Below are 247112 nucleotides of genomic sequence, written 5' to 3'. Positions count from 1 at the left end.
TCCAAATAAAAAGAAAAACCTAATCTAAAGAGAAATACCTAGAAGGTTATAGGTGTGTACTCACGTGATCCACTACTTAATCTCTCTTTTTTAAATGCAAATTAACTTTAGGTTAAACCCTTTTAGATAAAAACAAACATAAAATAAGAGTTTATCTATAACATTGCAAATTAAAATGAATATAAATTTATATTTTCTTTTATCTTTGTGTTTTTTGTTGTCCTCTTTGCTATTCTACCAACATGTGTATAACATTGTTATGATTGCTTTGCCCTAAAAAACAAGGAATAATGTGTGCTTTACATTATTACACATTGTTTCTACTACCTTGTGTATGGGGTTGGTAGGGCAAGCTGGTATGTAGCAAGCAAAGCCATGGATCTTGAAACCAAGGGTCAAGATTTTGAGATATGGAAGATGAATTGATTAATGTGTAATCATTGTTGCACAGTCCACAATTTCATAGGAGAAGAATTAATTGATTAACATGTAATCATTGTCATCATCACAATCTCAAAATTTTCAAATCTACCAAAATACTACCAAAGGTTAAACTTTACATGGTTAGTTAGCTGATTGGCATCAAAAACACAATCAAGAAGGCAAAGGAGGGAATATCAACTGTTTCTCAAATCACCTCCAAAAAATATTCCTTCTCATATTAGGGTTTTTACACTTTTTCTGTGAGAACAACAGTGTATTTGGAAATCAGAATATTAAATCACCTAATCCAAGATAGTAAAAGTTAAACCTTTAGCTATTTCAATCTTTGATGTGATGAGATGAGGATGAATCTTTTCTTGTTAAAATTTTACATCATCTTTATTATATGGCAAATTTTACATGTACTTTTGATTCATTTATATATGTTCAGACATCGGATAAAATCAGTGTTAATCCGTATATTTTAAAAATACATAAGAAAAACAAGTTGAGAATTCAAATTCATAGCAGATTCATAGCAGAAAAAGAATGTTGTTTTGTTACTCTCAAGACAAGGAGATGCATGGGAAGAACTAGAACTCTTTCTTAATTCCTGTGTTAATGAATGAATGAGCCAAGAAAAGATTGATGAATGAAAATGCAAGTCCATAACATAAATTATCAGGTAAAAAGAATGTATCTTTAGGTTTTGTTTAGTGGGATGTAAAAGGAGAGACATTAAAAAGAAAGATTAATCATGGGGGAACATTGAAAGTGTCAAGATTCTTGTAAAAAGATGGCTTTGTCCTATGCCAATCATAACATCCTCCTCTCCTATACAAGAACAACCAGACTGGAATGAAAAATGAAATTATACCATACATCAAGCAAAAGGGAAAAAAATGTATAAATTAAAAAGAAAAAGAAAGAAAAAAAAAGGGTCTTTTTCTTTTAGTTGGTCAGCAGTCAGAATTGCTTGCCATTGCCGACATGATCCACTGTCACTACACCAAATTGAGTAGAAAGATAAATCAGTTCTGAAGAAATCAGCAACACAGCACCCTGCACTACTAATGAGTTCAGCCAGCCACATAACTTTTTCATTTACAACCATGTTTGACTTTTAGCCAGCCATTAAGAAGCTACAGAAACTTTCATTATTTCTTCCCTTGAGGTGGGTGAAGATACTTAAATTAAGCATATACATATCAGTGAAAATTACCAGTATGCTACAATGCAAAAACAGTGAACTCAGTGTATAATTGAGTGCAGTTAAATAAATATACAGTCTAAAATGAGTTAAATGGTTGAGGCTTTTTGAGAGTACTACTTCATAACATGTAAGAGAATAGGTTCATGATGGAAAAGGATGGAGAAAAGTTAGTAGATAAAAGGGGTGGCTATATTGATGCTAGTTTCAAGCTGCTGTACGTGCAGTAAAAGGACATATTGTGGCATGATTTATTATGGAATATAGTACTAGAGTCGTCGTTCATGTAGCAGCAGTATCTATGAACATAACCAATCACAAGTTTAAAATAACTTCAGTACAAATTCTGCTGTCTTTGGTTATTATCGTTTTAATGATTCTTCAGCTTTTACTTCAGTATGCATATAAATTCTGTACTGATACAATAATTTCTCTTCAAATTATTTTTACTATTATTATTACACAGTACAGCCATATACAGATATAAATTGATAGTAAATGACAACTTACAAAACACGTACACTTTTCAAAGTTTTGATTTTCTTTTAAATAAGATTTAGTGATTTATTTATTTCTTGTATGGATTTGAGCATCTTTGATTTACACCAAGAACCAATTCCTCTCACTGTACAACCGTTCTGATATAAAATCTACAGTGAAGATTAATGTGATTATACATTTTAGTGGTTAAAAATCAATTGTATAAAAATAAATTGTGTTAAAACACATTTTACCCAACTTAGATGTCAGAGTTGCATGATCTGCAGAAGTTCTATTTGCACGGAATAGAGAGGCAGAAGTTGTATTAATTATTGACTAGGAAACTGTTGTGCTTGCATCAGGTTGATAGTATCTCAGATTTCAGTTGCATAATTTTATGAAATTTATAGTATGGTGACAACAACAACAAAAAGGGTGTCATGTGCATGTGACTGACAAGAAGGGTGAAAAATGATATGCAATTTCATCACCACCAGAACCCTTGAATCACCAACCTTCTTCTGTTCATGGCTCCAATAATCTGCATATTGCAACCATATCATGTACCTTCTCATACCGACAGGTCTCTTCCTTTTCCATTTTTTAGGCCACACTCCTTCTTTCAACTTTTTTTTTTTCAAGCCTTTTCAGCAATCATGGCAACCTAAACGGTTAATTCTGCAAAATTCCAATTTTCAACATTGAGATAAACATGGAAAACAAGGCCCCATTAACAAATAAATTATCACAAAAAAAAGGTTTCAAAGGAAAGTTACCGAAGCTTGTGGGACATTTGCTAAACAAAAACAATAACAATATTCACACACATAATATATATAGGGAGAGAAACAGTGTGTGGATTGATGTGAAGAAAGGCCACTCATACCTCACTCTCCTTTGACCATGACACCCTTTGACATGGATATCCACTCTCCATTGTGGGCCTAATCATTTTGTAGTAAACAAACACACCAGGAGATATGCCAGATTATCTATGAGAAATGCTTCTACGGACACAAAGATTCTTATCTTCTTCCGAGGTTGACACACGTTAAAACCATGTTGGCTTTGCCACCCTACTACTGCTTCAAGCCATTCCAACTCTGCACAAAAAGTAACATTCAAATTCTGGGAGCCTCCTATTTAAGTGTAACATTTCTAGTAACTTATCTCCCTATTCATGAGAGCATCTAGTGGCAGGAAGACACTCCATATCATTTGAGATTGCCTCCATCATGAAGAAACATCATAAATTTCATCAGAAACTTTTGTTATTAATTTGGTATGGTGTTCAGGTATAGTGCTCCCATTTTTGTGATGACTAACCATGCGGATGCTGTCTCTAGTTGTGGTGAAACATGACTAGGAACAGATGTAGAGATAGCCTCAGCTGTGTTCTCTCTTTCCACTCATGAAAATAATATAAATTAGATGAAGGGGCCTGACTTGTGTGACAATTTTGTGCAGTAATGAGAACAGAAGACGCCAAAACTTGAATCAGTTTTCAAAGGTGAGGCCAAATAACGGCCAAATATATGTTTCCACTTTCCTCTAAAGGCTCTCACATGCATCAATAGCCAGCCCTATGAAAGAGAGAGACCAAGGAACAACACATACCGTTAGAATAGAAATGCTGTCCTTAGAGCTTGGAAGTTGAAATTTACTTGAAAGTGAACTAGTCATGCTCAGTTACTGGCTCACTGGTTTGTAACAGCATCACGAACCTTGATGGTTGATACCAACTGATAAGATGTAATTGAGAATTATGTTGTTTCTTTGTTACTAAGAACACAAAATGAGAGTAGTTGGGATAAGTCCAACAACAACATGGTCCACGCCCAAGTGGTTTTAAAAATCAGGAAACATGAAGGGAAACTCTTTATCTTGCTAGACCCTACGAGAAACTGAAACTTCTACATCAGGCAGTTTGCAGAAAGCAGTGAGACACCTTTTGTTCTTTGGTCAACTCAGTTTAGAACTAAACTGGAGCATTAAAGTCTTTGGATGTGATGGAAATCAGGTGGTCAAACAGTATGATAATTCATCCTATTCTATTCAATCACGCAAATTGGTGTGGCAAGCAGAATCTATGGACTATGTATTGTGTTATGGCATATCAAGACATGAACTATCAATTGAGATATATAATCAAAATTCCATGGACTATTTGTAGTGTCTTTTTCCCCCCTTCAGGTGAAGAAAACACGTTAATGACACCCCATGATGTCAGATAAACGTTGTTTTCGTTGAGAAAACAAAAACTTTGCTCTAGATATAGGCTTTAATCTTGTTTTTTAATAATTTTTCATACAGACCATAAAATTCAGTTTGCTTTTGAATTTTTAAATATTTTGCATGAGTGCTTTATATCATATCAATGTCAATAGTTAAGAAAGCGAACAACGGACGCTTAATAAAGAAATTAATCAAATCCTGAAAGCTAGTTCCATGAGAATAAAAAATGCTTCTACTCCAGTACTTGACCAGCAGAAAATGAAGCGGAAGAACAAGTGGAAGAGGAATTAGGAATTGAGTTTTTCACATGAGAGGAAGTTTGTAAACAAGGTGTTTCTCATTAAGGAAAACTTTACACATTCATTAATGAAGCGCATCTCTTTAGGCTGTAGATTGATATTAGAATTAGGATTCAATAATCATTCTCATTACAAAATAACTAGCAAAATTTTTGTGACATGACATTGGTCTTGCTCCTTTCCTGGATTGTTGTTATGCTGATAAAAGAGCAAGACTTCCTCCTTTACAAACCCTAAAAGTACAAAATAATTACTGGAAAAAAGATTGATGATTCATTAGAATCAAAGCTGATCATAACACAGTCACTAACAACATGCTTTTTTTGGTCCCTTCTAATATTCCTTCTGTTTCAACCCCAAAGTCATGAAAAATTTTCAACTAGATGTAAGGGAATAATAGAAGAGTTGTGGAAAGAATCTGATAAATCCTAAAATTACACAATTCTATAAGAGTTGAAAAAAAGCACATTACACTAAGGGAGCATCAGCATAAACCTCAGCCAGCATGCCATCCTCACTACCAGACATGGCAAACAGCTCTGCATCCTTCTCTTCCTCACTGGAAAAGTCTCTCCTTTCAAGCTTGGCATGAGCTGCAATGTATATCATTTTCTGAGCCCTCTCCAAGGCAACTCTTGACTGTTTATTAGCTGAAAATTTCCTCATAAAAGACCAATTACTCTTAAACCCACATGAAGTTGCGTGCAGAAAAATAAGCCTCACTGCAATCTTCCCCAAGGATTTAAACTCACTCAAACATGTTTCCCACACAAGCCTACTACTCAGTGGATTTGCAACTTTCATCTTCCCTGTTACAGGATCTCTCTGCTTCATCTGAACAGCCTGTGCATAAAGCGGATCAAGACCATCTGACCTCCATTTCATTAGCTCCATCAACACAACATGAGCCTCTTCTCTCGAAGCCAGCCTCGTCAGTAACTTGTCCACATCCTTTTCCTGTTCTCGCGTCAAACACTTATAAGGAGGAAGATACTTTCCACTTGCATCCTTAATCAAGTAAAGTGGATCAAGTATAAACGCTGCTGCCCAAGCAGGGTGATAATTCTTCCTAAACCTCTTCTCAACTATCTTCTCCACAGCTCCTTCCACAATGTTGAACTTCCCACACCACTCTTTCACCTTGCTCCTCACCTCCTCCCAAAGAGGCAAGCACCTACCCATCAATGGCCTCTCAGCCTCAACATCATGCACCATCCCTCTAACAAGCTTCACAAGTGAATAAACCGCCTCCAACTCGTTCCAAAACCCCTCATTCTGCACCATCCCTGCAACCTCCCTCGCCAAAGTATCTTCCATACACATCACCTTAAACCCATCCTCCATCACAACCATCTGCATCACTCTGGCACAGCTCAAAATGTCCTCCAACATAGGAAACACCAGTTGAAAATTCTTCAACGGATCACATTTGGGTGAAGGCACGCGAATTAGGCCGCCACAATCCATCTCCTGCACCCTGCACTTCAGGAAAAGACTCCTCACCTGCGACTCACTGTTCATGAAATTCGCAACCTTCAAGCAATTCTCGATCACAGACCTGAAAAGCGGCAACTCGCGGTTAAAATCCTTGATCAAGCTAACCAAGCCCTGAAGCTGGCAGGAAGTGTTCACCATCCAATGGTGCTGTGCCTCCAAGTTCCTCAACGCCTTAGCCTTGAACTTATCTGCGACTATCCCCACACACCTATGGACAACACTCCCAGTAACCGCAGTAACCGTCTCCCACAAAACCTCCTCGGCATACTTAGAATTCTCCACTCCACCAGTGAACACAGCCTTCTGAAACACACTACTCCCATTGGGGAGATTCACCACAAACTTCACCAAACTCTCCCCCCCACCACAACACGAGTTAAAGTTAAACAAACCCCCACTCTTCCACCCATCACTCGCCAACTGAAAAAACATGGCGTCCCTAATCCTAGCCTCGGACTCAGCCTTGGCCTCCCCGAACCTAGCATCAAGCCTCCCCCCAGAAACCTCCCTCCTCAAATTGGCGGGCAACCCAACCTGGCTCAAAAAAGCCTGAAACTTTCTATGTTCCAGACTCAACAAGGACACAGAACCGCAGGTCTCATAGAACCAATCGAAGAGCAAGTCCAAAGCAGAATTCACCTGGTCCTTGCTCAGAGCAGGACCAGGAGACGTCTTGGGACTCTTCAACTTCTTCACACTGTCCTCAAACATGGCCAAAGCACACAAATCATCCTTCCCACCCGACAACATTAAATGCTGTTGGCTCTGCCCGTGATGCTGCAAGTGCATAATGTTGTTGTTATTATTATTATTACTATTGCTGTTGTTGTTGTTACTGTTCTGCATCTGGGTGTACCCCATGTCGAAGCGGGAAGACTCGACCAAGGCCAAGGAGTGATTTTGATAAGAAGAGGGTGACGTGGCACCCATTTGAGGCGAACCCCTTTTGCGGTTCGAACCGGGAGTGATGGAGGAAATGGGGAGGGGAGAAGGGACCGAACCCGGTCTCAAACCGGAGCTGAAGTTGGAGCAAGTTCCACGCTTTAAGTGTTCGGAAGCCGTTCTTGAAGGGTTTGAAGCGGAGAAGAGAGAGTCGCAGAGGGAGCATTTGAGTTTCACTGATTTGGGTAGGCCTGTGTCCGGGTGCGGGACGAGTATGGGCTCGAGGTGTGCCCAGTACCAGGCTCCCTTGCCTTTGATGGCCTTGGTCCGCACAGTGAGGAGCCCTTCGAACCGTTTGTTGACTGCCCTCACGGCGGCGCCGTCGTCTGATGGGAGTGGGTCGGTGGAGGTTGAGGTGGTTGAGGTCATGGCTTGGAGGTGGAGCGTCAAAAGTGGAGGGTGTAGTGGGGTGGTGACGGTGGTTTCACCGTTTTGGTGGGAGTGGGTGTCGTTTTGGGGCATTTAGCCATATAGGGTTGCAGAGTGAAGAGAAGGTGTAGAAAGTGATGTGAATGAAGAGAGTAACTGAGCGAAAAAGGAGTGGAAGGTGCATATAGAGTGGAGCTACTCAACAGGAACCAGAGAATGGAGGAACAGAGAGAGAGAGAGAGAGAAAGAGAGAGAAGGGTGAGTCAACCAAATTTGTATTTCTCAACCAAAAGCAGAGTATAGTTTTTCTGAAAAAACAAAACCTCAACTTGTTCTTTGTTTATGGATTTCTTCTTTTTCTTAATACTATGTCTTAATACTATGTCTCATATGATAGTAGACATACTATAATGTCATCACAAGTAGTTAATACCTTCCATTCTAACGTTTTAATTATATAATTATATTTTTGTAATTTTAAGATACACATTATAATTTTCTTTTATTTTAAATTCTATGTTTTACCATTTTTCTTTTCAGAGGAGTTTTATCATTTACATGAATAAAGTTGTCTAAAAAAAATAAATATGTTACATTTTTATTTAATTTTGAAATATACAGCATTGTTGTTAGAAAGATGAACAGCAGTTTGTATTTGTTTAATGTTACCGACAATTAACATAAACATCCTATTATTAGTTGTAGTATTTTAGTAGGTAGAGTGACGTTTTATTATATTTATTATCATATACTTTCAAATGCTACCTAAAATCTTTACTTTAGTTTCCAAGGTCACCAAATTGATCATAGATGTTAAAATTACCTATCAATGCACAAGGAAACAAATTATAAAAACTTAATTGCGTTAAAATATGCTTAATTTAATCTATACTTGTTCTTTTGTGATAAGAAAATGCAAGTTAAGCATTTGTCATAGGAGAAAAATATAGTTGACTGTAATTACAAATAATTTACAGTTAAAATTATATGGACTTTTCAAAATAATATTCGATAAAGATATGTGTCTATTTTTTTTTTCTATATAAAACTATGTTTTAACTAAATTGAAATAATTTTATTTTTCTGCCCCTCAGATTTTGAAAGAGTGATTTTGAAATGTATATATAAATGAAATCGTTAAAAAAGAGGAGACAGAAATAATTGTACCCATAAAGCCTAATTCCATTCATAAAAGTTGATTTGTTTATTTTTTTTTTGTTTTTTTTTAATAAAATAATTGAGTTTCTAAAAAGTGCTACAAAGGATTTAATTTACTCTTTGACTATATATATCTATGACGAATTTTTTTTTAAGTTACTTATTTTTATTTAAGTGAAGGTTTAAAAGAAATGTATGAATGAACTAGCACTCATCAACTCATAATTATAACTCTATCCATTGCATCCATTTAAAACATTAATCAACATGAAAATGATATCATTAGTATTATCATCAATAATAATAAATACATTTAAATTGATTGTCTTAGCTTTTGAAAAAATATTAAGACAAATTAGAAATTATGTTCAATAGTAAAATATTTTAGAGTGGGTAGTTTTAAATGAAAAAAATGCAGTTTTAATTTAAGAAAAAAGGAAGTAACAATTGAATGATTTTGATGATAAATGAAGAATTAACTAAAATCCAATAAAGAAGAAGAGGTTGATGGCATTGATTTGGTGATTTTGATTGGTTTTATTAATGGAGAAGACATTAGTTTCCATTTCAACAGGATCTTGGAGTAACATCAGAACATTTTTTTTTATGGTTCATAGCTTTTCTCAAATCACTTTCACCCTAACAAAAAGAAAAGCACTTAAAATTTTAGGGTTAACTTCAATTATTAAGCTACTTGTTTTACTTTTGTCGTCTTCTTATTTCATTTGTTCCTCCATTGTCTCTCTAATTACACTCCACTATCACTCACTAAATTTTACTTTTGACAAAAGGATAACAATGCTTTCATAAAAATAAAAAAAATCACTTTTGTTCTAAAAACTCATGTTCTAACCTATTTTAGTTTAGGGTAAAATTTAATACTAATGTTTCATAATAATAATAATAATAATAATAATAATAATAATATGAATAATGTTTTATTGTTTTTTAAATATTATTAGAGATTCATTTATTAATGATGAGATTGAAATAGGTACAAATTTTATATTATAAACTCATTTAAAATATCAAAGTTAATTTTAAAATTTACTTGTTAAAATAGTATTAGATATTAGTTTAACTTATTATATTATTTGTTATTGAATTATTATCGAATCGTTTATTTAGTTATATACTTAAAAATACATTTATTTTAACATGAACGAATATGTTAAAAATATCGTGTCAACTACAAATAATATAAATTTATAATTTATATTTATAAAAATATATTTTACTTTACAAACTAATTTGATAAAATTTAAATAAACTTAAAATTTTACTTTTCATAAATAATTAGTTTTATAAAATTAGTTACTTAATGGAATTACATTCTCATACTTTATTTATTTCTCAAACAAATAGCAAATATAATTAAATTATAATATGAACATGTTAGACTAAACATAATATGAATTAGGAGTAACTAAAATCCATATAGATATAAATTAATAAATCAACGAAAAATTATCTGTTCAAATCGAATCATGAAATATACAATTCATATAATATTTGAACTACACTAAATCAGGTTAATACATTTTCATAACAAGATTTGAATAAAAAATTATACAATTCATATAAAATCTGAATCAGACCAATTAATTTCAAAACTTTGATAATAAACACTTGCATTTGTTTCTTTTTATAAGTTATATATATATATATATATATATATATATATATATATATATATATATATATAAAGAAAATGATTATCCGACATTAGGAAAGAGAAATGAAGTCAGCTTTACAACTATTATAAGTAAATTATTATTAAAATAATGTAACTGGTGATTACAAAAATGCATCTAAAATGTAGGACACTAGCTATACTGTAACCCGTGAAACACACACAATTAAAATAACTGTTTATTTAGTCAGATAAATAACTCAAAATTATTGTTATCTGTGTACAAGATTAATATACGATAAGTTTGTATTCAATGAGAAAATGTGAGATTTTATAAATATTAACTTTGTATGATTAATAAAAGGTAATACTTCCTTTTAACTATAAGATGTTAAAGAAAATAAACAATTATATAAATAATTAATTTATAAAGAAATCTTTTTTTTTTCATAAATAATCTCTTAGACAAATTCTTTTTATACAGAGTCGTTTACACAAATGATAATTAAAATATATATATATATATATATATATATATATATATATATATATATAGACGACTGTATTTGAGTAAACTTATTTTCAGGCCAACTCACAATGTTATATTTCTCCTTGGCAAACACATATATGTTTAATATAATATAAATATGTTATAGATTTAAAATTTAAGAAAATAAGTGATATTTTAAGGAAAGTTTGAATATTTTATTATCAACATATGGAAGTTTAAATAAAAAATTATTATTTAAGTTTTAATTTTATAACATCATTGTCTACTCATCTTTTAAATATCAAAGACCATCATATAGATTTTGACACAAAATATAGAATGATTCTAGTTTACTGTAATGTTTTCTTTTTAATAAGTTTATCTTCGTATTTTTTTTTGAGATAGTTTTTAAAAGAGTAAAAAATTGTTGTATGTGGCTTAAAAGAATTCCAGATAAATATTTGTTTATCTGAGAGATTATTAGTATGTTTTGATATTGTTTATATGGGTTTTTTTATATACAAATATAGTAGTCAAAGCTCTTGGAGTGAAAGCTTTTAAAGTTTTGTTAGGGTCGATCAACTTAGTATAAGTAATGGAAGTTATTCTAGGAATTTGATGTGAACATGATGTGGTAAATATATTTGACAATTTTATGAGTATTATTTTAGTAGTTGATATCGATGATTATTGAATGAAATCTATCTAGAATGAATTGATGTTTGAATTTAGATATTTGTATACATACGAATAGTATATGTTATGATAATTTTGTTGCGAATGGACAGGATAAATATTTCGAATATTGATTGAAAAGGGATCAATAAAATGATTTTGTGTTGAGTGAGTTGTTTAGAATGATTTTGAGATATTCCGATTGTTCAATTAATGAATGTTATTTTAGAACTAAAATTACCATATATATATATATATATATATATATATATATATATATATATATATATATATATATATATATATATATATATATATACTAAAGAAGTAATAATAGTCCGAACAAAATTGATAAATTATTTTTGAATTTTGATTTAGACAAACCATCAAATCTTCTAAAAAAATTATAAATTTTAAAATTCAAAGTGCTCAAAATTTCTCTCCCATTAAGTATTTGAAAATGATTGTTAGAGTTTTTGGCCATTGAACTATTTGTTTAACACATTTTAATATATTTGAGAAAATTGATACCATATGAAGTACAATTAGTATGAAAATTACTTGAAGTTGAAAATTTGAATATGTAACTTTTAAAAAAAATTCATGATATAGCAAAAAAGATTTGGAACATGTGTAACATATGGTGGAAGTAAGAAAAGTTCATTTTCAACAATTCGATTTATTGACCCTTAACAGTAAAAGAAATAATTTATAGAATCGTGTATAAATTTCAATTATAAGGAATATATGGAATTATATAGAAACAAAATTGTGTTTTGAGAAAGAAAAAATAAATGTAGAAGAAATATTTACTTTAACACAATTAAATATTTGGGCTTGAGTGAAATACAAAATTAGTAAAGCTAATTTTTCTTATTAAGACTGAAATCTTTGTTCAATTCAGTGCATTCATTTTATTACTTAGAAAATATAACCAAAATCACAAATAAGAGACTATGTAAGGACCATAAATACCTATCAGAAAACATGAAAAGTGAATCTAGTGTGTTTTCTCTTTTTGAGACAAACAACCTATCCATGTCAAGCTTTTAATCTAATGCTTGTTATGTCTGTTCAGGGAACCATGAAAGAATTTTGTTACATGCAACTTTTAACATATTTAAAGACAACCTAAATACAACAATAAGATCATATTCATAGCAAAAGTGCAACAACAATGGATATGGAGGACTAATGTTAAAATATTATGCTTGATAACAATTTCAAACTTTAGATTTGTTGTAGCTTTAGCCACTTTATATTAAAGTATAATTATTAATTATTAAACTTATATTAAAGTATAATTATTAATTATTAAATTGAGAGTTAGGTACAATTTTGTGTATGATGTCTACAAAAAAAAAAAAATATATATATATATATATATATATATATATATATATATATAATATTTTTATATACTTGAGTTTGTTATATTTTTGTAACATAGATAACACACTCAAAAAACTTATTGTAATTATATATATATATATATATATATATATATATATATATATATATATAATTTTTTTATGATAGAACAAAATATGATTTATATTTATGTTTTTAATTATTATTAAGTTATAGATGAGAACGTTCCAAATTATACATTTTCAATTATTTTATTTTTTTATATTTATTATGAAACACATCTTTAGCTACTTGTTTACATAATGACGTTTCATTTTTTTTTTTTTCAGATGATATATAATTCGTCTTCACAAAAGATATATTTACTATAATAAGTCTTCAAAGAAAAAGCAAATATATCTCATGTACTCATGAACATGTTAACTTAACTTATAATATTTCAGATGCCATAATAAGTCTTCAAATTGCTTACTTAGTCTAAGAGTTCAACAAATAGCAGTAATTTTACTGATGCACTGATATTTGTGTAATAAACTAGTCATAATTATAATACACTATTAATTAAAAGTTAAAGTTATAACTTTGATGAAGACCATTAAGTAAAAGCATAGACTAAACATCTAAGCTAATTGAACTCATTTTAAAAAATAAATAAATTCATTTACTTTTTTTTTTTCTTCTAAATCTGTTGAGCCAATTTTTCATATTGAAAGTTGACATCTGTCAAATAGATTATGCAAAAAGAAAAAAGATTTACAAAGTTCAAAAATGTTCAAAAACTACCTTTAACAATATAATAATTTACAAAACATGTACACCTAATTGAACTATTAAATATAGCAGAATAATCTATATATTAAATATCACATACAAACAACATAAAAAGAATTAGGAGTTTAAAAACAATTTACTCTAAACAAAATTCTTATATTCTCTACTAATTTTACTAAGTTAAAATATTAAAAAAGCATAGCAATTAATTATCAAATTTAGAAATAAGATTAAAAAAAAGTAAGTCCTAAAAAGATAATAACTTTTATAAAATAAAATAAAATAATTCAACCATTTTATTTATATATATTTTTTAACTTAACTAATAAAATAAATTAAAATAATTAAATTATTTTATTTATAATTATTTTTACTTAACTATAAAATATGTGCCACTGAGTTAAATTTTGTGCAATTAGTTTCTACAAGGTATCACTATATATAATTTTATTGGTAGATCTAGATCAAAATAAAATAATCTTTCTTTATGGGTCAGCTTTATAAAAAAAAAATCTCCTTTTACAAATGCTTAAGCAGAATAATATTATTCTCTGTCGCATTTTTTTTATTCTTTTTAATTTTATTTAATTAATTATTAGTTTTAAATTTAAATACAACAATAAATATTAATTTTTGTATATTTTTTAATATATATATATATTGTGATGTATTAAATAACAAAATAACTATAAATATTTTATTAAAGTCAAGAGATATATGTGAATTATTATTTTTAAATTATTAAGTGGGATTTCCGTATTTCAATATAGAATAGTCAAATCTTTTGAAAATGTTCCTCTCTTCGTATCATTCTTAAACAATATTAATGAGGCAATTTCACTTCTCACAACATTTTCTCTATTTTATAATTTTGACTTCCCCTCTCTCAACTTCTAATAATTTCATCCATAATCTCACTTTCACCTTCAAAATTCTCAACGGAAGATGCCAAAAATATATTAATGAGAAGCACCACAACGATCCTTTATTCATGTCATATAATATATTTCAGTTTTATATTTCAAAATAAAAAATTATATTTAATTAACCTATGCTATGAATACAAATATTATATATATATATATATATATATATATATATATATTATGATTATTAAATAATAAATAAATAAAATAAAAAGTTTATAAATAATTTATTAAAATCTTACATATTTTGTTTTAAATCAGCAATAAAAAACAACAAATAGGATATTTAAGAATAGGTGTTACATCCATCCACACACATGTTAACTAGCAACTAATACTGCAACTAGTAACATGGAATTTTGTTATCATACATAGTATGGGTATTTTATAATAAGTAAAATATAAAAATAAATTGGTTAAAATGTACATGAGAATACTTATAATAAAATACCTTCTATCTATAAGTTATTAAAAGACTTAAAAGACATAGGTATGTGACAACTTTCAATAATCACTCACATATAATATATAATGTAGAATTAATTAATTAAAATCTTTTATGATATATAATATATAGTATATAATTAATTAGATTTAAATCTTTTATATATTTAAATGTTTTAAAATAAATTTTATTGTTTTCTTTACTTACTTAATATTTAAAATTTGTATATTTTACAATTGAATTTTTAATGTTAATTTTTTTCTTCTTATCTGGATGATGTGTAATTTTTATATTGTCTCAATATCTTATTTATTTGTCTCAGCATAATAAGATATGAGTGTGAGATTTTCTTATTAATATAAAATGATATTGCAATTATAATTTAAAAAGGTATATAAATAATTTTATTACTTTTATTAAAAACAAGATGTACAACAAGGAATCATCATCATCACCTACGTTAATGCGATTTATTGATCCATAATAATAGAATAAATAAGTTATGAAAGGATGTATGAATTTCAATTATAAGGAACATATGAGATCATTCATAAGAACAAAATTGTGTTTTAGGCAAAGAAAAGTTGATGTAACAAAAATATTTATTTTTGCACAATCAAATGTTTGGACTTGGATGAAGTATAAAATTAATAATGCTAATTTTTCTTAATCATACTGGATTCTTTGTCCAATTTAGTGCATCTATTTTGTTACTTTGAAAATATAACTAAAATCACATATAAGGGACTATGTAGGGATCAAAAATACCTATCAAGAAACACAAAGGTGAGTTTGGTGTTTTGTCTCTTTTTAAGACAACCTAACAATGTCATACTTTTAGTTTGATGCTTGTTTTGTTTGTGCATTATTTTGTTATTTTGAAAATATAACCAGAATCACAAATAAAGAACTGTGTAAGGACCATGAATACCTACCTGGAAACACAAAAGGTGAGTTTGGTGTTTTGTCTCTTTTCAAGACAACTTAATAATGTTAGACTTTTAGTCTGATGCTTGTTTTGTCTGTGCAAGGATCATGGAAGAATTTTGTCACATGCAACTCTTAACATATTTAGAAGCAACCCAGATGCACCACTAAGATTAGATTCATAGCAAAGGTGTAGCAGTAAGTGAATGTGGGAAACTGAACAATATTTTAGATATGTTAGAGTAGGAGACTTAATAACAATCCAAAACTTTGGATCTATTATAGCTTCACAGTCACTACATATAAAAGTAAAATTATTGATTATTAAATGAAGAGTTAAGTGCATTTTTTGTTATGTTTGGTTGTATGATATCTACAATATACTACAATATATAATAGATAATAGAAAAAAACTCTTTATAATTATATATATATATATCATATATATATATATATATATATATATATATATATATATATATATATTATTTTTTGGTGATAGAAAAAGACATAGTTTATATTTATGTTTTTAATTATTATTAAGTTATAGGATGAGAACGTTCCAATTTATACATTTTCAATTATTTTATTTTTTATATTTATTATGAAACACTTTTTTAGCTACTTGTTTATATAATCACATTTCCATTTTTATTTTACAGATGACATATAATATGTCTTCACAAAAGATATATTTAAAAGACTATAATAAGTCTTCAAAGAAAAAGGAAATATATATCGTGTACTCATGAACATTTTAACTTATAATATTTCAGATGCCATACTAAGTCTTCAAATTGTTTACTTAGTTTAAGAGTTAAAAAAAATAGCAATCTTAACTAAGTAAAATATAAAAATAAATTGGTTAAAATACATCAGAATACTTCTAATAAAATAACTTCTATATATAAGTTACACATGATATGTGACAACTTTCAATAATAACGTGACATATAATATATAATATAGAATTAATTAAATTTTAAATGTTTTATATATTTAAATGTTTTGAATTGAATTTTATTGTTTTTTTACTTAATATATAAAATTGTTTTATTTTACGATTGAGTTTTTATTGTTTAATTTTTTTCTTTATCTAGATGATGTGTAATTTTTATATTGTATTGGTTCCTTTGTCTTACTTGTCTATGTATATTAAAAAAATGTGAGGTTTTATTGTTAATATGAAATTATAATAGAATTAATTTAAAAAGATATATAAATAATTTTTATTACTTTTATGAAAAACGAGTCGTGGGCACAACAAACTGTACGACAAATTCTTTATCAACACATCTTCAATTAAAACAATAAAATTATTTGTCATTTTACAGTAACCAAAATAAAATTTTATATTAATTAGAAAACCTCACATTTTTTAGCCACAAAGAAATTCTTAATTAAGATATAAATTACTTAACGGAGATTTTTACTATTAATAATGAAAAAAATAAACTTCTACTAAAACTATTTTTTCTTGTAATGACATGTGAAAACATGTAAGTAAGATAACAAAACAAGATAATGATCATATAACCTAATTAACAGAAAATTAAATGATAAAAAGTTCAATTAAAAATTAAAATATTTAAATATTTAATAAATAAAAAAACTAATAAAAACTCAGTTAAAACTACTTCAACTTATTAAAAAAAAACTTAAAAATTTAATTAAACCTACATTATAATATAATATAGTATAATGTATACAACATTGAAGACTTTATTTAACTAGAATGAAAACATTGAGGTGTGTGTGACAACCACCAACAGTTTCTAATTAGTATATTTAGAATTGTAAATTAGCATAAACATGAAAGAATTGAATTGAGAGAGAAAAGGGAAATGAAAAATGGAAGAAAGAAGAAAGAAGAGTGTATGATTGAGATGAAAAGTCAAAGGTGTTATGTAGACATATACTTGGTTTTGGTGAGGAAATGATGAAATGATTTAACCTAAAGCATGTGGTTGTTAAGCATAGACTTTACATGTATTATCAGGTGTTATGTCTCATTCACCTTTTAAAAGACCTCAAAATAAAGCCATAACAACACATTCTAATTCATTCTTTTATCGAAACCTTTTTTTTTTTTAAAAAAAAAACATCCACAGTATTTTATGTCATATAATGCCTCAACTTTTGCAAATCATGCACACACATGTGTACTCACTCAAGCAACCAAGATAATTGGATGCATTTTCATTTTTTTTTAAATTAGTTGAGTACAATTCAAGACTCCTGCTGTAAAATAAAATATATAATTCCCAGTTTGGGAAAATATTAGTAAAATTGGGGATTTTGTTTGGTACAGTTAATGGGGAAGAAGAACATGATTATAGTGTTCCAAAAGAAAAACATAATTGGTATTCTCGCCTTTGTACCAGAAAATTAAAAAAAAAAAAAAGTATTCATTCCACATTGTACTGAAGAACTAGAAATGTGTTTGGTACCATGGAAAAATGTGACGTCAATAACGTGAAATTTGATTATTTTGTCTTATAAAGAGGTAATGATTTTATTTTAATTTCGAATTTAGTGGTTTTATTGTTAACTGTGATTTTGTAAATGTCATTGTTTAATAGATAATATAAAATAATAGTTATTATTTGACACGTACTTTGTAAAATATACATTTAAATATTTATGTAATGTTTTTTATATAATAAGCAGTTTAAATGATAAAGAATATAATGAATATATAAGAAGTTGAAAGAGATTAGATAAGGTCAGTAAAAGAGTAAATGACTTCTAATATATATTAATATATATTAGAACCAAGTTAGAGTTTATTCTAACTAGTTTTTTTGGACATTTTGTTTCATCTGATATCGAGCCGTTAACGAATCACTTACTAATTTCTAATTCTACGTACGAGATGATATACCTTGGCATGGTAGGTGTATTAGAAGTTTTACATCGACGAGAGATAAGGCCAATTCACAATATATAGATAAGATGCAAATCTCACTTTACTTACAAGTCAATTTTGTGAAATCGAGTTAAGTTTAAAATCTATTTCTAACGTACTAAGATGGAATTTTGAATTGTTAATTAGCTATTTTTCATATATATTGACTCGCGACTTTTTATGCATATTTTGATAAAATTGATCAACCCTTCTTGAAAATGTATGGTATTGTCAAATATTATAAAAGGATTTTTCAAAGAAAAGGTGTTCTATATATAGTAGGTTTAGTGTTACAAGATATCAAACAAAAGATAATCATAATTTGATTAAGCTGGCCACAAGAATATGGGTTTTGTATGCGAGCTCCAACTATTGTTTACAATATGTATATAAATAGAAATCCTCTCATGCAAAAATGACCATTAAATTTAAGCTATTTTATATGAATTTATTATTCTATGCACAAAATTGATTGTAAAACTTCTTAGTGAAAGATTAACATTATTTGTAAATGGAAACCGAAAATAACTCGGCTTGGAATGAACCAAAAGTTTACCATAAATTTAGCAAATTAATCTTTGATAGAAATTTCTTTTAATACACATTTTTTTCTCTCATTTTATAATTATTTGGGTTGTTTTATATCCACAAAATTCACTCACATCGGTAATATATTTTTTCTCTTGTTAGAACATTGATTACACATTATTTTCTTTATAGACTTATGTTTAGAGGGTGTATTATCAATTTTTGTGAATCAAAATTTTTTTAGGTTTTATATTTGATTATTTATTGTTTATTTTTTCATATGAAAATGTTTGACTCTAAATTTTAAGAGTGAAATGCATAAACTCTTCATTTACTAAGTAGTATAAAAAAGTTTATCTTGTTTATTCTTTTTTGTCCTTAATTTTTGTTTCATTTGAATAACTATTTCATTAAAAAAAAATAGTATCTCTCAACATTTTAACTAATTTGATGTCTAAAGATTTTTATCATATCTTCGGGGTCCGTTCTATTTTTTTTTAATAGTGTATCAAATAGTTTATAAGATACATTTAATCATTTTTACTTCTTTTTAATATTTTTATTTGTTGCTTCATGTAGAATAATGTTTTGATGATTTTTTATATTTTTATTAATTTTTTGTTAACTCATTCTCATAACTGTAATTTTATTACTGTAATGGTATAAGGACATTTCATTTACTATAATATAATAATTTAATATTATTATCAAAAATCTTATTTACACCATTCTACCTAGATTGAAATTCGATACATGAAAAATATATGTCTAAATTTAAATTATTATTAGTTTAATATTTTGCTATTTGTGATTTTATTTTGAGTGGTATATTATAATATTATTGTGTATTTTGTTGATACTCACGTTTGATATTTGTGATTTCCTTCATGTGATACACACACCTAACATCAGTGGATTGTGTATTTTGTTGATACTCACATTTGCTTTCTTGTTAGACAAAAATCATCATTTTTACTATCTTTTAACCTAATATTGGATTGCAAAAGCTCAAATAGATCCATTAAATTCAATTAAATTATTTGATTTAATTATACTTTTAGTGATTTAACTTTAATATATATATATATATATATATATATATATATATATATATATATATTATTCTTTATATATTAGATTTGTAAGACTGCAAATACATTTTTAATCCATTAATGGTAATTTGAGGATTAAAATCGTATTCTTTTAGAGTTAAATAATTAAATTGTTTTCAAATTTAGTATATCAATATTGAACTCTTCTTAAATTTTAAACACTAAAACTTAATTAAATCTGTAAGCTCTGAAATCAGATTATATCTCATCTTAAACTAATTAAGTTTAAGTAAAATCTTCAAGGATATAAGTTCCACTCTAAGACTTGAGGCATCCAATGTAAAATTTCCCAACAATGTATTATTTCTTAAAACCATTAAAAATCATAAAATCTCACTATTCATTTAATAAACTTCTTTGATGATTTTTCAGATGAAAAGAAAAATCTCAAATAAAATATGTTAAAACCCTAATTCTAGCACACTCTAAGGCACCTTATTAGAAATTCAAACATTTGTATTTTCATGATTACATGATGGGTAAATTTAGCTTGTGTGAGCCATTTTAGGACATATATAGCTAAAGTTCTAGCAATTACAAAAAATTTTGAAATTTAAATTTGAACTTTAGGGTTTGTAATTGAACAACAACATTGATTCATCCATGTGTGAAGAAAAAGGTAAAACCTCAATGTGTGTTTCTATGGAGTATTATTATATGGTGGTGTCACTAATTATGATTATGGTTAATCATTACATAATACATATTACCACATGTGTCTTTTGAATATTGGCCTTATATTTGTTATCAACAAAGTAGGGTACACAAAAAGTTCAAACACATAATCAATAATCTTTCTTTTCTTTCTTATCAGTATATTCGCCTTTGCAATGTAATTATCACTGTCTTTCATTCTACGATACCCCTTACCAATAATCACACTTTATATTTCTAATATTTATTCATATCTTTCTGTTTATCAATAAATATTATAATTAAAAACTTATTATCACCAAAAATGTTAATTTCATTGTGATTCGAATGCTTGTTAATTGAGATTTAAAATTGCAACTTGTTGGAAGTCCACATCGATTAGAGATAAGGTCAATTTCCAATATATAAGTTGGTGCAATCCTCATTTTACAAGCTGATTTTCTGGGATTGAACTAGACTTAAAATTCACTTCAAACACGGTTATTACTCTCGTAATGTCCTTTATCATCTTTTTTAGATGAATTAGGAGAGATAATGGGAAAATCTTTTTGATGAAAATGACACAACAACTCGTGTAAGAAATTAGACGCCACATGATATAAAACTATAGTTTTGTAATTATGAAATTAAAAATTATTTTAATTCATAATTTAGTGGTTGAGTTCATGATGCAAAGAATATTATTGTTGGTGGTATAAAATTATTTATTGTATATAGTGATTGAAAATTATTCTTACACAATTATTTTTAAAGAGAATATAGAAAAAGTATATATAATAATTGGTCCATAGGGTACCAAACAAAAGGGTGATACGGTAGGGTATGTATATCTTCAAAAAGAAAAAGAGAGGCCAAAAGATAAATGCTTTGTTTTCTCACGCGCTTCAATTACTATTTTAACTAACCATCGTTAATTTTAGTCCGTTCATGAAATTAACAAAATAATCTTCATTAATTTAGTGTTTAAAATTATTGTGATCTCGAAAATTTAAGATAATTAGTCTATTCATTTTCTTTTAGTGTAATTCAATTAAAATTACTAAAACAAATGTTAAATGCTTGAGCAGAGGACAATTAGATGCACATATAACTATTACATATTGAAGGTAAAATAACAAGAACATTAGTGAAATAATAATTGTTTTTTTAGTGTCTTTATTATCGTTTTGTTCATTAGTTTTGTATTTATTAATCTTCTGATGGATTAATAATTGAAAAGTCGTGTTAAATGTATTAGCATTCTCTTAATTAAACATGTTTTCCAAGATTTCCAAAATATTAAAAAGAAAAAACTTACAAAATAAAAACTTGATGGTTCTTCCTAAAAGATTTAGAAAAACAAAAAAAAAAACTCAAAACATTATATAGAAAGAGGTTATAAAACTCTTTTACTAACAAAAACTAACGACTAATATTATCTAATAAGAAAATTTAAGGGTTAAATATGTTTTTGGTCCCTCAAATTTCAGCAAAATTTGGAATTAATCTATCTTCAAAACTTTTGACCAATTTAGTCATTCATCTTTCAAAATAAGTGCATTTAGTTCTTTTAATCAAATTTTGTTAAGTTTATCTGACGTTTCAAGCACATTTCATTATAATATTTGGATTGTTTACACCGTTTAACACATTTTCGCTTCAACGTTAACTCAAATATTATCATAAAATGCGTTTAAAATGTCAAATAAACTTAACAAAATTTGGTAAGAATGACTAAATTCACACATTTCTAAGGATGAAGGACTAAATTGGTATAAAGTTTCGAAAAATGACTGATTCCAAAATTCATTGAAATTTGAGGGAGTAAAACATATTTAACTAAAAAAATTTAATGTGTGAAATCATAGTAGAATATGTTAAGGTTTCATGATTAAACTTTATAGATGAAGAAAATAATAATAGACCTATTAAAAGTGATGAAGTAGATGTTTTTTAGATAAATTAAATATGAAAAAAAATGACGCATATATTTTGCAGCAATAATATAATAGTATAATTATAGTGTAGATTCCTTTTATTAGTTGTGACAGGTTATAGTTGGTGAATTAAAGAATTGTATTATCCCATGATGGCAACAATATGGCTAAGACTAAAGACCTACTTTCATTATACAACACTTTACAAAAAAACAATGCCAACTTAAAGATTCAATGGATCTTCCTTTAATTATAGTAATTATATATGTGTACGAAATCCACTCCTTCTCGAATACTTCTTCTAATGCTTATTCAATAATAAAAAAAAAAATAAGCCTTTGCATCACATGTTCATAATAATGGTTATTTGTGCCACTTCAAAACAAGTATGATAGCAAATAAGTGTTACTGTTTTTGGTTTACGCAGATTTTACATGAGATCTACACTAACCAACGCACAAAAATTCAGCAATAGTGGCCAAGTTTTTTGTTTCTGGAAAAGTCCTACAATGGTGAAAGTATGTTTGTAAGAAGTTAAACATTAAAATATCATTAGTAAGGTATGAACATGATTTGTGTAAAAGGGAAATGTTGGATATCTAACCATGTATTTAATGAACACATACATAAGAGTCAAGATTCAATTCAAACCATGTCTTAATTGTTTAGTACTTGAAATCATGTAGATTAAAAATTTAATCTTTTTAAAAATGAGAATATTATTTAATAATGTTTAACTACTTTAAGAAGTTTAATTTATTTATTTGTTAAATTATATAATTTAATACCTTAATTTTTAATTACTACCTTTATAACAGTGTTTTATAAAATAAATGGACATTATGATTGTAGTGACTCAAACAACTTAACTCATAAACTTGTGATAAATTAAATTAAATTACAAAATTTTTAACTTACTAAAAAAATAAGATGAATTAAACCGACTCATTTTTAACTTGATATGTGCAAACAGGATTGACATGCGCTTTAAAGTTGAAGGTCTCAAAATTACGAAAAATGAAGTTTTCCTTACAAAGAAAAGATACAGTTCTGGTGTTAGTTAAAATTCAGGAGCTTCATTACAAGAAACAAGTCTCACTTTGTTACTTAAATATGAATTTGAACTGATAAGAAATAAAAATGTATGAAATAGTATGTGGTTAACATTTTTCTAACTGCATGTTGTTACCTTTCTGTCAGCATGAGAACAAAACGTGTATGTAGAATCGCTTTTTATTACAAGTAAAATGGTTCAGTCATATCACCTTTTATAACACTAAAATGACATTCTAAAAAGTACCAAACTAAAGGATTAACGGTAGAAAATATGAAGGTTGTGCAGCATTAGTAGAGAAAAGAATAAGGCTTGTTAAGATGAAACTTCATTGTATTTGAATACGCAGTCATATAAACGTCCACCAAGAAATTGTGCAACCTCAGGATGTTTGACCTAAGAAAAGGATTCCAATAAAGAAATAAGGAATCATTAGAAGCTCAAATTTTCATTGTTGAAGAAGGTAAAATAATGGTAAGATGCATTACCATTCCAATCTTCAGGGAATCACATTTAAACTGAGCATAGAGATTTGTTTCTATTCCACGGCCCTGACAAAAGAATTAGATTAGTATTTGTTTAACATTTGAATTTGATAAACCAGTATTTGGGTTATGGGGTTATGATATAATATAATGCAATGGAAGAATTTAATATGAATGTTAAGAAGTGAACTTTAAATCTAATTCAATCCCGTAAAACCGTAAAACCGACCTGTAAGGTGAGGTTTGAACCCGTTTATATATTGTGAATTGTTCTTATCTCTAGTCGATATAGAACTTCTAGCCCACCCCCCTCACGCCGAGTCATATACATCTCATGCATGAGACTAGACATTAATGGATGGTCCGTTACAGACTGATAGTGAGTGGAACAATCAATCCAACAAACAATAAATTTCGCTAGGATATATTCTAACTCATGGCTGTGATACCATGTTAAGAAGTGAATTTTAATCCTAACTCAACACTACAAAACCGGTTTGTAAGGTAAGGTTTACATCTACTTATATATTGTGAATTGATCTTATCACTATACGAAATGGGACTTCCAACAATGAAGAAACTACAATATTTCTATTGCTACTAAAACCATTTCCTTTGTTACCCTATTCCACTCCACGTAGAAGTTTCAAACAATATTCTAGAAGAACTTACCATCCCTTCTAAGACGACAAGATCTGCATCACTGGCAAGGTATGCAAGCTCCTGTGACACTCTTGTAAGATCAATAACCTGTAATCCGTTTCAACAAGTTCAAGAAAGATTTGATCATCGTGTCAGATAAATGATCCAATATCATAAGCTAAAATACATAATTTTGCTAAATAGCAAATATCATTGCTCATTTTACTTACAGGTAAATCATTGCCAGAGTTAGCAATTAAAAGATTTGAAGTACTGACACCCACAAGCTGTTCTTGTTCATCCTTCAACTGGTTAAGTGGAAACCAAATTGAAAGGAGTTAGTGAGGAATATGGCCATTTGAAAAACTTAAACATATTTGTTTTCATTACCTTTGATATAATTTCAACTAGCTCAGCACAAGTCACATCATTGATAGATGGCAAGTCATTAGCAGCCAATACAACCTGCATCCATAGATAATCACGTAAAATGTTAGGCCAGCTGCAAGAACAGAATATCAAAAGCAGCTTCAATTTCAAAAGATAACTAAAATGGAATAAAACCAGTAAACATCTGTGGCCATGTGATAACAAATGATCTGGTAAAAATTCATTTGGTTGGATAATAATAACTCATATTTTTAAAGAAATTTCACATGCATTTGGGTTTTATGTGGTGCAAATGGCCATGTAAATCAGGTAAGCTTGTCAGTGATTGGACATTCTTGCTCCATTGATTTTCTCATTTTTCAGTTTTTTTTTTTCATCTTTCGTTCTTATCTTAAGAAGGGTTCCTTATCCTATATCTCTACACAATATTTCCATAGTGAATTTTTCTTCTGCAAATGAATGAGTCAACAAACCTGACTCCCACGCCGAAGTAGCTCTCTTGCAAATGGCATGATACCCAAAATGATATCTGCACCAGAGTTATCAACAAATATGATGACCTGCCATGATAAAGGGCAAAGATTAGAACATTAGCAACGGCAGTCAGGAGACAAAAATACTCACTCAATAATTAATGATAAAATTGTGTCTCTTGAATTTATACACATGACACTTGCCTTCTTCCATGACTTCCTGCTCCATTTCATTTTGAAAGTGTCAAGATGATCAATAACCCATGGTCGAGGAACCAGATTTTGGCAACTAGCCAAAAAGGACATTCCATCCTTAGAGAAAACCTCTGCAAGCTTCAAGAAATTGTAAAAAGAATTAGTTAATATATAAAGTACAAATAGCAGTAATTCAACACGTGTGATAGGAAAATAAGATCAGACATGAGTAAAGCTTTAATTATATCCAGTTACCAATGACAAATTTCAGCAACCTAGGAAGACGGAAAGGAACATTGTATTTTCACTAAGGATAATTAACCAAACCATGTGCCCTTATGCTTCACATGGCATTGAGGAACTAAATCAAATAATATCAAAAAAATGAATAAGCATATACATTAGTAATGCCAACAATCCAACCAAATTATGAAATATTGTATTTTGATGATATCAATCACACCATGTCTCTTTATAGAATAACTGAACTAAACTAAACCAAAACAAATAATAGGGAAATGGAAGGAATAATGAGTAAAGAGGTTGGTATTGTAACATGGACATAAAAGAACATTCATAGAGACGGCAGCTTAACGGGTAAAAAATTAGTATTTGAAGTCTGGTTTGAGAAGAGTCAAAATTTAGCTATGCAAAGTTATCAAAGAAAGCATAGTAAATCATCCTACCTGTGCAGAACCAAGATCAAATATGTTTCCAGCAAAAATTCCCCTGACTAGATTCTCAAGTCGCTTGCCTTCATCTTCAATGGCATCATTAAGTTGAACAACATTCTCAAAAAGTGAGATGGCTTTGGCATTTTCTTCATCCTATTGAAGTCAATCAGAGAAGAGTAACATACCTTAAGTGACATAAAACTACATTGTGCATAAATAATGTCATAATAACACCCTAGCTCTTCTTTATTGAAATTGATAATAAATGGTAAAATCTTCTCCACTTCTACTAATAACTAAAGAGCTTTTCAACAAACTATAACAAAAAACAAATCCATTCAATTTTCCTCCACAGGGCAAGCAAGATGTTAAATTTCTTCAACTACAATCAAACAGGAAGACATTTTTATTCAACCTTTTATCATCCATAGCTCCATAAAATAAGGAAATGGCATCCCCAATAGCAGTTTACCTTGACTTTTTTGAATATATCTCTGAATCCTAATTCTCGGAGCACTTGCTCACGAAGTCGGCAAAGAAGCTGAAAAATCAGCAACACAAAGAAAAACAATGAAGGAAATTAGAAACATCACCAGCTGTTTGCTTTTATCTTCTAATTCCTCTTATGGGGGAGGGAGGCTTGGGGCATAATTTTAGCTATAGTGTAGAACATACAATGCAATCAGGAGGCCCACCATGACTTTCAGGATCTTTCTTCAAGTCTTCAAGTATGTCAGCATATCTTTTCCAGGGAAAGCATAAACAAAATACAAAATTAGTAAATTCAATACCACAAGCTATTATCTAGAGTAGATAAAAAGATCACCTTTGAGCAAATTTTTCAGCTTTAGCGGCCGCGTCACGAACAGTAGAATCACTCTCTGCACGCTTCCTGCCAAACCAAAGCTAAATGATGATGTTAACAAGAAACACATAAACAATGAAATCCATGCAATTATATAAAATCACATATTTTATTGATTAGGAAAAAACAAGTTTGTAAATTGAACAAAGATGGGCGTCTAAAATCTTGACTGAGAGTCAAATTGATTGGTCATATGATGTGCTTGGGTTGATTAAAAAAAAAAGGTATATCAACAAATTCACTAATCATTATTAAAACAACTTAAACATCCATTGTTATTACTTATTAGAGACTTTACTATGATCTTGACATTTTGGTCTCTCATTAAAGACGCTTACATAAAATATTTACCAAACACTCAACTACCTATAAAGAAGCTTCATTATTACTTACCTAGAGACAACTCTTAAATCATCTTCTAGATGTAAGTTTTGGACTTTTGGTTGCAACCTCTAAAGTCCCTAAAGAAACCAAAACAAACAAACTAACCCCAAACCAGTACCAAGGAAATGTGAAGAAAGTTAAAAAAAATGTCATGAGAAGTATCAAGCATAATCAGGACCATTGACCTCCAATTGTACCAACTACTTTGGCAGTTCAAACTGCTATTTTGCTGAACGATAAGCAACAAACAAATGGTAATGGTGACACCACCTGAATATCTGGTTCATCTCTCACCAGCATACATACCAACCACCATTAGAAACAAACACATATAATGGTTAAAAAAAAGAAATCAAATCCAACTACAAGAACAATGGTCGACACACTTTAGAAAGCAGAAGAAAACGAATCAAATAAGTTAGCATACAAACACAAGAGGTAACTATGACAGCAGTATAAACAATCCTGATTACCGTTAAAATCGCACAATCAAACATCATAGGAAAAGCAAAAAATATAAAAACGACCAATTTTTGCTATCGATTTGTACGACAGAAAAAAAGTAATTTTTAACAGACACAAGCCATCATCGGGCAGAACGAGCAAAAGGGTATGCTGAGAACGATGAAAAACGGCGAATCGGGTTCGAAAAAAAAAACTTTTTTAGTGAAAATATGAAGAGAGAAGAGGAGAACGGACTTGAAAGAGGGGATGGAGTTGAGGAAGAGATCAATCCAAGAGATTTCGGTGGGAGTGGGCTTGCGGGGGTTATCAGAGGGGAATCTGTAGGGAATGGTGCATGCTCTGTAGTGGGAATTGATTGGTGTCAGCAACAATGGGAATTCCACAAGCTCTGATGCGCTTTCCATTTTCCACAGCAAGAACGAATCAATGTGATTGCAAAATGAATAAATAACGATAAGATCCAATCCAAGTTGCGTTGTGAGTTCAATTCGCCAAGAGGAATTGCAGTGAGAGAGACACAGAGAGAGATGAGAGAGAAAGCGTGACGGAGTGGCGCTTCTCTCCTCACTTTCACTTCCCACACGAGTCGAAACTCTCAGCTTCTTTTGCCTTTCTGGTAAAAAAAAAAAATAATAACAAATTATTTTTCTTCACTAAATAATACCTCTTAATAAGTAAACAATAATCAGTTTTAATTTTTCATGGGTTTATTTTAGCTTTCTAAAATAATTAAAAGCTACAAAAATCTTTAAATCTAATTATAATATTATATATCAATCTCAAACTGCTGATATTTGAAATTTTGTCATCTCTTGCCTCAAACTGAGAAGCTTTGGTTGGCCACACATGTCATGAAGACGACTCATGAGGTGACTTACTAAATTGGGAGCAGCCACCTAAGTTATAAGTTTATTTGTTATACTTTCTTTTGCATAATATATATATATATATATATATATATATATATATATATATATATGTGTGTGTGTGTGTGTGTGTGTGTGTGTGTGAGAGAGAGTGAGTGAGAGAGAAAGCACACCACCTAATATACATGAGAGAACACACTACATAATTAATCAAATTTGTTACATCTAAGAAAAAAAAAAAGTCGTAAAAAAAGAAGAAAATTAAGCCATCTTCAAGATTTATAAAAGATTCTTAATTAGCCTTTAATTAGCCTTTAGATGACATGTGTCCTAATTCAAAAGTTAATATGAGAAATTTTCAACTTGAATGTAATAAGGGTCAAAAGGTTTGGTATAAAGGTTTGTCAACTAAGAAGAAAGAATGGGAAGAAATTTTAGGAGAAAAAGACCATCCTTTTCTCTAACAATGTGACAATCTAATTAGATATACATTGTTCACTTATGAAAGACAAAATTTATAACAGTATGCAATGTAGATAAATAAGATTGGTTTTACGGGTTTAGAATAAAAAATGGTAGGAGAAATTATAAGTTCAACTCTCTCCAATAATAAAAAAACCAACAACTAATATTTTTTGATAAAAAAAAAAAAAACATTGCTCCCTAATGGAAGACGAATGAATGTAATATTGAGTCTTGTGTTTGTTAGATACATAAAGTGTCAAATGGGACATCAATAAGCTATATCATCATAGAAAGGTTCCCCTATAGTAAATGAAACTTTCTTGGCATTGTTAGCAAGAGTAGATGTTAGTCTGCATTCTAAAAGTCTCGTTCCAACTAACAATTCTAATGCATATTTCTTTAGAAGGGGTTATCTTTTTTATTTAACAGTTTGTCCATCATGAAAACGGTTTAATCGAAGGTAAGGCCAAGTGACTGGAAGAACATTGCACATTGTGTGATGTTTGATGTGACCCTAAAAATTTGAAGGACTGAGTGCCTCTAATGTCTTGTCGTACTCATAATTGTATGAGGTCTACAAGGTGAACAATCTTTAGTCAATAGAATAATGCAAGCAAGAGAAATCAGCAAAATGAATTTGTAACTTTAGAAAAAAATATTGACTTTGTGAGTTGGGTACATGGCTTCAATGCTAAACTCATCTATTATCAGTGGACTACTCGAGTGGCTCCTACAATGAGAGCATGTTGCCTCTTGTCCGTCGATGGAATAATTGGAATCAAACATTTAGGATCTCTTCTTTAAACATTTAATAGTCGACTTAACTTTAGTACCATATAAGAAAATAGCAAAACAAAATATAACAAATATAACAAAAAGAACAAAAGGTAATGTAAGAAAAAAAAAAGTTATGTGAAAACTTTTGGTATGTTTCTCACTCTATTAGAGTAAAATAATGAACCCCTAATATACATAAGAGAAGACGCACCACACAACTAATCAAATTTGTTACATCCTAACCAATAAAAAAATAACAAAAGAAAAAGATTTAGACAATCTTTAAAATTATAGAAGATTCATTCTCAACAGATACATCCTTTTCTTTTAATATTTCGTTTAAATTTTAACAGACTCAAAATTTAACATTAATAAATTAATTGTCGAATTGAGTTTCTAACTATTTTCATTCGTGTTTCTTAATATGCCTACGAGTGAATTTTCCCGTATCAAATATTGAAATATTTAATATAACACTTGAGTTAATTTTATCAACTCTAAATTGACTATAGAAAAAAAAGTAATTCTTCTTTTAAATTTAATGAGATATTTATCAAAAACATCCATCATATGGCAACTATATTTTTTGGTTTACGTGATGCCATGTTATACTGTTGTTTGCAACTAATAGCAACTTTTTATTTGCGAACATGAGCAAAATAACACATTAGAAAAGTTCAACTCATTGATGTTTAGTTTGCTTACTTCAAATATTTTTTAATTATGTTTTGTTTCACCGTATAGAGAGATCAATCCAAACACTTATTCCTAAGTCATATATTTATTCTAAAAGAAATACCAACGCCAACAAAAGAAAGAAGTATTTTTGAAAGAAAAAAAAAAGTTTATTATACATGTAAATGCAATTTTTCATTCATAACTGGTTTTTTTTTTTTTATTGTTGTTAACTAAATATTTTCATCTATCATAGGTTAGTATAACGATTATAGGAATCGAAATTACGTTTTCATTGATATAAAAAAATGAAAAATATTATTCATTTGACTTAAAAATATAGAAATTATAGGTCTGCTATCCAAATCAAAGTACACAGTTTAAATCAAACCTATTTTATTTTGCATATATTTAAGTATCACATTCCTCAAATATATAAACTAGAACACAAATAGTGTTGCCAAAATGGCCGGTTCCAAATATTGCTTAAGGTGTCAAAATTTAAAGATGCTAATTCTAATTGATGAGATGGTAAAGCTGAACGACACGATCGAGATGAGAGTGATTTGAGGATTGGGGGAGTTTGCTAGAAAATGGAATGTAGAAACTATAAAATTCATTCAATATTTGTAGTAATAGTTCATAATTGGCTATAAGAAGCCAAGCCAAGCCAAGCCAGGGCAGGCCAAAAGAGACATACTGCTATACTATTTTGTCGCCAAAAAAAACCCACTCTCAGACAAGTTTAAATTTTGAAAAAAAACAAAAATACATGTGAAGCCCCATGCAGTGGATAGAATCTTATTTAAATGCTGCTGGTGTGCATATGCTAAATAATCAGTAGGGTTCCACCGGGGCTCTGAATTTGGAACCAGCATAAACAGCACCTGAACCGAGCTCCTCCTCAATCCTCAGAAGCTGCAAAACACACCAAAGAAAGCTAAATCAAACACTTCAACTTAATATAACAGGTAAGCTCTCTACATCCATTTTATATTACCTTCTTTTTTTAGTGTGAAATAATGTCACTTAAGATATTTCTGAAAGTTCCGTTTCAATACAAGATTCGTATAAGTGACATGATAAGTTCACAAAAAGTAAAATAAGACCCTATTGTAACTGTTGTATTCTTGTATTGGAGATGGCGTAAGGTATTGTAATCACTATATATTCAGGCCGTGGAACAAAAAAGACTTTAATAAGGTTTGTAATTTTTACCTGATTGTACTTGGCAAGCCTTTCAGATCGGCAGGGAGCTCCGGTCTTGATCTGGCCCTGTTTGATATTGACGTAGCATGATTAAATTATATCAGCGTGTATGCTAAATGTTCATATTTTAAAATTCAGACACAATTTGTCCGCAAAGGTTCACTACTAAAACAATGAAGAACCTTAACAAACGATTTTAAAAAAACTTCTGAGTACTTACTGTTGCTAACCCAACTGCGAGGTCTGCGATGAAGGTGTCCTCAGTTTCACCACTGCAGCATACAAAATGAAACACATTAGTTTGCACTTAGAAAGAGTAATACAATGTAAGAAAAAAAAACAGAACAAATGCATACAAGGGGGAAAATGAACATTCATTACCTTCGGTGGCTAGTCATGACACCCCAGCCAGCTTTCTTAGACATTCTCACAGCTTCAATACTTTCGGTTACACTACCAATTTGATTCACCTAAAATTGGAAGTATAAAAATGAAAATTTCTTCTTAAAGTGGATAAACAAATTTTCAGATTAAAAAGATATTTAAATAACACGGTAGTCTAAAATTCGATCCTATAGCATATGAAAAAAGATTTTACCTTCAAAAGAAGGGCGTTGCAAGCCTTCTCCTTAATTGCTTTCTCCACGCGCTACATTGTTAATAACAAAGACAATAATGTCAAAATGATACGTGCTTGCAGTACATAGATCACAAATTTGGAGTTAATAACGCATACCTTGGGGTTGGTCACGAGGAGATCATCACCAACAATCTGCACTTGCTGACCAATTTCACCTGTTAATTTTGTATAGGTCTCCCAGTCATCCTGATCAAATGGATCCTCAATAGACACAATTGGATAATCTGTCACAAATGATTTGTACACATTCTTTAAGCTGTCTCCTGAGATTTTCTGCGATCCATCATTATTCTGCAACAAGGTAGTAGAACGTTATCTAGCTAAAGCGTTTGACAACCTCCTCCTTAATGGCGGAAAAATGAAAATTTAAGAAAAACTGGGAAAAGGTTCGTAAGATATCAACCTCTTCCTTGAAGTTCAAGTCATATGTTTTGTCCTTGCTATTGAAAAATTCTGAAGCAGCAACATCCATACCAATTACAACCTGTGAGGATAGAAATTAGTAAGCCATATGTTAAGGTGCTAAATTAGATTCAGTAGACAGAGATTCAACCTTTCCAGTGTAACCAGCTTGGGAAATGGCAGTCTTCAGAAGCTCAAGCCCTTCTTTGTTTTCCTAAAAAAATAAACAAACGTGATTTGGTGAGATAAAATTGTATTGAACTAGATGATAAGAATAACTGACGTCATGTAACAGAAAAAATCATGTAACAAAAAATTATAGTTGTTCACACATCTTAGGAATGTTACATTGCAAGATATTGGTATATACGAAAACATAAATCAAGCAGCTAAATGCAAGCAAGAAAATAATATAGTACTTTTAAATAATTACAAGATCAATAAAACTAAAACTAGCCGGTTAAAACCTGGATGTTAGGAGCAAAGCCACCTTCATCACCCACGTTAGTAGCATCCTGTCCGTACTTCTTTTTAATCACAGCCTGTAAGATAAACACGTCAACATCTTAATTCATGACCATGAATGTTAATTCTTTCATCCATTTTGTGTTTCTGTTTTTCCTTTTGTGAAAAAAAAAAAAAAAAAGTTAGGAAGAAAGGACTGTAACCTTTAGGTGATGATATACTTCTACGCCCATTTTCATTGCTTCTTTGAACGAAGATGCCCCGACTGGGAGAATCATAAATTCCTATAAAAGAGGACACAAGGTACGTATTTCAATCAGAAATTGTCCCTGTTCAACTATTGCATTAAATAGACATTACCTGCATAGCTAGTTTATTTCCTGCATGTGAACCTCCATTGATAACATTGAATGAAGGAACTGGCAACACCAAAGTCTTGTTTCCAGCCAGATTAGCAATGTGCTGAAAATTAAAACAATAAAAAAACACATATAATAAGATCACAAGATTCACATATAAGAGTTATTATTACCGAAAAACCTCACATACCTTGTACAGAGGAATTTTATTCACTTCAGCACCAGCCTTACAGACAGCAAGTGACACTGCCAGAATAGCATTGGCACCCAGCTGAAAATGTCAACATATCGCAAAACTAATTAGCATAAAATGAACGCCCAATACAGCTATATAAGATGCAGTCACCGAACTCAATAATTCAAACGAAATCATGTAGCGATACCTTCTGCTTGCACCACCCCCACTCGTTAACAGTTCCATCAAGCTGCTGTACCATGTAATTGTCAAGTTCAGTCTGCTTGGTTGGGTCCTGTAAAGACAAAAAACAAATAACAAATTAAATCAAATTTCCACCATTAATATGTTCCTAACAATATTCCACAAGTCCAATTTTAAGCTGCATAATACCTTCCCAACCAGAGCAGGTGCTATAATTGTGTTCACATTCTCCACAGCCTACGCCAAGGCAAATATGAGGTATTATTATCAGATACAACACATCATAAACGACAAAAAAAAGTAAATGCAAAAAGTTATTGACTATCATTTTTGCATTCTTTTCGTCAAACGACCTTGTAAATACATAAAAATGAAACAACAGAATATCAAACGTCAAGCACCTTGTTAACACCTTTACCGAGGTAGTCCGAGCCTCCATCCCTCAATTCCAGAGCCTCATAAACACCTTCACAGAAAGCAAAACGAGTAAGGCACACCACTTTCAGAACTACCAACCCATGCCGCAACCATATGAAACGAACCGTGAAACAGATAAACATGAACATAACATGCAAAACCTTCGCATTCGACTTCTAGAAAATCAACTACCACACTACAGACCCAACAATCCCTGGTCGGTACGATAATGACGCTTCAAACAGAACGAGACAAGCAATATCTCACAAGAACAGCGAACATACAAACACATTTCCTTCTATTGAACAAACACCGATCATTTACCTGTTGAAGCACCGCTAGGCACGGCGGCTCTGGCGAAGGTTCCATCGCTGAGTGTAACGTCAACCTGATAACAACAAACGGCATTCAGAATCCACAACAGCTTCGCATAAACCAGTCTCGTAACAAAAATAGAAACAAATCATCTAGTAACACCAAAACAGAATGTGGATCATATTCCCGCACATTTTCTCAACGTCCAAACAGTAACAAACCGCTTTCATAATGTAGAAATAAAAGCTTCGCTTAAACCATTCCGTAAAAATACAGGATGCAAGTGATGTAACGAATCAACGTTCTCTATGTAAAACCGAAAATGGAACGTAAATTAATTTTCTCTCCTTTCCCGCACATTTTCTCAGTTTCCAACAGAAAACGACAAAAGCGAATGGCGAAAGAGAGTCAACGGAGAGAAACTCACTTCGACGGTGGGATTTCCACGGCTGTCAAAGATCTGGCGAGCCTTAACGACCTTGATTGTTGCCATTGCAGTGTTACTCTTTCACAGTTTAGAATTTTCCGAGCGTCGCTGTGATTTTCAGAGAAAGTGAGGAAGCAGTGTGAATAATGTACGAGAGCGATTGGTTCATTTATAAAGGGGGCTGGTACGTGGCGACGGTGGAGAGACGTTGAACATAGACCGTTGATCGTGAGAAATAGAAGAGTGACGTGTACGGCTGAGATGGTTTATGTGGGGCATCACGAGACTCTTGCTTCGATGCGAGTGGGTCCCTAAAGCACGCAGAGAGGAATATGCTGAATGCTTCAGCTCCCTTTCTAGGTGCCGAGGTTCTCGAAAACGTTGAATCAATGAAAAGCAAAACTACCTTTGAAAATTTTTAACATTACTTTTCAGTAATATTTTAACATGGTTCAGAAAATAATATTAAAATTTAATGTAAGAACTTATTTTAGTAATGAGAAGAGAACTCTTTTATTATTAGTTTCTTTTAAAAATAAAGCCTGTTAAAATAGCAATTACTTTTTCTAGCATATATTATTAATTGTATTTAATTGTTACAGGTGCTTTTTTGTATGAATATAGGTTTGTGTTTATGGTTTTCTTACATGGCCTAGGTGGTTGATTTGTGATATTCAAGGTCGTAACGTAGCCAACAGTTTCGCATTCTAGTTTCTAAAACTAGAGGCAGTGTTTGATAGTTTTTTCTCTAAGAGAGTTCATGGTTAGAAATAATTAACTGTGGTGAACTAATTAGGCACTAGTTACAACAATAATAATGATTACCACTAGTGAAATAAAAAACATTATTAACCAAAGTTTTTTGCTTTTATGCAGCCCTTATGTAACAATGCGAAATTGAACCCACACGTAAAAAAGGTAAGATAATGTTTGGTCTAACTGAATAGAGAAATGTTAGGGAAATTGCATACATTCTAACACATTCTTTTAGAATAAGCTATAAAGGTATATTCAAAATTTTCTTGAATTACTATTTTAATGTCAATTCTCACCAATTTGAAGGCTTGGGTTTGTAATGGGCCAAGAATAATGGTAGTTATCCATTTCTTTTTACACCCACGTTGCTTTCATCTACATTTATGGGGGTGCTTAAAGGATCAAACTACCCCTTACTGCAGCCACCACTTACCATAGCCCTCCATAGCTGATCCATTATTGTTGCTGTTACCATTCATGAATGTTATTTATGGGCTTAAAAAAAAAGTACTTCAAATTGTATACGTTGGAAATCGTAAAACGATTAAGATAAAGTATTTACTATTGAATTCAGAGCTAACATTGTAAGGTAACAAGGATTTTAACGTAAAGAGAGTAAATGCTGTGTATATCTTGACAGACGTAAAACTTGTTATTCAACGTAAAAGCAGATAGCGTTTTTATACAGAGAGAGTAACTGTTATAACAGAAATAACAGAAACTGAACAAACTGAATATAGTTTTGGTTTTACACCTTACAACATTCCCCCTTAAACCAAACTAGATACATCTACAACACCAATACTCTCTCTTAGAAACTTGAACCTTGCATGCTTCAAAGCTTTAGTCAGAATGTCCGCAAACTGCACTTCTGATTTACAATGTTCCACTACCAGTTTTTCATTTGAAACTTGCTCTCTGATAAAGTGAAACCTTGTTTCGATGTGTTTGCTCCTTCCGTGGGAGGTGGGGTGTTTTGCCAGGTTTATGGCTGATTGATTGTCAACCAATAACTTCAGTTTGCACCTCTGATTTATTCCTCGTTCTTTCAACAGAGAACACAGCCAGATTGCTTGGCAAGCAGCTTCAGATGCTGCTATGTATTCAACTTCACATGATGAGAGTGTCACTACTGGTTCCTTGGTAGAACTCTACGAGATAGGGGTCTTTCCCAAGAAAAACACGTATCCAGTAGTGCTTCTCCGGTCAGTTCTGTCACCACACCAGTCTGCATCTGGATATCCTACTAGCTCTTCATTTCCTCTGGACAGAAGCACCCCAAACTGCTCAGTCCCGTGCAAATACCTCATGATGCGTTTCACGGCCAACAAGTGTGATATTTTGGGGTCTTGCATGTACCTACTGACAACCCCAACGCTGAAACTCAAATCTGGGCGAGTGTTACACAGATACCTCAGGCTTCCTACAATGCTTCTATATACTGCAGGATTTACCCCCTCTTCATCAGGGTTGTGTTCTAGCTTCATACCAGTTTCAGCAGGTGTGATGGCTGAATTGCTTTGCTCCATACTGAATTTCTTCAGCAAATCACGAGCGTACTTTGTTTGGTGCATGATTACCCCAGATTTTGTTTGTGTGAACTCAATGCCGAGAAAGTAACTCAGCTTTCCGAGATCATTCATCTCAAATTCCTTCATCAGCTCTGCTTTGCATGATTCGATGCACTCCTCACTGCTGCTGGTAATTAAGAGATCATCCACATACAAGCAGATGACGATTCTGCTGCCATTTGTATTCTTCACATACACTCCATGTTCTGATATGCACTTCATGAATCCAATTCCATCAAAGAATTTGTCAATCCGTTTGTTCCAAGCTCTTGGAGCTTGTTTTAACCCGTATAAAGCCTTATTAAGCTTATATACTTTGTGCTTATCAGTCTCCTGCACAAAGCCAATGGGCTGCTGCACATATACTTCTTCCTCTAAGGGACCATTCAGGAATGCAGATTTTACATCTAGTTGGTGCAGACTCCAATTCTCGTTAGTTGCCAAAGCCACTACTAATCTGACCGTTTCAATTCTCGCTACTGGTGCATAAACCTCTCCATAGTCTATACCAGCCTTTTGCAAGAAATCTTTTGCCACAAGCCTGGCCTTGTGCCTCACAATTTCACCACTAGCATTCACCTTGACTTTGTAAATCCATTTGAGAGCAATGGGCCTTTTGTTCAGAGGCAACTCTACCAACTCCCAGGTGTTGTTTCTTTTAATGGAGTCAATCTCCTCCTCCATTGCACGCCACTAGTGACCATCCCGTGCTGCCTCCTCAAACGTGATTGCTTCTGATTCAGCAATTAGTGCAGAATGCACTAAACTCCCGTCAGAGGTCACAACAGTATCGTGGGTGATATCATAGTCTTGAAGATATGATGGTGGTTGTGATCTTCGTCCTGATTTCCTCACGACTAAATCAGTGATGTTTTTATCTGCAGTTTCTTCTTCATCTAAAATGATTTTTGGAGCGTTGGTGTCTTCCGTGCTTGCCACTGTCCAGTCCCAGCTAGATGACTCATCCACATACACATCTCTGCTAGTGGACACGTGCTTTGAATTGGGGTCATATAATTTGTAGCCACCTGTCTCATGGTAGCCGATCAGCACTTGGGGTGTGCTTCTGTCATCCAGCTTTCTTCTTAAAGCATCAGGGACGTGTTTGTAGCAGAGAGACCCGAATATCTTGAGGTGTGAGATGTCAGGTTTGACACCTGTCCAGGCTTCCTCAGGTGTCATCAACTCCAGTCTTCTTGTTGGTGAACGATTCAGCACATATGTTGTTGTACTTGCTGCTTCCCCCCACAGGAACCTTGGGATATTCTTGGTTTTCAGCATACACCTAACCATGTTAAGCAAGGTCCTGTTTCTTCTTTCTGCAGCTCCATTATGTTAAGGAGTGTATGGAGGAGTGAACTCATGGACAATCCCTTCCTTCTCACAGAATTCCCTGAACTCTGTTGCTGTGTATTCCCCTCCTCCATCAGACCGTAGAACCTTGATGCTACTCCCACTCTGTCGTTCCACCATATTTTTGAATCTTTTAAACACTGACAACACTTCACTCTTTCTTTTGATTAGATAGATCCACATTTTTCGAGTAAGATCATCTATGAACGTGAGGATATACCTGTTCCCACTAGGCGTTTCTTCTTGCATAGGACCACAGACATCTGAGTAAACAACTCCTAGTTTCTCAGTGGCTTTCGTAGGGACGAATTCTTTGAACTTTGGCCTAGTCTGTTTGCACTGTATGCATTCTCTACACACCTCTTCTGGAATCTTGATCGGTGGAAGCCCATTGACCATTTCTTTCGCACTTAGAGTTGATAGGTGTTGGAAATTCAGATGCCCAAACCTGTTGTGCCATATCCACTCATCCTTGTTCACTGCTGTAGCTAGACATTGGTGTTTTCGCGTATTCATTGCAATACGAAAGGTTCTGTTCTCCGAGAGATCTGCATGCACAACTAGTCTCTTCGATTGGTCGTAAACATTTAGACCATTCTCCTTCATTTCCATCAAGAAACCTTTCTGCAACAATTGTCCAAGACTGAGGAGGTTTGTCTTTAAACCTGGTACATACAGAACACCATCAATCACTACTTCTCTGCCTTCTGAATCTTGTAGTACCACTCGACCAATGCCTTCTGAATTTAGGCTGCTATCATCCGCAAACCTAATCTTCCCCTGCGAAGAATCATCAAGTTTGATAAACCAATCACGTCTACCAGGAAGCTATTTCCTCTGAATCTGCGCTACTGGTTTTGGCCATAAGCAACACCACATCAGAATCAGAAGAGGCTGCGTCTTGGGCCAAGTTAGCTTGATTCTTTGGTCTATTCTTGGCACCTTCACCATACCAACATTCACGAGCAAAATGCCCAAGCTTCTGGCAGTTATAACACTTCAATTTTTTTTTCCACTCCTTATCATCCTTTCCTTGTCTTTTCTGATCTTTTCCATTCTTGGATTCATCTTCAGATTTATCTTCTTGTTTCTTGCGGTGCTTTCCTTCTTTCTTGAAGCTTTTTGCCTTTGTCTTGTAAGTTGTTCTGACCTGTAACGCCTGTTCTTGGCAGTGTTTACGATCATCCATCCTAAACTCGTGTGCTTCCAGAGAGTGTTGGAGTTCCTCTATCTCCAGTGTCGCAAGATTCTTTGTTTCTTCTATAGTTATCACTAAATTGTCAAATTTAGGAGGAAATGACCTTAATACCTTGTGTATTACGTGTTGTTCTGACACTTTATCGCCACAGCATTTCATCGCATTCACCAGTTCTTGAATTTTGTTCAAGTATTGAGCTACTGTCTCGCTGTCCTCCATCATCAGAAATTCAAACTTCCTTTTTAACGCTTGCAGCTTCACTGTCTTGTGCTTATCATCACCATATGTCTTGATCAATATTTCCCAAGCCTCTTTTGTTGTCTCAGCTTGCGAAATCTTGTTAAAGATTTGTGAATCTACACATTGGTACAACAAGAACCTTACTTTGCCGTCCAACTTCTGCTGCAGCCTATAATTCTTCTTGTCTTCGTCTGTAGCTTTGCTGCTAAGTTCTCCAAGACCCGTTTCAATTATTTCTGCCACATCTTGGAACTGAAACACAGCCTTCATCTTTATCTTCCAAACATCTTACCATCAAAGATTGGTAAGCCTCCTTGTATGATGCTTCCACTTCCGGCCATCTTGATTCTGAAAACTCCTCAGACTTTTGCACACTTCGTGACACCTTTCACTTTTGAAGATTGTGCTACGTTCCTGGCTGTGCACCACTTCTCTACGATGCTCTTCTTTATACAGACGAACAACTACACAGGCGAACCTATGCTCTTGATACCATATTGAATTCAGAGCTAGCAACGTAAAGTAACAAGGATTTTAACGTAAAGAGAGTAAACACTGTGTATATCTTGAAAGACGTAAAACTTGTTATTCAACGTAAAAGCAAATAGCGTTTTTATACAGAGAGAGTAACTGTTATAACAGAAATAACAGAAACTGAACAAACTGAATATAGTTTTGGTTTTACACCTTACAACATTTACAATATATAAATATACACAAATCGATTTTGTGTATTTGAATTATGTTTATAATTCACTCTTAACTTATATCAATGAAATGGGTTAGAGTGCATATGTTGGAAAGCCAATTTACAATACATAATAACGGTGTTATGTATTTTGATAAACTTAAAGTTAATTTTTTATCCATATAAACTAAAAGTTGTATTTTACTTTTGAATTGTGTGGTGTAAAAGTCATTTTTTATTTTTAGATTATACAATCCAAAAGTTATTTATTTTCATAAAAACTTTAAGATTGTATGATCTTATATAAGCTTTTGGATTACATAATTTACAAATTTAAAAAATAATTGTGCGATCTACAAACTTTTTTTTTTTCATGCAAAGATTGATTTCCATCAAACCTGAAAATGATTTTTGAAGTCAAAAAAAAAAAAAAATTGAACTACACATTCTAAAATTTATTTTTAAGATCAAAGTAGGGATTTTTGTATTTATAGGGCGTAAAAGAAAAATATGGGGTGCCTAGATAGCTTTATATTCTAGGTCAATTCAGTTTTTCTTTTTCGCGTTTAAATTGGTTTCTATTTTGTTAAATATGTTCAAATATTTTGAAAATGCTAAAATATTTACGTATACTATAAGAAAACTCAGATAATAAAAAATTTTAGTGACTAAATATTGTAATTACTATAGTGATCATTTTAGATATCAATTTACAAAATAAAAAATTATTTATTACTTAAATAATCAATATTATGAAAAAAATAATAATTGGTCGTTAGATTGATCACTAATTAATTAAAAACTAATTTAAAAACTATTTTTTTAGCCAAAACCTTGTCAATTAATGTTTAGTGACCAAATTATAAACTAATATATTTGATAGTCAAAACCTTAGTATCAAAATTTTAGAGACCAGTTATAATTTTTTTATTCATAATAGTGATTATTTTGGTAACCAATAATTCTTTATTTTGTAAATTACTATCTAAATTGTTCACCATAATAATTAACAATTTTCGGTCATTAAAATTAATTGTTAATGAGTAGGGATGGCAACAGGGCATAGCGGGGACGGGTTTCGCTATCCCATACCCATCCCCGCATAAAAAAATCATCCTCATCCCCATACCCAAACCCAACAGGTATCAAACTTTTGTCTCATCCCCATTCCCACCGGGTAACGGGTATAATCTCGTACTCATACCCGTACCCGTGTTCTAACTACTTCAATATTAATTTTTATAAAAGAAAATAAATTACGGTAAAAAAAAACATAATATTATCAAATATTCAATATTAAGAAGATGATTGTTTCTTCCATATCAAATACTTTGAAATAAATTATAATTGTTTACATTTTATATTAGAATACCAAATAAAATTTCATGAGAACCAAAACATTTATTAAATTTGTAAACTACAACATTGATGAACTTAGTTGATAAAAATAAAAAATATTTCAAAAATATATAAAAGGAAAACAAATATTCAAATTAAAATATATTTTAAATGTTTGTTTACTTCAATTTTTTAAATTCTAATGAATCTCTTTTTTATACACTAATAAAAGTTATAATACATCACTCGATCAAAATGACACAAAGAACAAATAATAAACATAATAATAAATTTTTGACATAGATTTTGTATCTTTTGAACTTCAATATATATTGGATAGTGACAAAAAAATATTCATAGCAATTACATTAAATTTTTATATTGTAGTAAATAAAAGTTATTTATACAATTAAAGTGGAAAAATTTACAGTATGATTAATAATGAGTTATAAAATAACAAATAATTAGATAGAATATATCGCAATATTATTCTACATGATGAAAATAAACAATAAATAAAAATATTAAAAAACTAACAAATGTGTGTTTTAGAAATAATTTGAGATACTATTGAAAGAATTCGCACAAAGGAAATCAAATGTATAATTAAGGTATGATAAGATGAAAAATACCTTAGAGAACTAATTATTAAATTATGTTTGAAGTGGTTAAAATTAAATAGAAATATCATTAAATTACAAATAAACTAGTAATTAAATTGGTCACTAAATCAAGTACCGATTCGATCATTGAATCGGTCACTAATTTAGTCATTGATTCAAACAATAAATCAACTACTACCACCAATAACGAAAAATAGTGAATGATATGGGTTACTGACTAAATCAATCACCATTTCATGTTTTTCATGTAGTGAATTATCATATACTATTCCTAAATATATATATATATATATATATATATATATATATATATATATATATATATAATTTTAACCACTTCAAACATAATTTAAAGTGAAAAAATTATAGTATGATTAATAATGAGTTATAAAATAAAAGATAATTAGATAGAATATATCGAAATATTATTTTACATGATGAAAATAAAAACAATAAATAAAAATATTCAAAAACTAACAAATGTGTGTTTTAGAAATAATTTGAGAGACTATCGAAAAAAATCACACAAAGAAAATCATCAAATGTATAATTAAGGTATCATAAGACGAAAAATATCTTAGAGAACTAAGAAAATTTTTCAAATATCAATATATATACTCAATGGTTGAAAAATAACGAAAATTATTTTAATGGAACAAAAGAGTTCTTTAAATTAAACAAAAATTAATAATAATAATAATAATAAGTAAAGATTTTTTTTATATTACCTTAAATTGAGAGTATAAACATTCTCATGTGAAAGGAAAATTTATAATAAATAAAAATATTAAAAAATAATAGAAATATTCAAATGTGAGGCATAAATTTTTTTTAATTAACATACATCATTTTAGCATAATTACATAAAGGTTATGATAAGATAAAAAATATATTGGAGATGAGAATGAGTTTGATGACAAACCAAATAATTAAAAGAAAAAAAATAGAAAAAAAATAATATATATATATATATATAGGGGTTACTTGATTAATTGTGAATATTTTAATAATTTAAACGAGAATGGAGATATGGCGGGGACGGGTATTATGGCGGGTATATGTACATCCTCATACCCATCCCCATACCCAACTGAAAAAGTCGGGGATTCCCCATACCCATACCCATACCCAGTCAATGTGGGTTCGGACAATACCCACGGGGATGGGTTTATTTACCATCTCGATTAATGAAATATTTTCTTGTAATGATAAATGTATACAAATATATAAAATATATTAAAATTTAAGAAAAAAATATTTTATTTATATATTAACTTTTTTATATATAAAAATTTTTGGGGATCATGACCCTCTTATGTAGGTTCGTCATTGGGTGAAAATTCAAGAAATAAAAAGTGAGGGTGATGTAATGGATGGTGAGATTAACAAATTTAACTAAATTAAAAAATTATTTAAACAAAATACAAACAAACATAATTAAAATAATTCACATAATATGAAAAGATCGGTCATTACACTTTTTCGTCATCAATTTAAATGGCGTTAATAATAAAGCTAAAATTCAACATAACTTAACAAAACAAGATCAAATTCATCATGAAAAAAAAAACAGATTAAACAAATTGAAAAAAAATGGGGACCAAAATACTATTTAAATTAAAAAAAAATTGTTAAATCAATTTTTATATTGAAACTATAAACACATTTATAATTAGTGTTACATTATGAACCAAGTCTTATTTGCAATACATGATCAACATTCCTTTCCTTGACTCAATACAAACATAATCAATGATTACTTTATTCTTTTAACATGTTTTCTTATATGGTATTAATCTTAGTAATAAATTCTTCAATTGTTATCATAGTTGAATGATTTAGAATTAGAGTATATAACTATAAGTCTATATATAAAACTCAATTGTTATGATTAAAATTATATTAGATTCATAACATCTAACACGGAGTAGGACACAAGATTACTCAATTTCCATTAACAATGTTTCTTAACTACGTAGAGTTTAACAACGTAGATGTTTTTCTATGGAACAAACCATCGAAATGCACGAATAATTGTTGGGTGACTAAAATTCATGTAAATAATTATAAGTCAACAACAAAATATTTTAATGAAACCATTGAATTCATAAAAGCCATTATTTTATGTGTCAGAAACAATAAACAAAGATCCAATAAGCAGTAATGAGAAAGCAATAAAAGGAAATTGACTCTTAATCTAATTATTCACTTGAAAGTCAACCAAGGTAGATAAATAATAATTGTTGATGGTTAAGAGCATCAATCATCAACATTATTAATAATTACTTGAATAAAGTTTAATTTTTTATTTGAACAATGTTCAATGTATTTATATATTGTTAACTGAATTTCTTAGTTGTTTTTGTCGAATTATGTATTATATATATATATATATATATATATATATATATATATATATATATATATATATATATATATATATATAGCATGGTATACGAAAAATTAATTTATTTGAAGAGAGGAAATAATAACAAAATAAGAAGTGAGAATAATAATTTTGGTACGTGCATGCAAAGGGTAATGAATAAATATAATTATTTAATCTACCACTGTATTCTGTCTAGAATTTTAAATTAAATATCATTACATCTTTTTTAAATATTTATCGATGGCTTAGTTGGACCAAACCTATTTGTTTAAATTTGAGCTTCAAAATAAAAGAGAAAAAAGGTCTCTTTACTCTTTAAATTGAAAAGTATTTTTTTACAGAAATGCAATTACGTGTTGAAGAAAGAACTTCAAGAATTTAGATCAATCTGAGAAGAAAATAGAAAAGAATAACTAAGAAGGTAAAATAAATTAAACTTTTAACCACGTACATTTTAATTTAAAAAAAACATTATAAAACTTCTCAAAAGTTATGATGCATGGAGAGAATATTTATTGATATTTCCATTTCTTAATTTTTCATTTTATTGATTTCTTCTCTTATAAAGGTATAATAACAAATTTATCCAAATTTGTCTTAGGCATAGGAGCATGCAAATGCTTAAAAAAAGTATTTTTTTTATTATTATTTATTATTAATTTGAATTGGCACGTGTTGAAATTTATTAAGACAGATGATACATGTTACTACTTTAGTTTACATAACTTCATATTTACTTTTAATATATATGCATAATTAATCTTGCTAATTTAGTTTTTAAAAACAAGAATAATCTTACATCTACCTAAATATTCTTGTCATATTATTGCATGTATATTAAAAAAATATTTGTTTTAAACGATTTTCAGAATATAAAATTATGTTTTATTTTTTATTTGAATCCAAATATTGAAAACTATTACCGAGATAAATTGAAGAAAATAAAATGTGGTATAAGCTTAAAAAAATAGTAATTTATAATGAGTATTATAACATTGTAATGAAAATAAGGAAGGCATTATATTTACAAACAAACAAAAAATCCTATTTCCCCGAAATTTTAAGTTTTAACAAAATATTAAACATTGTAAAATGTATTGGTTGTAAAATATTATTGTCAATAATTGTGATTATTAAAGTGATTTTTTTTCTCAAAACAAACCTATTTAAAAAAAGTATTCAAATAAATTAATCTATTTTAATTCTCAAACTATATTCATTTAAAATGAGATTTTGGAAATGAATTGGTTTCCCTTATATTTTTTTTTTCAATTTTAAAGAAAAAAAAAGCAAATTAAAATTTGACTTTCTAAACCGACTTTTAGACATAAAAGTAGATATATTAATAATTTAATTTTCAAACAGTCGAATTCTCAATATATCGATCTCATGTTAGAAAACCGATCAAAATTTACATATTTTTTAAATTTAGAAAAAAAAAGGAAAAAAAGGGTTAGTTTAAAAATTAAAATGGTATATTGTCAGAAAAAAAAAATTACCATGGTTGCTGAAAATATACAACAAGATGAAAATGTTAAAACCATTTAATTATAAAACTTTGAATGATAACGTTGTGATGAATTAAAATAAGGGAATGAAGCAGATATATTAAATTAAACTTTGAACATAAATTTCGCTCTCAGAAATTTTAGGTGACGTTCTTTCGGTCACAGGCACAGAAATATCCGATGAGGGACAAAGCTATGAACATCATAGGTGACATTTTCAAGGCTAATAAAACAACTCATTTTTCTAACATTCAACAGTGTTTTGCTCAGAGTTAGGTCCCTGGTCATTTTCACCAAGTCACAGTAAAAAATCCCAAGATCTTCAAAACAGCACAACAAAATCTTAACCCATTTCTTTAGTTTTCTTAATTGCCATGGTTACAAAATCAACAAACCTAGAAACAAGAAAGGGTAGAAACATGACAGAGAGACCAAAAACGTAAGAGTTTTTGGTTGGTGATGTCGATTTATGACATAGGGCTGTGCCTATGTCTGGCTGAGAAAGCTCCATGTGATGCTCTTTGCATAGTACAAAAGACTTTTGATTAATCAATGAAATAAAAAACGCCCCACACACAGTTGGAAGAACCTTTCACACACACATTATTAATACACGAATCAATCAATTATTATACAAACTGTGTATTATATTGCCATATTCTATATTCTATAGCTTTCACATATATACATACACAAATGTGTGTATACTATATTGTATTGTTTCATTCTGATGATAGCTTTCACACCAAACTCCTTAAAATTTGCTACAAAAAAAAGGGTTCTTTCCACGTTTGCATCTATCCCAATAGGGCTTTAAATAGACCCTTAAAGTCTTCATTCAAAACATTGCATGTAGAGTTAGCTGTTGCTGATAATCTTGTTTTTTTTGTTCACCCTCTCTCACTCACTCTGTGGTGCCCTTTTCTGTGTTTGTGTCCTAATTGTTGTTCCAAGCCATGATGTTTGGTTCTGTGTTGGAGTTCATCACTCAAGCTGCTTCCAGCTCAGCATTCATCTTCTGCTTCTGCAATTTGATCATAGTCATAATTCTGGTGGACTTGAAGCCTAGCCTCAGCATTCATCAACAAAGTGAAATTCATCTTTTGAAGGGTGCAAATGATCAGAAAAAAGGAGCTAATAATAACTCTAAGCCAGTGGTGGAGAAAGATACAACACCAATGCCACAAGCAGTGGAAGTGGAAGAAGTGTCACATGATCATGAAGCAGGAACAGTTGAGAACATTGAAATTGAAGGCAATGATGATTGCAGCAATGAAGATGAAGAAAAAGTGGAACAGGAAAAGGATGATGACAGAATAAGTGAAAAAGATGACAGCAATGATGAACTGAGGAAAAGAGTGGAAGAATTCATTCAGAAAGTTAACAAAGGGTGGAAGGAAGAGTTGTTGAGCACATAACTTCTGAGTTAAGCCTTAACATTGGGTTATTGCTAGAAACTTTTGAGTCTTGTGGTGAATTTTGTTGTGTTGTATGTATCATTCAAGAAAATAACATAGAAATAGTTGTTTATATGTGCATACACAAACAAATCCCTCTTGCTTTTGTGCTTTGGAGGCACTTGTTCCAACATGAAAACCATGGTATGTTAAACCAGAAAATGAATGAAAGTTAAAGATAAGAAATTCCAATGCAGAACTTTATTCTAATTGCTCTGGATAAGGGGAAAAAGTGATGTGCACAAAGATCATGCTTGGAAGCAGCATATGTAGGGAATCCTTCTTTTTTTTCTTTTCTTTTCTTGTAAAGAAACATTTTCTGGGAATTTCTTTATTGCTATATATTCCTTTTCTTTTTACTATGCACTAGCCACTAGCCAACAAGTTACTTCTATTTTTCTTTATGGTAATTGGGATGAAGCATTGCAGAAAGGTTCATCCTAAAGCTCAAGAAATGGAGCCAAATTCTTGGTATGTAAAAATCATGGCTTCTGAGAAATTCATGATATATTGTTCTTGTTAAAATAGGCTACAAAAAAGTTGATATTTTTAGTTTTTTTTTTTTTGCACTTTATGCCAGTTTAATTGAAATGATTCTTGCACTTTATTTTCTCACTGCATGTAGTCACAGCACTTCATGCAGGAATCGGTTAGTGCTGTGTAAGATCCACACATGGAAGAGTTTCTGATATAGTAATTGAATCAGTCCTTTGATAAAAATGAAGAAGTTAAAGTATATTTATTTCTGAAAAGTTATATGCAAATATATTTTTCTTAAATTCACAGAACAAAAATTCTTGAACTTTATTTGTTGCTTGTTAATTATGTCTTTTATTGATAAAGTTAAGGCTTAAAACAAAAGACCATTTAAGTCTAAAAGGTAACTTATTTAATAAACGTAAATAATATAATATAATAGGATATAGTTGTTGGGCTAATTTGTTTTTATAGTATTGGAATTATTTTTGTTTTATTTAAGTATTTAGATATGTTAGTTTATGTAAAAACTTCAGTCTGTTAACCTATATTAAAAATAGGTTTATTACACTATTTTTTAACACAATAACGTTTTGAATAAGCTCTAAAGCCACTCAACAATTCTAGAAGTTTAGATCTAAAAAATATATTTATGTTTGATTTTGGTCTTATGTTTGACAATAGGTCAATCCTATTTAATTTTTAATACTTCTACATCTTTTTTCTCTAATTTGCTCGTTTAGTACAAAATGATTAATAAATGTACATTTTTTTCATGGTAATAATGGTTTACATGGCCATTGGGTGAAGGAAAACAATGAAGACACATCTTCAGCATTGTAATATTTTAATTTGGTTGACACCTTTCTCACTAATTTTTTTCATTTATCAATTTTAAAAGATATCATATAAATTAAAAAAACCATTATTTTAAAGCATTGCAAGGAAGCTAATTTTTTAATATGCATTTCATGATTATTTATTATACGAGAATAAAACACTTAAACTAAATAAACAACTAAAGTACATAGATTCTAGAAATAGTCGTTCCTTTTCTTGTCTTTAACACTAGAAACTAGTGATACCAATTACATAAAATTGCTCAACCACCACACAATTCTAGCATAACTAACTCTGCTTTTGTAGAATTGAACTAATCTTAAAATTCACTTCTTAATACTCTTATGCAATTACCATGCATTCACCTCTCCCCAACCTCTTCCACTCTCTCTGCTTTCCCTTTCTTCAGAAAAATTGGTGGTAGTTTGTGTTGGAATTATGGTTGTGGTTGCACATAAAGCACTAGTTATGTGGTTGTTGGTAACTAAATTAGAAAGAAACAAAGGCTAAGGCCAAAGGGACCAAACTAAAATTCAACCACTCCTCAAACAACATTGTTTTTGTCTCTCCTTTTGTTGTATACACATGTCACTTAAAAACCACATTTTGTCCATTAAAGGGGACCCTTTCACCAGAAGTAATGTAGAAGAGCTGAAGGAGAAGACAAGAAAAGGTAAAACAAAGAGAAAACATTGAAGTAAATGCTAAAATGTAATTTCCTCCTTCACAACAAATAATATCGTTAGATTACAGTTTAGAAAGCACCCACATGCACTCATTTCAAACAATGTAATGAAATCTAATAAGAACGTGGCACAAAATATATCCTACATCTATCTGCTAAAACTATGAGTAAAACAATATTAGTTATGCGTCATGAGAACAGAACCATGAAAGCCTAACAAACAGATTTTCTAACACTAAAGTGAAGAATTTCACAAGTCAAAACCAACCTTGATTCCTCATCCCACACTAAGACTTTTGTGGAGTTAAATTGTCAGCACGAGTCAAGCACGAGTAAGTCTATATGGGATTTGATTTGACTGTTGAGAACACCAAATACTTGGAAAGGAACATGTTCAGCTAGCAACTTCAGCATCTGCATAGCTTGTGTTAGGCTCTTCTTCTTCTTCATCTTCTTCTTCTTCAGGGAAAGGAGCCTCATCATCAGAAGGTTGTCCATTGCCAAAGATGCTGTCCATTTGAAAAGCTGCTGGTGTCAAGATTGGCTTTACTCCACCAAGACCAATTCTTATATCTTCTGCAGAAGTAGTGCTCACATGAATAGGGCTGGCATGTATAGGTGCAGCAGTCATTGGAACATGCTCCACCCTCGGCTTCTTCGGTTTCTGCTCTAGCTGGTGACCAGGAACAAAACTAGCCACAACAACCTGATGCAGAAGATGGCATAAGAACTTCTGAGGAAACTGTATCTCATACATGTAGTTTAGTTCTTTCATTGCATCATTTTTCTTTCAAGATAGCATAAAGAAAGTCCATCATAACTCTTTGTTGGGTCTAGCCTACAATGTTTATGATGAGAGTGATTTGGACTGATATAGTCCATTTTTTAAGTTTCATTTCTATATACTTTGAACAAATAAAAAGTCACTGCTGTGTTTAAGGTCATAAAAATCAACAAATTTATCATATTTGACAATCTGTGATTAGATAAGATTAGATGACAATGTAAAAACTTCTTATTGTGTCATGCATAGTCTTATTTCATAAAGGTTATTATTGTCATGCATAGTCTTATCTATCTTCTGTTTACTCTTATTTCATATTTAATAAAGGTTAAGAAAACCTTAGTAAGCAAATTTATAAGGTTATTTCTTCATCTTTTTTAAACTCTCAAATATCATCTTCAGCAGAAATTACCTGCACAGGACCGGCAGCTACCAGCAAACCGGCGAGTCCACCCCCCATTACTCGACCGTCTGGACCGGCCAATGAGATGCTCATTCCACCAGATCTGCTCTTTGTAAACCCATTCTCAGTTGGCATATATGAACCAGTCAAGGAAAGAATTTCAAAGCGCCCCTAGAAGCACCAAATATGTTCCAGCAAATTATTAAGTATTTCTCCAGTACTTAACCAAGTACAACATAAAGAAAGAAACAGTAGAAACACATTTTTTGACATTCTCTTTCAAACAATGTGACCTGGATTAAAGCTCATGCTAGACTCCACTTGGGTACACAATCATTAGTGGAATCAATTTGGGATTTTTAGTCGGTGTAAAAGAGTGTTAATAGCATTTCTCAATAGATAATAGTGTATCAAAGACAAGTTAAGCTGAATTACAACAAGAAAATGAACACTTGATAGCCAGATCAAATTTCAGATTCCATAAATGAAATGAGTTTTATCTGTGAAAAAAAAAGTCTGTTTCGACAAGCGTCTTCACAAGTACTTCTAAGAGAGAAAATAAAAAGAAAAAATGAAATGAGTTTTCTATAAGCTAAAATTAGTTAATGCACAAATTAAAAAATAAAAATGTATAGATATTATATGAAAGAACTTTCAGTTTGCATAAATTATTTTATGCATAAACTTTGTTTTCTCTCTCATCTCTTTTATTGCTTTGCTCGTAACAATTTTAACTTGTGGAGAAGCTAATTTCATTTTTTTTCCCTCATGTTTCTCCCTTAGAAATGCTTGTGAAAAAGTTTGTCCCAATAGGTCCAAAATAATTATTCTTCCAACGAAATTTTGCATGCAGGAAGACGTGAATTGTCATAAAGAACAGAACAAGTTATAAGACAAATTTATATTATGTCAAAACAAGGGCAATCATGGAAAGTGTGTAAAACTAAGCAGCATTGACTTGTAGAGTTCAAATGCGAAAGATGCTGTATACTATTAAAGAAGAACAATGGGGTGATTTTTATTGTCAGTATTCAACCAAAAATTACAAATATAAGAAACAAAACAAGCATGCTTAGATCTAGAATTTGTGGATAAGAAGCAACATTTTACCAATTCTTCTACGTGTCTGAATCAAAGGCTTAATGCATAATAATCAACTAAAGTATCATCTATTAACTGACAACATATTAGAGAACTAACAACATTTGCTGATACAAATATTGCAAGAAACCAAATCATACAGAGCCAAATATTAGGATGGATTCTTAGTCAATTGCCAAAATCAAATTTAACAAAACTTCAAAATAATGATCCTCCTATGCCATTATTATCAACAGTTAGAATTTGATGCATGATGCATTTAAACTGACATTGGATATTTCAACTTAAAACTCTTTAGACATGTGGTAGCGTATGACTCAAGAATATTAGAGTATTATATATTAGGCAACCAACCTAATGTTACATATACAATAGCTGATAGAGAAAGTTAGCACTGAACTAACCTCATATGTTAAAGTACCACCAGAAGAAGTTGGTTGGCGTAGTGTAACATTTGAAATTGTGCCGTTTGCAGACAGAATGCAAATCGCTTGACATCCTTGTTGAGAGAAGGACATAATCTTCATAGTAACATCCTGAAACAGGGCACAGGAACTCACAAATACATTCACAAAAAACGCTTACTTTCTTCTATTCTCCTCCTCCAAACTAATTTTCTAACAAACGGATTTCAAAAAGGCTGATTTCATATTTTCTTCAGCTTTTCTAAGAACCACTAATTCTTAGGTTAGTACCCATGGTAGCATAGTAATCACAACCTTCAGTTGGTAAAGCAAGCATTAACTTGAATCCTTGTTAACATATTGTTCATACCCAGCTCAACTCTAGTTACACCATCTTGGAACACTCAACCCTTGTTTCAAATAAGTTTCTACAACCAAAATTTTAAGTAACCAAGCAGTAACATGGTTAATTATTATTTATTGTTTCACATAATATTAATAGGATATCCTACCCATACACGCATAATCAAACAAATATCTTTATGTATTTAGTTATATACACTGATATCATTTTATTAAAGCATTGAAGAGAGTGAAACTGCACCAAATGAAGAAAGTAAAATATTACATGGTAAAAGGAAATAAGAATTTTAAGTGGTAAGAGGTGCTACAACATTTACAAGAAAATTATGGAATTTCAACAAACAGACAAATATAATATGATTATTTTCAAAAGAATAGCTTTAGAGGAAATGAACTGATTACCTCGCCAGCATTTACTACAAGGATGTGAGGTGTGAAATTGGCACCAACTGAGTATGCAATTTGATCACCTATAAAATAAATATGTAGGAAGATTAATTGGTAGACAAAAGAGAATGTATAGTTCAATGTGGAAGCTACTGTTCACACAAAAAATCCACTTTGATTTCATTATGTAAAAGCAAACAATAGAATAAAAAAGGGTCAGAGATAGTTCATTAGATCCACTTTCAATCTGACATATATGTCCAGGGAAATAAGCTCTATTGACCAATAGATAGTTTTCAAAGGAATACAACAATGAAAGAGGTTTTAACATTATAAGTTGCATTCCTCTGAATAATACCCTAAATTGCATGTGTTTGTGACATGATCAATTATAAAGTAGAAAAAGTCTAAAAATTCATGCAATTTAAAAACTAATTGACATTTCATAGCACCACTTTGTTTTTATGGACAATGTGCTACTTACAATATATGTATATATCTATCAATATTACAAATGTCCAAGAACACATTTGATCTAGCTTTTGAGAAGCCAAAGAACATAGCTTACCAAACATTGTCTAACCAAATCCAATTCTCTTGTGACATGTTCCTCAAAATGGCAGATATCAGAATCCACCCCTAATTTAATCATGTCTTTCAAGCCGCACCTTGCTTTTTACCACATCATTTCAAACAAACATAAATCATGGATCAATTAAGCCCTCTCGGGTACTTGCTTAAGAATGAGAAAGAGGAAACGTCCAGTCGAAATATGGCTTTCAAATTAAGTTCCGAATTAGTGGATGCTGCCAAAGGTAGTGGCGATGCCATACGCAAAAAGGAAGAGACTCATAGAATGGCAGAGGCAAATAGAGCTTTTGCACATTTTCGTTAAGGATAAAAAAAAAAAGGGTCAAAAGAAAATTCCATTTTGGACGCCCTCAAGATATGTTTTCAGATACTGCTATACAATTACAGCGATCCTGCCGTCACCACAGAATGAAAGGGGCGATCTCATAGTTCTTGGTCTGTGTCCAATAAAATGGACGAATTATAAATCTCCAAAATTATAGATAGAAATATCAAGAGGTTCCAAAAGCTAAAAATTAACATGATATGCAATATCATCATAATAAAATCACATTATTCACAACTAGATTGATAAAAGTTTCTTTTGCCAAAAATATTTAATAATTACTAGTGTTGTTTACAAAATTTCACACTTGGTTCAGTTGATCCTGTATATAATCAAGATTAACTGTCCTCAATTCTTGATTACTTTTTGTTTATCAGATAACTGAATGTTTCCCATCATGCCCATTATAAGCTGGAGATCATAATCATAAGAATTACCGGAACCTAATTTCATGAGCATAACCACCATTTATATACTTTTTCGCTAAAATTGTCAAAAAAAAATTATCTATTTCATTTTACACACCATATTCTAAACCTCATCTATACCATGACATGGTAGAGGTAAAACAGTAGGCAGAGTATCAAATACATTGTTCGCCTGATTCAAACATATCATTACACTAGATTTATCAGCGTTTTCCATTAATCATTAACCAAATGCACAATGTAGTGAAACAGCTATGCTATGCTTCATCCATTCCAAAACTTCCTCCAGAACATTAAGAGGCCCAGAGCTAAATCTATAAAAATGTTCTGAACCTGGAATATCTTCAGATATAAATGTTAATGTAGCATATGCATGGACTGCATGATTTGTGGAACCGTATCCTATAAAATTGAGACTTACTATATTTGAATTATAACCATCAATTTATCCAGCCACTAACAACATGTTGATTGGAATAATTAATCTTAAAATGTGCTACAAAATTTTCCAGCCTACTGTCCTATATCCACTGCCATTTTTTCAAAGATGCAACTTCAAGAATCATCTATCATATTATTAAACTTTAGGTTCCTATTTTGCAACATGTCATGGTCCAAAGTCCAAATCGATAGTATATAGGCTATAGACCATTGCAAGCCTTGTCAAATCAGCTAAGTAAAGAAAAAAGAAGGATCATATGCTGCCTTTGCTGAAAACTGACTTCACTTCACTTTGACCACAAAATATCCCCTCCCACCACCACACATCTTCATTTCCAGATCTAAAGGGAATCTAATACAAGGGTCCACTTGTACCACCATATACAAAATCCACTTCAAAGACATTAATAAAATTCATGAAACAAAAACAAACATTGAAAACCAAACTTAAATCAACTACAAGTCAAAAATATAAATCCATTTTACATAGTAAATAACAACCCTGCTAAATATGAAAGGGGAAAATAAGAATATACTGCTAATGCAACAGTAAAACATAAAAACAAAGCAGTAACTATTATAAGATTAAACTCTAAAAATGTAAGAATCAATGAGCAATCTTTTTTACCTTGTCCTGCACCTTGACCTTCAACTTCATAAAACTTAAAAGACTTTTTGATTGATTCAACTGGCTTTCCTCTGCCCCTTTTCCAGGCTGAGAAGTCTCCGGTCAATGGAATCGACGATGATATCGGCATCGGCGACAGCGCCACATTGCCGTCCGGTCCATATTTCCTAGGCCGGCCCCTCTTCTTCTTCCCCTCTGTACTACCGGAAGTAATCACCGGAGAACTCACCGGTGCCGGCGAATCCCCCGTGGGCCCAGAAAACTGCACGGAGCCTAGTGCCACGTGGAAGCTCTGGGGGGGCTCGACAACCTTAACAGCCTGCCCAGAACTAAAAATCTCTTTTTCCTCCATTTTTTTTTCGAATCAAAGAAAAACAAAGACACCCCAAAACCTTAAAACACGCTTAAACCCTTCCCATTGAAGATTCAAGGAATTACCAATTCAAAAAAAAAAAGGAAAAATGATTTTTTTCAACTCGAAGAAGACAAATGTACTTGAATGCAGAACTAACGTACCCAAAAACAGTACACTGACGTTTGAGCACAGAAAAAGTTGCAACCGCTCATAAAAACTTCAAAAATAGAAACTTTTGTCTGAAATGACGAAACCCAGAAGCATAATTTTGAACGGTTGGGGTTGAACTCCGAGAAAGACGCGATACTGTGGCTCAAATCTCCACCATTGCAGAGAGCGGTAAAAGCTTCAAAAAATTGCAAATTTTTTGAAAAATAAATTCTACAATTACAGAGAAAATAACAATTGGGGTTCACAAATTCGCCGGAGTGATGTCTGAAATTAGGGTTTTGCAGGAAAAGGAGGAGTAAATAAATAAAGTTGAAAATGGGAAAATATAATAAAATGTAAAATGATAAAGTAATAAAGTAATTAAATAACACGGAATTTAATTAATAATTAATATTTTAATTGCAAAATTCAAAGTATGAATTTTGGTTAAGAAATTGGTTCACGTCCGTCTTGGAAATTTAATAAAGGTGATTTAATAAATGACTGTGAATACAGATACTTATCAATTTGAATGCATAAAAAAATAGTTGATGTTTATGGAAAAAAAAAACTTTTAATAAAAAATTGCAAATTATTTATTTACTGCTTTTTTAAAACAAAAGAAAAAAAAAATATTAGAAGCTGTAAAGCAAAGGCTGGATGGAGCCATTCCATTGCTCCAACTACTGACAAGTTCTTTGTCTTTTAAGTTAAAATAAAGTTGACCAAGACACATAAACAGATGTTTTTTCAAGCCAATAGAAAAATGAATTGAAATACTCCATTTGTTTGGTGAATCTACTCTAAGATGCCACTGGAACGCATACACTGCTCTTCTCCCTTTTCTTGCATTATTCTTTTACCTTCTGTTCTCTCTTTCTTCTCTTTCACAGCTTGAGTTGACTAAAAGGGCCATTTCTTAAAACCTTTTCTTCTTAGAGAAGAAAAAGGACACAAATTTAAACAAAAAAACACTTGTAGACAGAAGAGGCTACCAAATACTAATACTATGGTCCTGCATCTACAATTCTGATATAAATATAGGGTATCCATAAACAGATATTATATCTAGGCCTGGATACTGTGCTATTTTCTGTGTAGCAGCAACTTCCCAAACATAGAAGATCTATTTAATGAACATTAAGGAAAGGGAACCAGTCCTAATAGGGTAATGTTTCACAACTAAATTGTGTTTTAAAAAGTAAACTACTTTACTTATTGGTATTAATTATTTTTGGTTTTGTGCTAGGTGTTGACTCCACACGATAAGCTGTAGACAGTTGTCAGCACTCGAAGTCACATAGCATATATAGAATTTTCTCTTATGCTAATTAAAAAAGTTGACTTTCTCAGGTTTCGTGATTAAGGTGAATGAGATCTCCCACACGTATCTCAGATTTTGTAGTTACTCTTCATTTAACTTTTTGTTCTTTATTTAAAGTGGGTGTCATCAAATCAGCAAGAAGAGTACATCTGGGAACAAAAGGGCAGGTTTTAGTTGAGATGAAACAGTAATCTGTAAAAGAAACATCAGATTAGATTGCAAGATTTATCATTAATATGTACTTTCCACACCACAGTCCAAGCCCCCTTCTGAGATTATGTACATAATCGGGAAGCCAATTACATTTGACTTGTGATTATCATTTACAGGTAACTACAATAACTGTGTAATATGTAATCTGGAAAACCAAACAAACCAGTTATGCTAACACAAACCGAGCCTTCTTTCCTCAAAGGAGTATTCGGTCTCTTCTCCATAAGGAACTGAGGCAGGGGTTGGAGTCATGGACGTATTCATAGGAGTTCTATTTTCTTCATCCACCACTATGGTTGTCTTTGATGTAGTAGTGATGGATGGAAAATTGCTAACTACTAATGTTTTCTGCAACTTCTTGTTCTGTATATCGTCTACAGCATTTGCATCTTTAGCTAATGATACCATTAAAGAGATGGGGGAAAAAGGTTGGCGGGTAGAAGGAGATTCCATTATACGAACACTCTCAGCACCAGTAGAGAATTTTTTCATAGGAACACCAGCAGTATCAAGTCCTTTTCTAGCTATAACATAAGAACAACAAAATGAGTGGTGAGTTCTAAATGCATGAATGTGACAGAAAATCGTTAAGTATATACGTGTGCTTTTTCTGCAGATTATATGAAACACAAACAGCAAAGGAATGCTCGATATACCAGCAAGAAATTATGGGAAAATCAACCAGCTGAGATGTGGCTTTGGCCTCCACCTTCAACGACAAACGAATAAAAAATTTCCAAACCATTCCTTGGTGCCACATACAGCCTTTACCAAAAAGCCATCATCATCAAGAGTACTTCGGAGAATCCGATGGAGAATCTTCTTCTAAAATCCAAAGAAAACATAAACAGGTATCCGACAAACTATAGTTGCAGTTCAGATGGCAAGTTGGCATGTAAACTAAATTGATGCCGACTTTCATTTTGAGAAGAAAATTAAAAGAATGAAAAAATGCTACGTTAACATGCCACATACAGCCTTCAACGTCAAACGAATAAAAAATTTCTAAACCATTCCTTGGTGCCACATACAGCCTTTACCAAAAAACCATCATCATCAAGAGTATTTCGGAGAATCCTATGGAGAATCTTTTCTTCTCTCCAAATAAAACATAAACAGGTATCCGACAAACTATTGTTGCAGTTTAGATGGCAAGTTGGCATGTTAACTAAATTGATGCCGACTTTCATTTTGAGATGAAAATTAAAAGAATGAAAAAATGCTACGTTAATTGTTAATGGAATCTGAGTAATAAAACTTCCTACTCCCATAATGAAAATGGGTAAAAAAGATGTAGCAGACAGAAAATTTGGCTCAGTCAATGTTTATATTGTGCTTAGCAAGATCTGAATCTGTATACCACATTCCAAACCACCTTACTAAGTGAAGCAAATTCTTAAAAGAATTTTCCATTGGTTCATGTTCTTTCTTTCAACCAAACAGTGAGAAATCTGCAAGATGCATGAAACACGGGAAGGGGGAGCATAAGAGAAGTTAACTACCTGATGATAAACATGAAACATCATCATCCAGATTATTTAGTCGATCATTTTGGTGGGCTTTTTCTGTCCTCTTTGTGAAGGATAACTGTGACTGATAAGGTTTCGAATCAGATTTTGGTGTCTGGCATCCAAGGGAGATTCTTCTACATGCTGCGCTTCCACTCCTTGGTGTCTTTTTTGCATTCTGGGTCTTTGAAGGGCTTACCTTTGTCCCGTAGAGTACTTCCTTTTCCGCTGTGATTTGTCCCTGAAGTTTCTTCAGTTCCTGAAACAGATACATAAGAAAAAAATTAGTTTGACACACTTTTACACTCATTTGATAAATGTATTCCCACTCTCCCATTAATAAAAAACAGTGTCAAATGAGTGTAGATTGCGAAGAAAAAAAGACAAACCATAAAATGTTGCTTGGATTTTAAAACAGCAAAAATCAGGGTGTTTTTTATAACTACAGAACTTATATTAGAGAATCTTTAAATGCAACAAGTGGTCCATATACCCTCTGCCTACGACGTTCTTGCTCCTTCTCTTGCCGTGATAGCGAGTCGTTCTCAAGCATAGAGAGCAGACAGGTCTAGAAAATCACGTACAACAAAAATTAGTTTGAAAGACTTGCTGAACAACAAGACACGAAGATGACCTCTTTCCCGATGATTTCTTAGGTGAGGGTACTTACACCATCATATGTGAACTCAATGCCTCTGTCCTTTTCCCATGCTATAGTTTTTGATGTTAAAGCCTCTGCCATTGCTGTATGCAAACAAAAGAAAATGAAAAAGACATTATGCTTTAATAAACAAACATCAAGGCATGGAAAAGTAAAGCTGTGTTTCTATTCAGTATCCTTAAGATGGTCAAAAGTCCAATAACAAAGCAACATGGCTGACAAAGAAACAATTAAGATCTAACACCTGGAAGTTTGCTGACCAAGGCACGGGCTCTCTCCGCTCGCTTGAGAGTAAGATGAGAACCTTTCCCAGCATTGTATCGATTTTCATCCTGGAAGAAACAGAATGGCAGTAAAATTAACAAATTGAGAAGTGTGATAGACATGGGAAGGGGAATCCATTTACACCATTTAGGAGACCTTTATTTGTGCTTTTTATAAAAAAGGGTGTTTAAGAATGCATAAAAAATCTATTTTTAGCGATCTTATAAGAAGTATAAGCTACTCTTTTATTTGATTACAATTATAAAAAATTCTTTTATTTGAAAGGTAGTTATTATCATAGCTTTTTTCACAAGCTACTAAAAAAAATAATCAGAAATCTTTCTCTTTTTTTCGAAAACCTTACACCTAAACTTTTCAAAAAAGGGTGATTTTTATAAAAAAAAATATATTTTTCATGGAAAAACAAATATGAAAAACTTTCTTTTTATGAACATCGAACTATTATCCATCCAACAGTCGAAATTACCATTCAATGTTAGTACCAACCTGCTATAACAGAGATGGTAAAGAATAAAAAACTAACCATGTTGTACTCCTCGAGCCAAGATTCTTCTTCACATGCTGCTAACCATTTCTCAACTCTTTCAAGTATTTCTTTTCTGACAAAAGCTTCCTCTTTTGCAGAGGCAATCTGAAGTTCAAGTTGTTCGAGCAAACAAGCTGGGTCTACCGCTCCTGATAAAGAAAGGAAGATGCAGACTTTTTAGTTTGCCTAGGAAACAATGGCGCTCATTCACAGGTTTCTCGTACGGAACTTACCAGACTCTATCGCTTCAACAGCGTGTTCCACTGCACTATCAATATTTGGAATCAAATGAGTCTTTTGACATATCTCCTCTAGCTCTGCTCTTTTCCTCAAAACAAGCTCTTTCATTTTGCTTGATTTTAACTCTTCCAACCTGGATACTTCTGCCTCGACCTGCATGAAAATGTTACTTCTACAGGAAATCTGAACCGCACGGATCAAGAAAACCAGTACTTATTTCCCCAGTAACTATAACTCACATAATTGATGAAGTTCTCAGACAAGCTGTTTGGTTCAGTTACTTCATCTTCTGAAGCAGCTATATTACAAGTAACATTCTGAAACATCTGTTGCTCTTCAACAGGCGTATCCATCAAATTCCAGAGCTCCAACATTGTTGAAGCTATATCTTGAAGCTGCCAGACAATAATCAAGTTAACTATCAACCAGAGAAAATAACATCAAATTATAAACACAAAGTAATGTTTCATATCAAAATTATATTCACAAACTGCCAGTTTTTACCCTTTGCATTCTCTGTAGTTTAACTTTTCGCAGTTCTTGTATGGCAATAGCCAATTGATTTATGGTTTCACTGTTGACAGTCCTAGGACCTTCTGAAATTCCTAAGCTAGGATGGACTCCACTGACTGTCTGCTTGAAGTCCAAACCAAGCACTGAACAGAGAGAATTCAATGTATACATTTGGGCTTGAACCTTTTTGAGGCGTTCACTCTGCATGAAAAGTAACAAAGAACAATATGTGACTGTTTAAATTGCACTAGCTTTACACACACACACACAAATACAACTCCGAGAGAGATAGAAGAGGAACTATAAGTATATTATTGACCTTCTCCTTCTGAAGTGCAAGGAGCTCTCTGTGCAATTCTTCAAGCTTTCTCAATGACAAATCAGTTTCATCTACAACAGCTGTAATATATTCTCCTGTACTATAAATCTCATTTGAGATACTTTGAATCTGTTCTTGAACTTCTATAAATTGATTTCTACGCTCAAACTTCCTTTTTCGCATTTCCTCCAGCTCTGGGTGAACTCTTGCCAGCTCTTCCTTCAAGCTTCCAGCGTTTTTGTCAAACTAGAAAAATATGAAAGACAAGAACGAACCAATCCTCTTCTTAGTAGATCAACTGGATAACAAAATAACCTTAATTGTTAAGGTCATTACAGTAACATCCAAGAAAACTATACAAAAGCAATTTGTCGTAAGTGATCCATGTCAGGTATATTGACAAGTGTCGTAGGCTACTAAGGATCCAAAAAAAAAAAACTCTTCCTGCATTACCTGGACTTGGAACTGAGAAAACTACAAGGTACGCTAATTTTAACGAGAATACATAGGGCCCTCTCAACTCAACAGCTACCCTTGGCACACATATACTCATTGAGAACAGTTTAGACATAAATCTGTACCAAAGCTTTTATTGTTAACCATTAAACTTCACTAATACATCTTATGCAATCACTTTCAACATACAGTGCCATTTGCCTTAAGTTCTTGTATCCACTTTATTTGGTTTTCTTTCTGTAATGGGCAAATCACACTACATAATTACGAGAATAGGCAAGTTTTTTAAAAAATTACGATTTCTCAAGAAGAAATCGTGTGACCCCTATGCGTTTTTTGGTCAGGAAGCGTGGGGATCCTACGTTTTTAGAAGAAAACGTCCTAAGGGTGTACGTTTTCATGGGTTTTTATTTTTTTTTATTTTTTCTCTGCACATCCCCCTTTATCTATTTTAGTTCTGGATCTTCATATTCCTTTGTTATTAATGCTATGTGAACCTGCTTTTAAGTCCTTATATATTGAAACACACCACAATTTGTTCTTTTACCAAATTTTCTATGCATACACCGCTCACTTCACATCTCAAATCTCTTACAACCCATTTCCATATCAACATTAACATAATGAATTCATGGAATTATGGAGAATCTTCTTCGTCTAATCCAATCGAAGTCGAACATGTTATCCCAGACATCGTGTTTCAATATATAAGCACTTAAAAGCAGGTTCACATAACATTAATAACAAAGGAACACGAAGATTCGGAACCAAAATAGATGGAGGGGGTGCACAAAGAAAAAATTAAAAAGAAACAAAAACCCATGAAAACGTACACCCCTAGGACGTTTTCTTCTAAAAACGTAGGGCCCCCACACATTTGTGCCCCCCTTGACGTTTTCTAATAGAAAACGTGCCCCCTTGACATTTTCTTTTTACGATTTCTGACTTCGACCAAAAACACACAAGAGTCAAACGATTTCTTCATGAGAAAACATCCACCCCAGTATGTTTTGCCTAAAATCGTAATTTTCAAAAAACTTGCCTATTCTCGTAATTATGCAGTGTGATTTGTCTTATACCAAAAAAACCACTTTATTTAACCAATACACATACAAGCCCTAAAATAAAATAAAAAAATTAGTGATTCATAAAACCCCCAACCTGCCTAAAATGCACTGGTCGCTCTCCCATTGCTGAGCAGATACATGCAAGCTCTGCCTCGGAATCAGCAATCTCCTGCCTTAGTTGAGCTCTAGACCGATTTGCTTTATCTACCTTTCTTCTATATACTTCTACACACTCTTCTTCAAGCTCATACAACATTCTATCTTTTTCGGTGTCAGACTCCCCGACTTCATTCCAAATTATCTATTGTGAAAAATTAGCCAAGACAAACAAGTAAGAGTTCTTCAGTTTTGCACACATTATTTTATTTATTTGGCCAATGGGGCAGAGGGAGCATTAAAGATAAGTTGCCGCAAAATTTAATGTATACCTGAAGTTCGTCAAGAAGAGATTCACATGTTGTATTGGATTGTAAAAGACCCTTTTGAGCTTTAGCCATTTTTATCACTTGTATCTACCGAAAACCAGAACAAAAAAAACTGTAAAAATACATTGTTCCCCAAAAGGCGAAAAGAACATATACTTGAAAAACAATCATTCCAAATTAATGTGTTATAAAAGTAGAAATTAAGAATACTTGCACAAATCCATGGTCACTCTTTTCAAAACAAGTCACGATCTAAGAAGGTTCCAGTGTCAATAAGGATTTGTCACTTTAAATGACAGCATGCTCATATTGTGGTACGATTCTCACTTGAAAAAAAAATACACTATTGCTACAAGAAACATTAAAGATTTTAGTTTATGTCAAAAAAACCGATAGCCAATGAATAAAGGTTAGCCATTGGGGGCCCATCTGGTCAAGGCTCTATATGTTAAATCAGTAAAACAATGGCACAAATGTACAAGTTTCAAAATATCAAATTTCCATACTTAGGTCATATACTGTTCTATTCACTGAACAATTATCGCTCTTAAACATAAAACCCACACCATCATCTTAGAATTAGACCTCCATGGCTTGGAATAAACCATAATAATAGATACACTGAGAATGCCACATTACTGCCACTGAACAATTATCGCTCTAAACATAAAACCCACACCATCATCTTAAAATTAGGTCTCCATGGCTTGGAATAAACCAGAATAATAGATACACTGAGAATGCCACATTACTGCCGGTGCATCCGAATATGTTCTCTCTGAATAATTAATTACTGACGGCATGGTTCCATTCCATCATTTTACCATGTAACTCAAGTGTTGGGCCTCTAATATGTAAGATCATTTTAATAAATCCAACATCCCCATGAAGATAATCAAACACAACACAATTGATTGAACCCGAAAGATTCGATCAAGAAACTGAGCATGAAATATTTCAAAGCAGACACGTAGCTTTCTTGGGAAAATATTGTAACCAAATGCATTGTCCAGAAAAGAAGGCCATAGAACTAATACCCGAAACAGATTAAAAAGGAAAGCGATGTCGTTTCAATGACCTAGGATGTAAAGGACATAGAACAGAACGACAACGTACGATACTAAATTTAGGTTGATGGGTTTTTTTTTTTTTTCTTGATTGGTGAAACCCAGATTAGAAACTTGATCGATACACTTTCCTCACGAACAGAATATGATTTTGAGGTATCCCAGAAAAGCGAAAAGGATCTTAAATTTCACCTGTGATTGAAAGGGATTGGTGAATTGCCTTTGGTCTAGAAACCCCCCTGGCAAGAAAGGGGGATTGGTTTTCCCGATAAAATGAAAAAAAGGGTTTCCCAGGAAAATGCAGCTTTTGTGAATTTTTGAATTGGGGGTGAGAAATTAAAAAAATAGGAAGAACAGAGAGCGAAGAGAGAGAATGTAGCCGTTTGAGGAAGGCGAACCGTTAAAGAGCGGTTACAGTGGATTTTTGATTTCGTTTTAATTATTATTGTTTTCTACTCAGATTTTTTTTTTTTTTTTTATGATTGAACCATTTGTTGGGTTCTTGAACTATTTTTTTCATCTACTTAAATGTTTTATTTATTTTTCATTTTAACAAAAACTAAAAATTAATTGAGTTATAGTAGAGGGTTTGATTAATGAGAATCTAAGTTTGTGTTTGTTTTTAGGATTGGATTTTAGATAATAGATTAAAGTAGATTCGAAAAAAAAAAAAAGATGGAAATTAAGTTGTTTAAATTGAAAAGAAAAATTATGAAATTCGAATGAAAAATGAAGATAAAAATTTATAAAAATTAGTGAATTATGTAATGAATATAATAAATTAAAAATAATAATTTTATTGATAAAATATTATTTTGTTATTAAATATAAAAATAATTTAACATAAATCTATAACTATATATAAAGGGGATTCCCTCTTTTGTGTCCACATTTCATAATTCCAACTTTACCCTTTATAATTTAATTATTTATTAAATTTTTAAAAATTAACGGTTACTTTTACAAGTTTTTATAAAATTATTTACTTATCTCCTTTTTCTTTTTTTCTCTTACTATTCATCAACAGTTATTTTTCTCTTATTTTCTCCGTACATTTTATTTTATTTTTTATAAATATACTTTTATTTTGTTATTTTGTTTATTAAATTAATAACATTACAATATCATCAATTATTAATATAATTCAAAAAATGCGTACACACAGGCGCTATCATAGCGCCTGTGTTTACACTAGTTATAAATAATGTAAATTATATTTGTCAGTTTAATTTGGAAATATTGATAGAAGAAAAACATTTGTTATAAGTATTTCGGGAAAACCTTACTTGTTTAAGACTTGAAATTAGTAATCATTTAAAAAACACGTTATTTTATAACCGACTTCTATAATTAACTTCCTAAATTCCTCATGACAGTTAAATTTTAACGTAGACATATATAAATCAATATTGATAAAATTATATTAAATTAAAATATGGTTTTTAAAAATTGAGATGAAATCATTTTTCAGGATTATTTAAATAAAATTAAGTAATAATTTTACATTATAAAATTATGTTAAATTGAAATGTAATTGTTGAGAATTAATATAAAATTTAATGGAATTAGTTTTGTTGTAAATTTTTATATATTGATGAAAATAATTTAAATGAAATTGTTTATATTGAAATTTGATAACAATTTTTTATGGACATGTTTTAAGTTTCTATAAATTTTAGAATTTTTAATTGAGTTTATGATAAATTTGTGTGGTCTCTTAAGTAATTTAATTTTTTAATTGAATTGTCATTGTTAATTTATTTATGATAATAGGATGATGTTGTTATTAATTGATTAAGTCACCATGTTAAGTTGTTACCACATATCATATTTTTATAAATTTATAATTTTATATTTTTTAATTTTTTAATTTATATTTTCTAATTTTAATATTTTAATTTAAAATTGTATAATTATAAAATTATGATTTTGTGAAATATAAAATTATAATATATTTTCAAATTTTATTAATAAAAGTGTGATTTTTTTGTTGTATTTTAGTTAAAAACGGATGTCACTTTAAGTTAGAAAATTTAATTGTTAAATTTTTTGAACTACGTTTCTGTTTATAATAATCATGATACAGATGGAATAACATCTTTTATCTTGTAGATCTATTAATATAAAACAAAATATAAAGTCTTTTAATTTTTTTAATATATAATTGTTTTATATAATATTTTATAATTTATCGATATTTGTTCTAATTATCTATTATTATTAATCAGATTCAAAATGATTTTAAAAGTCTTATATTATCGTAACTCACTTTTGAGCTACATTTTGGTTACATGTAGTTACTCTTTTGAGCTACATTTTGGTTATAAAGTTGTAAGTTGTTAACCAATTGATTTTTTGTTTTCCAAAATTTTTAAAAAATTGTTTCAGTTAGTTTTGTTTTTTAAATTATAAATGGCGATATATGTTAATTTGTGATTTTTTGTTAATGTTTTCTAATTTTTAGAAAGAAGATTGTTTTTTTTAATTACCTTTTTTAGAATAATTTGTTTTACATGTGTGATATTGTGTCTATTTTTTCTTATTTCAATTTAATTTTGTATATGTTTTTTTATTTAATTTAGTTTTTTTTTTAAATAATAATATTATTTGTCTTAAATTTGAGATCAAATTTATTATTTATATAAATTTTATATTGATAATTCTTTTTTAAAAATGATTTTTCAATATATTACAATAATGTATATAATTAATATATGTTTTGTTAATCGTGATTTTTTAATAAATTTGAATCTAAAAAATATGTTATACACAATTTATACTTAATTGTTTTTCATCTTATAAAAAAATATTGATTAACAAAACATGGATTAATAATATAAAATAATTTAATATGTTAAAGTCCATGTTCTATTAAAAATTATTAGTATAACATTTATATTGATAATAAATTTAGTCTTAATTTTGATAAGGATAATATATTTTCAATAAAACAATAATTAAATGGAATAAAAGAGACATATATAAAAATTAAATTGAAATAAAAAATAGTTACACTTGAGATATTATCCTGCCATGTGGACAACAAAAAATTTTGAAAAAGATAAAAAAATCACACCAAACAGTTATAATTTCTTTTTTAATTTAATTGAGATGTTTTTTCAAAAGTTAACGGATATTAATTTATAACTTTCCCAACTAAGGATAAAGGAGTAATTAAATTTCACTTCAAATGCACAAAGTGAACTCTCTGACAGGTTATTCTATATATTGGTGAGGCAAAAAAGACATAAAAGGTATAAAATATATCCAAAATTTGTTTTATAGCCAAAGAGAAAACAATCAGGAGTTTTCTAATTAATGAATCATGAATAAACAATATTAAAAAATAACCTCAATTTTAGGTTAAGAAGTTAAATATGTTTTTATTGCCTAAATTTGAATTTTATTTGAAAATAGTTTTTTATCTAATATTTTAATACATTTTTGTCTTTGAACTTAAAAACTTAATATAATATATTTTTTACGTGTCAAACTACGTTATAGACTATATCTGATATTTGAATTAGGATATGTCAAACGATGTAAACAACTCAAACGCTAGCCCGAAACATATTTTACACATCAAAAACATTTATCACAATTAGGTTACAAGTATTATATCCATTCATTTTTCAAATTTAAAAACCAAATTGTATCAAAGTTGAAAACATAAACAAATTTCAATCTCACGTTAAAGTCTCAAGAATAAAAATATATTTAACCTAAACTAAAATTAAATTATGAAAAAAAATTGTGAGATTTTCATAATTATATGTTAATTAATTTCTTATTTTCATGTAATACTATACTTCAACTTACATTTACACTCTAACAAACTTTTTTAGTGTATGTTGCTTTTTTATTAATATATTCTATTTGAGCATAAAGATTCTCTTAATTTTGCTAGTATCAACTTTTGTAACAATACTATTTATTTTAGCAATTTGAGGAAAATATAATAATTAAGAGACATTTGTCGATTGATTTGTGAACTAAATATTAGTATACATCCATATTGTAGGCTCATTTACTTGTGATACATAGAGTTAGTTTTGTGTGTACTTTATAACACATCCACTGGAACACTTTATAGACAATCAATAATACACAATCCCATTTTTTCATGTATTTCTTTGTTTTCAACATGGTATTCGAGTCTGGTTTCGATCCAAGGACTTGTGAGTTATGTTATAATAAATTTTCTTCGTGAAAAGTCTATGATGGGTTATGTTTTAGGTGTTAAGACAAAACCGGTTAACACTAAAGTTGATAATTATACTACTTCTCCATAAATGAAACGAGTTAAATCAATAATACTAATAATAGACAAAATAATTTGAAATTCTTTTAATGCAAATATGTTTATTTGAGTTATTGTCACACTCAAATTCTAATAACAATTTCACATTTAATATCCATTTTTTTTCATAATTGTATACTTAAAGACAAAATTTCTCACGCGATTTTGAATTTGTGAATATTTAAAATATTTTGTAAGTAAATTAAATTCAAAGAAAACTTAGGATAACATTATCTTTCCAAAGTTTGTATCTCGTCTTCCTATATTGTCTTAAGTTCATGACAAATACAAAAGAGTTATACACTAAGATCAGTTATAAAATCATAAAAAACTAACTACCTTCTAAACATGAACGAATCTTATTTTAGATAAACAAAGTAATAGGATATTACAATCTATTTGTCTACTTACAAGGGCAATTATGTCATCATAAGTCTGATAAAATTTTAATGTCGTTCTTTATTTCTTTAATTATCTCGTTCCTTCGATCACAAATGTTGGTGGACGCCTACCTCCGAAATAATTTTTTTTTTTATAGGATGGTGATGAATTTTTATCTTAAAAATAAATATGACATGATCTCATTCCATCCCACCTTGACCATCCTTAGTCTCATCTTCTCTTATTATAATAATTCGTTTTACATAATTTAATATGATACATTAATTATCTTAATTATTTATATCCAAGGGTGTAGTTTAGTTGTTCAAATGTCATTGAACAATTAACTTAGCTATTTTTTTTTTTTTGTAGTTTTGGTTGTAAGATGAACTATGTATCTCAACAATCCCATGATCAATTGTTCTTTTAAAAGTTAAACCTACCACTTTAATTTTAATAGGTTAAAACATACATTTAATTATTATTTTCATTTGATTTTGTCAATTCAATCATTTTTTTTTCAATAATGTCCCAATTTTGGTTAATTTTGTTCATGTCATTTTTTCTAATAAAGCTTAAATAATTATTGACAAGTGAAAAGTGTATGTCTCATGTCAATTCATTTTTTTAATTAAAAAATGTCTACATATCAATTCATTTTTTAAATTAGAAAATGTTCATATGTCAAGCCAACATCGTGCCATGTGGTAGTAGTAATGCCACATGTCAGGATTAATGACACATGTCAGTACCACATGTTAGGTGTCGCATGTAAATGTCTTATATTTATTTTTTTTGTTCAATTCAATCACAATTTTTTCCCTTTTCAAATTGAGACAAAATTTAATTTGTATATAAATGTTCTATTGATTTTTACGTTTGACTATTTAATTGATTTTGACTTTAAAATAACATAAAATATTAAGTAGTTTATATGATTTTTAACCTCTTAAAATTTGAAATCAATGGTGTTAGTCCCCACATTTAAAATTTTCATTTTAAGTTTAACCTTAAATTGTGAATATTTTAATAAAAAATATATAACATTTATATAAAAATTAAATTTGGTCTCAATTTAGAAAAAAATAAAATTGCTCATTTTTTAAGAAAATTTAGATTGAATTGAAAAAAAAAATTATGAATACATGGAACCAAATTTAATATAAGACAGTGACACTAACACATGACATTCACACTAACAAATGTCACTGACCATGACACGTGGAACAACTAGTATCACGCGACACGATACTGACTTGACATGTAAACATATTTTTTAAATTAGAAAAACCAAAAACTAATATATATCATACAAAATTCATTGTCGTTTATTATTGAAATCACGTTTGTAAAAATGACTATGTTGAGTAAAATCGACACAAATTGAGACCTTATTAGAAGAAAAATTAAGATTGAATTGAAAAAACCAAACAATTTTTTTTATTATTTAAACCATTTCACTACTATATGTTAAATTCATAATTTACTACAAAGTCAAAATATATAATTTATAAGAAGGCACTATTTTTTTGTACTAAATAATCTAATCGTCAAAACATGTGGTTTAATAATAATGCAACCCATCCCATGTTTTATCACATGATTATTGATCAATTCCACCAAAATATTGCTATTTTGTTTATTTTGGCTTGGTCACAGAAAACATATAATTATTCTTGAATCAACCATACCATAAGACTTTTGTATATATAACATATATGTTCGAGGTTGCATGTTGATATAAATGTGTTCATTGAATGTGATTTGTGTATTTATGGTACTTTAATCTCATTTTGATATTGATTAAAAGAAACTACGATAAATAATGTGATCAAATGTGAATTTAAATTGCTCCATTGTCATTTTGTACTTTCAAGCATATATTGGATTGATTAAATTCATGGAAATGGTAAGTAAGATTATTTTCTGAAAAATAAGAAACAATAATAAAGAATGTAAAATGTGTATTTTAGGTGCTCTAAAAATGTCATTATGAAACATACATTTACGAATATCATATTCTACAACATAATTATTAGAGAGACATCTTAATTCTTCATACATATGATAGCAAACTTGATTATTTATGTGAGCATTCCACCAACTAAAATACTTAATATTATCATTTAAATATCCAATAATTTTTAAAAGAACATATATTCGCCATTAAAATTAACTTTAATAAACACAATTTAGAAAACAATAACATACACTAATAAATTTCTTATTTTTTATAGTTACACCTTACAAAAAGAAGAAAATTTAATTAGTCGAATGATATTTACTCTTGTTTCAATATGTCATATTGATATTCAATTGGAACTCAATTGACATCTTTTAAAAATAGATATTAACATGACACGTATTATAAAAATAGAAGAATGGATAACATATGATTAATTAAACACAAATTATCTATGAAACTTAAAATTGTTAAGGTTTTTCGTCCCCCATTTAAGAATTTAAGAATCATAAACTTAGGATATTGTTTTTCAAAATAGCATAAGCAAACACGATAACCCTTTCTCTCCCAATAATTTTCACCGAAGTGAACAAAGAAAAAACCTCTCTTCTTTACCCACTCTTCCCAAAACCTCACTCTCTCTTTCCAATGGCTTCCATCCCCACACTTTCTCCATCCTTACCCAAACTCTTCCCTCACTCCACACCTCATTCCAACTCCAACCACTGCACTCTTCCTCCAACCTCTCTCTTCGGCACCAGGATCACCCTCCAACGCGCCACCTCATCATCATGTTCCCTCCCCAATACCAATTGCCGTGCCACGTCAGCAACGGTGTCGTTTAGCCTCCCCTCCCCGTAAGTTTCTCTCTCTGCCAACGCCCCTGAAACCTTCCCACGCTGATGGGTCTCTCGAATTTCCTTCTGGGTCGTCTCGCACTGCTGAAAGTTTCCACCTTTTTTTTTGTTTGCAGGAAACCCCTTTCTGACGCGCCAGAGAAAACCCCAAAGTGAGTTTGTTGTTGTTGTTGTTGTTGCTGCTGCTGCTGCTGCTTTTGTTGGCGTTTACCAGTGTGGTAATTGGTTGTGTGTGTTTATGTGTGTTGAGGGTTGTGTTTGGTTCAGGTGGTCGGCGAGGGCTATAAAATCGTATGCAATGGCAGAATTGGAGGCGAGGAAGATCAAGTTTCCCAACACGGGAACCGAGGCTATTCTGATGGGGATTTTGGTTGAAGGTTTGTTGCAATTGGTGTTTTTCAATTTCAGTTATAGCCATGAAAACTAGTGCTTCTATCTTTGAATGCATTTTGTTTAGATAAATTTTGGCTCCTACAGCTGCAATTTTGGACCCCATAAACGTTTAATTGCACGTTTAGTTCACTGCTAATAAGTTGTCATATGTGTGTTAGCAATGTTATATCTTTAATGATAAGATTTGTTATCACACAAAAACAGAATAAACTCTCGCATATGTTATCACTGGAAACACTTCAGCATTTTCTTTTAGCAATGAGATGATATATTAATGTTAGACCAAAATTGTTGAATTTTTCGGAGTACCAAATGTGCTCTTAGTTTTTTGTTAGGACCAAGATTGCACATAGAAGAAACTACGGAGATAAACAAGCGGATTTAAGCCTAAATCTTTTCACACTTACATAGGTGACAAAAAATAAGATGGTAAAATGAAAATTAAGTTGTTTTTGTAAAGCTGTATTCAACTTTACAAGAGAGGTTAAGTGATTTTTTTTTATAAATGTTTAGTGCATAAGTTGATTTAACTTACAAGAGAATTTATTTTACTTCTTAATTTCTTTTTCTCTTTAGTGCTTATGAAGAAAGTTAAGCATTGTGTTGCATGGGTATCAGTAAAGATGCAAATTATCTTTTTTGAATAGTCATTGGGGGTTAGAATTTATTTTTCTGTTTTATCCTTCCAAATGAGTTATGGGTTCAACAATAATATATCTCTAGACATACTCAAGTTTTCATTGAAGATAATCATTTACTTGTGGCTTCTCCCTCTATGTTTCATATTCATGGTTGTCTGTCATTATAACTTCAGATGCTGTGAAACCTAAACCAAATTTGCCTTTCAAAGTTTGGCACTAGAATCTACTTCGTTTCTTGTAGTTGAAATAAGTTTGGCACTAGATCCTGCCATTTGAATTCCTAAAGGTATTTTGCCTTCTTGAGCACTTAATCAATTTAAATGTTGCTCTGGCTTTGTGCCTTTTGTATACCCTTATGATGCACGGATACAATACAAATATCCAATACATGTCGTATGACTATTCGTCTAATCTTAAAGAAGATAGGATACAATATGTTAGCATGTGTTCAAAGTATATATTTATGAAAATATACAATTCACAAAATCATTATTATATATAAACCAAATGTATATACAAATAGTGAGAGTGAGATTTGCTTCTACCAACATTGCATGTTTTTTAATAAAGTGGTAATTAAATATCAAATCCTGAATATGATTTCATGGAATAAATCACATAAGTTATATATTTTATGTATGTGTAACTCGAGAATTCATAACAAGGGATTATTAGCTGTACCAATAAGCAAAAGTTCTAACTTCTAAGTACTCTTTATATGTATATTAAGCACTCTTTTATTCTTAATTGCTGACACTTTACAGATACCTTAAACCTTGGCACCGATGCATTGGCCTGATGAATGTATTGGTCCATCATAATCATTTTTGTTTTTTCTTTCAGGAACAAGTAGAGCTGCTAAATTCTTAAGAGCTAATGGAATTACACTTTTCAAAGTACGTGAAGAAACTTTAAATCTACTTGGCAAATCTGACTTGTATTATTTCAGCCCTGAACATCCTCCTCTGACTGAACCAGCCCAGTTAGCCCTTGAATGGGCTATTCAGGAGAAACTGAAATCAGGTAAGCATGGTTTTTACAAATGATCATAAGCTAGATTCATTGTTCCATTTGGGATTTTCGTTTTTCAAACATTTCCATTTGTTAGTTACTTATTGCATGTAATGAATCCATTGGTGCATTTGCGTTGCCAAGTAGAATGAAGCTGTGCCTCTTTTGATATAGAAAGATGCTGAAATATGAAAATTAATTTTAAATGAATTTGCAAACTGTTTAGGGACTAAAAACATGATTAACCTTAATGGTTGTATAACTTTGTGCCTCATCCTTGTCCAGTTTTGCTTGCCTAATGTATCTACAATATGACCTTGTGATGTTGCATTTCTACAGTGTTGATCTTGCTCTCTTATGATCTCACTCAATTTCTTGTGTATTTACTGAAATTATGTTATAAAATGTAGGTGAAGGAGGAGAAATAAACGTGACACATATGCTTCTAGGAATTTGGTCACAAAAAGAATCAGCAGGTCAAATAATTTTGGCTTCTCTGGGTTTCGATGATGAAAAAGCCAAAGAACTTTCCAAAACAGTAAGTCTCCTTTTTTTTGCTTTGGCTGGCTAACACCTTAATGTGTTAATGTACAAATACGGTTTCTGTGTTTGCAGATTGATGGAGATGTTGATTTGAGTTTCAAAAGGCAAACATAAAAAATTTCTTGTTCTAATGGTTGTTTCCAAACACTGTGTTGTACTCCATTTTGGAGATGATGCATTTCTTATTCTTTTTTAATTCATACAAGTTTTGTTGAGGTCAATTTTTAAGCAGTGTGTGATGGTGGAAAGGCAATCACACACTGTATCATCTCTGCCTCGTAACTTTTCACCCTTTTTGACTTCACATTGTATCTCTGTACAATTTTCCTAACAGCGTTCGTTATGAAATTAAACTTGTAATGAACCCTCGAAGTATCTTATATAATCTGTGAAAAAAATCATTGATTTGTTTCATGCTTAGCCAACAAGAAAGTAATCAGATGAGGTTCAATGATCCTCATCGATATGACAGAGAAATGATAGAAAGCATAAATCACCCATACTTTGGATGTAAAATTTTCTATGTAGATGCACATAAAAATTGTTGTTGTTGGTTAATCAATGTTGCTTAACTAAATCTACCATAGGAGCAAGTGAAGTGATATTGCAATATAAACGTAGTTGTTTAAGGAAAACAAATATTTTGAACAAGTGATAATGCTTCAAGTATTAATCTATGATCGAGTATGAAATTTATGAAATAAAGTTAAATGTTTGTTATAACAACTTTGATTTTTTAGAATATTTAAATATGTGGTATTATATGGTTTACAAAAGTTAGGATAAATAATTTATAAATTATGGATGATATAAGATTCATTTGAAATTTGAGAAATCGAACAAGTAAACATGTCCCCTTTTTTGTAAAGAGAATTTAATTTTTAAATTAAGTCGAGATATTATTTGGTTCTCTTTAATTCTCAATTTGTGAAATTTTGATTTCTGGTTGAGCACATTACAAGCTTTTATTTTGTTAAACATGTCATTGCGCATGGTAATACTGTTATCATTTAACGGTTCAGATGATATCAGATGTAAGCAAATCAATCATATAAATGCGTACATATCAAATTTAAAACTAATATATACACTAATGTCTATGTCTAAATATAAAGAATTATTCATATAAATACACATATCAAATTTAAATCTAATATACATGTTAATATCTATATATAAGGAATTGTTATGAATTTAAATTTTAAATTGAGTAAAACTGAAGAAGTCATTTTAGTGATTTTCTCTCAAAAAATTCAATAATAATTTTCAGTCCTCACATATATATTCTAAATTTATCATTTAAATGAAAACTTTTCAAATTGAAATAATTTTTTCATCAATTTTACTGTTTTATTATATTTAATTTGTTTGTTTATATTTAATGATTTTTTCTTCAATTACTGTTTTTCTAGATTTAATTATTTTTAATCATAAAATTACTTATAAAATAAATAAAAATTATTAATAGAATTATATAAATTATTGATATTAAATTTTGTAATCATAATAATTTTATAATCATAATAATTTTGTTATTTTTTATTATCATAACCTCATTTTCATATGCATAATATAATAAATATTATTATCACTATTTATAAAAATAATTATGTTTTTTACTTACATTTCATAATTTATAATAATATATAAAAATATTTTTTTTACATTTTATAATTCTAATTTTATATTTTATAATATAATTATTTGTTAAATTTTTAAAAAATTAACTTGTTACTTTCATTCTTATAAAAATATTTATCTTTATCAAAAATTATTATTATTTTTTTCATTCATTTTATTTTATTTTTAATAAATATAAATTTATTTTATGTATAAACTTGAAAAGCATGTGTAATAATTATACAATGTCACTAATTTTCTTTTCTTGTTAAATTCTTCAAAACTATTTTCCAGCCAAACTCAAATTCTTTTTCCCTCGCCGCGGAGAGTGAACTACACAGACAGATATCAGAGCGAGGGGACACAGAAACACCAGTCCCGCCGAACCTAAACCCTAATCGAGGGTTTAAGCTCCAACATAACCCAATCCTTTTTCTCTTTAACAGTTTCTGTTCCGGATTTCAATCTCGCGCGTCTACTTCAACCATGAGTTTCGCGGCGTACAAGATGATGCAGTGGTCCACTGGAATCGAGAATTGCGCCGCCGGCTTCCTCACGCACTCACGAGCCGACTCCGTTCCGCTACAGACCGACGACCTAGACACCGAGTGGCCCTCCCGCCCCAGCCGCGTCGGCCCCCTCCCCAACCTCGTCGTCACCGCCGCCAACGTCCTCGAGGTCTACGCCGTACGCATCCAAGAGGACCAGCCGAACAAGGCCGCCGACCCTCGTCGCGGCACTCTCCTCGATGGAATCGAGGGAGCCTCCCTTGAGCTCGTGTGCCACTACAGGTTTCGCCTCTTTCCGCTTATCTGTTCTGGAGTTTGAATTGTGCTTAGATTAGTTCATTTTTGAGAAATTATAATTGGCGATTATTTCCTCGAGACCATACATTTTTAAGCTGTGTAGGGTAGTGGTGTGAATTTGCAGCGGCGACCAACCAACGAGGTTGCATTCCCGTCGAGAGAGGTGCTCACTTAAGTGTTTGTTCACTTGTTCTGGAGTCTGCATTCTGATTATATTAGTTTATTTAAAGAAATAGTAAAAATAGCGATTACTCAGAAATGATCTGGACTAGGCATTTGAGCTGTGGTAGTTGTATGGACTTGCTGGAATTTAGAATGTTTAGTGCCAATAGTGGCTGGGTTGATTATAGGGTAAGGGGTTCATTTCTATAATGTGTCGAACAACTGACAAGGGTTCCGATTGCAATTGAGAGAGCTGCGCACATTTAGTGTTTTGTTCACTTGTTCTGGAGTCTGAATTGTGATTGGATTAGCTTATTTTAAAGAAATAGAAAATAGCGATTAGTTTCTTGGAAATGATCTGAACTAGACATTTGGACCATGATTGTTGCGTGATTTGCTAGAATTTCATGGGAGGGGTTAGTTCTCCTGACAACGTGGCAAACGAAGGTTTGATTTTCCATCGAGAGAGGTTTGTCACATAGAGTTTCTGACTGTACTCAAATATGGTTGTGTACATATATGAGAAATTAGAAAGAAAACTGTGGTCCATAAGATAGTTTTTGTTTTGTAGCTATTTTTTAGTTCTTGTTTGCAATTGATGGTACATTGTGGATTGAGTAGTGGTGATTTAGTATGTGATAATTTTATGTGATTGGTTAATGTTGCAGTGATGTAGATTTGGTTTGCAGCTTTGTTATTTTGCTGAATTTACTGTTGCAGTTAAGGGGAGAGGCTGTGAGGATTTAGTGGAATTCAGGGGTTGGGTCTTGTGGTAGCTATGACGTGGCAGATCGAAGTTTGAATTGCTCATGTTCACATTTAAAGTTCAACCCTGCTGCAAACAAGATTGTATGCAAAGCAGTACACCCACAATGTTATCGATATCAGAAAATATTGGGAACACCTAAAAGTCCTCTACAAAAATATATCAGGAGCCATAATAGATTACAGTAGAAGCATCACAGACAAAAGGAAAATACAGTATATGCATACAAATATGTTTGGGAACTCATCTTGATTAGAGATAAGACTAAATTGTAGTATATAAGTAGGTGTAAACCTCTCTTCACTAAGTCGCTTTTTTGTGAGATTGAATTACTCTTAAAGTCTACTTTCTTAAGATGGTATTAGAGCTATTCAAAGCCTATCCTATTCAAGTTTGTTGGGACTCATGTCACCTGCTATCGGGTTTTTCTCAGTTCCATGCTTGAGATGTCCAATTCTTGGTAAGAAGGGAGTGTGTTGGAGATGCCACATTGACTAGGAATAAGATCACACTATAATGTATAAGTGAGTGCAAAGCTCATTTACCATATTGGTTTTATAAGATTGAGTTAAACTTAAAGTTCATATTCTATGAATCTTATAAACAATTTATAGGGTTTGGGTTGGGTATAAGAATCCAAAACATTGATGAAAAACAAAATTAGGGTTTCTTTTGCCTTGGGTCTCGGTTGGGCTGACTCAAAGGTTTTTTTTTTCCTTATGATAGAGGTGTGGAGGTGTAGCTTGATTTCTGCAATGATAATTCTGCAATGCTCAAAGCAGCTGGTGTGCTGCTACAGAAAACCCGATTTGCCAACACTTTGTTATGATGGCAGGCAAAGAATCCACTGCTTACCACCATGGCCATTAATTGATAACACTGAGTATTCCTGTGATTAAATAAAAGGGTAGTGAACAAAAGAGCTTATATTTTTTCTGTTTTTTAAGTTCTCATAGCAATTGATAGGTATGTTGTGGATTGAGTAGTGGCAATAAAGTTGTGATAATTGTAAGTTTTTGGTTAATGGTGCTGGGATTTAGACTGGGATAATGTTCAGATTTGTCAGTTTGCTGAATTTTCTGATGGAGTTGAGTGTGGAGCATCTTATGCCGCAATATAAAAATCTAACCGGGGTGCTGATGCTGGAACATAAATGTGAAATTTGTAAATATTTATGTTTTCTTAAATATTGATTTGTAATTGATATGTACGTTAGTGGTCATCAAGTGGGTTTCCTTGATGGTACCGGATATTGAGTAGATTGCTTGCTCTTGCTCCTTTTAGCCATTGTTTTTACTGACAGACTCAAGTTTTACGTGAATTTAAAATGTGATGTTTGGAAAATTTATTTTATTTTATTTTCATTAAGTGTTGTATGGATTGGGTTAAGGGAATTTAGTTAGTGATAATCACATGGATTTCCTTGGTGATAATGGAAATGTTGGACATGACCGATCATTTGCTTCTTTAATCTATTGGATTTAGTGATTGATTTGGGCATCTTACCTGACACATGCTATTATACACATGATCCAGGTTGCATGGTAATATTGAAACCATGGCTGTGTTGAGCATTGGAGGTGGTGATGCTTCTAGGAAGAGAGACTCTATCATCTTAACTTTTGCAGATGCAAAGATTTCTGTTCTCGAGTATGATGATTCTATTCATGGACTTCGAACTAGGTGAGTGCATAGTTTAAACTAGCTTATCAACGACATATCTTTTTGTTTTGTTAAATTATGTTATTAATAATGTCATATTTGGCTCCATAATTCTGAGGACTAAAAGTGAAAAGAATCATTAGTGGAAGGAAAAAATTAGCCTTCAAATTTGTTAGGAGTTCCATTGAGAATAGATTTATCCAACTCTTTGTTATACTCTTACTATACACATTTTGTGCTACTTGTTTGATATTAAAATGGTTAGCTACTTAGTTGAATTGCGGGGTATCGTATTCTATTTGGAGTGTTATGAGTAGGTGTATGGACATTCTAGTTCAACATTTAGGTTGGAAGACTAGGTTGAATCCTCTCATCAAGATGCTTTCTGTATTAAACAGTTGTCATCAAAACCTCTCCATGTGGCCTGCTTATGGAAATGATTGGTATTGTGGTGAAAACTTTAACTATGTTCAGTCTAGGTTGGGGTGTTTTTGTTATGTTTGTTTTACTTCAAGGTGTAAAGAGAGAAATGTTTTTATTTTGACGATATTTGACTGCCGTGATATAAGTCTACCATTGTCTTTTCGAGGGATTGAATATGGTACAGGGCTTGGATAAAGCAAGTTGTTGCCATTTCTTTTTGTTTTGTTGTTTACGGACAGGGTGTTGAATATAACATAAAACAGTTAGTTCATTGACTTGTAGCATGCCAGTACTCATTTGAGAATCAGAATCCAAGTCATTTTACATCAAACTCATATCGCCTTGTGTAAAGGATTTAGTTTATGTCTTGTCTTTAACTCTTGTTTCTACTTCCTAGTTCTTTACATTGTTTTGAGGGTCCAGAGTGGCTTCATCTGAAAAGAGGAAGAGAACAATTTGCAAGGGGACCGGTGGTAAAGGTTGATCCTCAAGGCAGGTGTGGTGGAGCACTTATATATGATTTGCAAATGATAATACTAAAGGCCACTCAGGTTTTTCTCTTTCCCTTGTGAATTTAAACACTTTATTACATACTATTCCTTTTTTACCTGTTTATTAAAAAGAATCATTGTTCACTAGAAATAGAAGGGATAGCCTAAAATTCCCGGTCTCTTTTCATGTTATTAAAGGGAACTTGCTTGAAATATCCATTATCTTTTCTTGCATGTGCACTAGAAAGTAGGATTTGGGTTCAAGTTTTAGGGTGTTTAGTCATGCTGTTGCAGGTTTTGTTTTAAATTCCTCATATTTTCTCCAAACAGGGATAAACCTGTTTTGGTAAACCTGTTTTGAAAGTCCAAGGTTTCATCCAAGGCAACATCTTTAATTTGAATTGCAATTACATAAAAGGATCGATTCTAATGATTTGTTGTGGATTTGCAAACCATGCAAAGGCTACCCTTCATTGTGTTTTGTGCCTTGATTTGTTTTACATCAATGGGCTCTTAGGATTTGGTGGTATCACATATTCAATTTGCTGGATTCTGTCCTGTTATTATAACTAAATTTCAATTGTTTTCTTAATTCTCTTTCGATTCTTAGGTTGTTTAAAATCATTTCAAGGCTACAAATCAACCTTTAAGGGTTAACAATCTTTATCTGTTTTCGTCTATTTGGTGGGATTTCAATTACCTAAGCTGCAGTTGACCTATCCAGGAGTTCCTATGGGTGGTAATCTCTTGGTCCACACCTTTAGTAACTCTTAGAAAGTGAACTTTAAATTTAATTCAATCTCATAAAACTGACATATAAGATGAAGTTTGCACCCATTTTTATACATTAATTTGGCCATATCTTTTAATCAATGCAAGTTTTTCAACACACTCTCATACTGAGGACTGAATATCTTGAGTATGGAACTAAATATTTGTGGGTGGTCAGAAGCAGGTGACACAATGACTTAACAAATCTGGCTAAAATAAACTTTAAAACTATCCTGGAAAGTATATTTTAAGCCTAATTCTACCTCGCAAAACCAGTTAATAAGATTAGGTTTATACTCATTTATATACTATAATTTAGTCATATTTCTAGTTGATGTGGGATCTCCAACAAGAACATGTCATTTGAATGATGATCTAGTGGTTAGACCGTGTTAGTAGTTTTTATTGGATTAGGAATTAAGACAGCTAGGTACCATTGCAATGTTATACAAGTAGTGATCTGGTGCTTTTAATTAAAGAGAATGCCTTAATTTTTAGGATAGTGTTACATTAAGCCAGTGATTGTATTGTACGTGCATATTAATGCAGAAGAAGAATGGGATCCAATCTAGGGATTACCAGGTTACCTGATCTTTTGTTTAATAATTTTCAATCAAGTAACTGTGACGCAAACAACCTGTTGTAACCCAGCGTTGCATTCTGTAATCCACAAAACATTTAAAATCAACGTTGATTCATTTTGTTAGTTAATTTATCTTGAAAAAAATTCTTTATCTATTATATTTTTTATTGTTTTTAATCATTTTATTCTTGTATTGTTTTTTTTCAGGCTGGTTCTGGTTTAGTTGGGGACGACGATGCCTTGGGATTTTCAGGAGCAGTTGCTGCTCGAATCGAGTCATCTTATATGATAAACCTGCGTGACTTGGATATGAGGCATGTAAAAGATTTTACGTTTGTCCATGGTGCGTGAAGAGAATATTAATATTTATCATCTTGTCTCGATTATGTATTTATAAATTATAAAATAAAACTTCTAGCTCTTTGATGGAATCTATATTTAGTTTTGATAAAAAATGGATCAGTGTTGCTAATCGTAACATCAATATTATAAGTTTCTTTAAATGCATGGTATATTTCCTTTCTGATTTTGTCGTGTGGTGGAGGGAAGAAGAAAATTGGGTTTAATCCAAAGGGTGCAAAATTAAAGAAGAATGAAACCATCCTCGTTAAAGATATCTCCCTATATCAGCAGCAATAAGTATGTATGAATCACTAGAAGGGACATGAATCACATTAAATCCACAAGAAAGTTACTGGCTCCAGTTGATGAACCATTCTGCAAATTTATTTCCCTCACAGTGAAATAGAACTCGTAACTTTAATATAGCCATAATAAATGTTAGAAGAAAAAAGGATTGTCTTTGTAAGTGAACCCTGCCTTAGTGAAACATACAAAGAAATTATTCCTGTAAGTTTGAAATAACAAGGCCTGCTTATGCACAGTAACAAGGCCTACTTATGAACCCTGCCTCAGCCAAACAAGGCATAATGGATTTGCACATTAATTCTTTAGTTATAAACTAATAACCATTTTATTTTCTATATGCATGTATTTAATTCATTCATACACCGATGGAAGAGACAGACTTACTTTGTTATTATAATACATGGTTCAAATGTATAAATAAACATTTTTTGGCGTTTGTGCACAATAAATATTGACTATTGGTTTGATTAAAATGACATGTTTCTTAAATTTATTTTCTGTTTGCTTATTTGGTAGCCCTCTTTTATAATTTGAATAATTAGTTGTGTTGTTTCTGGATCAAAAACTGAATTAACTAATTTAAAATAATTTACAATAATCATTTAAAAATAAAAATACAATGGATTTTGGTTCTGGTGCTTTATTGTATTACTTGTGTATCTATTTTCTTTGCATGAAAAGATAGTAATATGCATAAGTTTGTGTTAATTTTTACTTAACAAGTATTGATTTAATGTGTCATACAGGCTACATTGAACCTGTAATGGTTATTTTACATGAACGTGAACTCACTTGGGCTGGGCGTGTCTCATGGAAGCATCATACTTGCATGATATCAGCACTTAGTATCAGTACAACCTTAAAGCAGCATCCACTTATTTGGTCAGCTGTTGTAAGTTCAACGTAGATGCCTAGATGGCACTTCAATGTGATTTTAAAAACTGACAATAGCAGAAATAAAAGATTTTTACCCTCCGAAGTTCAATATCTTAGATAAGCAGGAGTATTTAAGATATGACTTGTTTACTGACCTCGTTATTGGTGTTTGCTATGTATTTCTTTTTTATTTAGAATGCTCTTTTCATTATATAAATTTTGGTTTTGTTTGTACTTAACTTGCAGCCAAACAAAATTAGTGTAACTAATGGTGTCTGTTATATTGTTTAAACAATTTTAGTTTTGTTGTTGCTTAACATGTAGGCTAACAAAAGTGAATGTGAGTAATGGTGTCTATTATATTGACATTTTTTTTAACAATTTACCATCTCTTCCAATGTGAGATCTCTTTCGTAAATGATTAATCAATGTGCCCATGTACTCCTTATGGTTTGAGTAATATTTCCTCATGGAAATCATATGTATTTTAAAGTCCAGCATCTTTTGACTTCTGCTGATTTTCGCTCCTCTTTTTTACACACTAAACTGTTTTTGTAAATTTTTCTGTTGTATTAATTTTGACAGAATCTCCCCCATGATGCATACAAACTTCTTGCTGTGCCCTCACCAATAGGTGGTGTTCTTGTAATAGGTGCTAACACTGTTCATTATCACAGTCAGGTAAACGAGTTGCATAGGCATATTTAATTGTAGTTTTGCGGGTGTTTGTATTTTTGCATTTTATTGTTTTTGGTTTGCACTATACAGGGAATAATCTAATTATATAGGTTGTTTTTGCAGTCTGCTTCTTGTTCATTGGCCTTGAACAGCTATGCTGTTTCACCTGACAATAGGTGGTGATTCTTTCTCTGTCATATACTCTTCATTTAAAAGGAAACAACATTCTTAGCGTTAGTTTTTACAATTATTTGACATTACCCTCATTTTTCATACTGTCATTTGACATCCTCGTATGCACATTGACTAATTTCCTCGACTTGTATTTGGATGTTAGCTTTTATAACCCCAATTCCCTTCTGTATTTCCAGTCAAGAGATGCCGAGATCAAGTTTTAACGTGGAGCTTGATTCTGCCAATGCAACTTGGTTGTTGAGCGATGTGGCCTTGCTGTCTACAAAAACTGGCGAACTGCTATTGCTTACACTTGTTTATGATGGAAGGTATGCTAATTTTTCATTTTATCTCCCTCATTCACATTCTTTATGTTGTGAGTCTTATGTTCATTTTAGCTGATTAGGACCTAGATGTGTAGATTGATAGTACTCTCCAACTGACTTATAACAGGAATGTATCATTTTTCTTGCATAAAAGAATCTTACGAGTCTTTCATAGTTCTGTAGTCTATTCCTCTACTTGCATATGTCACATTCTTTATGTTGTGGGTCATATGTTCATTTTAAGCTGATTAGGAGGTAGATGTGTAGATTGAAAGTACACTCTAACCGACTTACACAGTGTTTGCTTCCGCTTCATTACTGTTGAAGTGGATGGATATGCAAGTGTCCTGCATGTTTGGTTTAGTTGATTTGAGAGGATTTGTGGGAGAGGCGGGATGGGTAGGGATTCAAATCCTTTCATAGCTGAAGAGATCCATTATGATTTAGTGTATGCACAACATTTTTTTCTTTTATTGGCAAATGTTAGTTGTTAGTATTATGTTAATGGAGGAGTTGAACCCACAACCTCTTCCACTCTCTCTTCTAACTTTACTGCCAAGCCAACTTTATAACTCCTAAGTGTTAGTGGGGGGAGTTGAACCAACAATCTCTTCCACCTTCCTTCCAACTTTTGCCACTATGCCAACCTTATATATAACATTACTAAATTGGCCATGCTTTTGTTTTAAATCACGCCTAATGACCCTTGCATGATGCTGTTAAGGTTGCGCTATTGTGAGAGGTGAGAATATGTTGTGCAACCATTAGAATCGATTACATAAACGTGGGAATCGATTATACAGCAGGGAACCAATTTTATGGAGTTTAGAATCGATTCTTTGGCCTTAGAACCAATTATGTTTATTGCGAAACCGATTCAATGCATTATTTTGTCATGTGGAGGGTGGTGTGGGCGCTGGTGTGATGGCTGGTGGTGGCTGTTGTGGTGGTGGTGGTTGTAGTGCTCGTGGGTAGTGCTGTTGACGTTGAACAGTTGTGTGATGGTTCTGTTGGAGCTTGTGTGGTGGTTGGTTGTGTGGGGATGGTGCTTCCTTGCTTGCCCAGGAGGTGCCCTATTTCCTATGTTGTGATGGTTGGTGGGCTGAGCAGCAGCTCCTGTGAAAGAAGAAGCTGCTATAATAATAAAAGAATAATAATAATATTAGATTTTATTTTAAATTAATTTTAACTAATTAGATTTTATTTTATATTAATTTTAATTGCAAGGACAATGGTGTAATATTACATTTTAATCTATTAAAACATTTTTTTTTATCTATCACATCTATCAAATCATTCACAAACTTTCCCTTCAAATCTCTTCACTTTGACCTCTCTATTCCTTAAAACAAACAACACCATAATCCCTTCTCTATCCCCTCAAATTCATCCATTCACTTTACCTCAAATTCATCCATTCACTCAAACACAACTTTGCATAAAAGAGAATCTTACCATTCTTTTAGTGTTTTTGTGGTCTATCCTTTTTTTTTTCATGCTATCGTCTCATGCTTCTTTTTTGAAAGTGGAAGGTGTTTCTGTACCCAAAAGATTTTATTTATTTTTTTATCAAAGAAAGAAAAAATAAGTTTTTAAATTCGTGATCTATAGTAGATTGGTAGATGGAAATCATTTTGAAGAGTTATAGACTAGACAGCGTGATTGAAGATAAAAAAGGAGTTGATGCATTATCCCCTCTTCCATCTGTTGTTGCATTTTCATGCGCCCTAGGCATTACTAAACACAATTATCGTATAATCTCCTCTGTACATAAATCAACAATTATTGTTTTTCATTCAGGGTTGTACAGAGACTTGATCTTTCCAAGTCAAAAGCTTCAGTTCTGTCATCTGTAAGTTTGAAAATTCTACACCTGTTGTGTTAATGTTGTTATAGATTCAAATCTAACATTTTCAGATTAATTTTCTCATTGACCAGCTTTTCTAATATTTGCATTATTATATAAGGGTATTACGACCATTGGGAATTGTCTGTTTTTTCTCGCCAGTCGGTTAGGGGATAGTATGTTGGTGCAATTTTCTTGTGGATCTGGTGGTTCAATGTTGTCATCCAATTTAAAAGAAGAGGTAATGGAGGAGGTTTGTGTTTTGGTTCTATGAATATTTCTAGCAAGCCTGCTGTCATCTTTTTTCATTACTTCTGCGTTCTCTATCACTAAGGTAATTTATAACATATTCCCTTTCAACTTTGTAGGTTGGTGATATTGAAGTGGATGCTCCATCAAAGAGATTGCGGAGGTCACCTTCTGATACTTTGCAAGACATGGTTAGTGGTGAAGAGCTCTCCTTGTATGGGTCTGCTCCAAATAGAACAGAATCAGCTCAGGTAGTGTGTCGATATGGATAGAGGAAAAGTCTCATGAGATTTAGTGGGCATCTTAACGTCTTTTAGTTGTTTATAGATGCATTCGTTGTTGTCTTTTCTGTGGTATTTTCTGAATTTCTTTTGCATATTAAATTTGCTGAACTACTTAAATAATTATATTTTTGCTGCAGAAGTCCTTCTCGTTTGCTGTGAGGGATTCATTGATTAATGTTGGTCCTTTGAAAGATTTCTCATATGGTTTAAGAATAAACGCTGATGCAAATGCTACAGGGATAGCCAAACAGAGTAACTATGAATTGGTTAGTAAATTTTGTGTTACTCGTTTTAATCCAGGCTCTATTACTTTTTACTTAGACAGGGAAACAGGTCGGGGAGTGAAAGAAGTTTTTGTAGCACCTTCCTGTATAATAGTAGTATTCCATAGAGTTTGTTTACATTATGCTTGTCTTAGTTTAATTCCTCTCAATGATTTTTAACTTACATATATTGAGCCACTATGCAGGTGTGCTGTTCTGGTCATGGAAAGAATGGTTCTTTGTGTGTTCTGCGGCAATCGATTCGTCCAGAAGTGATTACTGAGGTTTGTCCATGGTTTTCGTTGTTGGGACATGTTTTAATATATGAAATATGTTTATGATATAATTTTTAAGTTTTTCTTTATGTCAATGAACAAAACTTCTGAAACTTTAATTTTTTTATACTTTATCATTATAATTACAGAATAAGTCCATTATTATCAGATACATCAAACATTTAATATACTAATGCTACTTCCACCCATCTAGTTGTTTGTTTAACAATTTGTTGAATGCTCTAAAAAGAATCTAATAAATTATGAATCAATTTCTGATTGACAAGCTTGCAAATGGTATTCAACATTCATACGTTTTTTTTTGTGTGTAATGCATACTTTCAGGTTGAACTTCCTGGTTGCAAAGGAATTTGGACTGTGTATCATAAGAGCACACGCTCTCATAATACCGATTCTTCTAAGCTGGCTGATGATGATGATGAGTATCATGCCTATCTTATTATTAGTTTGGAGGCTCGTACAATGGTAAATACAGTATTTAGTTTTAGAAGAATAAGCTATGGCTAAAGTCTAATACGTTTTGATTTTAATGTTTACTTGTCGATTGACTTTGTAGTCAAATCATTTGGGAGTGCGGAATTTAAGTATTACATCAGTGCCTAATCAAAATGGTAGGTAGGTTAAATCAAGCTCCGAATATGGATATATAATTGGGAATCACATGACATTAGTAATGGTTCCTATAATACAACATTTCAGAGATAGTTCTATACGAGTATGTGTATATACGTGATGTCAAGTATTTTATAAACTTGTATTATAACTTATTTCTATACTTCCTTTGATTTTTTTCTTTTTTTTTATATTTTTATTGTTAATTTTCTTAATTGGAAATTGAAGACTGGTGCTCATGAGCTGACTTATTGGTCTCTACTATGCAAGCAATGTGGGCATCTAATTACAGTGTCTATAATCATCGCTGAGTTTTATCCACTCAACCTTCATGTCTTTGTCATGTCTACTTTTGTCTCTGTTGGCCGAGTGGCAAATCAGCTTTCTTCATCCTTTGCATTTTGGGAAGCAGGGCAGATTAAGGGTGTGTTCTTTTGAGGGGATGGATATGGGGGAGAGTGTGAAGATAGATTTGTATAGATTTTGGTGGATGAATTTTTGTATTTTTTTGAGTGGATTTAGAGAGTAAAGTGAGTGGATTTGGAGATTAGTTTTATGGGAGTTAGTGAGAGATTTGATTGATGTGATAGATAAAATTAATTGTAAAAATAGATAGAATTAAAAAATTACCAAAATACCCTTGATGAAAAAAGAGAATGATTTTGTAATTTGATGTTATAAAAATAATTATAATTAATTAATACAAATTAAAAAAATTTTAAAATTGTATAAAATTTTAAAATAAAAAAAATTAAATTTTTATGAATGTAAAAAAATTTATCCAATTAAATTAAAAAAAAATTATACAAAGTTATATAAAAAAAGTTAAAAAAAAGTAAAAAAAAAGTTAAAAAAAAACACACACGACACCGGTGTCAGTCCCTTTATAACCGAGGCACTGGTTACGTAACCGGTGCCATCACTCACACACACTTACAACATCGGTTAGCTAACCGGTGCATATCACCACCCCACCACGCGCTGCAACAACAACCACCGCCAACCACTGCCACCCTTCATCCTCTTCCTCGACCACCACACCAAACCACCTCATCTTCTTCCCCCTCCATGGACTCAACAATCACACACACCATAACTCACCTCTCAAAAACCATATCTCACCTCTGAAAACACCACTGTGCCAGACCACCATTCAGAATGACACTAGTGCTTCCATTTTAAACTCATCTTCCAAAATTAAACAATATACGACAGAATCTGGCAGGAAATATTGGTCAGGAATCTCGGTAGAGAGGAAGGAATCTGGCAGAGAGGAAGGAATCTGGCAGCAGATGCAGGTGCTTTACATGGAATAAATAGAAAGGGTATTTTCGTCATCTGATAACCATTCCACACTATCTTCGCAGTTTTGAGGGGATGGATTAATCCATCCATCCCCCAAATACGCACTTGTATATCCCGTCAAATCATCGAAAGTGAACGAGGTAGATGACCAAAATCTGCGCTCTCAAATCTGATTCAACAGTGCAATTCCTTCATACGAACACTGCGTAAGGGTCAACTATTTAACTCTTGAAAATTTGGGTTTCTTTAGTGAACTAAGTTTTGCAAGATTGGGAACCAGAAGTCCACTTGTTTGTAGAAAGTTTAGTTTGCTGGCAATGGAGAGGCATTTAATTGGACTGCCAATGAAATTCGGGTTTTGACATTTATATAGTAAATAAGGGAAAACTCAATCACAGGCATGACCAAATACCTAATTTATGGATAATAAAAGAAAATTAAGTAAAACAATCCTTTGTTTGATTCCAGGGGATGTCAAGCTTCAACATCATTTTTAACTTAAAAAGTTGGCTAGACTGAGGCTTTATTCTTTCTTCAAAGCTCATCCGCCCCCTGATGTGTTATCCGTTATTACAAAATTAAATCATAATAGTTTGTCATGGTTTACATAACGAAGTTACTTGTGTTTTCTTGGCCAATTTTTAACAGGTACTAGAAACAGCCGATCTTCTGAGTGAGGTTACTGAAAGTGTGGACTATTATGTTCAAGGAAAAACACTTGCTGCGGGAAATTTATTTGGAAGGTGGGTCTTTATTGGCTGGTTATTGATGTTTCTGTAAGAATAAAATTAGAAGATGGGTTATAATTTTACTTTGTTAGTAGATTTTTACCATTTGACTGGGATTATTGATTTCATATTGCATGGAGCCATGAACTGTTATCACTTGCTGGTGAAATGGAAAGTGTGTTCTATGTACCTTTATTTCCCTTTTAATTTTCATCTAGTCCAATGTCTGTCACAATTTTCCATAATTATAGAAATACAACTAATGCTGTCCCAGTTTTTATTCATAGGCGTCGAGTTATCCAAGTGTATGAACGTGGTGCTCGAATTCTAGATGGTTCTTTTATGACCCAAGATGTAACCTTTGGAGCTTCAAATTCAGAATCTGGTTCTGCTTCTGAGAGTGCTGTAGCACTTTCTGTTTCTATAGCTGATCCATTTGTCTTACTCAGAATGAGTGATGGAAGTGTTCGTCTTCTGATTGGAGGTAAACTTTTGGTTAGTTATTTTCCTTCTAACAAATTATATAAATTTCCACTTTCATAGCTCTCATAAGCTTTGTCCTCTTTGTCTATTATATGCTTGCGTTACTTGTGCTGCTTGTTACTTGTGCTGCTTGTTTTCACTATTTTGGAACCTACAAACATGGATTGAGTTACATGGTGCAGGCATCTAAAATGCTATTTAGCTTTGTTTTCCCCTCTTTTTGTGATGCCTTTTTGTCCTTGTCATTTCAATTTACAGATCCTATTACCTGCACAATTTCTGTCACTTCACCAGCTTCATTCGAGAGCACCAAGGGATCAGTTTCTTCATGCACACTGTACCATGATAAAGGACCTGAGCCTTGGCTGAGGAAGACTAGTACTGATGCGTGGCTTTCAACTGGTGTTGGTGAGGCTATTGATGGTACTGATGGTGCTGCTCAGGACCATGGGGATATTTATTGTGTAGTTTGTTTTGATAATGGCAACCTTGAAATATTTGATGTGCCCAATTTCAATTGTGTCTTTTCTGTGGAAAATTTCATGTCTGGAAAGAGCCATCTTGTTGATGCTCTGATGAAAGAAGTACTAAAAGATTCTAAAATGGGGGATAGAGATGGAGTGGTCAGCCAAGGGAGGAAGGAAAATGTACCAGATATGAAGGTTGAAGAGTTGGCTATACAGAGATGGTCTGGGCAACATAGCCGTCCATTTCTTTTTGGGATTTTGAGTGATGGAACTATTCTTTGTTACCATGCTTATCTTTATGAAAGTCCAGATGGTACTTCTAAAGTTGAGGATTCAGCATCAGCGGGAGGATCCGTTGGCCTTGGCACTACCAATGTTTCCAGGCTTAGAAATTTGAGATTTGTTCGTGTGCCCTTGGATGCATATGCTAGGGAGGAGACATCTAATGGATCACCTCGTCAACAAATTACTATTTTTAAGAATATTGGTAATTATCAAGGATTCTTCCTGTCTGGGTCAAGACCAGCTTGGGTCATGGTGTTGAGGGAACGACTTCGTGTTCATCCACAGGTCTGAACAAATCCATCATTATCTAATTATATCCATTTAGTGTTTGTGGTATAATTTCTTTCTAGATTTGTTGGGGATACCTATAACTTTTTACATGGCTCTTCTTTGTAATGAGTATGTTCAATGAAGTTGGACAAGGCTGTGACAATAAATTAGCTGCTCTTAATTTAATAGGCTTTTTAGTAGGCTCCACTACCGATTGCATTTACCAACTGATTGGTCTGCATATTATGTTTGAACCCTCATGGGTTGGCTGTACATTGGATGACTGCATTTTTTTTGCTTGATTTGACTACCTAAATGTAAATTATAATTCTTTTTGATAATACTTTTTTATACAGAAGAAATTTGAAAAATTATCTTACTGTTGTCTTCTATGCAGCTATGTGATGGGTCTATTGTTGCTTTTACTGTACTTCACAACGTGAACTGCAATCATGGACTTATATATGTTACATCACAGGTAAAGGATGATACTTTGCTTTTATGGATAAATTATCACAAACTAGATATATACTTGTGGCTAACGTTTTTTTTATCTACTCTATAGGGTGTTTTGAAGATATGCCAGCTGCCTTCTGGTTCAAACTATGACAGCTACTGGCCTGTACAAAAAGTTAGCTTTCTACAGCTCAAAATATAAATTCTAGATTTTCTACCTGATTTGGTTGGATCTTTTCTAATTTGTGATATCATTCTTAGATTCCACTAAAAGCCACTCCACACCAAGTAACATATTTTGCTGAGAAGAATTTATATCCACTTATTGTCTCGTTTCCTGTAAGTACATCTATCTTTTTTAATTTGCTTGAAATGCTCAAGAACATAGTTTTTAGGCTTACAAGGTCATATAATTCTTACTATTTTAATAACAATTTCAAGCATTTTTTGTGGTTGGAGTCTTAGACTTGAGTATTCGTCAAAATTTGGATCAGCTTATTTTCAAACTTTTATTTCTTGCAGCTTATGAAAAATCTTGACACAATGTAATTATTTTTCTAATAAGCTTAAACAAGATGTCAAATATTTTTCATAATCTAAGTACTTGTAGTCACTTACACGCAGTACATCAAGCTGTTTTATACTTTTAAGCTAAGAATTAGATTGCATAGACTAATCCTGCTTATGAAGTTTCTTCTTCCATTAGCTTGTGTTCTGATTAGTAATTATATTCTATCTTATCCGTGTATTTCTTATTATCCAATAAAAAATATATGTAGGTTTTTCTTACGACGTAATATCCAGTCGCTAATTTGTCAATTTTAAGTAATTTAGCTTATTTGTGCATTCAATATTTGGAACTAAAAATTGATGGTTTTTATATTTTTTTTGGCCTAGTGCTAAGCATTTTTTTCCTACTCCATTAATTGAATTGTTCTGTTGTTTATTATTGTAATAATTAGAAGCAGCAATTTTATTGATTGCGTTTTAGTTTTTAGTCACAGATTTTTTATTCAGAAAGTGATGCTACATTTTAATCATTCTCATCAGGTTCTTAAACCACTAAATCAAGTTATTTCTTTGGTTGACCAAGATGTCAACCATCAGAGTGAGGGTCAGAATATGAATTCTGATGAGCAAAACCGCTTTTATCCTATTGATGAATTTGAGGTTCGAATTATGGAACCAGAAAAGTCTGGTGGCCCTTGGCAAACAAAAGCAACAATACCTATGCAAAGTTCTGAAAATGCCCTCACTGTGAGGATGGTTACCCTGCTGGTAATGTTTTTTTCTTCACTTTTGAAAATGAGATGCTGATAGCGGCTGATCCTTATAAATTTCTCTGAAATCTATCTTTGTTGTAGAATACAACCTCAAAAGAAAATGAAACACTTTTAGCCATTGGGACTGCTTATGTGCAAGGAGAGGATGTTGCTGCAAGAGGACGCATCCTCCTGTTTTCTTTGGGGAAAAATACTGATAATCCACAATCTCTGGTATCCACAAGCCCTTCACTCTAAATTTGGGTGATGCCTTTATTTGGACACTGTCATGGATATTCATCTTCTTTACAGGTTTCAGAGGTGTATTCTAAGGAATTAAAAGGTGCTATATCTGCCTTGGCCTCACTTCAGGGCCATCTATTAATAGCGTCTGGTCCAAAAATTATTCTGCACAAGTGGAATGGCACTGAGTTGAATGGTATTGCATTTTTTGATGCACCACCATTACATGTTGTGAGCTTAAATATTGTGAGTGATTGTTCCTTAAATCTTTTACTATGATGAATAAATGTCCATTAGAAAACATATTTAGTTTGGTTACGCAGTTGTGTCTTTAATGTTCTGAAGTTTCTGTTATTGAATTAAAATTTGTTGGTTGGGTCAAATTAGTAGTGTTTTCTATGTTGTTTTCAAGAGCAATAATATTTCATTGTGATGCTTGATATGATAGAGTTTTGAAATGTGACAGAGGAACAAATAACATGAGAAATACAGATGAGTGTATGCTATCGAGCTTTTTATTTTCCCATGTCTTGATTAGTGGTTGTCGTCATTTTGGTAGGTAAAGAACTTCATCCTTATTGGCGACATCCATAAAAGCATATACTTTCTCAGTTGGAAAGAGCAGGGTGCTCAATTGAGTTTATTAGCCAAGGATTTTGCTTCTCTCGATTGTTTTGCGACAGAATTTTTGATTGATGGAAGTACTCTTAGTCTCATGGTTTCAGATGATAAAAAAAATATCCAGGTTTGTCTTACGATTGAATAGTAATTTACTTTTTTCATTTTTTGTGATGTGCATTTACACTTTTGAAAGTTTTCTAGTGCAAATAAAAGGAAGTTCTTCTAATTAAAATTTTTTTCTCGAACATAATATGAAGAATAATAACATGCATATTGGTTTTTTTGACTTGTGTCTAGGAATTCTTTTAGTCTTTATGGACCCTTAGCAGTTTAATTTCCATAGGAAGGTTCGTCTTGACTAAAGACTTAGCTCTCTTTGTAATTAGGGTTTTGCCCCTGTTTAGTCTCTAGTCAAGATGCTTCCAAAGCAGAGACAGAAAATTGTTTATCAGAGAGAAAATTTTACAGTCTTTAGTGGAGATGCACCATCCAATGGACCATAGTAAAATGAACAGTCCCGAATACTAACAGGCATCAAACCTACTATTCCCCAAATTGCAAGATGAATCTTTAATATGAATTTTCTATCTATGATAAACAATTTTGCCTGTTAAAATACAAACTTGTTAAATCTACAATGACCATATACTGTTTTGCGAGGGTCCAACCTCAACAGTGATATGGTTTGACTGTATTTGATCTTAGAAACAACTAGAATCGAATTAGAGTACCCTATAGGCTGTCGCTAGCAATGTTCCGTCAAGGTAGTTTTGTTTCCTGATTCACCATTTAGAAGAATTCACTAAGGGTAGCTTAACCTGAAAATTTTCCTTCCCCTCAGTTCTTTCCTTATTTATATCTTTGTGTTTAGTTTTGTTTTATTATCTTGTCCTTCCCTTGACATAAGTCCTTTGAAATGTATGATGCACAGATTTTTTACTATGCGCCAAAGATGTCCGAGAGTTGGAAAGGACAGAAGCTTCTTTCAAGAGCTGAATTTCATGTTGGTGCTCATGTGACTAAATTCTTAAGATTGCAAATGCTATCCACTTCAGATAGAGCTGGTTCAGCTCCAGGCTCAGATAAAACCAATCGTTTTGCGTTATTATTTGGGACCCTGGATGGCAGTATTGGCTGCATTGCCCCGCTTGATGAAATCACATTTCGTAGACTGCAGTCTTTGCAGAGAAAGCTTGTTGATGCTGTAGCCCATGTTGCTGGCCTGAACCCCAGAGCTTTCAGACAATTTCAGTCAAATGGAAAGGCTCATAAGCCTGGCCCTGACAGTATAGTTGACTGCGAGCTGCTATGCCAGTAAGTTCATTCTTCAGCCAGTATTACTGTACGGGGGGTTGAAAAATGGATATTAAACTGAGTCTGCGTAAGAATTAAATATAAAGGCTGTTGGTTATTCTATAAATGTTGAAGAATTGTGATTTGCATCCACCAATTAATGGCCCTATAAAATGCATAAATCTTGAGTGTTTCCAAAATGAAATGGAATAAATAGGGGGATAATAAACCAAAGTAACAGTGCAAGACAATCTAGGTAAATTTGTTCACTTGCTTAGTCTTTCTATGGGCTATTAAGGTGAAAAGCTATACCTTATACTTACAGACGTTACCTGTTTCAGATGTTTACATTTGTCTCTTCATATTTCATTATATGCTGCTTCTGTGTTACAGTTATGAAATGCTTCCATTGGAGGAACAGCTTGAAATTGCTCATCAGGTTGGGACAACTCGATCACAAATTCTCTCAAATCTAAGTGATCTGTCTCTTGGAACAAGCTTCTTGTAAGCTCGGTCATCTTTTGTAGATCAAGGGACAGTGCTGCCATATTTTCCCATGCTGTTAGCATCTGTTTATTTTGATTCGATCAGGCCTTGTTATCGAGAAATGCTTTACTATGTCGAAGGCTCGGGTAAGTCATTAGATCATGTAGCCTAATTCTCTTACTGCCGTTGGAAACAATGAAAGCAGACAGTATTAGGATAGTGATATCCATAATTGATTCCAATGGATGTTTTATATTCTGTATTCTGTACATCAAAGGTCAATTTGCCATGTGCCTCATGCATGTCCTTTAATTATAGTTATGTAGACCTTGTAGTAGTAGGAGAGTCTGTTTTATTTCCTAACGGACGAGGTCGATGTAAAATGGATTTTGTTCTCCTAAAGAAACAAGTAGGAAACATAACCCCACTATAGAGGCATATATTGTTCTGTATGTCAGCATTCAGAGTTCTCTGTAATATGTAATTATTGGTATTATTATTTTTCACTCCATAATATGACGTATTAGTTGCAATTGATATTTTAATCTGTCATGGCTGTTAAGAGATATGGAGTTGGTTTAGTGTAGAAGTTGAAGGAGAGAAAGATTAGTCGTGAGTTTGAATTCTTATGTTAACAATAACTAACATATTAATTACTAACATAATAATAACTAGCATTTGTAGATAAGACAAGTTGTCATGTGCATCTGTTGTGGATCAGTCATGATACATGGGTGTATCCACTGATATTTTAAAAATAGTTCTCTGTTTTGAAAATGAGAATTAGACTATCATCATAATTAACAATATTGGGAACATTAAGAATGATAATAAATTGACCAAATTATACTTCTATGCTTGGTTGTAAATTGTCTTTGCAACCATAATTTAAGGGTGCAATCTCGGACATTACAATCGTGATTGTAATTACATTTGTCTGCAAATTTACCTATTGCATCAAAATCCCCCTTATAACAGTAATTTAAATCTTGCTTCCTTGAAGTATAAAATGGAATCTAAATGTACTACCCTATCTGCCAATATCTTATCTAAGGTTAAGATTAATCCTTGGAACAAAAGCCAGTGGCTGCTGAAAAGTTAGCATTCATTTCATGCTCCTCACCTGACCGGAAAAAGCAAAAAAAGAATGATTGGATGCCACCAATTATGTCCACTACTAGGAAGACGAATGCTGAATCTCTTTGGGGCCTCAATTACAAATCACCGAATGATGTGTTTCGGCAAGATTCAATGATTCCATTAGCGAACTTTTATGACCGGATACTATACCTCACAATGTATAACCTCTTATAATCACTTAATAAGCTGTTTTCATCTCTTTTGCATTACATCAGTCGTTTTCTTACACACTTTTCAACATTTTCCCTTATCTATAGTAACCATGGACATTGAAATAACACCATTTCAAGTTAGAAGTTTGCAGTTATTGATGGTTCTCCGGAAAGTTTTCCTTTTGTTACTGACTCTAAGGTTTACTGTTTATACACTTTTATCAATTTATCCTTTTTGTGTTATTTTTTTTATCTGATGTCTTTGTTTTTGTTATTATATCATGTCTTCTAAAACTCAAGCTTAATAGCTACTACCATTGTTACCCCTATTCTCTACTCCCATCTATGATACCTCAAAATTCAAGTTACCATTTTCGTCATTTCAATTTGGTATACATGGTACAGCTCAGCGAATCAATTACCTATGTTTTGCTTCTTTAGCTAGCTATAAAAATCTGCTACTTACCAAAATGAGTTAAAAGATAACTGATACCTATGATCTGGTTCTATTGATCCAATTATGACTGCACGTGTAACACAACACATAAATGCGAACCACGTAAACCTGCTTTACAAATGCTCTGTTTAGATGCGTTGAAGCCGTTAACCTAATTAAAGTTGAAAGTGAAAGTGGGAAGGAGTTAACTCCACATGTCTAGTATTAATCAAATCAGCATGGTGATGAAGTTCAACTCAAGTTGACAACTCTTCCCATTTGTTGGTAAATTCTTTGTCGGTATTATCCATTTGTCGATCAACTTTTCTTTAGTATTGCTGCTATTTTCATACACCATTCCTTCAACACGCAAGTGATAGTGAGTTAGGCAGCTTCGGATTGCAATTGCGTAAATCCCATGACAAATTCCTACTCATTCTACACATTCACATCACACGTGATCTTTTCAGATTCTACTCCTTTTTTCTCCACTTAATTATTCAATACTTACACTAACTTATAAAATGATGTTTTGGTATAAATAATGATGTAAGTTTATGCTGAATACAACAATATTTACAAATTTTGTATCGACTAAAAATAAGACAAATTTATAATATACAAGTAGTGTAAATTCACCTTACAAAACGGTTTGATAGAGTTAAATTAGATTTAAAATACTTAATATGATATTAGAGTTATCTGATACCTATCCTAACCAGATTTGTTCTTTGTTGGATATATCGTGTCATTATTATTGGATCGTTACTGAATCACTCATTAATATCTAATTTTATGTTTGAGATATATATGCCCTTAGCGTGAAGGAGTTATATTTAAAGTTACACATCAACTAAAAATAAGACAATTTATAATACATAACTGAATCTGACTTTACAAACAAATTTTATAGAATTGAGTTAAATTTCAAGTTTACAACAATAATATACATTTCTTTTGTGATGAATATATTATTTTATAATGTACTATAGCTTAACAGACGATATCTATATTAGCATTAGTGAGGATTAATATAAGAAATTGACTAATTTTAACATAAGGAGAAACCTAACAATTAGTGAGGATTAATATTAGTGGTGAATTCACAACTATTATTTTTATCATTCTTTAACATAAATTGGTGAATGAAGTAACTTTAAATCAAATGTGTTGGAGAGTATACGTTTGGTGAAACTAGTTTAAGACATTTAGTGTAATATTATTGGTGTGATATGTGAATGTGATTAAGGTTTGATGGTTGTGGTTAACTAGTCTATCACTTCCTCTAAGGACGTGAAGAAGATGGATTCTAAGAGCAAGACGGTTTGTCCTAATGTGTGTGGACTGTTGTGGGAAACGTGCTGGAAAAGAAAAATAAAATTCTCAAGTCTTAACTCATGGACGTAACCATTTTAATTTGATGAAGAGAAAAGGAAAAAAAAGAAAAGAAAAAGCACAATTAGGTTACTTTACAGGCAACAATCATTTTCATAATGGTGACCGAAAATGGAACGATTAATATTAATATCGGGTAATTCTCTTTAGAATTTAAATATAATTTTGAATTTTATATAAAATAAAAAAAAAAGTTAACAATATGAACAAAGGTAGACTTATAAATTTATCTTTAAAATCTTAAATTAAATGATGCCATGATGTTTTATAAAAATTATCTCATGATTTCATGGTACTGAGTCTCTCTCGTATATCTCTTCGAAAAGTTCATTTAGTTATTGGTTTAATAAAAAATAAATAAATAAATAAATATATATATATATATATATATATATATATATATTGAATAATGTATATAAAAATAAACCAACTCTCTAAAAATATATACTTTCACAAATTTTTTATCTCTTTCTTTTATATATATATATATATATATATATATATATATATATATATATATATATATATATATATATATATATCCTTTTTTGCACCTCTTATTACCTGGCTAGACAAAGCTTTTTCATCTTTCTATCAAAACACATGTAGGTTCGGCAAAAGCATACAAAATCTAACCAATTTTAGCTAAAACTAAAAGGCTAAAAGAAATCATATAGATTATAGAATTAAAAAAAAAAAATCGAGACATTGATAGGATTATTAGATTCTTTTGTGATTGAAACTTTTAAAATGTAATGAAATGAAGAGAATTTTAGTCAACATATTTCTTCATACCCTTATTTTTTTTTTAACCTATGTTTTCTATAATTAATTTAAATGGATTAAAAATCACTTATATTAGTGCATAATGTTTTTTATTTAACGAGGTTTTCTTCTAATTTTATGCTTTTTTTTATTAAACTAATGAACATTATCTTTGTTCTCCTTTCCTATATATATATATATATATATATATATATATATATATATATATATATATATATATATATCAATATCAATTATCTTATGCAAAGTATTCAAGTTCATGTTTATGTTTTATCCTCTTCGTTTCTTAATTCATTTTCTCATTTGATTATTTCAGCATCATATCATTATCATCGTTGATATCTTGAAATTGGGAGCACTTATTGTCATACTCATCCTCTTCCACATAACAAATTCATGTTGACTTTTCAAGAAGATAACTCAATTTTATTACTTCAAATGTTTGGTAGATGTCTTAAAACATGGCATTTAATTAGATTTTATTTCTGTAATTAATGTTGAAAGAGATTAGTGCGCGTTATTAAGCAGCTATGTTGAGTGTAAAAGTACCAATCAAATTCTCCTTCTCAAAAGAATTTAATAGCTTTAACTACCCCCATAATAATTATTAACATTTCTTCGTAGTAACCCCACTTTCAAGATTTGACACCACAATGATGAGAATGTCTGAAGGGTTATTTTAATTGAATGATTTTTTTTTTCTTCTTCTAAATTTATGTTCTAAAAGCTTTATTTAGTTATTTTCTTAGATTATGGTTCTATGTCAACCTTTGGGTACCAACTATTTCAATGGATATACTATTTTTTTTTTAACTACGAATTCAATCACACATACACATCTTCTCAAAACCACGTCTTGATAAAAGATAGATGATTAAAAATAATTCAAGTACAAAGAATAAGTTGAAACAACAAAGTTAATATTATATAAATTCAATATCTAATTAATTTAGTTTAAAAGTAACTAGTGTAAACACAACGGTATCACACCTGTCTGTACGCATTTTTTACATATACATGATATTAAGTTAATATATAAAATAAAATTATATTTATTAAAAATAAAATGAAATATATTAAAAAAGATGAGAGAGTAACTGTTAATAAATAGAGAATAAGAGAAGAAGCTGACAATTTTATAAAAAACTTATAAAAATAACGATCAATTTTTAAAAATTTAAAAAATAATTAGAGTAAAATTAAAATTTAAAAATGTGGACAAAAAGAAATAATATTCTTTATATATTGTTATAAATATCAATTCTTATATTGATTAGACTTATTATATTTATATAATTTTTTCCTAATCATTTTTCTTAAAATAAATAAACCCAGCACAAATAAACTTACAATATTTCGTGAAAAATATTTTCTTATCGAATATTTATGGCTGTCACTTAAAGCCAATTACCTTTGTATTACCATCACATAGTATCGATTGTCGTTATCCAAACCTATATATAACAACAAAGGACATCACAACCCTAATTAAACCCTAATTAGCAATTGAATTTTTAACATATCTTGAAAGGAGTTAATATTGTCCCGCGTGTGTAGGGTTCACGCACGTGGGACTGATTGCATAATTTGGTCTACCACGTATATCCAATGATGATGACACACGTGCGAAATGCAGTTCCTGAGTGGGGACAAAGAGAAACAAAATGGAAATGAAGAATGGGATAAGAAAGAATCAATGAATCATGCATCTCATTCCCCATGTTTATAATTCATTTTCTTCATCAACTTTTTTTTTTCCTTATATTCATTTTCATCCTAATTTGTGGACCATTTTCTCAAAAAGAATGTCTACCCAAAGTGGAACATAACTCCTTCAATTCTGATCAAATGTGAGACCCTAATTCATAATAGGTTTCTCAAATGTCCATGCCATGCATTTATATACATATTTCGATGAGTTGAGATAATATTATTAGCATCGTATTTCAAATATTGTAGTTTTGTCCATAAAAAAATATATTAAAAAATTAAATAATGAATGCATATTTAAATTGTTTTTAACTTTTACTCTTTAAGTGATATAAAATTATGCATTAAATATATTTTTATCCCTTAATTTTCAGTAAAAATTAAAATCAGTCTCTCTTTAAAATTTTGGTCTAATTTAGTCTTTCAACTTTAAAAATGTATGAATTTAATCTTTTAAACCAAATTTTGAAGTTTTTTATACGTTTTAAATATGTTTCACGATAATATTTAAGTTGTTTACACCCTTTTGACATATTTTTCGCTTTAATGTTAGCTAAGAGACTATCATAAAACACATTTGAAACATTAAATAAATTTAACAAAATTTGTTTAAAAAATTAAATCCATATAGTTTTAAAATTGAAGGACTAGTTAAAGTTTTGAGGATGAACTAATTCTAATTTTCACTTCAAGTTGAAAAAAAACATATTTAACCCTAAAATTATTGAATATACTATGAAGAATTATTTTCACAATATATATATATATATATATATATATATATATATATATATATATATATATATATATATATATTGTCGACATACCATAATGTTTTGGTCTTTTTTAACCTAAAATTGCGAAAGCATGTTAATGTTTGATAGTGGGATATGAAGAAGGCACACTTAGGTCACAATCACATACATATATATGAAGAGAGAAAGAGAGGGCAAAATGAGTGTTTGGTTTGACATGAAAAGAGAACCTTTCATTTCTTCAAACACCTTTGAAATGCTTTTATCATAAAAATGGGTCCATTCTAAAGTCATTGCGGCCACTGGATTCCAATTTCACTTCTCTTCAATCCTAGCTTTCGATTTTCATTTTGACTCACAAATCAAACTTTTAACTATATATCATCATGCTTTCTTTTATTTATCTATTTACTTTTTTTATATTTCATATTTTATATTTTCACAAATCCGAATAAACCCATTTTTGTGATATTCTTTTAGTATATAACCAAGGACCACTGCCTAATTTGTTCAACACATGTTTCAAAATATGTAGCTCAGAATTTAATAGCTTCTGAATATATTTATACAAAACTAAGAAGTCAATCCAACTAAATATTTAAAAAAAAAAAACCTTTAATATTATATATTGTAGATCAATATTTCATTGTAATATAATATTAATATTTCGATACGATACAGAATGTCACATGTTGAAATCATTGTTTATAAATATTCTTTTCTCTAAGTTATCATTTCATTTAGAAAAATTACCCATCATTAAAACATATAATACTTCATATATAATAATATTAACTATGATAATAAACTTGGGATTGAAACATTTATATTAGAAAAATTAAATAACTACACATCTAACTTAACTTCGATTTAGAATCTTGCTACATATATCAAAGTATCTTTTCATACAAAATCACCAAATATTAAATTAATTAACCCTATCTCGGAATAATAATAATAATAATAATATAATAATAATAGATTAAATACGTAGCAAGAATCACATGCACATATATAATGTGCTCACACATAATTAGGACTAGAAAATCAATTTACATAGGTCAACTTGAAGATATGAATTGAAAATAGGGTAAGAAATGTATATTAGTAGCACTGGGGATTGAACAATTATTGAAGAACATGCTGAAAAGTAGTTGATTAGTAAATTAATATTGTACAGTTAATTCCCAACTAACTCGATAATGATAATAATGGTTAATTAATTAATAAACCAAATTTGTTGTGTAGCATGAAGAGACACTAATGAATGAAAATTCATTGAGCCGAAAGTGTGGTTGAAATGCTTAAAACCTTTCTGCTAACAATTTTGTATGAATAATATTATTAATTTCCAAACACTGCTGTCACCATCTCACTCACATCATCTTAATTCTGCTGTTTTTTACTTGTGCACAAATACACTGTGATGAACATGCTATCTTCTTAATTAGGGCTAATAAAGTGTTTTTTATTTTTCTTCTTCTTCTGGAATGTGAGCACTTCACATTTCTTAAGTAACAAGATATGAATTTCTTTTGGATAAATAGTATTGCTTCGATTTCAAGTTCGTCGATTGTTATTATGGTCAATTATTGTGTATACTAGGTACTATCTGTTTCCAAGTATGAAATTCTATCACAATTTCAGTTGACACTAATATTTTGATCTCAAGTTCGTTGATTGTCGTTATTTTGTCTATTTTGGGACTCGGAGCTCTGTCACCATGTTATCCATAAAAAACATCTTGGAGATTGAAAAGAGAAAAGGATATTTAAACTATTTTTAGTCTCGACTTCTAAACGATATAAAACTGTAGAGCGTACCGAAACATGTATTATCAAACATATAAGTCAATATTATTATTATCAAACCATTTGATTGCATTTTCAAATACTTTTTCTTTTAACAATCTTAGTTTTTCAAGATCAAATACAAACAACACTACAAGAAATACCTTATTAACAACCAATTTTAGTGGTCAAAAGTTGTTACTCACTACAATAACCAATTTAAATACCAATTTAAAAAATAAAAAATTATTGATTACTAAAATACTCATTATTATAAATAAAAAATTATAATTGATTTCTAAAATTTAGTTACCAAAATTTTAGCTACTAAAGGAAATTTGTTACTAAACATTAGCTACCAAAGAATGGCTACCAAATGAATTGGTTTCTAAATTAGTCTCTGATTATTAGTGATCAATTTAGCGACCAATTATAATTTTTACTCATAATAGAGATTATTTTTTTAGTAGCCAATAATTTTTATTTTATAAATTGATATTTAAATTGATCATTATATTGACTAACAATTTTAAACGACTAAAAATGGTTGTTAATAAGATATTTTATTATAGTGTAAGATTTCTCCTACTTGTATATTAAATGAATTGTTTCTTTGGTGAGATTTTCAACACTTATTGAGATTTTCTTTTAATATAATAGTTGTAATAAACCAAGAGAAATAATAAATGAGAAAAAATAAAATAAAACAACTCTTCCATTAATTAACTCACTTCATATAACAATACTAAAAGTTACTTTCTCTATAAATTCCATCTCAAAAGCTTTGCATGACATAAATGTTAGAGACTTAATGAGGCTATTTAATAAGGTTGTTTTACCTAAAATGTACAAAAAGTCACTTTGGTGTCTCATCATTAATTTCCTATTTAAGTAATTAATTTGTGGTGTTCGTATATGCATGGTTCTTATAGCCCCACGGGTGCATTAATATTTTTTTAAAATATTCAGTATTTTATTTTATCGTCAATAGAATAATACGATGTCAATTTTCTCCTTCTATTTTTGACTCATGTTTAACTTGTTTTTCTTTTTTCTTTTTTAATTTTTTAAAATTATTGATTAACTTGTCTTTTTTTCTTTCATTTTTTTGATAAACTCGTTCTAACATGTTAAAAAAAATAAAAGGAAAAAATCGTATTGACCAATGACTTAAAAATAATAAAACAAAAATAAAAGTCACAGTATCTTGTTAATGACAAATAAAAAATACTTGTACGCATTGTATTGTGTGATTGTGAATTTGAAGCGGCAGAACAGAAATGGTTATCTTTGGCATTAAAAATGGTGGTTTGTGTGAGCGTTACGTGCATGGTTGATTCATTGCAAAATCTAAAAGCAAAAGATGTATAGTGTTATTCACTTATTATACACAGAAACCTCCAATATAGATAGATAAGGTGGTTTCATTTCAACATCAAAATCAAAATATCATCACCATAATATTTCTCTATACTATATCACACACACACGTTTATACAATTTAGTCTTTAAACTTTAAAAATGAATAAATATAATTATTTTAACCTAATTGTATTAAACTTTTTTAACGTGTTAAATTGCGTCTTATAGGTTAATGTTTGAGTTGTTATACCGTTTGACTTATTTCAACTCAATGTTAGTCTAAAATATTGTTTAACATGAAAAAAAAAGTCACATCACTAGGTTGAAAGGACGGTATCTATCCATTTTGAAAGTTTGTAACCAAAAAATGATACATGAATTGTTATGTATGTTTATGGATATTTCAAGATATTTCATTTGAAATATGTTATATCAATATGAATTGAATTGAGTCTAATTTACATAAAAAAATTAACACCATTTCAATTTAAAACTTATAATAGATATATGAGTCTTGTTTTTTATACAATGTTTAATTTTCAGATATCTGATGAGATTTAGATTCAAAACTTAAACTTTTAACTATCATTCACAAAATTACAAAAATTACATATACAAAAACACAAATTATATTGTATATTAGGTCAAACATTTGGTAACAGAAACCAAAATCATTTTTTTCTTTTTGACTATTGTTGTATTTGACCAAACATGATTGGTAAATAGTGTTCTACTCTAACAAATAATCAAGCAACACACAATGATTTGTCTTGTGATTTCATGAGAATTCAAACATAATTTGTAGTACTATACACATCCACACTATGGCATATAAATTGACTTAAGAAAAAAAAAATCTTAGTAATTAACAAGACCTAGCATATATAAATGCATCCACTCATATATGTTTTTAGGAAAAGGAAAAAAAGAAATTATCTAGGTGACCGTGTTATGTTTCATACGTAATTTGTAATATTTGAAATTTAATTAAATTAATAACATTTTGTACTATAATTTTAGTGTTACTATATTTTAGGTTCGATCAGGAAATGTATCCAATGAAAAACATAATAATTGTTCAAGACCAAGAAAAATTGAAAACTATTTTTCCACTTTATATTTTATGTAAATTTATGATTAACTACAGCATTATTATGGTTTAATTTAATCCTTCGTTATTTATCAATGTTCATTTCAAATATAAGTATAAAATCTGAAAATGCTTGTTTTTATTTCTTTATATTTTTAATATGTATTATTGGTTTAAATATTTTTCTATTAAAACGAGATATATTTATTAAACATAAGAAAAAACATAAATAATGTTTCAAAAGAACATACAAAGAACATGATTTAAAACCTCAAACAAATCACTAAAAAATATTACTTTTTAGCTTTATGAGAGTTTAAAATAGGTAAGTCTTAGAATTCTAAACATTGGATAATTTTATATGGTTTTACACCGTCCATAAGTTTACACGAGTTTTTAAAATTGCATAGAAGTTACCACAATTTTGTAAACTGCAAGTTTTCCACTTTCTATAAATTAGTTAAAACTGTCTTATAAAATTAACTTATAATAGAGGTGAAATAATGGATATAACATTCAATAATAGTTACTAGTCTTTAACATAAATCTTAAATCTCATAAAATCTCAAGGTAATTTTTAAATTTAAACTCTACAAAATTAATTTTAATATAAGATTTATATATCATAAATTTATCTTATTTATTGATATAACATCTTAAAAAAATGTTAAGAAAGTAAAAAAATTAAAAATACAGTAAAATACTTTTTTTTGTCGGTGTAGACTTTATTAAAGATCTTAAGTCATTTAATCTCGGATTAAATATTTTTTTGTCTCTTAACTTCTAGTAAATTTTGGAATCAGTCCATTTCAAAATTTTGGATCAGTTTAGTTCTTCATCTCTGGAAATACGTAAATTTAGTCCTTTTCATCAAATTTTGTTAAGTTTATTTGACATTTCAAGCGTATTTTAAATAAACCTAACAAAATTTGATTAAAATGACTAATGTAAAATAATGTAAAATGAGTGAAGAGTGTGAACTCTGATTCTCTTCGTGAGAAAATCGTGGCTTACACTTTTTGCGGGGATTGTCTGATATGGTCTGCTTCTTCTTACTGTGCCATTAATTTTATATCATTTTATTGCATCTTTTATGTCATTCCTTGATACATTTCATCAACATGTACTTCGGTACTTCATTTTTCTTACAAGCAAAAGAATCTAATCTTCTTAGATTTTCAAAAATAAGTGCTGGTTCATTGCACACACACACAAAAGACAAATTAAACTTCATCTTCTTTGTCTTTTCAAACACTCATCTTGCATTTGTTTCTGCTGCATTGAATACTGATTCACTGAGTTACCAAGGTGGCATGGTGATCATAAAACTATATATTTTGGATCACATTCTTCACATCACATGTCTTGTGTTTCCAGCTTGCAGTCAAATGCATCATCAGAATGCCAAAGATTCATTTGGAGGCTTCTTTTTCCAAAATTTTCTTCAACAAACATATATATTTATCTGGGATTTTGCAAACTTAGTTTTCTTGTTCTTTCATTGCATATCCCTCTGCTTCAGGCCATGCTTGCTTAGGAAAATGAACAATGAAATACACAATATTATAAATGAATTTTAAGTCTAACTCAACTCCATAAAATTGACTTAAAAAGTAGGATTTACACCTCATTTTATATACTATGAAATAATTTTATTTCTAGTTGATGTAAAATTTCCAACATAGAAAAATAAACTCATATGCATATTATATATCATGTGTCTGAAATGAAATTAAACGTGTGAAGCCAGAAGTCTCACATTAAGTGGAGATAAACGAGATGAATAATGTTTAAAATTCAAATATGAAGTCAGAAGTCTCACAAATAAAGATAAATGAGATGAATAATATATAAAGAAAAAAATTTACAAATTTTAAGATTTGAGATTGAATGCGGTGTAAAACTCTTATGTATGAAGTGACTAATAGCTCATTGAATGAAAATCTCAAAGTTAGATAATGATTTTTTTTTTCTGTAAATGTAAAGCTAAGAGTTACACATTAAGTGAAGATTGACTGAAGATGAGTCATTAGTCTTACTTGGTTAGATTTTTACACAAAATCAGTAGTAAAGTTTGATTTTTTTTTCTATAAGCTTTTCTGTGATTGTTTTTAAGCTAACCTTGCACGAAGAACTTTCCTTTAATACAAGTTTTAATGCACCAAAATGAGAAAATAGTTGTGCAATGCTATCTTAATAATGTTGAGGTTGTTTTATTTTTACCATATATATTCTTTGTCCCATGTGCAGAAGGGTGAGTGAATGGATAAAATAATAACTAGCATACCAGGCTGTCTTTCTTGAACCAGAAGAGAAAATTTATTATTCACCATATGTAAAAACAAAAAAGATGAAGATAATAAGATAATGCATGATCATGCTTTCTCTCTATAGGCATCAATATCAATGAAAAATGGGCTCATAATGTCTCTTCATTTTCCAACATCTCAGCTTGGAAACCCTTCACTGCCCTTCCATTGGTTGGCTAAAGACAAGGCATAGGTCAAAAACTAACTCTTGCAGATAATTTATTCTGATAACAAGTGAACATACCCTCTTCTCATCAGCTCTCATTGGAGCACACTTTTTGGTACTTCAAAAATTCTTTTAATATATTTTAAAATATCAAAATTAGTGTTCATCGGTGTACAGCAGAAAAACAACACAAAAAAAGCAGAGAAACAACACAAAAAAATCTATCTGGTAATGCAAATCCCTTTGAATGTGCCTTCACTCCGATGTACATTCACTGTTACAGTTTCATCACCAAGATCTGCATATTATATTAAAAAATAGACTATAGATAGAAAAACGTTGGGAGCATTTGATGAGTTTCGAAATATTTGTATCAACCTGGCCAACCCACTAGCCATGTGATGTGAATGAGTGAGGTAGTGGAGGAGTTTTCTTTATATTTCCACCACCAAATATCTGCACTATATGTGTATGCTATTCTGAATGTATCATTCTTTTAGGCCTACGCCACTATCTATGTGTTTTTATTGCTTCCTCACCCTCATTAACTATTCCAAGTCAAACTTCATCAATTATGCACACTAAGCATTGCTTTCTGACAGTTGACATTACTTGTTTGCCATATAATAATTTCATCTACACAAACACTGTTTCAAACGCAAAACATTCTAACATAAAACTTTTTCTGGATGTCATACTTTGTACGCCAAAACAAGGAATAGTGAAGTTGTAGTGGAATTTAAAGTGCATATGTAATTATTTTCCATCATGGTTTCATAATATTCAGAATATTGAATTCACTGTAATATAGGATGAACTTAGAGAGTACTTGAGTGTATTTTAAGATACAAAATATCAGTCAACTGAATTAATGAAAGATGTTTGGACCAAGCAAGACTGAAATTATTTAGTCACATAGTTGAGAGCATTCTTCTGCTAATCATCACTGATGTGTGTGGTGTTAGCATATTACTGAACTGTCAAGTTTTCTTTTACTGTGCATGTGAGATGAGAGAAGAAAGTGTTAATTAAGAGGCACTTAATTAATCATAGGAACGATACAAACAAGTGAATATGAACAGAAAATATAAAATTCCAAAAAAGAAAGAGCCAATAATTACATGGCCCTCTCTCTCCTGATAAATTATAGCAGCATCTAAGAAAAAGCGTTTCTGTGCATCCAAACACAACAGAAAAGGTCTCTTTTACCAACTAAGAAATCAATAATACACCAGCCAGAAGCCTTTTCCAAACACAAAAAAGCTAAATAAATATTCAAACCAAAGTGCATAAACCCCCATTCCCCACACCTTAAACACCTTCACAAAGCAAACAGCTGCATCATGAGTGAAGCTTCTACGCGCTTTTTTTAGCGACTGAAAATCCTAACAAGAATTGACAATAAACCAACCCTCTGACGCCACAATCTACCACACTCAGCCACTACAAACTGCATGTGGGTCTACACTTTAAATACTTTAACCACACTTAACTCTCACCCCTCTCTTTCTAATTACGTCTTCACCTCACACATTCTCACACATTCTAACATCGCAATCTCCTTCATCCTTATTTCTCTCTGTAGAAAAACAACACCACACCACCAATCTATCAAATATTTCTCTCTTTCTCTTTCGTGCATATTCACAAACACATGGCGCTCACCACCTAGTTCAACCTCAAACCCACCCAAACCCACGTACTCACCGAGAAAAAGCCACGACCCATTTCACCAAACTCAATCTCCTCCAACCCCGTCAAACCAAAATCTGAACTTTCCATGGCCCTCGAAACCTGGCTCATCAAGGTCAAAACGGCGCTGTCGCACAGCCTCACGAAGAAACCGTCGTTTTCCTCGTCGAAGCCAAAGCACGTCGCCGTTTTGTCCTTCGAGATCGCGAACGTGATGTCGAAGCTCCTCCACCTCTGGCAGTCCCTCTCCGACGCCAACGTCGTTCGCCTCCGAAACGACGCCGTCGCGCTCGAAGGCGTGCGCAAGCTTATCTCAAACAACGAGTCTTTTCTTCTGAGCCTCGCCGTGGCCGAGTTCGCCGACTCGCTCAGACTCGTCGCCAACTCGGTCTCCCGACTCAGCAACTACTGTCACGACCCTTCTCTCCGATCCTTCCACCGAATCTTCACCGAGTTCGCCAACTCGGGCCTCGACCCGCGCGCGTGGACCCTCACCACTCCCAAAGACATCGAAGCCAAACACAGAAAACTGCAACATTACGTGACTCTCACGGCAACACTCCACAAAGAAATCGACGCTCTCACGCTCCTCGAAAGCGCGTTTAGAAAAGCGCTTCTCAGCGCTGACAACGCCGCCACCGAACACTCCTCTCACAAAAAACTAAGCGATCTTCAGCAGAAGATTTTCTGGCAGAAGCAAGAGGTGAAGAACTTGAAGGAACGTTCGTTATGGAACAAAAACTTCGACGGGGTTGTTTTGTTGTTAGCAAGGTTCGTTTTCACCGTGTTAGCGCGGATTAAAGTTGTCTTCGGAATCGGCCATAGTAGTAGCGTTCCCTTTTTGTCACGTAGTTTGTCTTCCGTTTATCCCTCCGATCACCAAAACCCTATTTCTTCCTCATGCTCCTTTGTATCTGGGCCGTTGAAAAGCTCAAAACTTGACGACGAAAATGAAAATTTGGGAAATGGGTTTTTCGAGTCTAATTGCAAGGTGTTGAAGTTGAAGGGTGATGGTGAGAGTGATACTTTGGGTGCTTCAGCTTTGGCCTTGCACTATGCAAACTTGGTGATGGTGTTGGAGAAGATGATAAAGTCACCCCAGTTGGTTGGGGTGGATGCTAGAGATGATTTGTATGGGATGTTACCAAGTAGCATAAGGTCATCTTTGAGGGCAAGATTGAGAAGGGTGGGGTTTTCTGCATGTGATGATCACGTGCTCGCCGGAGAATGGAGGGATGCATTGGGGAGGATTCTGGGGTGGCTGGCACCATTGGCACATAACATGATAAAGTGGCACAGTGAAAGAAGCTATGAGCAACAGAACTTGGTTCCAAAAACCAATGTGTTGTTGTTGCAGACTTTGTTCTTTGCAAACAAAGAGAAGACAGAAGCTGCCATCACTGAACTGCTTGTGGGGTTGAACTATGTTTGGAGGTTTGAGAGGGAAATGACAGCTAAGGCATTGTTTGAATGTACCAAATTTAATAATGGCTTCTTAAGCTTGCACAAGCCAAGCTAAGGAGACAAATCAGTTTCTTCTTTCTTCTTTTCTTTTCTTTTCTTTTCTTTCACTCTTTTACTCTTTTACTCTTCCTTTTCATGATCAAGGTTTTAAAAGATTTCTCACAGCATCAAAAGATCATGATGAAACTGTAATTTAAAACCTTGATCATGAACTTTCTCATGAGGGTTCTAATTTTGCCTCTATGAATGGTTGATTTTAGGTAGTTAATTGTGGTAAGTTCAGATCCTTGAGGTTTGGTAATTTGTTTCTAACCCGGGTCTGTATATGTATATAAATGATTTATTAATTTTGAGTGAAATCTCCCAGAAATATGCAAGGCCTTTCATGATTCATATATATATATATATATATATATATACTGTCCATAATCATGTGGAAATATTCCTGTGTATTGTTTTTCTGTCATAATTAATTTTATCATCAACTGCTACTTAGTGGGGTTTAATCAGATTTATTAATGTTGAATTTTGTGGCTGTACCATAGCAACACACTCAGCTCTATGGGGTTCATGTGATGAGTGATAAACAATCTATTTCATTGAACATTAATCAGATTACACTTGAACACTGCACTTTCTTTCTGCATCATGGAAATCAGGAAATCAGGAAGGGGTTTTTTCATACTAGTTATTTCATATTGTGTTATAAATTAATTTTAACTTTGTAAGTAAGTATATTCAATATATTAAATCTTAAATAATTTGAAGCATAGAATTATAATTTAAAGTTTTCACTTCTCTCTTTAAAGTTATATAAGTATAGATTCTTTATAAAGGGGACATTATCTTCTACCTTTAAAATTCTCCACCAGAAAACAAATCAAAATGTTTAATAATTTAATTATTGAAATTTAGTGTGCATAGAGTCATGTAATTAATGATAATCTATTAAGATTAGCCTATAGGTAATTCACTTGTTTAATTTAAAAAAATATGTTGAATAGTTTTACAAGACCAACTAGTTGGGAATGATTAATCTATGTACAACATTTAATATAATTATTATAAAAGTGACAATTTTATGACCTTAAAATTTATAATTGGATGACAATGCAAAAATATAATTCCAATATTAGTCGATTTTATTTAAAAGTTTTGCTTATTTAAAAGGTATGTATTGTTAATCACTATACTTGGTAAGACATTAATCTATTGCAAATATTAATTTCAAAATCACCTAATTTCGGATTTAACCCATTTTTTATATAAATGTTAAATTTAGTAATCTAAATATTAAAGTATTCTCATTTGGTATGGTCTTATGCACAATTCAAAAGCTTCTTCTTTTTTCTTCACTTTTTCAAATTTGAGATCCAAGGACATTGATAATTGAACTTGAAGTTAATTGCCAAAACTTGCAAGAGTCAAATTTTTTTTTCTTTTACAAGAAAGACTCAAATTAGTTAAATTGTTAAATCTAAAATTTGATATATATTACTTTCAAATGTTCTTCTCTTGAGTAATATATAAGGTAGGTTGGAGAAAACTAAACCCAATCTTTTTATTTTGATTGGCAGACCCAAATCTTTTTGTATTTATGATACTGCCTCGTTTTTTCAAACTCTCACTTTTTTGTAATTTTAAAATTAACTAGCAATAATACAAAACATATGTAACTTTCAAATAAATTTAATAATAAGATTGAGTCTAGTTTTCCCATACCTACTTATAACACTCTAGAAGTGGACATTCAGATATCTTATGGGAAATTATGAATATCAGAACATAAATTTATAGGCTAGAATAGAAAGAACTTAAATTTTGCTAAGAACCAAATCAAAGCACTCCATCACTCATAGCAAATTTAGAATATCACAATCAAGCATAAAATTATAGTGTTAATACCTCAAGTAGTATATAAGATAATATTTTTATAATGAATCATTTTGAAATATCATCTACTTTAAAATTTAGAATTTTATAATGGCTTTATTTCATTTAATTATACAAAAACATCTAAAGAGAAGAAAAAAAAAATCCTTTTTTTTTGCCCTCAACTTGTTGGTAACCATTGTTATTTTTTTAGTTTCCTTTGCTGACTTTTCTTCATCTTTTTCTTCCTTTTGTGGTCCAATTAGTTCAAGTTTCCAATAAATGTTAACCCCTTTTCAATATTTATAACTCTTAGACCCTACAAAACATCATTAACCAAACAACTATTTGTATTTGTTTATTGTGAAACTTACCAAGGAAGAGCAAAAAAGATTGAACCCTATCTCTTCTATATCATCATTTCAACTAAATCATGCTCTTTCTCTTTTGAGTAGTTAATCAAAATAAAGAAAGGCACATGACACTATTCAAAGTTTCAATTTTTTTTGGAAGGGCAATTAGGTTTTCTTGAGATCTATGTGAAGAGGTTCTCAAGAAATTTGACCATTGTTGCCTCATATGGTAGTGACAAGTTGATTCAAGTGGGCCAAAACATTATTGGGGCAAATTGTACAATCCAATTTGGAAGGCCCTTTTCATCTCGATTCAATCAACCCTCTACTTGACTATGTTTAACCTAAAAATTCATGTCAACTCACATTTATCAAAAATTAACATTAAATTTTTAATTTCATTAGAATTTAATTAAGCAGTGAGCATTCGTTGTTTGTAGCAGAACCATAGAAGTGACAACCACTGGCACAAAGTGTGGGAAACATGTTTTTTTTTAACAACGAACATGTTTTACTTGGTTTGCATAAGGGTTAATAATATCTTGATATTGTTTTGCATTTATTTGAGGAAAAATAAACAAGATGACAGATCAGATGCACAAATATTTATAACCAGAATAAAGTATGACTTTCTTTAGAAAAAAATGTGTTACAAAAGATAAAAATTATAAAAGATAGGGAAAGAAATTAATACGCAATTAGTATAAAATCTATGTATTAGATAAAACGTGTAATATTAATTTGTTCTGCATTATTATCTTAGTATAGTATTCATTATACTATAAGAGAGACTCTATGTTTAACGTGTTAGATGAATAGAACGGGGTTATGTTATGTTTGTGAATAATGGCTGATATATTTGTTGGTAATTAATCAATAGCTAATGTTTAACAAAAAAAAAAAATAACATTAAGTTAATTTATTCAATTAAGATCTTGATTGCATAATTTTAAATAAATTGTAAAATAGTAACTATCTCAAATAACGGTGTCACCTGATAACAAATATAATTTAAAAAATGGCCACAAATATTTATTGAAAGAAAAAGTTAAAAATCCTTGAAAACAAATATTCTAACTTTCTCACTATTATTAATTAAATATTGATTACATAAATTATTGAGAATGTTTAAATCTTATCAAAGAAAACATCAATAAAACTAATAAAACCGATATAGTTTTTTTTTTTAATCTAGTGATAAACTTTGATTTATGAGGTCAAGGTCGAAATAAACATGAAAAACTTTTGGACAGACATCAATGTAGTAAATAAAATTTATGGGCTTTTCTTCGTGCACCCCCGCCATCTGTTCGCACACTTTCCGGTTCAAACTTTTTAAAATAAACTTTTTAGAATAAATTTTTGAGAACGTTATAAATTTAGAAAAAAAGCTTTCCAAAACAAACTGTTTTTCCTCAACACGTGCTCTCTCTTGTTCTTCTGTCCAGAGTTCCCCATAACTTTTTCTATTACTATGGAGGTGAAGTTAGTAATGATGGGGTGCTGGAAACAAAAGCCACTTTTGGGTCTATTCCTTACAAAATGGATAACAGTTAGATTGATAGCTTGCTTCCCCAAACAAGGCCCACTAGAAAAATTACTATGATCATATGTTTTAATGATTATATTTAAGCATGCCTATGAGATGTCCCATGCAACGTTGGGAACATTTTTGTTATAATAACAGTCAAGTGTCTAACTTACGTTGTTCAATCATTGTAATATGGTCACTTTGTTTAAAAACTAAACCTGTCAAACAACACCCTTAAATATTCTGCCTTTTTTCCTGCCATACGAAACAACTGACTAACATAGGCAAATAGTCCAGCAGAGAGATTTTGACACTCTTTCCCATAATGCATCTCTCTGTTGTATCCACTGTGTACTAGCTTACCTGCATAGTTAAAATGAGAAAACAGGACCCCAAAGGATAATTTCCCATCTCTTTCTAGTTTAAGCAAAAGTTTCATTCTTGTAGGACCACCCCAAAATCCAAAGTTATACTCCTTTCTAACATCTCTTGATAGGAAAGTTGAGATTTACATTCATTTGAACATCCATAAATTTCTGAAAATTTATATCAAAACTGAATTCCCTTTCAAAGGTACACTGCCACATGGATATGCCATCCATTGTACAAAAGTACATTTAAAACTAATTTTTACACTTTCTTCCTCCAAGAAATGCGCACAAAATCATGAGAAAAATACCTCTTGAAGATTGTATGCACCTTAAAAACCAGTGGCATAATGAAGGACTACTCAATAATTAGTTCTTTCCAAGACTGAAACTGCCCTGGGTATGTTTATTAAAAGAAAGCCTAAAGAGTAGTTTCCCAGGCCAAAACCAATCTTACACTAAACCAAACTCTAGTTGCAAACTTTGATGTTACTCTGTTGAGACTTGGCGTTATAAGCTGAAGTTGATAACTAGAGATGTATATTCCTTTCCAAAAATTTTAAACTGCAACATCAGCACTAACCGTAAACGTCAATGAAAATAATGAAACTTCAACTAGAAGAATTACAACTTTCAACAACTCTCCTAATTCGTTCAATAACCAGAGGGGCCTCCTCTAATGTTATGGTAGTAAAACAAATTCGAAACCATCCTGGTTCTATGCAATGGCAGGCTGATCCAGGAGTTATATTGATCTTAGCAATACTTAAAAACTTCTCCCACAACTCAATTTCCCCTTTTTCACTATATGGTCGGATCAATCCACTCATATCAGCCCAACAGAACATACCAGCACTGCTCTTGGCACACTTTATTCCTAGTTTACTTAAACAATCCACAAATACAGCATGCAGTTGTCGTATTCTTGTTCGGTTGATTTCTAAATAGTCCCGAATAAATCTTTTATCTGAAAGCATTGAAGTAACTAACCTCTGGGTCGGAGCAGATATAGTGGAAAATCTGGTCAACTTCTTGGCAGCAGCCAAAACACTTTCGTTGAATGAACATATAACCCCAACTCTAAATCCGGCAAGAGAGAGGTCTTTTGACAGGCCATATACTATGTGAAACCGACTCTTGTCTATATCTGAATCAAGAAGAACTTCAGCTAGACTCACGAACTTCTCACGTCCGTACGTGGAGCCTGCAAATACTTCATCAACAATGATATGAATGTTTTTGTCTTCAGCAAAGTCCAGAAGACTGTATAGCATGTCTTGTGTCAAAATATTGCCAACGGGATTTGAAGGGTTGGAAATTAGAATTCCACGAATTTTGACTCCTCGTTTTCTTGCTTGACTAAATGCTTGATCAAGAGCAGTGATATTTAGATTGAAATTGTCAGTACTGCGACAATGAACAGGTATTAGGTCTACCCCTGGACGCCATCTTACATCCCTGTCAAATCTGCACAGTTCTATTTAAATTTAGCACGATATATTAGTAAGAGCAGTTCAATTCAAGAAAGTGTCAGAAATTACCCTGGATAATATGGTGTAGGGACAAGGAATGCATTCCCGTGGTCTGCCAAACAGAAGGACAATATCTCAATTGCAGGAGTTGCTCCAGCTGTTAGAACCATATTATATGGGTCAAATTTTACTGATTCCCCCATCACCTGATGCATAAAATCTGACAGGGCCTGAAAAATCAAAGCAAAACAAAAGTTTAGTGGATAATCAGAAGAACAGCATGCCCTTCAACGAACCAAATTTGAACATAACAAAGATTATAAGGGAACAGTATCAGTTTATAGACAAGTCCATATCAAATATTGACAAATAACCAACAAAGGACAACATCTTAAGTTTAACCTTTAAAACAACAGATAACTCTAATTAAGACCAAAATACTTGTTTATACAGAACTATAGTAAAGGTAACTAGTTTCAAAAGCATACAATAACGTATCTTAAAAGGAGAATTTTGAAATGTAATGATTCACGTAGAACATTTATCTTATGTATTGTGCGCAATTTGAGTGTTTAGTAACTGCTGGACAGCCATAAGATCTGCTCTACTGCAGTTAGAGGCGTGTACTTATTAAATAGGATGTATGACACATTTTTTATTCATCTTAAATAACTAAAGTTTGTCTGAAGAAGGAGACTCGTTGTTAGATTTTACACCTGTGTTAGTGTTCTGAATTTGTACTACACATTTTGGAACAATTACAGAATTCTACCACCAAAGGGTGTGTTTGGATTGCCATTTGAGGTGCTTCAAGCAGACAATCACACTTTCCCATTAGGTAAAAGTGGGGTTAACACTGGTCTGCCATATTTTAAACGTCCTTTCACGTTGATGGTAACTTTTTCCCAAACATGCACTGAATCTTCCGGTTTGTGTGTTCAAACTTGAGTTTAACGGATTCTAAAAGCACAAGTCCTGCATTTTAAATTATTGAGTAGCAAGAGAAGCTATAACTAATAATACTTAAATCAAAACCTATCAGCTTACAAGCTTGTAACTTAGCTAGCATCAGCTTCAAGCCAGGGCTGTAATGATAATGTTTTTCATTAGAACATTTCCAATCCTCCGTTATGTTAGAAATGCTTTATGATCATTTGCATTCCTTCGCCTAACAAATTAAACTTTTGAAATGATTGGTCATGACAAAACCAATATAAACAAGTGGTCTGGTCTAGGGTTGGATCATTACTGCTCCCGTACTTCTTAAATAAATATTCAAATCGAAATCAAGCATAAATAGGCCCGCATCATTCACTTTCCATGGTAAAAAGCTCTTGGGCAAGGGAGTGTGTTAGAAATGCTATAAAACCCGCCAATATATCAGTACAGTGTCTAACAGTTTTAACTTTTTGAATATTGAGTTCACATGACACTATGCCACCTGTCTTGCTCTCCTACATTCCTACCTTACTGTTAAAATAACAACAAAATGTGAAAACACCAACTTGAACCTTGAAAGGTTTAGGATAAGTCACATTAGTCTTCTACTGCCAATTTACTCCCTAAGTGAAACAAAATTGATAGTCATTTTCACTTTCATCAAGGACACGATAAATTTTCATCTTTTAGACTTTCCAAATCTTCCTACCCCACACGCAAGTCACAACAAATACCAACAAAACTATTAATAACCAACCCCCAAAACCTTAAACGACAACACAGAATGATAATGTACACATGCAACTTCCCCTTGAAAGAAGTGAATTCAAACACTCTACTCCATTCCCCCACTGGCGAGAAATCATTGCATGCTCCAGGACTACCATGTGTCGATGGTCCCAGTCAATCACCACTCGACACATAACCAAGTTTTTCAATTTATAAAAAACAGCTAATAAAATCTGTAACATGTCACATGGAGATTAGCCGGGCCATGGTGATCCGAACCAACGCACAAAAACTAAACAAACAAAAAAAAAAACGGCACTAGTAGCATTACCACTGACACTACGAAGAACAAAAGCTCTTACCATTTTCAATTCCATCACCCCATCAAACGTCTGATACGGCGCAATCCCATTGATACCCAAATCAACACCGCCACCCATCGTGCCCTCCAAGTTCCGCGCCACCCATTCCCCTATCAAATCGAAGCACAGCTACACCCACCTCAACAATTAACAGCAACCACATTAGCAACACACACTATACACAATCAGTTAAAATTAATCAATAACAAGAGTGTAACAACCGTAATGTTTTTCAAATATCAATCAACAAGAGTGTATGAACAGTGCGGTAATGTGTGAGTAACTAACCGTGTTATCCGACAATCCCAACTGAATAATCCCATTGGGATTGTGAAGGACGTGGTAGGGATCTCGCGAAACCCTCTCCAAGCCGACGTAGTAGAGGGAGTGGTCGGGGCGGGAAATCTGCGTGGCGAGCTTGGAGAGGCGGACCCGGGAAATGGAGCCACGTGTGGACAAATTGGAGCGGGAGGAGGTGCGGGGGAGGGTGGGCTCGGAGGAGGGGGAGGGAGGGGAGGAGTTGGAACGGCGTCGTTTGAGGTAGAGCTGGAGGAAGTAGAAGAGGGCGCAGGGGACGAGGGTTCCGAGGAGGAGGCCACCGCGGCCCTGGACGACGCCCTGGAGAGGGACGATGAGTTTCATGCCGGTGGTGGAGAATGAAGGGTTGTGGGCCTGGTGGGGCTGGTGGTTGGGCTTGGTGGGCTTTCGGGCGTGGGTCATTGACCCGGAGAGGGAGTGAGGGAGTGAGGGTGGAGTGTTGAGAGGGGTTTGGTTTGTGTGGTGTGAGGAGAAAGAAAAAGAAAGAACGAAGAGGGAAGAAGCAGAAGGAACAACCAACCACTGTCTCTCTGATTCTCTTCTTTCTTTTGTTTCCTTCTTGCTTTCCCATTTTACCCTTCCGATCCTATTCCTGTTCCTCCTAGTTCTAAACGACACCAGTTCACGATTTTGTTTTATTTTCTGTTTTTTTTTATTATTATTATTATTTTAAGGAGGAGGAAACGAGGATTCACCCCTCAACGGACTACAATCGCCTCTTCATCTTCTTCGGATTTTGTTGTTTTCTTCTGTCATGCTACGTAACTACATATTATATATATTTGTTATTTAAATTAAATAAAAATATTAAAAAGTATACAGTAGATTGGGGGTCTTTTTTAAATGAATAATTATTATCTTTTAGTTAAAGAGTCTTCATATTTATATCAATTATTTAAAATAAAAATAAGTTTTTTTATTGAAAAATTTAATTTAGTATAAACTTGTAATCTAGAAAAGTTTGACCGAATTGGTCCACAGCCTAAAAAACTCGACAACATTAATTTAATTAGATTGATAAATTAAATAGTCAAACATAAATTTTAAAATATTAAATTTTGATTAGACTATACTGTACTTGGATCTGAATCATGCTCATCCTAAAATATAGTGTTTAAACGATCATTTTTAGAAAAAAGAAAAAAATTAGTATTTTGAGTCAATCGAGATATGCGTTGAAGCACCTCGTAAGCTAACTAATTTACCCTAACAATCGCGAAATTATTGAGTACTTCAAAACAATAAAGGATTTTCTGGTGTTTGGAGAATAACTTTTGGATGGTAATTGCTTTTATAAAAAAAAAAGAAGCTAATGTATATTATTTCAATAGAAAAATTAAAAGAATTGAAATTTTACAAATTTATGATATTGATTTTTATTTAAAAATATAAGATTTTAAATTTCTTTACAAAATATGAATTTTGATTTTTTTTTTCTTTTTCTCTTCTTTTAATATTTTTTTAGTTCGATCTTTATTGAAATATCATATCCTCTACTGGTATCACTATGAATCTCTTTCAAGGTAAAAATCCATGATTATTAGTTTTTATTATAATCAAAAAGGGTGTTTTTTTCCATCTAAAGTAATATTATTATCTCTATGCTGACATTAGTTAATTTTTTTATTAATATTAAGAATATCTGTTTACTAATGTTGAATATGATATTTTCTTTTCTTCTAATATTAATTAATATTATTTTTTATCTTTTTATTAACGTCAACTAAAATATAGATTAGAATTATTTAATAAATTTGTAGTAGCATTACCACTGACACTATGAGAATAAATTATATTTTCAGGAATAATTTCATTTCTTAGTTGTTCCTATTATTCCTAGTCTATAAATAGCAAAATTGGATTTTTCCAATGTACAACAGAATTTTTCAATCGGCTCTTGCTCTATAACCGCTCTAACCACCATTTTTTATATTAAACACTTGTCCTCAAAATTATAAATTGTATTAAAATTAAATATAAAAAACATTAAATAAAAATAAAGTATTATATATATATATATATATATATATATATATAATACTTTTATCAATATACGATACAAAATATTGATATCCGCCTAATATTAAATATCCCACATTAATCACCTAAATAATAATTAAATAATTATATTATTTGATTAACATAAGTAATGATAAGTTTATGTGTTAATAAATAATTTAAAGTTTTAAGTATTGATACATGTTATTTTAAATATAAATAAATTGTATCATTGAAAAATATTCAGTTTATTATTTTTTTTACTAAATGGGTTCAATTAAATTTGAAAATTATGCTGATTCTTTTAAAAAAACTATTTAGAAGATCAAGTCGTCATATCATATAATAATTTCAACATAATTCATTTTTTAGTGAAGTTATCGCCCTCTATAACAAAAGTGTAATTTATTTTTGAATTGATGTCGTCAGTCTCTTTTAACGACTTCTAACTTTAATTAAAAATGAACTATGCTAAACTTGTTACGAGATGACGATTTCAATTAAAAACAATTACATCGAAGTTATCATAAGGAATAACGATTTCAATTTCATTCCTATAATGAATTTCATTCCTATGATGATTTCAGTCAAAAATCAATTATATTGAAGTTGTCATAGAGAACGATCACTTTAGTTCAAAATAAAAATGTCATAAAAGATAACATAAAAATTTACAATAAAGTTGTGTTATGTAAAAACGACTTGGCATTGCAATTTTATTTATTTTTTAAGTGAAGCCAGGTACATAATTTTTAAATTTAATTAACTTCATTTAGTAAAAAAAGTTTCTGACTCAACATAAACGAAAGAAAAGGGCAGACATATATAAAAATAATGTTACTCAACAACAAAATAAAATAAAAGATGACAAACACATCTGTACATTGATGAAAAGTCAAGAGCAGTACCAAATAATTACCTCAAAAAGTAAATACAAGAGGTTAGAGAGCTTGATGGGTCACGTTGACCGTGCAATACAGATAACACCGTTTGGCCCAATATGAATTTCGAGTTTCAAAAGCTTTTTCTCATTATTTGCAAAATTGTCTTTAATCAAATGTATTTTTCATAACTTCTTTTCTCATGTTCTATAGACACAACACGATGAATGGAATAAAAACATTCATAAAACTTTCATTTTTTTTTTTTTTATGAAATAGATTGTTATGAATATTTTTTATAATGATTTTTAATTGAACAAACACCTATGGAGTCATAATGTAAAACATGTTTTTATTTATTTTTTATTGAAAATGCAACTGTCTGACTTAATAAGGTGAAATTTTTAATTTTTAGAAGTTAATATGTGAAAAATTAACTCGTAATGAAATATTTAAGTGAAAATGAAAGGATATGATTGTACTTGTCATGTTCAAAGACAGGATGACATTTTTTAACTTTTATCAAGATTTACATTGCATCAACAGTAGTACAAATATAAATCATAATTATAACTACTAAACTCAAATAAGATGACAAAGGAAATTGAATATATTTTAAAATAACTAGAATCACGTACCTTAATTTGTTTCGAAACGAAGAAAACAAAAACAAGTATGCAAAATCAACACTCCAATATGACATTTAGATCCTCTAGAATGATGTATAAGTACAGAAGAGAAGACTACAAGAAAAAATACTATATATATTGCAATATAACAGTAGGCACCAGTGGTCTAGTGGTAGAATAGTACCCTGCCACGGTACAGACCCGGGTTCGATTCCCGGCTGGTGCAAATATCTCTTTTTTACTTTTGCAAAGACGTGCAAATATCTCTTTTTTACTTTTGCAAAGACGTGTTGGAGTGCTTGTTTTTGACCTGGTTCAGTTATGATTTTTTTTCCTAAGTTTTTATGACTTTTGCTAAGTAATGTTAGGGTGCTTGTTTTTGAGCATGGAAATTTATGTAAATAAAAATTGGAAGGCTACTACTTAGTAAGAATTGTTAGTTGTTGACTCAAAAAATGGTTGAAATCAATGAAGGATGAAAATGCATACTTGTACAAACAAATTTAGGTGCTCATACATAAGTTTACAACTTATACTCTTTCTAGTGTAAATTAATAAAATAAGTTAATAATGTAGTAATTTCAATTTCAATTGCAGTCTCCAAGAACATCTTCAATAAAGAAGCCTTAATAAAAGGATTAAACAAACAAAAGTGACATTAGGTAACTTTGAATTCAATTCCTCCACAAAAGTATGTAAACAAACAAAAGTGACAACCAATACCAAAATTTGCCCTTAAGTGATGAGAAAAACAACCAATACCCACGGCTTCTGTGGTGTGTCTGAATCGTTATGCAAGGGAGCACCTTGATCTTCACGAAGGGATTTACGGAGTCATTGCTGCATCTAAAGTGAAAATTACTGCCAAGTCTTATGGTGATCAAGTATCACAAAAAGCTAGTAATCTTCAATCTCTGCCAAGCTCAACATGAAGGAATGCACGACCTTTTACAATCATGTCTACACAACTGGACCTCAACCTCAACCTATTGGTGCAGTGAATATTTTTCTCTTTTTCTCTCCAATTATTCAACAGGAGTGAATTATAGTTACCAATTATTCTGGGATTTCCCCTTCCTCCAATTCATTTGGCAAGGGGAATAATTCACTAGCACCAATTATATCTATTTTATTTTCTGTTTTCTTGGCAAAATCACTATCAAAATCAAAAAGATCCCCAGGACTTGTTTGATCCAAAATGTCATGATAGAAATCCATCAAATCTTGATCGAAGTCAAAATCTATATCTTCTTCAGGTAGCTTTAGATTCTTGGTTTCTGACAAAGAATGTGAAAGATCACCTCCGGTGTCTCCTTCAAACAGAGACTTGTTGGAGGAATCATCTGGTGCTATCTCAGAACTCGTATGTTGGTTCACCAATTCATGTGATAAACTTGATTCCACTTGCTTCATTATATCAAAAACCTGAGGATCTACAGAGCTGTTGTCATCTTCTATCACCTCCTCCCTAAATGATAACCCTTGGGGGATTTGATTTTCTTCACTATCTTTCTGTGGTGATTTATGCTTTCTTGTATTCACATCCGTAATAACTTCAAAATTGATTCTGTGAGACGGCAAGAAAACAAAAACAACAGGAAACTCCAAAATGACTATATCTGCTAGTTGCTTTCTGATTGGCATTTTAATATCTATCTCTTTGAAAAGTGATTTGGGACCCTGTATTTGCATGAACCAGATAGAACTAATGAGTAAGAATAAAAGCATGTCTTAATGTGTTCGGTCAATGTGATCCTACAAGTCTGCAAGTTCAGTACGATACTGAAATTCAACAGTAGAAATTGGCAAAGAAAACCCACCTTTGGGTATTTACGAATGAAAAGCTTCAGAGAATCCAGCTGGACTTCACAAAATGGCCGTAGCTGATTATTCCATGGACCAGGTTTAAGGTGCTTCTCTAGAATGGAGTAAAAGCTTGAATTTTCATCAACTCTAGACAAAATGAGCACAACATCCTTTCAATATTCTATGGACTCCAAGCATGCACTAGGAAGGTAAGGTACAGTAATTTGTATTCTAAATCAAAGGCACCATCAATGTTACTCACCCATGGTCATGTAAAACAATATCTGTTGACTGAAAACGCCATTCAATTGTCCAAGATATAAACTTCTTCCTGAAAGCATTGTATGAAACAAAAGTTACCACCTTCACAATCCAAAATTGAAACATTCCTACAAGCTAGACCTCCCTCTGAGATTGTGTTAGAATATAAATCACACAACTTGATAAGAAAACCTAATAATCAGACTACCACACACACATCCACTAGGTATACTACAGATCATATCCACTATACACCAAAAGATAAAAAACTAAACAAGGAAACAATAATGAAACTGAAGCTAGTTATCATAAAACGATGAAAAATACCTATGATCATATCTAGACTGGTTTTTCTGTCTTTTCGACATTCCAGGAGGTAGAAACATCAGTTTGGTTTTCCTGCTCCCAGCAGCATTCTTTAGGCTTTTAAGTGGATGAGGTAACCTGAAATATGAATATGAATGAATGCCTAATTTAGATCTCATTCTCTGAGCAGATTCAGCCACCCTCTTCACCTCCTCCAGCAAACTATAATCTAAAGTAAACAAACAAATTAGCCATACGGATTTTAACAGAATCCACCAACAAACATCGCAGGTGTACCCATTAATGAAAAATCCTATCAGACACAACAAGTAATATAAAAAAAAAAATGCACAGAAAAATGCCGAAAAATACACCAAGAATAACAACTGTAAATTTCATGAATAATTGAAAAGGGGGTCTCATCCTCTCTACGAGTAAAATAATACAAAGCCATAATTTTTGTCAAATATAATTAAAGAGTACTTCAACTCATTTTCTATCCAGCAAGAAAATTGCTTTCTCACTCAAACTAACATGACATGACAAAAGGTCGCTTTGGTTAATCGAAGAACATTAAGGAATAAAACAATGTTATTGTGCTTATGCAATCAAGTAGGAAAAAAAAAGTTATCAGCATTTAAGACCGAGTACGAGGATTAAGAAACAAAGTACCTGATAGAAGGATGTTATCGTCGAACTTCGAAAGAGGAACAAACAGAGTCTGGTTCTTCTTCCCGCTGCACCCAGTTCGCTCTTTGTGAGATTTCACGCAAGGAAGACTGCAAGTGTGTAAGGAGCAACCGGGGCACGTGTATTTCCATGGGTTCGATTTGCACTCTTCACACACTGTTGGTCCTTTCGTGAGTTTTCGAATTGCGGCTTGTTCTTCTTCGGTTTGTGGCAAAGAAGAGGACATGTTTGTGATTCCACTGATAGCGTTGCTTCAAAATCTCGTCACGGTGAGTGCACTTCGGCGCGGCTAGGGCATACGATGGAAAGAAACACAGGATTGTTCTGTAACAAGGAGGAAGAAGAAACTGAAGAACTATTAAATAGTAATGGTTTTTAAATATTTTATAATTTTTAAAATGTTAAATATCTTTTCTTCTTTAATAACTAATAAAAAAACCTTCATGTCTATATATCTTTTAGAAAATAAATAAAAGAATAATAATGGTTAAATAATAAAGAGACTATGTAGAAAACAATGTCAATGATTTAGATAGTGATTTTTTTTAAGTTCATAAGAACATGTTTTGCAACCATTTTACGTGTGGCTATTTAACAAATATTATATGTAATCATTATCAATTACTTTAATAATTTAATTGATTTTTTAATAAAGATTAAATATATTTTTGTTTTTCAATTTTTAATGAAAATTAAAATTAGTTTCTTTTAGAAATTTTAAATCAATTTAGTCCACCAACGATATAAATGGATGAATTTAGTACTTTTAACCAAATATTTATAAATTTATTTGACATTTTAAATATATTTCTTTATAATATTTCAGTTTGTTTAAACCGTTTAACATATATGTTCGTTTTAATATTTTTGAGAAACTCGTTTAAAATGTTGAATAACCTTAAAAAGAATTTACGATATTTCTAAAAATGAAAAATTAAATTAATTTAAAGTTTTTAAAATAGAATAATTCCATTTTTTAATAAAAGTTGAAAGACAAAAAATATTTAACTCTTTTAATAATTATTATTAAGAAGGATATCAAAACCAATTTCATCTAAACACATATTTTATACATATGTGTGTCCAAATCCGGATGGAGGTTAGGGAACGGGTTAAAATCAAAATATTATTTTTGAAATTTTTTTAAAAATTTGGGGGTGGTGAATAGAGATATTAATCCTCTTATTTTTCTCTCGGCCCAAAACCATATACTGGACTGGGTGGGTTCAAATCCAAGCAACAGGTTCAATTTATTCTAACATTGCATTTGAGGTGTACTGAAATCCAAATAAGGCTGTTGCTTTCTTCACTCTCGTAATTACTAATAGAAGCCTCATAATAATAGGAAAAGATACCATCATCCTTAATTATTCCATTGCTGATGCAGTTGCAAAGGAAAAAGAGACAAAATGTTGCAGAGAGAGAAAAGGAGAGAAAATGTAAAAAAAACATTTAAATATTTTTTATTCAAACGTGTCAAATATTATAAATAATTTAAATATTATTATAAAATAATTTAAAATATCAAATAAATTTAATAAAATTTAAATTTAAAAATCTCTAAAATTTGAAAAATTAAATTAAGTCAAAATTTCGATCAACTGGTATTCCATTTTGAAAATGGCGGGGGATTTTATATTTGTACTTTTCTGTGTTCCAGTAGGATTCATTTTTACATAAGTATTCTTACGAGTGAATTAGAATTAACTTTTGTAGTCACTAACTTCTGAAATCTACGATTAAAACTTTTCTTTCCGAAACAAATCAGAAGTGTTGCATATTCTCAATTGGAAAATTCACCAAAATGTTTCAAACCCAACTTATATATGTTTTATATATGTTGTATGTTGAATTTTGCTTTAGCATTTAGCCATGATTGAACTAAAATTGTTTGGTCCAAAAATGAGTTAGGTCCAATAGGTGGCTCACTGAAACTAATTTCTTTCTTAATATATTAGAATTATTAAAATTAATATAAGTTAAAATTCTCTTTTAGTTCACTATTCTTTATAACAGATTTAATTAAATCCTTGGTTTTTATTTGGTTCAATTTAATTCTATAATTTTATAGAATGATCTAATTAGGTCAATTTTTTTAGAATGGTATTAGATTTTCATTAAAATTAATATATCAATTATTTCACTTAAAAAGTCTAAATTGAACCAAATCAGATGGTATGAAAAGTAGAGGATCAAATTAAGATTTTAACCATTAATATATTATTAACTGTTTATCAATAGCTCAATAAATTTAGACAATCATAATAAAACACTTACTAAAATTTAAGATCATTTACTTACTATATCGAAAACAATCTCAAAACAATACAGTGAGTTCAAAATATCTATTAAGTTTTTCCTTTTTTTTTTATCTGCTGAATAGTATAAGTACATTGATGTTAGTATTTTAACATCAAAATCAATGTACATAATATATTTGAAAGGCACATAGAAATTTAGTAAAAAATCCAAATTTCAAAATAAATACATTCATGTGATTATAAACAAGTTACAAAAATAATTTAGTCAAACACCTAAAACAATCTTTATAGCTGAATTTTTAGATGGATTCGTCAGTTCAAGAACTGTGTTTATAGAACTCCACAATGAATTGTTCTTCATCATGAACTCTTAAAAGTCTTGAATGAGAAAGTGAGGAGAGAAGAGAAAAAAAAAAAAAGCAAGATAGATGAAAATTTTCGAATTTTTAACATGCGTAAGAAAAACAACAAAACTTAGTAACTTAAACAGTAATATATAGGATTCACTATTAATAACTTTTGAAATAATATTTTTTCTTCATCATATTTATTTCTTTGTCGTTCTTTGACTATATAATATATCACGAGTTTTATAAAACATGTTTATGAATGACGTTTTGGTGGTATGGTTGGATACCCATTTTGTTCCTCACATAAATCAAGCCATAATAAATGGAGGAGCATGAATTGACAACCCTAATTCACTTACACTATTTGTCCAATTTGAACGAGGAGGAGCGTTTGAGTTGAGTGGAAAATGACAGATTTGTCCTTTACCAAGGTTCATAGAAAACATAACACTTAGGACAAAATTGGAACGTGCATCCATTTGGAGACATTAAGAAGAAAGGTTTCAATAGTAACATGGCTTTCCGTACTGCATGGCAAACCCATTTTTTTCCACGTAAAGACAAACAAGTGGTTTAGAATTTTGCATTATGAATCGATACTTGTATTTTTCTAACCCTATATATCTATTTCTTCTTCTTCTTCTCTGTGTATTTCTCTATTTAAATTTCAAAATCCCATGTCTTAGGGTTGTGTTGTGGGGTTCTAATAAATGACTCATACAAATGCTACTTCCCTTCTGCTATGAGCCAAAACATGGAGTGGGACATGTTTTCTTCAATTTCACTTCATCAATTCATGAAAGAGAAACCAAATCCGTGTCTCATGCTAAACATAATATGTTTTTTAATGCACAAAGCTTTTAAGGTTTTCAGATAGAAAATTAACCCATGTTTCTTTCGACAAAAGCACCTGGTTAATTTTTTACAAAAAGAAAACAAAATACAAATAGGTAATTTTCAAAAATATTACGAAGATGGATATTATATCAAGGTAAATACGGTTACATGTAAAAAAAATACTTCGTTAAAGTGACGTGACTTTAGTTTAAAATATTTTTAAAGTTGAAATCATATCAATATAATATAACTTTAGTTCCAAACATTAAGTTATACATCTTAAAATAACTTCTACCAAAATTGTATTAAAATGGTGTTATTTTTGACCTAACTTCAATTTAAATTAAAATAAAGTCATACTATGTTGATATAGTTTCAACTTAAAAATATTTTTTACCAAAATCATGTCACCTTAACAAGATTTGTTTTTAATAAAATTATATCAAGTGATACAACTTATCCATATTCATTTTTTTTTTAAATCTACCCATTTGGATAATTTTTCAAAAACTTTGCATCAAAATGGTGCTTTTGTCTTTCTGTTCTCAAACATGAACGGTTTTGAAGGTTATTTATTTATTTTTATGTTTTCTTGAAGGTCTTACATATCGTGTCTTATTTCATGTTCCTCATCAAATCCATAAGGAAAAATAAATATCATGAGATTCTCTTTAAAAAAATTTCTGATTCAAATCTTAATGTAGAATATACAACACTTATTGCTAAGATTACAATAATATTTTATCATTAAATTATAATTTTTATGATCATCATAAATATTTTTTATTATACTATTATATTCAAGAGTCATTCTGTATTTTTTTTTATATATTTTAATACTAAATTGATAATTTCTCAAAAATTCAATCGACCATTTTTACTGTGATGCTCGAAGAAAAACTTATTTAACATAAGTTTGATCATTACTATATTTGAAATTTTAATGAAAGAGATGAAATATAACAGATAGTTTACAGAGATATGTTGAAAAAAGAAAATTATAGAAAGTTAAAAGATATTGAATTTTGACCATGTAAAACGTAACAAAAGTCAACATGTAGGTACACTCTGTTACGTGACCCAACAATAGTACAATGTACGATAAAATCAATAAATATTAGATAAGCTTGATCCACCATATGTAGAAATAGTTAATGTAATATTTTATACTGCATGTTCCTCAATTTACTATTATTCAAAAAATCTAAACAATAACATTATTTTGTAAAAGGTAGATTCATGAAAAATGTATCTTAGGATTTATTTTATAAGTTAAAAAAAAATTAAACTAATACCAGAATTAATTTCATGATTATACGTTGAATAATAAAATAGTTTTACATTTATGATCAATAAACAACAACAACTTACAGCTATGATTTTGTATATTCAATAGTTATGATTATAATATCAAACTGTTTTACACTTTCATGGTATAACTTATTGTTTTCAATATATGGATAACCACCTTAAAATATCATGACAGAATTAAAACCAATTAACTGGAATCAATTTCCAAGAATCAAACAATAAATAAAAGATTGAACCTGAAAATTTTGACATTAGTTTATAAACACAAATATTATATATTTTTAGCTTCTATGATTTTTTCGAAATTAAAGTATACTATAAGAAAAGAATTTAATTTATGTAGTCTCATAATTTATCTTTTTTTTTTTGAATAAAAATTTAGCATATCTTACATCATCTTGTTGATGGAATGGTGTGAGATGATGTGTAAAATTCAAAATTGGCAATGTTGGTTCAATCTTAGGCGCCATATATATAAAAGCAAAACCAACAACCCAACGACGTTTCTTCAACTATTTTTCTTTCTTCTTCTTCTCTTCTCTTTCTTTCGCCATTCCCTTCTCTCACCAACCAAATCTTCGCCATTTTCTTCTTCCTCATTCCCCCATCAATGGAACAACACTAACAACCAAACAAAACTTCCAAACTCTAATTTAACTGCTTCAATTCCTAACTTTCTCTCTCGTTTCCGGGAAAATCGACCAACCCCGAATTTTCCCAGAAACGAGAGAGGAGGTGACGGGATTGCGGCCAAAAATATCATTTTTCAATCCTTCATTTGGAGATCACTGTTTCGTAGCTTCTGTTGGCCGTGTTCCGAGTCAGACCAGGGAGTCCCACGTTGGGGAATCGTTGAAATTTCAAAAAACTTGCTTCAGAATCTGAATTGGCTATGAACTTAGTGCGCGTGCATTGATCACAGCTCATTAGGCTCTGGGGAGAGAAAACAGAGAGAGAGATAGAGAGAGAGAGAGAGAAAGAGAGAGAAAGGTGTCATGGATGAAGAGTTCGAGAAAATCGAGGTTGAATACGCTCCTCTTTCCGAGGGACAGGAGATTGACATTGAATACGAGTTCGACGCGCCTCAGTTCTTCGCTTTCACGCGTCGAGAGACGGCTTGGGACGCTTCCGAAGCAGAGCAGTGGTTTGAATACGCCACGAGCTACCCACCTTCACGTAAGACTTTCACGAAAATCAAACAACGCTGTTATCTTTTGTCGTGTTTGGCGAAATGGGTTGAGTTTGTTTTTTCTTCTGTCTGAAGTTGATGAATCGTTGGATGAGTTTAATTCTCGTCTTAATGTTCAAGCTGTAATTTACTATGCATGGCGATATTTGATTGATCGTTGCATTAAGATTGAATGCTTCTCAAAATGAAAAAAGGGTTTTGATTGTTTTTTTTTCTTTTTTTCCTTTGCTTTGTGTGTAGCGTTTCTCTTGAAGACGAAGCGGGGAAACTGTGTTAGTAGCACGGAGAAGGAACATGTTTCAGATGTTGATGATGATAATAGCACAGGTAATGGTTTCATGCGTTCTACATTGTTGTTAAAATGACACAATGTTTAGATGCTTATTGTTTGCCTTGTGATTCAGGGATTCAATGTTGCTCAAAATGATTATCTTAAGATTTTGCATTTCGAATATATGAATTTGCTCAAAATGAATATTAGAACTTCTTGTTGATGTTTTTTTTGTTAAAATGGTCCCTTTCTTGTAGCATGAGATTGTTCAGTTTTCCAAATTCAGCTGCGTGTATGAAATCTGAGAAGAAATTGTGTAGTTTTGAAAGCTGATTACATGTTTATTCTTTTAACAAGATACGTCAAGTGGGAAAACAAAGCCTCTCAGAAAGTCAAGTCCATGTAAAGGAAAAGATTTCTCTTTTATGAAACCAACAGCAAGTAATTTGGCCAAGAAGAAGAACGTTTTAGAAGTTCGGAGCCCTGAGTCCATCAGGTATCAGTTATTTCTCACCTCCTGATTTTCATGCTGATGATGAACAATGTCATCTTTTGTGTTCAATCACAATTTTTTGAGTTTAACTTCTTCTATGCATGAAGTAATTTTTTACATTGATAGTCTTATTATATATGACAGTTTATGAATGAATGACACTATAAGAACATTCACATTGTTATGGATTCTCTGGTCATTTCTCTCATAAAAACTTGATTATTGATTGTTCATTCTATTGCTGTGTTAGATCTTACAAGCTATATTGATGTCATTCTCTGGCATTTTATCATATCAATATGAATAATATAACAAGACATTTCTTTGTTATGTCTTTTCCCTGGTGAAAATTTGTTTTATCCATTTCTTATTACTTTCCTTTGTTGTTAATCTCTTTTGCCATCTAATCTCAGCAGGTTTCAGAGACCGAATTCTTCTCCCACAGATAGCGCATTAACCAAAAGGCAAAAGCTAGAAGCTGGTTACTTGCGCAAGGTATGACATAGTTTATATTATAAACTTTCTTTCTCAAGTTTTTGAGTCTTAACTTTAGCTTAATACAATTTGGTAGTACTTACAATTAATGCATCTCTTTCTCTCAATTCTCACAATACCTTAATGTCATGTTGCAATCTACTTTTTCATTTTCAACTAAGAAAACTGAGCAATTGTCTTCTTTTATCTTTTGCACAGGAGTATATGTTCTTATCTTAGATTGCATTCTTTCTGGAAATTAAACATTAGGGATATACAATGTTTTTAATCTGGATTAGTCTCCATGAAAAACTGATATTTAGCAAATATGTGCTTTGCATTTTTTTTAAATGTGTTTACAGTTAATATTGCTTCAGTTTGATTTTTTGTTATTCATGACAGGTTGCCCGTTTGAAGCATCAAATTCGCTTTACACATAAGACTGAGGAGGTAATGAATCATCTTTTTATGGACTATGATCCATCAAATTCACTCTATCTGTTTCTAGGCACTGCACCTCTAAAGAGAGTAGAAACAAATGCCAGATGAATAGACATAGAAAGAGTAAACGATTGGAGAAACACAGAGTCACTAACACGTAGTCCCTTTCAAATGATGTTAACACCAATTTAACAAAAGGAAACATAGACTCCTTTTAAATAAAATGGTTGAGAAAAAAAAATCACATTGAATAAACCTTTCAAATATTGGAAAATTTGAAAACTATTACATGAACCATATAACCCTTTTTGGATTATGATGCAGGTTGATCACCCTGTTCCCAATTCAGCATCTAAAACAAATGTTACCATTGCTAAAGAACCAAATTTGGTGACAGCCCTTAGGGCACATAGACAGAACAAGTATATCAACTACTTCTCTAGTTATATTGAACATCATGGTTTTGTTACATTTTAGTAATAAACCATATCCAGCATGATAAATTGTTGTGTTGTGCATTTTGATAGGTGTAAAACCAGTGGTGAATCAGGTGGACCTACACAATCAAGTTCTCAGGAGTCTAAAGCAAAACCCTTGAATAAAAAAGTAAGTGCTTTTTATCAGTTTGTACTTAGCGAAGAAACTAATTAGCACTCAATCATACAGCATGTAAATGCATACTTTTGATAATATAATAATTAACTTTTTGGATATGGCAGATTTTGGAGGGTCCTGCACAAACATCGTCTAAGATGAAAACATCACGACCAACTCAATGTCAAGTAATTAATAACTTTTTCTGTCACAATGTTTCTTTTCTTGTGCATCAAACTCTATGTAGTGAGTTAGTACTTATTATGTTTTTTGACTTTTGTTTTTCAGGAGTTCCACTTGAGAACATCAGAGAGGGCAATGCAAAACACATCTAATAATGTTAGTTACTTAAATTTGCTTTATTTGTTGATGTTCTTGTTGTGTATTAAGAATTGTTTGCTTCTGTTTCTGTTTATTTAAAGTAAAATTATTTAGTTTTGTATTTCCAAGCTGTCATATTCTCCTTTCTGATAAGATATTTTTAAACATATTTTATTCAATGAACTTCTTATAATTTTAAATAAATTTTATATATTAAAAATGTTTTGGAAAATATGTTATTAGTGCTCTGTTAATTCATAACTTTATATGATTTTCATTTTAGGGGCGAAGAAGTCTGAAATGCAATTCTATCTCAAATACCGAAACAGGGAATCTCAGAAGGTATGAAAATATAATACTGTATGGAGACATATGTTTTGTTTGCAGTTTTTATTTTTTGTAATGTGGTTTTAAAATAACTTACATTTTTCTTTCAAAACTTAAAAGAAAAATATTTATTATCGAAATACTTTTTGTGGTTTGCTTTAGTTTTCAAAAATACTAACATAATCAATGCGAGTTTTAGTATTTTTAATTAATGTTTTGGTTTTTATTTCACTTTAAATAGACTCCATTAAATTATATTACTTTTAAACAGTTGTTATATTTTATAAATTTTGCTTCACAATTTGTAAATATTTAAACTTTTATAATATTTTACTTACCCTTCGGTTTTTTGTAACTTAAAAAATTAATTTGGGTTTGTGTTGTTGTTATGACTAATAGTAACTTAAAATATTGTATTTCATTATTAAGATTTAGTGTTTTGTATAACACCCAAATTTTTAATTTTAAGATTTTCATTATTTTATATCAATTCGCATTTAATATAAGTTTCATATAAACTATTAGTATGTATTGGAGAAACTTATTTATTAATCATTATTTAAAAGTAATTAGAAAAAATTAATAAAAATTTTCAGTAAAAATCACATAGAAATATACTGATAAATATTTAGACTGTCTTAATAAGCATTTTTATTTCTGAGGCTTTAATTACTCCAAAGACAAAGACAATAGTTAATAAAATAATGTGATATAAAAATATTTTTGTTAATAATTATATAAGTGGGATCAGTAATGAATGATTCCATTAATGTATCTTTTGAGTGCATATAAATAAGCAATTTTTTTGGAATGTTCTCTTCCCTCACAGGACACACTCTGGTACTGTGGGATCAGTGCAGGAAAAATGTAGAACCAGTAACAAACTTCGAGGTAGCTCTGATGTTAAGGTAAGCAAATTCTCCATCCAATTTTTTAATATAACTAAAAAAATCATATTAACTAAAAATAATTAATAATATTTTAAAAATGGGATACTAAAATAGGATGAAATTAATTTAGATTTTTATATTTGAAACATAGAAGAGTGTTATTAACTGATGTTTGTGGTGCTTGTTGAAGAAGCTCTCAAGTAAAAGTGAAAGAGGTGTCTTCCGAAATATTAAAGTATATCCATTGGTAATTCGTTTTGCTCTTGTGTTTCTTTTCTGAGTTTACCATGTTTTTATATTGTAATTCAATTTTTCATTCATAGGAGCTAAACGACCAGGATTCTACAAATGAACCACCCTCTGAATTGTTTAGCAAGGTACTAAAACTTGTTCATTTTCTTATCAAATAATCTGTTCTAAGGTTCACATTTTATGCATAATTCAATGCTTATAATGATTCATGTTTGCATAAAGACACAAATATTGGTTTTTAATCTTGGGGCCGAATCAATTTGCAGCTCACACTGGCTTCTGAGGTGGAACAAACGGCAAAATCATCATCAAAGAAGCAGACAATGTCCAAGGTTTATCTCTCTTACCATATTCTTATGACACAAACTAAGATTGTTTGTGAATATAGCATCCTACTAAAGCATGGATATTCCTATTATTATTCTATTGAAGGGCTCGAAGGAGAATAGACATGGATCCTTTCAAGATAACGAGGTATGGTAATGTAGATTCTTTCAAAGCTTTTTTCACATTCATTCATGTTTCACACTTGACAGCATAAAAATCTATATGCAGAGAAGATGTTTGAAAAAACACCTCTGCAGAACATGATGTAATGAATTATTGAAATAATCTATTTTTCACAATTACTCATATGCAAGTCTTGTTTTATACTTGACATTTAACATCTAGAGAATGAAAGTGGTGAAAGAAGGAATGCAGAGATCATGTGTGAAGCAGTATCAACGTGTGAATGAAATGAGGTCCCTCATCTCAAAGCAGACCTGTATGCTGGCAAGTAGACACAATTCCAAATCTAATCTGTTTTTTTGAGGTTGTTTTATGTTTATAATGATGGCATCATTATGGGAACTTAACTTAGAAGTACTAAAGTTGCAGCAACTTGTTGTTTTTGACTCAGGAAATATGATTCTAATAGAAAATATAGTGGTGTTTCAGATTGGTGCTCGTTAGTGTAGAACATTTGGTTAAAATTCCACAAAATGCTACTCTGAATGACAGGAAGTTCAGCAATAAGAAACACTGGAAACCAACGAAGGGGCATTGTTTGGTGATATGTGGAAACAAAGGATTGGTTAGGGAGGAAGTTACAAGATAAAACCTAATGCACTTATGTATGTATTGAACAACATAGCATTATACTTTGAAGATTCTTCAAAGACACAAATGAAATGTGGTACAGTTGAGGCGTAAAAATAGAATAATACTATACTTGTAAATTGTTGCTTGTTTCCACTACAGTTTACCTGCTTTTTGTAAGTTCAAAGCATTTGAGATTTTTTCAGATTCATTTTCTTTGACAAGCTTCAACCAGTAGTATTGCGTTTACTTATACACTAACTCTCAATACTCATTTGTTACTTTTACAGAAATTATAATATTTTAAATTAAAATAATAAATACTGTTATGCCGCTCTATATTGTAATGTTTAACATTTATTCAAAATTGAAATAAAACTTGGAATAATATGAAAACACCTAACTTGTTTGGTTATTGACTTCCACTATTGTATGGAAAATTGTTAAGTTTTTCTATACTTTCAATATAAAGCATAATTTAGGTTATTCAATATTTAGAGGCTTCAAAATGTAAAATATAAAATTGAAAAATAAAGTTAAATATGAATAGTGAAATTTCAGAAAATTAGAAGAGATCAATCCTATATTCATACAACCAAACAATCCAAATAATACAGTTCTCTGTATATTACATTTAAGTTCAACAATCAACCAATTTAATTAATTAATTAAATATATGTAAATTAAATTTCAATTCATATTGGATTATCAAATTAAGATTCAATTAATTCATTATTTGAATTTTAATTTGAGAAACATATTATCACAGAAAGAAAAATAGAAATTGAGAAAAAGAAGAAAAGAAGAAAAAAATTAATCGAAGAATGATTAGTGTAAAAGTCAATTTATGTTGTTTAATGTTGATTTCGTGAGAGATTTAGTTATCAATTACAAAATAATTAAAACACAATAAAAGAATAATAGAAGAATATGAAAAGATTAAAATATATAGAAAAAAAAACTATGATTGAAAATTGTGCAATTGATTTTTATATGTAGTTTTGACCAGAATTAGGTCTCCCATAAGCTTTGAACCTAAATTCTAATTTTGCAAACTCAAGAAATTATAGACCTAATCTGAGCTCTAATCAACTTTAGAAGTCATTAAAAATTTGTAAGCTAAAACAAACAAAATCACGGTAGGATTCTCTTTACAAATTTTCAATAAATATATCAAAATTTTTAAAAATAAAAAAAAAAAATCCAAATCCAACAAATCAGACACCTAAAAGTGTAGAATCAATGTAATTGAAATAAGACAAAAATAATGTTTCCAAAAAATTTATGAGAGTAAATATGAGATGAACTAAAAATACAAAGTTAACACAATTATTATTAATAAAAAATGAATTAAAACTAAAATTTAGACAAAAGTACCATCACTATACGATAAAACTACAAATATGTATATAAATATATACTAACAGTATATTTTCAATGTTAAACAGAGGATCACACCAAGAAATCCAGTAAAAGTTCTAGACTCGTGTATGACACCCGAATACAAGACAAGAAGAGTTTAATATCGAAAATTCACAAAAGATTATCATTCTAAAGTTTTCTTGAGCATACAAAGGAATATAGTAGTAATTCAGTTGATGTAATTCAGTTCACAAACTGTCTGAAGGAAAGGAACCATTGAGTGACTACTACTCTAAAGACTAAATACTTCTACAAAATACAGTTCTATATATAAGCCCTATTCTCTTTACTGTTAAATGTTTAAGACTTGATAGTCTCAAAAACTATAACAATCCAATGGTTTCAGGGGAAATTATCAAATAATTTCCAAAAAGATTGGAGTTCTTTCAGCACCCTCTTCACCCCAACCTTTGGCTTCGCCTATAGGCTGTTATTTGATACAACATTCTCAAAGCGAACAAACCATTGATCATTAGAGCATTTCTGAGATTGTAACCGTTCCATTTGTGGGGGATGGAGGTTGTTACCCTTTTGAATCAAAAATTGTGCATAATCAATGGTCTTTGAAGGAGGGGCAAAGATGCTGCTGGGAGGTGCTGGGAGTAGTGATGCCAAAACCCTGGCAACCTCATGCATAGTTGGCCTCTCAGAAGGGTTTCCTTTTGTGCAGAGAAGAGCAAGCTGAAAGGTCTTCTTTACATGGGTCAGATCCATGCAGGTAATAGACACCTCAGGATCCACAGTCTCCATTATAGTGTTGTTATCTGCCTTGGATAATATCTGCAAGCCATGTTCCACACAACATTATTCCCAGCTTCAACATTTCATATCTCAAATCATGTATGAGTTCTTTTGCATACACAAATGTGTTTGGTTTAGCTTTGGATGACAACAAAGCCTTGTTGAAGTAGAAGAGGTTGTTATAGTGTTGTTACAGACACTATTCTGCTTGATTAAAGACAGAACTATTAGAAGAAAAAAAATGCAGAAAACACTTACCAAGTGATGCAGGTTGGAATCATTGTCCACTGCTTTCTTCCCTGTTAATAGCTCAAGTAGAACAATACCAAAGCTATACACGTCAGATTTTTCATTCAACCTAGAACTCCTGGCATACTCAGGGTCAATATAGCCTATTGTCCCAACCACAGATGTTGATGCATGTGTTCTTGTAGTTGACAAACATTTGGCAATGCCAAAATCAGAGAGACGAGCTTCAAAGTTCTCATCTATCAGAATATTTGAGGACTTGATATCCCTGTGAATGATTCTAGGATTGCAGTCATGATGGAGGTAAGCAAGTCCTTCAGAAGCTCCCACAGCAATCCTCAACCGTGCTTCCCAATCAAGTTTTACCTTTTTCAAGGGACCTGTTAGAAAAGAAAGGTAAGCAACAAGAACAATCTTAAGCCACCTTCATACATATTTACCTTAAAATAAGGTTCTAGTGTAAGTAAATATACCATGTAGAAGATCCCAGAGAGAGCCATTCTCCATATAGTCATAGAAGAGAAGATTTCCATTAGGAGTTAGAGCATAACCATGCAAAGTGACAAGATTCCTGTGTCTGATGCTACCAATAGTTTCAAGTTCTGTCTCAAACTCCCTTGAGTTGTGTTGATGCTGGTTGTATAGTCGTTTAATTGCAATTGGCCGGGAATTCTTCAAAACACACTTGTACACTGTACCTGAGGCACCATATCCTACAATATACTTCTCACTGAGATTCTCAGTAACTCTCATGATATCATCAAAGGTGTGGATGGCCAGGCCCATATGAAGAATTACAAGTTTTGGTGGCCCTGAAGAGAAGGAAGAAAAAGAGAAAAACAAATGAGAATTTCTAACATAACAATACTAGACAGTATCATGTTGAACATACCTTGTTCAGTTCCACTGGATCCTTTAATCAACTCTATGGATTGGCTTGATCTGTAGAGAGCAACAGTTACCATCGCCAATAATATGATGGTACCAACTATGAGACAAACAACTGCAGCCCTTGAGAAAACCACTGAACAAAGAAGTACAAAATAATTGTAACTATGTATAGATATAATCATCATACATATAATTGTAACTATCAAGTCATCTAAGATGGATATCACACACCTCTGGATTTTGGTACGTAAGGATCACATATGGATCCTAACCAATTTCCGCATAACAATGGATTTCCAATGAAGCTGCAACATATCATATTACAAGTCATTGATAAATGAATTAAGAAGCCAAGAATATCCTACAGTTTCCTTCAATACCTGTCAGCTGAAAACCGTGAGAAGTTCTTCATTAGAGGAATGACCCCGGATAAGTTATTATATGAGACATTCCTAACAAATAAAATAAAGCATTTAGACCAACTACTCAGACGCAACACAAATCTGTAGAAAATAATCAGAAAGGAGGCAATGGCTAGCTGCTAGGAATACACACAGGGAGTTAAGACTTAAGCAATTTGTAAGCTGATCTGGAATCTTCCCACGCAAATCATTGTTGTTTAAAATCCTATTAGAATTACAGAGAAACGAATAGCATGTTATTTAGAATATGAGTAGTTTCAAAATATCAACTAGGAAATACATCATTGCTTAACATACAGAGACACTAGATTCTGCAGCTGACCAATTTCTGGAGGTATACTACCCAACAGAAGGTTGAATGAGATGTCACTGAAGGAAAAAAAAAAAAAAACTTATAAAACCATAGAAACAAATAATATAATGGGAATCAAGTGAAATTTAACCTTTACAAAGTTTAACAAAACTCACATAATTTGTATGCTTCTAAGATTCCCAAATTCAGCAGGCAAGGGACCCTGAAGACTATTATGGCTTAAGTTCCTATATACAATGTGAAAATATCACAGCTACATTAGCAAGTGAAACACAAAGTATAAGGTAGATCAAATTGTTTAGAAGCAGCATTTGCCTTACAAAGTTAGAAGATGCTCAAGATAACCAACAGACCCTGGAACATGCCCTGAAAAATTATTGCTAGATAGATCTCTAAAACATGAAAAGAAAAAAAGAATCAGCATATGTAGCAATTTTGTTAGGTTAGATATAGTTTCATGGAACTTACAACGTATCAAGATTTATTATATGGCCTAATTCAACAGGTATGCTCCCTTTGAAGTTGTTTGCAGAAAGGTTTCTGGCAATCCAACAAAAGTTTCTCATCATATTAATAAATTGAGAAGTAATCCACTACAAAAGAATGAAAGAAGTCTAAACGCAGTAAGATGAAACATACAAGTAAGTCAAGCTCTGGAGGCTGCTAAAGCTCAAAGGAATTGAACCACTTAAATGATTTCCATGCACATTACTGCAGAAGTAAACAAATGATTGGACAATATTCCAAGCTAAGGTAATGAAAAAATAAACAATGTTCAAAAGCATTCCACAAAATTTCAAACTAGAGCTCAGAATTCTTACAACTTATTCAAGGCCGTACAGGAGCTAATGTTAAGTGGAATAGATCCTTCAAGATGATTATTGGCAAGATTCCTGGATGACATTAACTGATGCAAATTAACACACCACCAAATTGAGAAATGCAATAATAATAATAATAAGGCAGAAAGATCTAACTCACAATTCAAACAAGTGTTCGAGCTTCCCAAGTTCATCCGGAATTTGGCCAACTAGTTGATTGTCATTCAATTGCCTGTAAAAACAACTCTTCTTTTAACTTCATGAAAAAAGCAGGACACAATGAAGACAATAAATTGGAGATCAACTCACAGGTAGCTAAGTCTTGACATATTGCCAAGTTCTGGAGGTATTGGTCCAGTAATCATGTTTCCATGAAGGTACCTAAATTATGGAAGAAAAAAACTGAGACAAATCATTACTAATAGAAGTTATTACTCTGTGTGTGATTATACTTACAGCTTGCCAGTAAAAGACAGATTGCCTAGTATGGGAGGGATGGGTCCTATCAGCTCATTTTCACTCAAATCCCTGCCACAATGTGATAGTACACGTTATACACGATTCATCAGTGAACCAAAATTATTTTCAGAAACGTAAAATCAAACAACATATGTTCAGTATTAGTATACTTACAAAATGGCAAGGGCTTGCATTAAACCAATGACTTCCGGAATCTTACCAGTTAGTCTATTTCCTTGAAGTGACCTGGGAAGAAAAGTCACAACGATTCATGCATTATATACAATTCAAGGATACAAGATGATTAAAACAAATCTACAAGCAGGTGATACAAGATATTAAGAACATAATCTGATATCCCAACAAAACAATAGTAACAAGTTCACTGCCATGTACTTACAAAGTAGCTACTTGAAGAAATCCGATATTATAGGGAATCTCCCCAGAAATCTGGTTATATGACAGATCCCTGAAATTCATTCAAAAGGTTAAGTTACAATTTGGACAAAAACGAACTATAATGCAGCAATTAAAAGAACCAGTGATGTAACATACAAGATTTCAAAATTTGTGCAGTTTCCAATGCTGTCAGGTATGGTGCCAGTCAAATTATTGCCTCTCACATCACTGAGAAGTCACGTAAAACACAACAAAATAAAAAACTTAATAAACCAAAGATTAAAAGGATGTTTAGAAGGAAAGAAAGAAAAAAAGAAGAGAAAACTCATTGAAAGGGTTCAAAATACTCACAAATACCATAAACCAGTTAATTGACAGATATCAGGCGACAGAGTTCCACTCAACATGTTTCCCCGCAAGCCGCTATCTCATGGTTATATCACGAACAGTACAAAACCATGTAAGCTTTCGACCATTATTTATAAGATACAGTTGCATAGTATAATAAGATGTAACAAGAAATCTGTAATAGCTGAAAAAATAATTAACATTAAGGTAAAAAAAGATTAAAGAAGAGCTCACAGGTACTGCAGGACTTCATTCCAGTAGAGTAGCCTTGGAATCTCACCAGTGAGTCTATTTCGAGCAAGATCGCTGAAAACATAACCATACAATTGTTAGAACATTGTGAAAAGCTCCAGTCACAGTTATAACATCGTAACATAGCGACTTGTTAACTATCACAAGACTCACATTGGATCATATATTTGATTTCTATACGGCAAAGATGACAAAGAGGGAACTTACAGAGTCTTCAAGTTAGGAATTTGGGTTAATGTTGAAGGGATAGGACCAGTCAACTGATTACTCTTTAAATTCCTGCATTCGCAAGCTCAACTCAGGACTTGTTGTAGAATGATAAAACCAATGTAAAACATTGAATACAAATTCTAATTTCAATCTTACAGGAACACAAGCTGCTTTAGTTTTGATATGGAGAAAGGTATATCACCATATAGCAGATTATCAGACAAATCCCTTCCAATTAAAATGAAGAAGAAAATGTGATCAGCATTTGCATCATGGAAAATTTCAACAATGTGGAAAAACAGCATACAAATAAGTAAACAGAAACAAGACCGTAACATGGTTCATACAGATGAATAAGTGCAGCACAGTTCCCAATTTCATCCGGAATTTGACCGGTTAATTTATTCCCCTGCAGGTCTCTGTCAATGCCAGAAGTGCATGATTCAAGTTAAATGTAAGAAGAAAAAAAAACTAAGAAAGAAAAGAGTGTCATCAAATCAACCAAAAAATGATATTTACATGGATTGCAAGTTTCCTAAGTCACCAATGGTCGGTGATATCTCCCCACCAAGGTTCAAGCTTGACAAGTTTCTTTAGAAACAAGAAGTATTGTAAGTCGTTCAATCTTAGAAAATGTAACTAATCAGAGTGATTAATGCAATTGAAAAGTTCAGAGATAGAAGACTAACAGAGAGATAACAGTAAGGCTGACATTGTCACATAAGACTCCGCTCCAGGAGCAGAAATCGTCACTATGCAAATCATCCCAATCATGCAGAACATCTGCTACATTGCTGAATGAAGCCTTAATCTTCATCAATGCTTGTCCTACATACATTTTCACGTACATGAAAATTCAAGCACAACAAAACCTTATGGATGTAAAATGAATCAGTTATATTCTCTGAACAGTAAGAAAATTGACACACTATTTGACTCTATATGCAACTATCTTCATCTCTCTCCTGCTTTCTGTCTTCTTCATATACTTGTATCTCAAAAATACACAACAAAATCAAAAAGGGACAACTTTTTGTTGCTCCACGTTGAACTTCAAAAGACATTTTCCACAATCAATATAAAGTGACTCACAATCCATTCTTATGTAATTTCCAACATAATATTATGTCAAATTTTCCCATTTAGAGATTGCAATTAGAACATGGCTTAGAAACATTACTTGACTATGAAAATACATTAATTGAAAAAGGGATAAATTAAAAAAAAAGGTTCAAAACATGCTTAATATTCTTCAACATTCATAGGCCCAGTGAGAAATTTAAACTAATGAAAATCAAACAAATAAAGATATAAACACTACAGTAAAAATGTTAAACGATGGATACAACTAGGTTAACCTTGTCCAAGCAAATGAAAAAAAAAAGTGAAAGAGATAAAAGGGACTGGAAAATTAAATGATTATTCTTTACAGATTCAGGTTTGGGTGATTAACTATGAGGACTCGAATTTCTTTTAGTTTGAGTTACTGTTGAAGCTACATAACAAGATATATACAAGGACAGAAATTAATATTTAATATATGCTAACATAAAAGTATATAAACTTAACCAAAAATACAACAATGAAAAATTAAATGCATAATTGAACGCTTGATAATTCTTGTTTAGCTGTTACTTTATGGTATATTAACTTTTTATATTTTTCACCTCAAACTAATGAGATAAAAAAAAAAAAAAAACTTGCCTTTTGCTCAAGAGGCATCAAGAAAAAGAAATGCATTTGTTACATTCAATTGAAAAAGCACTTAATAGATGAACTCACAAAGCACGAGTTTAGTTCTCAAAAGAAACAAAATCGACACATCACAGCAAAAATATACGCCTCAAATCTTTCAACCTAACAAAGTTCTGCTAAGTCGCCAAAAATTAACCAGACACCAATGTAACAGAAGCCATAAGTAAAGCACAGTAAACATGAACAGTGGGGAAAAAACACCAAAAAATTCTCATTCAGCACCAAATCACACAAAAAAAACACTGTTGAAAAAAGAACTGTTCTTTACAATTTAAAACTGTTGCTCCTTTGTATATTTTCTGCAAAGAAGGAATATTTAAAACAAGGTTTAGTTATTTTGTCCTATACTTTTACAATATCCACATTAAAACGACAGATGAAATTATCAGAAGACCATTAATAGAAATAAAATTTAAACCAAACTCCACCAAAAACAAGTGAACTCACTCATCCACCCACTCACTAGTCACTCTGCAATCATTCAAGTCCTCAAGGAAACCCCATGAAAACGACCAAGCTTACATTTTTAACCCTCCAACAAAAACAAAACACGATCCTCGTACACACCCACATGCACGGACGCAAGAGAAACTCTTGTTTTCTCTCTGGGCCATGCAAAGGAAACAAATGAACAAAAGGGGTGTCTAAAGTGAGAGTGCACACACACCTTCGTCACTTAGAGGAGAAGCAAAAGGAGAGAGAAGAAGCAGCAGGAACTCCATTGCCAGGAGAAGCAACAGAAAGTGGTTTCTGAGCTCGGCAAGAAAAGCCAAGACACCTTTCATTGGAAAAGAAGTGAGAGAGATGAAGATGGAAGAGAGTGAAAGTGAGAAAGTATGATGAAGAATGGGTTATGAGTGAGGAAGTCACAGAAGAGGAGGGAGAGTGGTAGAGTAGAGTGCAGGCGTTTGGCGTGAAGTGAAGGGAAAAACATAAATGGGTTTTATGAAGAGAGAGAGAATGAAGAAACATAAATGGTAGCCGTCATTCTAGTCTATCGGACTCTACACACAAAACAATAGCAATGCCATTGCCAATGCCAATGTAGTACTTCTGCTAAATCATACGACAATGCTGTTCCACGCGCTTCTCTTTCACCTTCTCAACCTTCACTCTTCACTCTTCTTTCTCTGTTGCACTGCATTTCCATTTTCTTTTCACCATTTTCAAAGGATAAGTCACCATTTTTGGCTTTTCAAAGAATATAACAACAAGTGACCATTAAAAAACTCACTTTTGTCGTTACATCTCACAGATAAGTTATTATGAGTAAGATATACTGTTTTAAAACTAGTTTTATCACTTTTTTTTTTATTCTAAAAAGTCATAAAAAATAACTTTTAGATATATTCAATTATAAGAGTATAAAAATTATAAATTATGACTTTAGAATAACTAAGCTCTATGCTCTTAAAAAGGTTATATATATTTTTTTAAATATATTTTTAGTACTTATTTATCCTCATTAAATATGAGTTTTAATTTTTGTTCGGTAGTTTCAAATTAACAAAATTTACCACTCACATACTATATGAATTTTCATATTTCGTGAGCATTTGCAGAATTTATATCTAAATTTGTAAGAAACTTCTTTTAAAGTTTCTTATGAAAAACAATAGAAAAAATCAATAATAATGTGGGTGTGTAAACAAAAGTATTGAGCTGGGGTTTATTAATTTAACTATAATTCAAAATTATAAGTTACATTTGCGTGTTTAATATTTTATAACATTTTTTACACTAAATTATTATACAATTAAATATTAACGGGTATTATTCGTATATGTGTGTGGTAAATTGTAAATTTTATTTGGTATGATTCTCGATGTCTTGTATTTTTTATTTTATTTTATTTTTAATAATTTTTATATACCGATGAATGATTGACGGGTTTTCGACTTCAGTTATACTCAGATTATATGAGTAAAAATAAATGATTAACTTAATTTTCATAAAATTAAGTTAATTTTATAAAAAAATTATATAAAATATTTAATTTGTGTCGAAAAATTATATTTTAATAAAATGATAAGATATTAATTAATAAAAAGTTAAATATGTTTTTAAATTTTAAAACTTTTACGTAAAATTAATTTGTCTCAAATTTTGTTTTAGTCTAAACTTTAAAATAATCAATATAATACTTTTAATCAAATATTGTAAAAAACATATATATGAAAATTTAAATCAATGTCAAAGCATTACATTTTATACCTCATAAATCAAAAGACAAGATATTAATTGATAAATGAATGTTGGTTATTATGTATTATTGGTGAAGATAAAAGTACAAACTCAAATTAACATTTGTAATGTTACTGCACAAAAGTTCTATAAATAATGAAATATCATCATGTGATGAGTGATCATAGAATAATAGGAAAAAACAAAAACCAAAATGATTTCATTATAATTAACGGTAAAAGGTTTAATTATACTTCAATGATGGGATTTGGATAAAGATTTTCGCCTTTTTCTCTTCAAGATTTTTGTTTTCTTTTTTATCAATAAGAGAAATATTAATAATTTTCTCACACAATTTAAACAAATTATAGGTACTATTGTCTAAAAGTTAATAATTGTATTATTTATGAGTCATAAAGATGTTGAATAATTAAAAGTTTGATTACATTATAAAAGATACAAAAAGTTGGTGGCGCGTGCCATAGTTCTGACACTATATAGAGGAGTGATAGAGATAAGAAGCTATAACTGATAGAACAAACAATTAAGGTTTAATAACTTTTTATTACTACAACAATTTTTTAAAACTTTATCTTAATAATTTTTTGAATTTGTTATTTAGATTGTTACTACATTGATTGACATTGGAAAATCTAATCTACAAGTATAAATAAGGTCAAATTTTAATATACAAATATAATACAAATATCATCTTATAAATATTTTTTTAAAGATTAAACTAAGCATAACATTATCTTTTATTCAATACTTAAAATATATAGTCACATTTATTCGAACTATTTAGTGACAAAATTTTGTTGAATTATTCATAAATATTTAATCTCATAATTTAGATTTATTTTTAGAAACCAAGTTAAAGATTTTTTTATTTAATAGTACAATTAGTATGAAATTTAAAATAGTTAGTATATTAAAAGCATATTAAACCAACCATTAAAATCAGTATATGTACTAATGAAAGTAATTTGAAATAAATTTGGATGAACAGATAATATTAAATAATAAAAATTATCAGATTTAGATAATAGATAGCAATTTGACCCAACTTTATATTAATAAATTTATAGATATTTTTTTATTAAACTTTAATGGTAAAAAATATAGAATATATTTAGATATATTTATAGTAATATTAATTTGAAAAGAATGTTTGGAAAATAGGCAACAAGAGGTTGAGGTAATGCAGCTTTAAGAAGCTGAATAATAGATAGGGTTTGCATCGTATAAAGCTGAGCCTATTATGTGTGCAGTCCTTTTCCGTCTTCAATTATAAAGTCTATGTTTTCTTTGATGTACTTCTTTCTATCATTTCTTTCTCTTTTTGTTTTCTTCCAACCCTCAATTCAACAACCAAAGGGTAACCCTATTAGTCACCAGATCAAAATCCATCAACACACACAAAAACAAATCCCTCTTTCTTAAGAATTTAAATATCACATAAAAATAGTAGTATATAAAGAAATAAAACCTACAAATATTTAAATGTTTTATATTAGAAGTGGTACAAGTTTTTTTATACGAAAAATGCATAAGAGTGATCATTTTTTTTTATATATCTCTACTGGAATTTAAATTTAAATTTAAGGAATAACAAGAAAAGTAAATATAATATAAAAATATATAAACTCATTATCTTTAAGATTTTTAAATACAGAAATATGATTTGTGTAATTTTTTCAAATACTTTCTTTAAAATAAAATACATAGTATCAGAATTTATTTGTCATGACAGATTTAGATCATTACAATAAAAAAGTTGTCAGGACAATAACAATAACCACACGAACAAAAACTAAAAAAATAAATAAAAGGCGTAATTCAGTATTTTGAGAAGGGTCTCGGCTAGGGATGGCAAAAATATTTATGTCTGCAGATATCTGCGGATAAAATCCGCGACGGATAGTTACTACTCGCGGGTATTTATTATCCGCGGGTAGCGGGTAGCGGGTATTTTAATACCCGGTTATAAACGGGTCGGGTACGGGTATCATACTATCCGTACCCGCGGGTACCCGTCACCCGCAAAAAATTAAAATTAAAATTTAATTTATATTTTATTAAGTTAAATTTAATTAAAATTAGAAGTAACAGTATATTTTATTATGTCAAATTTAATTATAATTATAATTTAATTTAATTTATATTTTATTTTTATAATCTTATATTAAAAAATTTATAAAATACATATTTTTTTAAATATTTGCGGGTATCGGGTATCCACGGGTACCCGCGGGTTTTAAAAATATTCGCGGGTATTTTTTAAGCGGATACCCGGCAGGTAAACAGACGGATTTTTTTTAGTAGGTCGGGTATGGGTATCATACTATCCGTGCCCGACCCGACCCATTGCCATCCCTAGTCTCGGCTCCACCGGTGGATCTTCGACCAATAATTTGGTGTGTCAAAGTTTTGGTTGAAGTATTCTTTTGATTCATTTCTTTATTTAAAAATAACAAGTTGGTCCTCTAGTTTTTTTTTTTTTTTTGTCTTAATTTAGTCTGGATTTAAAAATTGATGTAATTTGATTCTTTTCACTAAATTTCTTAAAATGGAGCAAAGATTTCTCATGAAAATTATGATTGTGTCAATTAGACCAACAAAGCAAACCATCATTATTTAGAAATACTATTTTGATGAAAAAACCTTGATCTAATTCAAAAAATTTAACGAAAAAAACTAAATTTCATCATTTTTTTCAAAAATTCAAAAATCAATACCAAAATAAGATTAAAAAAAAACTGAATGACTAACTTGATATTTTTGAACCAAAATAGAAACAAAAAATAATTTCAAAATTTTTATATATACTGATAAAAACATTGTGTTTATTTTTTTATGATAATAAAAAATAATAAAATTATAATTAATAATATTATTATAATTATAAAATTAATAATAATAAATTAATTTTTATTTATAATTATTAAGTTTAAAAATTAGTCAAATAAAAAATATTAAATTAAACGAATGATCATCTAAAGGATAATATTAATAAAAGTTTATTTTAAAAGTATTTAAAAAATAAAATTAAAATATAAATGTGGACAAGAAAACAACTTTTTCTTTATATATAAATATAAATTTATAAAAACTTTTTAAAATATCAAATACATTAAATATAATAAAAATATTATATTTTAAAAAAATATATTTAAAATTATATATTAAATTATATAGATGTAAAAGCAATTTGGAGGCATGGCCCTTTGTCACCATAAAGATCTCCCGGTGCTTGGCTCCCCAATTTTTTTATATTAATATAAATTTTTATGTATAATTTAAACTAATTTTATTTTTATTTTCAATTCTAATATATTTTATGTATTTGGTATCCCAAAACTTTTATACATGTCTATGTCAAGATTTTGACACTTTTAAAAATTTTATTGAATAAATTTATTATTTAAAAAATTTAAGTTAAGGTTAATTCTTTATATAAATTAGCGAAAATAAAGGTGTGTTATGTTTGTGTGTTTACATTTTTTAATTTTTTAAAAAATTAAGTTAAATATATTTTTAATAAAAAATATATAATTAAAAATAATATATAAAATTATTTTTAAATATAAAATTAGAAAAATAAAATATATAAAAAAATTAAAAATAAATATTAAAAATAAAAGAATTTTTTAGAATAATAATTAAAATAAATTATTTATAAAATAATAATTAAAGATAAAATTAGAATAATGAAATATAAAAATATTTCTATATATTATTATAGATCGGACAAAACTTTTATAATCTCTCCGAATAAATTTCCCTGAAAAGAAAACATCATTCTACTATAAAAGAAATTTCAGCCGTCTCTTCTCAACATATGTTACCAAAAACTTGCTCCTTTTATGAAAAACATCACACCACTCGTACCAAACTTACTCCATTTAAAAAAAAATTTCAGATTTTATAGATCAAAAACTTGTTTTCAAACAAAAATTACTTTTAAAAAATAAAAAATTGGGACTCACTTTTCTCGTGGGCGAATCCGAAACAAGGTTATTATTTGAAATTATAATATTTGGAGCTAAAAAATTAATTTTGAAAAAAAATGAATTTTGTATTGTGACATGGTTTTGTTGATTTTGAAGGGAAGTAGAAAGTGTGATTTCATTGAAGTAGCAAGTTTTTCCAACGTTGTTTTTCCGGGGAATTATTATGGCGGATTAGATCACGTGAATATGTTACCACAGACACGAGGTTAACAATAAATAAATACCACAGCTGCAATAACCATTCTTTTTCTTGTTGGATAAAGGAAAATAAATAATATATATATATATATATGTAAATAATTTAGTGAATGAAAATTATCTAGTTTAGTAAAAAAAAGTACAAATTTAAATAAAAACATCATTTTCTGCTTTAATTGATTTAAACTATCTCATAGTTTAAAACAATAAATGGTGGTGATAGTTATCACATCAAAAAAAACACACATAAATAGAGGAAACTTGGTATATTGGAAGCAAAATAGGACGTTCCCCAACCACCGAAAGCTTTTTTATTTTATGCAGTTATATATATATATATATATATATATATATATATATATATATATATATATATATATATATATATATATATAACTGAATTCAATTATTAATAGGTTTGGCTCACATCTACTTTTTGGTTGTGTTATATGTGACGAGAAGTACACACCTTATTTATTACAAATATTTTAAAATATTCATTTGTTATTTTGTTATAGTGTGGTACATGCACTCATTATAACGTACTAGACCTTTTTTTCTTTTATAACCCTACGATAGATTTAATTTATGTGATAAAGTTCTTAGAAAATTTAGAACATCGCATTACCTTAATGGATTTTGTGATTATTATCTAAAACCATGATAACTTTGTAGGTATTCTCACTACAAGAGTGAATAAAAGCCAACATAAACAAAATATATCAATTAATATAACTATTTTTTATACATATTCGTAAACATTATGTGTGTAAATATAATAATTTTAGAGATGGTAACGTAGGTTAACCCAGTCTCAACTTGATTTATCTTATATTTGACATGCAAAAAATTATGTTTGACCGTCTTATATAAGAATTACGGGTTAATTTTGTTGACATGTCCCGAACAATGATTACTTTTTAATAGATTAATAGTCTCTTAATTTTCAGTGAATTCTGAAATTATTTTATTTCAAAATTTCGGACCGATTTAGTCTTTCATCCTTTGAAATATGTGAATTTAGTCATTTTAATCAACTATTAAAAAAATTTGATTAAAAAAACTAAATTCACATATTTCAAAATATGAGAAACTAAATTGATGTAAAGTTTTAAAATGGACTAATTCTAAAATTTACTTAAAGTTAAGAAAAAAAACATATTTAAACCTGATCATATTATATTATTGTATTTTAAGCTTAAAAAGTAACAATTACTTTACCACAGAAGAAAAGATATTCAGTGAAATGGTTAATAAACTTACATAACAGAGTGGAATCTAAAATTTAATGACGTGAACCATGAATATGAATAGCGACACAAAAAATTCAACTTTTATAGAAAAGAAAAGAAAAGAGAAGAAAAAGAAAAAGAAAAGACCAGAGTTGCAATGGGAATCAGCAGGGGATTCTGCCGGCGCCATATTAGCCAGTGACCCGCCGTCCGCGGCGCACGTCTGGCGGTGGTGGTTCATAGTGGGGCCCACTCCCCAAAATCATGAAATAAAGAAAGAAAGGATGATATGATAGTAACATCTCATTCCCAATCACCTTATATTCCTCAAACATACACTTAAGTGCAAACATACTTTTAACTTAAGTAATAAATATTATCAATTTACACCAACTCAAAATAGTTATTTTTTCATAATAAATAATTTCCACCAACTCAGATAATTTAATATTATATGATATAATTTAGCCCTTATTTCCTGTAGAAAAAAACAATTCGACTTCCTTCCCTAAACTGTTAAAAAGCAAAGTTTTCTTTTCTTTATTTTTCTTACACGAAAAGAAAATAATTTGTTCCTATTTTATGTCTGGAACAATTATGATTTTATATTCAGAGACTCATAGTCTCTTAATTTTCAAAACCTTTCTATCTACGCCTAATTGGTACATTTATTATCATTATAATTAAAATTCTTATTTAACTCGTATAATTAAGATTTTACGATTTTTCATATTTTCAGTTCAAATCTTACATACTATCATAACAAAGTAAAATTAAAAAAATTAAAAAAAAAACCCATAAAATAGTATGGATTGCCATTTTTTTTTCTAAATTGTCTATTACACTACTTTCACCTTTTTAGAAAGTTTATTGTATTCAAATAAAACACAAACCTAATTAAAGGTTAACATAACTAAAAGCTTATCTTATTATGTCTGCTGCTAACACCACCTAATTAAAAAAATGCAAATAAAGTCCACCTTTCTTTTCAGCTCCAACACTTATTTAACTGATTGGTGAATAAATTAACAAAATTCAAACACATCTAAATTAAAATTATTTTCGGAAATAAATTTCAATTAAAATAAAACATAATTAAGGTATATATCACATACTTTAAAATTTACCAATTTCATAATTTACAATTTTATGAATCCTTCACAGTGCTAACCATAGTCTCAAATTTAACGATCTTGTCTCTGTACACTATTAATTAAAAAAATACTACTTTTACACGGATTAAAAATATAATTATTTATATTAAAAAAATGCATTTTCTAATTACTCTTAATTACATTGGAGAGGCTACCCAGATTTGACGCGGAAGTAGTTTCAAAAAATGACATCAAATAACATGGAATTAATTAGAATTTATTTATTTATTTATTGATCGAGATCTCCATTAAATGCTGGCTAAGTGTTACAGAAGAGTGTTGGTGGAATGAATGTTTAGAAAGTTACAGCGTGAATTTTTTTGCAATTTGATAGCAGCTAAGGTATTATAAGGAAAGCAGCGTATGATGTGATAGGATTAGCGTAAGCAATAAGATTGGCCTACAATTCCCTATATACATTGCTCAATGAATACAAAAAATCATATGCCTATATACACAACATCTTCCATAACTATCAATGGAAGAACTGAATATGCTCACTGTTTCATGTGAAGCTCACCATGGACTTGCAACAGAAACAGAGTAAGGAAATCCTGTTTTCTCTACCTGATAATTCAACACTCATAACATTCTGCTTGCTTCATTCACAGATACTTTCCCCTGTTATTATAACAATAAAACACAGGTCACGTTGTTTGTTATATCATCTATGATTTTTAGCATGAGCAGAGGATCCTTGGTTTTTCAATACTGATGTAAAGATGGAGCCAAGGATACTGAATTTAATACCAAACAGAGATAATGTATATCATGATGGAAATGGAATACTCCTAGAGAACAAAAATCTAGCAGGAATATGGCAGTAGTTAGGATGAAGAATGTGTCTTGAAAGTAAATGCATAAGAAGTGACCTTCAGAAAAAATAGAAAAAACTGTCTCAAAAACACACAACTACATAAGGAAGCAATGGTAGGAAATATCTAGTAAAGCATTCATCCCCAATCAACTTACAGTAACTATGAATCATATGTAGAAAGATTTTAACCTTTCAAGTTAGTGATATGATCTGTGATTGAAAAAATATCATATTGAACTAGTAATGTTGACCCCCAAAAAAGCTTTATTTGATTTGGAATCATAACCCCACCTAAAAAACATTGCAGCCAATGATGAATGGTAAAGTGATGATTCGATGCAAGTTCAAAATGTAGTTTATTTTTAATAACATTGCAGCCAATGATGAATGGTAAAGTGATGATTCGATGCAAGTTCAAAATGTAGTTTATTTTTAATAACCAGCTCAAATAAGGCTTCTGAAGCACCCTAGTTGTTTGAGAGAAAATCATCTGATACGAGGCCATCAAAAAGGGAGAAATAAAGAGAGACACCTCAATTTGTGTTGAACTCTCAGATGGGAACCAGTGCATGAGAACACCCAGATTCATGACAGCAGGTATCAATTTAAACAACAGTGGAGTCGTAACCTGTATTCAATCAATACGATAAGTTTAAATAATTCAAAGGAAGTATGACACAGCTAGGTGAATGAACTTACCAGACTGAGAGCCGTTGTTCCTAGAAGAAGAAGATACATTTTCCCCTAAAATATTATAATCATTGGTCAGCTAGAGAGAAGGATAGAACAGAGGGAAATTACATAAATCACTGAATACAATCAAGAAAAGGTATCATGAAGGTGTAAATAATGTTTTCAATTAAACTACAAATTGTTTGGGTTGATCGTAGAATAGTGGAAAACCCGAGGTACTTTTCCAGTGTAACTTGGGATGAACCTTAGGAGAGAAAGAGAGAGAGCAAAAACCTCAACTAGGTGAAGATTTGAAGCACGACTGAGGAGGACAAAAGCAAATTCACCTATTTGGGCAAGCGAGATACCAACCTAAACAGCCATTCAGTGTTGACATAAGAAACTGTGTATAGTTAATCAATATATCTTCCAACAAGCTGACTTATTAACTTACAATAAATGCCGTCTTAAGACTATAACCAAAGGCCTTGGTGACAACAGCAACAACAGCAGTTTTAACGACTACAACCAGAATAACAGATGCCAGCAAGATATCCACATGGTTCCAAAGGAAATGCACGTGTATAAGCATTCCAATACTCGAGAGAAAGAGAGCTGCAAATAGGTTACGAATTGGTTCCACCTACAAAAGAGAACTTCTACTTTAATCAATAACTGAAAGAATAATTCATAATTCAAAAGCAGTAAATTATCCCCAAATACATCATTTGTATGTATTTTTATAGGAAACAGAAAAGTGAGAAAAAGAAGTACAACTAGGAGGTTAAAAATAATCTTTCAAAGTCTGTATACAAAGGGTGGGGGAAAGAAAGTACAAAAGCAATAAGGCTGCCTTATGTGGCGCATATTAAAGATATCCGCTCCCTTAAAAATAACATGAGCTGAGTACAAAAGATAACACAGAAGTTGAAACTGAGCACCTAGAACTTTGGGAGAAAAGAAACATCCCAAAACATTTTGGAAGTAAGGCATGTCCAGTGTTCCAAAACTGGGATAACAGAAAAAACCAATCGTTGTAACACATGGTATTTGCAAGACAAAAGATGGTAAAATAATGGACTATGTGAAGTGCACCCCAAGTGATCCAAAGATAAGTGTATCTGTAGACTAAAGAGTATGAATAATTATTAGAAAGTACTTCATGTATGCAAAGCAAAATAAGTCTGACACAATTCAGAAGTTATCAGTCATGAATATTACCTGGTCCAAAGTATGTTGACCGAAGTCTGTTGTGGAAATCATAACACCAGCCATAAATGAGCCCAGCTCAAGACTAAGGCCTAGCTTATCACTGCACTGGAAAGATATTATAAAAATTTAGCAAAATGTACATCACCATTACTATTGCTAATGTTTAACTAATAGGCTGCATAATGGATCTAAATCCCCTTTTTAAGAAGGAAGCCTGGACCGCACCCCGGAATATATACATGCATAAACAATATTCTTCATTCCAAAAATAACATGCATGACATTCCAGTCTATCATACAACTGTTTCGAAAAGAGTGCACAACCTATGCATAAAAGAAGCAACAAAATGATAAGGAATCAGTAACAGCAATCAGCATTTGTTTTTCTTACCCATGCAGATAACAAGCAGAAAGCAACAGCAGCTAGCTGATACAGTTCATTAGTCTGGCGAGCAGAAAGGAAGAAAAATAATTCATGAGCTGCTAATAGTGCTAGCAAGACAGTAGTAAATAAACTATGTTATAGCCTAACCTGAGATGACAACCGCATCATCAGTTTAAGAAATCGAGGAACAAATGACCATGACAATATGGATGTAGCAGTGATATACAAAGACAACACTAGCAGCCTGAAATTCAAAGTAGTTAGATTATTAGATCCTATCCCGATGACGATAAGCTGAATTTGAGGTAAATTGCACCTCCCCAGAAAGAAAACCTATATTTCAATAAAACTGAATTTTTGTGGTCACTCTCTTTCAATAAAACTGAATTTTTGTGGTCTCCCATTGGTATGTTTTAAATAGTTTAGAAGACAAATTCCAAAATATCTTGGTAATATTCATGTAATTTAAGCTCAAAAAATGACTACAAGCCGTGTTTCTAAATTGTAAGATCTTTGAGCTTGCTTACATTAATTTGGATAACAACTTTACGAAGGTAATTGCATGAAGTATATATTAAAGTAGAAAGATTAATATTTAGCAACACTATGCAGTCGAATTGGCTCGCATTGACTGAAGTCGTTATTGGTCACTTTAGCGAAAAGGGAGTTTATGAAAAAGTACAATGAAATCAGAGTGAGAAAGAGTAGATGGAAAGACTTACAGTCTCCCCATTGACATTATTCCTTGTAAAAGGCCACTGTTACCACCCAAAACTGGGAGCAAAGCAAATAGTAAACCCACTGCACAATCCTGATATATAACAAGTGGTAGAGGAAAGATTGATATGCAATATAAGTCTAACTTAAGAACATATTACCTTATGAAAAGCTAACGAACTTAACATTTAAAACACTAACTAGAAAGATACCTGAAAAATAAGAGTCCCAATTGTAATTTGAACATGAAGAGCATTACTACTATTTCGCTCCACCAAAAACTTCACCACCTGGAAAAAGGTAAAAAAAAAAAATAGCGACCAATGCTTAGAATCAACTAGAAACCACTGATAAAAATATTTACAGTATGTTTTTGGGAAATGGGGTAAAAACATACTACTGCTGTTGATGACATGGACAGAAAGGAACCCACAAAAACACCCTCAGACAATGAAGCTCCAAATAACTGCAAACAAAAATGCACAATAACATTTACTGAAAAAAACTTGTAACTCCTTAATTCCAGTGAAGAACAAATCAGACAAGTCAGCACCATACCATGGAAAGAATGCCACACATGAACATAAAAATGACAATTTGAAGTAGTCCTCCAAGAACAGCAACAGCCCCCACAGCTTTTAACTTCATGCACAAAAATTTTAAAATAAGAAAATGGAAACAGAAAAGTTTTAGTAATACACAAGTCCAAATCAAAAACCTTAGACGAGGATAATAATATATTTCTTTACAATCTTAAAATATGGTTTGAGATTTAGTAAGAATAGTGTTATAGCAAGAAATTGGATGAAAGTGAGAAAGTTTTTGCAAGACAAGAATAACAAACCTTTGCCAGGGAAAATTCCAGCCCCAAAGCAAAGAGAAGAAACACTACACCAAATTGTGCAACAGTTTCAACCTGCATAAAAGTGACAAGGAAAATAAAGATATCAGGTGCATAATGACTGAGTAAAAACATAAAAACAATTAACAGCTTAAGTTGATGTTTCAAGTTAATGTAGTGGAAGCTTATGATGATCATGATATGTGCACATATGAAGAAATCTAGATCTGAAGAAGGTCAAGATTGTACACTGCAAAAGTGATTTTTAACCACCACTACAATAAGTAAGGCACAAGTTTTATAAAGACTGATCAGATTAGAAACTCAACATGCCCAGGAACCCTACGAATTCAGATTTAAGCCTAAATCAACTCCACAAAACTGGCTTGTTAGGTGAGAGTTGCCCCCCACTTATATAATCTACTTTGAATTTATCTTTAGTCAATATGAGACAAGTTTTTTTTAATACACTTCCTCCCATCCAACACCATCTTCAAATTTGGATTTAAATGAACTCAATCTCATAAAACCTGCATGTAAATTAAGAGTTCCCACCCCTACTTAGACGGACTTGTGTTTTCCCCAGTAAGAATGGTAGTGAGTCACTTAGAACAACATACCTGCACCATTTCACTGATAAATTTCAAACCGCCAGGTCCAATAAGGGAGCCTGCAAGAAGATAGCCCACGATAACCTACATGTTTTAAGAAAAATACATGAAATCCAACATTATACAAAGATTTCCAGTCAAATAAATTGCTTAATATCCCCAAAATATAATTTAAATATGAAAATCATCTACTGCATAAAGGACATTAAATGTCACAACGAGAAATAGTAACAATCACATACCGGTTGTCCCAAACAAGAAAAGACAATCCCACCAATGGCTGCAGAAACTATTACAACCACCAAATCTGATATTAGCCTGCATGAGCGCGCAGTTGTTCAAAGGTTGTCTCATAATAGAACAAACTGAAGAAACTCAAATTTCAAGAACTACAAAAACACAAAGGATCACAATCTAATATTATAAGAAATTCATAATTATAATCTTGGAGAAAAAATTTGGATACTCATTGGAAAGTAAGTTATCCTTCACTCTAAAAGTCATTGATACCTGGCAACTGTATTTTGAGAACACAAAAATAACTTGAAAGCATTTGGTGAAAAAGCCTTGCGCAAGAAAAAAAATCCATACCCATTTATTTTTTCACATGAAGAAAGAGAAAAGCACAGAAAGAGGTATTGCAGGACGATTCATCTGACATTTTCACAATTATACCTTCCAATTAACACAATTCCGCTCTTAACAGTAATACATTACTAAAATAACACATTCCATAATCCAGAAGTACTGATTTATGAAAAGAAAACTGCCCAGATACAGAACATTTAGTCCAGACTTAAAGCAATTTCTTAACACAATCCTATCCTTCGATTAGTCAATCAAGCTGATAAAGAATTCCCTGAGTAGTAATTGCAAGGATAAAATTCATAACATATCACCTCAAATCCACTTGAAGCACAGGATATTTGGATTTCTTGTTAGACATGACGAAGACATTGTCCTGTCATAATAGCATAAACAAGTAAGGAGGTTGAAACATAAATAAAAGTAGTTTAACATCATATTGAAGAACAAGCCAAAAGAGTCAGGGCTTTTATCACACCTTTTTATCAATCAAAGTTGTCACATCATCCGAATCTTCATTTTCCAGTGAGAACACATCTTGAAACTGAAATGCTCTCGTAGCACTACGGGAAATGATCATTTAAAAAAGATAATGAGTCATTGTGTATGCAATCGGGGTTACATGATTACATCTACTAATTCATTATAAGATGCAACTGAGAAACTAGATTGCACAGTATATGACCATACTTTCCCTCATGTGTATCATTTCTCTTTGGTTTGTCATGAGTAATTTTAGCTACAGTCTCCAATACAGCCTGCAAAAGAAGACCAGATGCTCAAAACTCATCTTTACATTAAAAAGAGTGGGATACCAGATATATAGACTCATGTCATGTAACTTCTCATGCAATATTTGAAACTGAATTTGATGTACATTTAGCCCGACTCATTTTATACACACACAATGAAACATCGACTTGTTCTCCACTGAATAATCCAATTCAACACAACTATTGATACCCAGAGTACTGGACCTACCTGCTGATCTGCTACACTGCTATTGAAGCTGCTTTTGTCAGATTCTGTTAAAGAAAAAAAAAACAGTGAGAATAGCAGACAACCTACTAAAAGAAAGAACTCAATGAGCTTCAGATCTATAAATTGATTTGTGACAGCTGGATCTAGTATTTCATTTCACAAGCAAACTCTGAAAAATAAATTACAATAGAGCAACATTTACACTGTATTTAATCAATAACAGATCATCCATGTTGACATCAATAGTAAAACCACAAAAAAGACAGTTAAACTGTAGCAGTATAGCAATTATTATATAGTATTAAAGCTTATAAGAATAAATGCAGATCTATCAATTCCATACCAGTACTAGTACACCCATTAAATATACATTTTAATGTACACGAAGCATCCATTTTTTATTTTTTTTAAACAAGGTTTTAGCTTCAGTCTAAACATGAGGTACTAAGGGGGCAAATGAGATTTTTATGCATCTCTCAACATGAACCCCAAACACATCTCTTGACGAGAACAGTTGAACCCCCACACCATGATTTACTGCTAATTTCACAAAACAAGAACAATACTGTTATCCTTCAAACCTTGCCGTTGATCCAGAATATATAGATGCTATAAGTACTCATCGTGCAACAGAGATGATTATAACACCCCATCACTCCACCATCATTGGGCAACAAAGAACAAGAGGGAAAGCAAACCAGTTGATATGCAGTTTCACTTTACCCCACCTACTTATAATCTCACGATGAAAAGAATACAAACACCGAGCCCAGAAATGCCAAAACGGTGAAGTAAGATCCAGAAGGAGGTGAATTGTCTGAGTAAATCCCCCCACACGCCAATCTCGATGCTTACTCACCTCTTCCATAAGAAGTTCCAAGTCCAGAACCCCGCCAACCATAAATCAACCTAGGTTATAATGCTCCATATTTACTTCTAGCAACCTGTTCACTACTTTACAACTACCCAGCTAGCGAACCAGACTATCCGGCCGATCGAGCAAAATAATCCCAAATTGCATTCCAACCAACCCTAGACAACCAGACAAGATAACACGCCTCAGTTTAACCCTTATCACCAGACTACCTTAAAAGCCCGTGGGGGCCCCAAGTGCACCAGAATAAAGAAGACCTAGAATCTTCTCACTTGTGGTTAAAGCACGAAAAGCACCACCTTCCCCTGACAAATGAGAATGGCATCATCCACACCACCCTCTGAAATAGCCGGTAATCATGTGCACTGTAGGTGTGATCCTCCCTCCGTTACAGGACTAGCCGGGATTCTTTTTAGAACAAAAGTCTATTTAAGCAATTTCACTTAATATAAGAATCTTCTCTGTTTATTCATCCCACAACTTTGGCCTCCTGGGCCAAGGTTCTCTTCTCTTTCAAGCTATAATAAGACTACACATACACTACAAGTTCGTGTTCGGCTTTAAGACTCTCCAGTAAGTAGCATGTTCTGTTCTCTAACACAAACACCAAGTCACTTCCTCGGCAACAAAACAAACAAACTAAAAAAAAAAACGGAACTTTAAACTACAACGCAAAAATTACATTTTGTTTAGAAAATGGGAAAACAAAACCTTCTGGTTGGTCATTCTCAGAAAACTCCTTCTCGAGAACGCGATCGAACATCTTGGCGAATGTGTTGTTGGATTCGGGCGACGTCAAATTGATGTTTCCGTAGAACCTCTCGCGCGTTTCCTTGTCCGATCTGGCCGCGCCGCAAACCCTAGCGCAGATCGCTAGGCACACAACACAGCACCAGAGCCCAAACGCCCGCCGCTCCTTCGGGCCGAGAGTCGCCGTCGTCATCGTCGTTCCGGTGGCGAAACTTCGGGTCGGGTCGGGCCAAAAAAAAAAACTGGGTTACGCGCAGAAGTGGGAAAAAGAGAAGGAAATGGAATGGAAGCGAATGAATGCAGAGTGGGAAAACGGTTTTCTCTGTTTTCAGACGAAGCTTGCTACACTTCTCGTTAGTTGCATTTGCATTATCGTGGTTGGTATTGTTGTTATTGTGAATGCATCAATGCAAGCACATTTTTTTCACTTTGTTGGGGTTTTGCGTAATTTCATTGATCTTTTACGCGAATAAATGTGAGATATTTTATGTTTTTATATTTTAGTCAAAAAAAATACGTTAACACCATTAATGTTTTATATATAATATTTAGGATTAATTACGTTTTTATTTCCTTAACTTTTTTAATTAATTTATTTTAAAATTTTAAATTAGTTTAGTTATTTATTTTTTAAAATATGTGAATTAGTTATTTTAATCAAATTTTATTAAATTTATTTAATCTTTTAAGTGCATCTTATATTAGTATTTAACCTAATATTAAAGTGAAAATATATTAAACTATATAAAAACTTTAAATACAATTTTAAATTACGTATAAAACATCAAATAAATCTAACAAACTTTAATTAAAAAAACTAAATTTACGTATAAAATAGACTAATTCTAAAATTTATTAAAAGTTAAGGAACCAAAATATATTTAACCCTGATATTTACATATTTTGCCATTTATGATTAGACAAGATTAAATGAAAATATTAAAAAAAAGTTAATTTTCTAAGTGGGTTTCTATAATTTATTATTTTGAGCTAAACACCTTGAAAAATATTGTTCTTTTTTTAATTATAGTAGCTTTCTATTTTCTTTTCCCTCACTTTTTCATTTCCAAGTTTAGTTAGTTGAAAGGAAGAAAACTTTACGTTTTGTGTTTTAAAAGATTTGGTGGAAGTTGAGTCACTTTTATTTGATGGTACAACTAATGTGGTGGTGGCCTGTTGCTTTTGGAAGAAAAAAAAAATACTATTATTAATTATTTAGATCTCTAGATTCTAAATTCTTACATAATGGCGTAATATTCAACAATGAATTAAAATTAAACTTCAAAATTATGCCGATAATATTGACATTGTTCCACTTCAAATTGGCCTAAAAGTCATAGCGAAACAGTAGTATGAAACCTGATACAAGATTAAAGAATTTAACCACTAATTTTACTTTCTCAATGAATGTTTATTGTTAAGTTCTTAAGTTCTAATATTTTTCATGTAAAGATGTTGAATCCCGACAAGAAATTAAGTTTCAAATGTGACATTGCATTGAATGTTCAGCACTTGTAGTGTTATTTTTGTTGGCAGCTACGTATTGCGGTGCATTGATGACAATTTATGACTAATCATTACCACATTTTAATTCTTGTCTTCTTCGTTAACTTACCTGTTTTACTGTTTTATTAATCAACACCGCCACACTTCTTTTTTAGTTTTTTTTTTTAATTCTTTTTGTAGTTTTTGTTTTTTTCTTAGAAGTCAAGTTAATTTTATGGTATTTTTTATTAGGTTAAATATGTTTATTTCTCAAGTTTGAGTAAAATTAAAAATTAGTCTTTCTTTTAATCAATTTAGTCTTTTATTTTTATAAATATGTGTATAGATTTAGTCATTTTAATCAAATTTTGTTAAATTTATTTGATATTTTAATTGCGTTTTATGATAATGTTTAAGTTAACATTAAAGAGAAAATGAGATGTGTCAGAGAAAATGTGTCAACAAAAGTAAACAATTCAAATACTAATAATGAAAATTAATGAAATGGGTTTTGAGATGTAAGATCAATTGGTTAGAAAGACTAAATTTACGCATTTCTATAAATGAAAAAATAAATTAGTTAAAAATTTCGAAGAGAGACTAATTCCAAATTTTACTAAAACTTAAAAAATCAAAAATATATTTAACTCTTTTTTATTTTTTATTTTTATTAAAAAATTAAATTAGTTATATAATATAATTTAATTTAAATTTTTTAAAAATTGATACAATTTGATATTTTTGTTAAACTTTTAAAATGGATTAATTTTTTTTTATCAAACTCTATACTAAATTACACGATAAAATAAATTATCTTTATTTATAACTACAATATTTAATGAAAAAAATTTGATTGATTTCAAAAATCTAATAAAAATAACATCAAATTTAAAAAAAAGTAAAAATAAAAACGAAAAAAATAATTACACCTTTGTGATAGATTGGTCACATGTTCATTCATGATTTTTTTTTTTCTTCACAGGAAAAGAAGTAGGACAAGAACATGTGTATTTGTGTCCATTCAAAGTGCTACGTGTTGTAGAACACAGGAGTGTGGCGTCCACAAGTTCAGGAACACGTGTCACTAGATTCGATCCTCTTCCTCTCTTATCTCATCCATTAGGGTTCATTGCAAGATAGTTGTTGTGAAGCCAAAAGGAAAGGAAAATAAACTCATAAACACAGCAAAAAATAAAAAGAAAGAGAAAGAGAGAGAGACCCTTTTGAATGGAGTCTGTTTTAAGCCAAGTTGGTGTAAGTTTCTTCAATGGGATTACCCCAAAAGGGGTTGTTGTTAGTACCCATTTCAAGGGTTGTTCTTTAGGTGTTGGTGGTGGTGGGAGACCAAAGCGTGCAGTGTTGGTGAAAGCTGAGGCTGTGGGTATAAACCCTGATATCAGGAAGAGTGAAGAGAAGGTGGTGGATTCTGTTGTGGTCACTGAAATCTCTAAGCCCGTCACTGCTTATTGCAGGTAAGCTTCACTCTATCAAGCTCTTGCTTTCTGGTTAATTCTAACATTGTATCATACTTTTCTGCGCCATTTTTGGTTAAGCAGAAAGGGACAAGAAAGCAATAGAATAGGGTGCATATCCTTTGTTTGAGGAAAAAATAGATCGAAATACTTCCTGTTTGATGAAAAGTGTTGTGTTAAGTCTATCTTGATATGGTTTTACCTTTGAAAGTTACATGTATGTGGTTTATTTACATCCATCCAACAAATCTTCATCTTACTGAGTGCTTTTGGTGCAGATGTTGGAGATCTGGGACTTTTCCTCTGTGTGATGGAAGCCATGTGAAGCATAACAAAGCCACTGGTGATAATGTTGGGCCTCTTCTTTTGAAAAAGTAGAATTATGATGATCATGGATTGTTTTCGTTGGAGAATTACATTAAATTTTAGAAGGAATTATTTAATGAATCAGACTTTGCATTTCAATGTTTTAATTGAAACTTGGCTTATGTTGTGAATGTGATTCCTTTTACTGTCTATTTTGATTTGTATCTTTGCAATAATTTTGTTTAAGTCAGCTGCAAGTGTCAGTATCTTTTTTATCTTCAGCTGCGAGTGACAGTGTGCAACCATGTGAAAGTAATTTCTTAAAACATTGTATTCATCTAAAATATATATAGTCCTTGAGCTAGAAGGACATTTATTATAGTGTATTATACCTATAAAAATTCTATCAATGAGCTTATTAAAGAATCTAACAATGAAATTCATTTCAACTAATTGAGAATCTAACTGAGTAATTTCTAGTTAACATGTAGAAGAATATCAATCTATTCATTTATCAACTGACAGCCATTAAGGGGAGTGTGTCACTCTGCAAATCTTGTCTTCTACAAGACTGCAGATCCATGACACCCCATTATATTGCTCTTCAAACTGTCAAATCAATGGTGTGAAATACAAATCTACATATAATAGAATAAAGCATTTTTCAAACGCCAGAATATTAATAATTGCCGACTTTAATATTCATTCAATGTATAAAAGGATGGTCGACAGTGACACAAAATCAACAATCAGTAGTAAATACTGTTACAGAAAGTTCTGGTTATTGAATCTTCAAAATTGTACAAAGGAGGAAGGAAATGGATAGTCTACAAATAATGTGCTCAAGATAAGTATCATCATGTGCCCAAAACAGGACCTAAAGTGTGTCTTCATCCAAGTAAAATAATGTTTTCTCCGACCACCTCAATAACAAACACCTAAATACGCCGTTTCTTTGGTAATCTGCAGCCATTATGGGGTTTTCTAGTGGTATCTTCAATGAATACAATTGGATTTCTACCGCCTCGAGAATCAGCAGTAAAGCCCTCCTTCCAGCTCAGTATTGCTTGCCTTTTTCTTCTGAAATGGGTAAATCCATTCACTTTCATGACCACAGATTTCAATCCCAAACCCCTAGATCTCCGGCCCACAACTTCCGCAGTTGCCTCGGCGGCATACCTAGAAAGCTTTTGCCCTGATTTCAGGTCTTTCAATGAACCAGCAGAGCCACTGAGTTTAACATTTCCTTTAGAATCTGTTACAGTCACAAAGGTATTATTACGTAACATCTTTATATGAACATGATCGGCATCCTGCTCATACTGATACTCAAAAGAAGAACCTCTCGTAAAATTATCTCCATCTAAAATTCCTCTTACAAAGTCCATAGGCCTAGAATTCAAGCCAGTCCCAGCATCATTCTCACTTTCGAGGTTTATGTTCTCTTTTTCTTGCATAAAATCGGGAGGGGCGTCTTCATTTGCTTTCACATTCTGGCCCAGATTATTCCACATTCTGGGATTCCTGTTCCCTATATTCTGCATAAAATTTGGATAGGCGTTGGCATTTGCATTCACATTCTGGTTCACATTATTCCAGTTTCTGGGGTTTCTGTTTTCTAAATTCTGCATGAAGTTTGGACGAGCATTCCCCTCTGCATTCACATTCTGGTTCACATTATTCCAGTTTCTGGGGTTTCTGTTTTCTAAATTCTGCATGAAGTTTGGACGAGCATTCCCCTCTTCATTCACATTCTGGCTAGTTTGAATCCTCCAATCAAAATTTGAACTAGAAAATCCCCTAACGTGTCCTGCGGTTACAAGAGAAAATTCCTTATAAACACTGTTGGGGGATAAGCTGGAAAAAAAATTAAACCTCTATATGAAAAATTAGATGATAGAGTTATTTCAACCATTTAAGAATCAGAATTCGATTATAAGCCCCAAACGCTACATGTCAAGAAAATCCAAATAAACAAAGTAACCAGTCACTACTGTACCAATATTTCAAACCAAATAAAAGGAAATCAGTACTTCAAAAAAAAATTAAAGATAAACCCCTTAAATGTAGGCATCCAAAAGTCATCATGATGAGAAAAAGATAGACGGTCTGAAGTTATTCAACATGAAGAACGCAAGATCCTCACAATCTCTAATAGCTTGAAGATCCCTATCAAAATCTTTCAAAAGAAGGGTACAGTCATTTTCCCACAACAACGGAAGCTTAAATTTTCATTCCTTCATATAAGAATAATAGAAACGAGTCCATTTGATTTGTCAAAATCTCTCTCTTCATGACATTAAAATAAAAAAATCACTCCTCCAGACATGGAAAAAGACCACTTCCAAGTTCAGCACAAGGTTTTAAATTGCAATGACGATTGAATTTTCGTCCGGATCGAAGCTTTTCCAAATCTTGCCAAAATCAAGGGGCCAGACCGTTTTCCAAAACCTTTGTTCAGCATACAATATTCATGTAATTTAAGCTAAAAAAATGATTACAAGCCGTGTTCCTCAATTGTAAGATCTTGGAGCTTGCGAACATTAATTTGGATAACAACTTAAGGTAATTGCATGTTTAAATACAGGTTCAGTATATATTAAAATAGAAATTTAGCAACACTACGCAGTCCAATTGGCTTGCATTGACTGAAGTTGTTATTGATCACTAAGCAAAAAGGGAGTTTATGAAAAAGTACAATGAAATCAGAGTGAGAAAGGGTAGATGGAAAGACTTACAGTCTCCCCATTGACATTATTCCTTGTAAAAAGCCACTGTTACAACCACAACTGGGAGCAAAGTAAATAGTAAACCCACAGCACAATCCTGATATATAACAAGTGGTAGAGGAAACCACGAGCAAAGCACTCATGCACAAATCCAACATCGTATCTAATACTATTATCACACGCAAAAAACATAATGTGAACCTAAAAATGACGAACTTCTCAGCATAGTTAAAAACTGCACTAAAGTGAAATCCATAATAAAGTAACAACTTAATTCACCACTTCGCACAAACCCAACAACACAAATCAGGGAAGATGAACATTCCCTTTGCCATAATATACTTTCCCATTTGAAAACAGCCAACACGGTCTCTAATCTCTACCCATCCACACATCCAAACGACGCTATCAAAATTACAAATGTAAGAACCGCTGCGACTTTCTATTTCCTCAGTTTCGAGAACCAAAACGAAAGATGATTCGATTCGTTTCTCCATTTCAAAACCGATTAAAGTGAAGGTAGAGAGATTCGAATAGTACCGTCGTTTAGAGGTAAGTGGCGAGGTCGCACAGCGGCATCGAATGGAAGCGCAGGTTTGGGTGCAAGGAGAGATACAAGAGAAGATCCACGACCATGGCGAATGCAAGAGAAAAATCGATACATTGGTTTCTTGTTGTAATGTTAGGGTTCTGATTTTCTGTTTCGTTTCTTCCTTAGTAGAAAGAAAGAACTGAGTACTCAATTTTTATTTTTTATTTTTCAGTTAAAAGACACTGGGCTTGTTTAAATGGGCCTGTGTTTATTTTAATGGTAGACTTTGCGAGTAATGCCTAAATAGAAGTCACAAACATGTTTCGAACAAAAAAAACATCGAAAAATTTGAGTTAAATGTTCTGAAAAGGAAAATTATAAGGATTGTTCTTCCCATGTTGTTTCTTGCGTCAGGACTGAGACTTTCAGTCTCACAGTTTCACTCTTGAACTTTTCTACAGTTATATAAATTCTTCCTTTCAGTGACCAAGGAATAATTCAACTATAAAAAATGGCATTTTCTAACCATTGTTTCAATGCAAAGGTTCTTTTTAGCCATTGTTTATGTTATGTTTCAATGCAAAGTTCTTTCTTTTCTTCATAGATGTCGGAAACTTTAGATGTTTAGTCAATTTAGGGAAGAAGCTGTGTTCAAAAATGACTTCACAATGTTCGTATGAACGTGTCAAATTGACAAAAAAAGCAGTGAAAGTAATCAGTGAAATAACATACTAAATTTTAATGAGATCACCAATTTGAAGTAGAGTGAGATCATACATATGATAAGAACGGATATTATAATTACAAGAATAGATTTAATCTTTTCAGGAATATCATATGTGAAATTTCTTCTATTTATGGTATTAACTTCATTTTCTTCATTCATTAAATACGATTTCAACTCGTTGTTTTTTCTCTTTCATTCTTTTAAATTAAAAATTCAAATAAGTAGATTGGTTCGAATTGAATTCAAAGTTATCCAACTCAATAATCACTCCTTATAAGCTGTTTTTAATAAATTCACTGCACATCATAGAAAAAGTTCTTCTGCATTTATCATTTGTAAGAGAATGTAAGAGGGGTATTCTCACACAATCAAACAGAAAAGTTGATTGCAACTCTGTACAGTTTAAGCTAAACCGAATCTCCCATTGAAGTTTATAAAGAACCAAAAAACTTCCATTGAAGTTTGAATAGGTAAAGGGGTGGTTGTGCAGTTCTAAAGAAAACCTTGAACTCCACGTCCTGCTATGGCGTCTCTATATATAGAAACTGCTTCTTCCATTATCTTAGCTTGGGCCAATAATTCTGCTCTCTTTTTTCCGGAAGGATGAGTAGAGAGATAATTTCTGAGGGCAGAATCACCACCAGAAATCTTTCCCAACTTCTCATACACTTTAGGTGCCACCCGGGGATCATAGCCAGCTGATGCAATTAACAGCAGGCCAATGTAATCAGCTTCCATTTCCATCCTGTGAATAAATTGAGTTTTTTAGAAAATTTGTAACCCAAAAAACCAATCATTAAACGAATATTACTATTCTTGATGCCTCCATAATTAGCATTGCATCACAGAAGGTTTTTGTAATTATAATAATCTTCAATTTCAATGAAAATAAACCTACCAAGAAGAACAAACACAAACAGGCATGTACAATTTCAATGGAAAGCCAACCTTGAAAAGCAGAAAGAAAACACAAAGCGTATGAAAAATCTAACCACAAATAGTAATAGAAAAAGGTAATTAAAAAGAAGAAAAGAGGATGAACACACTATTAAAAAGATGAATTGATTATCACTTGGATCATGTTCATCAAATATCATGCGAGTTCAAGAATAGGTTTAAATTCATCAAAATACAATTGTCATTGGTCAATATTCTACTGAGTGAGAACATTTAGTTCTGAGAAGAAATAAAGCACCCCCCTCTTCTAAATAAATTATGTTCAAGAAACAGAAATTATCACTAGGACAGAAAATGAAACCTATTTCGCTTTTGTAAAACAAACATTATTATAGAATTAATACATTGAATTTACTAATTTGCGTAACACCTATATTGAGCACTCATCTACTATCATTCGCTCCTTTACTAAAGCCATTTATGCAGTAATTCATGTAGATGATAACTGCTAAGCATTGAACATACCATATATAGGTTTGCTTTCTAATGCCTTCATAAAATAAAGCATAGTGAATGTTCTGCTTTTTTTTTTTTTTTCTCATTACTGTCCAGAGTCCAAGCCATATGGAATCATCCCAATCGGTTGGATTTGTCGCTTGTAGGATATTCAAGAAATCAATCATACATCCCTACATTCTATTGTGATTAAGAAGCTAAGAGGATAACTATTGACCATACAACTGCAACCTATATCAACTCTGTCATTCAACATGTATCCATCAACTGGATTCATCCTATAATGGTACAAAAACCATACATCTGAACACAAGATATATTCAAGTCACAGTAAAATATATAGTAATCATGCAATTTGCATATAGATAGTAAACACATAATTGGACATGAACTGGTTTCTGTTTTTAGCCTCTTCTTTTGTAATTTAAAAAGATCTCTAACTATTCAAAGAAAATTAATTGATATCAAGTTCATATAATGTTTCACATGTAAGAAAAATACAAGTACTTATGGTTCAACAGTCAAATTGAAGGAACATTGTGATAATCTACTCGTTCTGCTTGATCTGGCAAAGCAATTTATTAAGAAATCCAACAAAGCAACAGCACTGCTTTATAAATTCAACACATTTCAACAAGTCATGACAAGTATTATCTTTCAATGAATTTCCACTAAATGAATCTAATATTATTAAAGGTCACAGAGAAAATCAATTGGTTAGAAAGAGAGATAGTGAACAAAGCATACCGCCTGGAGAAAGGTAGGTGCAAGAAAAGGGATGACATTGTGTTTACTATATCAGGTGTCATAAATTGATAAAGGATCAACTGTAAAATAGCAAACCACAGGTTCTTTGTAATCCCCTCTGCACTGTGTCTTGCAACAGCATGCCCAATCTAATTAACAAGAAAACCCATATAAACTCACATGTCTGCATAAAAGAACAAGTTAGCAAGATGTAAGGTGTAGGCATAATACCTCATGTCCAAGGATTGTTGCTATCTCTGTATCACTTCTAAAATGCTCAAGCAAACCAGTGAACACAACTATCTTCCCACCAGGTAAGCAGAAAGCATTAACTACAGGCTCATTTACCACCAAAATTTCCCAATTGAATCCATCCAAATGTGATGTAGCAGCCTCGGAACCTTTCTCCTGACCCTTTTTCCGGCTTTGCTGAATCCATTTGTCATCAAGAATCTCATCCTCCTTGTTCCAATTCCCTTCAATTTTGTCACCACTCTCAGCAGCCAATGCATTCAATGTCTCCCTTCCATGCTCTTCACTTAGCGTAGAATGCTCTGATGCATACCCCAAGTCACTCCACACCTGCTCCTTCCTCAATCCTCTCTGCAATGCACCAATTATATCCTTTGCAATCATTTTCACCCTCACACTCTCAGGATGTATAGGAGGCAATATTTTGCCCTTAAAACCAGCCTTCATATTCTCAAATTCGCTCTCCCCAAGCTTCCTCTCCATGCTTTTTGACAACAGAATCAAATGGGTTCGCTTGGTGTAAGGAACTGTTTCTAAATTCCCAAAATAAACAGTGACTAAAACTCCAGAACCAACCACGACAACAATGAAAACGTGCCTAGGATTTTGAAACCAGCGCCTTGGCCCTCTTGGCCTGAAATGCTGGACCTTGTAAGGATCCACGTAGTAAAATCTCTTAGCCCCAAAAAGAAACGGATTGCGAAGGTTCTTGTTAACTCCATAAACGGCTCGAGCGCCTAGTCTCTGAGAAATTGAACAAAACGAAGAGAACCCCTTAAAGCTAGCTCCTTCTGATTGGCAAATTCTCGAACTAGGCTGAAAAATTGAAGTCTGAGACGTAACCCTTGAAGCCAAGTTGCGAAAAACCGTTCTGTACCACCCCATGATCCTGAAAACGCCAAATCCAAATTACAAAAACAGAAACAAAACACGGGAAATCTGAAGATTTAGAGCTACTCAAAATTCTTCTGGGTCCGCGGTTAGTCAAATCGTGGAGATGAACGAAGGAGTATGGTAAAAGGTGGAAGGTTGACGAAGACGCGAGAACATCACAACGTTAAGAATCGAAGAATCTAGACAGAGAGAATCACAGAAACACACGTGAGAACAGAAAAGGAAAACCAAATTGAAGTGAAGAGTGGTTTTCGGTATCATGAAATGAAACCGGTGTTTGCTATGCCCTGCGCTCAAGTAGTAGGCACAAAGAATGTGTTTGTAAATATTTTTCAATTGATAGAATATTTTTCAATATAGTTACTATTACTCATTAATTAATGTAAATATTTTATCGTTTCTAACCTATCTTACAAGTAAAATAATATTAAATGGCTATTGTAACAAGTTAAATTAAAAAATTATGCAAAATTAAAAAGTAAAAAAAAAATGATAAAGGAGAAAGATTTTGTAAGCGGCTGTCTATTCAAAAATTGAGAAAGATTTTTTTTTTTCATTTTATTTATTAAATATTATACTTTATAATTATATTTATTTAGTAATTTGTTTTTAATTTCATTTTAATTTATTTTATAATTATTATCTCAGTATTTAGTTATATTTTTTAATATTTCATGTGATAATTTAATTAAATTTGTATTAAAGTGGTTGAGAGAGTGCTACATGACAGGGTATATCCAACGTTTACTTTGCATGTAAGAATTTGATTCACTCCACTACTTTCACCTTCGCCTAAAGTTATCACTTCACACAATCACTACTCTGTTATATTTTTCTTTATAGAGAGAACCACCATTCTTTCTTCTCTTTTCATCTCCATCAAAAACTCTTTCAACATTAGCAAAATTAAACACATCCACCTATGTTTCATTCATAGTACACTACAATACTTAATATGACAATTAATAATTTTAAACACCATTATAATAATTTATAATTGTAATTTTCTTTTTTTTTAAATAAAGAATAAATTAGTATATGGGTAAAAATAAGCGCAACTAAATAATAAAATTGTTGAGAATAGAAAAAGATTATAAAGCCCGGTCCAAAACCTTAAAAAAGAGTGGGAGTGCATCAACAAAATGATGGGTACGAATAATGATCTGACCCAAAATATTTTAAAAACACAAAAAGAGTGAGTATAACAAACAAAGAAGTCCAAAAAAGGCCAGCCCATATTCATTTTCTGATTATTTTTATTTTTACTTATTATTGTTTTTCTTTATTCCTAACACGTTTTAAAAAAAAGAACAACCTACGAGCTTCTTCCTTGTCATCTTCAACCCATAGCTCTGCTTCACTCGAACCACACCAGCCGTGACCAACCCCTAAACCCGCCGGTAGCATTGCTATCAAACCGGACTCGTATGTACCGTCGCGCCATATCATATAATTATAATTTCGATTAATACAATAATAATTATATATTTATCATAATTTTTAAAATTATTGTACACTTTTTAATATATATAATTCATGTATTATATAATATTTTTAAAAAAATAAATATATCGACCTATTGTGACGTCCCATTTTTAATAGAATACTCTACCTAATAAGGCATCACAAAATTTTGATAAAGAGACCTAAGCAGATAAACATGAAACGTAAGAAGGATAACTAGTACAGTCATCCGGAGTCACTTAAAAGAAACTTAGGCATACCACATTGTCCTAAGTAAAAGGAAATTTAAAAAGGGGTGCAACAGTTTTGCAAAAAGGTTGCCACTAAGGCAACTAATACAAAAGGCCTCATGGCCCTGAAACTATTCCTAATACATCCAGACAGGGAAGTCTAGGCCGCACCGCTGCGTCTCCCGGATCCATCACGAACCTCCCTCTCATCTGCTCCCACCAGTAAGGTGATCATCGCAAGAGAGAAAACATAACAGAAAACAAACACAACATGCAAGGGTAAGCTAGTGCAATATAAGACTTATCATGGTATAAAGGAATAAGTGCGTAAACATTCTCAGACATACAACACAGAGGCACATAATTCATGTTATGACAAGCAAGCAAACACTATGACTCGATTATCCGGATACATATATTAAGATCGGATTCACTGGACGCTTGCACTTGTGGTGGCCTCTACTGCTCTGCAGAGCCATTGCCAATGGGTTTCACCCTACCACACACAAGGTTAGCCTTTTTAAACGTCTAAGGCCATTATCCTGCCAAAGACTAGGGCCTCCCGCTACTCTCACCACTTGGGTCAGTTTGCTCTACTTGAGACTCATTGACCCTTTAGAGTTTCGGGATGCGATCCTTACTTGAATCCTTACCTTAATATATACACTACACGCCACCATAGTCTCCCCATGGGACTCATGGAATTACGCCTATCTCATCATCACAAACATATGTCTCATACAATTCCCACCTCTTTTTGGTCATTCATCCACTTGTCATGTTAAAACATCACGAAGCCACAAACTCATGATCAATCTCATACCAAGCATGCTAATTTCATTCATAAGAATTCCAAAACACCCAAACAGTTAAGAAAACATGTCACACATTCGCAAACTCGCTCAGGCGAGACGCTGGTCTTACTGACGCAGCGGATTCTCGCTCAGGCGAGATGAACAACGTGGGGCTTCCACGATTTCTCGCTCAGGCGAGATGAGCAACGTGGGGTCTCCACGATTTCTCGCTCAGGCGAGATGAGCAACGTGGGGTTTTCACGATCTCTCGCTCAGGCGAGACCTCCTCGCCTGAGCGAGACATGGCGTCGCTCAGAACGCGGACTGGTCGCCTAGGCGAGTTCTCGTGGCAGTGAGTGCTCTGATACTCTCGCCTAGGCGAGACGAGCTCACTTGGGCGAAAATAGCAGAGTTCATCGCTGTCCACCCACATGCAATGGCGGAAACCGCCCAGATCTACCCCCAAACACACATGCAACTCCATTTCATCCAATAAAAACACACTATGCACGCATACAAACAGACAACGACCGAAAACAGGCAAGAATAACTTAAAACCGATGAATCTAGCTTCCCTTACCTTGGTTTAAGTACCACAAGACAACAGACCCGCGATCAACGAAATAACAGCTCCTGAACCAAGGAAGCGGGCTAGAACTGGAAAAGAGGACAAAACTGAAGTTAAGAATCTTAACTCTAACTCGCACCACGCGTTTTAAACGGAGAGGAAAAGGGAATGAACGAACCAGGAGCTTCGAAGTTCACTTACCTGAAACAAAGAAAGGAGTTTTGGTAGCTTGGAGACGTGCGGATGGTGTGCCCTAGCAGAGTACCTAACAGAGGGCAAGGTATGGAACTGCTGTTTCTGAAAAAAGAAAAGTTGAGGAATGAGGAGAATGGAGGGCTTGTGTTAGGGTAGGGTGCCCTTCAGAGGGCTGCCCTTGGGCCTACGAAGGGCCAGGCCCACACCTCTGGGACAGCAAAGGATAAGAAAAAAAGGCTTACAATATCTCCCCAACAACAAAAATTTTTCGTCCTCGAAAAATTAGACTTACCAGAACAGATGCGGATATGAACTCCTCATGTCCTCCTCAAGCTCCCAAGTAGAGTCACCCGTCCTCTGGTCCCATATGACCTTCACAAGACTGGTGGCTCTTCCCTTGCGCTCCTTCACTTTGCGGTCCTCTATAGCCACGGGTTGCACCACTACCTGGAGATTCTCCTTGACTTCCACATCCTCCGCTTCCAACACATGTGATGGGTCAAAAACATACTTCCGTAGCTGTGAAACATGGAAGACCGGGTGTAGATTAGCCAACTGGGGTGGCAATGCAACCTCATAAGCCACGGACCCTATCCTCCTCAAGATCTGATATGGACCCAAAAACTTAGGAGACAGCTTCCTTGAGCGGATAGCCCTCCCCACACCAGTGGTTCGGGTCACCCTCAAGAACACATGCTCCCCAGCCTCAAACTCTAAGGGTCTCCTTCTTCGGTCTGCATATGCCTTCTGCCTACTCTGAGATGCTTGCAACCTGTCTCTCACTAACTGCACCTTCTCTGTGGTTTGTTGCAACAACTCAGGTCCTACCAAAACTGACTCACCATCCTGGTACCAACATAAGGGAGTCCTACATCTCCTCCCATACAAAGCCTCATAAGGCGCCATACCTATACTCGCTTGGTAACTGTTGTTATAGGTAAACTCTACCAGCGGTAACACCTCGTCCCAACTGCCAAGGTGATCCAAGATACAAGTCCTCAGCAAGTCTTCCAAAGACTGAATCACTCTTTCTGACTGGCCATCCGTCTGAGGGTGATAAGCAGAACTCATCCTCAACCTGCTGCCCATAGCCTCCTGCAGTGCCTGCCAGAACCTGGAAGTGAACCGGGGGTCTCTATCAGACACTATGCTACTAGGCACTCCATGAAGTCTCACTATCTCTCTGATGTAGAGCTGGGCCAACTTGGTCATGGACATTCTGAGATTCACTGCCAAAAAGTGAGCACTCTTCGTCAAACGATCCACCACCACCCATATAGCATCATGTCCTCTCACGGTGCGAGGCAAGTGGGTAACAAAATCCATGGCTATGCTATCCCACTTCCACACCGGAATATCCAAGGGTTGAAGCGTTCCACCGGGTTTCTGATGCTCCACCTTTGCCTTTTGACAAGTCAAACAGGCATACAAACTGTGCAACCTCCTTTTTCATGCCCTGCCACCAAAAGTTCTCCTTGAGGTCTTGGTACATCTTAGTCATGCCGGGGTGCAGACTAAGACGACTCTTGTGTCCCTCCTCAAGGATTAACTTCCTCAACTCAACATCCTCTGGTACACAAACTCTGCCTCTGAACCTCAACACACCATCATTCCCCAAGGCAAACTCCTTGGCCTGATCCGTCCCCAGTAGTTCTTTCACCTTTTGTAGGCTAACATCACTTGCTTGCCTTTCCCTGATTAAACCCAGAAAGTCACTAGATATGACCAAGGTGCTACACCTGATGAATTCCGGCTCCAACTCAAACCGTAGCTTCATGTCTCTGAAACTCTCAAGCAATTCCAACTCTTTCATCATCAAGTGTGCCACATGCATTGTCTTCCTACTCAATGCGTCTGCCACCACATTCGCTTTCCCTGGATGATAGAGAAGCTCGAAGTCGTAGTCCTTTAAAAACTCTATCCACCGCCTCTGCCTCATATTCAACTCTTTTTGATCGAAGAGATACTTCAAGCTCTTGTGGTCACTAAACACACGGAACTGTGCACCATACAAGTAGTGTCTCCATATCTTCAAAGCAAAAACCACCGCTGCTAACTCTAGGTCATGAGTGGGGTAGTTCTTCTCATGAACCTTCAACTGCCTTGAAGCATAAGCCACTACTTTCCCCTCCTGCATCAACACACATCCAAGACCCTGATGAGAGGCATCACAGTAAACCTCAAAGGGTTTACTCACATCTGGGATTACCAACACTGGAGCACTCGTCAACCTCTGCTTAAGCTCTCTGAAGTTCTCTTCACATCTATCAGTCCATGCAAACGGTTGGTCTTTTCTGGTTAGCTGTGTCAGGGGTGCCACTATCTTGGAGAACCCCTCTATAAACCTTCTGTAATAGCCAGCTAAACCCACGAAGCTCTGAATCTCTGACACTGACTTGGGACACTCCCACTGTATCACGGCCTCTACCTTAGCTGGATCCACAGCTATACCCTGAGCTGATATAATGTGCCCCAAAAACTGCACCTCTCTCATCCAGAAGTCGCACTTTGACAACTTGGCAAACAGTTGCTTCTCCCTCAAAATACCAAGCACTACCCTCAGATGCTCGGCATGTTCCTCCTGCGTCCTGGAGTAGATGAGAATGTCGTCTATGAAGACCACGACAAACTGATCTAAAAACGGACGGAAGATCCGGTTCATGTAATCCATGAACAAAGCCGGGGCATTAGTCACACCGAACGGCATGACAACATACTCGTAATGCCCGTATCTGGATCTAAAAGCAGTCTTCTCAACATCTTCTGCCTTCACCAGAATCTGATGATAACCCGACCGGAGATCAATCTTGGAGAACACTGACGCCCCATGTAGCTGATCCATCAAATCATCTATTCTTGGCAAGGGGTACTTATTCTTGATAGTCAGCTTGTTCAGCTGCCTATAATCCACACACAACCTTGAGCCACCGTCCTTCTTCTTTACCAACAAGACAGGCGCCCCCCACGGCGAAGCACTCGGTCGTATAAACTGTTTCTCAAGCAGTTCCTTTATCTGCTTCTTCAACTCTACCAAATTATCCGGCTACATATATTAAGATCGGATTCACTGGACGCTTGCACTTGTGGTGGCCTCTACTGCTCTGCAGAGCCATTGCCAATGGGTTTCACCCTACCACACACAAGGTTAGCCTTTACACGTCTAAGGCCATTATCCTGCCAAAGACTAGGGCCTCCCGCTACTCTCACCACTTGGGTCAGTTTGCTCTACTTGAGACTCATTGACCCTTTAGAGTTTCGGGATGCGATCCTTACTTGAATCCTTACCTTAATATATACACTACACGCCACCATAGTCTCCCCATGGGACTCATGGAATTACGCCTATCTCATCATCACAAACATATTTCTCATACAATTCCCACCTCTTTTTGGTCATTCATCCACTTGTCATGTTAAAACATCACGAAGCCACAAACTCATGATCAATCTCATACCAAGCATGCTAATTTCATTCATAAGAATTCCAAAACACCCAAACAGTTAAGAAAACATGTCACACATTCGCAAACTCGCTCAGGCGAGACGCTGGTCTTACTGACGCAGCGGATTCTCGCTCAGGCGAGATGAACAACGTGGGGCTTCCACGATTTCTCGCTCAGGCGAGATGAGCAACGTGGGGTCTCCACGATTTCTCGCTCAGGCGAGATGAGCAACGTGGGGTTTTCACGATCTCTCGCTCAAGCGAGACCTCCTCGCCTGAGCGAGACATGTCGTCGCTCAGAACGCGGACTGGTCGCCTAGGCGAGTTCTCGTGGCAGGGAGTGCTCTGATACTCTCGCCTAGGCGAGACGAGCTCACTTGGGCGAAAATAGCAGAGTTCATCGCTGTCCACCCACATGCAATGGCGGAAACCGCCCAGATCTACCCCCAAACACACATGCAACTCCATTTCATCCAATAAAAACACACTATGCACGCATACAAACAGACAACGACCGAAAACAGGCAAGAATAACTTAAAACCGATGAATCTAGCTTCCCTTACCTTGGTTTAAGTACCACAAGACAACAGACCCGCGATCAACGAAATAACAGCTCCTGAACCAAGGAAGCGGGCTAGAACTGGAAAAGAGGACAAAACTGAAGTTAAGAATCTTAACTCTAACTCGCACCACGCGTTTTAAACGAAGAGGAAAAGGGAATGAACGAACCAGGAGCTTCGAAGTTCACTTACCTGAAACAAAGAAAGGAGTTTTGGTAGCTTGGAGACGTGCGGATGGTGTGCCCTAGCAGAGTACCTAGCAGAGGGCAAGGTATGGAACTGCTGTTTCTGAAAAAAGAAAAGTTGAGGAATGAGGAGAATGGAGAGCTTGTGTTAGGGTAGGGTGCCCTTCAGAGGGCTGCCCTTGGGTCTACGAAGGGCCAGACCCACTCCTCTGGGACAGCAAAGGAAAAGAAAAAAAGGCTTACACCTATCAAATACTTATCTTGATCGATACAAATATACAAATATTATATTCGTACATCTTACGTCTTAGGTTTTAAATGTTCATCTTAAAAAAAGATAATACTAATTGAAAACAAATAGGAGCGACACCGAGCAGAGGCAAAGAAGGACCAACAAGTCCATCAACAATTCAACAAGCGCGGTAATAGGGCAGTAGGTGTGACATGGACATTGCTTCGTAAAATTATCACTGTTTTTCAATTTTTATTTTTATTTTTAACGATACTTTCAAACAACCGTTATTAAAAGTTATATTTATTTATAAAATTATTATCATGTTTTTGTTCCCAGTAATAAATGTAAAACCGTCAAAAAAAAATCATGAAAACATATTTTATATCAATGAATATTTCATTGATATATTTTTAGGAAATAGTTTATAAATATTTCATGAATTATTTTCACTAGCACTTTAATTCATGTCGTAAAGGAAGTATATAAAGCTTTAAAAAAATGTATCTTAAAAAATTTATGTCTGTGAAAGTTTGATTAGTTGATATTATTGTTCACCTTTTGTTATCAAAGCTAAAGTTATTACACTCAAACCACCAATTTGTTTTGGATTGAAATACATGTCACAATTTTTTGAGTCCAATTTTTTTAATGATTTTTTTTTTTTGTGTTATCCTTAAAAAATATTATTTTAATGTATTTTAAAACTTTAAAGTCATTAATTATAAATATATTTTTAAGACACAACAGAAAAATAATTAAAAAAAAAATTCTCTGACAGAAAATATAAATTTATTTATTTTTCATTAAAGTGTTTCAAAAGTGAAAAAAAGAGTCATTTTTTCATAAATGGAACTAATTCATGTTATGATTAGTTTATAAAAAATCTGATATAACTTTTATAATTTATGTATGAATTAATTTTAACTTATAAATATTTTTTTTTTGAAAAAACTTATGAATAATCTAATTCAAACAAGTAGTGTTTATTTTATAATAACTTAGGGTGGTCCTTTATTGAGGTACATAGTTGCATATAATTAAACTGGTAGTTATCTAAAGCACTACTTCTATATTGACTTTAGTAGTGAAAGTTTATGCAGAAGAAAATGATGAAGCAGGTTCTTCTTTTCCTCTGCTTTGCCTCTGCTTTAACCCTTTCATTCTCAGAGTCCAAATCTGATTCTCTTCAAAATCCTGATACTGATTCCTTCTCTTTTGGCTATATTCAGGTACGAAAGTGTGTGATCTTTCGAGCAACACCTTTTTTTTTCTATTTTGTTTTTTCATGATTAGTTTTTGTGTTGAATAGACGAAGACCCCAGAGAACTGTTCTTACCTTGTGATTATATCTACAAGTTGTTCATCACCCAAGTTCACATGGGAGAAGATCGGAATTGCTTTTGGAGATGCTCATGGCAACGAGGTTTTGCTTCGCATTTATCATTCAATTAATTTTAAATGTTTGGGTTAAATATGTAAATTTTAGAATTAGTCCATTTCGAAACTTTGAACTAATTTAGTCCTTTATTTTTTTAAATATGCGGATTTAATCATTTTAATCAAATTTTGTTGGATTTACTTGATATTTCGTATGTATTTCAAGATTATATTTGAGTTGTTTATATTGTTTAATGCAATTTTATTTTAATGTTAAGTCAAATATTATTATGAAACAATTCAAAAGGTATAAACAATTCAAATGATATCATGAAACACAATTAAAACATCGAGTAAACTTAACAAAATTTAGTTAAAATGACTAAATTTATGCATCTTTAAAGTTAGGGACTAAATTAGATCAAAGTTTCAAAAAAGGTCTAATTCCAAATTTTACTGAAAAATAAGGAATCAAACACATATTTAATCGTTATAAGAACCATTGAATATTTTTTCTTAGTTATTTTTTAACTTAGTTAAGTATCTTTTTTTTAAAATACTCAAATGTTGTGATTTAGCAGGTATACAAACCAAGATTAGATGGTCCAGGGATATTCGAGCAATGTTCTTTAGATGTATTTCAGATAAATGGGGCATGTTTATCTGATATTTGTTATCTGTACCTATATAGATCTGGTGCAGTGGATGATTGGAAACCTGAATCAGTGAAAATCTGCTACAACAACACATGGTTTCCCATAATCAATATACACTTCTCCCTCCCTGATGCTAAATGGTATGGCCATTATTGGTGTAATACGAGTCATCCACCATATCTGGCAAATGGCCTTCCCTTCCGAAATGGTGTTTTTTTCTAGGGGATAGTTATGTTGTTTGAGTGTAAGAATTTATATAAGGAGTTAATAAGGTATTAGAAATTCAAACGTGAGTCTAAGTTTTACATTGAGTAAAAATGAAAAAGTTGAACAACATATAAAGATCAAGGCTCATAAACTCATCATCTTAAAGTTTTGGATTGAGAGTGATGTCAATATCTTATATAATTGAACTCAGGTTTCATTGATGTTGTATCTTTCGTAAACCTAACAAAAAGTTGATTTAGCGTGATTACATTCACATTTAATCTCTATTTTAAACAAGAGACTTTATTTTTTCAAGCATAATTTTGTACATTGAGAATGAAAAGAAAAATGCCCCCTAACTTGAAAACATCCATATTATTTTAACAATAATTAATTACAAACTTGTAATCATATTTAAAACATTCACATCACAAAACTTATGAATTTGAAATGCATTTTTCTAGGTTGCAATTTCAAATAACAAAATCAATGTGGTCGGAAAATCTTCCATGTTTGTTGATGTTTTGGAAGAAAAAAATTTAACAATACTATATAGGATGAATAGAACCGAGTATGACATGTATATTATTTAGCAAATAATATCTATTCATAATGAGTTATACTAATTAAGATTATCTTAATGCTAAATCTCAAAAAAATATTTTGGAAGTGCTAGATATATAAAAATTTTAAAAATATAAAATATATGAAATATACTAAAATAAAAAAAAAGTCTATTTAACATTAAAAAATAACAATAAAGATGTGAAATGTACATTTTGAATGTTTCAATATTGGTTTGTAATTATATGTGATTTATATACGTTTGGCACTCAGATACACATACATTATACTATATAATACCTACATGATTTTAAAAGATGAATAACACATGTATAGTAGTAATTTTGATCACTTTTTATCAATATTCCAACAAAAATTATAATAAACAATATCTTCATAAAGTTCAAATCAACCTTGTAGATTATATCTCAAAACAGTATCTTCATATTTTTGAATTTTTTTAACATTTCAAATAATATGAACCCGAACAAACAGCACTATTTGTCTTAACGGGCCATCCAAATATTTTATATAGGTTTACTTGATAGCAATTGCTTATTGCACCTGATCAATTTCTTCCTGCACTCTTTTGTTTTTATTTTTTAATTTCATTCATACCTTTCTGTTTTTTATTTGGAGCTGTCCTTTATATTTCGGAAAACAATTTCCAGACTTGTAATATAATTTTTAAGGCTAAATTATTCTTTTATCCTTCTATTTGTGAAGTAATATCAGTTTGGTTCTCAAGTTTTTTTTGTTTTAATTTGGTCCTCATTTTCTTAAAAGTGATTCAATTTGGTCGTTGTCGCTAATTTTGACCAAACGGTGTTAAAGTCCACGTCACGTGTCAAATTTTGGTTTTTTTGAATTTTTTTATTTTATTTTTTTAAAAATATTTTATTTTTTACACGTGTCACTCCACATATGTCACGTGTCAAAATGATTCAATTTGGTTCTTATATTTATTTTAGTTTCAATTTAATTCTAATTTTTGTAAAAATGAAACAATATTGTATCTCCTTAAATTGACACTCAATTTAGTATTTGTATAAATCTTTTGATGATATTCTTACTGAAATTGACATTTTTATTAAATATTTGTAGACCCCAAACTTAATTTCAACAATTAACAATTTTGTCATCATATATAAAGACATCAAGTGTATCATATTATACAAACTTAGTGAAGATTAAAAATCAAATAACTTGTCACACATAAATTTAGGAACTAAATTTAAAGTTTAAAACAAAACCAAAGTTTAATGATTTGTATAGAATTTAAAGTTAATTTAAAATATTTCTAGAAATATTTAATAAAAACATTAATTTTAGTAAGAATATCACCATAAGATTTATAAAAAAGAAGTAAATTGAGTATCAATTTAAGGATGGACAATATTGCTTCATTTTTATAAAAATTGGAACTAAATTGAAAATAAAAACAAATATAGGGACAAAATTGAATTATTTTGACATGTGACACAACTGTGAAGTGACACATGTAAAAAATAAATAAATAATTCAAAAAAATCAAAAATTGACACATGGCATTGACTTTAACATCGCCTGGTCAAACTAACGACAAAGACTAAATTGAATCATTTTTAAGAAAATGAGGACCAAATTGAGACAAAAAATACTTGAGGACCAAATTGATATTACTTGACAAATAGAAGGACCAAAAGAGTAATTTATCAATTTTTAAATATTGAATCCATAATAGTTGAGTTGAATATTGTAAGATCCTAAAAAATGTTGTAAAAGTGATACATGTTTAAAAGTAGCGAGATTCAATTATTTTATTATTAAAAAGTTGTAGTGTAAATAAAATTGATATAAAAGAGTTTTATTATTTTAAAACATGCTAGAAATCACTTTTTTAGAGTTTTTTGACTTCTCTCTAGGAGTTTAGAGTTTTATCTCTCTGGTCATCTGATTGAAGATTCGAGACTGTATGATTGATCCTCTCGACGAGTTCTTCAAGTTTGACCGATCAACATTTGCGTAAGTTGAGTTTTTGTCCTCTTTTTGGTCTTTTTTTTTGTCGCATGTGAGCTCTCTTCCGCTTGCATGTATCATTTTAATCATCAATAGCATGATCTAAATCATTGAGTCTAGTGTCAACTACTTGTGTGATTATAGATCAGAGTTATGTTTTATAACATGTTTGTAAGTATTTGACACAATTTAAATATATGTGTGTATGAATATCCCTTTTGCACATTAGCTTACCATTTTTCTATATTTTTGTCTTGTGTTGTTTGTCTTGCTTTTGCGATGATCACCTATTTGGTGGAAGCAGAGGTGGTTGCAGGTTTAGAGGAACCTCTGGAGGATGAGGAGCTATGAGTTAGTTTAGTGGGAGTAACGAGAAGCTGTAATAAGTGGTTAATTTGTGTATAAAGCTAGATTTGGTTTTTAGTTGTTTTGTGTAAAAGTTATATTCTTATAGTCATATCGTTTATAAGACCGTATTAGTATGTCTTATACATTAGATTACCTGTTTTGAACACTGGGCTAAAACATCCTATTTTCTTAGTTTTTAAGCTGCTAAAATTGGGATGTTACATTTTGGTATCAAAACAATTCGTCCTTAGGATGACTTGAGGGTTATGGGTTTGTCATGTGTGGCGAGTTTAACTATTCAAGTTTAATAGAGTTTGTTTGTGAAACTTTATTTAAAACATAAAACATCTTTATAAAGGAATGAGAGTGCACACTCATGACTAGATCAGATGTAGTTTTCCTTTCTTAATTCTAATGGTTTGGGGAAATAATAGTGTCAAAAGGTTTTGACTATTAGTAGATGTTATAGTTGTGCTTTTTGTATCCATGTTTGTTTTGTTGCACCTTTGTGATTTGTGTTTAGTATTTATAGTAGTAGAGCAATGCAGATTCAAGATTTATTGTCTGAAAAAAACTTGCTGAGTCTGATATTTTACATGACATTTTACTGATACTTATAAATAAAGTATCTATTTTATAAAATAATACTAATTTAATATGATGACAACAATTTAAATTATTTATATTAATAAGTTTGATACGACAATTTTAATTTGGATTCAAATATAAATATAAGTAATCATATATTTATTATGTTTTTAAAAGTTATTATACACTTCTCAATATACTTATATCACATTTTTTACATTTTGTATCTTATTACTTTTAAAATAAATATATGAATATATAAATACATATCGTATGATACATGCTATACACCTTAACTCAAGACAAAATATGTGTTAGTTTAGTTAGTTGTTAGGCTGAAGAAGAGATAGCACGTTTTCACTTTTTAATACAATTTTTTGTTGATATTTATTATTATTATTATTACTACTACCAAGAACAAATAACAAGAAAATGGAAGAGAAGCTAAACTGACACGTTTCATTTTAATTCAGAATTTCGTGGTCCCGTGTTGTTTTTAGTGTTACCTTACTGCTATGTCCATGCATCTCTTTTAAAATTCAAACTCGTGCAAAGCACGGAAAGGATATACCAGTAAAAAATAAAAACATGGAACATGGAATGACATGGACAAGGAAAAACGCAATAGATGAAAAGTCGCATTTATCCTTCCTTCGTTAAACGACCCTTTATCCCTGCCGTTTATGTGGTGCCGTGATGCATATAAATATTGTACCCATAGATTCCAAAGCAAAACAAAGAGACACAGACATTGAACTTTGACCATTTTTGTGCAGAATTTCACAAAATTTTGGGGTTTTCAGTTTCTGAAAAAGAAAATGATCAAGTTTGTTCTTTTCTTGTTATGCTTTGCCTCTGCAGTGAGCCTTTCATTTTCAGAGTCCGAAGCTGTTTCTGGGAAACTTCATGCAGCTGAATCCTTCTCTGTTGGGTATATTCAGGTAGTTTAATCTTGATTTTTAAGAAGACCCTTTTTTTTTGTATTTCATTTTTGGAGTTTAATTGTGCTGTCTGTGAAAACCAATTAATGCTTTTATTTTGTCTGTTCAATAGATGAAAACTGCATCAAACTGTTCGTACTTGGTGGTTATAAGCACGAGTTGTTCATCGCCCAAGTTCACAACGGATAAGATCAGTATTGCGTTTGGAGATGGTAAAGGAAACCAGGTTTTGCCTTTTTCCTTCAATAATTTTCGATTTTCAAGATTTAGTTGTTTATTCATTGTGGTATGTGTTTAAAGAAGGGGTTAAGATATATTTTTGAAGGAAATATTGATGAATATGTTGTTTCTAGAAGAGTTATAGCAAACCCTTAATTGAAGTTGAACTCCAGAATAAAAGGTCATGGATATTCCTTATTTTGCAGCAGTTCACACTGTTACTGTATGGTTCTAAATATTGTTTATCTACATTTCATTTTGGTGGAGCCAGATTTGTTTATTGTTTTGTAGTAGGGACAGTTTTGGTTTTCTGTAGTTTGACAGAAAAAAAAAATCTTTTTCTAAATAAACTGGGCAAATAAGTACTCTTCTATCCCTTGTTCTACAGCTGAAAAGGTTTTTGTTTTTGTTTTTAAAGGCTAACAAACAACCTTGCTGAGAGCCAACTAACAGAGTACTAGATTCTTGCTCATATTTAATAAAAAGTGATTAATTTTTGTTTTTGTTATACTAAATAAAAAATTATTCAGATATATTTTTGTTGTAACTTGGTTCATGAATTTTGTCAACAAATAGGCCAGCTTTGTAGGTGAAAATTTAATGATTTTTATCCTAAAATTCTTTACTTGTAATTACTATGAAAAAATAATCATTCTTTTTTATCTTTAGGTGGGTGATAATAACATTTTGCATTTGACTAAAACACTAGAAATAAACAGCTAGATACCTTTAAACCCATGTTTGAAAGTTGCACATTCAAAGTGAAAAAAAATCTGAGTAACAAAGGCTCTGCAGCAGCCTGAAACCTTTTGATGTGATTTGTTTGCTTGCAACATGATTTACCAGGTGTATGTGCCAAGACTAGATGATCCACTTTCAAAGACATTTGAGCAATGTTCTTCAGACACATTTCAGATAGATGGTGCATGTGCATCTCCCATTTGCTTTGTGTATCTTTATAGATCAGGTGCAGAGCAAGGTTGGAAACCTGAGAGTGTGAAAATCTTTGGCTATGACTCAGAGCCTGTTACTTTCCCTTTCAGCACCTCCATTCCCAATGACACATGGTATGGCTACAATGTGTGCCAAACTCCTCCTTCTCCTTCTTCTTCTGCATTCCAACTATCATCTCAGAAATGGCTCATGAGTTTGGTTCCAGGCTTTTTTGTTAGCCTTCTGCTTTAATAGTGTTATGGAGTTTATCTAATACACCAAAAGTGCTTTTACATATGAAAGGTAAAACTTAGTAGTAGTGCACTCTATAGCAGCAGAAAGTAGGGACATGATGAGATGAGATGTGTAAGACCCTTGGCCAAAGTCAGTTACTTTGTGACTTTGTTTTTATGCTTTATGGGAGTTATGTTATGTTGAATTTATGGTAGTTTTATGAAAGGAGAAATGCTGGTATATCTATCTATCTAATAATGCAATTTTTAGAGGAAGTGGTTTTTATCTATTGATATAATATAACTCAATGGTTAAGTTTTTCTTCAAGAAGAATTTCACATGCCTTTGATTGATAAATGGAATTCACACTTTCTTTAATTTTAAAGATTTCTTTTATGTTTTTTATAAAATGATTTTCATAAGTTTTTTACTTTTAGAGCAGTTGTTTACATTTTTGTGTGTTTCTAATAAATGATACCTATTTTCTCTATATATGTAACAGATTGATGCTCATTTTTCTTATTTTATTTTGAAATATAGTGTTAACTAAAACTCAAATTAAAAATTATAAAAAGTAAAAATTAAAGTTTTAAAATATGAAAAATTGAATAATTTAATCATTATATATAAAAAATTAGGAGTATTTAATCATTATATTCTGTTTATAATTTAATCAATTCTAACTCAATTCTTCACTTCAATCGTATAATGCTTCATTGGCGTATTAACATCTATATTGTGTTTTAACATTCTAAAAAAATCGTTCTTAATAAGATAGATAGTCACCATTGTCGTTGCATCACCCTTAAACTTTAGTATTAATGTGTACTTAATTTTTGTAATGTGTTTCATTATCATAATGATGCATGCACTCTTTATTAATGTGGTTTATGAGAATATATACCCTTTGTTTGTATGACTAATATTAGAAATTATGACATTCTATCTACTTTAACGCTCTAAATGTTTATTAAGTTTTTTTTTTTTAAATGTTACTCATTTATAGTCCTAACAAGCTTTCATCTAACATAAAAAATATTGAAATTTAACACCTCTCGATATACTTACTTGTGTTCTCTATTAACAAAATTATAAAAATTATATCATTATTGCTATAAATACACTCAAATGTAAAAGATTATATTTCTTAAAAGTACTATTTTAATATAAATTAAATAAATAAAATATATAATTAAATTTATTAACTTTTTATTATTTTTACATATAATTTTAATACAAGTATAAATATAAATGAAATAAGGTGTATGCATGCTATATTAATAATATTATTTTTCCCCTCTTAAAATATAATAAATTTATTAAATATTTTTTTTATAAGTTGACAACAATAAAAATATTTACTAGATCCCTATCCGAGTCAAATTTTTAGTGAATTTTTTCTACGTGCTCTTATGAATATTAAAAATATTATAAAAGTACAACAGATAAATAATATAAAAAAACTCAATAAAGAATCTCTCTGACTCTTTAAGAGATGTTGAGTTTTATAAAAGAACTCATAAAATAATTTATGAAAGTCATGATATTGAAGATGTAAGACGTAATTTAGGTTTTTAATAAATTTTAATTGACATAAAGATCATGTGCATAACAGTGGAATAGTGGCATAAAAGAGGTTAAAGATAACATAAAATCATAAATGAGTTTGGTTTAAATAATAAATGAGTTAGGTTTAAACATGTGTTATTTTTTTATTTCGGTCCCTTAAAATTTTATTATTTTAATCTTATAGCTAAAGTCTTCTCTTTTAAACGATGATACAACGTACCCATTATGATATTAGTGTTTTCTTCAGGATTTTGGTTTCATACAATTCAAAGTGTTAATCAATAAATCAAATCAATTTGACATAAATTCTTTTCTGATGGACTAACAAACTTATGATTTTCAAGTCAAGTGCGTTAATATTTATGAATCTATTATTAAAATAAAGTTGATGAGAATCCACTAATATTATGAATTAAAGTCACAGTCCTCAAATCATTAAAATCTTTCTTAACATATATTTTAATTAAGAATTTGTATATTTATCTCCAACGATGTATGTATTTTTGTGGTATTTTTTGTATTTAGAGATGAAATGATGGATAAATGAAAAAAGATAAAATGAAGAACGATAGAGAACTATCTCCAAAACATATATAAGAAGAACTTGGGAATGAACATTTACAATTCAAATGATTTATGACAAGGTCAAATATTAAAATATATCTCCATGAAGCTTATAATGTTTATTGGAAGAGAGAACTTAAAAAACAGAAGATTGTGAGTATAATTGAAGAATAATTTAGGAAATTAAATAAATTATAATTTTATTTTAATTTTACAAAATGTTAAATTTGTTGGGCAAATGAATCTCGTTGGGTGAGTCAGTTTGTGTTCGTTGGACGAGTGGGCCTCACTAGGTGAAAATCTGTGTCTTTAATTTTTGCGTTTTCTGTTATATTTCTGTGTTTTGGGCTTTGAACTTTCTTTTAGGATTGGATTTATATGTTTTCTTAAACTTATTAGTCTATATATATAGGTATCAAAAACTAAATACTTTTAGTTATATATTGAATTTTATTTCATTAAGGAGATGATTCTCTTTGTTATTGACTTAAGTCTCATGTTCTTACAAAAGATTAATATCTTTGTGGCGAACTTTCACTTGACTGATAAATCTGCTAGATTGTGGTGTCCTCCATGCCCTATTTTATCCTACGTTCTTCTTTGATTTACTTTTGTCGTGCCTCTAAAATATTTAAATTCAAAAGCAATTGTACTCTCTCCTAAATAAGATCATATTAGAGAAAATAATAGATGAAAAAAAGAGTGCAAATGAAGATTTTGCAGGAATGTAAAGATAAAAAAAGAAAGGATAAAGAAAATCAATAAAAGCGGTAATCCAAATTGTTATAACCAACACTAAATTAATCATTTCTTCTTGTTCGAAATTCTATCCATAATTTGTTGCACTAATTTACATTTAAACTACCTTTTCTTATTTCCCCATTTTTCTGATAGTTACACTACAGTAAGATAAAAGTTCAATTACATAAATGAAGTAACGATTTAAAACCACTCACATTGTACTAGGAATGACCATTATTTCTTGTTTTTTTAGCTATTATTGTGAATAACTTCTTTCTCGATTCATTTTTAGTCACTATCTCGATTGTCCTTTTCTCGGTGTCTTTCTGTCTCAACCAAAATTTTCTCGATCTCTTGACAACACTTTCTTTCAATCATTTTTCTCGATCCTATTTATCTCAATATATTTCTCTTCACTAATTTACTCCTTTTAACTTCTGTATGTTAATTTACTTATTTATTCCTTTAACTCGATTCATTTCTAATAATATAATATTCTCTTTATTATGTCATCATCTAAATCTAATAATAAAAGTCTCTTAGTAGAGATAAAAAATAGTCAAATGTTATATTATATTATTAAAATAATAAAAAATTTATGAACTAAAATGATAAAATAAGTACATAAAAAAAATCCTTATTCAGGGTGACAAAAATATGTCATATTTATTTTGATATGGTCAATTATTATTCTAGAGAAAATGAGATACGATAAAATGAAATTTTGATTAGTCTAAACTCACAAGTTAGATTGCTAGTTTATTTTTTATTTAATTTTTTTATTTTAATATATACAATATATATATATATATAACACATTTAATTATTTAAATATTTTTTAATCCTCAATTGATTAATTAACATTTAGACAAATTAAAAAGATTATTACTTTTCATTACAATTAATAATTAAACTTAATTTATACGTATTTGATTTAAATATATATACTCGTCTCACTAAAATAATATAATACAAAAATTAATTTTTTAAACTAATTTTTATTTTAAATATTAATTTGAAAATGTGAATCGACGATCTAGTACATTCTCTCTGGTTTTTGACCATTAATTGACAAACCAGGTAAAACAAAATAGGTAAGATGTACCAAAGTAGGTGAAGGTTGGAAATACCAACTACCCTACCAAGTTCATTTACTTAGTCATCCGTACCCATAACTTATTTTCACAAATTAGTTAACTTAAAATATTTTCTATTTGAGTTAAAATTTTGCATGGAGAATTATATTTGTTTTTGTTGTAATTTATCTTAAGAATTCAAGTATGAGTTTTAATCCAAAATTAAATAGAATAAAAAAGTTGAGTAATATATAAGAAACACAACTCATAAACATATTTTCTTAATTGAAATTTTGAGTAGTAAATGATTTTGTAGTCTCTTATATTATAACTTATTATTATTGGATCTTCGTTATGTACTCTCTTGAAAGACTCAACATTGATATTAGAGTTAAGTTTGTCTTTGTAACAACTATTAAAATAAATAACGATATAAATAAAAATGTCACGAAATATACCAATGTGGAAAAGACTTATATTTGAAAAAAGGATTATTAAGAATCCAAGGCAATATTGTTTTAAGGTTTTGAGGATCCATTTAGACCAAATGCTGAGCTAAATTTTCTATGAGATAAAATGTATTGATTAATTTGTTATTATCTGCTAGATTCAAGGAACATTTTTACATTAGATAACCTTAGAGATAAAATTGGAAGTAACTTGGTTTATCTTATGAATTGAATTTGATCTCTAATTAAGCTCTTGAATATCTTCAAAAAACAAGCATAAAATTTGTAACAAAATTAGGTTTGAGTGTGATTTCAAGATCACATTGAAGAGAGTACTTGGGATGTTTAACGTGGCTACTGCAGCAACCAAAGTCCATCCAGAACTACTATAAAAAGAAGATAGTAGTGATCACCTTATCCATCTACCACCACTTTTCTTCATGTTTCGGGAGTCTTTATTCTTGTAATTTCATAGTTAATTAAAAAATGACGTGCAATAAACTTGTTAATCTTTTCTTTTATTAAAATGAAATATATTTTCCTTTTCTTGTTTTTATTCCTGATTATTGTTTGTAGGATTGTTTAATCTTATTGATTTATTTAGATTTCTTGTCGGTTTACTATTGACCTTTTATTTAAGTGAAAAGTAGTACTTCATGAGCATTCATTTAATCTTATGAAATATAATTAGCACTTCATTTATATACGTTGGAATAAGTGTAGTGAAATAAGTTTTCACTTACATTCATTTCAACTAGTAAAAAACTAAGATGAACTAATTAATATCAAGTTAATTAAAACATTTATTCTACATGGAAGTATTGGAAATATTTTATTATAATTTAAAAAATAAATAATTAAAATAAAAATTTTATTGTTATTGAAATTTTCGTGAAATTTTAATCTTATGGGTTAATGTTATTTATGGTTAACAACTATATTTCTTATTACAATTTATTCTTGTGTTTCCCTTTTCTACTTATAAATACCACCTAGATGTATGGGAGATACACAACAAAGACAACATTAACACAAAAACCACTAGAGTTTTCCCAGAAGTGTTCTTATTTTCTCCTCTATACTATTTCTTAAAACAATGGTGTTCATAAGGTTCGAAGATCCTTCGCTGCACTCGATTGATCTGACGGGTTGTTGTATCTTGGGAGAGAAGCACATATGATTTTTTTATCCTGTGCAGTAGGAGCATTTTCTCTCTCAGGATAGCGCTATGCGTGCCTCAACCCAGACTTTCTCTATCATTTTCTCATTTATTTTTATCTCTTATTATAATTATAATTGTTGGGTCTGTGATTAATATTTGTTAATTTATATATATATGTATTAGTATTACTATTACTATAACTATAATAATTATTATTATATTATAATAATTTTATTATTAATAGTATTATTTGATTAATCATTTTCTAACAAAAAGCATATAGTAGGATTTTATATGTATATATTGGAACATATGAAGTCTAAATAGTGTCTTAATTTTATATGTTGGAATGATAGATAATCTAAACATATTGATGTTTATCTTGCTTATTTAATCTCTGTTTATAAATTAAATGAATGATAATCATAGAATAGCCGATAAAGAATTAAACTATGGAAGAGTTAGAGAATCAACATGTCCTTCTATTTAATTTCTTTACTATTTTAAAACCTCTTTACTCTTTTTGTGTTCTAAAGCCTTATTGCATATTTTAACAGGGACTTTTTAAAGTGAATCATAAATCAAATTTGTAGGAAACAACTTAGGTTAGTAAATTCTATTTATACTTTTTCTGGTTTTTTAGCAAACACCTTAGTTTAGAATATTAGACAATTATTACAAACCATTACACGATTATTGGAATTGCAATGTTGTTGTATTAAAAAGTTAACATTTGTTTGATGTACAAATGATAGTAATCAAGAACTACTTATTTTACATAGATGACATGATTTTTTTCCTTTTCTTTATGCTTGCTTGAACTCGAAATGAATGTGATTAAACGATATTTCCTTTTCGTGACGATTACTACACAAATTATTGGAGTTATTGACAAAATTTATTGATGAAAACAAATTCGTTGGTAAATTCGAATTGTCAATAGATTTTACCAAAAAATTAAAAAAAAAGGTGATTGTTGTGCCTAGAGAATTGAACTAGAATTGAAATCTGTGTGTGGCAGAGTTGTTCATTTTTTATGATGTCTCTAAAATAGGAAAATGGACCATGACAAGTATTTCTCCGTATGATTAGGATAAAAGTCAAGATGTGTTAGAATTAGGCCAAACTAGAACTCATTAGAATCTTAAACTTTTGCATAATCTATTATGAATCAACATGGTATAAAAGTTTGAAAGGTATCTGAAAAACTGTCAAATTAATCTATTAGGTTAATAATCTAATAGATTAGAGAGCTAATCCATTAGGATAATAATAGAGTCGACTAAAATTCTTAGAATAAGTATTTGATCATTAAATATGGAATTTCGTTTTGACAAAATTGAACAATTCATTTCTGGAAAAGATTCAGAGAAAGTCTTCTTGGAGCACATTGAAGGAAACAACTGAAGTTCATACAAAACCTTCAAGATTGGAGTTAAACAAATGGATCCTGACTTGTCAAGATGAAGGAAAATTTGATTGAATATGTGTATTCAATCTGATTACTGCTTTTAGAATATGTATTTTGTTATCTGAAAATCATTGAGTTTGTGATTGTGTTTACTTCAAATGTGTGTACCCTTGCATAAGTATTTTTCTTGTCTTGTGTCTTTGAGTTAAGATTTTCTAAATCCTTTGTTAATCTTGTAAATCTTTTGAGAAATAGGAAAAATTCTCTAGTTGTGTTTGCTAGGGGAATCTGGATGTAGATTCTAAGGAATCAGACCAGTATAAACCCCTATGTGTGTTTTATCTTTCCTTCACCTTATTTTGTCATGGTATAAACAATCCAACACTTAAGCATCCAATCACATTGTGTTAACAAGCTTTTCTTTTTAAAAATTGGTTTTGAAAAAAACAAATTAAGCTAAATTTTTGCAAAAGTAACTCAACCCCCTCCCCCCGGTCTTAGTTTAAGAAGATTGGCCTATTTGTTTTAACAATTATTAGAGACAAGGCACTATCATTCAATAAAAATACTCATGATAATTAATTCATTAGCGAGGAAAACATTCACTTGTAGACATTTCATTGATTGATAATGGTGTAGAAATATTCATAAATCTCCTAGAACTAGATTTCCTCCCAATAGATTTTGAGTCCATTCTTCCGTGCAAGAAAAATGCTGGTCTTTGTGGAGTTGGCAATTCACTAAAGTGACCATCAAGATATGAAACAATTGTTACCATTGTTGGTCTAACATCGGGACTTTCTTGAACACATAATAAACCAATTTGAATACACTTTATAACTTCAATTTCTGCATAATTTTCTTTAATACTTGAGTTCAAGATGCTTAATGGTGTTTGAGCCCTCCATTGTTTCCAAACCTATAATAATGTCAAATTAGACATTATAAAAGGTCCTTGCTTTATGTTTGAAACCAAGAAATAAATTGTTTAATTACAATACTCACATAACTTAGGAGACCATCAACTATACGACGTGGTTCAGGAGAATATATATTCTTTCTTCCTGTAATAATCTCTAAAACCATTACTCCAAAACTAAACACGTCTGATTTTTCCGAAAATTGTCCAAACATTGCATACTCTGGAGACATATAACCACTATAAAATAAAATTACACAAATTAACATTTATTCAAGTATATGTTTCATAAAAACAAAAAAGGGAAAGATAGATGAACATTGTCAACTTACCAAGTTCCAACAATTAAATCTGTGCTTTCTTGGTCTTGACTTATTTCAATAATTTTAGCAATGCCAAAATCTGAAATTTTTGGAGTCATATTTTCATCAAGTAGAACATTACTTGGTTTAAGATCACGATGTATGATCTTAAGTCGAGAATGTTCATGTAAATAAACAATTCCTCGTGCAATACCTCCAATAATTTTATATCGTTCACACCAACTTAATGATTTTTGTGGTTGAGGATCTACAAAATAGTTTAAATAATATGTAAGTATGAAACATGTCTTTGTAATATATGTAATATATGGATGAAATTAAATGAAGTTGATTGAAAGAGACTAAATCAACTTGATTGAAAGAGACCATATAAGGATGAATATAAACATTGACTAGGAAGTTTGAGTTTGAAAGTATCTAACCAAATAAAAAGTGATCGAGACTTTTGTTGGGCACATACTCATAGATAAGTATCTTTTCTTCTTCCTCTAGACAAAAACCAATAAATTCTACTAAATTTCTGTGTTGAAGTTTTGCAATTAATAAAACTTCAGTCTTGAACTCAGCAACACCTTGTTTAGAACTTTTTGAGAGTCTTTTCACCGCAATTCGACGTCCATTTGGAAGAATACCCTACAATATTTACAAATTAAAAACATTAAATATATCCAAATTTTGTTTACTCAATGAAAAGACTATATATTATCGATCTTTTACCTTATAAACTTCTCCAAATCCACCTCTACCTATCTTGTTTTCGTTGGAAAAATTATTAGTAGCTAACTCAATTGCTGTCAAATTGAAGTGTAAGGGCTCCAAAGTGGCAGTTTCATGACCAACTAGCAAATATGATCAAATTGTTAGTTATACTTCTTGTATCAGTGAAAGTAATCTTTTTACAGCACGTACAATTTTCCTTGAGAATAGTCGCATGGCTCTTTCTTGTATTTCTCCTTTGAAAATACCAAGCCACGAACAAGAGATTCATCAAAATAATTGTGGGCACAGTAACTAATATAATTCTTCGTACATTGATTCTTTTCTTTCCTGAATAAAACAAGTCACAAAGTATTTCAGTATTATTTATGATAATTTTCACGCACATGAAACATAAAAACATCATCACAGTCATTCAAAAGTATTATAATCTTTGCAAGTAAAATTCAGTGATTTTGCGAAGAAGCTTTATACAACAACTACATATATTATTATACCTGGTTTTGCAGATGAATAAAAGCCCTTACTGTGCTGCTGGTGTTTGTCCAAGTAAAACTGGGAAAATTCAAACCTGATATTGCAACTAGGATAATGAACTCTTCCCGCTATGCTTTTCAAACCAGACCATGGAATTTCTGTTCCTATCAAAATTCCCAAGCAACCCTTGCAATCGTCAGTAGGCAAATCATGCGTGCATTGAGCAAGAGTGTAAAGGGTTTGTTGATCATTCAGTTTCGTTGAGTATTTTCCAAATCTGTCATCACTGTCCCCTGCCATAACCGCAACCTTATCCAGCGTCTTCGCCAACGTAACACTGAAGAAACTTTGTTCCTCGATTCCGACAGTCTTATTCAGCTCCGAAAACTTAGGACTTGTCTCCACTGTTCTAAAAATTTTTCTGAAGGAATAGCGAACCATGCAGTGGCTGTACCAAACTATACCCTCTTGGAAGGACTTGCAATCTAATGCTATTTGCCGTGTTGCGTTTTGGACGCATTTTTCACACACGCAATAGGAGACATCACCTCGGCACATGAAGAGGCCATAAACTGTGCTGTTCACATCAGCTTCGTAATATTTCCTTTTGGTGGCGTTGGAAGATAGGTAAGAGAAGAGAGTGTTGAGGCTTATTTGTGAAGCGTTATTAGAAACGAGGGTTTTGTTATTGCTTGAACAATTGTGAGAGAGATAAAGAGGGTCTTCTGAAAACGTTAAATCTGCATGGTGAGAGGTTCTTGTTTCGGGAACAAGCTCAGATGAAGGGTTTGTTGGTGGAACGAGATAAAAAGGATAAGATTCATACCTAATGTTGCAACTGGGATAAAGAACTTTCCCTCCGAGTCTCACCCCAGAACATTGTGGAGAGTTTGGAACATCCCTTATGGCTTCACCGAGGCAGCTTCTGCAATCACTGGGTGATAGGTCTGGTGTGCATTGAGCCATACAATAAAGGGTGTGAGAACCAGACACGTGTGCTTGCTTCGTAGAAAACATCTTGGTATTGTTGTGAACCTCTGGAACACGTGCTGCTTCATCTGCTGTTTGGTTCATGGTCAGAAAATATAACTGCATGAAGCTTTCAGGGTTTGAGACCACCTTGCCGGTGTTGCACTGGGTTGTGGCCACGGTGGAGAAGAAGTAGTTGGTGGAATACCGAACCATGCACTCTTCGTACCAAGTGACAGATTCCTTGGACAAAGAACAATCTAAGGATAGTTTGGTTTTGGCACCTTGAACGCATTTTTGACAGTGATGAGGTGAAGTGTCACCCCTACACATGAACAAGCCATAGATAGAGTCTGAGGGGTTTGCGCATGAGAAATTGGTGTGGTATTGGGTGTGGCCAGAGGACAGAGAAGACAAGTTACTAAGGAGGGTTTTGACATTAACTTGGAGAGAGGTATTGTCGGTGGTTTGTTCACTGGAACAATATTGGTAGAGTGGAGGATAATCTTGTGGCTCGGTGATTGCAAAGTTGAGGAAGTTAAGGATGAAGAAGATGAGAATGTTGTATGAAGCCATGCATGCGTTGTAAGAAAAAAATGTTGAGAGCATTGTCATATGAAGCAAGTCACTACTACTAACTATTTTTTATTTATAATCACATATTCCATAATCCATTACTTTTAAACATCAGTGTCGTGTTTTTTATATATTTTTTTTCTATTATGTTATTTGTTAAGTTTTATTTAGCATTTTTTTTTTATGTCCACCGATATCTTTTAATCCTTTAATAAAAATTATAGTCAACCATGAGATAGGTCAAGTGATAAGGTGAATAAAACTTGGAAAGCTTAGCTTGTGGTGCAAAACAAATGATAGATCACTTAATTTTTGTGGACTTTTTGTACGATTTTTTCCATGAATTTTAAGATTTTATTGAGATTTTTTTTCTACAAAAAATTCTACAAATTTTGGAAAAATTAAGACGATATGTAATAAATAAGGAATTTTTTTTTATAAATACTATATATACTACATTTAATTTGTGTTACAATCAATGATTATTTTGGTTCGCCCACCATTTTGTCAAGTTCAGCAAGGGTTAGACTTTCTTACACGTTTATATTGACTTTTGGAAAATATTTATCATTAATAGGTCATATAAAACACGAAAAACATTCCAAATTCTCGATCTGAATAAAAATTTATTGTCATTTTAATTCAATAGTTATTTACTTAAATATTGGAGTGTCTTATTTGTGTTGGAGAGAAAAATCAACAGCAAAAACATATGCCAAACCTGAATCCACTTGAATTATATTACCCAAATGAAAGCACTCTATATTGTTCAACAAAAATCTCATACACTTACATTTGAGTGGTTGATAAACATAACGAGAGATCCAGTAATAAAATATTCTCCGACTTTCAAGTAAGAGTGAAAAATCATAAAATATTTAAGTTTAAAAGTGAATAAGAGAATTGAGTAAGTACTTTCTACATAATCAAAGATTTTTTTTTCCTCAATAAAGACTATAAAATCAAAATAAGTATAAATATAATTGGTTATTGAGTTCCTTATTATCATTCAATTATAAATCTTATGATCATATAAATTCATTAAGATAACATCTGAAATATTGTTTGCTTTGGGATTTAGAGTTATATCAATATTTTATTCTTAAAAGGGTGTCAGAGTGTTAATTACAAAAAAAATGTTTAAATTGTCATTGATTTTGACTCTTAAGCGTTACGAGACTATTAGACATATCAAAACTGTAACATCCCTAACGTACACACCTCTCTCCGTCCATTCATACCGGGTGGTGTCCCAACCATGTTAGGTTACTGCATCCCAATGCACCCAACCCATCACCCTTTTCCGTCCATTCATATTGGATGGGTTGTTGTCAGTGAAAATCGAACCCCCAACCTAACCTTTAAAAAATCTGGACTCATATATATTACATGGATTTTTATTTTTTCTTAGGCTAAATTATAATTTTAGTGTCTTCATAATTTATTATTCGTGGTTGGTCTCACATTTTTCTCATGATTTTAGTCCCTATATTAAAAAAAACAATTGTTGTAATATTCTTTTTTAAGTTAACATTGACCAATGAAGGTAACTGTTGTGATGAGGAATTTTCTATTGGTTGTTAATGTTTGACTAGAGGGATTCTTCACAGTCATTGTCGAGCTACGAGATATGCCACATTTCTGTGTCATGTAATTTCGAAGTTCCTTTGGTGCTGCCTTCCCAAGAGAAAAATTTAGAGAAGGTTAATTTTTCACCATTATCTTATTTTATCTCTCTCCTTTTTTAAAAAAATATATTATTTTTATATTAGGGTAACTTCTAGAATATTCCACAAGTAATAGATATTAACTAAATATTTTTTTAATAAAACAATATTCTTGATAAATTGTATTTCGAAAATATCATTTCCGACGTATAATTCAATCCACAAATCAAACAAACCCCTCTTTAGTGGTTGCGAAACTGACAAACTAATAAGGATAAGGAAGAAGAATATGGATGTGCTAATGGATGGATATGGATAGCATATGGGCTGTCAAAACTTTCCAATGAAGTAGATATGAACAAATAGAAATGAACAAGAAGAAGAATTAACATAAACATCACTCTTATATTATTAGCTACGAATTTAAACGAGAATTTGAATCTTAAATGGAAATGGTAAAAATTACAAAGTTTAATGACATATAAGTTTGAATTTGCATAAATTTATTATCTTAAAGAATTGATAATATTGATAGTGATAGATATTTTAAGGGAATAATTTATCTAGGAGACAAATACCCGTGAGATATGAATTCAACCTAAATAAGATATTGATACCACTTTTAACATAAAATTTTAAGACAGTGAGTTTATGGTTTTTCCTTTTTAGTGTTGCTCAATATTCTCAATTCTACTAAATGTGAGACTTAAACTCATATTTGGATTCTCAAAATCTTCCCTTCAAGAGTGAGTCTATTCCACATGGTTACACTCTCTATATTATATTTATATAGTTGGTCACCAAAACTAATCATCGACTGTGATAATATTGATAGGTTTGTCAAAAGAAGAATAATCGAGGAGACACGACACTAATGAAACCTAAGCCTAATTCACAAAAGGAATGAGCACTACTTTTAACTCAAAACTTTACGACAATGAGTTTGAGTTCTCAACTTTATAAGGGGTTTAACTTTCACATTTCTACATACTTAGACTTACACTTGAATTTTCAATGCATAAATATTTTATAAAGAAGTTAAATTCATATAAAAAAAGTTGAATCTTTGGTTATGATATTAATTTAATATCACTAATGAGATCTTTTATGAAGATTTAATAACAATGATATATGAAACAAACTTAAATAAGAATCAATCTCGATATAATTTATTTATTTATTTACAGATAATGTAGTATTTAGATTCTTAATGGTGTAGAATCACACAATTTAATATTTTGAAAAGACAACATCTCATGTTGTGTGAACTGGATACCATAATTTCTATATTATTTGAATTTGTATATTTGGAATCCAATTAACTAAGTCGCACGTGTTGGACTATTCGACCAAGAATTGTTCTATCAAAGAAAACCAACTTGACTAATGAAAGAGACATATATTTACTAATATTACATTGTATTAAATCATTATTATAAACACTCCTAATATAAAACAAAGATATTATATGAAAGCACATTATATGGGAAAATTGGTTTTGTCTTGAAATGGTGAGGAAATAAAAGCAAGACAAAGATTGGTGAATAAATGTAAAATGAAATGCAATATATGTCCAAAATTATTAAAAGGAGTGAGATTATGGAAAAAAATAGGATCGATGACTTCCAATTAAAGTCTCTATCTTGTGGGCTAGGTATGTGACATCTACACAATTGATTGGGATCTAGGACCATGTATATTGAGATAGCTTAACACTATATGAATTTTTATTTTTGAATGGTCCTACATGCAAAAACATATCAAGAGAATGTTCTTCTTCCTTATAAATACATAATAATTACGTAAAGTGATATTTTTTTTAGAATGGTTTATTATAGAGATGTAATAATAATAATAATAATAATAATAATAATAATAATAATAATAATAATAATAATAATAATAATAATAATAATAATAATAATAATAATAATAATAATACACAATTCAAATCTATATAAGAGATTGACAATACATCTGATCTAAAATCTTAGCTCAACATTTTTAAATTTGTTTTTTATATATTACTAAATGTAAGACTTTCAATGATTCTAAGTGAGTTTGTTTTTTCATGGGTTTCAACAACAACAAGACATGTTTTTCCCACCCATTTATCTGGACACACTTTCCCTAAACCTAACTATTGTTAGTCTTACCACATCAAGATTTTTTGTCTCTATTGAAGTTGAACACTAAGACGATATTGACTATAATACCACTATTTGGATTTTGAATATTAGATAGTTACACAAAATTCATTACCAATAAGATATTAGTCAGATCCATATAAAAGATTGAAATTATCTTTAATAAAAAATCTTAAGGTTTACTAGTGCAAAAATAACTTTTTATAACAGTTATAATTTACCCACTATAATAAGTGACATAGTTGCAGAATTGTAAATAAGATAATGCTTTTTATACTAGTTTGTTGGGAATAGTCCAAGTGTGAGTCAAAAAGTTCCACGTTGGATAGAAAAGACAAAATTAAACACTATATAAGAATAAAGACCCATAACACCATTGCTTTAAGGTTTTGGGGTAAAAGTGATGTCAAATGTCTTATATGTGTAAGACTAATGTCATATAATCATATGGAACCACAATCTCTTAATGACTATAACCATAACCCATATATATATATATATATATATATATAAACCCATCACAGTTGTAGTTATGACTAGTATAGAAAGTAAACGCGATGGAACTTTTGTAATAAAGAAGAACACTTTTTATATTAGTTGTAGTTAAATGTGGGTGTGGTAACATTTTTTCAATAAAGAAAAAAACTTTTTTGTACCAATTCTAATTATAATCAATATAGAAAGTAGTTTCTTATTATTTTTTTATTTGTAAACACACAAGCATAGGGTTCTCAAAGTATTCTCTCTTGCTTAAAGTTTCTTCTTACATGTGTTGTAATAAAAATGATGATTTCACTTATTTTATTGTTGAACCTCCAGCTCCAAGAATACGATGTCACTATAATTTTGAATCTCACATTTTATAATGAGAACAAGGAGGTCATCGCCTCTGCCAACATGCGCGTTGCTGCGGCTATAGCAAGTTGAGGAGAACAAGGTAATACTTAGACAGTCTGACACGATTTTGTCATTGATGAGCCTTCTAGCGAGCAGTGGGTTCCGCGCGAAGAAAGATACATTGACGACAAAGGTGTCTGGTACTCGCTAAGAGTTTTCTTTTTATTATTTTTTTTGTCTGTGGATATAGATGTACTAATGAATACTTGCTTGTTGTGTTTGGATTTATTTTTTATTCTATATTTGGGGAAGAAGCTCAAATTTTCTTACAATTATTTTCCCTTTTCTTGCGTAGGTTAAGTTATGTGTGAATTTCAACAATTGTAATTGATGTTTAAAATTATCTTATTAATTCAAACACTTGTCCTTGGATGTAAGTGATGAGAGCAAGATGAAGAAAAATGGAGGAGAGAATGAAAACGTGTTAAATACTTTTTATAATATTATCAGTTTAATCGGTATGAAAAGTCAAACTTTTTATATGATTATGGAACTTGTATTAAAAAATAAATACATTCTATATTCTATATTCTATATAATTTTAATTTTTTTTAAATGTAAAATTCAAAAAACTTTGAAATTCCTCGGTTTTAAAGTCGTTTTTAACTTTTAGATTATACAAGCCAAAAACATAAAATGGAAAGTTTTTTATGCGGAATGCAAGAAAAAACATGTGGAGCTGCAAGAAGAAATTGTCGAAGACAAGTATGAAGCGGGCCCTCATTGGGCAGAGTACACCGACTTTAATCTTCTGCTTCCTGCAACCACTTAATTACAGTCTTCACCCCCTACTATAAAAAAATCTTTGGATCCTGACCTAATTCTTCTCCATTCATTTGTTTTTAAAATAAACTTAAAATATGTTAATAGTAGTTAATAAATTAAATAAGTTAATGAATTAATCAATGTAAGTAGTTAATAAGTTAATCGATCTGGTTAGTAATGAATTAGTATAGTTAATATTAGAAATGTCAAAATGGTTTTCAACCCGTGAGCCAACCCGGCTCACTACGGGTTTGAGCCGGGTTGGGTTGAGAAAAATTCAACTTTTTCAAAAGTGGGTTGAACTCAACCCGGCTCACTTAACCCACGGGTTAAACGGGTTCGAGCCGAGTTGAAGGTGGGTTAGCCCACTTAACCCACCAACATTTTTTTTTAAATTTTCTTTTAATTTTTTTAAATTTTTTTAATAATTATTTACTACTCCTATTATATTTGTTCACAATTTCATATTTTTAAATGCTAGAATGTTGCTTAATTATATTTGAATAGTTTGAATGTTTAATTAATTTGATTGTCAAGTTATATAGGTTGATACTTTAATCTTTAACTATAATCTTTATAGTAAATTACTCAAGTAACTGTATTATAAACAATTTTTTCTAAATTAGCATGAAAAAAATGTATAGTTTTTTTATTTATATTTTGTTGAATAGCATGACAGAAAATTTTTAATATTAGTCATGCTTTCTTAGACTATATGGATACTTTCTTGGAAATAATTCTTCATATATTGGTCGTGAGCATAATCAAAACATTGGTTCTTGATTTTATTATGATTGTCATCTCATGGGTTACTTAAAAATTTATTTAAATATTTGAATACTAAAAAAATAAATAAATAATTTTTTTAGGTTACAAAATTTCTAACTTACCATAAAGTGAGCCGGGTTGGGTTCACTCATTTTCAACCCGGCTCGTGGTGAGCCAACTCGTGTGTTTTGACATGTCTAGTTAATATATTAACTATTATAGATAATTAATATATTAGTTGTTATAGTCTTTTGAATGTTTGTAAATTGTATTGTAAATTTTATAAATCAATAGGAACAACTCAAGAGTGGAATAAACCATCTGCCGTTGTAAACCGTGTGTTGCATCTCCACCACTAGGGGTGATTATGAATTGAATTTTTAATGATCTAATCCACATCCATTTTGGATCCAAGTAATTACATTAGATTTTCGATCCAAATCCATTTTTTCAAAAAAAGTAGATTGGATTTTTAAAAATTCAGATCCAAATATTTAGATCAAGTTTAAATCCAGATCTAAATATTCTAAATATTTGGATCAAATTCAAAATTCAAAATTCAAAATTCATTTTTCATAAAATAAATTCAAATTAAATTTTTTAAAACTTGTGTCCATAGGACTGACACCATAGAATTTGACAGATTTTTTGTCGGGGCCAACGAGGCCAAATTTCAGCATGGGATGAACTTGGATGACTTTCAAACGAATTTCGGTCGGGGACGACGTGATCAAATTTGGGCCAAGGTCGACTTGACAAAATTTCAGTCGAGATCAACTTGACTGGATTCGACTGAATTTCGGCCAGGGCCAATTTTTCCTAATACGACCAAATTTTGGCCAGAGCCGACTTGGCCAAATATGGCCACATTTGGGCCAGAGCCTGATCACTCAACGGTCAGAGTTGACTCCACTAAATTCGTCGACCGGGACCGACTTGACTGAACATGACCAATTTTTTATCACAACCGACTAAGTTGAATTTAGTCAAATTTTGTTCGGGAGTTACTCGACCGAATACGGCTAAATTTGGGCTAGTGCCGACTCGACCAAATTTTGGTCATGACCAACTTGACTGAATTTGGCTAAATTTAGGTTAGGACCGACTCACCTAAATATGACCAAATTTCGGTCATGATCGACTCTGCCGAATATGACCAAATTCAGGTAAGGACCAACTCAGTCAAATTTTAGTTGAGGCCAACACGACTGAATTTTGAACGGAGCCGACTCGACTGAATTCGACCGAATTTCGGTCATGGCCGACTCAGTTGAATACGGCCAAATTTTGATCGTGACCGACTCATTTGAATACGACCAAATTTCATCCTAGGCCGTCTCAACCGAATACGATCAAATTTGGGTCAGGGCCGACTCGACCAAATCTTAATCGGGGCCAACTCGATTGAATTCGACCGAATTTTGACTGGAGCCAGCTAGGCTAAATACAACCAAATTTTGTTAGCGGTTGTCTCGGCCAAATACAGTCAAATTTTGTCTAGGTCAACCTAATGCAGTCAAATTTGGGTCGGGGTGAACTCAACCGAATACTTCAAAACTTTGTCCAAGACCAGTTGGGCCAAATTTCGGTCGGGATCGACTTGACAAAATTTGGCCTAATTCAGCCAAATTTTGTATAGGATCATGCCAACTCAATCAAATATGACTAAATTTAAATCTGTTAGTACAAATTTATGGATACAATAACAATTCTTTTATTAAACTTCTAAAATTTTCAATTAAATTGTAAGGTTTAAAGTTTATGAATATAAATTTCAAGGATTAGTGTTTACGGACGTCTCACGTCGCATGTCGCATGTCGTTTGTCTCACGTTTCACGTCTCATGTCGCACATCGCACGCCGCACGTCTCTCACGTCCCACGTCTCTCACGTCTCACGTTTCACGTCCCAATCTCTCACGTACCACGTCCCACGTGTCATGTGTTACGTTTATCGTCTCACGTCTCATGTCTCACGTCTCACGTCCCACGTCCCACGTCCCACGTCCCACGTCTCACGTCTCACGTCCCACGTCCCACGTCCCACGTCTCATGTCTCACGTCCCACGTCCCACGTCCCACGTCCCACGTCCCACGTCCCACGTCTCACGTCCCACATCTCACGTTCCACGTCTCATGTCTCATGTCTCACGTCTCACGTCTCACGTCTCACGTCTCACGTTCCACGTCTCATGTCCCATGTCTCACGTCTTACTTTTGACGTATCACATCTCACGTCTCTCGTTTCATGTCTCACGTACACCTTCCACGTCTCACGTCCTACGTCCTACGTTCCACGTCTCATGTTCCACGTCCTACGTCTCAAGTCTCAGGTTTCAGGTTTCAGGTCTCACGTCTCACGTCTCACATCCCACATCCAATGTATCACGCCCACCTTCCACGTCCCACGTAGCACGTCTCACGTCCCACGTTGCACGTCTCACATTATTACACTGAAATACTTGATTCTTTCATAAAATAATGGTGCTTTGGTTTAGTGGTTCCAATGTATTGCTAAGGTTCTTCTTTGGTGTTTATCTTTCAGCAAAACTAGTTTGGATTCTTTTTTTAAATCCAGATCCAAATATTTGGATTAAGATTTAAATCCAATCCAAATATTTGGATCAAGTTCAAAATCACGAATACATTCTTTATAAAAGAAATTTAAATTGAATTTTCTAAAACTTGTGTCCTTAAGGTTGACACGACTCAGCCTCAGGCCGACTCAGCCTGTTTGGGTCGTCGAGCTGACTCAGCCTGTCCGGGTCGTTGGGCCCGCTATACCTATCAGAATCGTCGGGCTTGCCCAGTCCGTACAAGTCATCGGTCATGACCTGACCGAGTCATTATACTGGCCTAGCCCAGCCCATTCGGGTCTTCGGGCCTGCTTGGCCCGTTTGGGTCATCGGGCCTGCCTATTCGGGTCGTCGGGTCAACTCAGTTAGTCTGGGTCGTTGGGCCCACTCGGCCCATCAAGGTCGTCGAGCCTGCCCAGTCTATACAGGTTGTTAGGAACGACCCGTTTGAGTTGTCGGGCCGGTCCAGCCTAGTCCATCTGAGTCTTCAAGCCTGCTTGGCCCACTCGGGTCATCAGGCTTACCCGACTTTTTCGGGTCGTTGGGCCTGACTGACTTTTCTGGTTTGTTGGGTCCGCCTAGTCCCGTTCGTGTCTTTAGACCCGCCCAACCCGTTATAATCATCAGGCTCGCACAACCCTTCAAGATCGTCGGGCCTTCCTGGTCCGTACAAGTCGTCGAGCAAGGCCCATCCGAGTTTGAATTTAGTCTAATCCATTTCAACATTTAGCCTACCCCAACTAAAAATTTAAATTGAAAATTTGGATTGAATTTTTTGGATTATCCACATTTGAAAATCTTGATTTAGAGAATGAATATTCAATCCATAAAATATATAAAATATATATTAGATTGAAATTCAAATCCATTAAAATAGATTTTAAATTGATTGGATCGGAGCAAAAATGGATCAGATCAAAAAAATTAGATTTTTTGTCCACCCCTAAAAATGAAGATCTTCATCGTCTTCTATTCGATGTTCAAACACATGGAGGTGTTGATTATTACTTTTTCTAACCGATGTTGATTTTTCTTCAGTGATAACAGTTCTTATGATTTTCTCACTTAAAAGTTAATTCTTCTTTGTTACATTATTCAGAATAGTTTTTTAACTATTTCTTCAACCGAAGTTAACTACACACTAAAAATCTCTCAGTTAACACTCATAAAAAAGAATTATACTTGAAGAGGCTGAAAGTTTTCTCTATTAACATGAAAGAACATGACCAGTATTAGACAAAATTAATTTATAAAAGATGTCAACTAAATAAATTATAGTTAATATCCATTTGAATAACATATTTTATTTTCTTTATAAATAAAAATATAAATGGTCAATCTAAAAGAATACAAATAAAATATACATAAAATATCTAAAATTTCAAATGTTTATTTTTGTTTAAATGATTTTTTTTAGAAAATAATTTTAAACAATGTACTAATTTTTAAGGTTATATAAGTTTTATTTGCTAAATGTAATGTAAAATTGGAACTCATTTCTCAAACTTTCATACATTTTGTTATCTAAACATAAATATTGAATGGATATAGTCGTCATAAGCCAATAATATTAAATTTGTTTGTACAAGTAAACAAAATAGCTCAAACATCATCCATAAGTGTGGAATAAAAATTTAACGTAATTTGATTAAAAACAGTGTACCTATGTAGTTTTACAATTTGAGAATTATATCAAAGTTTGGAAGAAAGAAAAAATCTAATTTTACATCAAAATTATGAGTTAAAATCATATTTAGCCTTATTTTTCAAATTTTCTAAATTTTCTACCAAAAGATCATATTTTATTACGTAACTCTTGATAGAAATATAAGTATCCTTTATTAGAAAGTCTCTAGTGTATATGGTAGTGTCAAAGTGGGTTAGAACCCGTACGTTAACCCGATCCATCACAGATTCGAGTTGGATTGGGTTGAAATTTTTTTATAAATTTCAATAGGGTCAATTTTTGACCCGACTTACCAAGAACCAGGCTCGCCTAGGTTGAACCTGTGGTGAGCTGGGTTGGCTCATCAACCCACCCGTAGATAAATGGTCACACAATTTGTTTGTATTTGAGTTGGGTTGAACTGTTTTTCTTTTTAGCCAACATATTGGATTGACAAATGCAAACATAATATTTTTGTGATTTTGGTTTGTATTTGGGGTTGATCATTATCTTGAAATATATTGAAGTTTATTTAGATTTTAATCGCAATTATAATTTAGTTTTTTGGAACTGAAAAAATATATATACTTTTTAAGTGAGTTAGTAAACCAACTCGATTAATACACTAACATGTAATGAGTCAGGTTGAATTCAAAATGTTTAACTCTTTAACAAATGAATCAGAATGAATTGATTTAACGAGTAACATGTGGTGGGTCAACCTTATGAACCGTTTTGACCGTCTAAGTGTAAGTGTATGTATAGTAATTTGATGGAAGGATGATGAATTTCATGGAAACATCCAACATCCAACCTCATAAAACACATGGTAAATGCTGTGCCTCTTTTTGCATCATTGGCACCACCTAACCTTTCATTCTCATGCTCAATTGACTTGACTTACTATTGCAAATCAAACCCGGAAACACTTCCTCGTCATCTTAAAGCAAACAAAAAAAATGATGTACGAAACATGATCCAAGAGCTCGTTGACACATCCATGACTTCCTGTAACATTTTCTTCCTCTTTATCCTTGTTAGCTTCCTGTAACAAGAGTATATTTGGGGTTTAAAATTTTGGACTATTACATCAAAATTAATCTATAAATCCTATTCATTTTCACTAACATGTGGATTCAAAATGTATAACTTAACGTTGGTGTATCTCACACAAATATTAATATTTTAATTTTACTTAATGTTGGTGTATCCCACACAAATGTTATTATTTTAATTTCTATCCATTTAAATGTTTACTCTTATTCTTTTACTTCCTTTACTTACATTTTTATAAAAAATGAAATTTCTTTTATTATTTAGTGTGTGAGTTTGACTGATGTTATCTCTTTATAAATATTCTTTTTTTTTCTTAATTAGCATGCGTTTGGCTAATATTACACCTATATAAGTAAAATTTTAATTTTATTATTAGTTAGCTTGTGTTTAGATAATGATAATCCTTTATAAATTAAAATTATTTGTTTTATTCTTCGGCTAGCATTTTTTATTACTTAGAGTGGATTTGGTCGACGCTATACCTATACTAATATAATTTTAATTTTGTTTTACTATTTAGCTTGTGATGCATGATACCACTCCTTTATAAATTAACATCGTAAAAAAAAAAAAAATCATTTAGATGATCAATTGAGCACACCATCAAACGTGAACCTTCGCTACATCCAAATCTTCGTATTTCTAAAGTTTACAAACTATGATATCTTTTCTCTTGTCTCCAAGATTGTTTACATCATTTTGCATTGCAAATTGACAAAACCTAGGGGTTCTAAAAATATTGATACTATTAATTCTATTATTCATTCACCTTCTAAACGAGGAACATGACATTTCCATACAATAACTTATTGTAACTCAATTATTTAATAGATAAAACAATGAAAAGAAGCTAATACATGTTTTTGGTTGTGTAATTTTAACTTAAATTTATCGTAATGAGTAAATTTTCAAAAAAAAAAAAAACATATGTAAAGTAATTTGTTTTTTCAAAATACAACTTTAAAAGTGAAATCCAAAACATGACTTCTATGTATTATTAAGCTTTTCCGAGGTGGTCTTTTGATTACATATGGTTTTTTCCATTATCTCTCTTCTAGGAAAGATTTTTTTTTCTTTTTTCCAAAAAAATATTTGTTAAGGCAAAACAGATCCAATTGGGAGTTATTGATGTTATACTCTATGAGATAAATTCAATTTAATTAAGCTATGAATCCAAAAGTTCTTCTCAAATTTAGAAAATTATTTCGTTCAATAACTAAAGATCCTAATTATAGAACGAACAATGAAAAAGATTCTTGAACATCTATATAAGTTTAGGTATTGTTACTCTCACGAACATAGTCCCAAATATATGACTTCAATTCTTTTATATATATATATATATATATATATATATATATATATTAATTAATTAGACTCAAATATAAGAAAATGATTCAGTTCAATAATTAAATATCTGATTCTCAAACTAGCAATCAAAAATATTCTTAAATATAAGAAAATGATTTAGTTCAATGATTAAATATCTGATGCTCAAACATCCAAAAGATTCTTATAACACACACACACAAATTAAATTTTAAATGAGAAAAACTAACGTAAAAAAATTTAAAATGAGAAAAATATATTTAATAAAAATTTAAGGAAGTAAAACAATTTAAAAATTCCGATTTCAATTTTCATTTAATAAAAAATTACTAAAAATATCTGAAAATAAAAATATTATATTTATATAAAAACTTAAAAAGCATAACATTTTAAAAAAAATTACAAATAAAATTACTAAAAATATTTTTTTTAAAATAAAAAAGTATTTTCATATCACAATGCAAAAGAAATTAAAAAAAAAAGAAGTACCAATAGATTTTTTTTTCAACACTTTTACCTTTTTTTAAGTTGTTTAAATTTGTATTTAGTTTTTTATGATTTTTAATTTTTTATATAAACATAATTTGAATGTATTTTTTAATAATTTAATTAATAAATAAATATTACAATTGGAATATTTTTCTTATTTTACCTTTTAAGATTTCTAAATTTTTATTTAAATATATTTGTTTATTTTTAAATTTATTCTTATATGTGAATTTTATTTTATAAAAGCATATATGTAAATATTTTATAAAACAAATAATATCTTTTATTATTTAATTTAAATTATAAAGTATTTTAAGATAAAATAATAATATTTCTATCAAACAAAAAAAATTGAAAAAGTAGAATAAATTAAGAAAAGTGAAATCATGGCGATGAAGGACCACCTCTAAAAAAAAGTTAAAATCTAAAATCGATATTTAAAAGTAGGACAATTTTTTTTTTTTGCAAGAAACTAATTGCACATTTAAAAACCGTAAGAAAATTACTTTCAAAATCTAAATTTGTAGAAAAAGGTAATTGTTGTTTTTAAATTAATTTTTTTAGGAAATATTTTACATTTTTTTTTGTAAAAAATTGTTATGAATACTTTTTATAAAAATTTAGAAGAAATTTTCTAAAAAATTTGAAAATTTCACTATAACTAATTACTTACAAAAATATTATTTATCGATTAAAATTCGTAAAAAAATGTAAGAAACACTTTTCTGCAAATTTTTGTAAAAATTCAACAAAAAAAATCTAAAATCTAAATAATTTTAGTATGCTAGTAGTGAAGATACACAGTAAAAAAAACTCTTAAATAATAATAAAATTTAGTGTCCAAAAATTATTAATTACTATGTCACATATTTAAATATCAATTTATAAAAGATAATTATTTAAATAATTAATATTATAAATGAAAATTTTTAATTGATAATTAAATTTTAGAAATTAATTATAATTTTTATTCATTTTTAACTTATAAATTAATATTTAAATTAATTATTATAGTTATCAACATTTTTTTGTAAAATTGGTTATAAATTTATGAGTATGATTTTTTTTCTTAAAAAAATTGAAGTTTAAATTTCATCTAAAATATAAAATTTCAAAAATTTTCATAACATTTTCTCTTTTTAGCATTCCCAGAAAATTGATGAAAACGAAGAAAAACCGACGTTAATTTGGTAGGCCGAAAATGCATCCTCTAAACCCAAAAGCTATAATATTTTGCATCGACTTAGGAATCTTCGCAATTTACCATATGTACTAGAAAGCAAAATATAAGCTAGTTAGAAGAGAAAATTCTCAACTAAGAAAGACTTCTCAATTGTCTTTAATTCAACCTTAATAAAAGTGAAATGAATATATTTATTTTCTTAGATGATATACCTCAAGTAATTGGAAAAGGCATTTTATATATAATTTGTAAAATATTTAAATATATAGTGTTTGGAATTTAAAGATGAGTTTAAACAATGACCTTGAGGAGAAATGGAGTTTCGATTGGAGGTTAGTCTATTCCTTCTAGAAAAATCTCAACATTGAGTTTATTTTTTCATTTTAAATTGATTTATTTTAATATTTCATTTGAATTAAGTTATTGTAATTTATTATATTTTAATTTCATTGTTTAAATAGAGTATTTTAGTTATGATCTTTAATGACGTGAATAAAAGTATTTTAAGTATAAGCAATTTGATGGAAGTATTCTGGCCAAAATCCATTTCCTTAAAAGTAGTGTCAAATAAAAAGTTGAAGGTCCAAAATAAAATATTTAAATTTTATATATTTAATTATTATTAATATAAAAAAAATATATATATAATTTAATATTAAAAATTTTGTATATATTTTTAAAAAAAATAATAATTTTGAAATTGCATTTTATATGAAACTTATTTTAAATAAAATTTTCTAATTTTTTTATTTTCTTGGATAATATAATATTTGAGAAGACTCTTTTATAATAAATTCTAAAGAATTAATATAAAACATTTTGTCTAATATGAAACGTTTCACTTATAATTTTTTGAATCTTAAGAAATTATTCTTTAATTCAATAGTTAAATTTCTAGGATCATACTTGAAGATGAGTGAAGAAGTAAATTTGTATTGTTTTTTTCTTTAAGGATATTTTTCCTTTTATTTTTCTAAAACAAAATGAATCTATTATTTTATTTTTCATCAATATATTTATTTAAAAAAAAACCAGATTAAAAAATATTTTATCAAAATCTAATTAAAAATTAAGAGATAAATATAAAAAATATAAAAAGAATAATATATTGATATCTTTTTTCCTCTTATTTTTTCTTTTACATTCATAATGAGCTGAAAAAAGATATCAATAAATTTTATTAATTTTTACTAGGTTTAACTTTTTATTTTATTATTCATTAGTATTAAATATTATATTTTATAAAAAATAAATAAATCTAAAGAAAATTAAAAAAATCTTGGATGCCCTTCTAAGGTCCCACTGCTTAAGGACAGAACATCATGATTCATTATAACTGGGAGAGACTTTTCTTCGTGAATGATGTCTTTTTCTTCCGTCCATTCATTCTTTCTCGCCTTGTCTATGTTTTCTGTTTACTTGACTTGCCTCGTCGATGACTTACTTTTCCAAGCCAAACACCAGCACGCTTCCTCGTCATAATAATAAAAACAAAAAATGGTTCAGAAAACATGATCCAAGAGCTCGTAAGCACATCCATGGCTTCCTGTAACATTTTCTTCCTCTTTATCCTTGTTAGCTTCCTCACTTTTGCAACTGCTCACGCACAGTCCGACTCCGACCCTGTCTATCTATTCCACAATTGCCCTATGGGCAACACAACAGATGGCAGCACCTTCCAATCCAATCTCAACATCCTACTCTCCTCCTTATCAGATAACGCCCCCGACAACAACGGATTCTACAACAACACTGTCTCTGGACAAAACCCCTCGGACTCTGTCTTTGGACTTTTCATGTGCAGGGGTGACGTCCCTTCTCAGCTTTGTCACCAATGTGTCCAAAATGCAACCCACCGATTATCCTCAGAGTGTTCCTTGGCTAAGCAAGCTGTGATTTGGTACGATGAGTGCACCGTTCGTTACTCCAACAACTCATTCTTCTCCACTTTCTCCACCAGACCTAGAATTGGCCTGTTGAACACTGCTAATATCTCAAACCAGGAAAGTTTCATGACTTTACTGTTTCAGACCATGAACAAAACTGCAAATGAAGCCGCTGCTGCTGTCGGTAACAAGTTTGCAACAAGGCAAGCATATATTTCTGGATTTCAGAACCTTTATTGTCTAGCTCAGTGCACTCCGGACTTGTCACTCAGTGACTGTAGAAGGTGTCTGAGTGGAGTGATAGGGGACCTTCCCTGGTGCTGCCAGGGGAAGCAGGGAGGGAGAGTTCTATACCCCAGCTGTAATGTTAGGTATGAACTTTACCCTTTCTATCGCTCCATAGAAGGACCTGAAGATTCAGGATTTTCAGAAGATCCAACTTATCTAAACCACAATTGCTCAACTAATGTAACTGCTGGCAGCACTTTCAAAATGTATGTAGAGACCCTCCTCACTTACATGTCCACCAATGCCACCGATGGAAAAATGTTTTATAAGGGCAGCGTGGAGAACATTGTGAATGGGCTCTTCATGTGCCAAGGTGGTCTTCCATCTGGGCTCTGTCAACAATGCGTCACCAAAGCAACCCTCCGAATATCCTCAGCGTGCAATTCGTTTCAAGAGGGTGTAATTTGGTACAGCCATTGCATGCTTCGCTATTCCTATCGCTATTTCTTCTCCCGAGTACAAAAAATCCCAACTTTTCAACTGTTGAAAGTCACCAGTGCCTCCAGCTCCGCCCCTGAGCAAGAGTTCTTCGCTTTTACACTATCAACTATGTTGGCTAATCTGGCGAAGGAGACACAGGATAGTGATGAGAGATATCTGACTAAATCATCGAAATTGAATGCTTTACAAACGCTTTATGCGTTAAGCCAATGTACGCAGGATTTATCTAGTGATGATTGTAGGGGCTGTTTGGAAGATATAAATGGAAATATCCCTTGGTCTCTCTTGGGAAGCGTGGGGGGAAGAGTTTTGAATCCCAGTTGCAGTCTCAGGTTTGAATTGTTCCAATTTTACGGCTTTGGTGACCAACCTCAACGGCCAAAATCAGGTGATCCTTCTCCATCTCCCCACAAAGGTAAACACTAAACTCACTGTTTTTTCTAATGTTGATATTTTAGTTTATGAAAATGCTACTTTTAAAACTATAATTTTTTTACAATCATATCCTTACCTATTTTGTATTTATTTTAGAATCGATTATTTTATCTATAACAATATATAAAAAAAAGACATATCTTTGTGACATTTCGTTATTTTAATTTTACACTTAATTATTAATTTAAAAATTAATTATTTTATAAATAATTTACCTTTTACCTTTATTCTAAAAACCTCTTTTTATCTTCAATCGTTATTGTAAGAACTTTTGTTGTGTACATACCTTATTTTTCTAATTTTACATTTAACAACTTTTTAGAAATTAATTATATATTTTTTATTGATCTTAACTTAAATTTTTATGAAAATTAAAAAAATGCAAACACATGTACATTTTGATACTATAATATTAGTCTATTAAAAAATGTGAACACATATATATAATATTAGTCTAATACACATAAGGTATTTGATACTATTTTTAACTTAATCTTAAAGAAGTGAGTTTATGGATCTTTTATTTTATATAATGTTTAATTTTGTATTTTCTACTTAAGGTGAGATTTTGATTAATACTTGAATTATTCTCGATAATACTAAACATTAATAGGAGTTTGCAAGTGACCACAATGAAAAGTCTCGTTCTTACTTTTCTTCTATGTCTATTAATCAAACAACCATATTGGTTCAATTGAGTATTCCTACTTAACATTAGTCTAACACACATAAGGCATTTGATACCATTTTTAACCCAAAATCTCAAAGAAGTGAGTTCATGGATCTTTCATCTTATATAATGTTTAACTTTGTCTTTTCTACCCAATATAGAACTTTGATTCACACTTGAATTATTCTCGATACTATTAAACATTAGTAGGGGTATGCAAGTAACCACAATGAGAACTCTCGTTCTTACTTTTCTTCTATGTTTATTCATCACGCAACCATATTGGTTTAATTCAGTACACCTACTTAATTGCAACCTCAATGGTACTTATTTAGTTTGAAATTGGCTAAAGACATGGTTTAATTATAGTTTATTAACAATAAATTTGATTTGGATATGGACTTTAACTCATGATTCTAATATCATATTAAGAAGTAGACTTTAAATCTAACTCAATATTACAAAATCAGTTTGTGAGATAAAATTTACATCCATTTATAAATTTTAAATTAATCTTATTTCTAATCGATGTGGGAATTCTAAAAAAAACACATTACAAACGTATTTATAGAACAAGAAATATTGTATATCATTTCTTTATGTTATATAAAATTGACAATTAATTCTATAAATTGACTTGAGATCATTAATAAAATAAACAAATTTTAGAAATTATGAGTACATCATGGGCAATTTAACTATACTATATTTATGTTGATTGTTTTGCAGGAAAAAGAAAAGTATCATTATTGCTAACAATGATCTTGATTATTGTACCCACAATTGTTTCAGTGATACTCTTCTTTTTGGTCTACTATTTGATAAAGAGTAAAGTAAGAAAAAGTGCTAAGACTATTCTAAAAGAAAATTGTAAGTATAGTTAAAAATGCATGGTCCTTCTAAATTTCATTATCTTTATCATTTTAATTTTACAATTCATTCTTATATTCTCGATTCAGTTGGTAATGAAAGTGTCACTTTAGAGCCATTGCAATTCAGTTTGACGGTAATTGAAGTTGCAACCAACAACTTCTCAAAGGAGAATAGGATTGGAAAAGGTGGATTTGGAGAAGTTTATAAGGTGAGAACATATGACATATTACTTTTGTATTCAATTTTTCATCTAAATGATAATTTAATTTTTAGGGTATTCTCCTTGATGGACGACAAATCGCAGTAAAGAAACTGTCAAAAAGTTCTAAGCAAGGTGCAAATGAGTTCAAGAATGAAGTTTTATTGATAGCCAAACTTCAACATAGAAATCTTGTGACATTTATTGGTTTTTGTCTTGAAGATCAAAACAAAATTCTAATATATGAATATGTGCTGAACAAGAGTCTCGACTATTTTTTATTTGGTTTGACTTTTCTACCCTTAAACTTTTCATTGTTATTTATGTAGATATTATGTATATTTTTTTATAAATTATATATTTTATACTTACATCTCTCACTTGAATATGTAGATTCTCAACAAGCAAATTTGTTAGGATGGTCTGATCGTTATAACATTATTGGAGGGATTGCTCGCGGAATTCTTTATTTACATGAATATTCTCGACTCAAAGTCATACATGGTGATCTTAAACCTAGTAATATCTTATTAGATGAAAATATGATTCCAAAAATTTCAGATTTTGGTTTGGCTAGAATTATTGAAATACATGAAGACCAAGCGAGTACAAATAGAATTGTTGGAACATAGTACGTTTGAAAAAAAAAATCCTTATCATTTCATCTTTACTTCTTCACATAATATGTTTTGATTATATTCACATTTTATTTTTGTAGTGGTTACATGTCTCCAGAATATGCGATGCTCGGACATTTTTCAGAAAAATCAGATGTTTTTAGTTTTGGTGTCATGGTTTTAGAAATTATCACTGGAAAAAGGAATGCAAATTCTTATGATCAACCATATGGTGTTGGTGATGGCCTGTCAAGTTATGTGAGTATATCATCTAAAAATTTGGATCCAAGAAATTTATGCTTTTGCTGCTATAGGGGACATCTTTGATCATCTTTTAGATTGATTCAATTGCAGTTAATTCAGAAATTCTAATTCAAAATTTGTTACAGGTTTGGAGACAATGGAGGAGTGATAGCTTGTGTATATTAGACCCTAGTATTAAAGAAAAATATTGTGAAGAAGAAGTTATTAAATGCACTCAAATTGGTTTATTATGTGTTCAACAAAATCCTGATGCAAGACCAACAATGATGGAAGTTGTTTCATATTTTAGCAATCATTCGATTGAATTGCCAGATCCAGAAGAACCTGCATTCTTCTTGCATGGTAGAATGGATTCAAGACCAGTTCCACATTCCAAACAACATACCAATGGCCACACCCCATTTTCCATTAATGAAATGCCAACGAGTCAATTTCTTCCTCGATAGTGAATTTTTTTCTTAAATTTCAAGTGTCTATAGAATTGGTAATTAGTAACATGTAATGGTCTTAAGACGTTTAAATCCATACGAATTGATGTTAATTTTTTTCGAAGAAATACTCAATTTAGAAAGAAATAGTATGAATCTCCATATCTCTCATGTGATAATACCTATATGATTTGTAGTTAAATATCATAATATAAATTTACTGTGCTGATTTTCTCCATCACATTTTTTTTATTTTAACAATAAGATAAATAAATTAATTTAAGTTATTTATTTTGAGCATTCTGGTGAATAATTTTTTTATGTTAAATATTTACGGGACGTATAGTAATAGAGTAAATTAATATGCGGATTTTTTTCAAAACAGGGTTAGTTTTCCTGATATTTACAAAATGGGGGTTGGTTAACTCTTAATTTACATTCCAGGACGATGTTATCATGATCCGAATTAGGTAGAAATATCAAAAAAATTCGTACTAATTGGTATCTGTGGATAAAATCTGCAATTGATAAAAAATAAATATTGTAAATTGATATCCGCAGTAAGAGGTACAAATATTTTTAATACCCAAATATTAACGGAGTGGGTACGGGTATCATAGTATTTGTACTTATGAATACCCATATTCGCTATACTTTAATTTAAATTAACAAAAAAATAAAAAAAAACATGATTAAAATATTATCATATTGATTTTGAATAAGTTATTTTTTTATCAATTAGTTTTAAAAAAATCATTTTTATGTAAATTGTCATTTAACACTATTTAAATGAGTTATTTGGAATAAAGTTATGAATGTTATGTATTTTATTTTATTTAAATTTACGATTAAAATATCTTGTTAAATATTTATTTTTATTTTTTTTAAATACTCGCGAGTATCCGTGGATATTAAAAAATTATACAAATATCCACATAACGGGACAAATATTTATTTAACAAATAAGGTACGAAAGAGCTATTACACATACTATACTCGCTTGTTGACATTCCTATTTCCAATGACTTCAAATCTGAAATCATTATGTGTAGGAACATTTTTCATGTAAATTTAGTGTAAAAATATTGTCACATTGTGACAAAAAATATGAATATGTCAGTAATAATAAAAAATTGTCTCGAAAGCTTTTTTTTTACTACAAAAACAGAGCACTCATATCTTTTTTTTCTTCTTCATTTTTTAACCCTTGCCAGACAACTTTGTTCATATAAACTTATAATTCATGCACCCTCACTACACTTCACTCCATTCACATATGTGGTGACCAATCACACCCATATTTCTCTATATTAATTAGTTTGAGTTTAGCGACGCTAATCTTTTATAAACTCAAATTATTTGTTTTATTCTTCAGCTGGCTATTTTTACTGGGTTTGGTTGACACTACACCTTTACTAATACAATTTTAATTTTCTTTTATTATTTTAAATTTTTTTATTCTTCAATGTGAGCTTGCTTTGGCACCACCCCTTTATAAATAAAATTTAACTTATTTTATTATTTAGCATGAGTTTGGTTGTTGCTACACCTATATAAATAAAACTTTAACTTTTTTTTTATTTAGCATGGGTTTGGGAGACTACTCTTTTATACAACTTTTCAACTTTTTTCAAGATAGGTCTGACGGACTCCAACTTTTTATAAATAAAAAGTAGTTTTTTATTGTTTAGCATTTTGGAAATAAAAATTAAATTTGTTTTTATTAGTGTACCGGCAGACTGTCCCGCTTTGATCTTCAGTTGGAGCTAACTTGTCTCAATCTTCATTTCAGGTCAACTTGTTTTGAATTTTGATCATAATTTGCTTATCTTGTCCTTTGCCTCACCTTCTGTTGGTTGTCTCGTTTTGATCTTCAATCTGACTTACTTTGCCTAACATTTGTTCTAACCTGCTCAACTCGAACTACTTCCTTGACTTGAACTTTGATTCTGGCCAACTCGATTTGACCTTTATTTTGCGTCGACTCAACTCTAATAACTTTGGTCTGAGTAGATTCGAGTTGACCTTGAATTGAAATAACTTGGGTTAACATTTGATCTAGACTAAATGTGTTGTACTTAAAAGTTAATTAAAATTTTATGGTGGGATCAAACCTACTTCATCCTCATCTATCATATGCGACTTTAGGGACTAAGACTATTTTTACCTTACTCATTTAGTAATCCTAAAGAGACTTATTTAGGAGTAGATAAGATTGGACCTAAAGATTATGATTAAATTTACACTTCTAATAACTAGTGATGAAAAATGTCAAAAAATAAAATAAAATCCACGGACACTTGGTACTATTTGTCACTTATGGTTTGCTTGGTTTAGAAAAAATAAAGTGAAAGCAAAATAATTTATAAAAGAAAAAGGAGTAAAAGATATCTTCAATTAAAAAAAATTGTAAGGTATAAAAAAATATATAAAAATAATGATATAATTTGATAAAAAGATTAAAACTAGTTTTAATATAAAAAATCATCTTACAGAATTATTAAAATATCTCATAAATAGTCTTAGATTACTAATTTTATTATTTCATTGATAAGTTTTGTCTTAAGAAAAATCCTACCAAATTTTTGTATATAAATTCAAAAGAACAATATTTGATATGAATTTTAGTAAATACTACTATCTTTTCATTAGTTATTTTTTCTCAATCAAACAAACTCAATTAATATTCCCCTCCTACCTTTCGACCCCACTCTCCTCTTTAATTCTATTTCTTCTGCGCGAAACATGGTGATGAAGATCTACCATAACATGTAGTATAACTTTTCAACATATTGGAACTAATTATGGAAATACTTTTTTTCTTAACGATTTTCTTTTTTGGCATATACCTATATACATGTAACAATATATTTAAGGGCCCAACAATCTATTAATTATGTGAATAATTTAGAAAGACATATAGGGGCTAAAAAGAATAAAAGAGTACAGAAAGAATCATGATTCAAATTAGTCACCCTTAATATTATTAAAAGAAATAAAAGGATTTAATATTAAACTTTGAGTACTATAATGTTTTTTTGATGTTTTAGGACAAATAACTATCTTATATAGTTCAAAATTAAGGACAATTTAAATATAATTTTCTTTTTAAATGTTTTGAGACGTTTTTTTTAAATAAAACCATAAAATTTTAGATTTTAATTTTTGGATGCAATAATCGATCATAATAATGTTATATCAACAACCTTATGATCGAAATATTTGTGTTATGTGGAAACGAAAACAAAATTCTAAAAACGAACATTTCTTATTACTAAAAAAATTTATATTTCGTGTTAATTTTGTTTTGAATTTTTTTTTAGAAAATATTTATAAATTTTGTTATGAAAAAAAATTGTAAGAAATTACTGCTAATTTTTTTACAAAATATTTTGTATAAAACACTTTTCGCAATAAATTTTATAAGAAATACTTGCGAATTTTATAATTTTGTAGGAAATAATTATCCACGAAAGAATTACTTGTCAATTAAAATTTTTAGAAAAGATAGTAGGAAAAAGTCTTTTCTTATAAAGTTTTTTAAGAAATTTGCAAGAAAATTCCTATATAATATGAGAATTTGTAATAGTATCTTATCGAGATAATAAAAATATTTTTTAAAATAAACTTTTATTTCCTTTGGAACTTGAGTTGGAGCTTGTTCCACATCCTCCATGACTTCAGAATTTAGACGAAAAACAATATAAATCAACCTTGAAGTTGGTCTTATTAAAAATCAATAATTGAGAGATAACTAATAATTAGCTTACATATTTATTGTTGATGCAGATTAATAAATATATTCACACCGGTCCATTAATATTACCTAAAATGATTGTTACAATAATGGTCACGTAAACCCAATTTAGAAAAAATGAACCACTCTTAAAGTTGGTCTTCTACTTTGAGAACCTATACCTACTTGAAAATAGTTTAGAACGCAATTTAGTTACTTAACCTTTATTGTATGTGAGGATGCAACATGAGAAACTTTTCTACCTTCATGGTCAACATCACATACTATAGTATACTATATAAGCACTTTCCTTCCAATTGCAAATGATCATATAATAATCATTTTGCCAATTATCTCTCTCTTCATCTTCTTCCTGACCAGCTTAAAATCTTCTCATCATGAGATTCTTGGAATTTCATTGTGATCCAATGTTTGCAATTGCAACCTTTGCAGCTATAGCTATAACAGTGTTTGTGATATTCAGAAGTTTCATGTGCAAGAAAGGAAGGTACCATGTGGTTGCGGGAACTATGTTAGAACTGCTGCTCAACTTCCGCAATCTGCACGATTACATGACTGCTCTTGCCAGAAAACACAAGAGTTACCGATTGCTTTGGTTTCGCAGGAGCGAAATTTACACTGTGGACCCTGTCAACGTTGAATACATCCTCAAAACAAACTTTGCAAACTATGTGAAGGTACTTTCGAATTAACCTTATAGTTTTTGTCTGAATAGTTGAATACACAATCTTTTTCACCCTTCCTTCGAAATTTTATCACTTTTATTCTGGTGTGCTGTTGTTACAGGGCTGGTACCACTATGAGAAATTGACAGATCTTTTAGGAGATGGAATATTCTCGGTGGACGGCGAGAAGTGGCTACAGCAGAGAAAGGTTTCGAGCTATGAAATTGGCACCAAAGCAGTGAGAGATTTTAGCCTTCAAGTGTTCAAATCCAATGCAGTAAAACTTGCAGGAGTTGTTTCAAAAACAGCTACGTCAAATAATCCAGTTGATTTCCAAGTAAGATTTTGTTATAAAAATTGGTGAAATCCATTATAAATAAAATAAAAAATCTATAATATTAATCCAATGGTGTTTATTGACAGGAATTGTTTATGAAATCAACCTTAGACTCGGTCTTTAAGATTGTCCTGGGTGTAGACTTGAACACCATATACGGAACATACGAAGAAGGCACTCAATTCTCCAATGCCTTTGATGAAGCAAGTGCTATAACGCTGTATCGGTATGTTGATGTTTTCTGGAAGCTCAAGCGTTTTCTCAACATTGGATCAGAGGCAGTACTTAGAAACCGTATTAAAGAGGTGGATGATTTTGTTTACAAACTAATCACAATCAAGACAGAGCAAGTGCAGCAGAATTCACAATCTGATTTTCCTGTGAGTCAAATTTTTTCACCCCTCTTGTTATATTAAGAGTAAATAATATAGGCATTCACAATGGGAAGGATTTTTAAGCTGGCAATGGCATAGAGTCATAAATTGTTACATATTGTAAGGCTTAACTCAACCTATGACTTGTATGGTGAATTGACTTTATCTCTAGCCCTACATCAACTAGAAATAAGGTCAAGTTATAATATATAAGTGATGCAGATCTCATCTTACATCAGAGTCATAAATTAGAATCTATCTTAATGAAATTGTATGTTTGTTGAATCTATTATTTTATCCATTATTGAAATACCCGTACCATTAATGTTTAGTACCACGATCGAGATATGTCTCGACGTGTGAGAAAGTGTGTTGGAAGTCTCACATAAGACTAATTTATAATATATAAATAGGTCTAAATCTCACCTTACACATCGGTTTTATAAAGTTTAGTTAAACTTAAAATTCAATTTTTGACGGATTCAAATTCTAAGAAAAATTTACGACAATTGAGCATAGATATTAAATTCTTGTGATTTGATATGTATATCTATTGACAGGAGAAAAAAGCAGATATGGTGTCAAGGTTTCTGGCACTGAATGAGACAGATCCCAAGTACCTAAGAGACATTATTCTCAGCTTCGTGATTGCAGGAAGAGATACAACAGCTGCTACTCTTTCCTGGTTCTTTTACATGCTATGCAAGCACCCTCATATCCAAGAAAAAGTTGTGCATGAAGTTGGAGAAGTAACAGAATTGAAGAACACTTGTAGTATTGAAGAACTCGCAGATAGCTTAACCGATGAGGCCCTGGGAAAAATGCACTATTTGCATGCAGCTTTAACTGAAACACTCAGACTTTACCCTGCGGTTCCACTTGTAATGAACTTGTGCACTATATATGCATTAAAATCAAACGTTAAAAAACCAAAAAGAAACAGCATCAACACTTCAGAAGTTAAAGTGTGAAGAAAGAACTGTTAATATTTTAACAAACTTTAACAATTTATCATTCTGCATTTTATCACCATCTCCCTTAAGAGTCCATATTCTGTCTAAAGATTTTATCTGTGATGATGCTACAGGATGGGAAACTTTGCTTATCAGATGAAACTTTACCTGATGGATTTAGAATTAGGAAAGGTGATTCTATATCATATCAGTCATATTCCATGGGTAGGATGGAATTCATCTGGGGTGAAGATGCAGATGAATTTCTACCAGAGAGATGGCTTGATGAAACTGGAACTTTTCAACCAGAAAGTCCTTTCAAGTTCACAGCCTTTCAGGTTAGCTTATTATGAAAACTTTGACAATATGTGAAGAATGTGTTAGGTTTTCACGAAGGGAGTGAAAAAATCTATAGAATAGATCATATACAACTTTTAACCAAAAAGTTAACACAATAGATCTTTCTACTTATATACTAGTCCTTTTTCTCGATTTTATCTGGTCTGGTATGCGGTACTTTTTGTTGGAAATCCCATGTCGACTAGAGATAAAGCAATTTCATAATATATAAATAAGATACAAACCTCACCTTACACGTCGGTTTTGTGGAATTGAGTTAAGCTTAAAACCCACTTCTAATATGGTATCAAAGTCTGATAATGTCTATCCTAGCGAACTTTCTTGATTCTACTATAATATATAATTTTGAGTAAAAGCACACTGCTTTCTTGAGTAATTGAAACTTTGAAATTGAAGTTGTTGTGACTGTGCAGGCCGGTCCAAGAATTTGTCTGGGGAAAGATTTTGCATATAGGCAGATGAAAACTTTTGCTGCTGTTCTTTGTCACAGCTACAAATTCAAGCTGGGTGTCCAAAATGAATGGGTGAATTATAAGACTATGCTCACTCTTCACATTGATGGTGGTCTTCATCTGCATGCTTCTCAAAGATTCCAGCCAAACTGAATATCACAACGGTTCTGGTTTATTATCACCAATGGATAATGTGTTGGGAATATTATTGGTAAAATAAAGACTGCGTGTGGGTGAATATCATTACTGCAGTGTGAATAAAGCAGTGTAGTGGATGGATATAGACTTGTAATTCAACTGGATCCTTCATTTTCAGTGTAGATTACAATAGTTGTTTAATTTAAAGGGTTAAATATGTTTTTGGTCCCTCAAGTTTCAGCGAAATTTGGAATTAGTCCCTCATCAAAACTTTTGACCAATTTAGTCCTTCATCTTTCAAAATGCGTGAATTTAGTCCTTTTAACCAAATTTTGTTAAGTTTATCTGACGTTTCGAGCGCATTTCATGATAGTATTTAAGTTAACATTGAAGCAAAAATGTGTCAAACAGTATAAATAATTTAAATACTATCATGAAATGCGCTTGAAATGTCAGATAAACTTAACAAAATTTGGTTAAAAGGACTAAATTCATGCATTTTGGAAGATGAAGGACTAAATTGATCAAAAGTTTTAATGAGGGATTAAACCCAAATTTCCCTCAAACTTGAGGGACCAAAAACATATTTAACCCTAATTTAAAACATACATTTAATAGCATTTTTTATCTGTAACTACGTCACCTTATTGTGAGATATAAAATGTTACAATAAAATCTTTATTATAATACTTGTGACACCCGAGATGGTTGACATAGTTGGTTTAAGGATATATTTGATAACATTCTTGAAGTAGTTCTTATAGAAAAACAATTTCAACTTTCATAAATTAGAATTAATTTACGAATAAATTATTTTGTAGAAGTTGGATTTGTGCATGAATAAGTTTTACAATTTTTCTAATTAATTTTTACACAGATTAAAACTTATTTATGTTGTAAAAATGGTGGTTTAATATATTGCAAAATATATTACCGTTGCATTTCTCATTACTTCTCAGTTTTTGACTATTATTGGTGCAACTGTTTTGATTTGGTATTTATATCAACATCAATATTTTTTAACCGTTTTTGTCTTATCAACCCCTCTCTCCACCTATCAATAAGTATTTTATGTTTCCTCCTAAGACACACCTTCAGACTTTTATTTCTACTCATCGCTACATTCTATACTCTATTATTATTTTATGTACTCTTTATCTAAGATATTATATCCTGGGTTTATTGATACTCTGTAAAGAGTTGTTTATCTTACTAGATTATGAGATCTTTGGGATATTCGAGATGTTCTTGTTGTATCCTATAGAATTTAAACACATACAACGAATAAATTCTTAAGAACAGTGATCGTGATCCCTTACGCCTCAGGAAATACTTCTAATTTATGATTTATGCGGATTATGTAACATTTATCATGTGTAATGCTTTCGAGAATTAGAAAAAGATAGCGTACTTCTTATTTGCATGCTAGAATATGCTATGGAGAGGTTTTTTATAGAGATGAACAACATCTACTCTCGAATCTCTTAAGGGTGATAATATTAAGGAGATACCAATAATATGTCTTTATATATTAGAGATTTAACATCAAATTAGACTAATTTATATATATATATATATATATATATATATATATATATATATATATAAATGATAACCATTCTCCTTTTTTTAAGCTAGTATTTTTTAAGCTAGTTTTATGACAATGTGTATCAAAGATTTCATGTCAACTAAATATTAACTCAATTTATAATATATAGGGAGGCAATTCTCATTTCACTATTATGACATAGATATGTCATTTTAATATACATAGTAGTTAAAAGATTTTGAATGAAAAAAAAAAGAGAGAGAGAAGAAGATATGATGAGCTTTGGAATAAGTTCACAATATTAAACTTTCTTTAAAAGAAAATGGTAGGAAAAAAAAATCAATTAATATTAATTGTGAAAGATGAAAGAGGATAGATTATAACTTTGATAATAAAGAAAGTAAAAAAGTGGAAGAGAAAGAAGTTGGTAAAAAAAATTTAAGTATCATAATAAATCTAATATAATTGTCATAATATAAGAGTTAAATATGTTTTTTGTCCCTTAACTTTGGGTGAATTTTGAAATTAGTTTATTTCGAAATTTTGAATCAATTTAGTCCTTCATCTTTTGAAATACATCAATTTAATCTTTTAATCAAATAATGTTAAGTTTATTTGACATTTCAAACGCGTCTCATAATAGTATTTGACTTAACATTAAAGCAAAGATGTGTTAAATAGTATAAACAATTCAAATACAATCTTGAAATGTGTACGAAACATCAAATAAACCTAACAAAATTTGATTAAAATGACTAAATCCACGTGTTTCGAAAGATAAAAAACTAAATTGGTCCAAAATTTTAAAATAGACTAATTTCAAAATTTATCGAAAGTTAATAGACAAAAACATATTTAACCCTAAATATAAATACTTTTTGAGGGTATAAAATTCATATTGAAGAAATGCTAATCTTTTTACTATAAATAAAGATAAAGAATCAATTTCAGGACTAATACTTAATAGTCTCTTTGGATTTCAGTTGGAAGACTCAGGTTAGTTTTCATTTTGTATCAGACATGGAGTTAACATATTTAATCATTTTTATTTACATATTTAATCATTTTTATTTACATTTAACTACGTATAATTTTTTTATTTATAATAATGACTATTTTAGTAACTAACAATTTTTTATTTTATAAATTGATATCTAAATTGGTTACTATAGTGACTAACTACTTTTAGTCACTAAAATTTGTTGTTAACAAAACATTTTATTGTAATGTTAGTTAACAAAAGTAAATTGTATTTTTTTAATTATTTAGACCATAAGGATTATATGTTGGTTATAACTCTAATCCACATGGAAAATTACGTTTTTACATTTGTTATTATTAACCAATATAAAATATATATTTTTTGTCAGTGTTGGATAAGTGATGTAATTTTATGATGTATCAATACTTCAATTTGCTTTATCTATTTGCGTTCAATATGTATTTGTGTCTGATATTTTAGGATTATTTATTAATATTAAATAAATTATTCAATCTATAAAGCAGTAGTACTTTTATAATGATGATACTATAATTTTTTTTGGACAATGTTTAATACATATGATTTTAACTTAGATTCACACAATAATAATCACATATTTTTAATATTTTTAAGAATTTTTGTACATTTTTCAATATGTATATATCACATGTAATGTCCTATTATCTTCAAGATAAATATATCGACATATCATACGCGTGTCATATCTAATACATGTAATGTATTCATACATTGATCAAAATAATTTAAGTAAAAACAATTGCTAATTGCGTTTAAATGTACATTTTATTGAAAATTAGATACAGAATGACAATTTGAACTTGCATTCTTGAAAGATAATGATATTACAACACTAATTTTTTCCATTCATTTGATGCTATCTTTTATTATCCTTTATTAATTTTTTCTTAAATTTTAAAAAAAAATTTAAATTTAAAAATCAACTTTTACATGTAAATGGTGTTTTGAGACTTTTTCCTTCTCAAATTTTTCCTCTAGTTTTTTTGGAGTATCCTTTCATTGTTAGAGTAGGGAAACAACTTCAAATTCCGTACTCTCTCTCACTATAAACTTACATAAACAAATTCAATTGATTTCACCATACACAACCACCATTATAATTGCAACTATATAATCATTCCTTAAAGTAACTGTGTGACTAACAAGATAGCACAAACTACATTAAGGTCCCCAATCTCATACGTAGCAGCTTGTTCAAAAGTAATGACTAAAATAATTATGCAGAGCACAAAGTGCATGCATCAATCAAGAAACAGTTTTGCAAGGATGTCAGAAGACCTTAACCATGCAGTAACTTCATACCAGCCACCAGAACTCACACATAAAACAACCACCTACCTTTATGCCGGGACTAGGGATGTCAACTGGGTGGATAATGTCAACTGGGTGGACAGGATATGGGTAGTACTTCTTTTCCCGTACTTTACCGGTTGAATAAATATTTGTTTCGTACTTGTATTTATAACGGATACCTGCATACTTTTTTAATATCTACGGATATTCACGAGTACCCACAAATATTTAAAAAAATAAAAAATAGATAGTTAATAACATATTTTAATGGTAAATGCAAATAAAATATAATACATAACATTCATAAATTTCAAACAAAGTCTGAATAATTCATTTAAATAGTATTGAATGACATTTTACAAATAAATGATTTTATTTTCGAAATAATTGATAAAAAAAATAACTCATTCAAAATAAATATGTTAATATTTTAATTTATTTATTTATTTTTTTAATTTAAATTAGAGTATAACAGATACAGTTATCTACGAGTACGAATATTATGATACACCGTACTCGTCCCGTTAATATGTCATACACTTTATCCGCAAATATCCATTTACAATATTCATTTTCTATCCGTTGAGTTTTATCCGCAAATTTTTGCACGAATTTTTTTTTACGTCCATAACTGGAACACAGGAGTCCATAATGATTTTTTTTATACTATTACGAGCATAAATAATATACTGATTTTAGTATTTTAAAAATATTTTTAATATATTTTAAAATATTAAAATCAGTGTCTATTGAAATATTTTGAAGGCATATCTTAAAAATCGAACAAGAAAATCCAAATTCGACAGCGGTCTCTCCATTCTAGTATTTAATATTGCAACCTCAAGATGACAGGTAAATTATGAAGCACAAACCCCTTATATATCTCTTCACACTTCCTTCCTTTTAACCCAACACCCTTCTTCAAACACTCTACCTTTCTCCTTCTTTGGCATGAAACATGGCCAAGATCATTATGGGAAACATGGGTTGTTTTCTTACAAGCTGTCTCCTAGTTCTAACAATGTTGTTCTCTGCAAATGCTCAATTTGCCAAGAAGACTTACCTCGTTCAAATGGATAAGTCAGTAATGCCAAAAGCCTTCACCAACCACATAGAATGGTATTCATCAAAGCTGAAATCAGCACTGTCCACATCTCCAGAAGAAGCTGATGCGGAGAGTGAGAAGAGAATTATCTACACTTACCAGAATGCTTTTCATGGTGTTGCAGCTAAGTTGACTGAAGGAGAAGCTAAGAAGCTAGAGGCTGAAGAAGGAGTTGTGGCCATATTCCCAGACACAAAGTATGAGCTACACACCACAAGAAGTCCTGCATTCCTCAGGCTTGAACCAGCAAAAGCCCCTAACATGTGGTCAGAAAAGTTTTCTGGCCATGATGTTATAGTGGGAGTGTTGGACACTGGGATTTGGCCTGAGAGTGAAAGCTTCAAAGATGTAGGCATGGGACCAGTACCTGCTCATTGGAAAGGTGCCTGTGAGATTGGAACAGGATTCACAAAAAGTCACTGCAATAGAAAGGTTGTGGGGGCAAGAGTGTTCTACCATGGATATGAAGCAGCAATTGGTAGAATTAATGAGCAGAAGGAGTACAAATCACCAAGAGATCAAGATGGGCATGGCACTCACACAGCAGCTACAGTTGGTGGCTCTCCTGTGCTTGGGGCTAACCTTCTTGGTTATGCTAATGGCACAGCAAGAGGAATGGCACCAGGTTCAAGGATTGCAGCTTACAAAGTGTGTTGGATTGGTGGGTGCTTCAGCTCAGATATTGTGTCAGCTATTGATGCAGCTGTGGCTGATGGAGTGGATATTCTTTCCATCTCTTTGGGTGGTGGAGTCTCCTCTTACTACCGTGACAGTTTATCTGTTGCTGCATTTGGAGCAATGGAGAAGGGTGTTTTTGTTTCATGTTCTGCAGGAAATGCAGGACCTGATCCAGCTAGCCTCACCAATGTTTCACCATGGATCACCACAGTTGGAGCCAGCACAATGGATAGAGATTTTCCAGCAGAAGTTAAGCTTGGAAATGGTAAAATAGTGACCGGAGTTTCACTCTACAAAGGGCAAAGTGTGCTTTCAATTCAGAAACAATACCCTTTGGTGTACTTGGGGAGCAACTCTAGCAGGGTTGATCCAAGATCCATGTGCTTGGAAGGGACTTTGGATCCTAAAGTGGTTTCAGGAAAGATAGTTGTTTGTGATAGAGGCCTTAGTCCTAGAGTGCAAAAGGGTTATGTGGTGAGAAGTGCAGGAGGGGTGGGAATGATTCTCACAAATACTGAAGCTAATGGAGAAGAACTAGTTGCTGATTGCCACCTCCTTCCAGCAGTTGCAATAGGAGAAAAAGAAGGAAAAGATCTCAAAAGCTATGTCCTATCTAGTAAAAGTGCTACTGCAACTCTAGCTTTTAAAGGTACTAGGTTGGGAATAAGGCCATCTCCTGTAGTGGCAGCATTTTCATCAAGAGGGCCTAATTTTCTGAGCCTTGAAATTCTGAAGCCTGATTTAGTGGCTCCTGGGGTGAACATTCTTGCTGCATGGAGTGAGGCCATTGGTCCATCAGGTTTGAAAGTGGACAACAGAAAAGAGAAGTTCAATATACTCTCTGGAACCTCAATGTCATGCCCACATGTGAGTGGTGTAGCAGCTTTTCTTAAAGCCAATCACCCTGAGTGGAGCCCTGCTGCTATAAAATCTGCTTTGATGACTACTGCTTATGTTCTTGACAACACCAGAAAAACTCTCACAGATGCCTCAACTGCTAAACCTTCAAGTCCTTATGATCATGGTTCTGGACACATTGACCCTATCAGAGCTCTTGACCCTGGTTTGGTATATGACATTGAGCCACAGGACTACTTTGAATTCCTATGCACACAGAATCTGACTCCAACCCAACTACAAGTTTTTGCCAAATACTCCAACAGATCTTGCAAACACTCTCTTCCCAGTCCAGGGGACTTGAACTACCCAGCCATATCATCATTCTTTACTCAGAAAACACCCACTTCATTCTCCAGTCCTGTCATTGTTCACAGAACTGTCACCAATGTTGGCCCTCCTGATTCCAAATACCAAGTTGTTGTCTCTCCATTCGAAGGTGCTTCTGTCAAAGTTGAGCCTGAAACTCTGAATTTCACAAAACAACACCAAAAGCTGTCTTACAAGATTACATTCACACCAAGGGTTCGGCAAACATCTCCAGAATTTGGAAGTTTGATATGGAAGGATGGTTTGCACACTGTGAGAAGCCCCATTGTGATAACATGGCTGGCACCACCAATGTGAATTTCAACCTTCTGTAGTGTTTCTTTGTTGCAATAAGAAAATCTTCTGTATTAGGAATTAGAAGTTCATCCTTTTGTATCACCAGAAAAGTTATTATTTTAGTATTCTATCCTATGTTCCACTTCCTCCACCTTGGACTCGATCAACATCTTCTTCATTCACGTATAATTCATAAATTCAAAGTTGCAAAATGCTTAAAAATTTCCAACAAACATGGAACTTATTTCTGATTCTCAAATCTCAGTTGCTGTGATTACATTAACTACTACTCGTTCCTCCACTGTTTTAGTTCATACACTCATGCTTTCCGAATATTCTTTTATTCAGTGTTAAGAATTTGATTTTAAACCTAATTCAATTCTACAAAATCTGTTGTAATCCACTTATATACCATGAAATTGTTTTATTTGTAGTAAATGTCCGATCTCCAACATTTAGTATCTGAATTTTGGACTAAGGAATTGAACAATATGAATACAATATATACACATGCAATTTTTGGTTTGTGCAGAAAAAAATCTGGTGGTCTTGTCCCTTTGGCAAATCATTTACTGCAACAAAACTTGGATGCCACGAGTGAGGATTTCACTGTCACAAACCATTATATGTCGCTTTTGCTTAGTTAATTTCCTTGTGATGTAAACTTTGGTCATCATTTATGACAGTTGAAGTTTAGACAGACCCTTTTGACCATTGGGGACAGAAAAGTTAATGGATAGCAGAAAGATGAGGCAAAGCATTTAGTAATGAAGCTGCACTGTTCTTTTCCAGCTATTTCATTGTTTCTTCACCTCTCTATCTGTCTGTGAATTTAATTGAGTTGAACAAAAGAGGCTCCTTGCATGTGCATCTCAACTGCTAAGTAGCTGGCCTCATCAAAGAGTGTGGTCCAAAGTACTTATACAGATTCAGACACACTATTCTTTAGTACGTATCATTTTTCTTTTATATAATGCCTTCAAAGTTCACCTGCATGCGCAGGTCCTATAAATCTAGTTTCCAATGTTTTTCTGAACAAAATTCAAAAGTAGGGCATGGTTTTTCGATGATATTTGTTGTATATGACAAGACATGTTTTACATTATATATAAAAGTAAAAATGTTCATACTCACTGCAATACAAATAGACAGAGCGTATATATATGTAATTATATGTAGTCTTTTTCTTAATAAATAAACATCTTTGTAAGGAAATTTTGTTTTTTAACTTAATTAACTAATCAAAACCCAACTCAAAAAAGCTAAAATGCACTTGAATAAGATGGCAGGATCAAAATCTGTGAGTCAGAACCAGACTTTTGCAAAGAGTATAACACCCTGTCAAAATCAAACTACTCAGTAACAGTGCTTCAAACCAATGAAAGTAAGACCTTTTGGAGTACTCATTTCTCATCTAAAATGGATTATAAGTTAGGAGTGGGTTTTAACCTTAATTTAATCTTTAAGATGATAAATTTAATAAAATAATAAATCTTTGTTGAAATAGACTTATATGATTTTAATATTATTTTTAAAATTAAATTTTAAATATAATTTAATATTACAAAATTAATTTGTAAGATAAAATTTATGTGGTGAGCTTGAAATCTCCAACATTTATCTCACTAATTTTGAAATGAGACCTACGCATTACAATAAATGTTTATACTATTTTAAAATATTAGTTAGTACATCAAACATTCTAAAAGAAATTCAATTAAATGACTAAATAAATGCTTCTATTAATAATCTTGAATGAATATGTTAACTAATTAACCAGTTAACTTGTTTATCGTACATTTGTAAAAGTCACAAAAGCATACAATCAATTAACATAGATTACTAACAGATTATAATTTAATTAAATAAGATACATTACAAAGAAAACCTTTAAATAATAATTAATTTTAGTAAAGCTTGTTAGTTATTATATTAACTAATTTAGACACTCATTTACAAAATAAAAAAAATTATTAGTTACTAAAATAATCATTATTATGAATAAAGATTATAATTAATCATTAAATTAGTTACTAATTAATTAGAGACTAATTTAAAAACTAATTTCTTAGGTAGTTAAAATTTTGTTGTTAATGTTTAGTGAACAATTTATAAACTAATTTATTTCGTAGTCAAAACCATAGTAACTAAATTTTAAGAGACCAATTATAATTTTTTATTCATAATATTGACTACTTTAATAATCGATAATGTTTTATTATCTAAATTTATCACTATAATTGTAATTAATAATTATCTTTAATTATTTTTTATCATTGAAATTTAGGTTCATTTTACTAAGGAATTAGGATTGGCTAAACTTGAGGGTTCATTTTTAAAATTAAATTGAAAAGACAATGACTAATTGTATGCACGAGAATGAGGTTCGATGAAATCTAACCTTAACGATTACTTATTATATTGTTTTTCATCTATTATGTTTTGAAGTGTTTGATAAAATGGCAAAAGAAATATTTATTTCTTCATATTTTAAGTTCCTTAAATGTCAACACAATTTGTGGAAACAGTTTTGTTCTAAATGAGTTATCAATCAATTATTGTGCATAAGTATTTTGGAATAACTATTAAGTAATTATTGTTTATTTGTGCTGGTAATACGCTTAACATTAAATAGATCATATTAATACTAATTAAGCTTTATTTATATTTAAGTTTCAATATTTTTTTACCATCCCAATTTTAGTAGTTTAAAATTAATAAAATATGATGTTTCATCATAATGTTCAAAATAGATAATCCAGTATACAAAATATACTAATACAGTCTTACAAAAGATATGACTATAAAATTATATCTTTTATACACTTAAACTAAACTAACAAGCTCTATATATAAACCAATCACTCCTAAACTCATCGAGACCTTTACCTACTCTAACATTGAGGCCTTTGTAGCTTTAAACATCTAAAGTTGTAGTATAATTGATCATAACTTCACATGCTCACACAACATGCTCAATGCCTTGAGACCTAGATGCTCCTAGACTTGCAATGGTTTGTAGCACTCAGCTCCACTTCGCCAGGGCTTAGCGCTAATCAACTTGCAACAGTTGGCACTCAGCGGCACCATTTGAGGCTCAACAGTGCATTAAATATCAGCAAAATTATTTTGTGGTTTTTTGGCAATCTGAACCTATTTCATAGCTCAAATTGGTACTTCTCTTTTAGGTACTGGTCCAAAATAGATTTAAAATATTTGAGTTGATACCAATTTGATCAATGACTCATATTCTAATTTCTTCCAATTACCACAAGATCAAAATAGTCAAAAATACACCAATTATACATACCAAACAAATTCACTCAAAATACAATCAATCACATACATGATAAACATTAAATTTATCAAATTCACGCACACAAAAAACAACTAGCTTCCCTTATCTATTATCTAGCTTAAACAACTCTAAAACACTGTTAACTCCATAGGGTGCTCTATTTACACATAGAAACATCACAAAAACGATCAAGACATGTCATTATGATCATCGATAAGTAGAGACTCATATAGAAGATTAAAATCTCACATGCAAGCGGAAAAAACCCACATGCAACAGAAAACAGAAGAAGACTAAATGACTGAAACTCAACTTATACGAATGAAGAAACTCAATCCAAATTAAATTGTTCACCACGAGGATCACCTCCTACAATCTCAGATCTCCAATTAGACGGACAAATAAGAAAAACCGTCAGAGAACTCTAAAAATGTGATTTCTAAACAGATCATGTGTTTTAAAATAATAAAATTCGTTTATAACGATTCTATTTATACTAAAACTTTTTAATATTAAAATAATCGAATCTCACTACTTTTAAATTAATATTAATTTTTAAAACGCCATTCTAGTGTCTTATATCTTTTTCTTATTGAGTCTCAATATTTAATGAAATTTATGTAAATTAAAAAAAACAATAAGTCGGAAGATTTATAAAATAGTACTATCAGCTTGTCATATCTAATATTATAAAAAAGTTCTATAAATGGAATATATATATATATATATATATATATATATATATATATATATATATATATATATTTTGTTCCGATCTGTTTCCCATGAAAAGAGATTTATGTAATTAAATCAATAGAGTTATTTTATCTTTTTTTTAATATACGAGTGTTAAATGATGATGTTATCTGTTTCTCTTAATAGGTTAAAATGAGTGTAGATAAATGAGACGAGACTCACTTAAAAAATAAATAGAGTTCTTGGGTTATCCAAATTAGGGAGCCAATAATGGAAACAAAAGGCCTATTAAAAGATAATGAAGAAATCAAAATACAGTGACAAAACAAAGGCCAATTAATTTAGGCTATACAAAATTATGATACTCATGTTTAAAGCTGTAAAAATATTTAACCACAAATATATTTTTTTCTTCATAATTTTATATTTTTCATACAACATTTAAAAACAACTTATGGGATTGTTCTGGTTTAAGCACGTTTTCATGTCTTGTTAAGCAACTTGTAAATTTTGAGAGGAAATTTGTTGTCCTATTCAATTGGAGAATTGGGTATTTTTTTTTCTTTCTTTATTAAGTGAATGTTTAACTTAATTTTAGAAATCTTATCATTAATTTCAGATAATAATATTTAAAATGTTCTATCTATTCATACTTTTATTCCAAAGCATACATTTTTCACACCAACGTTATTTTTACTTATTTGTAAAAATACAATCATATATATAATAAATTTTGTTAAACAAAATATTTAACTAAAATTATTTTATAAACTATTACATTAGAGATTATTTTAAATAATAATTTAACTAGACATGTAATATGAAGTGAAGAAATAATCGTTAATAGGACATGTTAAGAAATAATCGTTATGAGAAATTAATTTTCTCCTACAAGACACACTTTGCGCACTTACAACAATTATGTGTGGTGATATGAACATAAAATAGTTCAGTATGTCGTTTGAGTTCAAGAAACGTCGTTTTGAAGCAGGTGATCGTGTATGTATCGCTTTGTCGTTTGAAGCGCTCATCACGCGCAAACATGGTGATTGTAACCAACATCACCACCATCATAAGCATCGCCTTCTCTTTGTACCGTTAATCGAATGTTCTTCTACCTTGAGCCATGTCCACCTCCGTTCAGATTCGCGACGCCGGCATCGCCGCGGACGCAGTCGACGGCTTCAACTCTCCGGCGAAGCAGAAGGCAGCCAGCCGAAGCGCCTACAGCAACCGCCCCCTTCTCTCCCTCCGCCGAGCCAAACAGTTCCTCGGCGCCGCCAAGTTCAAGCTCTTCTTAGCGCTGTTTGCTCTCTCCGTCGTCGTTTTGATCACCGCCAGACTCAGTTCGTGGATGGGTTGGAACCTTCACAACCCTTCTTCGGTTACTTCAAGGTATAAAAAAATGGATCTGTTTTTCTTCTCTGCAATTTTATTTTATTCTGATGGATCTGTTCTTTTTAGGGTTGATATAGAATGGTTGTGGAAATTAAATGATTTCACTAATTATATGTATAATGGATTATTTATTGTCATAATCTATTATAATCAGAGTTTTTGTTCAGAGGTGAAAATTAGTTTTAACATGATCAATTTGGTTTGGATTTAAAAAGAAGCCAGTTTTGTTATATGTATTTTTTGCTTTAAAATAGAGCTCCCGTTACTTAATCTTGCAATTGGATATCGTTTGGACAATTTCTCTAAGCAAAAGGTAACATTATGATGTTTTAGGTTCTTTATTTCACCATAATATTTGTCAGCAGAGGATTTTGAGATTCTTATCTAAGGATAGTCATGATGGTAGATTGATTCCCTAACACATTATAGATTTGTAATTGTTTGAGGGAAACAAATGAGTCTATTTAGACAAAGTTCTTTCTAAGCACTTCTGGAAAAGAAAGATTGAAATTAACTTCTTCATAAGCTAGATTAACTTATGTATAAAGTAATTTTAACTTATGAAAAACTTCATTTTATTTTTTATTCTTATTATTTTTCACTAACCTTGTGATTGTGTAGATAATTTTACAGCTGTGAAGAAATTTAAATTCATTCAAATTATTTAATTTTTCAAACGTTGTGTTTGGATATAATAATTAACATTTATTACTACCAAATACAAAAATTATCACTATATAACACTAGTGACGTGGATAAAAAAAATTATACAGAGATCGACAAAAAATAATCACTATAACTTCAACCATAAAAAATTGGCTAACATCCTCGAAAATCTTGACAAACGGCAACCAAGAAGTAAACTTGACTTACTTCTGCAAATAAATAATCCCAACAATGTCAACCGAGAATAACTTCTATTCAAGTTGGTTGAAAAATAACCTTGACTGAAACATAATCCTAATTAACATCACCCAAAAAAAAATCATGTTTAACATTAGCTAGAAAACAACCTTGATGTTAACAAAGAAATTTCTAACTAACATTTGTTGGGAAATAACAAAAAAATAACTTTGGCAATGACAACCAAAAATAAATATGATTCACTTTAACCTAAAAGAAACTCTGGTAGACATTTTTCAAAAAGTGATATCGAGCTAACAATGTCCTGACCTTGACATCCCAAATGAGATTGAGCCCACGAAAGAATATGAAGAAAATAATCATCGATTTAGGAGAAGAAAGAGTATACAAATTTTAAATTCTTAATTTTAAGGTGAAATTTGAAGTTCTCTGATTTTAATTAATTAAATTGATAAAATTAATATATTATAGATTCCTAAAATTTCAATTTTTCTTTTTTCAAAATTTTCTGTTCAAACAATATATTTTTTGAAAAAAGATTTTAAATTATTTATAAAAGTGAATTACCCTTTAGAAATTCTCCATCCAAAGACACTGTAAAGGTCCTTATAGACACATGTTCGAATATTTATTTTGTGATTCTAGCTCAAGCCTGAGTCATTTAGAGTAGTGCTGGATGTCACGTTGCATTGGGTTTGAAAGTCGGTAGTCTTTGACTGTTTTAAAACTAAAAGAAGTGTTTGAAAATTGATAAAGCCCACACTTGTATTTTCTTCTAGTGGTTTTTCCTTGTATGTAATGACATTGCGGGTCTTGCTCCCAGTAGGATTATAGTTGTGGAGTTTGATTTTTTTTATGTTTCATAATTTGAGCTGGATCTGCTGATACAACTGATTTAATTCACGATTCAGGGCTAGCTATACTGTGCTTATAAACACTTGGAGGCAAAAATCTCTTCTGAAAGAAACTGTTGCTCATTATGCATCCTGTCGAAATGCTGATGCAATGCATGTGGTGTGGACTGAAAGTGAACAACCATCTGAGAGGCTGAAAACATATCTTAATAAGATTGTGGTTTCGAAGTCTCAGAAAGCTCACAAACCAAACTTTAGATTTGACATCAGTGCAGATTATGAGTCAAACAGCAGGTTTAGGCCAATTAAGGACCTCAAGACTGACGCAATTTTCTCAGTTGATGATAATGTGATTGTTCCATGCTCTACTCTAGATTTTGCTTTCTCTGTCTGGCAAAGTGCACCTTCCACAATGGTGGGATTTGTTCCTCGAATGCACTGGCTGGATAAGGAGGTTAGTTATTGGTGAATTACAGCATTTCCTGTTTCGTTACTTGAATTTGAACCGCATGAATTTTACATTTTTACTCTCTTTCATTTCTCAATGGTGAAATATGACTTCGAGGTTTGCAATAATTCTTGCAAGTTGGATACTGAAACCTTTAGTATTTTATAGGTTTGGCTGTATGGTCCAATGGCAGAGTCCAACTAAACTAAAGCTTGACATTTAGTTTTGATTGGTCATGTGATGAAGATGAACACTTCGTTAATTGTTTACACAAGAATGGTTGGACTGCAACTTCTACTTACGGTGTTAAGGGTGGGGATGGAGGGAGAGAAAATGAAACTAAAATGGACTTGGCTCTTTTAAAGTTATACTATAGTATCATCCTCATTTTAATTGTATTATGTTTACAATCCTCTAATTTACTTGTAGGTACGCCCTTGCTCAATTTAGAGACAAACTCACTTCAAAGATGACTAATATTGTTCGGAATAATGGGAAAACACATGGCATGTTTTCTACTATATTTTTATTTAGAAAGGGAAAAATAAGAGCAATATGCAGATGTCCATTGTGTTCGTGGGATGTGCTTGATAGTAACAAAATGGAACGCTGATTTACCCTTATTGAATATAACTTGATTTGCTATTTTCATATTGTACCTGACCGATTTCACTTTGTATACTACAGCAAAATAATGTTGCATATTACAGGTATGGAGGATGGTGGTCTGTTTGGTGGATGGGCACTTATAGCATGGTTCTCTCAAAGGCTGCATTCTTTCACAGGAAATACTTGGATTTATATACTCAAGAGATGTCTCCATCAATTCAGGGCTATGTTTCCAGGGACAGGTAATATATATGATTAATGCACATATTGCATCCTTTTACATCCTCATATTTTTTTAAAAATTTTAAATTTTTTTCCTTCAACAGAACTTGTGAAGACATTGCAATGTCCTTTCTCGTTGCTAATGCTACAGGTGCTCCTCCAATATGGGTGAAAGGTAATTTTTTGTTCTCTCTTTTTAAGTATGGGATTCAATTTGTTGTTTGCAATCTACAGGTGTAACTAAAGTTTAAAAGAAAACTTTTGTTGAAGATACACTGCTTGTATTTTTCCAATTAAACTAATTCTCATGCATGCTATCGAGCCACAAATTTTTCTCATTATGTGAAAGTTGCAAGCATCGTCGCTTTGAAACAGACATGGACATTGTTTAAGCATCATTAAACATGTACACAGCAATAAACATGTTACAGCACAAAATATAAGGATGCAATATGTGCATCTCAATTGATATGAAGTTATTCCTATGGAAATTTCTTAGTGTTGAATACATTTTTTTTATTACTTTCTGTAGTGCTTTTTAAAGTTGCTGCGGTGTTGTAACTTGTAGTTAATATTAGTACTTCAGTGTTAGCGTCTAGCACAGACATCGCTCCAATGTCATATCATAACATTAAAATTTCTGAAAACTATATGAATAAAATTATTGCATTGCTCCTATGTTGTAATTTCATTTAGGGTCTGTTTTGGCTGCACTAAGTTATCAGCTGAAAAGCTAAATCTTTAACAAAATTTATTTTCTTGAATTGTTTATACCAAAATGTTATTGAATTAAATTTTTTTATAAAAGTATTTGTCACTTAATTCATAAATGTAAAATGACATAAAGTGGTTGTATAATTTTTTCATATTAATTCTTTTTTAAACGGACAATATATCTTAGTTTGTAATTATAGCTTTGGTTTTTCCCCATTAGTTTTAATCGCATAATTTTTTGTTTAAAAATCAAATTATTTTATTTCAAATTAAAGTAAATAGTGTAAACAGAGTAATAATTAAAATAAATAGTTTAATATTGAGAGAGTGAAAACTTATCACAAAAGAAATTGGGTATTCTGAAGGTAGTTTAGAGTGACAAGTTGGAGATAGATTGGTATTGTGAAGTTGGGGGATAGGATTTTTCTTGAAATAGGAGGAGGTTAAGGAGGATTTTTATTAAAATAAATGTAAAAAGGAAAAATTAACATGCTTGGATGCTACGTAAGGTAATGTATAAAAAATACTGGATAAGCTCATTTGTCAAGTATCCTTATCCTCTGTTAAACAAGCTTCTGAGTTGATTAAATGAGCTGTAAGTTATTTAAACTGGCTACCCAAACTCAGCCATATTGTTTTAGAAACACAAGTTATTTGCTACTTGGTTTTTGTCGGTAATTAAAAGCATTTGTCAAGGTTTATTTAATGCTTCTTATTCACTCCTGTTGTGTTCCAAAACTATAGTTATTTAATATAAACTTAGATAAAAATACTCTCCACTTTTCAACTACTATTTTGTCTCATTTCCATATAAGTGGACTATATTGATTAATTTTAATTATATATAGGAGTATTGTTGGAAAAAATGGCAAAAAATAAGTTAAAAAGACGGTATTATTAAGGAATAGAAGGATTGATATCCTATGGCACTCGATAGGAAGTCCCTAATTTTTTTCCTGTGGACTCTT

General features: G+C 31.2%; 23 protein-coding genes, 1 long non-coding RNA gene, 1 other non-coding gene and 1 pseudogene across 53 annotated transcripts in view; 14 read left to right on the top strand and 12 right to left on the bottom strand.

Annotated features, from left to right (window-relative positions):
- Window positions 1-2419: 2419 nt before the first annotated feature.
- LOC114180999 (uncharacterized) lies at window positions 2420-7750 on the bottom strand. Of its 4 annotated transcripts, XR_014994533.1 has the most exons (4): window positions 5120-7750; window positions 3731-3855; window positions 3000-3216; window positions 2420-2791 (listed from the first exon to the last, which is right to left on the bottom strand). XR_014994533.1 is itself a non-coding variant. In XM_028067307.2 (2 exons), the coding sequence occupies exons 1-2, from the start codon at window positions 7546-7548 to the stop codon at window positions 2761-2763; spliced, it is 2460 nt and encodes an 819-aa protein (XP_027923108.1). In that variant the 5' UTR covers window positions 7549-7749; the 3' UTR covers window positions 2420-2760. The 4 variants fall into 4 exon arrangements, 2 of the variants coding, with proteins under 2 accessions (XP_027923108.1, XP_085528598.1); XR_014994534.1 differs by lacking the exon at window positions 3731-3855 and having other exon boundaries at window positions 5120-7749; XM_028067307.2 differs by lacking the exons at window positions 3000-3216; window positions 3731-3855 and having other exon boundaries at window positions 5120-7749.
- A 16436-nt stretch (window positions 7751-24186) lies between these two features.
- On the bottom strand, window positions 24187-29205 carry LOC114182692 (damage-control phosphatase At2g17340-like). Its single transcript, XM_028069607.2, has 12 exons — window positions 28831-29205; window positions 27709-27774; window positions 27558-27624; window positions 27355-27423; window positions 26895-27035; window positions 26218-26346; window positions 26014-26100; window positions 25541-25615; window positions 25381-25458; window positions 25181-25258; window positions 24512-24574; window positions 24187-24419 (listed from the first exon to the last, which is right to left on the bottom strand). Exons 1-12 carry the CDS (start codon window positions 28998-29000, stop codon window positions 24339-24341), a joined length of 1104 nt encoding a protein of 367 aa, XP_027925408.1. The 5' UTR covers window positions 29001-29205; the 3' UTR covers window positions 24187-24338.
- A 2770-nt stretch (window positions 29206-31975) lies between these two features.
- Window positions 31976-36130, bottom strand: LOC114181232 (enolase-like). The gene is made up of 17 exons (XM_028067627.2): window positions 35993-36130; window positions 35575-35638; window positions 35235-35299; window positions 35023-35070; window positions 34838-34924; window positions 34645-34725; window positions 34456-34557; window positions 34299-34379; window positions 34098-34172; window positions 33782-33844; window positions 33632-33712; window positions 33325-33519; window positions 33187-33237; window positions 32970-33058; window positions 32809-32860; window positions 32598-32654; window positions 31976-32297 (listed from the first exon to the last, which is right to left on the bottom strand). Exons 1-17 carry the CDS (start codon window positions 36056-36058, stop codon window positions 32217-32219), a joined length of 1338 nt encoding a protein of 445 aa, XP_027923428.1. The 5' UTR covers window positions 36059-36130; the 3' UTR covers window positions 31976-32216.
- Window positions 32221-36514, top strand: LOC146887291 (uncharacterized). Its single transcript, XR_014994680.1, has 2 exons — window positions 32221-32350; window positions 35934-36514. It is a non-coding gene; the product is annotated as an uncharacterized LOC146887291 (long non-coding RNA).
- An 11794-nt stretch (window positions 36515-48308) lies between these two features.
- On the top strand, window positions 48309-49312 carry LOC114181555 (uncharacterized). Its single transcript, XM_028068035.2, has one exon. It carries the CDS (start codon window positions 48613-48615, stop codon window positions 49072-49074), a length of 462 nt encoding a protein of 153 aa, XP_027923836.1. The 5' UTR covers window positions 48309-48612; the 3' UTR covers window positions 49075-49312.
- Window positions 49313-51122: 1810 nt separating this feature from the next.
- LOC114182138 (AT hook motif DNA-binding family protein) lies at window positions 51123-57811 on the bottom strand. The gene is made up of 5 exons (XM_028068915.2): window positions 56971-57811; window positions 54573-54640; window positions 53808-53939; window positions 52312-52473; window positions 51123-51821 (listed from the first exon to the last, which is right to left on the bottom strand). Exons 1-5 carry the CDS (start codon window positions 57320-57322, stop codon window positions 51510-51512), a joined length of 1026 nt encoding a protein of 341 aa, XP_027924716.1. The 5' UTR covers window positions 57323-57811; the 3' UTR covers window positions 51123-51509.
- Window positions 57812-59010: 1199 nt separating this feature from the next.
- PLE (Microtubule associated protein (MAP65/ASE1) family protein) lies at window positions 59011-66427 on the bottom strand. Of its 5 annotated transcripts, none has more exons than XR_014994403.1 (14): window positions 66272-66427; window positions 65016-65099; window positions 64682-64888; window positions 63065-63310; window positions 62737-62946; window positions 62472-62627; window positions 62226-62385; window positions 61990-62141; window positions 61426-61513; window positions 61191-61264; window positions 61014-61088; window positions 60515-60779; window positions 59669-59834; window positions 59398-59536 (listed from the first exon to the last, which is right to left on the bottom strand). XR_014994403.1 is itself a non-coding variant. In XM_085672334.1 (13 exons), exons 2-13 carry the CDS (start codon window positions 65082-65084, stop codon window positions 59184-59186), a joined length of 2055 nt encoding a protein of 684 aa, XP_085528460.1. In that variant the 5' UTR covers window positions 65085-65099; window positions 66050-66425; the 3' UTR covers window positions 59011-59183. The 5 variants fall into 5 exon arrangements, 3 of the variants coding, with proteins under 3 accessions (XP_085528460.1, XP_027924039.1, XP_027924040.1); XR_003603905.2 differs by having other exon boundaries at window positions 59669-59837; window positions 66272-66424; XM_085672334.1 differs by lacking the exon at window positions 59669-59834 and having other exon boundaries at window positions 59011-59536; window positions 66050-66425.
- Window positions 66428-73283: 6856 nt separating this feature from the next.
- On the top strand, window positions 73284-76532 carry LOC114181208 (ATP-dependent Clp protease ATP-binding subunit CLPT1, chloroplastic). Its single transcript, XM_028067593.2, has 6 exons — window positions 73284-73580; window positions 73697-73732; window positions 73848-73957; window positions 75458-75637; window positions 76036-76163; window positions 76241-76532. The coding sequence occupies exons 1-6, from the start codon at window positions 73372-73374 to the stop codon at window positions 76280-76282; spliced, it is 705 nt and encodes a 234-aa protein (XP_027923394.1). The 5' UTR covers window positions 73284-73371; the 3' UTR covers window positions 76283-76532.
- Window positions 76533-78090: 1558 nt separating this feature from the next.
- Window positions 78091-99050, top strand: CPSF160 (cleavage and polyadenylation specificity factor 160). 6 transcript variants are annotated; one of them, XR_003603923.2, is made up of 27 exons: window positions 78093-78579; window positions 81059-81205; window positions 82005-82158; window positions 83660-83795; window positions 84847-84992; window positions 85562-85657; window positions 85778-85830; window positions 86026-86157; window positions 87955-88006; window positions 88122-88241; window positions 88369-88500; window positions 88671-88799; window positions 89003-89080; window positions 89417-89557; window positions 91658-91752; window positions 92025-92221; window positions 92479-93257; window positions 93640-93720; window positions 93808-93873; window positions 93960-94037; window positions 94749-94976; window positions 95063-95194; window positions 95273-95449; window positions 95763-95948; window positions 96756-97138; window positions 97511-97749; window positions 98658-99050. XR_003603923.2 is itself a non-coding variant. In XM_028068340.2 (26 exons), exons 1-26 carry the CDS (start codon window positions 78275-78277, stop codon window positions 97623-97625), a joined length of 4335 nt encoding a protein of 1444 aa, XP_027924141.1. In that variant the 5' UTR covers window positions 78093-78274; the 3' UTR covers window positions 97626-98148. The 6 variants fall into 6 exon arrangements, 4 of the variants coding, with proteins under 4 accessions (XP_027924141.1, XP_027924140.1, XP_027924145.1 ...); XM_028068340.2 differs by lacking the exon at window positions 98658-99050 and having other exon boundaries at window positions 88674-88799; window positions 97511-98148; XM_028068339.2 differs by lacking the exon at window positions 98658-99050 and having other exon boundaries at window positions 97511-98148.
- A 12845-nt stretch (window positions 99051-111895) lies between these two features.
- On the top strand, window positions 111896-114220 carry LOC114182434 (protein PSK SIMULATOR 1). Its single transcript, XM_028069300.2, has one exon. It carries the CDS (start codon window positions 112475-112477, stop codon window positions 113903-113905), a length of 1431 nt encoding a protein of 476 aa, XP_027925101.1. The 5' UTR covers window positions 111896-112474; the 3' UTR covers window positions 113906-114220.
- Window positions 114221-118123: 3903 nt separating this feature from the next.
- ACS12 (1-amino-cyclopropane-1-carboxylate synthase 12) lies at window positions 118124-122364 on the bottom strand. The gene is made up of 4 exons (XM_028069668.2): window positions 121765-122364; window positions 121477-121605; window positions 119516-119676; window positions 118124-119441 (listed from the first exon to the last, which is right to left on the bottom strand). Exons 1-4 carry the CDS (start codon window positions 122194-122196, stop codon window positions 118586-118588), a joined length of 1578 nt encoding a protein of 525 aa, XP_027925469.1. The 5' UTR covers window positions 122197-122364; the 3' UTR covers window positions 118124-118585.
- Window positions 122365-125457: 3093 nt separating this feature from the next.
- Window positions 125458-125528, top strand: TRNAG-GCC (transfer RNA glycine (anticodon GCC)). The gene has a single exon. It is a non-coding gene; the product is annotated as a tRNA-Gly (tRNA).
- A 412-nt stretch (window positions 125529-125940) lies between these two features.
- LOC114180329 (HIT-type Zinc finger family protein) lies at window positions 125941-128709 on the bottom strand. Its single transcript, XM_028066624.2, has 5 exons — window positions 128348-128709; window positions 127697-127904; window positions 127371-127439; window positions 127123-127255; window positions 125941-126982 (listed from the first exon to the last, which is right to left on the bottom strand). Exons 1-5 carry the CDS (start codon window positions 128589-128591, stop codon window positions 126359-126361), a joined length of 1278 nt encoding a protein of 425 aa, XP_027922425.1. The 5' UTR covers window positions 128592-128709; the 3' UTR covers window positions 125941-126358.
- Window positions 128710-133629: 4920 nt separating this feature from the next.
- Window positions 133630-139596, top strand: LOC114181704 (uncharacterized). 10 transcript variants are annotated; one of them, XM_085672355.1, is made up of 17 exons: window positions 133630-134300; window positions 134554-134640; window positions 134942-135080; window positions 135491-135572; window positions 135954-136001; window positions 136317-136414; window positions 136520-136598; window positions 136712-136774; window positions 136875-136925; window positions 137191-137249; window positions 138064-138142; window positions 138315-138371; window positions 138448-138501; window positions 138643-138708; window positions 138809-138850; window positions 139049-139150; window positions 139379-139596. In XM_085672355.1, the coding sequence occupies exons 1-17, from the start codon at window positions 134120-134122 to the stop codon at window positions 139391-139393; spliced, it is 1302 nt and encodes a 433-aa protein (XP_085528481.1). In that variant the 5' UTR covers window positions 133630-134119; the 3' UTR covers window positions 139394-139596. The 10 variants fall into 10 exon arrangements, with proteins under 10 accessions (XP_085528481.1, XP_027924034.1, XP_085528482.1 ...); XM_028068233.2 differs by having other exon boundaries at window positions 139316-139596; XM_085672356.1 differs by having other exon boundaries at window positions 139278-139596.
- A 1344-nt stretch (window positions 139597-140940) lies between these two features.
- Window positions 140941-148912, bottom strand: LOC114182511 (uncharacterized). Its single transcript, XM_028069395.2, has 27 exons — window positions 148406-148912; window positions 146673-146811; window positions 146503-146574; window positions 146331-146402; window positions 146140-146211; window positions 145981-146052; window positions 145756-145827; window positions 145525-145596; window positions 145330-145401; window positions 145175-145243; window positions 144949-145020; window positions 144772-144843; window positions 144625-144696; window positions 144476-144547; window positions 144316-144387; window positions 144134-144205; window positions 143963-144034; window positions 143815-143886; window positions 143650-143721; window positions 143479-143550; window positions 143315-143386; window positions 143140-143211; window positions 142991-143064; window positions 142761-142892; window positions 142342-142680; window positions 141878-142248; window positions 140941-141658 (listed from the first exon to the last, which is right to left on the bottom strand). The coding sequence occupies exons 1-27, from the start codon at window positions 148521-148523 to the stop codon at window positions 141299-141301; spliced, it is 2970 nt and encodes a 989-aa protein (XP_027925196.1). The 5' UTR covers window positions 148524-148912; the 3' UTR covers window positions 140941-141298.
- A 7813-nt stretch (window positions 148913-156725) lies between these two features.
- On the bottom strand, window positions 156726-165368 carry KEA5 (K+ efflux antiporter 5). Its single transcript, XM_028069087.2, has 20 exons — window positions 164926-165368; window positions 163341-163384; window positions 163050-163117; window positions 162838-162922; window positions 162674-162735; window positions 162017-162092; window positions 161784-161858; window positions 161167-161238; window positions 160881-160964; window positions 160720-160788; window positions 160535-160612; window positions 160328-160416; window positions 159753-159849; window positions 159612-159665; window positions 159230-159325; window positions 158463-158651; window positions 158303-158380; window positions 158036-158080; window positions 157869-157964; window positions 156726-157140 (listed from the first exon to the last, which is right to left on the bottom strand). The coding sequence occupies exons 1-20, from the start codon at window positions 165155-165157 to the stop codon at window positions 157102-157104; spliced, it is 1728 nt and encodes a 575-aa protein (XP_027924888.1). The 5' UTR covers window positions 165158-165368; the 3' UTR covers window positions 156726-157101.
- Window positions 165369-167581: 2213 nt separating this feature from the next.
- NEET (2 iron, 2 sulfur cluster binding protein) lies at window positions 167582-168439 on the top strand. The gene is made up of 2 exons (XM_028067954.2): window positions 167582-167921; window positions 168200-168439. Exons 1-2 carry the CDS (start codon window positions 167677-167679, stop codon window positions 168297-168299), a joined length of 345 nt encoding a protein of 114 aa, XP_027923755.1. The 5' UTR covers window positions 167582-167676; the 3' UTR covers window positions 168300-168439.
- Window positions 168440-168904: 465 nt separating this feature from the next.
- Window positions 168905-171707, bottom strand: NFD3 (Ribosomal L18p/L5e family protein). The gene is made up of 2 exons (XM_028069278.2): window positions 171497-171707; window positions 168905-170037 (listed from the first exon to the last, which is right to left on the bottom strand). Exons 1-2 carry the CDS (start codon window positions 171618-171620, stop codon window positions 169166-169168), a joined length of 996 nt encoding a protein of 331 aa, XP_027925079.1. The 5' UTR covers window positions 171621-171707; the 3' UTR covers window positions 168905-169165.
- Window positions 171708-172518: 811 nt separating this feature from the next.
- Window positions 172519-175836, bottom strand: LOC114182076 (Peptidase family M48 family protein). 2 transcript variants are annotated; one of them, XM_028068826.2, is made up of 4 exons: window positions 175585-175836; window positions 174607-175516; window positions 174376-174524; window positions 172519-172960 (listed from the first exon to the last, which is right to left on the bottom strand). In XM_028068826.2, exons 2-4 carry the CDS (start codon window positions 175510-175512, stop codon window positions 172708-172710), a joined length of 1308 nt encoding a protein of 435 aa, XP_027924627.1. In that variant the 5' UTR covers window positions 175513-175516; window positions 175585-175836; the 3' UTR covers window positions 172519-172707. The 2 variants fall into 2 exon arrangements, with proteins under 2 accessions (XP_027924627.1, XP_027924626.1); XM_028068825.2 differs by having other exon boundaries at window positions 174607-175803.
- Window positions 175837-184247: 8411 nt separating this feature from the next.
- Window positions 184248-185750, top strand: LOC114182405 (embryo-specific protein ATS3B-like). Of its 2 annotated transcripts, none has more exons than XM_028069275.2 (3): window positions 184248-184424; window positions 184505-184618; window positions 185154-185750. In XM_028069275.2, exons 1-3 carry the CDS (start codon window positions 184290-184292, stop codon window positions 185448-185450), a joined length of 546 nt encoding a protein of 181 aa, XP_027925076.1. In that variant the 5' UTR covers window positions 184248-184289; the 3' UTR covers window positions 185451-185750. The 2 variants fall into 2 exon arrangements, with proteins under 2 accessions (XP_027925076.1, XP_027925075.1); XM_028069274.2 differs by having other exon boundaries at window positions 185151-185750.
- A 3881-nt stretch (window positions 185751-189631) lies between these two features.
- On the top strand, window positions 189632-191465 carry LOC114180276 (embryo-specific protein ATS3B-like). The gene is made up of 3 exons (XM_028066569.2): window positions 189632-189874; window positions 189987-190100; window positions 190940-191465. The coding sequence occupies exons 1-3, from the start codon at window positions 189752-189754 to the stop codon at window positions 191276-191278; spliced, it is 576 nt and encodes a 191-aa protein (XP_027922370.1). The 5' UTR covers window positions 189632-189751; the 3' UTR covers window positions 191279-191465.
- A 7322-nt stretch (window positions 191466-198787) lies between these two features.
- Window positions 198788-202253, bottom strand: LOC114182591 (cysteine-rich receptor-like protein kinase 19). Its single transcript, XM_028069488.2, has 7 exons — window positions 200689-202253; window positions 200384-200521; window positions 200192-200313; window positions 199897-200107; window positions 199484-199721; window positions 199238-199391; window positions 198788-199151 (listed from the first exon to the last, which is right to left on the bottom strand). The coding sequence occupies exons 1-7, from the start codon at window positions 202250-202252 to the stop codon at window positions 198819-198821; spliced, it is 2760 nt and encodes a 919-aa protein (XP_027925289.2). The 5' UTR covers window position 202253; the 3' UTR covers window positions 198788-198818.
- A 15895-nt stretch (window positions 202254-218148) lies between these two features.
- LOC114181531 (cysteine-rich receptor-like protein kinase 5) lies at window positions 218149-223083 on the top strand. 5 transcript variants are annotated; one of them, XM_085672762.1, is made up of 8 exons: window positions 218149-219785; window positions 221205-221345; window positions 221435-221556; window positions 221622-221682; window positions 221770-221832; window positions 221941-222178; window positions 222266-222422; window positions 222554-223083. In XM_085672762.1, exons 1-8 carry the CDS (start codon window positions 218267-218269, stop codon window positions 222872-222874), a joined length of 2622 nt encoding a protein of 873 aa, XP_085528888.1. In that variant the 5' UTR covers window positions 218149-218266; the 3' UTR covers window positions 222875-223083. The 5 variants fall into 5 exon arrangements, with proteins under 5 accessions (XP_085528888.1, XP_085528887.1, XP_027923806.1 ...); XM_085672761.1 differs by having other exon boundaries at window positions 221268-221345; window positions 221622-221832; XM_085672763.1 differs by lacking the exon at window positions 221770-221832 and having other exon boundaries at window positions 218150-219785.
- Window positions 223084-226919: 3836 nt separating this feature from the next.
- On the top strand, window positions 226920-230227 carry LOC114181249 (cytochrome P450 704C1-like). The gene is made up of 6 exons (XM_028067652.2): window positions 226920-227290; window positions 227400-227615; window positions 227702-227995; window positions 228550-228870; window positions 229077-229280; window positions 229716-230227. The coding sequence occupies exons 1-6, from the start codon at window positions 226991-226993 to the stop codon at window positions 229905-229907; spliced, it is 1527 nt and encodes a 508-aa protein (XP_027923453.2). The 5' UTR covers window positions 226920-226990; the 3' UTR covers window positions 229908-230227.
- Window positions 230228-234609: 4382 nt separating this feature from the next.
- Window positions 234610-237192, top strand: LOC114181416 (subtilisin-like protease SBT1.3 pseudogene; annotated as a pseudogene).
- A 4767-nt stretch (window positions 237193-241959) lies between these two features.
- LOC114182356 (glycosylinositol phosphorylceramide mannosyl transferase 1-like) overlaps window positions 241960-247112 on the top strand; it is a 6122-nt gene continuing 969 nt past the window's right edge. The window contains exons 1-4 of one of the 2 annotated variants that reach the window (XM_085672779.1): window positions 241960-242430; window positions 244209-244616; window positions 245310-245450; window positions 245535-245605. In XM_085672779.1, the coding sequence (XP_085528905.1) occupies window positions 242162-242430; window positions 244209-244616; window positions 245310-245450; window positions 245535-245605 (889 nt within the window). In that variant the 5' untranslated portion in view covers window positions 241960-242161. Of the gene's footprint in view, window positions 242431-244208; window positions 244617-245286; window positions 245451-245534; window positions 245606-247112 lie in introns of both variants that reach the window. The other variant, XM_028069221.2, reaches the window with a different exon arrangement.

Source organism: Vigna unguiculata, chromosome 4 (assembly GCF_037176805.1).
Source record: "Vigna unguiculata cultivar grain cowpea cultivar isolate G323 ecotype 2 chromosome 4, ASM3717680v1, whole genome shotgun sequence".
Lineage (NCBI taxonomy): Eukaryota > Viridiplantae > Streptophyta > Magnoliopsida > Fabales > Fabaceae > Vigna > Vigna unguiculata.
The sequence above is the reverse complement of the archived record's forward strand: the minus strand, read 5'-3'. Positions and strand labels throughout refer to the sequence as shown.

What these genes read in the sequence shown, in the direction of transcription:
- LOC114182138 (XM_028068915.2), bottom strand. Translation starts at nt 57,322, where the DNA reads ATGGAGGAAAAAGAGATTTTTAGTTCTGGGCAGGCTGTTAAGGTTGTC. An exon ending in AGGTCAAGGTGCAGGACAAG is followed by an intron (nt 54,641 to 56,970) that starts GTAAAAAAGATT and finishes TTTATTTTATAG; the next exon opens with GTGATCAAATTGCATACTCA. An exon ending in TAGCTGCCGGTCCTGTGCAG is followed by an intron (nt 51,822 to 52,311) that starts GTAATTTCTGCT and finishes CTTCTGCATCAG; the next exon opens with GTTGTTGTGGCTAGTTTTGT.
- LOC114182076 (XM_028068826.2), bottom strand. Translation starts at nt 175,512, where the DNA reads ATGGGGTGGTACAGAACGGTTTTTCGCAACTTGGCTTCAAGGGTTACG. An exon ending in CAACAATCCTTGGACATGAG is followed by an intron (nt 174,525 to 174,606) that starts GTATTATGCCTA and finishes CTTGTTAATTAG; the next exon opens with ATTGGGCATGCTGTTGCAAG. An exon ending in CACCTACCTTTCTCCAGGCG is followed by an intron (nt 172,961 to 174,375) that starts GTATGCTTTGTT and finishes ATTTATTCACAG; the next exon opens with GATGGAAATGGAAGCTGATT.
- LOC114182405 (XM_028069274.2), top strand. Translation starts at nt 184,290, where the DNA reads ATGCAGAAGAAAATGATGAAGCAGGTTCTTCTTTTCCTCTGCTTTGCC. An exon ending in TCTCTTTTGGCTATATTCAG is followed by an intron (nt 184,425 to 184,504) that starts GTACGAAAGTGT and finishes TGTGTTGAATAG; the next exon opens with ACGAAGACCCCAGAGAACTG. An exon ending in GAGATGCTCATGGCAACGAG is followed by an intron (nt 184,619 to 185,150) that starts GTTTTGCTTCGC and finishes GTTGTGATTTAG; the next exon opens with CAGGTATACAAACCAAGATT.
- LOC114181531 (XM_028068004.2), top strand. Translation starts at nt 218,267, where the DNA reads ATGATCCAAGAGCTCGTAAGCACATCCATGGCTTCCTGTAACATTTTC. An exon ending in GATTTGGAGAAGTTTATAAG is followed by an intron (nt 221,557 to 221,621) that starts GTGAGAACATAT and finishes TTTAATTTTTAG; the next exon opens with GGTATTCTCCTTGATGGACG. An exon ending in AATAGAATTGTTGGAACATA is followed by an intron (nt 222,179 to 222,265) that starts GTACGTTTGAAA and finishes TTATTTTTGTAG; the next exon opens with TGGTTACATGTCTCCAGAAT.
- LOC114182511 (XM_028069395.2), bottom strand. Translation starts at nt 148,523, where the DNA reads ATGAAAGGTGTCTTGGCTTTTCTTGCCGAGCTCAGAAACCACTTTCTG. An exon ending in ATGCAAGCCCTTGCCATTTT is followed by an intron (nt 144,844 to 144,948) that starts GTAAGTATACTA and finishes ACATTGTGGCAG; the next exon opens with GGATTTGAGTGAAAATGAGC. An exon ending in CTTGAGCATCTTCTAACTTT is followed by an intron (nt 143,722 to 143,814) that starts GTAAGGCAAATG and finishes CATTGTATATAG; the next exon opens with GAACTTAAGCCATAATAGTC.
- NEET (XM_028067954.2), top strand. Translation starts at nt 167,677, where the DNA reads ATGGAGTCTGTTTTAAGCCAAGTTGGTGTAAGTTTCTTCAATGGGATT. An exon ending in CCCGTCACTGCTTATTGCAG is followed by an intron (nt 167,922 to 168,199) that starts GTAAGCTTCACT and finishes CTTTTGGTGCAG; the next exon opens with ATGTTGGAGATCTGGGACTT.
- LOC114181555 (XM_028068035.2), top strand. Translation starts at nt 48,613, where the DNA reads ATGATGTTTGGTTCTGTGTTGGAGTTCATCACTCAAGCTGCTTCCAGC.
- LOC114181704 (XM_028068228.2), top strand. Translation starts at nt 134,120, where the DNA reads ATGGATGAAGAGTTCGAGAAAATCGAGGTTGAATACGCTCCTCTTTCC. An exon ending in TTACACATAAGACTGAGGAG is followed by an intron (nt 136,002 to 136,316) that starts GTAATGAATCAT and finishes ATTATGATGCAG; the next exon opens with GTTGATCACCCTGTTCCCAA. An exon ending in TGCAAAACACATCTAATAAT is followed by an intron (nt 136,926 to 137,190) that starts GTTAGTTACTTA and finishes TTTTCATTTTAG; the next exon opens with GGGCGAAGAAGTCTGAAATG.
- LOC114182692 (XM_028069607.2), bottom strand. Translation starts at nt 29,000, where the DNA reads ATGGAAAGCGCATCAGAGCTTGTGGAATTCCCATTGTTGCTGACACCA. An exon ending in AACTCCATCCCCTCTTTCAA is followed by an intron (nt 27,775 to 28,830) that starts GTCCGTTCTCCT and finishes TTGGTTTGGCAG; the next exon opens with GAAGCGTGCAGAGAGTGATT. An exon ending in TAGTTGAAATTATATCAAAG is followed by an intron (nt 25,459 to 25,540) that starts GTAATGAAAACA and finishes CCACTTAACCAG; the next exon opens with TTGAAGGATGAACAAGAACA.
- LOC114180276 (XM_028066569.2), top strand. Translation starts at nt 189,752, where the DNA reads ATGATCAAGTTTGTTCTTTTCTTGTTATGCTTTGCCTCTGCAGTGAGC. An exon ending in TCTCTGTTGGGTATATTCAG is followed by an intron (nt 189,875 to 189,986) that starts GTAGTTTAATCT and finishes TCTGTTCAATAG; the next exon opens with ATGAAAACTGCATCAAACTG. An exon ending in GAGATGGTAAAGGAAACCAG is followed by an intron (nt 190,101 to 190,939) that starts GTTTTGCCTTTT and finishes ATGATTTACCAG; the next exon opens with GTGTATGTGCCAAGACTAGA.
- NFD3 (XM_028069278.2), bottom strand. Translation starts at nt 171,620, where the DNA reads ATGTATCGATTTTTCTCTTGCATTCGCCATGGTCGTGGATCTTCTCTT. An exon ending in CCACTTACCTCTAAACGACG is followed by an intron (nt 170,038 to 171,496) that starts GTACTATTCGAA and finishes TTGTAACCGCAG; the next exon opens with GACACGTTAGGGGATTTTCT.
- LOC114180329 (XM_028066624.2), bottom strand. Translation starts at nt 128,591, where the DNA reads ATGTCCTCTTCTTTGCCACAAACCGAAGAAGAACAAGCCGCAATTCGA. An exon ending in ATTGTTTTACATGACCATGG is followed by an intron (nt 127,256 to 127,370) that starts GTGAGTAACATT and finishes CATTTTGTCTAG; the next exon opens with AGTTGATGAAAATTCAAGCT. An exon ending in TCATTCGTAAATACCCAAAG is followed by an intron (nt 126,983 to 127,122) that starts GTGGGTTTTCTT and finishes ATGCAAATACAG; the next exon opens with GGTCCCAAATCACTTTTCAA.
- ACS12 (XM_028069668.2), bottom strand. Translation starts at nt 122,196, where the DNA reads ATGACCCACGCCCGAAAGCCCACCAAGCCCAACCACCAGCCCCACCAG. An exon ending in GGGTGATGGAATTGAAAATG is followed by an intron (nt 119,677 to 121,476) that starts GTAAGAGCTTTT and finishes TTGATTTTTCAG; the next exon opens with GCCCTGTCAGATTTTATGCA. An exon ending in CCTACACCATATTATCCAGG is followed by an intron (nt 119,442 to 119,515) that starts GTAATTTCTGAC and finishes AGAACTGTGCAG; the next exon opens with ATTTGACAGGGATGTAAGAT.
- LOC114181249 (XM_028067652.2), top strand. Translation starts at nt 226,991, where the DNA reads ATGAGATTCTTGGAATTTCATTGTGATCCAATGTTTGCAATTGCAACC. An exon ending in ATAATCCAGTTGATTTCCAA is followed by an intron (nt 227,616 to 227,701) that starts GTAAGATTTTGT and finishes GTTTATTGACAG; the next exon opens with GAATTGTTTATGAAATCAAC. An exon ending in TTTACCCTGCGGTTCCACTT is followed by an intron (nt 228,871 to 229,076) that starts GTAATGAACTTG and finishes ATGATGCTACAG; the next exon opens with GATGGGAAACTTTGCTTATC.
- LOC114180999 (XM_085672472.1), bottom strand. Translation starts at nt 7,548, where the DNA reads ATGCCCCAAAACGACACCCACTCCCACCAAAACGGTGAAACCACCGTC. An exon ending in TATGCTGATGCTCCCTTAGT is followed by an intron (nt 3,856 to 5,119) that starts GTAATGTGCTTT and finishes ACATCTTATCAG; the next exon opens with TTGGTATCAACCATCAAGGT.
- KEA5 (XM_028069087.2), bottom strand. Translation starts at nt 165,157, where the DNA reads ATGACGACGGCGACTCTCGGCCCGAAGGAGCGGCGGGCGTTTGGGCTC. An exon ending in TGGAATTTTCCCTGGCAAAG is followed by an intron (nt 160,965 to 161,166) that starts GTTTGTTATTCT and finishes TTGTGCATGAAG; the next exon opens with TTAAAAGCTGTGGGGGCTGT. An exon ending in CCATGTCATCAACAGCAGTA is followed by an intron (nt 160,613 to 160,719) that starts GTATGTTTTTAC and finishes ACCTTTTTCCAG; the next exon opens with GTGGTGAAGTTTTTGGTGGA.
- LOC114181232 (XM_028067627.2), bottom strand. Translation starts at nt 36,058, where the DNA reads ATGGCAACAATCAAGGTCGTTAAGGCTCGCCAGATCTTTGACAGCCGT. An exon ending in GCCTAGCGGTGCTTCAACAG is followed by an intron (nt 35,300 to 35,574) that starts GTAAATGATCGG and finishes CTTTCTGTGAAG; the next exon opens with GTGTTTATGAGGCTCTGGAA. An exon ending in GCAACGCCCTTCTTTTGAAG is followed by an intron (nt 33,059 to 33,186) that starts GTAAAATCTTTT and finishes TTCCAATTTTAG; the next exon opens with GTGAATCAAATTGGTAGTGT.
- PLE (XM_085672334.1), bottom strand. Translation starts at nt 65,084, where the DNA reads ATGGCTAAAGCTCAAAAGGGTCTTTTACAATCCAATACAACATGTGAA. An exon ending in TTGAGTTCACATATGATGGT is followed by an intron (nt 61,089 to 61,190) that starts GTAAGTACCCTC and finishes GTGATTTTCTAG; the next exon opens with ACCTGTCTGCTCTCTATGCT. An exon ending in AAGAACGTCGTAGGCAGAGG is followed by an intron (nt 60,780 to 61,013) that starts GTATATGGACCA and finishes TATCTGTTTCAG; the next exon opens with GAACTGAAGAAACTTCAGGG.
- LOC114182591 (XM_028069488.2), bottom strand. Translation starts at nt 202,252, where the DNA reads ATGACAATGCTCTCAACATTTTTTTCTTACAACGCATGCATGGCTTCA. An exon ending in GATTTGGAGAAGTTTATAAG is followed by an intron (nt 200,108 to 200,191) that starts GTAAAAGATCGA and finishes TAAATATTGTAG; the next exon opens with GGTATTCTTCCAAATGGACG. An exon ending in TTGATGGTCTCCTAAGTTAT is followed by an intron (nt 199,152 to 199,237) that starts GTGAGTATTGTA and finishes ACATTATTATAG; the next exon opens with GTTTGGAAACAATGGAGGGC.
- LOC114182434 (XM_028069300.2), top strand. Translation starts at nt 112,475, where the DNA reads ATGGCCCTCGAAACCTGGCTCATCAAGGTCAAAACGGCGCTGTCGCAC.
- LOC114181208 (XM_028067593.2), top strand. Translation starts at nt 73,372, where the DNA reads ATGGCTTCCATCCCCACACTTTCTCCATCCTTACCCAAACTCTTCCCT. An exon ending in GCGCCAGAGAAAACCCCAAA is followed by an intron (nt 73,733 to 73,847) that starts GTGAGTTTGTTG and finishes TGTTTGGTTCAG; the next exon opens with GTGGTCGGCGAGGGCTATAA. An exon ending in GATGGGGATTTTGGTTGAAG is followed by an intron (nt 73,958 to 75,457) that starts GTTTGTTGCAAT and finishes TTTTTCTTTCAG; the next exon opens with GAACAAGTAGAGCTGCTAAA.
- CPSF160 (XM_028068339.2), top strand. Translation starts at nt 78,275, where the DNA reads ATGAGTTTCGCGGCGTACAAGATGATGCAGTGGTCCACTGGAATCGAG. An exon ending in CACTTATTTGGTCAGCTGTT is followed by an intron (nt 84,993 to 85,561) that starts GTAAGTTCAACG and finishes TAATTTTGACAG; the next exon opens with AATCTCCCCCATGATGCATA. An exon ending in CTGTTCATTATCACAGTCAG is followed by an intron (nt 85,658 to 85,777) that starts GTAAACGAGTTG and finishes TTGTTTTTGCAG; the next exon opens with TCTGCTTCTTGTTCATTGGC.